The sequence below is a fragment of the Ips typographus genome, linkage group LG9 (assembly GCF_016097725.1).
Source record: "Ips typographus isolate SLU linkage group LG9, UJ_Ityp_2.0, whole genome shotgun sequence".
NCBI classification, from domain to species: Eukaryota; Metazoa; Arthropoda; class Insecta; order Coleoptera; family Curculionidae; genus Ips; species Ips typographus.
Window position 1 is genome coordinate 4,162,137 of NC_138430.1, and position 212,471 is coordinate 4,374,607.

Here is a 212,471-nt window from a genome sequence, read left to right on the forward strand (position 1 = left end):
CCTAACTATACCAAATTGTATAGTATTTTTTCAGGTTAGTGTATAGGAAATTTAATGAAGATTGCAAAAATGTGCTTAAAACAGTCATTTTCTCGCTCCAAGTGGGTTTTACAGGTGATTTTGTCCCTGACTGTCCTTTCAAACTGTTCGGGCAGGTCAAATTTTGACACGGATTTTCTCCCTGACTATGCCAAATTTAGTGTTATTTTTTTAAGCTAGTGGGTAGGAAATTTAATGAGGATTTCAGAAATTTACTTAAAACAGTCATTTTCTCACTCCAAGTGGGTTTTACAGGTGATTTTGTCCCTGACTGTCTTTTCAAACTGTCTTTCGGGCAGGTCAAATTTTGACACGGATTTTCTCCCTGACTATACCAAATTTTGTGTTGTTTTTTTAAGCTAGTTGATAGGAAATTTAATGAGGATTTCAGAAATGTACTTAAAACAGTCATTTTCTCACTCCAATTGGGCTCTACAGGTAATTTTGTCCTTGACTATCTTGTCAAACTGTGTTTCTTACATTTCAAAGTTTGACACCGCTTCTCCCCCTGACTGTACCAAATTTTGTAGTGTTTTTTCAGGTTATTTCATAGGAAATTTAATAATGATTCCAAAAATTTACTTAAAACAGTAATTTTATCACTCCATGTGGGTTTTACCAGCGATTTTGTGCTTGACTGTTTTTTAAAACTGTGTTTCTGGCAGTTCAAACTTTGATACCGCTTTCTCCCTGATTATACCAAATGTTGTAGTGATTTTATCAGATTATTAAACAGGAAATTTAATGAGGATTCAAAAAATATGCTTAAAACCATAATTTTTTCGCTCCAAGTAAATTAAAAAACTGTTGACAAAATAATGTGTGTTATACGATTAAAAAGAAAATGATGAACCTTCAAAGTTTAATAGCTCCATTATCGTAAATTTCTAAAAACTTTTTACCGTATTATTTAGTACATGGTTGCCGGCCAAGAAAACATCAAGATTAAAACAAAAACAGCCGCATAAGCGTAAAATACAAGTTTTCCTCCTTTTCCTCGAACGAAAACAAGAGAGCAATTCATATTCCCTCTCGAACCTAATGGCTTTCTCGGCAAATAACGAAAAATTTCTTTTTCCTTACTTTAGCTAAAACTCACTCGTAAATTTTAAGTTTCTTTTGCTTCACATAATTCGAACATAAATCAGGGCAAATTTTGTTTTTCCAATTTCATTACCAATTCAAATCGAGTAACTCTACGATAACTCATGTGGTTCACTTGGCATTCACAGGAAGCTTTTTCTTTCCTAAGGCGCCCTAAATGCCTTTTATTGATCTTTGATAGTTTACTTTTATATTCCTACGTTCACCCTGAAATGGGCATTGTAGAATACTAATATAAAATTGCCGATAGCGATACGCAAACATCCGTATCTTTGACTATCAGATATACTAGATTTTCTTAATTAACTGCTAAGCATCCCTCAGGAAGGACAATTTGATGCTCCCAAAAGATTATAAGTAATCCATTGGTTAATAAATAAAATCCATGATCCCATTATCGCCAAATACCAAAATAAATTTTCTTATCCGCTTATCCAATGCCCGAAAACCCTGCAAAGCCCTTTCGTAGTAAAGAAGGTGGGAGTTTCGTATACAAACGTCGATAGAGCCGCACATTTTCTATTATTAAAAGGTTCGATACAAAAGGGAAAGTAAAAATTTCTTGCAAAACTTCCATTATATCGGTCTAGGATTTTATTGTGTGCGTAAAGTGGATTGATGTGTGTTAAATCGAATAATTAAAACTTGTGACAATTAGAAGAGAGTTTGTATTGTAGGGTGAGAATGGTGTATCATATACAGGAAGAAGGGTAAAGATTCAGTCAGCTAACCAAAAAACTATTAACCAGAACTAATCAACACCTTCTAAGTAAAGTTGATGTTAGAATTCAAACAAAATTACATAATTTCTGTAAACCTAAAATTACAGCAATTTTTAGTTCTAATCTGGACTTTTGATCAAGTCAGTCAACGTGACAGAAATTACACCTCTTCTTTGTTTCCAGATCGAGGGAAACAATCTGTATGTCCGGTTTTGGTGAACTGATATTGAAACGTCTAATTTGAATACCAAAACAATCGCAATAAGGCTACAATTACTTTAATTGTTTCCCCTTTAAGTCTTTTTGATCTATAAAGTGGGCTGTTCCTTTTTAGTTTGAGCTGGATGTAGCAAATGCTTTTTATAGGTCTAACATTAAAGGTATAAATCCCATAACTGCACCACTAAACGTATAACGTCTTTGAAACATGCATCGCCATCTCAAAGGTAAAAAGACATTACTTTTCCTAATGGTAATAAAAAGGCACTGAACGCCATTTTGAAAAGATTTTTTATGGTCCCATAAAATAATAAAAATCTCATCTAGGTGTAATCAATATCCCTTTTATAGTAATGTGAAGTAAAAAGTAAATTCGGTTTTTATGCGTCAGACTGAGTGTTACGGAGGTTTTATTATTCAGTGTTAAATGTATGCTTTGCTGCTAATACTAAGGCTTGTTTAAGCTTTCTTTAAGGTGTTGTAACCTGATTATTTTAGTTATAGACAGCTTAACAATTTGATGGTAGGATTTGTTATGAGAGAAGTTTTAGAAAGCAATTTAAAAATACAGACATGTCACAAAAAGTGATAGGAAAGATGGTTGGATGGATGGAAGCAACAAATTTCTTCAGATTCAAAAACAACCATAAAGGAAAATAGAGATTACCTGTCTGTGAAGTGAAAACTGAAACAAATTACAACATTTTTTAGGAGGCTTCCTGGGCTTCTCCTCATCTTCACAGGTTCTTTTTGCTCAGAAAATGTATTTGAAAGTCATATTTTAGGCGTTTGGAGACTTCCTGGTCTTCACAAGTTCTTTTTGCTCAAAAAAACCTACTTGAAACTAATTTTTGGTTGGAGGCTTGGAGTGTTTGGTGGCTTCTTGGACATCTCCTGGTCTTCACAGGTTCTTTTCTCTTATTATGTCTGTGACACTCTTTCCTAGCAGATCGTAGAAATTCTTCATAGATTTTAAGGCTAGATAGAAGTGAAAACTGAAAACTCTAAGAAATTACAACATTTTTTAGGTGTTTGGAGGCTTCCTGGGCTTCTCCTCGTCTTCACAGGTTCTTTTTGCTCAAAAAATCTACTTGAAAGTCATTTTTTAGGTGTTTGGAGACTTCCTTCTCTTTACTGGTTCTTTTTGCTCAAAAAACCTACTTGAAACTAATTTTTTAGGTGTTTGGAGACTTCCTGGACTTCTCCTGGTCTTCACAGGTTCTTTTTGCTCAAAAAACCTACTTGAAAGTAATTTTTGGTTGGAGGCTTGGAGTATTTGGTGGCTTCTTGGACTTCTCCTGGTCTTCACAGGTTCTTTTCTCTTATTATGTCTGTGACACTCTTTCCTAGCAGATCCTACAAATTCTTCATAGATTTTGAGGCTAGATAGAAGTGAAAACTGAAAACTCAAAGAAATTACAACATTTTTTAGGTGTTTGGAGACTTCCTGGTCTTTACTGGTTCTTTTTGCTCAAAAAACCTACTTGAAACTCACTTTTTAGGTGTTTGGAGAATTCCTGGACTTCTCCTGGTCTTCACAGATTCTTTTTGCTCAAAAAACCTACTTGAAAGTAATTTTTGGTTGGAGGCTTGGGGTGTTTGGTGGCTTTTTGGACTTCTCCTGGTCTTCACAGGTTCTTTTCTCTTATTATGTCTGTGACACTCTTTCCTAGCAGATCCTACAAATTCTTCATAGATTTTGAGGCTAGATAGAAGTGAAAACTGAAAACTCAAAGAAATTACAACATTTTTTAGGTGTTTGGAGACTTCCTGGGCTTCTCCTCGTCTTCACAGGTTCTTTTTGCTCAGAAAATGTATTTGAAAGTCATTTTTTAGGTGTTTGGAGACTTCCTGGTCTTTACTAGTTCTTTTTGCTCAAAAAACCTACTTGAAACTCATTTTTTAGGTGTTTGGAGGCTTCTTGGGCTTCTCCTGGTCTTCACAGGTTCTTTTTGCTCAGAAAATCTACTTGAAAGTAATTTTTTAGGTGTTTAGAGACTTCCTGGTCTTTAATGGTTCTTTTTGTTCAAAAAACCTACTTAAAACTCATTTTTTAGGTGTTTGGAGGCTTCCTGGGCTTCTCCTGGTCTTCACAGGTTCTTTTTGCTCAGAAAATCTACTTGCAAGTCATTTTTTAGGTGTTTGGAGACTTCCTGGTCTTCACAGGTTCTTTTTGCTCAAAAAACCTACTTGAAAGTAATTTTTGGTTGGAGGCTTGGAGTGTTTGGTGGCTTCTTGGACTTTTCCTGGTCTTCACAGGTTCTTTTCTCTCATTATGTAACACTCTTTCCTAGCAGATCCTACAAATTCTTCATAGATTTTGAGGCTTTAGCATGTGAGTCATAAGTAATTGTTCTGTAGTCACCACACACTTTGATTCCCTGTTTTTTGGTAACATTATAAATTCAAAGAAAATACATTCTTTTGTATAGTATAATTGAGATTTTCCACAACAAATAATGTCTCAATAACACGTTTATTACTTTGTGAGTAAGGTTATTACGTAGTGAGTTTCCAGAGTTTAAAATGACATTCGTATCTAATTTCTGAGCTTACAGAACCAGTAGATTTGATTAAAAGTTGCTTTAAAGATGCATTTTTCTATCAAACTGTTTAAAAACAGCTCTTCATAAATGAATAGTTTGAGAAAATAGTCAATTTCAAATTTGAGGCATGCTGCTGCTTTACTCTCAAAAAATGTTTAATTTTATCGTACTTTTCCATATAAAGTGTTATAATTTGCTGGCATTATACTATTTTATAAATTTGTTTTTGATTGGTATTTGGTATTATTCAGGTTTGCAATACACCAAACTAGGTTACAAGGTAATTTCTTTTATATTTTTGGTCATTCATCAATGTCAAAAAGTTAATTTGTAGTTGGATTAAGCTGGTAATAATTGTGCGGCCCCTGTACGAGGCAAAAGTCTAGCAACTACATTGCAAGTGACTATCGGCGTACAGGGTCCCCAAAATCGATATGGTTTGTTTTCGGCAGGGCGAAGGACTGCAATAAGGGCGGAAGAGAACGATATTCACGCGTAGACGGAGTGGAAGAGAGGTCGGGGGTCAGGGGGAAGGATTGCGTATGGTACGCCATGTTACGATTTGAACCGCACAAAAAACATTTTACACATGAACATTGCAAGAAACTCACGACCGGTCTTACGGTTTTGTCAATACGACCGCCACTACCGTCATGTATACGAGTTTGATGTGATTGTTACTACTTACTCCTTGTTTTCTGTGTTGTTTAGCTGGTACGTATTCCAGTTGCTTGCTATATGTAGTGCATGTGCTTAAATTTTAGCCTTAAATGACAGTTATTATTTTTTACACTCAACCAAAATCGTGCTAAATTAATAAAAGATAACTAATAATAATCAAATAGTATTTATTTTGTTCTACTTCCTGAAAAATATAGCACTTTAGTGGTTCTGTTATTGAAAAACTCATTGCATATGTAAAAATACATAAAAATCTACTTAATTGGAACATCCTGTGCACATTTTTCAATTCTTGGAATCTGCTTATATAGGTTCATTCGTTTAATGTACACCAAAATAGTTTTAGGGAAATATTGACAATCGAAAACATGTTTCTTAGCACTTAACTGGGTATTTTATGCCTGAATCTCTTCAGTTTTTATTAATTTGAAAAAACTATTTCTCAAAATATTGTCTCTTCTAGTTAGAGCAAAACTGCTGTAATTTTGATTTGTCAATTAAAGTGAAATTTAACCTAACTTTAGAGAATCACACAAGATGTGAAAAGTAGTCTTAATGAAGCTTCTATCATAGGTTTTATGGAAAATTGTTGTTTTTTTGTGACCTAGTGTAGGTCAAGAAGTGGTGTGGTTATTGGGAGATTGGATCCAGGTTTTAGTAAAAGGCCTGTTCTAAATTTGACGACGTTTTGCCAGTTTTTTTTTGACATCCTCAGGGCACTAAATAAACACAGTAATAAAAATTTCTAATTGCAACAAAATACAAATAAAAAATTTGCCTATTTGTTTGGATATTGAAATGCAAGATTTACAAAATAAGTGTATTCAACATTTACCTTTTTTAGGTACGTTGATGATATATTTGTTGCAATTCCAATGGATCAAGATCAGAAAATTATAGAGGTATCATCAGGTGTCAATAATTCACCATCATGTTGACATGTTTTATGTCATTTTCCTGAAAATCCTATGGAAAATACAGTTCTTCCAATTTCAGTTTAAAAAAGTCGTCTTATTAAGATAGTCTCTCCTGCACAGATTGTATTTTTGGCTTAGTTACTATTTAGCAGATTAGCCAAGTATGCTTTCAGTGTCCTTAAGTATCTATAGTTGTCAAAAAAAATCTTCTGCTTCTCTAGAATACAGTGTTTTTCCTAATGAAACTTTACACATTTTAAAAACACCAAGTGCCAAGTCTAAGCATTATTTCGGATAGATTCTCTTATAATAAATAGGTCATTACTTTAATTAATGGTTTAACGAAAACGATAACCAACTAATAATTATTCTAATAAGGTGACTTAACTGATTATCTCCGCCCATCTGATATAACTGAACTGTTGAAGCTCCACCTACCAAACCTGCCTCCAAACGGAAATAGTTTCTTTCGCGAATCGGTCACCTTTATTTCAAATGTAGAAACATGCGACATATCTCTATACAGGATGGTCCAGTTTTAAATGTCAATTGACCATTCGATAGCCCATCACAAAATAAGTAAGTCGCTTTCTTGAAAAATACTTCTTAAGGAAAATACAGTCCTTCAAATTTTAGTTTAAAAAATCTTTTATAATATTCTCATTTTGAACCTCGTTTACGATATAATTGAGTTATTACGTTCAAAAATCCAAAATCAACCGAACCCAACTTAAAAATTGTCTCAAAAACGGTGAAAATTGAATTAAGACGCTTAAAAAATTGTTTGTAGCTAGTTTTTACAGTTTCCGGACAAATTGAAAGACTTTAGTCTTGAAAATTGTCTTTGTTACCAGTTTTTATAGTTTTTAGACAAATTAAAATACTTTAGTATTGAAAATTGACTTTAGAGGCTTTAATACTGTCTTTGTAGTCAGTCGGCATAGTTTTCAGACAATTTGAAAGACTTTAGTTCTGAAAATTGACTTGTAGACATGAAAAACTACTTTTTCTAAAATTTTTGACTACAATTTGCTTGGACACCAAAAAGTGACTCTGAACCAATGAAAAGTGACATTCGAAGCTTAATATTGTCATATGAAGTAAGTTTTCATAATTTCCAGACAAATTTTTATATTCTAATATGTTTAGTCTTGGACATAGTCTTAAATACAGGATATTAACATTGGGTTGAGGAAAATTGACTTAAAGACTGCTTTTTATTTCCTTAGAACTCTGGACTATTTTTAATGCTTTAAAACTGCTTTTAGCTTGGAAAATAGGGTTTAAAGACTATCTTTACCAGGTTTTTGTAGAAGACTTAAAAAAAATTACTGACTTGGACTGTTTCCAGTGTTTAATTAAATTCTAGACTTGTTTCAGTCCAGTCATTTTTTGTGTTATTTAAGATAATTTTATGAAAAATTAATTTATTAAAATTAAATTAAGCCATTTTTGTATCTTGTCATGCTTCTTTAAATATGGTAAAAGACAGTTTTAGGCTCATCTTCTACTTTTGTTGGCTCTTTTTCTTCTTCTCTTTCAATTCTTCTTCTTATAATCTGGTAGAATACAATTTTTTACGCAAAAATTATATCTTCTGTTTTTGGCAAAATGTCTTCTTCACTTTTAATGCTTCTTCTTTTAATCTGGTAAAATGCAACTTTTGGCGCAAAAGTCATATCAGCAGTCGTTGTCCATCAAGACCATCAGCTATAATTGAATATATTTTTATGTCAATTACTTGAAATTTAAGACAATATTATTGAAAAAGAAAATTTTATGAAAATTTATGAAAAAAAGTCCTAAAAACAGACTTTGGGGCTCTCTTTAGTCTTCTTATTTCTAGCTTAAAAGCCAACTTTTATACTATTTTTAGTAGTAAAATATGAATTTTATGCGCAACAATCTCTCTGTCTTGATTTGCGGACTGTTTTTAGTGCTTGAAATCCAGTTTCAGACACTCGACTCTAAAAAAAAACAAATTTTAAGACAACAAATTTCTAGTAAAAAAAGAGTTTTTTGAAGAAAAGCGGTGTCAAAGTTTGAACTGTCAGAAATTTACAGTATAATTTGTTATTTACCAGTAATTTACCGGTCAAGTGTCTTTCTATCAAATTTTGACCCAAAATCGTCAATTTTCTACTGAACTCGTGATACATAAGGAAGAATGGAAATAACACAAAAGCGTGCTCTAAAAGCACTAAGTATTCAACTATTTATACTCTAGCGGAACATTCAGAGTATAGTAAAAATGGGTTAGTGTAAAAAGTCATAAGATTTTAAGACTGTTCCTAGTAAAAAAAAAAGTTTTTTGGAGAAAAGCGGTGTCAAAGTTTAACCTGTCAGAAATTGACAGTATTATTTGTAATTTACTGGTCAAGTGACTTTCTATCAAATTTTGACTCAAAATCGTCAATTTTCGTCTGACCTCGTGTTACACAAGGAATAATGGAAAAAACACAAAAGCGTGCTCTAAAAGCTCTAAGTATTCAACTGTTTATACTCTAGCGGAACAAACAGAGTATAGTAAAAGTGGGTTAGTGTAAAAAGTCATAAAGCTCTCCCATGGCTGAGCGGCTCATAAACAAGCTGTCCCGCTGAAAGACATCTGAAGGTGCGAAACAGTCGACGATCGGGGGGAATGCAACATCGTGGCCTCCATGCACGCGGTGCGCCGCTGTTGTCCACTCTAGCTTTTCTCTCATTCTCTTTTGCCGAATCTTGCCCGATCGAGAGCAGCCATGATGGTTTGTAGGTTAGAGTAAGTGCCACCGAGAGCAAGTACGTTCAAATCCTAGTAGGCGGTAAACGCGGCAGGTTCACGCGCAAGTGTACGCGCTAAGCGAGTAGCGATAGCGATTGTTTCAAACAATTGCAATCGGCCTCTTGCACTCTCTAGTCTCTACATACACTTTCGGTCCTAGTGTGCGTTGTTTACGCGATTGTGCCTGTGATTGGATTGTTTTTCTTTCCGTTGAGCGTTCAATTGTTTTAACGAATTTTTTTCACCGCTTGCTGGGATTCAAATGTGAGTACTTCTTGTCTTTTAACTATTTCTACATTAATACACAATGCAAAAATAAAAAAACTGTATTACAGTGATCAACTAAAACTAATTTTAAAATAAAAAAAAAATTGAGAAAAAAAAATGTGTCCGTCATTGGCCATCAATTAAACTGCATTAACTGCGTATTGATTTTGCAATTATTGGTAACCAATCACAGTGGGAACTTTTGTTGCGCGGCTCAAACGTAGTTTTTAAATGGAGGTTTTTCTCTCGGCCGCTCTATTTTTGCGCATATCCCGAATTTTTGCCATTGCGCGCCATTGTCCACTTACTAATTTTTAGTGCTGTATTGATTTTATTTATTTTAACGCTGGCTCGAACGAAACGCAATGGAAAGGAAAACCCTCGAGATTTCCGCGTTTCTTCGGATCGGAAAAGCGACCGGTGCTATACCGGGTGCAACCAAAAACTACTCTCAGCCTAAAATTTTTTTACAAATTTTATTGATAATAGTTTATCATTTTAATCAAATTTTTTATTAAAAACTATGAATATAATCATCCAAACTTTAGAGTTTTAATTTTCCATAACATAACAAGAAATAATAAAGAAATCGTTTTGTGACGTTTTTATTATTTTATTGAAACACTCTCTGTATTTCTGTTTAGATTGAAACAAAAATGTAGTCAAACTGGACTTTTCTATAATTATTTTCATTTTTAATCAGTGTCATACAGGGTGTCCCAGGAGGTAAAAGTCAATATTTCACCACGTGCTCTTTAAGTAGATTCGAGTAAGAAATTTCCGCAAATGCTTCTGTACCAAGATATGATTTTTTTGTCTTTGTTTATTGTGTTATTGGGAGAATTATGAGCCACGTCATTAATGCCTGTTTCCCCGACACTTCCAAGTCGATTTTAAGTACAACTTAAGCTAAGTTGAAGTTTGAGTGTGACAAATCAGATGCAAAATACCTAACACAGTCTAAACTAAACTTAACTAAGCTGTCCTTAAACTGAACTTAGCCAATGTTGGGGAATTGGACATAAAAGGGTTGGACTGTCTATACAATGTGAAGATGGACACTTTGAACAATTTTTGTAAACAGTTATTTTTACAGTAATATTAATTTTTTTGTCTTAATTTTAATGGGATTTTAAAATCTTAAAGAACATGTAGTACAATTTTGCCCTTTACCTTGAGTGACACCCTGTATATTCAAAAATAACAACATTTTTTTAATAAGACGTTTGCCAACTGTACAGGCTGATTGAATTTTGACCACCCCCTTAACTTCCTTACTTTTAAATAGAAAACTTGTGGATATTTATGTCTACTTTACTCTTAGATGAAAAATAATGATACAGGGTGTCACTGTTGCTTTAAAACGGTATATCTACCGTTTTTGTGGTTCTTCTAACGTTTCCCTCTTTTTTTTATTTTGTTTATAATCTACCGTTTTTAATAACATTGCCATTATCTGGGTCGTAAAACATTTTATATACTGTGAATTGCCAAATCCGCATGTTTTGTAGTGTTTTTTAAGGTTATTGAATAGGAAATTTAACGAGGATTCCAAAAATGTGCTTAAAACAGTAATTTTCTTACTCCAAGTCAGTTTTACTGATGATTTTGTCCCTGACTGTCTTTTCAAACTGTGTTTCTGGCAGTTCAACTTTAACACCGCTTTTCTCCCTGACTGTACTAAATTTTTTACTCTTTTTTTTAGGTTATTGAATAGGAAATTTAATGAGGATTCCAAAAATGTACTTAAAACAGTAATTTCCTTACTCCAAGTTAGTTTTACTGGTGATTTTGTCCCTGACTGTCTTTCAAACTGTCTTTCTGGCAGTTCAAACTATAGCACTGCTTTTCTCCCTGACTGTACTAAATTTTGTACTCTTTTTTAGGGGTTGAATAGGAAATTTAATGAGGATTCCAAAAATGTACTTAAAACAGTAATTTTCTTACTCCAAGTGGGTCACGTGACTGTCTAGCTAATTTATTCTATAAAATCACGTGATATCTGCCACTAAATGTAAAAACTGTCAAAATTTGCCTATAATCAGCAAGAATTAAGTGCCAGAGTGGTGTATCCAGTGTCTTAAACCTTTCTAGAATTGTTTTAAATTGCCAGAGGCCTCTAGGACCATTTTTGAAGCTCCATAGACCTTTAAATGTTACTGAGATTCTTCTTAGAAATGCCAGAGGCCTCTGCAAGAGTTTTAAACCTTCTTAAAAGTTTTTTAATTTGCCAGAAGCCTCTGAAAGTGTCTAAAACATTTCCATAACTCTTTTAATTTGTCAGAGGCCTCTAGGGCCATTTTGAAAGTTCTAGAGACCTCTAAATGCTATTGAAAACCCTCTAAAAACTGCCAGAACCCTCTACAAGTGTCTTAAACTTTCCCATAACTGTTTTAATTTGCCAGACGCCCCTAAGACTATTTTTGAAGTTCCATAGACCTTTAAATGTTACTGAGATTCTTCTCAAAAGTGTCAGAGGCCTCTGCAAGTTCTTAGAAGTGTTTTAATTTGCCAGAAGCCTTTAAAAGTGTCTTAAACATTCCCATAACTCTTTTAATTTGCCAGAGGCCTCTGGGACCATTTTGAAAATTCCATAGACCTCTAAATACTACTGAGAACCATCTTAAAAGTGCCAGAGCCCTTTAAAAGTGTCTTAAACTATCCCATAACTGTTTTAATTTGCTAGAGGCCTCTGCAAGTGTTTTAAACCTTCTTAAAAGAGTTTTAATTTTCCAGAAGCCTCTGAAAGTGTCTTAAACATTTCCATAACTCTTTTAATTTGCCAGAGGCCTCTAGGACCATTTTGATACTTCCATAGACCTCTAAATGCTATTGGAAGCCTTTTAAAAACTGCCAGAGCCCTCTACAAGTGTCTTAAACTTTCCCATAACTGTTTTAATTTGCCAGAGGCCTCTAGGACCATTTTTGAAGTTCCATAGACCTTTAAATGTTACTGAGATTCTTATTAAAAGTGTCATAGGCCTCTGCAAGTGTTTTAAACCTTCTTAGAAGTGTTTTAATTTGCCAGAGGCCTCTAGGACCATTTCCACAGACTGTTATGTTATTGAGAACCTTCTGAAAATTTCAAGAGTCCTTTACAAGTGTTCTAAGCTTTGTAGGAATTGTTTAATTATTGGTATATAAACATTGATTTGGTTGGTCATATAATATAACTTATTGTAGTCCCTGTCTTAAGTTATAACAAAAAACTTGTTAAAAAAGTTATAACAAAAACTTGTTCAAAACATTTTGACAATCAATATCACATTGTATCACTGACATACGTTTTTGGCTGGTGATTGTGACGCAACAGTCAGAAGTCACTGAACAGACTATATTTAACGTGTTTCTAACGTTTGTCAATAGTGTCAACGGTTTTGCTTGATTAGGAAATATCCAAATATTTCATTAGTAACCTAAACCACCCAAGTAAGTTATTTAATACTTTTTTTTTCAATTTAATAAATATAGTAATTCAGCTTAATTTGACTACTGTATGTAGAGAAGAAATAGAAAATTGTCTAGTGTCAATCGCATTTTTGACGTCACTAAACGCAATAATCTTTGACAGAGTTTACTTACCATTTTAAATCTAGTTGAGGTTAGAACTAGCACTATTTCATTACAGAAAGTATTGTTTTTAAATAATTTCCACTCAATACAAAACAACTGAGATCAATCGTAACTTTTCTCATTTATATTGTTCTAATTAGGATTTTTATTAAGTATTTTCTCAAGAATTTTCATATTAATCACACACACACACATCGATGATCGGTCAACAATATTTGAAATGTCTTTGATGTCTCGAACTTGTATTCTTCCTGTCGAGTGAATCAAAAATTTGTTTTTAATCAATATCATGTCATAAAAAATCAACAGAATTTAGGCTGACACTTCTGGGTGGTCTCATCCCAACTCAAATGTACTTTTAAAACTGTCTACACAATTTGCTTTATACTTGTTTGAAGTATATTTTCTAGGCTACAAAAAGCATCATACTTTCTTGGTACCTGACTCATCCAAACAATTTTACTTGGAAGTCGAGGTTACTTTATACAGTATTTCCAATGAGAACCCTCTTAACCATTTGGGTGATGGTTAACTGCCCTTTCTAGTGTACTGGTACTTTCTGAAATTTTATTTTGTTTTGAACAAACTGTACTGGCGCCACTAAAGTATAACTAGACCAACCTAGAGTAAACCATTTTTGTCAATCAATACAGACAAATACACTTTTAGCTGTGTTTCAAAATGTTAGTCAGTCATTCATGAAATTTATTATTTTTGATCTTGTTCAAAATGTTTCGTTCGTTTTCTGGCGTTTACCCAAACCCATTCATCTTTTGCGAGTTTGTAAGTTAATTTTCAGCAATTATTTACTCATAAGAGTGTGAGTACATTTAATATTCACTATATCATGTGAGATGATTAATCATCAAATGCACTGAACATGAAACAGAACTTAAAATAGGTTAACTCACAGACATCAAAATTCGGTATTTATTAGCAACCAGTCAAAGTAAATTAAACATTCCACTTTAAAAAAATTAAAAATTTCGGCCAGACAACTTGCGTACAATTTATTTTCATGAAAACGACATACGCCTAAAAATAAAAATAGAAAAATTTATTCAAATAATTTATCGCTCTGTTTACATTTTTTTCTAAAACACTTGCACAATCGCGCAAGTATTTTCAGAACCCACAATCCAGTTTCTGATTTTATTTTCAGTTTTTCGTTAGTTTTTATTGGATATTAAATATGTCATTTTGGGGCGGTCTCTAGAATAATTATTGCGAAAGTTATTTTTATAGTTAATTTTATTGAGTCAAAAAATACATGGAGTGTGTCAAGATCACTAGCTGGTAAAAATGGTCATTCACGTTTTGTGGTGACTTAAAAAAATGTAAAGTTTCTAGGATTCTCTGACTAATTATGACATTAACAATATGTTACCTGTCAGCTTGCTTGTCAAAGTTAACGTTCAAATTCACAAAAACATATATTTAAACGTAAGCTATTTGTCAAATTTCAACGTTTTCAATTTTAAGTAAGTTTCAAGTTTTTGGTAGTCAAAAACCTTGCTAAACTTATAAAATTTTGTATACGTTGATTTTATGAAAATCTTAATTACTAACTTTTCAAAAAAAATACCATTAAATGATGCGGGAAAGTATCACTTTATGCACTTCTTATAAAAACACACTACTGGCATGTTATTTTATTAAAATTTCATCATTTTAAATGACGTTAGAATGTAAAGAAATATGATACATCATCAACACAATACTACCACGTTAGTTAGTAGCATTTAATTGTTTGTTTATATTTCACGTCAATCCTATCACACCAACTCACCAAAGAACCATTTTGTATAAGACATACTTTCATAGGTACAGTCCGTCCCAGAGCTAGTGGCAGTGACGTAATAATTGTCGTTCCTTTTCTATTACTTGTGAACTGAGCGAGATGGAGATTTGACGTCATTAACGTATGTTATTTACACAGTTTTAAAGCCGTTCGGTTAGAGCAAAATGACGTAATGAAACCGTACCAGTTAGAGCAAAATGGACGTCAGATTTGTATTTCCCAGGTGGAAATTAGTAAAAAATGGTCACTGATTGAGCAATATGGCCCCTGTTGGTATAGCAGAAATTTTGTGCATTTTTTCATAAAATCGTCTATAACTCGCTTATTTGAAACATTCTATAGGGACACACCATATAACAAAAAAATGGTAATGAATGGGACTGTCACGTGACATTGACTGCACCAGGCTAAGTTGTACCGTTTGGCCGGTAGAGGTCGTCAAAATTGACTCTAGTTTTTTAAGACAAGCGAATTTCAATATGACGAGTTAATGTCGTCACTACCATTTCTCTTGACACTGAGAGTATTTACTATTTAAAAGCATACGTGAGTCATACACTTTCCAATCTTTCTACATACTTTTAGTACACTAATAACCAAACACATTACATTGCCAACATTTCGATGTATCTCTACTTTCGAGTACCTAATTAAGGAATTCTTCCTACACAAAAATAGACATACCGATAAAAGTATTGCGTGATTTTCCGGTATCTACCATTATAAAGCTGTTTGAAACCGTTAAATTCTTACCTACACATCATGCTTAAGCAGGTATTCAAGAAATTGGTAATAAAATAAATAAACATTTTGGTGAATTAATATTCCGTGTACAGTGGGTGTCGTATAGCGCAATTATTATAAACTGTTTGTACTTACGAATACAGCTATTTTTAAGGCTTACTTCATGTGGTACATGTCTGGTTCGAACAAATTTGATTTTCAGTACCATCAGTATTCTTTTAGTGGTTACGCTGTATGTTCGTTCTATTGTTAAAAGACTGCTAATGATATTTAATGAACAAATACTATGATTTATTAGGTACCACGTAGCTCTACAGGATGCCCACTGTTTTCGTAATAGAGTTTTCTTTGTATGCAATTTGCATCTTTAGAATACCATAATTAGTTTTGCCAAACAGGGCAATTATATCGGTAATTAACTTTTTTGGCAGGCAACAGTGTTTAAAATTATTGTAGTATTTTAGTAGTACATATCAAAGGAAACTTCTAACAATTGTTTTTTGTTTGTATCTCCGTGAAATTTAAATTTTTTCCCATTATTACGGTTATTTTTTCCACCTGAAATATATTAATAAGAATGTTAAAATTTCTGGGTAATAAACTTCTTCATAATTAGCTAAAATATGGTTGGTATACTCGCATTTAGCAATTTAAATACCTCATAAACTAGTTGTTTTTAATTACTGGATTGATGTAATATTTATTATTTGGGAAAGATTGTTATTATTCTATGCTTGGGAATTTACAGGTGTTCTTTTGTTCTCAAGAGAGTAATTTATGACTTTTAAAGGTTTACTGTTGTACGGCCCTTACGTTTACCTTCAATTGCCTGACCAGTTCTACTTATTTCACTCTGTACAACGTGCTCGAGCAATACGAACTGCTGTTAAATAGTCTGCTATTGAAGTGCAAATTGTTTTATTAATAAGAAATATTTATTCAGTTTGCCGTCAGTAGTGTTAATCATAGAAAGTGTAAGTACAGATAGTTCCTACGTTTTACTGGTTTTGTGTGCATGTGGTCAGATTTTCATATATTATCAGTTTTTTACTGTCTGTAATAAGGTAATGTATAGTGTTGATTATTAATTTTATGCGGTTATTTCAGTATGAATTTAAATTTGCATTATAACAGAACAAGTCGTAGGTAGCAAAACAAAATCAGAAACATGCGTTCCAACACTCTGTACCTCCAAAATATATTATCCAAATTTAATGAACAAAAAAAGAGTTTAAAGGACTGTTTCTTATAGAATTAAGTCTGCAGGTTAATTTTTTGATTAAACTTAATCTTTCCACAGGGTTAGTAGTGTAAGAGATACAGAGGTACAACATTAAAAAAATTCCAATTACTTCCGAGATATTCGAAATTTCTGAAAAGCATTTTTATTTTATTGTGAGTGTTGAGTAGTAGTTCTTAGCATTTTTGCTCTCTTTCAAAATATTCGTAACTTTCACCGTTTTTGAACATCCTATAACTCAGTTATTTTTGGGACTTCAGGTTGGTTGAACCACTTAAATGAACTGTTTCGAGCTCCTCTTTCCAGTGGTGTTGAGCAAAAAATTCTATCTGAAAAATTGCGTACAGGGTGACCAAAAACAGTCAATCACCATACTTTACATGTACGCCCTGTATACTGGAAGCAAAAATGGTCCTGCAAATTTACTGTGTTGAGTTAAGGAGTTGATTAGGAATATTTTTCGTATCTTGCAATTTTTTTTGTAGCTTTCACCGTTTTCGAGTAATTCAGGACAAACTCGTGAAATTGTGATCTAAAATTTAGGATAGGTACTAAATCGCCTGTAAAACCTATTTGGAGTGACCAAATCGTGTTTTTAAGCACATTTTTGAAATCCTCATTAAATTTCCTATCTAATAATCTCAAAAATCACTACCAAATTTGGTACAGTCATAAAGAAAAACGGTGTTAAAGTTTGAACTGTCAGAAACACAGTTTGACACAAAATCGCCTGTAAAACTTACTTGGAGTGAGGAAATGTCTGTTTTAAGCACATTTTTGGAATCTTTATAAAATTTTCTTTTAATGACATAAAAAAACACTACAAAATTGAGTACAGTCGGAGATAAAAACGGTGTTAAAGTATGAACTGTCAGAAACACAGTTTGACACAAAATCGCCTGTAAAACTTAATTGGAGTGAGAAAATGACGTTTTAAGCACATTTTTGGAATCTTTATTAAATTTTCTTTTAATGACAGAAGAAAACACTACGAAATTGAGTACAGTCGGAGAGAAAAACGGAGTTAAATTTTGAACTGTCAGAAACACAATTTGAAAGGACAGTCAGATAGACTGTCAAAAGCTGGAATTATAAGAGACACGTCACGTGACTTTGATAATTTTTGACCTTGCATCACGGTAAAGACTAGTTGACACCTGTCAAAAACCCTCACGTGTCTTTTAAAATATAGTTAACATGTTGAAAATATGCTAAATCAAATTTAGACAGTTTTTAAAGATAAAGAATGACAGGCATTTTTCATTTTTTTAACTTTACTAAGGCGCCTTTATCAAGATTTGTTATTATATGAAATGGTAAAACATTATTAATAATTTTTTAAAATGACCAAAAAATTATGGATTAATAATAATTATTGTTCTGGTAAAAGTTTTTCAGACATTTTACTGCGAATAATGGTATAAAGTTATTTAATACTTAATAATTGAATTTTAATAAGAACTTTTTAAAATGTTTAGAACATTAGAATTTCAAGAAACTTTAACTTATAATACTAAAGTTTAGAATAGTTTAATATATTGTCAAAGTGAATGACTTGAAAAAAACAGACTTTTTGTACTTTTAAATTTAAAATATTTTTTTTGTTTCAGTAATGTTGAACTTAACGAACCCAAAACAGTGATCGGGAAGATACGGTACCATACACTAAATGGTTCCCGAGCAAATAGCTGTCTAAAAGCACAGTACGCCACTGTGCTTTCAGAAACGCAGTGTATCAACCGGCACAATCATTGGCGTAGAGATTGCCCCTTTTCTGTGCCCAATGGGGGCCGAAACCTCCCCCGAGCAGCAATACTCGTTGCGATGGAATGATTTTCACTCATCAATACTCTCCTCTTTTCGACATCTTCGAGATGAGGTAAGTTATCACTTTTCATATATCCAAAAATCTGTCAAATTGTTTGAAAAACTTTGGTTTTATAAAATGCTTTAAAAAGAAACTAAAAAAGAAAAGAAACACAATTTAATAATTATGAATTTATAAAAAATTTACTTATTTATCTGTGTCACTGCTTCTTTTTAGCTAATTTTGTTTCCATCACATTTTTTGTTATAAAATTATGTTTAATAAAATTATTCTAGTTCCTGTACTGTAAATTTGTTTTTCATTCAATTCAGAATATTTTTTTTTAATTCCATTTATTATTTCTGATCACATCAAAGCATTCACTGTATGCTATTTTATAATGTTAGGTTGGCTGGAAGCTCTTAACTGTTGTTATCTATTCGATAACACAGAACTCTTCACAGATGAATTGTTTAATTAGGATTTTAGTTTGTTCAATCCATAGAAATCCAATATAACCGGATTAACTGGATTTTGTAACTAAATTACCCTTTGCCGATGTTATTTTAATAGCCACGTGCAACTATCGAACCGTAATCTATTAGATGGTTGAACAGTTTGATTAACGTTGCTCTGCACCAATCGGTTTATTAATAAAAAAAACAACTAAACTAGGAATAGCTTTACATTATACTAACTGGAAAAACTGATTGCATGCTAATCATATTCAGATAATCAACGCCTAAAGCAATGATTGCTAATTCTGTCAGAATGAAATGCACGAACACACTACTTTACAATTATTCATTTCTCAATGTTATTTTTTTGTGTTTAATGTATCCCCGAGGTGCAACCACATTTCAAAAGCACTTGCGTGTTTACATGTTAATAGTCGTGCCAACTGTCGTTAAATTTACTTTTTTATCTGCCGCTTTGCTTCGATAACATTTTTTATTCGTATTATTTTAGGCCTCAAGTTGAGTGTCAAAATCTATCTTCAAAGACTAAAGTAATTTGCATGGTTCAAAGAGCGGCTTCTGAAAAACAAAAACGCTTCCAAGAAGTGCATTGTCACTTTGATTACGGTCTAACGTACTAACTCAAGTGCCCCAGAAACCATTAGGCATATTTTAAAAACATTTCATTGTCTGTAAGGTAGGTACTTCTGTTTGTACGAAAAAGCCGGTTCGAGTCAAACATGCCCCACGCCAATCACTTTTAGTTGCAGGCGACAATGACATGCAGAACTTAAAAACGAATCAACAATGATCTTGGATATTAACCTTCACGCTTATCATCCAGTACATTGTTAATGCCTGCAGTTTTTGTAGAGGATTTTAGTACTAAGTAGGCAAATTCCGGGCGTGTACATGGGCAATTTAACAGTAGTGTCAACAAGTTAATTTGGTGTAATGTGAAGGCGTTTTCCATTTGATGCAAATAAAAAACACTTGGTGATTATAGTCTGGAAGTTTAATAAGCTATAATTATTTCTAAGACCTGATTGTTGCACAATTCAACGTTGTTTTAACCATTGAATGGATTAGAGTTGGAGAAGACTATCAGAGAAAGAGTCTTTAATCAATATTGGTAGCTCTCCTCATTATAATAAGAACATCTGCTTCAGTTTTAGTGACAGTGAGTTGATTTGGTAGCTACCACAGCAATTGGTGACCTCTGCAGATTTCAGAACATTTTTGTCTTTATCTGGTAAGTTACAATGCTAAACCAGAGCAGATCAACGCCACTAGAAAAGGGTTTGCTTACTTGAAATTATTGAGAAAAATTTGAGGCAGTACTGGAATGATTCGTTGGTAATTTAGACGATCCACGATCCCTTAATCGTGTCAAAGGATCATTGATCATGATGTCCAGAATCATTTTCGTTCACTTAGTTTACTGTATTCGAACATTACTAGAGATTTAGGTTTGTCTGTAGTAACTTTCTTGCTTGTAGTGCTACAGTCCATCAGGCTTCCAACGATAAAAACCATATTTTCGACAATTTCTTCAGGTCAGTCAGAATTAACAGTTCCCACATTATTACCTTTTTCTTGCATGTTCCATGTTAGATGACGAGTATTTGTTAAATTCAGTAACATCAGTAAATAATATTTGCTACTGAGAACCTTCTAGAAAGTACCACAGTATTCTCCAAGTGTGTTAAACCTTTTGTAAGAATTACAATAATATGTATGCAATGTAATGTTTAGGATTCTGGAAATCACACAAATAGTGATGAAGAAAGGAATTCCTTGAATATAAAAAAGTTTCCTTTTTGTTCTGTCATATATAAAGAGAATACAGAAAACAGAAATAGAACTAAAATACGAACAATACTAGATATTTAGAATATAAGAAGAATCAGCTTTTTTCTTAATAAATATGTGTAAATACATATACAATTTTTATTAGCGAAATACATGTTAATGACATGATTCCTAATTTTAAAAGGGTTATGTAAAGGATTTTGAAGAAAGTTGTTTTCTTTGAATCTACCACAACAATGAATTATAGTAAATAGGAGCAAAAAGAGTTCCTGAGAACAGTGCTAGGTTTTGACCTAGAATGCTAAATCTGCTTGGTGAAACTAAACAAGACTTCTTTTCAGAAGTTCTGCCATTGCACTTTTTAATCTGGAAGAAATTCCTGTCCGCCAAATTGCAAACCAGAAAATTGAATCTTTCAGAATTTCTCTAGATCAATATGATATTTGGTTTCAAAACCATCTTGAACTAACTTGTGAAGAACTTCAAATACTCTTACCAACGTGTTTTCAGCTTCTTCAAGAAGATTTGACCGTCTAAAATTACCTATTAAAATATTTCAATTCTCCATTTACAATTAAAACCACTTCTTTTGAAATTATACTAACAGTGATTGGCATTATTTGAAACAATGTAAATGTTATTGGCTGTGAATTCCAGCTGCAAATAATAATTCCTTATTCAATCTGGTGTGGTGAAAAGGTAATTGATAAAAACCACTGTTGGTACAGGTTATTAAACCTAAAAATTGGTCAGTTTGTTTAAAGCTCGTTTCCAAGAAGGATTAGCAAAGCAGTTTCCGTTTGCACACGATGAATCGATGATTACGGATCGAAGATTTCAAGAAGCAAGCGAAGATCTGCTGAGTCATTATCAAATAACGCATTGATCGTGGCAAGTGACTCTCAGCAATGCAAAAAAAAATGATAATAAGATGTTATGGGATGAATTTTAATAGCTGCTGTTTACTGAATATGTTTTTTCTTTATGCAGATTAAGTGATTCTTTTTGGTTCTCAGTCTTATTGTTTGATTACAGGAAGATTTCGTCGATGTTACACTAGCTTGCGATGGGTGTTCCTTCACAGCCCACAAGGTGGTGCTATCAGCATGCAGTCCCTACTTCAGGAGGCTGTTGAAAGCAAATCCTTGTCAGCATCCGATTGTTATACTGAGAGACGTCCAACAGAAAGATATGGAGAGTTTGTTAAGGTACATGTATATGGGATTTCCTGGTTTTAATTTAACTCTAAAAGTATAGCATTTAAGTTAGTAATTTTTTGGTTAAAGGTGGAATTTTACACTGTTTTGATATTTTTTCACTGAGATTTTTTGAATGAATAGGTAAAAGGTACGAAGTCTCGTTTCTCTATTATTCATTTCTGACAATCATACCTTAGTAAATGCAATATTTACCCTTAAAAACGGGGTTGATTGAAATATTTTCCTTTACCAGGAAAATTTGAGCAATAAATTACTGGTAAAACACAAATACTGTGTTTCTGGCAGTTCAAATTTTGACACCGCTTTTCTCCCTGACTGTACCAAATTTTGTAGTGTTTTTTTTAGGTTATCGGATAGGAAATTTAATGAGGATTCCATGATGTGCTTAAAACTATCATTTTTCTTACTCCAAATGAGATTTACAGGCGATTTTGTGCTTAACTGTGTTTCTGGCAGTTTAAACTTTGACACCGCTTTTCTCCCTGACTGTACCAAATTTTTAGTGTTTTTTTTAGGTTATCGGATAGGAAATTTAATGAGGATTCCAAAAATGTGCTTAAAACCATCATTTTTCTTACTCCAAATGAGATTTACAGGCAATTTTGTGCTTAACTGTGTTTCTGGCAGTTTAAACTTTCACACCGCTTTTCTCCCTGACTGTACCAAATTTTTTGTGTTTTTTTTAGGTTATCGGATAGGAAATTTAATGAGGATTCCAAAAATGTGCTTAAAACCATCATTTTTCTTACTCCAAATGAGATTTACAGGCAATTTTGTGCTTAACTGTGTTTCTGGCAGTTTAAACTTTGACACCGCTTTTCTCCCTGACTGTACCAAATTTTTTGTGTTTTTTTTAGGTTATCGGATAGGAAATTTAATGAGGATTCCAAAAATGTGCTTAAAACCATCATTTTTCTTACTCCAAATGAGATTTACAGGCAATTTTGTGCTTAACTGTGTTTCTGGCAGTTTAAACTTTGACACCGCTTTTCTCCCTGACTGTACCAAATTTTTTGTGTTTTTTTTAGGTTATCGGATAGGAAATTTAATGAAAATTCCAAAAATGTGCTTAAAACCATCATTTTTCTTACTCCAAATGAGATTTACAGGCGATTTTGTGCTTAACTGTGTTTCTGGCAGTTTAAACTTTGACACCGCTTTTCTCCCTGACTGTACCAAATTTTTAGTGTTTTTTTTTAGTTTATCGGATAGGAAATTTAATGAGGATTCCAAAAATGTGCTTAAAACCATCATTTTTCTTACTCCAAATGAGATTTACAGGCGATTTTGTGCTTAACTGTGTTTCTGGCAGTTTAAACTTTGACACCGCTTTTCTCCCTGACTGTACCAAATTTTGTAGTGTTTTTTTAGGTTATCGGATAGAACATTTAATGAGGATTCCAAAAATGTGCTTAAAACCATCATTTTCTTACTGCAAGTAGGTTTTACAGCCAATTTTGTCACGGATTGTTCTTTTAAACTGTGTTTCTGGCAGTTCAAACTTTGATTTAAATATTTGTTGCACCAAACCAGTTTTTACTAAATAATTCGAAAACGGTGAAAGTTACAAAAAAATTGCAAGAGACCCAAAATGTTCCTAATCAACTTCTTAGCCCAACACCGTAAGTTTGCAGAACCGTTTTTGCTTCCAGCATACAGGGTGGGCCTGAAAAGTATAGTGATTGACTATTTTTGGTCACCTTGTATGCAATTTTTCAGATAGAATTTTTTGCTCAGCACCACTGGAAAAAGGAACTCAAGGCGGTTAATTTGAGTGGTTCAACCAATCTGAACTCTCAAAAATAACCGAGTTACAGGGGCTCAAATTTCAAACCACAATTTCAGAATTTCTTATTTGAAAATTTGTTGCATCAAACCAGTTTTTGCTAAGTAACTCAGAGACGGTGAAGTCTTTGAGAACTAAAGAACTACTATACTCAACATTGGAAGTTTCACAGTCCGGTGCATGAAAAGTGTAGTAATTCAGATTTATGACTTTTTAAATGAATGAGCCATGACAGAAAAATGAAATTTTCTAGCAATTTCAAATTAGATCCTTAAATTTACGGGTAAACATTGAATTTTACTAACCTGAAATAACCGGTAAATTTACGCCCATTATTAAAAAAAAACCGTTAGCTCTAATTGAATCCGCTAACCTAAAATGGAACGATTATCAATCATCAACCTTAACCATACAGCGTCTTATAAATTAATAAACTTTAAAACTTGCTTGGTTAGCAACGATGTAAGTGATATTTCATGTGCTTAAAACAAAGAATAATTAAAACTTGTTGCCAATCTTGACACCATATCGTTTTCGAATCACTTGTCATTTACTGCGGTTGCTGAATTTTGCTTGGGGATACAAAACAAAGTACTGAAAAAACACAGAAAAAGTACTTTCTATGACCTCTTACCAAATGTCATTACCATAAGTTTATCATTTAATTTACTAAAGCAGATTAAACCGCAATTTCTTTATTTAAATGTTAATTAATTCGAGATTGTATCATGCTGTGACAAGTGTATGTAAAGTGGAGCGTATGTTTGAAAGTTTTTGTGTAATAAGGCGAACACTTCGAGTTATTGTTAAATAAATGCCACCTAACTTGATGATTAGTTAAAATTACGTACTGTGGATAAGTGCTGTTGCAATACTCGAACAAATGACTAAAAACACACATAATAATTGAAAAGTGATTAAAATTATACAAAACCTGGTTGAGTTAGCAAAAGAAAAAAAATGTTACCGACCTTAAAAATTTTAAATTTATTTCCTCTAATTAAGGATGTAGATCGTTAATTTTTCGATTTCGACATGGTTTCTCCTTTTCTCTTCAATTATAGACTAGTGTGATTATATTGATGAGCAATATATCTTCCGTTTGAATTATTGATCAGTCCAATAAACATTCCTAAAAATTTAAATTTTTCAGTTGAAACAAATTTTTAGAAAACGTTCTGATTTTCTGTTATTAATTGGACACCATAAGCAATATTTTTTTTAACCCTTTATGTAATTTGTTTATTCCCTGTCTTAGGAATGTACTAATTTTTGTGCCCTGGTATTCTATAATACATTTTTTTGTAGATTTATGTACAATGGAGAGGTACACATAGGACAAGAACACCTAACCGATTTTTTGAAGACTGCGCAAATGTTACAAGTAAGGGGACTGGCGGACGTTCCCGCAGGAGCAGCAGGACAAAGACTGACTACCACCACCACTACCACTAATACCTCCGAACAAAAGATCTCACCTGTAAGTATTAACTTTTTACTATAGTAAAACTCAAACTTTATTAGGATGACGTCAGGAAATGTCACAAAAACACTAACAAAACTTCTAGGCAGTCACTTTTTTAGCAACATTGTAATTTTTCTAGCTGTGACGTCATCCAAGTCTATTTTGATTTTTCATGTACTGTGTATAAATTACTACCCAACTGTCAAAGATTTTAAGTGAAACGTAACAATTCAAAGCTTTTTTGAGTAAACTGTGAAATCATCCAACCACATGCCCAGACTGCGAGTTTATCAAATCAAAAGCACGGTAGACCTAGACCAGTTTTTAGCTTCAATAAATAAGTATGTGTAAATGATATTTTCCGATTGGTAAATTTGATTTAACTACGTATTTTAAATATTATATTACCTGGCCAAACCTGATCGGGCAACCTTGGCTTTTTGGCTGTGTTATGTTAATTTTAATAATAATTGCTGTCCACATAATTACTGGTTGTGATTACGACTAAACCCGAATTGCTTCAAACGATCACGGTGTTGAAAATTTAATAAATAATTAATTAGTTTTTATTATATTGTCGTGCGAAGCTTTACACTTGAATTGTTCTTTCAGTGCTTTAAGAAAGTAAAATTGAACGTGATCTGTCACTGCTGTAACTTTGATTATTTTGATATTAAAAATAGCTACAAATATTAAAATTTGTGAGGTTGTAATACTATACTGAATGTGGTTTACCATAAAGTACTAAAATTGTTATAATTGCATTTTTTTTATTTTGCAAGAGTTGTTTTAAGCAAAAAAAATTCTTATCAATGCAATATTTAATCATTAATCTTACAAAACAGTCAAATTTAGCATTTTCTAATTTTTACTATCAAAGACTGAAATTGAGGATTTTAACTTGCAAAGAATTTGAAATTTTGCAAACTAGAAAGGTTTAGAACTATATCAAGAAGCATGTAAATAGCGTAAAACTCTAATTTTAGCGAAATTATAGATTAGATTATCAATTTTTATTTCAGAAAAGTAGAAAACACACGTTAAAAGTCATGAAATATCTTTTATTCTTTTCTAAACTGTCAAATTTAATTCCATAGAGGTACAAAACAACGAAACATCCTTGAAAAGTAACGAAATTAGTTTGACTTCAATACATTTTTGGTCATCAATACATTTTTGGCATTCGTAACATTTGTTGTGCGTTTCTGACTTAATTTTTGTCTTTTTTTGAATATGACAACCGTCAAAATTCTCTCCATAAAGCTGTAAAACCACAAAACACTTTTAAAATTCAATTTAATTAGTATAAACCGTACCAGAGGTATTTTATAGCTTTATGAGTGGAATTTGTCAGTTATGACATTTGGCCTGTAACTACAGTTCTGCCCTAAACCTGGAGACTGTCAAATTAAATCCCATAGAGGTACAAAACATACTTGAAAAACCACAAAATCAGTTTGACTGGTTAAATGCATTTTATACCATCATCAGTACATTTTTGGCATTCGTAACATTTGGTTGTGTGTTTCTGACTTAATTTTAGTCTTTTTTTTCAATATGATAACCGTCAAAATCCTCTTCACAAAGCTATAACTCCCAAAAATAATTCAGTTACAGGATGCTCAACTCAAACTAACTGATTTGAAAATTTGTTGCATCAAATCAGTTTTTGATAAATAACTCACAAACGGTGAAAGCTACGAAAAATTTGAAAGAGAGCAAAAATGTTTGTAATAAGCTACTAAACTCATCTCTGGAAGTTTCACAGTCCGTCAGGGCTGCTACTATACAGGGTGTGCATGAAAAATGTAGTCATTCATATTTTGTTATGAAAGTAATTGACATTGTAATTATTTCCTGAAACTTTGTAAAAAAGAGCAAAATATTGTTATGACTTAATTAGAAGAACTACCAAGAATTTTCTATATGTGTCGGCACTTTCACTTTAATAATTAAAGTGAATAATTTTGTCCCATAAGTCTCAAGGTTCAATTAACTACTATAATAAATCAAATAAATAACAGCATAAGTGACTTTTAGTAATCAGGTAAGAAAAATATAAAACAAATTCGAGTTCTTGGTGGTCTGTAATTGAACGTGATTTCAAATTAATGCATTAATTTATTCAAGGCCGTAGAATCATTTTATTAATTCCGGTTATTAGAAACTGATTATCGAATAAGTATGTTTTCGGTAAAGGTTACTGGTTCTGCACATAAATCAACCCCCAAACCTTACCGCAACAACTAAAAGCAGGAGGCACCCAAAAAGAAATTGTCTCGCCAAAAATGCAGGTGTGTCTTAATCACTTCTAATTATAATAAATAAGTATCCACATGTAACAAATAGAATTTCACAATAGTGACCGAAACGGTGTTAGTTACTAGGTATATTATACACCTGCCCATAAAAATGGAAGACGATAATCTAGCCGCCATTACTATTTAAGTGGCAAAACGGAGTTATTTATAACATTATGACCATTAATTTTGTATAGAGCCGAATTTAAGTGGCCCGGTTAACAACTTTTATTAGATATTTATTAGAATGTTTTTTTCACGTATGATTGCGGTTTCACTCCTATAAATATATCCCACATTTACGTAGATAATATTTAGATTAGGTAATTAACATTTTGTCGTTGCCAAATTATGTTCATTGAAATAATAATCTCTTCCACATTAAAATTTCAATTCGGACATATTTATGTACACTTAATGTATTCAATAATAATTAGCCAATTAATAGGAGTACAGTTAGTGTTGGGTAACCAGTAATAATATTAATTAAGTACACTTTTTGAAAGGTGTCTTATTTTTTACCTTTAGAATTACTAATTGTGGTAATAACAAAATTTACCTAGATTTAACCTGTTCTTCTGTAATTATCTTGTTCAATTAAAAAGTGATTTTAAGTTAATTTCAACAAGGTTTAGAAACATCACGTAAGTAAGTCAAGTTTACACTAGTGGTTTTGCTTTGTTGAAAAAACAAAATTGATGCTAAATAAGCAATTTTCTTAATATTGGAAATAGTGAAGCATGTAGCTCGTTAATTTGAATTAAACTAAACTGTTCCTAATTTGTTACAGAACTCGTCCTCCTTGCCGTGGGCCACAGACCGTCCAGAAGCTCTTCGAGAGGGTGGCGATTCGCCGCCCCCGGCTAAAAGGGCGCGAAGTTCCGAACGGGATAGTTTTCCAGATAGGGGGCGCAGCCCTTCTAGAAATAATAACGGAGAAACTGCTGAGTCTCTCTTAGGACAAGCCTTGGAAGGAACGCCGACTATTTCTATAAAAGAGGTGAACAAAACTTTGAAAACTGATTATTATTTATTAGTGATGGGTAAATTACCAGTAAATTAATGGTAAATTACAAATACTGTGTTTCTGCCAGTTCATAATTTGACACTGCTTTTGTCCTGTTGCTCCCTGACTGTACTACATCTTGTACTGTTTTTTTCAGGTTATTGGATAGGAAATTTAATGAGAATTCCAAAAATGTGCTTAAAACAATTTCTTACTACAAGTGGGTTTTACAGATTTTGTCTCTGTCTCTGTTCTTTGAAACTGTGTTTCTGCCAGTTCATAATTTGACACTGCTTTTCTTCCTGACTGTACCAAATTTTGTAGTGTTTCTGAGGTTATTGGATAGGAAATTTAATGAGGATTCCAAAAATGTGTTCAAAACAGTAATTTTTCCACTCCAAGTGGGTTTTATAAGCGATTTTGTCTATGACTGTTCTTTAAAACTGTGTTTTTGCCAGTTCATAATTTGACACTGCTTTTCTCCCTTACTGTACCAAATTTTGTAGTGTTTCTCAGGTTATTGGATAGGAAATTTAATGAGGATTCCAAAAATGTGTTCAAAACAGTAATTTTACCACTCCAAGTGGGTTTTATAGTCAATTTTGTCTCTGACTGTTCTTTGAAACTGTGTTTCTGCCAGTACATAATTTGACAGTGCTTTTGTCCCTTACTGTACCAAATTTTGTAGTGTTTCTCAGGTTGTTGGATAGGAAATTTAATGAGGATTCCAAAAATGTGTTCAAAACTGTAATTTTTCCACTCCAAGTGAGTTTTATAAGCAATTTTGGTATGACTGTTCTTTAAAACTGTGTTTTTGCCAGTTCATAATTTGACACTGCTTTTCTCCCTGGCTGTACCACATATTGTAGTGTTTTCTCAGGTTGTTGGGTAGGAAATTTAATGAGGAATCCAAAAATGTGCTTAAAACAGCCATTTTCCCACTCCAAGTGGGTTTTATAGGCTATTTTGTCTATGACTGTTCTTTAAAACTGTGTTTCTGCCAGTTCATAATTTGACACTGCTTTTCTCCCTTACTGTACCAAATTTTGTAGTGTTTCTCAGGTTATTGGATAGGAAATTTAATGAGGATTCCAAAAATGTGCTTAAAACAGTCATTTTCTTACTTCAAGTGGGTTTTATAGGCAATTTTGTCTCTGACTGTTCTTTCAAACTGTGTATCTGTCAGTTCAAACTTTGAGACCGCTTTTCTCCCTGACTACCAAATCTTATAGTTTTTTCAGTTTATTGGATTTGAAGTTTAATGAGGCTTCCAAAAATGTTTATAAAACAGTGACCAACAATTTTGTCTCTGACTGTCAAACAGTGTACAAAAGTGGCAAAAATTAGGGTTTAGAAAAGTTTTCTTGCAGTATTCAATACAGTTGTCACGTGACTACCTAGCAAAATTATCCTCCAAAAACCATGTATGTCACTGTCACTAATGTCAAATGTGCCTAGAATTTGCGCCAATCACAGTTGGTTACTACTGCTACAGAAATTTATGACAGTTATTTTGACAGTTGTCAGTAATTTATTGGTAAACTACAAATTGTGGATAAATAATATTGGCCACATTCATAAGAACAAATCGATTAGCAATCGAAAAATCGGATTGTAAATTCGATGAGCAAATTGACGTAATGCTTTTTCGATCAGTAATCGATTTATGTCAGTGCATTCATAAGAAAATTAGAATGTGGCCAATATCTAGATTTGCGAGACTTTCTTCATCTCAAAAACATATTATTTATTATAATTTAAACACGAAGTAATAAAGAAAAATGACAAAAAAAACTGAAAAACTAGCACTATACAGTTTCACTAAACATCCCGTATTAGATTCTTATACATGTTTGTTTGGTTTTCAGAAATCTAGTAATAATTTGGGATCACCCAATCCACCTCAATCAAATTGTGAAGATAGCAATAGCAGCGATACTGCCCTAAGTGAACACGGTGATGGCGAAGCTGTAACCCCAAAGACTGAACCTTCGGATTATGCTAGTTTGATGGAAGAACACAATCCATTTCATACGAATGGCGGACTCCTGGACCAGTCCAGACCACCGTCCTTTCCAGGAGCATTACTTGGATTGCAAGGTAAAGTTCATTGACTAATAAATTACTAGATTAGTGACAAATATAGAGTCTTAATATATTAAAATAATGAGGATTTGTTACAGGTCTCAGTGGTCTCATGCCAGGTCCCTCTGGTATGCATGGCAACTCAAACGATTTTGGTGAGTACACTTTTAAGTTTAAAAATGGTTAATAGATGAAATTTTGATTTGAAACGTGTAAATAATGTTGACGACAAATGCAAACATGTATGGAGGAGAACAAAATATAACAAAAACCAGTACAATCTCAAAAAGTATGATACTCCATTTGAAATAATGGAGGAAAGCTATGTTTTGATTTGTTGTGGCTTTTGTACTAAGAAAATGACTGTTTTAAGCACGTTTTTGGAATCTTCATTAAATTTCCTGTTAAATAACCTGAAAAAACACTACAAACTTGGAACAGTCAGGGAGAAAAATTTGAACTGCCAAAAACCCAGTATTTGTAATTTACCGGTTAAATTTTGTAATTTCCTTATCACTCTATTAAAAAAAAAATTAGTTAATCTTATTATTGTATATGTACCTTGTTATATATTATTCACATTTTGTCAGAACTGTTCAAACCTCAAAAGCTTAATCTTGCTATATGTATTGATAGAATAATATGAAGATCTTGATCTATATTTTAATTGCTCACCCCTGTGAAAATCTCTGAGCAAACAGAACCGTCTTTCGAAAAACACATTTGATACCTGACGCTAGTCGAAATCAATGCAAGACCCTACGTACCATTGAACGCATTTCTAAACCTGTCGGTACTGAATTCCGTTTTCATTGTAAAGGCAACGATGAAATGAAAAATTATCCGTAATACGCTTTTATTATACTGCACACGTACTGAGAGTCTAAAAATACAGCGGCACAATGCGAAGGCAAGCTTTACAAATAATTTCCCATCGGTCTGAAAAAGAAGGCACAATAAAATGCTCAAGCAACTATGAAAAGGAAACAATCCCGAAAAAGTGACATCTGCCACGGTCCAAACAATAACTGAAAAAGTTTTATATTAGATATTTTTCGTTTGAGCCTCGTATGTGATGCAATAACGTGCCAAGTTGATGCCAATAAAATTGATCAAATCATTCACCAAAGAATGTCAAATAAAATGTTATATTTAGTATAATGTTACAACTAGTAAAGTGAAGATATACTCTAAATACAAAGAGAGATAGATGCAATAAAAACATTCAAAATTTTCATTTTCAGATGCATTAATGCTTAACATCATGCTTAATTATGTTAGTACATTTTGTGATTGGTGACACCATATACAAATTATGTAGCCCTTCAAGTCCTTAGAATCCTTAGAACTTTAAATAAATTTCTACAAGTTTTGCAGTGCACTTTTAGCATTTTCTTTAAGCTCCTAAAATTCTATAATAATTAATTCCTGAAAATTTTCCTAATGGTTTAGAGTTTAGATGATTGTCTATAGTAAAATGATGTGATCCCGCTGAATGCTAATATTTCTTCCACAAAAGTCATACAATTCCTTACCAAAACCGTATTTCTGTGATTTAATGAAAACCGACTATTAAAAGCAGTCTTAACCCTAACAACAATTGACAAAATTGCATTATAAATACCCATTGGTAATGCTTAATTATTGGTATGGTATAACAATACTGTAGAGGTATAAAGATGTATCATTCCTACAGAAAAACTGACTTGCTGAAGAAAGTGTCAGATGTTTTAAATGAAATTAAACTTAATTCCCATCTTGGGGAAAACATTTCGATGGTTTGACATATTTTTTCGTGGTTTAAACTTTTCCAGAAACTTCTAAATGTTAAATAGACTTCTAAATGTTATTGAAATTGTTCTAAAAAGTGCCAGAAGCCTCTACAAGTCTATTAAACATTCTCAGACTTTTTTAAATTGTCAAGAGCTTCTAGGACAGTTTTGAATGTACCAAAGACCTCTAAATGCTCCTGACAACTTTTTGAAGTGTTCCAGATCCCTCTACAACTGTCTTAAACTTTCCCAGTATTGTTTTAAATTGTCAAGGGCCTTAAGGACCATTTTGAGTTCCATAGACCTCTAAATGCTATTGAGAAACTTTAAAAAACGCCTCTACAATTATCTTAAACCTTCCAAGAATTGTTTGAAATTGTTAAATGCCTTTGGAAGTGCCAGACATACCGACATACGTTTTTCTGGGTGATTATACGTATACGGTGCTACGCAAATGAAGAAAACTCAAATCTGGCCAAATAAACCAAACGACAAATCAGTCAAATATCAGCAATTTTTGATTCACACTTTTGTTTAAGGGTTGTTGGTATATTTGACAATTTGTTCTTCTAATAATGATGCAGAGTGACTGCTTCAATACAAGTATATAACTTAGAGTTGATAAATTTAATATTGACATTTCTTCTCATAACCAAATTTGAACAAAATGTGTCAAAACTGTTAAGGAGATAACTTTCATAAAATATGATTTCTTCTTGCGTTTTTTAAGATTTCTAAACACCTTCTGTATAGTTTGAATTGAAATTTACAATATTTACATGTGCTATAGCCAAATTGAATTTAAGTGCTTAAGGGCTATATAAAAAAATCAGCTCTTCTCTAATATGAACTTAATCTACCGTTAGGGTGAGTTTGTAAAGCCTAAGTGCACGAGCCGTTCAAAATCGTTAGAAGGCCTCGCAGTGCGTAAATAATCCTAAATGTTCGCTTCTGCAATTGATCGAACTGTTAGAAATGCCCTCGGGGAAGGATAAGGGATGCCTTGATAGGATAGTAGATTCGATGTGGATGATTACCAGGGTCGAACTTGTTAATCACACACAGTTAAGCTTTAATCCATATTGAAAAGGGTCAGCCTAATTCGAAAGCATTGTAGTGCTCTCAGCTGAAAAATTGTTCCTATTACCTGAAAGTTGTTATGTAAATTTTCAGTTTCCATTAAAACTACTTTTTAACTTTACATTTTGCTCAACCATGAGCAGAAATTGTTTGTAACAAAAATTGCGATCCGGTCCTGGTTCACTTAGAGTCAAATACGGCGTTTGCTTTACCCGTCTAAATCCGTTCTCATCCACCATTGGTCTATTGATTTATACCGCTTGTCCGTTTGCTATCTGTTTTGTCCGTGAAGCAGGCAGGAAAGCTAAGCTGGATGCTGGCTTTTAGTTTAGCCGGAAAGTTTTAAAGCAAATCCTCACATAGATTAACTGGATAATGTTAAATTAAAAAAGAATCATTCAACATCATGAATTATGTAGCAAAAACATTTTGATGCAACAAATTTTTGAAATCCGTTGAAATTGTGGTCTGAAATTTGAGCACCTTGTAACTCGGTTATTTTTGGGAGTTCAGGGAGGTTGAAGCACTCAAATTAACCGTCTCGAGCTCCTTTTTCCAGTGGTGTTGAGCAAACAGCGTGCACGGTGACCAAAAACAGTCAATCACCATAATTTTCATGCACACCCTGAATACTGGAAGCAAAAACCGTTCTGCAAACTTACGGTGCTGAGTTAAGAAGTTGATTAGAAACATTTTTGGTCCCTTTCAAATTTTTCGTAACCTTCACCGTTTTCTATTTATTTAGAAAAAATGTTCTGGCTAATGGCCAATAACTGGACGTATTCCTCTGATTCAATAGTTGGAGAGTATTTCTGCGAACAGACCTATAGTATTTCATGTAAGTCTAGAAATATAAGAAAAGACTTTCATATCATCAACTGTTTAAGAGAAAAGCTCGTTTCTAATGTGAAAATTTACAGAATTCAAAACGATTAAAATTTTTACAGGATCGGTCAAATATTTGAAACCCAAACAAGGATATTGAAATAATCCAATAATCGAATATCCCCTAATATATCTAAATTACTCTTCAGCTTCAACTTCTTCATATGAAGAATATAAACAAAACTAGTTAAACAATTCAATCACTATCAGTAATTTGAAATACTTGTTTTCAGACTAAGGGAATTACATTAAAACTAACGCAGACTTCATTCTTCACGTTATGAAATCATGATTTGCTTGCTTTCACTAGCAAAATAGCAATCTATGCCATTAACTTAATGGTCCAAACTGGTAATTGATTTAAATTGAAGCAATTACGATGATTATTCGTAATCTCTTATAAGCATTACAGAACAATGCATTCACAATTATTTATACTTCTCCAATTATAAACGTTTGATAACTACTGCTATTACCAATTTTTTTTGGGTGTGGTGAGTACATTTTAATGTACCGTTTATTCACTAAATTTATTGAAAGACAAAACATTAAACTGATTGAAGGATTGGATAAAGCTAAAGAAATTTTCTAGCCGTTTGTTTCCTTTGAAAATGCCCTTTTGCCACCATTTCAGTCTTCGTTTTCCGCTGATTTAAGCTTGTTTATTGGCCATAAATTCTGATCGTATCATTTCCTAAAATGTTATGGTATCTCAGCTCGATTGAGAATTGCCTTAAAGGATTGTTTGCCTATTTATTTTAACTGCCGAAAGGATGGGATGTTACGATAAAACAATTTGGTAATTTTTCTTTTTCTGGGTAACTTCAATGTATCGACTTTTTCAATTCGGTAAAAAAAGAACAATTTTACGTGACATGACTGTTCTGCATTAAATTTTTGGTGAACATGCAACTTTCTCAGGCATTAACGATATAAAAGTGATGTTTTGTTTCTTTTCGTTTATATTTAGCCCAGCGAAAAGGAAAAGGACGTGAAAAAGAAATCCGTAGGGGAGAGTCGTATAAGCTTCGAGGTAATTTCTTAAAATATACCGAAGCAATGGGACTTTTATCGAACATAAAGTAATAAATGTGCGTTTATAGCGTCCAAACACGAACGAGAATAACAACGCCCTCTATTACTGACTGATACGGATTGAGTAACGCAATTTTCTAAGAAATGTGATGGCCTTTGCCCATTAACACAGTCACGAATACATAAAAAATATATTCCCATTATTAGCTTTATTAGGTTCACACACTAACTTTTTATATAAAAATTATGTACAGAACATAAGCAAACTAAAATCGAGTTTAAGACTATTTATAATAGTAAAAGTAAAAAATTTTGGCTCTAAATGCTACGATATTAGTCTTGAACACTAATTTTTAGAAATCAATTAGTCTGATTCCAGTGATTAATTGAATTCTAGACATGTTTTAATTTATAAAGTCCTGAAAATAGACTTAGTAATGTCATTTCTAACCTTAAAATTCAACTTTTAGTATTTTTAGTAGTAAAAAATGAGATTTATACGCAACAATGTTTGTCTTGATTTTCGGACTATTTTTAGTGCTCAAAATCCAGTTTTAGACACTCAACAATGGATTGCAGCTTGAAAAAACGAATTTTAAGACTATTCCTAGTAGTAGCAACAAGTTTTCAGACTATTCAGTACAAATTTGCACTCGCACATTGAATGTTCAGTTTTACACTACCTAAAGTCTAAAACTGTATTTTTACTATCTTCAGTGTCAAAAATTCACTTGTAAACCTTACAGATGACCAGATTTGAATCCTTTTGAACCATTTTAAAGTAAAATTTACAATAACCCAGGTAGACATGTTGGTCATTTTTGAATAATATCCAGTGAGGGTAGAACACTCTATTTTCTATATCTCATCATCAATGTCATTCACATCACATAACGAGTATTTATTTTATAAGTACCTGTTTCAAATTTGATCAAAATTGCTCCCGCGGTCTGAGAGTTATATCAAAAATAGCAATTTTTTAAACTGAAATTTGAAAGTCTGTATTTTCGTTAGGAAGCGTTCTTCAGGAAAATTACCTTTAACATAAAACAATTTTTCTAGTTTACTTAGGTAAGTATATAAGTTTGTATAATTTAAACGTTGATATAGTTCATCCATCAGCAACCTAAGCCTAATTAACCGACATGGCAGAACGGTAAATTAACCTAAAAGGGGCGCCCCTGTTCGGATCAATCCTATTCCTTTTTCTCGCCTTTAGTGCTTTATTCTTTTGTTCTATCCTCAAATTGCGCACAGAGCCTAAGCTATAATAAACAGTTCGCATTGTCTGTTTTCGTCTTGCTCGTATATATCGATATTCCGACACTGCCATTATCTCTCCCCCTTTTTCTATTTCCGATTTGATGTGAAGGGGTTCGACCCGAATTGTTCTAATGGCAAACGCAGCACCATATACGAAAACCGTTTTAGCTTGCCGATGCAAAAATGATTGGACGGACGATTTACTTATAATAAGTAACATGTTGTGTAATAAAAAGCATTTTGAATGTTGAAATAAAATTAACTAAAAGTGCAGCGAAACCTTTGGCATTTCAGATGCCAGGACGTCCAGCCTCAGCCATGCAGTACATCAAGATCAGGACGAAATGAAGTTTGAAGAAGGCTCGACGTCGCTCGACGTCCGGTATAACGTGAAGTACGAGTGCCCACTATGTGATAAAGTACTCGAAAATCTAATAACAGCACGAATACATCTGGATGAGCACTATCCAAGGGAAAGCCTCCGATGTCCGGTGCCAAACTGTGGAAGACTATTTTCTCATCCAAATTCAGTGAGAAATCATATGCGACAGAAACATTTCGAAGAATGGACTATTATGAAACAGATTAAATGGACAATGTAGTAATGCACATGTCAACATGTTCAACATAAAATCGTGTATTTCTGTCAAAGTTTCATGTAATACTTATATTAAGTGATTCACGCACGTTCGTTAGATAGGCAACCAGATATATGCTAGTGGCTGTGTAAATGTGTGGTACTCTTAAAGCATGATCTCCGGATAAGTTGCATTTGGCGTTGAGTGTCTATTTCAGTATTAACTCTTATGGTGCGATAAGTAAATGAGTTTTAAATTAAGTACCAAAAACAAAAAAAAACCTTCTTGCTTATAAGGTGTAAGAATTTTCTACTTCACTATTTTTACATTCTTTTTAGAAGATAGTTATGTTGAACATACTAAAAATTTCAACATTATAGTGACTGATTCTACCTGGGTCAACTCATGGTTATCCATAGTCACTCAAATGAAACTAAAAAATATGGTTTGGAGTTCCCTAGACGTTTCTATATGGTTTAGTGTAAAAACAGTTTATGGATCCATCAGAAATGAAAATTGCAAACTTGTAATATACAGTATTTATTAATATGTAGTTGGTGTTTTAAGTTTTAACTGTTTTTATGGATGCTCATTCTAACCAATTTGATTAATAGTTGAATCAACATCTATTGACTGTAATAAAATCCAAATTTTTGTAAAAATCCTTTTCTGAACTCAGGAAGTTTACATTATTTAGTAACTATTATGGTTTTAAAAACTGATCTAACATTATGGATGTTTAATCCAAACTAAAATAGAAACTGCAACTTGATATTTAGAAACCTTATGCAACTTTCATTACAAATTTGACTCACTGTTTTTACTCTTTTCATGCTATCGAATAGTAAATTTAATGAGAATCTCGGAAATGTGCTTAAAACAGTCATTTTCTCACTCCAACTGGGTTTTACCAGTGATTTTGTCCTAGACTGTTTTTTCAAACTGTTTTTCTGGTAGTTTAAACTTTTATCCCTGCCTGTACCAAATTTTGTAGTGTTTTTTAGACTATCGAGTAGGAAATTTAATGAGAATTTCAAAAATGTGCTGAAAACAGTCATTTTCTCACTCCAAGTGGGCTTTACCAGCGATTTTGTTCTTGACTGTTCTTTCAAACTGTGTTTCTAGATATTTTAACTTTGACACCGCTTTTCTTCCTGACTGTACCAAATTTTGTAGTGATTTTTTCACGTTATTTAATAGGAAGTTTAATGAGAATTCCAAAAATGTGCTTAAAACAGTCATTTTCTCACTCCAAGTGGGTTTTACCAGTGATTTTGTCCTTGAGTTAACAGACAGAGCATGTCTTCAAAGTCATATCTCGTTATACTTGTAACCTTGTAAGTTTTAAGTGTCGTGAATTTGGAGGTGACTATGGTCTCTATTATAACAGTGAGAATCGATGCTCTGTTGGAAATGTTGTAAACCTTCTTCTTGTGACGAAACTTTGAAAAACTCTTTAGATATAGCAAAGAATAAACAAAAACGAACGGTTTCGAACAACTTGTGCATATTGAATTTCAAGTAGAATCCTGTTACACACAAAAGCACAAATCTGATTTTTTTATACTTTATTTACAAAATATAAATAGTTTAACATTCTTACAATAAATGTTTCATTCCTTAAGTTTGTAAATATCTTCGATTACAATATAAATTCAACATTGACGTAGATTTTTATTATTCCTGTAGCCTTGTGGTATCAGTAAATTGCACACAAATATCTCAATACTACGAGGTGGTTAATTTGCGTTTTTTTTTGTTTTAGTATCAAGACGATCATTGGACATGATGCGAGTACGAGCAACAGATCCCCGTCCATGTCCGAAATGCGGAAAAATCTACAGATCAGCGCACACTTTACGGACCCATTTAGAAGACAAACACACGATATGTCCTGGATATAGATGCGTTTTATGTGGAACGGTTGCTAAATCCCGAAACTCTTTACATTCACACATGTCACGACAACATAGAGGTATTAGTACGAAAGACTTGCCAGTTCTGCCAATGCCAGCTCCGTTTGATCCGGAATTAGCTAGCAGGTAACGTTTACTTTGAAGAGTTGCATACAAAAAAGCAAACTTGATAAAATGTAACATTTTTGACCAACAAATTGTAAAGAAAACTCTGCATGTCTGAAAGAGAGTCTTTCCATTTAACCAGATTTTTGTCATTTATATAAAAAACTTTGTTTTGTTAGGTTGCTGGCAAAAGCTGGAGTCAAAATCAGTCCAGCAGAATTACGAGCAAGAGCTTCACCTACAGGTCCCAGACGATCAGATGTAAAGTTAGACGCTAAAAGTGCCTATTCAGGTGCTGCCTCTGAAGCAGGTAGCTCGATATGCGGAGATAACGATCCCGAAGACCTTACCGTGTCCCAATCAAGGTACGGTGGCTTAGATTTCGCTATGTCACCGCCCTTGAGTCACCAGAACAACTTTAAAACCAACAGGTTTAACGCTTCCGGTCCAGCTGTGGCTGCAAAGAGCATAGATTCCCTTCAACACTTATCCAAAGAACCTTATCCTGCTCCTTTAGCACCACCTGCTTCGGGTGCCAATACGACAGGTTCAGCGCTCCTAGACACATACCTGCAGTTTATAACTGAAAACAGCAGTATGATGGGCATGATGAACCACGAACAAGCTGCGGCAGCTATGCAAGCGGCTAAACTGGCGCAGCTGAACGCGATGAGCATGGACAAAGTAACGCAACAACATTTCCTAGAAAAGATGCATCAACAAATGCAAAGCGCTAACGATTTGATGATAAAACGTAGCGACGATATTCGACGTGGAGACAGCGAAATGATGATGAATGATCGGGGAGACCGCGAAAACGAAGAACCTGATTCATCAGGTGCTGAAGATGATGACTATAGTGACGAAGAAGTGGAGCCGGAAAGTGTTAAAGCCGGTGATTAAAAGCAAGATAAGGTTAAGTAGTAAGTCAGCCGCCACAGTTCTTGCCATAGTGTGTATAATTCCATCCCAACTACCTCAGTTTAATCTCGTTAGAATAAATTGTTGCTTCCTGTTTACTTTGTTGACGTTTTGGCAACGTCTTAAAACGATTTTGCCAAATCTATACCCGTTTTAGATTAGGATTTACACTTTACAGACAAAGTATAATTCCATCCGTCTACCTCATATGTTAGTATAGTGAGCACGTGCAAGATAATAAGGGTTAAATCTGTATACGGTAATTTAGAAAGAGACATGTTTATACCTCTGCAGTGCATTATATGTATACACTGAAGTATATACCTAAAAATTTGATGTTTTTAGATGCATCTAGTAGCTTAGAGTGATCTTTATGAGGCATAATAGTAGTGATTCTCTATTAGGCAATTGGTTTGGAAATGGCTTATTTATAATATGTCAAAAACAAATGTTTACATAAACATTTTTGACATCACGTTTAAAAAAAACAATACAGCTTAAAATCCTGACAATGCATAACGATGAAATTACATAATAATTTTTCTTTAGGTGTTTACTACATTTTTAATTCAGTTATACGACAAATATTACTTTTGGTAGTTGCGATTTTTTACAACTGAAATTTATCTTTTTTTAATTTCTATTTGTGGAATAAATTATATAATTTTTAGGATAAAATCAATAACTATAACGTTACAAGTCCGGGAAATGGCAAGTACAAGTCTAGATTGTCTTTGTCTTCCGGACAAATTAAAAGACTTTTGCCTTGAAAATTGACTTGAGAAGCTTAAAAATTGTCTTTGTAACCAGTTTTCAGACCATTGAAAGACTAGTACTGAAAATTGACTTGTAGACACGAAAAACACTTTTTTCTAGAATTTTTGACTACAAATTCACACATTTGAACCTTGAAAATTGACTATTATTCGACAGGAAATTTAATGAGAATTCCAAAAAAGTACTTAAAACTGTCATTTTCTTATTCCAAGTGGTTTTTACAGACGATTTTTTCCCTGACTTTCCTTTCAAACTTTGTTTCTGGCAGGTTAAAATTTGACACCAATTTTCTTCTTGACTGTACCACATTTGGTAGTATTTTTTCATATTAATGGATAGGAAATGAGGATGAGAATTCCAAAAAATTACTTAAAACTGTCATTTTCTCATTCCAAGTGGTTTTTACAGACGATTTTTTCCCTGACTTTCCTTTCAAACTTTGTTTCTGGCAGGTTAAAATTTGACACCAATTTTCTTCTTGACTGTACCACATTTGGTAGTATTTTTTCATATTAATGGATAGGAAATGAGGATGAGAATTCCAAAAAATTACTTAAAACTGTCATTTTCTCATTCCAAGTGGTTTTTACAGACGATTTTTTCCCTGACTTTCCTTTCAAACTTTGTTTCTGGCAGGTTAAAATTTGACACCAATTTTCTTCTTGACTGTACCACATTTGGTAGTATTTTTTCATATTAATGGATAGGATATGAGTATGAGAATTCCAAAAATTTACTTAAAACTGTCATTTTCTCATTCCAAGTGGTTTTTACAGACGATTTTTTCCCTGACTTTCCTTTCAAACTTTGTTTCTGGTAGGTTAAAATTTGACACCAATTTTCTTCTTGACTGTACCACATTTGGTAGTATTTTTTCATATTAATGGATAGGATATGAGGATGAGAATTCCAAAAATTTACTTAAAACTGTCATTTTCTCATTCCAAGTGGTTTTTACAGACGATTTTTTCCCTGACTTTCCTTTCAAACTTTGTTTCTGGCAGGTTAAAATTTGACACCAATTTTCTTCTTGACTGTACCACATTTGGTAGTATTTTTTCATATTAATGGATAGGATATGAGGATGAGAATTCCAAAAATTTACTTAAAACTGTCATTTTCTCATTCCAAGTGGTTTTTACAGACGATTTTTTCCCTGACTTTCCTTTCAAACTTTGTTTCTGGCAGGTTAAAATTTGACACCAATTTTCTTCTTGACTGTACCACATTTGGTAGTATTTTTTCATATTAATGGATAGGAAATGAGGATGAGAATTCCAAAAATGTACTTAAAACTGTCATTTTCTCTCATTCCAAGTGGTTTTTAAAGACGATTTTTTCCCTGACTTTCCTTTCAAACTTTGTTTCTGGCAGTTCAAAATTTGACACCGTTTTTCTCCCTGACTGTACCTAGTTTTGTATTATTTTTTCAGGATATTCGATAGAAAATTTAATGAGGATTTCAAAAACGTGATTAAAACTGTCATTTTCTCACTTTAAGTGGGTTCTACATGTTTTCTAAGAAACACTTAAGCACTTTTCACATATTTCCAACATCGATCCAAAAGTATTTGCACAATCAAACTCTAAATTGAAAATTCAAAATTTGTCTCGAAATTAGTTTAGTAAACTTTAATTGTACATTTTGAAAATTTTAGTTTTTATTTTTTCACAAAAAATGGTAGATTTTTTGAAAAAGTTACACCTTGTCGAGATACATTTCCAGTAAAAATTTGTTTGTTCAAATCGGGAATTACAGTATCATAAAAGTACCATAATATTGGTACTATATCACTGAAATTCACACCATACACTAATTTGATCTGAAAATTTCAAATTCGGTGTCGATTTGACATTTCCGAGTTAACCTCTAGAAAGTCTTCAGTCATTTTTGACTTTTTCAGCTCCCTCATTAAAGCTTAATTGTCACTTGGTGACAGCATACACCAACTTTGATCTAAAGCTATTTGCACAATCAAAATCAAAATTTTTCTAGAAAAAATTGGAAGGGCGAAAAATTTGAAAATTTCAGTTTTTAGATTTTTGTAAAATATTTAAACTAATAAATTAAACATATATAAAACAATTATAATAGTTAATAAATGAATCTTTCGTATTAGTCTAGGTGACATTTAAATTTATTGTGTCTGTGTTGGTTTTGATAAAATTCATTAATTTCCTTTTTTTTATTATATTATAATACCCTGTATAATAATGTAAACTAAATTTTGCTTTTCTTTTATAAATTGTTTATTTTTGACCGATACATATACATTACATACTCAGGTGGAAAGGGTTTGATTTCAATGTTTTGAAATTAAACTTTCTACCGTGGTTTGTATACTATTTTATTCGAACTTTTAATAAATCATTCAGTTGAAATATTGATTGCTAATAGTCTCTAACAATAAGGTAGTATAGGTGTATGAGTAGTTATGACTTCAACCATAATAAACCACTGGTGATTTGTTTACAATCTTGACAACGTCATTATTGTGCTATTCCGTCTTTAATATTTTGAGCTGAAACGTTTCTTAAAGTGCTAAGGAGATTTCTGAAGACGCAGATGTTACTCATCATATCCTGAGCTGCGAGCTGTTGCAGAGGTGGCCCAGATATGACAAAACGCATATTGACATTCACCCGGGTGGAAAGTGACATTTACCCGGGTGGAAAGTGACTACTTTCATCTTTCCACCTGGTTTACACATAAGAAATAACGTTATTACATACCTGGTTGAAAATAAATATTATTTTAACTTGGCAACATTGATGTAAACATGAAAAGCCATTTCAACCAACTGCCTAATATAAAAAAAAATTGTTTACGAGGCAATAAAATTTAAAACAATCCGTACTGAAGTAATATTGTTTTTTAGGATACGTGTGATACATTGACAGTTTACAGACAAACGGGTAAAGTTTTGAAATCTACAAAGAAAAGCAAAATTGCCATACTTACATAATAATTATTAAATAACAGGTAAAACGGTACAAATGATCCTTTTTGCCTTCTCGATAATAATATTTTTATATGTAACTTTAAATAGAGCCCGCAATTTTTAAAGAGACAGTATAGAGTACTTTATAGCTTCCATGTTTAAATAATGCTTCCGTTCAAAGCAATTCGTAGATGTTACAATCAAATAATATAATATTTAGTATACATAATATAAAATATTATTGTATACGGAGAATCGTATTTATACATTAATAGTAAAAGTAATTTTATTCGTCACTCAGGTACACAAAGATAATATCATCAAAAACCAAAGTACAAAATGTCCGTATCACTAAACCTTTAACCCGCATTATGTCAGTTTTATAATATTATATTTTTAATTAAAGGCAGTGATAATATTTCAGGTATATTTTTTACATTAAGCATAAACCACTACTTACAGAACCAGATTCATCAGTCACTAGGATTTAAGTAATGTAGGGCTGCTATTAGGATTTTCTTAAATAAGCTGAGGTTTTCCACTAGATGGGTAATAAAGGTGTTCATATCTAGGATTTTTCTTTTAATTTACTCAGACATGAAAAGCAATTTGATAAACGGACACCATGTATACGTCTAAGGTTGTATATACATAGAAAGTATGTCTGCTTTATGCAGAAATTCGTTTGTGATTTTAACTGATTCTATTTTTTCTTCAGTGCTAACAGAGGTCTTCCTATGTTTAAAGTGAATTTGTACTTAATTTTCATTTAGTAATTGTACTTATCACTTTTATTCTGCTTCTTATTTAGCTGTTAATTTGAAACCTTACACTAAACTAGTAGAACTACGCTGAATAATAGCTATACACATAGCTATAATAGGTTGTTTGTTAATTATTGTATAAGAACTATTAGATGTAGATTTATTGTTAATTGCCAACAAGTATGTACATGCGTTCTTAGAGATTCGCACTTAAAAAGTTATATTTAAAATAGTAAGCATCAGTAACACAGCCAGAGAATTTAGAACTAAAACTGTTTTCAGTAACCTAACACACGGGTCAGTTTATGGTTTTTATTACATAATAACACATTTTATTGTTTAAAGGAAATTATGTAGATATATGCGTTAGGTTTATATTTGTGAATTGTTACACTGCTTTTACCTTAGAATTACAATTTTTTTGATATTATTTCTTTTTTGCTCATTCAGTAATAATATAGTTTATTATAGTGTTGAGCAAACGTTTTGTAATATTTATTTATTCTCAGGGTTTGGTTATAATAGCGTCTGATAGTACCCTGAAAGTACTATTTCCTGCCTACCTCAACAAAATAATGTAGTTTAGTGTGATTTGAATATCCGATAATAGAAATTATGAAGTTAAGACAAACCTTAAAATCCTGGACAACAGTTTGTATTGTATCCCAAGTTTAGTTGATATTATTATAAAACATTAATACTCCATTATAAACATCCAAAACCGTGATTAATTACTCAGGATAATGTTGATTTTAGTTAGTGTGCCATATTTTTTATATTACATATTTTAATAGTTGATCTTGTCATTTGTGTTGTTTATTTTCGATTAAAGCCTCCGTTGATAAGAAATGCAAATAAATGGAACATGTCGTTCCTATAAATAAGATATAACGGTTCTCCAACAATAAACGTTCGTACTTAAATCGTTGTAAATATTCCGTTCCTCTCTGTGTAAATATGCCTTCCATTTTATGGAGTATTGTTGGGGAATCGGGTGCCTTTTGAGAAAAAAAAATTACAGCTAAGCTAATGCAGCTGACAAGAGTTCCTAAAAACCGATTGTCCCTAGCACGGTAACGTTCTATGAAAGTTAATATGTAAAACTGTAGAAAAGTAAATTTTTGCCTACTAGAGGATGCCTCTAAATAGTAGAAAGTAACCTGATTTTGTTCGATATATTAATTTGCTAAAAAAGCTATCAGGCATGTATTTTTATCATTGTTTCTCTAGCTAAAGAATTGTGTAAATTCCTACCTATGGTAAAAATCAAGGTAAAATAGAATGACCTCACAATCATTTTACTTTAATATTTGCCAAAATAATAGTGAAAATATAAATAACCTACAGTCTGTCACAATTTAGCATAGTCATACACCGTAATAGGTACCCACAACTTATTAGAGTGTAATTTGCATTTCTTGAACCACCGTGTAACTGTCAAAAACAAGAAAAACTCATCAAAATGCACACAATATCAAAATTTTGTTGTTTTTCTGATATTCTGTTCTTTAGAGGTAGGTGCAATAAAAATCTTGTTATATAAGTTTTAGAAGTTAATTTTACATATTTGCCATATTTTTATGTTATTAATACCTTGTGTATCATTTATATTTGATAAATATAAAAAAAGACTTAAATATATAAGTTGTATTGTTTCCTTTATCCTTTGTATCCTTGGTATGTGTCTAATACTAAAGTGACAAAAGTTCTGTTTATTAATCAGGGAAATGATTATTTAAACTTGACCACCATAAAAGCGATGATTGTTTATATTTATTTGTGGAAAATTTTGCTACAGAAGTGATATACTGACTACTACTTTAGCATTCTAAGAAAATCATTGAAGAAATTGATGAAACAATCTTGTTTAAAAAACATACATTTTTTAAAATATAACTTGTAATGCTTACAATTCTACAGAACAACATTTCCAACAGTTTCTACTATTGTACATTTGCATTAACAAATATTGCTTTTTATTCAGGTTTGACTTGAAAGTTATTAATGGAAACTTCACAGAGAGATCCAACCTAAATGGAAAAATGTTTATATTGAGTAAAATTCACTAAGATCTACGAAAATATGTATTATTTGAGATTAGAGGCAAAGATTACAACTTCTGACAGAAATATCAAATATCAGATAATATTTTTTCTGAGACCTCTTAGCGATGTAGAAATATTGAAATAATAGGAAAAAAACAACAAATGTCACATCTTAACTATGTTACATTGAAAGTGATAACATAAGCTCATTTTTCAGACGAAATTAAGTTAGTTATTGGAAACAGCTGAACAAATATTATCAGTCTTATCTAAATAGTAAATATTGTATAACAGCAGGAAACTCTGTGACAAAGTTGCAATTTTTCTTCAATTATAATGATTTAACTGAGGTATTACTATTTCAAATTTCTTGATTAATAAACGATTGTATAATGATATTAAAAACATGAATATAAAACAATAAATTGTAACAAGTTTAACTGATATGGCAACACTGTTCCCAGTACCATGTGGATACCGTTCTCTTAAAATCAGGCTTTACCGGGCTTAAATTGGTCGTACTGGCGCTGTTTGTTGGTTAGTTTAGTACTCTTTAAGACTGTTCAGTTGGCTACTCTGATCATCAGTTTGGTTTCCAAAAAAGGGGGAATCACCGGCAAAAAGCTGTTTGCGCTTCTGTTTCACGCTTTTGCTTATTCTTTGTCGAGATCTGGTTTGGGTAACAGCCAGGCATTCTTTTCAATCTTGTCTATATTAATTTGATTTCATTTTATTGAACAAAATGCTAAGATCACGTTTTTTAATATCGTCACTATGTTTACTTGGTGCAATTTACACTGGTGTTTTTGCTGAAGAAATCCAGCAAAAGGACAAGGAAGAAGGACTTACGTAAGTTGTTGAATTAATATTAATATACCTACTTATTTTTTAGGTATATTTGAGTTTTAAAAATATTGATATTTACTTAATTATTTAGTTTTTTTCGTATATGAGACCAAATTTGATGTTTCCTAGGTTTTTGAAGAATAAAATACTTATGCTATAGTTTTAACAAAAGTAAAGACGAATATTTGTATAGCAATAATTCAACAGTTGATCACCACTCGATTAATTGTGGTAGGATTTTGTAGAGACACCCTGTATTACCACATTATTCAATAGCTCTTCTAAAATTTAGCCATTACAGTGTTCTTACTATTTTCAACACTTTTCCAACTGAATCGTCTGTCAAACAATGTACTCTGTCTCAACGTTCAATACAAAATCTCCTGAAACCATCATTTACATATACAAATGTTTTTGGTTACTATATGAGGTATAATGGTGAAATCTATATGCTCTGTTAATTGGTTTTGCCACCCTGTAAATTACTAATTACTAACTTAAATTGGTTTGATGAGAATTATTTAATATTGATTGCAGTGTTGACATCATATTTCAATCTGTCATAAACGTGGAAACTGTCAAATACCACTCCATAAAGCTGTAAAACTACAAAACTTGTTTAAAAAGGATACAATAGTTTCATGAGTTGTTAGAAAGTCTGACGTGTTACTGTCTATTGTCAATATACGTTAATCTATCACAATCCTGGTAATTGTCAAATACAAAACCATAAACCTATCAAACTATAAAACATTGTTTAAACTTATAAAACTACAAAATCTAATTAAAATCACTGTCATAGTTAATACAGTTGTTAATCATACTAACTGCTTGTTTATACTTCTATGAGTAGAAATTGGGTAGTTGTGATGTGTATCTGTCTATTGTAAACATATTTCAAGCTATAAAATGACTAAAACTAGTACAATCAGTTAAAATTTACAACAGCTTTATGAGCAGGGTTTTTGACAGATGTGACTTTAAGCTGTTTTCTTTGGAGCTAGTACCATATGTCAAAATACTGTCTGTCAAATATTTCTATGAAGCTATAAAAGTAAAAAAACACGCTCTAAAGAATACAGTTGTAAATAATTTAATGTTATAGGTCTATAAGTTGAATTTAGCCGTTTATGACTTGTTCTAAAAAAATCTAAGAACAAAATTCTGTTTGTTTTGAAATCATCAAAATTATAAGTAAGACACTTAAAGGATTTGCACAGTATAAGAAAATAGAAATTTTAATAAAATTTGGCAACTTTTTGGGAAAAATTTAAGAATTGACAACATTTGAGTAAACATTACTTTGTATAACTAAAATTAAAAGTGATGTTTATAATCCACTTCAAAAACTGCTCTTTTATCAATAACTTCACTGAATCATGATGTATGTACAGTACTTGTGGATACCATATTCCTACAATTACTTTTCTCTAATCAGTGGTTTGGATTTGGTTCTAATATTAGCAATACCATTATCAAAAATTTCTGTCGGATGAATCATCCAATTAAAAGCTTAAGGTCAAACTTGTACAAATTATGTGTGATAAGTCAGCAAAATACTGAATTTTTAGCTTTTATATCGTTTAATATTACTATAATGCTTTCTTTATGGATACATTAGATGTTACGCAAGTGTATACAATGTGTAACAAAAGTGATAACATGAATTATTACTAAACAGAATAATGTTTGATTGAATTTAGTAAAGTATCAAAATACCCTTACAAGTACTTTTAGGAGTGCATTATTTGACCTTTATAAATTTGTACTTTGTGTTTTTCAGGATTCATTTGAACCGACAGAAAACTGCATTTGAACAACACTTGAATAATGCCCCATTGCTGAAAAAACACGGACTTAACATGGAATGGGTTTACAAAAAACATCATCCTGGCAACCGAACAAACGATTCCATTCCTTTATACAGATACATTGATGTAAGCGTGCATTGTTTTTTTAATAAATGACACTTAACTTAATTTTTACAGAACGAATTCTACGGTACTGTTGTTGTTGGTCATCCTGGTCAAATTTTGAATGTTGCTTTTGACACAGCTTGGTCAGTGTCTTGGGTTATCTCATCGAGATGTAGTTCTTTTAAACACGCTGGGTGCAGTAAGTATAACTTTATTTTTAATTCAAATTTAAAAAAACGAATCGTTGTCACTGTCAAATCCTACCTATTTCATTGAAAATTATTAATTTTGACGTGTGTTGACAGTTTCCTCCAATTTTCTCACCTGTAATTTACATTAAAATTGATTTACTTTTTATTTTTGTTTTTTGTGTCATTTTGACAGCAGAATCATATTTCCAAGGTCAAAATTTACCGTACGTCAAAGAAAATCTTGAGAACTAATCTAAGACATAAGTAAATTTCAATATGACGGCACAGTGAATGTCGTCACTGCCACTTCTCCTGAGATAGAGTATGTTCTTAATTAATATGTTTACATTGGACTAACAAATAAGTTGTGTACATCAGTATTTCTTTGTCGTAGTGTTCCATAAGAGCTATAACCATGATAAATCATCAGAATATAGAGCAGATGGAAGAAAATACCAAACACCTGAAGGTGCATATACTTTAAAAGGTTTCTTTTCTTATGACAACATTTCGGTAAGTGCTTTGACATTTGTTTTATTTTTAAATTTAATTCTTTTACGCCGGATTTATCCTTATTTTTATTATTCCTTTAGATATCACACTCAAACGTGACTAATTTTTCATTTGTGGAAATGACAGACGTACCCTACACTTACTTATTTAGTAAAGTAGATGGAGTATTTGGATTAGCTCTGCCAACGGATTCTTACACACCCTTTTTTTATACTCTCCTGCAACAGAAAAAAATCATAGAACCGATATTTTGTGTGTACTTAAATAGGTGAGTTTTTCTAGAAACAGTGTTATTCTTGAAATAAATATGTATTTCCAGGGATAAACAGTCCAACCATGGTGGTAATGTTATAATGGGATTCTTAGAAAAAAGACATATTCATCATGTACGCGATCAGAACAATAATATAGTGTATGACGAGGTGACTTATCTTCCTATAAAAAATTCCAGTTTTTGGCAGTTTGATCTTGATGCGTAAGTGGTTACACAAACTATTTTCCAAAGTTTAACAAAAAGTGTTTTTACAGTGTTTACATAAACAAAACAAAGGAAACACCTATAACGTTTTGCAAAGGTGCTGGTTGTACGGCTATAACTGACACTAGTTCCAATAATATACTTGGACCTAAAGACGACATTGATCAGATTCACGATGCAATTAATGCTAAACCCTTCTATTTGGACAGATATACAGTAATACTGTTTTTAGTGTAAGCTAACATTGACGTAACTAATAAAATTTTTAGGTAAATTGTGACACAATCAACAAACTGCCAACACTCGGTTTTACTATTGGGGGTAAAAACTTTACTCTTAAAGGACCTAACTATACAGTTAAGGTAACAATTAAACTGCAAAATCTATCTTGAAACTAAATTGTATTACATTTTTCAGTTATCGTACATGTCCGTTACTGTGTGTCTTTCGGCTTTCGTACCTCACGAATACAACAACTTTTGGGTGTTAGGAGGAGCATTTTTGTCTGAATATTATACCATTTATAACGTAAAGGATAAGACGTTTGGAGTGGTAAAATCTGCTTAATTAGTTTATTGTGTAATTTTTTCTATTTAGTAAGTGTGCCATGATTTGTAAGGTTTTTATACTTTAATATTGTAACAGTATAGATAATACTGAAATAAAAAATGTGTGTGTTGTTCAATTTTTTCGTTTAATTCCTGCTCATCTGTGATCTTATTACAGAACTGAGCCATAAAGATTGAACAAACAGGAAAGGTCATATAACCCTAAGTCTGGTAAAAACTAATCTTATGGTTTTTATTGTAGTTGCATATTCTATGATCCTGAGTTTAACTGAATTTAAAAATCAGCAAAATCTCCTTTGTTTCTAGAGAAAATGCTGTTTTATATCTACTTCCTTCAAAGGAAAAATACATATATTGCGATGGCAAATCAGTTGTAAAAGATCAAATAAAATGGTAATATTGGTAATGTATGAAAGTTAAGTTTCATACATTATTGAATTCCGAATAAAAAGGGCTTTCAGAATCTCACATAAAAACATCAGGATCGTATTTCAAAAAATGAAGTTGATGATGGTTTTGCAAAAACAAAACGTCGGAATGAAAAACTGATAATGCCACTTAAATACTAACGTTACAAACAAATAAAACGTAAAACCAAAAATATCACTTTTTTTCAAAATATCTCGAAAACCGAAAGAGAATTCGATGTTTTCTGAATGTCACTTTATTAAGACCATGATTATTCAACTTCTCTCCCATTTAACCAAATCTGTATCTCTAACCGTTTTCTACATCCCCATAGTGGCCCTTTTTATCCTGGACACACTCTGTATAATAATAGCAATTACCCATGGAAGTATAAAAGTCTTCGAAAACCGTTTCAAATAAACGAGTTATTCAAAGTTAAACAAAGAGTGTCAAAATTGTTGGCTGGATTACTCGCTTCACTTTAACGCTCTCTAGCGGCCAAATTTTAAAACCAACCAACCAACTTTTATACGTCGATGGAAAGCCGGTTTCATTGACTATCAATAGACATATAAAAGTCATAGAAAAGTGTACCAAATAAGCTAGTTATTCAAGATCAAAGCAACGAGTGTCAAAATTTTAAGGTAGAGACCACATTTTCAAGAAAAATATAGTTTCTGGCCTCCAAAATAGATTTTGTGAATATCTCCTAACGTAGTAGAGGTACGGAAAAGATGTGAAGGATGAAAATTACATAAAATAGGTAAAGAAAACTGAGTCTGGACTTCAAACCGTTAAATTCAGACCAAAAGTGCATACAGGGTGGCCAAAGTTTAACAACTTTCACTCTTTTTACTAATTCTGTACACCAAGGTGACTTTGGAGCAGACCACTTGAAAAAGGAGAAAAAACTCAATTTTTGGAGTGGTTTACCGTTGCTGTCCCTCAAAAAACAGCCGAGCTGTACCCAGGCAAAGTTTTGAGGCACTTTCTCAGAAAAATGGTGTTTCTGGTTCCCAAAATAGATTTTGTTGAATATCTCCTAAAAGTAGAATTACGGAAAAAGTGTGAAGGATAAAAATTGCGTAAATATGGTTAAGGAAACTGAATCTAGACATCAAACCGACAAAAGCTTAGACCAGTATAGGAAACAAGCAAATTATTCAAAAATAAAGCAAAGAGTGTCAGAATGGTTGAGATAGATAACTCGCTTCACTATAACGCCCTCTAGCGGCCAAACTTTAAGTCCAACCAACCAACTTTTTGCATCAATGAAAAGCCCGTTTCATTGACTATCCATAGACGTATAAAAGTTCGTAGACAAATGTAGGAAATAAGCAAGTTATTCCAAGTAAAAGCAAAGAGTATCAAAATAATTGAGCTGAATAACTCGATTTACTTTGACGCCTTCTAACGGCAAAATTTTAAGTCGATGGACAGTTCAGGGAAGATTTAAAACACTTGTAGAGGACTGGCACTTTTTAAAAGGATCTCAGCATAGAGGTTTATGGAATTTTAAAAATTGTTCTAGAGGCCTCTGGCAATTTAAAACAGTTCACGAAAGGTTTAAGACACTTATAGAGGACTATTTAAATTCCAGGAGTCACCCTGTACGAGTATATTATTCATTCTTGAAATACTTCTATAATAGTCTTAAGTTGCTGTAAAAGAAGAAGAAGTTCAAACTAATTCTACGACTTTATTGTCACTTTATTGCTGTTGTGATGGCAGACAGCCATGAATTTTATTTGTAATCCACAAGATGTGGAAATAATCATCATCTTTAATTGATGTGTATTATTAATTGATTGTACAAGTAGAAATTTCTGTCCTAAAATGTATCTTATACATTTTACTATAACATGTATCAAATAGTGAAAAAAAAATCATGTCGATTGTAAAAGCACAACCAATTTATGTTGTCTCTAATCAAAATTTATAACCAATGAACGATATCACACAGCAGTTACAGTACTTTTCAGCAAGCACGCGATTCATATTTTTTAGTTTGAATGGGAACATGCAGCATGCAGTAGCTGGAAGTCTACAGTTCGAAGCTTATTTATACAGCTTCAGTGGAGATGCAATCTGTGAGTTCCAAGAATCGTCGTGCTTTACTGTAACCTGGCAAAATGAATGTGCCTTATGCCGCATGTATTGAAATTTATTGGTTGTTGGTTTGTTTCGTAGCAAGTTGGACAAGATAAAAAATTGGAGAATGAGGAAGAGCCGTTCCGCGATAAACGTGTCCGAACCGGAGACATGGAATTCATGGGAATGGTTCTAGTTACAACTATATTCAGTTGTTTGAGTGTCGATGTTTCAATGTAATTGATTGAACAATGTTTGTTACAAACCGAGAACCGTTGGTACAATCTTTGCTTTGGTTAGAAAATGTGTATGTTTAGTAAATGCACTATAATACACATGTTATTCATATTGCCAATAATGTGCCCAGTCTATTTTTGTGTATACTCATTGGAGTGAAATCCATCACCCTGTATACAAGCTCTCTTAAAAGAATCCAAAAGAAAGAGATATATAATCTCTAAGTGGTATTACTAACATATTTAGTAGAATACTGGACGTTCCAAAAATATAGTCAACAAATACCAATTAAACAGGGGACAGTAGTAGAAAAAGAAACACTTAAAGTGATTTAAGAATTTTGAATCACCTAGGACAGTTTACTTTAAAATACTTGACACATGGTGAAGGATCACTTATTAGTCTGCAATATGGGTAAATTTCACTGGTAAATGACCAGTAAATTATAAATTCTGGTTTGTAGTGTTTTTCAGGTTATTTGATAGGAAATTAAATGAGGATTCCAAAAATGTGCTTAAAACAGTCATTTTCTCACTCTAACTGGGTTTTACAGGCGATTTTGTTTTTGACTGTTCTTTCAAACTGTGTCAGTTCACCAGCACATTATAGTTTAGTTTTTCTGTATACACTATAGCTCATTTGGTTCAATTTCGTGTGACTATACACAGTATCCAAAGTATCAATTTACTCTTTATAGGATCGCTTCTTGATTCGTTTCTCGTGTTTCGTTGCCCCTCCTCGGTCTTTTCTGATAAACGATCAAGACCACCACAGCGTACTCAAGATAAGTATCAAAAAGTCATGATTAGGACATTTATAGGTCCGTATTGTAGTCACAATCTGTGACTTACAATCAGATTTAGTTTCAATTGGAATTTTGCTCGGAAACTTGACACGCTCATACTATGGCGATCACCATCTGGTTATTTGATCAGTAAGGAGTCACAACATTTGTAAATTGAGAGACGATTATATGAGCTATTTCACTAAATTTGGTTCACAAACTGCTACCACCCAGGTGAATAAGAGATTTCTCTTTTTATTTCCCATTGTGTGTTAATATACGGTTTTTCTTTCTTTCAAGAATGCAAGTATTACCATAATCGAAACCAATACCGAAATTCAATACTTCTACAAACAATGCAAGTGGTACTATAATTTAATACAGATTACATCACCGGATTTATTTCTGTAATAAGTTTAGTAAGTCAAGGTTAGTGGAGTGAATAATAATTAAAACCCATTATGACAATCACTGATGTTTTAATATGAATCATAATTACATATGTTTGTTTTCAAGATTTTATTTATTAATACTAAAAATTGTCTTCTAGTTTAGCATACTATTTTATTTTGAATTATTGAATTACACATTTCGAACAAACCACATACTAACAAAAAATTTCACTTTCTTGGCTCTGAGAGGATAGAGGACAGTAATATGGTATTATTTCTTAAACGTTAAAAATAAGAGTAATGTCAACTATTCTTATAGGGTTGCCGATAATAGTATATTATTAAACGAGCATGTATAATGATAGCTATTATTCACGAAGATGAAGTTTGCGACACGAGTCGGCCAAATGTTAAAACTGTCAAAATTAAACTAATTTAAGTAATGTTTGGTAGAAGTAAAACTTATTTTTGGAATATTTGGTGTTCAACGAGGTTGTGCTTCGATTTATTTGTAAGACATTTGAAGTTTATATTATTAACTGTTCCACTTTTAATAAACCATATTTTCTGAAATAAATGTAAACTTTTAGCACATGTCTTGTTATTTTGGTCTTACGATTGACAGAACTTCCTCCCTGAAACTTTCTGATGTTTTAACAAATCAAATTGTTAAAAATGTAAATAAACTAGCAAATTAAAGTGAGTTTCACTTATTTCTTACTATTGCAAACATTGTCTAAGCTAAGCTGTCCTTAAACTCAACTTGGCCAATTTTGAGGAAACGAACATTTATATTATAAAATAATTTAAACGTTCCCAATTCTATAAGAGTTTTTCAAATACTAATTTAATGCTCACTATAATTCCTACAGTGTGTACACCATAATGCTCCAGCGGTTTACCTCTCGGCTTTTTTGAAAAGGTGTGAGAGAAACAAAAAAATGTAATAAATTTGAGAGAAATATTAAAAATCGAATTTTCAATAAGAATATGATGCATTGTGATTGTTAAAACTCAGCTTTAAGCATATAAGAAATCCAATATTAACTTACAGTGCTGTAATTTACAGGGTGTCCCTGAAAGGTGCGGAAAAAATTGTACTAGAAATTCTTGAGGCTTAAATATGACGTTATAACCCAACTTACTTCAGTCCAAAAGTTGATAATTTTGGAGATACAGAGTGTCAAAAGTTCAATTTGGGTTTAGTTTTTTTTAATTGATGTATTGTCACAAAATTTGGCTAAGACGGGTTTCGTGGTATGAAAAATCCAAATTTGCTCTCATTTTTCTTGTAAAATGTAGAGGCTGCCACGTACGACACCTTGTACACATTTAAAACCAAATAACTTTTTTGAGTAACCCTGTATTTCATTTTTCAATAAAGATTTTCATTATTATTTAAAAAATTTGCTTCATGATGACCAGGCCTAAATTATTATAGAAAAAAAGTGCCTAAAATGCCTCATATTATCTTGAAATACCTCAAAATGCCTTTAAATTATTTAAACTGCCTCAGAATGTTTTCTGAATGTTTACCTACACATTTGTGGCATTTTTAAATTTAGTTAAAGGCTCCTGGTATTGGGACAATGATAAACCTTCATGAAATATACCCTTGACATTTTTTTTTTGGTCACGTGGCAGTTTTTAGGTCAGATTAATTAAGTAGCATATCTGATTTTACAATTTGACATTTTGACCCTTGTCAATAAAAAAAATGACTTTCTCAGGTTACCTGATTGCTTTTCCAAATTTTGAAGATCCAAAAGCTTGAAATTCCTTTTTTTTAAAGTCACGTGAGTGTTCATTCAACGCAAGAGTGTTTGGTTTGTGGTTTTACAGCTTCATGGAGAGGATTTTGACAGTTGTCATACTTAAAAATACACTAAAATTAAGTCAGAAGTAGACAACCAAATGTTCAAAAATTGTACTGCTGAAGATATAAAATGCATTCAGCCAAAGTCACACTGATTTTGTGTGACAGAAATTTAAAATTTAGACCATTTTATCTTAAGTAACTTAAAGTAGCAAAAATACTTACTATTTTACTTCAAGTAGTATTCTGCACTTCAGCTATGCTTTCATGCTATTTCTTACTGCTACTTCTTCAATTGTTCGGACAATGATCCAAGTGCTTAGACAAGCAATTAAGAAATTGAACTGACTAAGGGATCGCAATACCTTACAATAAATAGCCGAGAAATTGGGAAAGAAAGGAGTTAGAAATTATCCGCGAAACTAAACGGTTCGGTCGCGAAAGTTAAGGGAACTCTACCTTGACACTTACCCTCGTCCAAAATGGTTTGTGAATTAATTATCATGTAAGTACAAACCTTATAATTTGAATTAAACCAACTTATGTCTGACAATGCTTTTTATAAATTCAGTTTTCATTTAATCTTTCTTTATTAGTTTCTCTATGAATAAACGTTGTTGTTTTTGTTATCCAATCTTTGAGTTTAACTTGACTACGACCCCAGCCTACACGTCCCCGCGTTACGACTAAAAATTAGATCGTGACAATATCAACATTGCAGAATTAATAAAGCATTAGCCTCAGAAAGTTAGCTTTAGTAAAGTTCAAGTCTAACAGTTGAGAATATATCCATATTATGCCAAATAGACACAATTCTAATTTTTTTAAAGGCGGTGTAGAAAAATTGCATAACAAATTAACTATAAATAAGCGCAAACAATCTAATGATTACAGTGCTGTTACTTCCGGTACTATAATATCTGGTTATTACTAATTACACTTCGTGATTTAAACAAAAAATGATTAACTTCCTGTATGTAATAATTTTATGGTGGCACTTCTGTGCAAGTTTAAGGAACCAACAAAACATACTTGTTTCCTGCCTTTTTGGCGCAAAATTTATGTTTTTTTCTTTAAATGGTTAAGTAAAATGCATCACGTTCCACTGTACCGATCATGTTCTCTTGACAATAATAAAACCTTTCCAAGGTCAATGCACAGAATGTAAACACAACAAAACGATTGTAGCTTTAACAATGGACAGCTGCATGGTCATTGATGGTAGCCTGCGCCCATCGAACCCGAAGTCATTAAAGGCTGCGAACCGACTTGCCCGCCCCCAACTTGTGTGTGTTCAAAGCGGCGGTTCAAACACAAAAATACCAAAATTCGTAGGCCAAAGATTACTTTTGATGTCATCTTCGGTCACTAATAAGGCTTTGGATTGGGTTACAGATGATGACTGGCCTAATAGTATGGTTACGTGGTGTTACAAGAAGGTGGACCACTTGTTTGGCATAAATATACGAATGTTGTGTTTTCAGAAAACTGGAATGTGCTAACTTCTAAGAGAGATTCAGATTTTGGTGCACGTTGTAATATATTGAAAAGTGGTGGTTATCCCTGTACCCCCCTGTAAAGAATACTAAAAATGACCCTAAATAAAAATTGTATTGTGTAAAGAGAAGTCCAAGAAGAAAATGCTGATGATACGTCCTTAATGTGTGACATTGAGGAAGGCGAGTGTGGATTCGTAGTAGTTAGTGTATAGATAATTATTTTTGTTTGTAATTTGAATTGTCAATCATATAGGATTTTTTGATCCTTTATTTCCAAAATGAAAAATATCCAATAATCAGTTTCAAATATTTCAGTAAAGGCATACTTATTTTCCTAGAAGGGATCATAAAATTGATAATAACCCTAGTAGCACACAATTATGGCAAAATAGTATATTGTACAACAAGGGTGAATAAGATGTCCCTATCGCACGAGGACAAAAAGTTGAGCACGACGCCGAAAGAATGGAATAGAATTACTTACCAAATTTCACACAAATAAACACTCAATGTTTGTAACGTTTCCGTGTTTACATTATCAATCAACTGACATCCATGCATGTGTTGAATGGATTTGATTCATTGTAAATTGTAAGTTTGTATCATTTGCTTTATCATATAATAAAGTAAATGTTTTTATTCTTTAATTGAACACTAACTGAAACTTCAACTGCTTTTTCATTGTCTCAAAACATAAGCCAAAATGCAATGTTTTGATGCCAACTGTCAGTGAGGATGACAATCAGAAGAATTATTTTGTTTACGTTCAAGATCAGCTGTGATTGGTCTATTTCATATCGCACGCTGAAAATTGCCTGTGATTGGTCTATTTCATATCGCACAGTAGCGGAAGCCTAGGATTATGTATTTGTTCAACCGTTGGCAATTGCCTACTTATACGTTCTCTAATCTAAGTAACTTGCTAAACAGTAGGGGAGAGCTTAAAAAACCAATAATTATAAAAATTGTTTCTAACTTTTGTCCATGATTTACCATATAATCGTCCCATCGTTGGCGGTGCGAAGGAGGCTGCGTCTCAAGTTCCGGACTGCCGGTGCCGGCCCCAATAATATGTCAAATAACATTCAGTTGCGTCCGGGAAACCGAAAGCTCAATACAGAGCGCACTAATGTCGACCGTACAGTAAACACGGATCGCACGTGTCGTATTCGACATGATTTAGCCAACACTACAACTAATAAAGGACAAATCAGCTTTACTAACAACACCCGCTTTTGCCATTTTGTTTTGTGTTTTTTCAGTGTTTAGTTACCCCCTGACATTACCCCTTAATCATCATTTTTTTAAATTTTTTGAACATACCTATTTAGTGTAAATTATTTAATTAAAAAAAAGTGCAAACTAAAGACTAATTTATTGGTCCATAACGAAATGCCGTGGATTAAATCATGTCTTTGTAATCAAGAAAAGAAAAGGACCCCCACAATCAGTCCACCGATTCATCTATTATTAAAGGTAAATTTTGTAATAATTAGTGTTTTTATGATAATTATGACCAAACGGATTTAAATAAATGTGATACGGTTTATATTGCATAGTTGAATTGTATTTAACATTTTTTATATTATATTATATTTTTTATTCTGATTTATATTTTTTGTTTTATATTTTTTACAGGGTTACGTTTATCTGTTTACCCTCCTCTTCAAAACTGTAAAAAGTACTGTAAATCACTTCGTTTGATTAACAATAAAATCAATCAATAACACTACGTAATAAAATTTGGATCATGTTTGGTCCCATCGACAAAACGTGTTTTTTTTGGGTTTCTTGGGTCCCAAATAGTGGGAAACGACCATTGAGAGCTCTAGGAAAATTTGTAAAAGCTCAGTAAAAGCGGAAAAAACGCACTTTTTGAATTTTTGCCAAAATTTGCTCTATATTTCAACAGTGAGCAGAAATTTCCGGTGTTTTTGTCAATGAAGCCGACCACGATTTCTAAAATTAGGCCATTTTAAGCCAATTTTTACCCATTTCAACATTTTTTTAATTTTTTGTATCTGGACTAGATAAAAGGACAAAGGAAGATTCATATTAAATAGAAAAAAATTGCTCGACACCAATGCGCTAAAATATCAAAAACTAACGTAAATTTAACTAAAAATATGGACTTTTACGATTTTTACCGATTAAAAGTTATCTTAAAAAAATCTCGAAAAAACGCTGGGTAAAAATTGGCCTAAAATGGACTAATTTAAGTAGGTTATGGGGCAACCCTACTAAAATCTTGGGTTAACTTTTTTTAAAGTTTCCTGACCCTCCTAGAACCTCTTCTCCAAGAATTTCTTCTCTTCGCTAAAATATAGGGCAAATTTTGGCAAAAACTCAAAAAGTGCGATTTTCCTGAGCTTATTCCAATTTTCCGAGAGCTTCCAATGACCGCTTCCCACTATTCGGGTCTCAAGAAACCCAAGTCGATGGGACCAAACACGTGCCAAATTTTGTTTATTTGATGTCAGAAATTACAAATATTTCTTATTGTATAAATAAATTTCAACAAATCTCACATTTTTAAAGCTGTAAATTCTACTTAGAATAAAGTAAAGATCATCAACCTACCACATATTATTGGTATGTGCCAATAATCCATAAAATCTTATTTAAATGTCTTTGACTCTGTGCAAGTGCGAAACGTCATGAAACTTTATGGCCCATAAACATTACACGCAACCAAATATGTAATTTCCAAACTGCATATTGACAATATTCAACAATGTATTAACTGGGCTGCTTGTAACATAATTGATGCCCTAAAACCAATCAAACGAAAAATCAAGCATTAATATGCAAATCAAAACACAATACTACACTATAAAACTCTGTTCTTCGCTAATCTTGTATAACGTGAGCCTAAAACGTAAAGCTGCTCCAGATGCTGCCATAAGAACACAATGCAATGCCCGGAGATCTTATAATAACACTAACAATACTAACTTTGTTTGCAGCTCAAAAATGCCGACACAAAGCCATTGCTTGATCGCAAATGCTGTTAAGCTTGTAGCCTTGACATTGCTTGGAATTGTATTCACCGGAAGCATGTTTAGATTATTTTCATGTTTCAAGTTTTCATCATTTAGTTTTGTTTTAAATCCTCGTTTGATTTAGGCTAGTCCCAGTTCGATTGAGGAAGCAATCGGTTACCTGCTGTTATTACATTATTTTGTTAAACTAAGTGTTGTTACAACAAGAAGCTACACATTAACATAAAAACACTTGTGCAAATTTTGTGGTTTCTACTTCTTAATAAATGAAAGTGCCATTTTTTGCTTTCAAGTTTGTTTACACTATTTACACCCAAACAGCAGCACTTTAATCGGTAAATTCATCTTATTTTCTGTTTTTAAACACAGAAAGAGAAGCCACAAAGCTAACCTTACAGCTTACAAGAGATTACACATACACAAGAAAGAATATTTATTGGTTTTTCTTACTTTATTTGCTGTAATTATTAAATAAAGTTAAGTTAGTACTTAAAACCTGCTAGTCTAAACCGACAACTTTCAGGTTTGCTCATGTCTTCTTAAGAACTTAAAGTCGTTCTTTGATTGTTTCTAACTTAAGGTCTGTCCAAGTCCATTTGGTATACAAATTTTAAAAGCAGTTCCTTGATTGCTTGATAGAGCCGCTTTGAGCTATTGTAGATCTGCTTAAGTGCAGTACTGTTTTATGATCTAGTTTAGCATCTCTCTGTATATAGCAAACATTCTTGTATATTTTGATATGCAATAGGTTAATTTTGCTAGTAAATTTGCGGATATTTCAAATTTGTTTAAATGTTTTTAACAAACCACTTAATTTAAATTTAACCAATTTTACATATCTGTACTTTTACAAAAGTTTTCTTTCAAATTCAATTGAAAACAATTGAAACGTTTTTAACTAGACAGGTTACCAAATATGAAAGAAACATTGATGTAATTTTTTGTGTTGCAAATAATTAGGTTATGGTTTTAAGAAATTGAAAAAACGCAATATACCCATTAGGTAATGAAAATTTTGGCAATATACGAAATTGTTTCGGAATCAATTATTAAAACCAACGCCAGCAAAATTTCCGCATTTATTAGTTAATATTTGCTAAAATTTGTTTTAATTTAGGTTAACAAGGCAAGAATGCAGTTTTCGAACTGATTATACTATATAAAAACCTCGTAATAGCTTGAATTAAAATTGTACTGTAAAATTGTCACTAGTGAGTTAGTGGAAATTCGTTTTTCGTTAATTGATCAATTAAGGTTTTCAGTTATACGGGCGTAAATCGTCTGGGTCGGGTAATTTATTATGCTGGTTGTCACATTCGATTCCTAGATATTATCGCTAAAGGGGTGATTGAAAGGGCTAACCCTCAGGTTAACATATTAGCCAAGCTAGATTAACTTCAAAAGTAGTTCAAAACTAAAGGTAATATAAATCTACATATTTTACGTATTGTTCTCTAAAAGCTTCTCTTTTTCTAATTGCTCTATAGCCAGTGAAAGTGAAGCATTCAGAATTTATTATGCTAGATCCTAATAAATCCTTCAGTATACGTAACCTTCCGATTATAGTTCAATTAATTGAGCTATATAATATTTTATTGGTTTAATAATTACTACAACAACAGTGTAACGATCCTGTTTGCAACTACACCCACGCATTAACCTTTAAATCCCTTTAAAAACGTTGTCTCAAATTATTACACGATCAGTATAAATGCCAGTGGTTGTTTGTAATGCAGATTCGATGCATTTTAATTTAAAAGAACATTATCGTTTTAATTGATATGCCGACTACTATTAAGTGTTGCGTAATTTATTACATGAATCCGCCTTAATTAATGCCAATTCGGAAATTGCAATGTTGCGATCATTCTTGTCATAACAATCAAGTTAATCGAGCTTGACTGTTCAAATACATAAAAGATTCGCCGATGAACATGAGTGATACAACAATTTAAAATGTTAAGTAACAAGGTAATTAGTTGGAAAGATAATTTACATCCGCAACTGTATTTATGCTATTGCTGCAGTCGATGAATATAAATCAGTTGTTGTCCTTTTAAGTAAATGAATAATAATTTTTATTAGGAGTAGAATAGAAGCTTCCAATATTATTTTTCTTTTATTCTTGCGGAATTCGAACATGATTGTGTTTTCTTATTTCCCGGTAGTAACCTCGATCCCAAGCTACGGAATACGTGGGAGTACATAACGTATATCCGTATATTATACAACACATGAGATATTTACGATGTACCTTATTTGATATTTGTGGTATTAGAGTTAGGACTCCCCAGGTCAGGGATACGAACCATTCATACATTATATGATCTCCGGATAGAAATGCTGGAAAATATATGTGTTATTATTTTCTTTTCAAAACAGTTTAATTTTGATTATTTTCAATACACTATTACGGTTGGGAATCGAACCGAATTAAATTTAAAAAAAAACGTTATTGAGTTCATGAACAATTAAAATTTAATGTTCATCTGTACAGCGTATTTGTAAATTTCATAAATTATTCCGTAAAATATCAAACCAAACGTTTTTGTATCATAATAATGCTTGAGGCAGTAATATTGATATTTTTGAACGGAAATTCAAGTACGCAAAATTTAAATTAACTAATTATGAATATTCTGTTATAAACCTGAAATTTGGTTTTATTATGGTGCAATGTTAAAACTGAATAAAAAATATGTGAGGATTAACTTAATTAGAGATTAACATATACAGGGTGGTCCAGTTTTAAATGTCAATAATTCACCATAGCCAATTAAAAAATAAGTTGACATTCATTATGTCATTTTCCTGAAAAGTGCTTCCTAAGGACAATACAGTCTTTCAAATTTCTGTTTAAAAAATCGTTTTTTTGTCATAACTGTCAGATCGTTGGATCAAATTTGGAACACGCACTTTATTACACGTTATTACGGTCAAAGACCCAAAACTAACCCAACCCAACTTAAAAATTGTCTTGGAAACGGAAAATTCACTTAAGAAGTTTAAAAAATATTATTGTAGCCAGTTTTCATAGTTTCCAGACAAACTGAAAGACTTTAGTTTTGAAAATTGACTTTTCATGCAAATCGAGAGACTTTAATATTGAAAATTGACTTGTAGACATAAAAACTACTTTTTCAAGAACTTGTTACTACAAATTCATACATTTAAACCTTAAAAATTGACTTGAACCCCAAAATGTGACTGAACTAATGAAAAGTGACATCAGAAGCTTAAAATTTGCATTTGAAGTAAGTTTTCATAATTTGAAGACAAATTTCAATATTTTAGTCTTGAAAATAGTCTTAGATGCAGGACATTGACATTAGATTCATGAAAATTGTCTTCTTTTTACTTTGCTTTTCATTTTCTTCGAATTCTGGACTAATTTTAGTGCTTTAAAACTGCTTTCAGCTTGGAAAATCGAGTTTCAAGACTATCTTCACCAAGTTATTGACAATACTTTATAGCAAAAACTATTTTTACATTCTTCATAGACTTAAAATGGCATTCCAAGCTTTGTCACTATTAAATCGACTTCTAGACACCTCAGTGCTAAAAATTCGGGTATTTCTTAATAAACTAGACTGTTTTTAGTGTTTTAAGGCTGTTTTCAGTGCCTCAAATCGAGTTTCAAGACTATCTTTACAAAGTTTTTGACTTATCAGGCCTAAAAGCCAGTATGTCCACTGACCATAGTCTTGAAAATGTTATTTCAAGCTTCTTCACTATTAAATTGACTTCTACACTCATAGGTGCAATAAATTGTAGCATCTCTAAGAAATTCAGACTGTTTTTAGTGCTTTTTAAGACTGAAAAATCGAGTTTAAGACTATTTCCAAAAGTCAAGTTTCTTCAGTAATAAAAGTAAAAAATTTTGGTACCAAATGCTACAATAATAGTCTTGAGAACTAATTTTTAGAAATAAAATAGTCCGAAAATTTAATTTACTTCTAGACTTGTTGTCCAGTCCAGAAAATTGAGTTGTACACCAATTAAAGTCTTGAAAATATACTTTTGGACTCTTTAGTCCTAGTAAAGTCAGTTCTAGCATTAAAAGTCAACTTTTATATTATTTTTAGTAGTAAAAAATGAGTTTCATGCACAATACAATCTTTGTCTTGATTTCCGGACTTTTTTTAGTTGGCAGTGTGAGAAAGCGAATCATAAGACCATTCCTAGTAGTAAAAAAGTTTTTAGACTATTCAGTACAAATTTGGACTTTTACAAGTCTTGGATGTTGAGTTTTAAACTATAAAACGATTTTTTAAATTGAAATTTGGAAGACTGTATCTTCCTTAGGAAACATTTTTCAGAAAAATGACATAATGCAAGTCAACTTATTTTTTGATTAACTATCAAATGGTGAATTATTGACACTTAAAACCGGACCACCCTGTATAGAGAGTGTGTGAAGTGTATTCAGTCAAAAGCTCTAATTTTGAAAACTTTTTGATAAAACTAGAATTTGAACAAAATTTGTAATTATTTTTCAAGAAACCTAATTAAGAAACTGTGAAACAACTTCCGATAATTAATTAGAAATCGTAGGTACTCAAACAAAAACATGACTTGTTATCAATATTTGTAAAAAGTACCTACATTAATTAGGGAACCCAAAGTATCTGAGGTCAATTTAAGAATTTTTCAGTAATTTGGTCAGTTGATTAAAATAGTAAAAGATGCCGAAGATCTTCCTGAATTAAATATAGGTTTCGAAGTAATCTAAGAAGATTTCTAATTTAAGTATTTAAGAGTCGTTATTATGGACAATTTAGATCTGTGACATTTTTTGATTTGATTACAATAACCAGTAAACTAGACAGTTGATTTTAAGCCCTTAATTAACTTTACATGACTCTAAAACTGTCAAAACTGATTGGGATGTCTTAAACAAAAAATAGTAGCAACAAAAAAAAATTTTTGCAAGAATCACTTTTATGCATTAAAGTCCCTCCTTCATCTTTAATTTTAAGTAATTGAGACGTACCTTAAATAATCTTATGTTTTACCTATACGTTATGAATACATACTACCTTGGAACCGGTGTAGGTTATAGTGTTCATAACAACCTGAGGGCATTATAGGCGGGCGTTATCATAACGCAGGAGAGCATAATGTCCATCAGGGTGCGTATTCTTGAAACGAGGGAAGAGAGTTATCAAGAGAAATACCTGTATAATGTGACAGGAACCCGTTATTGTCAGCTTCTTCTGTCACATTCTATCAAAACTTCTCCTGAGATTTCCGTTCCCTGCTTTCAAGAATTAGGCCCCAGGCCGAAACAGCCCGAGGGACAGGTTCAGGGCATTATGTTCTCTTTAACGCCCTTAGTACATAAATATCTATAATTCCTGCCATCAGAATCAAAATCACCTCAAGAATGTAAATCGTCAAACTTGTGAGGTTCATGAGGTTGCAAAGGACTTACTCTGTACTCCATAAGCCTCAAACTACATGAACTAGATTAAGCACCAAATTCATTTACGCACAAACAATCATCAAAGTATTTGACTTTTTTGATTTTGCACCAATATTTCGATCACGTTTTCCTTAGTAGGTAAACTGTAGAAACGTCAAAAACTAGTGCTTACTCATTTATGGCAATCTTCCAGCAACTAAGTCCACATTTACCTATTTTCAAATCCTTCTAATCCACTACAAAGTAGTAACTCCGTCGTACAGAATTCAATACATCCTAATTGGCAAGTTGCGGTATTCCTCATTCAATTTTTCCTCCAGAACTAGTTTTCGAGATTTATGCGTGTGGGAGAGTCAGTCAGACATCAAGCCATAAGAGGAGTTTAAAATGCGCCATATAACTTGACGATAAGTGCACCGTCAAGCGTCTAAAAGATTAATGTTCGTGTTTACTTTAATAATTAAAACGGCAAACAGACGGCGTTAAGCTTCCAGTAATCTATTTGAATTTTAATTAAAAAACATAGTTAAAGAATAATTAATTCAGCTTGGCATAGTTATTTAAAATTTTCTTAAAAAGAGTTGTAGTAGTTGAAACTTCTTTAAATATGATATTTATGATTTGCTTTTTATGTTTTTTTCTTGTGTCTCAAATTCAGACAAATGCGTAATCTCAACACAGACGGTAGTTTGTGATTTACATAAAACATGTCCAAATAGGTTATTATTTATTTTTACTGTATCACATTTCAACATCAATCTTTTAAAGTGCTACTTTTTTTAATTGGACGATGTGTAAACCTCCGGAAATTGCAACACTCCTCACACAGGAAGCAATGTCTTCCCAAATTGAATTTTAACGCATTAACTGATAATTCAAAATGATCGATTACACCTTTAATGGAATCTAAAATCGGCTGATTTTGTGTTATGGAAGCCGACTCGAAACTGATTGATTAGTTCAACCATACAAATTAAAAATAAAAAAGTCCCGTTTAATGGTTTTTGTAAATGATAGCTCTAATTTTTAGGCTATTTTAATTGGTTCCGCCACCTACTCGATCAAGATCCAGCTACCTACATTGCTTAAACTGACTGAATGACTAATAATAGGACGAAATTTAATAAAATAAACTGAAACAATGCAATTCCCGTGTTAAGCACTACTCAACATAAAAAAAAAACATATCACAAACTGTAAAAAAAACCTAAATCCATATAAAACTATATAGCTTAAGATAAGAGATAAGGTCATCATTTAAGACTTACTCTCACTACCCGAAAACTGTTTCAACATAAAAGTTTACGGCAAATTCGGAATAAAATTGTTTATTTGTTATCTAGATGGTCTACGAGGCACTTTCTTAGAAATTTACAATTAGTTTTCTTGCTTCACAATAAAAATTAAGCCGTAAAGCCGCCGCCATTATGATTCCAAATCCATGTCGAGAATTTTAAAACAATACATACAAAAAAGGTCATTGCTTTGTTATGATAATTTCGTTGTGTTGAACTGGGACAGTAAAGTTTTGTGATGATTTAACAATGCAAATGAGCCTTGGCGGACATTTCCTTTTAAGGGTTTAAATGTGATTTACTCACGGTCGTAAACCAAACAATACCGTGATCTGACCAAGTCCGTGCTTTTTTGAAATTTTTTAAGATTTTTATTAATATCACGGTTTCTGGTTTGTTTGAGTTTAAACTGAACCGCAACAGTAAATTAAACCTATATTTTACTGCAATTGTGGAGATAAACTGTAATTACTAACTACCGCAGAACTAATTAGCTTCATAACAGTGGATAGAATTAATTTAAAGTTTTTACGTTTTCAGCCACTAAAAACAAAAATTAAATGGTGCAAACAAAGAACGGTATTGTTGTGGTTAAATGTAATCAGATTCAGTTTGCAGAGTATGTCACCTATTAATTATTTGGCGCTTGAACAAAGTCCCGTTAAACACACTGTATGTCAATATCTGAGGTTGTTAGTTTGGCTATAAATATCATACGTGAGTCGATTTATTTTGGACAGTATAAGGGTTCAGTGACTACCATTAAGCTGACTCATTTTCGCCACTCCTTTTAATGTCATCCGCTAAAAAAGCAATTATATTGCTATTTAATTAGACACGATACCAATTAATAAATTGAAGAAATTGTGGTTGAAAGTTTGAGAACCCTGTAACTCGGTTAGTTTTGGGAGTTCAGGGAGGTTGAACTACTCAAATTAACCGTCTTAAACTCCTCTTTCCAAAAGTGTAAAGCAAAAAATTCTATCTTAAAAATTGCCTACTGGATGGACAAAAAATGTGAATCACTACACTTTTCATGCACCCACTGTATAGTAGCAGCACTAACAGACTGTGAAACTTCCAGTGACGAGTTTAGTAGTTCATTACGAACATTTTTGCTCTCTTACTAATTTTTCGTAACTTTCCGCGTTTCTGAATTATTTAGCAAAAACTGGTTTGCTGCAACACATTTTTAAATGAGTTGAAATTGTGGTTTAAAGTTTGAGCACCCTGTAACTCGGTTAGTTTAGGGAGTTCAGGGAGGTTTAACTACTCAAATTAACCGTCTTGAACTCCTCTTTCCAAAGGTGTAAAGCAAAAAATTCTATTTTAAAAATTGCATACTGGGTGGACAAAAAATGTGAATTACTACACTTTTCATGCACCCCCTGTATAGTAGCAGCACTAACGGACTGTGAAACTTCCAGAGATGAGTTTAGCAGTTCATTACGAACATTTTTGATCTCTTACTAATTTTTCGTAGCTTTCTCCGTTTCTGAGTTATTTAGCAAAAATTAGTTTGATGCAGCAAATTTTTAAATGAGTTGAAATTGTGGTTTAAAATTTGAGCATCCTGTAACTCGGTTATTTTTGGTAGTTCAGGGAGGTTGAACTACTCAAATTAACCGTCTTGAACTCCTCTTTCCAAAGGTGTAAAGCAAAAAATTCTATCTTAAAAATTGCCTACTGGATGTGGATGGACAAAAAAGCTGAATTACTACACTTTTCATGCACCCCCTGTATAGTAGCAGCACTAACGGACTGTGAAACTTCCAGAGATGAGTTTAGCAGTTCATTACGAACATTTTTGATCTCTTACTAATTTTTCGTAGCTTTTCCCGTTTCTGAGTTATTTAGCAAAAATTAGTTTGATGCAGCAAATTTTTAAATGAGTTGAAATTGTGGTTTAAAATTTGAGCACCCTGTAACTCGGTTATTTTTGGTAGTTCAGGGAGGTTGAACTACTCAAATTAACCGTCTTGAACTCCTCTTTCCAAAGGTGTAAAGGAAAAAATTCTATCTTAAAAATTGCGTATAGAGTGACAAAAATAGTGAACCACAATACTTTTCTTGCTCACCCTGTATACTGGAAACGGTCTTGCAAACTTACGGTGTTGGGTTAAGGAGTTTTTTGGTCCCTTGCAATTTGTTTGTAACTTTCATCGTTTTCGAGTTATTTAGGAAAAACTGGTTTGTTGAACAATTATTTAAATCAGTGGTTGAACACGTTTAGAGAACAGTCTGGGACAAAATCGCTTGTAAAAGCCACTTAGAGTAAGAAAATTACTGTTTTAAGCCCATTTTTGGAATCCTTATTAAATTTCGTATTCAATAACCTGAAAAAACACTACAAAATTTGGGACAGTCAGGACGAAAAGTGGTGTCAAATTTTGAACTGCCAGAAACACAGTATTTGTAAAGATAGTTGACACAGTTCTGGAAAGACGTTTACCTAAAATTTTCAAAAATACTTATAAATCTCAAATAATTACAATTATTATTATCAAACTACTTAGTCTAAACAGAGGAGATTTTTTGATAAAAAAAAAGATTTAACTTTTAAGAGTAACCAAAGTGAATAAGAGTTTATCCAGTTTTCGATGCCATATCAGGAAACATTTCCACAAATTCGCTGTAAAGTAATGGACTTTCACCACAGTGGAGCAGTAATTGGATTCTGGAAGTAATTCAGTCGCATTGAAACCATTCAAAAATATTGTAGTAGTTCACTGTTTCTACTAAAATAATTATTACTTTTATATTACCTATAGTTACAAATTAATTCAAAAAACCCATATTAGTACTTACCAACAAGGCTGAAAAAAACCCGCAAAAGTATTTTTGGCTGGTCTGCAAGATGACAAAGCACAACGTCTGACATTTGTTTGGATATTTGCTTTCAAGGTCCTCGGGGCATCCCGAACTTCAGTTTATAAATAACGTCACAAATATGTGGTTTTCTCTGAACTGGGAACGATTCTCCCATTTGAAACAGGACGTTCTTCGAATAAGTAAATATAAACCAGTGACAAAATTTACCAAATTCATATTAAATTCAAAATAATAACAATTATTATTATAGAATATAAATATTTGGTATTAATCATGCAGCTTTCAGTAATTTTTTCTTGAAATGTCCGTTTTTAACCAATTTAAGAATTGTAGCATATCCCCTTTTAGCCCCAAGCTCTTTTTTGTACGCTTGATTTCCACCTTTGTTATTATTAAATGTTTCATTATTTATGATATTTTTAGAATGTTTTTCAATAAATACCTATTACCCATATACTATATCACATTTATGGTTTCACTTGATTTGGTATACGATAATAACCTTAACCTACTCTAAGTCAAAACATATTTTGTCTTCTAAAATACGTGACGATATCTACAGCCACTATAGCGGAAAATTGAGCCAACATGAGTTTGTTTTCTTTTTGATGTTTGTTTTGGATCGTACTTACCAGACACATTTGGTCCAATAACAGACCGAAAATAATCTTTCCAACATTCTCAAGTCTAAATGGCATCTATATTGAAAGAGTTAAAAATACCATTCAGTGGCTCTGTCTCTGAGTCGATAATTACCATTACCCAGATGCCTTCAGTAAAGTGTTATAAATTAGATTAGTTCTTCCAAAAAGTTTATTTTGAACCTCAACTGCTTTTAACAATTTCAAGTTCTCTGGAGAACACAGTTTCTGGTTGATTACTAGCAAGAGTAGGTTGTAATAATGCAAAAATACTCTCTAATTTTGTGTACAGTAGGTAATTTCCCCGCAACACAAAATGCCAATTACTTATTACAAATTGATGCCTTCGATAAAATCGTGCAATATTTCCACGTTTATTTATTGAAGAAGACTCTATCGCTGCTTCTCTAATCGTGCATTACCATAAAAACTTAATTACAGTAATATAATCAGTAGAACAGCACGAACTGTCGGGCAGACTATTCTTAAATTATCCAAGATAATCAAGTATTTGGATATTATTATTGCTTTACGGTTATAATAATAATTATTACGTGACAATGCCGCCCTATTATTATTCAGATCGTTTCTTTATATGAACAGTATAGGTTTTCAACTTTTCTGGCCCACCTGTTATGATCAAAGTTAAATTTGCAACATATAAAAATATCAAACCAGGCACACTAAAACCGAATTTACAACTAAAAATGTACGATTTTATTTACTTTTTTCTGGGTAATATTTTGCAATTTGCACTCGGGTGTAACAAACCCAACAATATTTTGGAATGCAAGCTTTTATAATAGTACATAAAATGTATGTTTGCCCAAATAATGCAGCAGTTATAAAACCAGTTTTGACAGTTTTTAACACTTGCTATTTATACTTATTTAAATTTTGTGGAAGTAAACATTTCATTTTACTACCTCGAACCAGTCGTATTTTTTTAATATTCCATTAAATGTGTCAACATTACAAAGCTATAATCGAAACGAGACTATATTCACAAGTTTGTCTGCAGAAATATACCAGTTTCGATTCAAAGAAAAAACATCTACCAACAAATTTATCATCAAATCTACAGACTGCAAATATGGTGACCATTCCATAGCGTTGTTTCTGCTGGACCTACAAAAGGCTTTCGACTTCACTTGGCATCCTATTCAAATTTTCAGTTTCATAATCCTTATAAGTTTGTTCAATCCTACTTGTCAAGAAGACTCCCAAACATTTTACATTTCTGTTTTTTTGCTTTGCATTGCCTTTGAAAATTTGCTGAAAAGTATTTTGAAACTGAAGGCTGAGATTATTCACAAATTTACCATATCTCAAAAACTAGTTTGCTAAAATGATGTTCAGCTTTTGTCCAAATACACTAGTTTTGCTCAATAGTTTCCATCATTGTACCTTGATACATAAAATTTAAAATATTTTTTCCTGTCTAAAGTAAAATTCTCCGGTATCACATTACAATACTAAAAACTGTAAATCTCTCTGACTTATGCCCCGAAAGAAAACCGGTAACACAATATAGTTGTGAAACGGTAAGTGTGTGTAACTTCCTACGTCCAAATACATCGAAATACCTTTCTAGTCGTGCTTTTCATAACGCCCGACGTTTCGTATTCAGGCATTCACCTTTCTGTGACAACGACGGCTTGGATAATCCTTATTCAAATTAAGTGCTGATTAATATTTCATTTTGTAAACCAGGACAGATCTGCATGCAAAGTAGCCCCTTGGGGCGGACAGTAAACTGACAGTTAACAGCCCCTAGTTTCTGTAGTATATCCCAATTTTTACCAAAAAAAGTTCATTTTCATTTCCTGAGGGATATTTAACAAAAGAAGGAAAACCTAAGAATATAGAAAATATCAATTTCAGAGCTTTTAGTATTTACTCTCTGAACTGAAGGATATGTCTGGAACATTAAATCGAAAGATAAACATTTCCTTTTCATTGCCAAGTCAGTAAGCGTCATCTAAGCTTTAGCGAACTTTTATGAAGTTTGCCTACTTGGTAATCATTGGAACTCTTTTAAATCGATCCTAATAAAACACTTTCTATGATCAAGACCAATACAAGAAAAAAAAAACGTCAAAATAACAAGAATTCATACCAGTAAACGGTCCAGCAGAGTAATTCATTGTTCATTGGGTTTATTGAAATTTATGTTGAATCGCCGGACCGCTGCTTTTCAATGCGGTTTTCAGTTCATGTCCAGTCATTGTTTGCCGATTTTTCTTGTGATACGTAATTTATCTCAGTAATAATGGAGTATAAATTAAACTAGCGTCTCAGAATTTATGGGCTTCATATGGCATGCTGAATTGCATGTGACACAAATGTAGAAAGCCGATTGGAGATTAATTAATTTTTACGTTTTGAAAGCCGAGTCGAATTACCAAATGACACTAAGAAGATTTTTGCCTGCCTGTGATGGCAGGATATGCTGATGAGTCAAAAACCTTTAGGTCAACCCTTTACAAGCTTTCGAAAGCTTAAAGTAAGTAAGTAATTATAACATTGATATTTGCATTCTTTTATCTGCCTTATTGCTCCAACTGATGTTCGTTACTGATATTCATTAAAACTATTTTTTATTTTTTTAACTTATTTTAGATGATTTTCATTGACCTAAAATAGGTAAAATTTGTCCTATTTGGATGAAAATTAAATATTTAGGAAGGTTTTTCAACTTAAAAAATATCAAAACATGGAACTATACTAAAGGAAGTTTCAAAAAAATTTTAAGCATCACATTAAATCTTCTGAATATCACTGCGTCAATTAGAAATTACCAAGTAATATCAATCTCCTCTGCAAAAGACGTCAACCATATTTGTATTACTGAAAAATAAATGAGAACTTTTAACAATTATTTACCTTGGTCTGAATGCAGTTTTAGGAATATCTTATGTCCATCAATATTGTGTTATACAATGTTATAACATTCTGGAAAAGCTTTCTGAATAACTGAACAAAAAAATTAAGGACAGTTTGGAATCCTTCTACTAGAAAACACAAATTATCACTTCTAAAGCTCTCTAATAGTTCAGTTAAGAAGGAATTAGAAAAGTCAAAGTTAATTAATAATTCTGGAAATTTACCTGGATCTGAATGAAACACTTTAAAGCAGATATTAGACTAAGTAAAACCCTAAATCTTACAACCTTTCTTGCCTAGAATGTATCTATGATTTCTAAAAATTTCAGGTAAAACTTTCGAAGAACAACTTTGCCGCACAAAAATATCAAAATTTGTAGAATTTTTCTAGGAAAGTTTTCATAGTATTTGGAGGTTAGTTCCAAAAAGGTCTAAATCTAAATAAGACTTTTTAGAGATTTCCGGTTGTATTTAATTATTTGCAATTATCAATATGATTCTAGAAGCTTCTATTTGTATTTGAAAGGTTATCATGAGTATTTAGATGGAGTCTCTTTGCAAATTTTTAGTTATTTAGATGTCTCTCGTTGATTCTACAGAACCTTTTTTTAATGTTAAAAAAGCTTTTTATTTGAATTTAGAAGTTTCTGACATATACAAAATGATTCTAGATGACTCTGGTAATTTTCGTTAGAGTTTTAGTAATACTTGGAAGTTTCTGGTACCTTCAAGATGATCTATGATAGCTTTGGATATTTTAATATAACTCTATTAATTACTCTGTCATTTTAAAAATAATTCTTGTAAATAAAGCTTCTGGCAATTTTTGGAATGTCCTCGTTAGTTTTTAGAGGTTTCTGCCAGTTCACAACTGGTAGTTTCGAAAATTAATCTTTTGGGTTTTTTAACAATTTAAAACTATTTTTAGTTAGGTTTAGTTGTCTCTGGAATTTCTAAAGTTTTTTAGAAGTATTTAGAGGCCAGAATCATTTTAGAATCCTTTGATTACAATGGAAATAAAGTTATTGGAGGGTTTAACAATGCTTGTAGAGGCTTCTGGCAATTTTGCTAAATTTTTATTAGTATTCAATAATCATTTTTTTCTGGCAGACTGACTAAACTTAACTCAATATTAGTGCTTTCGAATAAGACACATTCATACAACTTGTTTGAAACTACCTGGAAAAAATCACTTTAATACGAAAAATCAATAGACAAACAGAAAACAGAAAGGTAACGAAATTTCAATAAAGTGAGCTTTTACGAGGAATTGACTTTTGACAAAATGTAAACTTTTCTAAACCGAGACATTGTACCGCAATTATATGGATCGTTGAGTATCAAGGGACAGAATTTCGAAAATGACTGCGAAAGAAACCACTTTAAATATTGCCAGATAGAATTTGTACTGATTAACTGACATAGTGGATTAACCATTAGAAAAACTACATTTTTAAGAAATGCCATTTATAGAAAAATCAAAGTGATTATATTATGATCTTGATCTTATAAGAAAATTTGACAATTAAAGTAAAACCTTAAGAGAGAACTTGGCACTTAAAATGGTCTTCTAGGAAAGATGTGCAGGAAAATCAACAAAAAATTACAAACGAAAGAATAAGACAAATTATTCAAGTAGAAAAAGCAATAAAAGAATGGTTTAAATTTGTACATTTAAAAAAATCCGGATTAGAAATTTTAGTACTAAAAATAGCAAAGATTAAGGTCGTATAATAAATAAACCTTGGTGTGGGCGATTATAATTCCCCAAAAAAAGTAAACTCAGCCTGCAAGGCAGATCTCTCTAAAATCATGATTAATCACCCAGTAATTTAATAATGCCATTTATAATTAATACTTCCACCATTTACTATTTAATTTCAACCAGCGCTGTTCCGCAAATGAAATTGGCTGTGACCAGTTCAGAATTCATCTTTCATTGCTTTTCGCAGCTAAGAAGACAGTTAAATTGTTGTGTCAACTCAAAGTGATGGATTTATCATTACTTTAGGGTTAGAGAAAAATCTAAATAAGTGGGTACATACGTAAATTAATGATGAGTGTTTGAGTGAACGGTGAATGTTGGTTGAAAGGGACTTTCATATCGGAAGGCCTGATTTTAACGCTTAAAACGTTATAAAACTCAATCAATTATAGTTGTTCTGTGCTTTAAAAGTAATTTTTTAAGTATGCACTTTGGTATCAATGCTGGCTGCCCAAATTATTTTATTAATAAAATGGTTTATCTTCTCACGCTGTATAATACGCTCATTTTACAAAGCCATTTTGACCAAATAAGGACACTTTATTTGCTTATAATCACAGGTTTCCATAAGAGACCACCAACAACGATTTGGAAGCTGGTCTATATAGTCATTTCGCAGATAATTAAAGAACAATTTAAGACATGCGAACAAACGATGTTGTAAAGTTAACATGAATCCTGCACTCAAGAGAAACATGCTAATTAACGTAAAATGTTAAAAAAATTACTTTAATTTTCTTAATGCATGTATTCATTTTGACTGGAATAAAGGGCGAGCATAAAATTGCAGCGCGAGAGAAATTATATGGATTTATTTCAACTCCAATTTAGTATGATGAATATCTTTTTTAAAATTAAATTTCTGGGTTTCAGCCTTTTCGTGGAATATTAATGTGTAACAATTTTTTTGCATTTTAATTTTTGCAAACAAGTTGTTTTAATAGTAATTGAACCAAACTAATTCAGTTTTAATTAAAAGCTTGCATTTATCGATGATTACATAGCAATCTGCTTGGTTGCACCAGTCTCTCTATTTGTCTGTTTATGCTATATAGTATGTTTATTATTATGAAAACCTTACTAATAGATGTGAAAAATCCTGGTAACTCGTATTTATTTTTTTTGCTGAACATTGTAAATTAACGAGAAGGGTGAGAAGGACTTGTCTAAACTGAATTTACTTAAGTTTTCAACCATTAAACTACATTTGAAAAGTTGTTTTGAAAACTAGCCTTTACAGGGTTGCAAGCTCAAAATTGCATTATCAAAGTCACGTGGTGTGTCTCTCTTAATTTTATTTAAGTGTTGTTTTAATGCTCGTAGATTTCTACTAAAATATACCATATAATAAAGACACTCGTGTAGAATTAATTTTCTTTATAGCACCGAAACAATTCCGGTTATAATATTATCTTGACATCAAAAACACGAACCCACACCGTTTCCTTATCAGATGGGCGGCGTTCTTCATTCACGTGATGCTTGTCACCTAATTCCAGCCAAACAAATAATATGGTTTCCTTATACGTTGAAATTCTAACAGAGTTGAAAAAAAAACTGGTTTTTTTTCCGTTCTTCTGCTGCAGTTATTCGTGACACGAATGCACGACCTAAAGAAATAATTTGACGTAAAATAGGAGGCATTACCTTATCTTCCGTCTTAAAAACTTGTCCAGGACTAAAACAGGGACTGAATTTTTAAATTCTATGAAAACTCTGTCATGAATCACCTTTTAAGGCGATATAGAACAAGAGAAAGATGCTGATCGCCCGCTGGGAATAAAATGCATAACATTAGGGGTTGTATCGTTCTGTAGCCAGGTAGTTTGTTTTGTAGAGGTGGGATTTTAATAATCACAATGAGAAATGGGGCATTAGACTGAATAAATTCAAGTGATTAAGTAAATAAATCTAGATCTAACACTCTCAGTAATATTAATATTATATTATAAATCACTCTAAAGTTTGAATTTATTATGCAAACCTGCACAAATCTTCAAATGGATCATAAAGCTTACCCGAAAGTTGTAAAGTTCTAGGTAATACGTGAAGTGTTGCAAGATGTATGCGCTACGACCGTAACTTTGTGATTGTTAAACATATGAGCCATAAATTTACTAAATCCACTTTGTAATAGTCTGTTCTAGTTACCAAGTTCCCATCCAAACTATGACAATTACAGTTATAATAAAAATTGGTGTGCACAGGTGATTAGGTGTATCTGCCTGACTAAAAAGGTCAATTTTCAAAACCAAAATTTTAACTAATAGACATTTTAATATTGTTCAACAATAACATTCCTAGTTGTTTTAGAGATTACACAATTTTAAGACACACTTGAATCTTTTGAAGAATCTCTAAAATCTAAAAACTAAATTGTCTCTGTTTTCCAACATATTATACAACAGTTTGATTTGTACTAAATTTTACTAAAAAAATTGAAAATTCTGGCAAAAATGCCATTTTTTCAATTTACGAAAGGTTCAAACTAACCTAACCTAATTTAAGGTCCTTTGGTATAAATATATCCTTTGCTGTGCATTGGAACCCTTATGGAGCAAAATAAAAATTTTTCAAAATTGCACTCTTGACCAAATATGGTTATAACTTTTTTATTTGTACTCTAATCAAATTCGCTAAATTCTCATTAAATATAAGAAAAGTGTTTAGCATGCATCTGGCATTTTAATAGAGATACTTCGAATCTAAATTGTGTGAGTGACAGACATAAATAGTTTTTCAAGTCTCGATTATTCTGCTCTGTTTAGTTCCATAATTAAATGTCAATCATCTTTCCGTAGGTACAGAAAAGGAAGACTGGTTCAGTCATAACTTTGACGAAATAATTTAAATAGAAGAGTTCTGAAACTGTTGTTACATTTATTCAGTAATATGATAAGGATGTTAGCAAACAAAAATGAGCTCTAAAAATCTTAAAGTTTCTGGACTTCCTGGAGTGAAATCTATGACCAAAACGTGATGTAGCATTTATTCATTTGCAGAATTAGTAGGATATCATTATAAACATTTTAGTGTCTGAACTGAGAATCATTAACACCTTAAACAGACAATTAAGGTCACCATTATCAAGGCCAATCCGGTGACTGAATACACTTCATCACATGTGGGCGATATTTGGTAAGCAAACAAAACCAGCTTGTCGGATTTAAATTTATTTTTGGAATGTTGAAATCACAATAATGAAGAGGAACTGGTTTGTTTATGTAATGGTGGCCGTTCCCATATAATGATGATAATATAGGTGAAGTGACATGTGTATTTCCAGGAGGTGTCAGGAAAATAAATGATTTTGTTAATCGAGGGGGCTGAACAAATAGGGAAATCGATCGAATATGAGGGAGCGTGAAACGCATTTCACTAGGAATTATTGTTACAATCTTCTGGTTTAGAAATAACATTAGGGCAAGTGGAAAGCGTCTGTAAAACTCATCAGAGTGAAACGGAAGGAAATGGCTGCAAATTCATTAAACCGTCGTTTTGTTCGGCTAAATGCGTTTGAAAACATTTTGTTCTCGTTTCACGCTAAAGAGAACGTTCTGAATAATCTAAATTAAATTGCATAATTGCAAGACCAACAGTAATTCAGTTAATTTGTTTTTATTAATTTTACGTTGTAACGTGGAAGAGTTAAGTCATTTTAAATGAAACACAATTTGTTCAAAGTCACAGTCACAAATATAACTGTGAAAGATTTATAAATAAATATTTTTTGTTTTTATCGCAGTTTTTGGAAAGTTTTACAATTCACATAGGCACACACTTGTTTTTATTTCGTTCGTTTATTTTATATAGTTCTACCGCTTGTATAAATCACACTGGACATAGTATTTATAGTTCTACGGAGCGAAATTTGACAGTTGTGACGTTAAGTGACGTAAGTGTTTCTTAACGTCAAAACTGACAAATTTGTGTGTTTTCTGTAGACACAACTTAAGCCTAGTTTATAAAAGAAATTTTAACTTTAGCTGTAACTTTAGCATTAGTAATAAATTTAGTATTAACCCTAAAAAAAGGGGTGTTTATAAAACCCTTAATTTAACCATACAGTTTTCTGAAAGGTAACCTAACTTTAATGTTATTTTTTTCAAGTTTTGCTGCCTAATGCCACATTACTGCACTAAATCAATAGCAAAAGGATATTCTTTGAATTTCTGTTTAGAAATTTCATAAATAAAGCAAAAATTCAATCTTAAGAAGAAGTTTAAACATTGGAGATTTAACTTTAGTATTAGCTGTAAGAAAATTTAGAATTTTATGTAAAACCAAGGTCAGAAGTTAAAGCTAAATTTACAGTTAAAGTTAAATTTTGTTTATGAACATCACAATTTAAAACCACTACCTCTATTCTTAATGCTAATACTAAAGTTAACGCTAAAGTTAAATTTTGTTTTATAAACCAGGCTTTACAATGCAATTCCTTACAGAAACGTATCTGTTTTGGCAGTCTAAATATTTTGTCAGTTATGACAGCTGTCACGTGACGCTGTTATTAAATGTTCCTTAACGTCTCAACTGTCAAATTGGCTTGATGGAGCTAGGTAATAGTGATTTCGATTTGTCAAGATATTATTTGATGTAAATAACAAATGTTAATATGAATGTGTACCTGTGTGTGTATATGACCCAGAGCTCTGTTTAGCATCATATTTTTTTCTAAAATTCTCCAATACGTCACTGAAATTCAGGTTTAAAATACAGTTTATAGTAGCTAATTCCAGGTTTGTAACTGCTCGATTCTGAAAAATATCAATGCACTTAATTGTAGGATTCATGTTCACTCTCTATATGACAAAATGTTGTGTTTTGTTGTTAAAAATAGGCTACTGTAAAATCAATTCAGTTCACACATTCAAACCACTGTCTTAATTGTTTAAAAGACCAGTAAGTACTCATATTGTGAAAATATGGCAGATTTGAGAGATTGTTGAAAATCGTTATTTTAGAACTTCAAGCATACTCTAATTAACTAGTGGTGTAATAATGACTTAGTCTTCACGTCTCCCACTAAATAATGCCCTGACCTAATCTGTTATCTTATTTTCTAATTACTAGCAGGGGATCTTAAGCAGAGGCAATGGGATGACACCGGCTAGTTAGCTAATTAAAGAACCCTTTTGGTCTTACTATAACTAATTCAATAATTAATCAAGCTTTAAAGATGTTCACTTTGGAGGTGGAAGTCAATATAACATACAGAAATTATTCAGTATTCTTAATAACACAATATTCTTGTTTAATAACAAATTTTCTACGAGAAATGCATGCAAATTTCCAATTACTAGTGCTTCCTATTTTGTGTTGTTTAAAGAGCTTATAGTTTCCTATTGAATGAAATTTCTGTGTGTCTTCTTGATGCTCCTATTTTGGCTTGTTTCCAGAATTTAGATCAAATAGGAGTTAACAGTTCTGATCTACACTCTAATTACAAACTTAAATGGGCAATTTTTTACCAACATAAAATAGGGGCCTACCATGAGGTTTTTCAATTAAGTTGTCATAAAGTTACGGTTAAATAACCGTGATAACTTGTGTTACGGAGATCTTGTTATCTAGAAATTCGATGCATCGACGCAAAGTGTTTTCAAATTCTGAAACAATTAATTTTAACACTTTTTTTAATCCAACATCTTAATCTTGGGTGTATTATCAAAGCGTCACGGTCGAATTTCATCATGATTGAGTTGTAAAATGAAATAGGTATAGAATAGTAAAACTAGTATTAGATGGAATTTAGTACATAGATTCGTGCCTTTACGACGTCGTTTATACTGACTGATATTTCTTGCCTTGCAATGCCTAGTTACGTATCGTTTTATAGGCATGTTATTTTTGTAGCTTTTAAGCCGATTGATAGTAGTAGTAGTAGTAGCTTGAATTGCCAGGTCTAAATTATTACTGATGTTGTAAACTAAACTGCTAGTCAAAAAGAATGGGACACCAAAATTTTTAATTTTTAAATAGTTTCTTTAAATTGATTCACTCGATTTTATTCATTTTTTTCACACACCTTGTATACTCGGATCCGTGGTAACTTTCAAAAAGTCATATCGATTCTAGAAGTCTGTGTAACTCATTCCAAGCAAAATACGAAGACAATACCATACTCACAACAACCTATACTCTATCATGTTCGACATTAACCTTCATTATTGCCAACATTATCTAAATGACGCCCACCCGGACCATTTGCTCACATGTTAAATAACGAAACGACCTATTGCGGATAAGGATGCAATTTGTTTAGTCAGATGGATCCTACAACGTTAGTATCCAACTTCTAGTAGGTGTATTCTATCACGACCAGACAATTTAATTATTATTTTAGATTGGACTAGCATCCGAGTAATTATGAAATTATTAATAAGCGCAAACCCACGCCGTGCAAAGAAAAATTGATGAAGAGTTGCAGGTTTTTATTTCTAATTAAAAATAATAAGAACTAGATAAAAAGCGATATTAGGCTAGCACACGTTTAGGAAAATGTACCTCGCTAGAAACGGAAATTTGCTACCGATCGACGGCGACATTTTGATCAATGATTGCAACTTTAGATAGGGGGAGTAGTCTCGTTAAGAATGAAAAATTGCTTTTTTGTCCCTCTACTTTATAAGTTGGACATCGATTTTTTTTTTGGGGAATGATTCAACGACTAATATTTATGAAATATAAGTATAAAGTGACTACTGACTAGATACTTAAACTGCTTTTCAAGAAATGCATTTTGAACAAATGCCAACATGATGAATGTTACTATTTGGGATCAAGAACAATAAAACTGCAGTTTATATTAAAAAATGCGTGATGCTACTACATTTTGGATTTTACGGTTAATCTGCCCTATAAATAAAAATCCAAAAATGTTACTGGCGGCCAGTCTGGAACGGAAATAATTTTTCCCTGTCTACTCATTTCAAAGGATCTAAGAATAATTTCACATTCACAAAGAAATAATTATTATAAAACCTTTTGCATCAAAATTTTAAATTTTTCAGTGTTTTCTTAAAAAGTACTGTTTGATAGTCCTGACAAGACCCACAAAATACTGTTAATTGGGAAAAAGTTTGAAGTAGTATTTATTACATTATGTGGTTTGACGAGTGTTAACTGAAATCTCAATTCTAATATTATTCAACATTGCAATAATTACTTTCAAAAGCGTTTTGAGTTACAAAGGTACTTGTGCAAGTACCTAGCCAGAGCAAGTAATGACGTCAAAATATGACTAGAAGAGGTTATTTAAGTCTATATCTATGACGTCGCCTATCACTATATGAACTTCAATACAAATTACATTAAGAAGTCTTATAACGTTATACAGGGTATATAGTCCTACAAATCGCCGCAACCCAATTTTAAAAATAGCGATGTTTTTAAAAAACTTGGCTTTTTTGCCAGAACACAGTTTTAAAAGACAGTCACGAACAAAATCGCATATAAAACATAGTTGGAGTGAGAAAATGACAGTTTTAAGCATATTTTTGGAATCCTCATTAAACTTTCTATCTAATGGCATAAAAAACACTACAAAATCAGATACAGTCAGGGAGAAAAGCGGTGCCAAAGTATGAATTTCCAAAAAGACAGTTTGAAAGGACATTGAAAGGCAAAATCGCATATAAAACATAGTTGGAGTGAGAAAATGACAGGTTTAAGCACATTTTTGGAATCCCCATTAAACTTTCTATCTAATGGCATAAAAAACACTACAAAATCAGATACAGTCAGGGAGAAAAGCGGTGCCAAAGTATGAATTTCCAAAAAGACAGTTTGAAAGGACATTCAAAGGCAAAATCGCATATAAAACATAGTTGGAGTGAGAAAATGACAGTTTTAAGCACATTTTTGAAATTCTCATTAAATTTCCTATTTAATGACATAAAAAAACACTACAAAATCAGATGCAGTCAGGGAGAAAAGCGGTGCCAAAGTATGAATTTCCAAAAAGACAGTTTGAAAGGACATTAAAAGGAAAAATCGCATATGAAACATAGTTGGAGTGAGAAAATGACAGTTTTAAGCACATTTTTGAAATTCTCATTAAATTTACTATTTAATGACATAAAAAGTTACGTTAGGTGTCATTTTGTCACATCAATTGGATGTCTTGTAACGTAATTTTGCTAACTGGGTATTGAAATATCTTGCAAAATATTTAAATGCTTTTAACATAGTTTGCACATTATAGATCTCTTAGCTTAATATTTCAGCCATTTTGTCGAATTGATTTTTACTTTTAATTTAGACATGCACGTTCTTATGTAAATTAAATTGAAAAAAAGTGCATTTAAAATCAATAACACACAGTAATTCTATTTAAGAAATCAGTAAAATTATCATGATCATAGTCAATTTCCTAATAAAAAAAATACACAGAAAAACACGTCTAACTTGATTGTCGAAGAAAATGGGACAAAACCCATTATAGGCAATGACAAAATGTCAATCTTATACTGAAAAATGTCAAATTAACGTTAAAAACTGTGTAGTTAACTCTTGAGTTAACTACTGCTGGGTTATAAGAATATTGTAACCTTCTGTATTCAATAGTAGCTCTTTCAATTTTACTGTGTTTCTCTAATGTTTCTTTACTCGTTTTCTTTAAATTCCAATTTGTCCAATATCTTTAGTATACCCACTTTTCTGTTATTGTCTGATGATTAAGTTAGTTAGGAGTTATCCAAACATTTCTTCTCAGCAACAAACCATCGTAGGACCGAAAGTAAATGTCCCTTAGCTGTTATGCTAGCATCCCATAAATTCCGCTCCTTGCTTAAGTGGGCGGAAAGAAAATAGCCTTCATTCATAACTTATCGTTCTCACAAAGTACTCTTGATTTCCCATTAAAGATTCGCAGTCGGCAGCCTAAAGGAGATATCGGCGTAATCATAAGCAAAATCTTTTCGAATCAGGGTCTTAATTACAACGTGCCATTTATTTAAAGGAAACGTTGTGAGAATGGACACTAACAAGCTGGACTTCCTGGAGAAACATTAAAACGTAGCCGGTCTTTAAGCACCACGCTAATTGTTTAAGTGCTCTAACCAAGCCTGCCTCGTGGCAACCGATAAACTTTCATTGTTTTCAACAAAAGACGTTTGTGTTTCAAATTTTAATTTGAATCAGTACTCTTTGGTTCTCACGCAATGTACTGAACAATCTTCATAAACTTAGTTCACTCCATCGTTTGCTTGTTTAGCCTTAAACGTTACTGACGCTTGTTAGCGAACCTCCCACCAGGGCAAATAATATGACCGTAAATTGTATTTAACTTTTCAATTACAATTATTATTGACAATAGATTTTTTAAGGAAAATGCGTGGTTTTAATAAACAGTGAGTTTTATGAAGATGTCATATAACTGCTATGCCATTATCCGCATGTTTCTTGCATATAATTAGATGCTAAATATTCATAATTTATTTGCTTTCTTGCTTAATCGACGTTTCTGTCTATTTTGTTACACCCACAAGCTGTTATTTTGGATAGTTGTACATGTAGGTACTGTTAATGATTATTATAAACTGCTCGCCACGTCAATTGGGACAGTAATTTTGTGTAAAAAGTAATTTGTATTTAGGGTATTACCTTGAGACGTTTTTGGGCCTTATTAACGTCATGTGTCCGAAGAAATATCGATTTTTCCGGAAAATTGATATAACACTGTTCAATCTAAAATTAAACCATATTAGCAGATTTGTATCTATCATTCAAATGCCGTTGTATGTTCAAAATTATCTGAGTACTTTTCAGCACAAGCCTTATAATTGGTAAGACCTTACAGGGTGTCCAGCGGCAGTGAGTAAAACTTGAAATTGTTTGCACAAGTTTTTCTTCCACTTTACTCTGTCTCTAAAAACCCTGTATGGTTCTATCGGTCAAGGAAAGTTGATTTAAAGTTATGTAATACATAATATTGGACCTACACGTGACTTAAAATGACAGTTCAAAGCTACCGTTTTAATTCGGGATTGAGCACTGCTATGTCGCATTTTTTTGATAAATAGATATTTTTTTAGTCCCAGGATGTTAATTGAGGAACTGTCCAAAACGTCCCGTGATACACAAATTATTGATCATTTGGGGACTACTTAAAAATGTCATTTTTTTATCACGCGCTTCTCTTCCACCCTGTATAGTACAGTGGCGGTGCATTTAAGTTAGAGTTTTTTCCATTCACCAAAAGCCAATAAATTAAGCTTAATGAGGGTCCAAACCGCATAAAAATCTATCGTTTCGTTTAGAAATGTCAAGCAAAGATAGGAATATGACATAATGCTTTTTATGCACAATTGAGTGAACATTTTACTTTCCAAGTGCTACTACACTTTGCACAAAAATTTAATCGAACTAACACAAAAAGGTAGCAAATTTGATCGCTCCCAGCAGATTTAAAAGCGTATCGGCGATATGAACCCCAGAGAACAATATCTTTTGTTCCAGAGTATTATTACACTATTATAAATCAAGTCTCGCACAAAACACTTAACCACTAGTAGGACCATTAAGTACAATGCGTGCTCTAATATTTCGGGGCGTTTCTCACCCATTATTTAGCTCGATTTATCTTAAGAAGCCGTTTGAGCTGTCAAATTATTGTCGCTTACAAAAACCAAAGATGGCCAACGGCCTAATTGAACTCCTACGCCAATACGGCAGTTGATTGTACAATTGATCGTAATTTTGTACCGACAAGAACGAAAGTTACACAATTAGGGCAAATCAAAGTAGATTTCAAAAATGTATCATCACGTCTATGAATAACGTTGCAAGAACATTCCTCAACGCAAAATAAGTCTATTTAGTACATCTAGGCAATGTAGACAGTTTTAATAGGAGAATAACATATGACCCTAATAAGATTCAGCACACGAGTCAATAAGGTAAAATTCAATTTTTTACCGTGCTTCACCTAGATGAGATATCTAAAACTTTGTCTAGCAAACTGGGAAAACGTCTGGTGCCAGTTTCCTAATACGGCGTGTTAATGTTTGTTATACAGGGTGCGGCTAAAAACAAAACGATGTGGCTGAAGGTCGATTAGATTTGCTGTTGTTTGTCACAGATCATTGGGAGATATGTATGACTGTATTTAGGTCAAACAAGAATTTCAGAAAAATACGGAGATTGTTGACTGTGGTCTATACAGGGTGGTCCAGTTTTAAGTGTCAATAATTCACCATTTGATAGCTAATCAAAAAATAAGTTGACTTGCATTATGTAATTTTTCTGAAAAAGGTTTCCTAAGGAAGATACAATCCTCCAAATTTCAATTTAAAAAATCGTTTTATAGTTTAAAACTGAACATTCAAGACTTGTGAAAGTCCAAATTTGTACTGAATACTCTAAACACTTGCTTTTTACTACTAGGAATGGTCGCTTTCTCAGACTGCCATCCTGGTTGAGTGTCTGAAACTGGCATTCAAGAACTAAAAAAAGTCCGGAAATCAAGACAAAGATTGTAGTGTGCTTGAAACGAATTTTTTACTACTAAAAATAGTATAAAAGTTGACTTTTAATGCTAGATCGGACCTTAGTAGGACTAAAGAGAGTCCAAAAGTATATTTTCAAGACTTTAATTTGTGTACAACTCAATTTTCTTCAACTTTCAACAAGTCAAGAAGTAAATTAAATTTTCGGATTATTTTATTTCTAAAAATTAGTTCTCAAGATTATTATTGTAGCATTTGGTACCAAAATTTTTTACTTTTATTACTGAAAAAACTTGACTTTTGGAAATAGTCTTAAACTCGATTTTTCAGTCTTAAAAAGCACTAAAAACAGTCTCAATTTCTTAGAGATGCTACAATTTATTGCACCTATGAGTGTAGAAGTCAATTTAATAGTGAAGAAGCTTGAAATAACATTTTCAAGACTATGGTCAGTGGACACACTGGCTTTTAGGCCTGATAAGTCAAAAACTTTGTAAAGATAGTCTTGAAACTCGATTTGAGGTACTGAAAACAGCCTTAAAACACTAAAAACAGTCTAGTTTATTAAGAAATACCCGAATTTTTAGCACTGAGGTGTCTAGAAGTCGATTTAATAGTGACAAAGCTTGGACTGCCATTTTAAGTCTATGAAGAATGTAAAAATTGTTTTTTAAGTTTGCTATCAATAACTTAAGTAAAGATAGTCTTGAAACTCGATTTTCCAAGCTGAAAGCAGTTTTGAAGCACTAAAAATAGTCCAGAATTCGAAGAAAATTAAAAGCAAAGTAAAAAGCACGAAAAGTTAGTTTTCAACACAACTTTCATGAATCTAATGTCAATGTCCTGCATCTAAGACTATTTTCAAGACTAAAATACTGAAATTTGTCTTCAAATTATGAAAACTTACTTCAAATGCAAATTTTAAGTTTCTGATGTCACTTTTCATTAGTTTAGTTTTGGGGTTCAAGTCAATTTTTAAGGTTTAAATGTATGAATTTGGAGGTAACAAATTCTTGAAAAAGTAGTTTTTATGTCTACAAGTCAATTCTTAGTATTAAAGTATCTCGATTTGCATGAAAACTGGTTACAAACACAACTTTTAAGCTTCTGAAATTTTTATCCTTTCTAATTCAATTTTCAAAACTAAAGTCTTTTAGTTTGTCTGGAAACTATGAGAACTGGCTACAATAATATTTTTTAAACTTCTTAAGTGAATTTTTCGTTTCCAAGACAATTTTTAAGTTGGGTTGGGTTAGTTTTGGGTCTTTGACCGTAATAACGTGTAATAAAGTGCTTGTTCCAAATTTGATCAATATTGCTCCAACGGTTTGACAGTTATGACAAAAAAAACGATTTTTTAAAAAGAAATTTGAAGGGCTGTATTTTCCTTAGGAAGCACTTTTCAGGAAAATGACATAATGAATGACAACTTATTTTTTAATTGGCTATGGATTGGTGAATTATTGACATTTAAAACTGGACCACCCTGTATAGTATATAGACCATAAAACGTTTTTCAATTATTAAAAACATTGGAATAACTCTTCAAAAATTGCATTCTGAAAGTTACCACATTTTTGTTTGGTATGGTTAAAAAGCCATTTAAACTGTAGGAAAATCAGATATTGAGAGTCTCTGCCTCTAATCAATAAACTTTTAAATTTAAACCATAATAACCTAGAAATCGAAGTTTTCCCCAGAATTTGGCATGTTTTCGTAAATATTATGCTGTTACAAATTTTTAATGCATACATCCCACAAATTTGCCAGAAGCTGTTATTTGCAGTTCGCATGCAGTTCTAAAGAAAAATGTACCTGTTAAAGTAATAGAATGAATTTATTATTAGAAATAAGGAAGAATTAAAAAAAAATATTGTAAACATAGACAGAAGGACCATGTGGTCGATAGCCTTTTTTCGTGCAGAAAATAAAGATTGTTTATACAGGGTGGACCAAATTGATTGTAGGATACTTGAAAGGTAGAAAGTACATAAAAAATAAACGCCAAAGTATCATAAAAACTATGGTTGAAAAGTGCCCCCTTTCGGAGTTAGCGGGCCCTAAGTATATAAACCAAGAAAAAAAAATTATCTTAATTAATAAACTAAAATAAAACTCTTATGAAATTTGTCATGCTTTGTCATCATTTTGAAGTAATCATTTGGCATTTTTTTATCCTACAATCAATTTGAACCACCCTGTATATATAATTTTCATTTTATCGTACTTACGTAGAGCACTCTGCTAAAACCTAAAACATGTAGATTAATATAGCTAGTTAGTTGTGTGTACATTCTTATAGGAGATAATGGAATGTAAACCAATTTGTAAACATCATACCTGTTAGATAGGGAGTTACCTACTACTGGCGCTGTTTAATATGTTTGATTACCCTGTAATGACAATCCTTCCTGCATATCAGAGATTAATGAGCACACTTAGCGTGGTATGGACTTTGAGATTTTGCTGTAACTAAATAGCGTTGTGGGACAGGATTCTACGTGGTTTTATAATCGATCGATCGTTTCATTCAAGCATCGTTTTTTGATAAATTACTACGGCAAGAAATATTATTCCGCCTTTGCGACATGTCATTCGAGACATAATGGAGATCCCGTTTTGTAAGATTTACAACAGACCTCCTTAGAGCTGACACTTATGAGCTTCAGTTATAAATTCTGGCTACACAGGAGCGGTTTTGGACGTTAAAACATGTCAGAGATTTGGTTATTTTGATTACAATAGGATAACGGGGAAGTTGGTTACATTGAAGAACATATCCTCTTTAGAATTGATTGTTTTTGTGATATTCTTAAATACAGGAAAAAGACTTTTTAATACCTACACATTTTTATGAAGTTTCTGCCTATTATGATGATCGTGACAACGAGTATCTTCTCCTACTAACAAACTGACAGTTCCTGCACACACAAATTTCCATGCAATATTCGAACGATACAAACAAGTGACCTGCTTTTCTGTTATCACTAAATATCAGAAAAAACTTATATTTGTTTCTTCTAAAAAGCACGTTTGCATATTAGGCGCTTTTCATTGTACTATTGTGTGCTATTCGATTTACGCTCTAAGCCACCGGTATACACAATGGTCAGCTTTGGACAGAAAAGTCCAAACGACTATTATTTCCCTACGTTGAATAATATCCTATGCCATTGTGCTTCTCTGTGGATGGATTATGTGGAAGTGAATGCAATTACACACCCGGAAAATGACCGTATATGAGTTTAATTGTGTGTTGCTCTAATTACTGACTTTTAAACAATTCATCCTTTATTACAAATGTGAATGATTTAGTTGTTATACCGTAAAAAAAATTTAAAATTAAATTTAAAATTGAGAGAATTACTATCGTTATAGGAATCTTACCACGATCATTCCTATGTGTAGGTAGAAAACATTAATGTGGAATAATTGCTATATATTTTATCTTGGGTTATTGTAACGACCTCACGTGGGACGCAAATAACTCCAGAAAGCAATAAATACTGAAATAATTGAATTTAACAATCCTGTAAAACAGTTACACTGGTTATCTACTAATGGTTCCTAAAACATAATAATTGCTTGTAAACCAGTACGTTTAGAAATTTTATTAGTTCAATGACATACATTATTCCTTAAAAAACTACATAGTTTCCTTGGAATATTAAAACAAATACATAACTGGTAATATAAGCTCCTGGTTTCTGGGTAATCCAAAGCTCAATCATATCCCACAATAGGGATAATTTAGTCATTTATCTTGACAACCCCTACGTGGGACACAATGAAAGGTTTAAATTGACATGACCGAGCGAAAATTTGGTATAATTTGTATGAAGGATTCTTACAAAAAGCCCTTGTCATTTGTTTCAATAAGGGTCTCGTTAGAAATGACATGGGACAAAAATAGCAATACCTACACTTAATTCGACAGGATAGAGTAGATTTTAGGAATGTTCTTTCTGCTGCTTTGATTATAAAATATTTTGCTTATTATACAGATTCAAGGGTTAGGACAAGGATCTCAAAAACTGTAAATTTTAGAGTGTCAGCTAAGTTGATAGAAACGTATCTTCAGTTTATCGAGGAAGGAAAAAATCTGCCAACTTGCTATATTATGTTTTATTAGAAAATTTCTGTTGCACTTTTAGATTTATCAATAATAAATGTATAGACATTTTTAAAATCTTCATAATATTTGATTATCAACTTAACAATTTTCCAGCATCATTATGAAGATTTTTTGCTTTTAATAGCTTTGGTTAGTTCCATTTCTTTTATGGTCTATTTGATAAACTTGTTATACATATCTCCTAACCTATTTTGGATACAAATCTTATTTACAGTTCTTTTAAAAAAATAAAATTACCTAGAGGGTTTTGTACTTAATTTAGTGGTAATTTGAAATATTCTTCAGTAGTCAATTTATCCATGATAAAGCACAATCTTGTACAATCTTGTTTGTTGTACAGTTGACATAAGCAAAATTTTCATTGAATCTCCCTGTACATAACATCCAAATACTTATCTTAAATTGTTTACTTAATGTAAGATAACGCAGGCATTATTAAAAAGAAGAATTATTTCCTGTTTACCCTTTCATATTTTGGAACACAATAAATTCATAAATCACAGTAGTCGATTTAGGGGAATTGATAGTGTACTGCGAAGTAATAAATTATTCCTGCGGCATATTCATAACGTCTCTAAGCCTTTAACGCTAAAACATACCTAAAGAGATAATCCCGACTAGTTTTTAAGTTTTGAAAGCTAATTTCCATAAATCCGTTGACCCAGTTTCAGGAAAGTTGGAAGTCCTGAAATCCTTGTTAAACAGTTTAAAGGAAACGCAACCGAGGTCATAAAATTTTGCGTCATCTGTTTGCCGATTTGCTTATAAAGCTTTACGGGCACGTAAAAGCTTGTTTTATATGTCCTGGTAGCATTTTCAAAGGAAAAAGGAACTAGGTTGGATTAGGTGAGGAGAATAATAGTTGTACAGACTTGTTTCAATAATAGAGTTATTATTCCATTTACTTGAAAAATTACTGTTTTTTGAACACGATGTATATGTTCAATCGGATTGCGGTTTGCAAGAGATAAAAGAATAGTTCAAGACGAACATTTTGAGCTTTTTACAATCAGTGATACCCCAAAAATGGCAAAGATACGGAATTTTCAAAATGTTGATGCAATTTACAAAAATAAAAAAGTCGTATATCTCAAAAACTATTAGGAAAATTTAAATTTGGTGAAGCTTTATTGTTTTCCTTTTCGCTTTTGTTGCACTATATGTATGTATGTACAGCACCACATAAACTACGTTAGGTTAGGTTAGGTTAGGATGTTTAGGCAAACAACAACAGCAAGCTGAAAGCTGCAAATTACTCCTGACGTAACAAAAAACAAATTTTAGGTGTCAAAAAAAAATGATACCAAATGCGCTTTTTAGTAACAGTTTTTTAAATTTCTGAGAACTTCAAAATGTTCAGGAGTTGTTCAATATCAATTAAAAATTCTTAGTAACTGACACAAAGGAATAACAAAACTTTCAGTTTACCAAATTTAATATATGGATTTATAACAATTTTGTACCAGTATGCAGCTTCAATTTATGTTTTTAAAACACTATTCTTTTATTATTTACGTCATAAACTTTTTTACTAGGGCAAAGTAAATGTTATTACATGAAAAACTACCGTGAAAACGATATTGCTGCAAGTAACTCTATATCCATTAACGCACCTTCAGTAGGTACTAAAGTTTATTGTGTAAAAAGAAAGCTATATCTTTCATGTGATGATTGATAGAGGCTTGAAGGCTTTTTACTGAATTAAGGTAGGTTGTGTAAACAATCGTTAGATCTGCTACGATATAGTGACGATGGATTAATAGAAGAGTGTTTATGTTTTCTTAATAAAGCGTGCATTTTTTCTTACAATAGTTCTTGAAGTATTATCAACATTATTGCAGTGTTTATGTAAAACTTTCTTGCTGTTGTTGGTAGATTGAATGCCAAAAAGTCGAGTTGTTGTCCCGCCCAATCGATTTTAAAGCAGCAAACGTCCGGTTACTTACTGGGCAATATATCTCGGTAACAAAAAGACAACTCTAGCAGGAAAATCACGGCCTAGATCGTAACATATAGCCTAGCCCAAACGAAAATTATCTGACGTGAACTAAACAAATGAATGAACCGTGGCATGCAATTAGAGCCGGAACGTGGAACGTAGAGGCAATTTTCTGCCGTTTGAAATTTAATGTTGTTGAAATTTACTACGACCGAGCCGAAGACAAGAAGCAAGGAAGCAAATTTGCAATTAAGAGCCTGAAACGGCCGATGTTCGCTATCTTTTCGCTACGTTCTTTGCTTCTAAACGTCTCCACAAGTAAAAAATATGTTTTCTTGTTTTAAGGTGCAGGCAGCGAAATTAGAGACGAATATTTTAGATTGGACGCAATTTATTGAGGGAGTGGAGACTCTCGAAGAAACTAAAATTGTAGGAAGATGCTATCAGGAAGATTTCCTAGCATTTGTAGCACTAAACAGAATAATGCAGAATTTTTGAATTGTTGAAAGTGTAAAATTGTGGTGCTATTGACATTTGACAGTTTAAGCAACTGTGTTTCTGACAGATCAAATTTGAACACCACTTTTCTCCGTGAAGTTACATGATTTTGTAGTGTTTTTTTATGTCATTAGTTAGGAAATTTTATGGGCATTTCAAAAATGTGTTTAAAACAGTGATTTTCTTACTGCAAGTGGGCTTTACAGGCGATTTTGTCCCTGACTGTCTTTTCAAACTGGGTTTCTGGCAGTTCAAACTTTCACACCACTTTTCGCCCTGACTTTACATGGTTTTGTAGTGTTCATTTTATGTCATTAGACAGGAAATTTAATGGGGATTCCAAAAATGTGCTTAAAACAGTCATTTTCTTTCTGGAAGTGGGCTTTACAGGCGATTTTGTCCCTGACTGTCTTTTCAAACTGAGTTTCTGGCAGTTCAAACTTTCACACCACTTTTCTCCCTTACTTTATATGATTTTGTAATTTTTTTTCTGTCTATAGATAGGAAATTTAATGAGCATTCTAAAAATGTGCTTAAAACAATCATTTTCTCACTCCAAGTGGGCTTTACAGGCAATTTTGTTCCTGACTGTCCTTTTAAACTGGGTTTCTGGCAGTTCAAACTTTGACACCACTTTCCTCTCTGACTTTACATGGTTTTGTAGTGTTTTTTTTATGTCATTAGATAGAAAAATTAGTGAGGATTCCAAAAATGTGCTTAAAACAGTCATTTTCTTACTGCAAAATGGCTTTACAGCCGATTTTGTTCTTGACTGTCGAACTGTTTCTGGCAGTTCAAACTTTCACACCACTTTTCGCCCTAACTATACTTGATTTTGTAGTGTTTTTTTATGTCATTAGATAGGAAATTTAATGAGAATTCCAAAAATGTGCTTAAAACCGTCATTTTCTTACTGCATAATGGCTTCAAAGCCGATTTTGTTCTTATCTGTCGATCTATGTTTCTGGCAGATCAAATTTTGACACCACTTTTCTCCCTGACTTTACATGGTTTTGTAGTGTTTTTTTATGTCATTAGATAGAAAATTTAATGGGGATTCCAAAAATTTGTTTAAAACAGTCATTTTCTCACTTCAAGGTGATTTTATTCTTGACTGTCGAACTGTGTTTCTGGCAATTCAAATTTTCTCACCACTTTTTTGAGAAATGTTTAGAAGTTTAAGCAAATATTATCATTAATTACTTCTTTCACCTGTCCTTCGCCCCTGTTACTAACTTTGTTATTCAGAAACTTCACATAATAAAAACAGAAGGAAAAAATTGAGATTTACAGAAATTTTTGAGAAATATGATGCTGGACCTTTACTGGTAATTTTACCAATCAAAAGCTTTGTTTGGGTTATTGATTCTGAACTGTTTCGAATATGGGTTGGAAAAACAGTAAAAATATTAAAGTTAGATTAGGGTAGATAAGAAATTCATGATAGTGCAAACTTTGGGTTACATTAGATGGCAAAATAATTAAAAACATGAATTTTAAGTTCAATTAAATGAAAAGAGGGTAGAAAAGATGAAAGTTGTACTGAAATAGATGGGAAAATGGCAAAAACGTAAAATTTCAGTTAGGGTAGGTGAAAAATTTTTGAAAAACATGAAATTAAAGTTAGGTTAGGTTAAATAAAAAATTGGTAGCAAATAAAATTTAGATTAGATGAAGAAAGGGTAAAAATATAAAAGTTATAGATTGGAAAAAATTCAGAGAGAAGAATTCAAAGAAAACATAAATAAGAGTAAAAATTAAATTAAATCTTACACTGATTATTATGCACAAATAAACATTTATTAGTAAAATTAATGAACGACTTAATGAAGTGATGTTCAAACAAAAAAACTTCAAATTAACTTCCAAAAGTGTTGTTGTAGTTGTGCTAGCGTGTGAAAGGGTGTTAAATGACTCATAAACAAAATAATAAAGGTTTTTTTTTTCCTTTCGACTATAAGGGCGGTGTATTTGACGACGATGTTTGATCATTTCCTGTGAAAATGGAACGTGCGCTTCACTGAAACACTATAATAGTCGTCGTCTACCGGAAGTCGTAAAGGGGTAGCTTCAAATGTTAAAAATATCTGGTGTTTTATTTTGGTTTTTTTCTATTTTATGTTGATATGCTGGGCTGAATTCCAAATATTCACATTGTTTGTTATGTGCGAGACCTTCAAAACTTGAATTAATTAAAACTGCATTTTAAATACGAGCAAATTCAAAATTAGTAATAACACATTATGGCTAATTAACTGTACTGACACTGAAATTATTTACACTACATTAATATTATCATATTTAATGTAATAACAGCTATTACATAATGTTTTTCCGCCCCTTCGGGTATTTGAATTGAATTAAGCCATTTTCCATTCTCCGTATAAAACGTGGAAAATTATTAATTGCCCTAATAAATACAGAAGGCAAACTAGTGGCAATCATGTTAATAAAGTAATTTCAACCATAACATTTTAAATTACTGTTGACAGTATCTTTATGGTAATAATCAACGTCGTTACAACATATTTTTGCTGCTACAAATTTACATATTAAAAAAAAAGATTTTACGTAAAAATTATGAGCATTTAAATGTGATTAATTAGAAATTGTCTGTTAACTAATCAAATGGTATTAAATATTGTAATATATGATTTAAATTTAATTTTGATTTATACAGAGTAATAGCTTTGTTATCAACGTATTGCGTACGTACTCTAATCTATGCTTCCTAAATAATTTTAAGATAATGTAAATAAATACTATAAAAAAATGTATGTGAAACTTAATACTGTTTTCGTTTTCAGGTACGTTCTAAAATGTTAGCAAATATGTAGGTAAGTAACTAAAACAACCAAACTTTATGGATTAAATATTTTTGCATATTCTCTAAATCATCATAATTTCAGTTTTCCTACCAAAATGTATTAAAAAACTTCTTGGCAATATTTTATATGGTTACAACACTCTTGAGGACGAATTTATTCTGAGCAGAATACGAAAAGCTCTACTAGAGTGGAATTTAGAGCGCTGCAATTGAAATCTATTTCATTTTAACTCTATGGCGAAGCTGCTTGGAAATACACTTTGAATAACGCCATTACACGGAAAATATCAAAGGAGTGGCATAAAATCAATTATCTCTCCACCAACTTGAACCTGAAGATTGCACTTTGACGGTGCTGGGGTTTTACGATTGACTACGGTGTTTTCACTTTAAGGACTTTTAATAGTCCGCTTGTTGATTAGTTTTCAAGTAACTTTCTCGGTAGTGTTTCATCAAGATTAGTTCAATCTTTATAAATTTTGTAATTGAAAGTGAATTCAGTTTACTGCTTGCTTTAATTCCAGACAACTGGGAGGCAAACGCATTGGTTTAGCTTATTCAGCACATTAAGCTATTTTGAAAACGATTATTGGGATAATACCGCTTCAATGCAAGCTGTGCAATTTCCAGTACTGTAAATTTATAATTAGAACAAAATTGTTATACCTTTTGATCCTTCATTCTTATCTCAACTTTGATCATCAGAAGTAAAATTGGTAAAGTAAATATTTTACTTTACTAGTAAATTACTAATAGTACTATTTTGTCACCCTGTAAGAAATCATCAAGCAAATTTTAATTAGACCCACAAATTTACTCGTCAAATTGGAATTTACTGGTAAAATTGGTAAATTTTCCTGACACACAGAATTTTACTTTTACTTTACCGGTAAAGAACCGGTCACGGTAAATTTATGTCTGTGATTACTTATGGTATTAATCTCATCTTTGTATTAGTGACTATGGCATATCAGAGAAAATAGTAACATAACACTGTAAAGCAACATTAAAATACTCCCTTATCATTAAGATGGCTTTCAGCTTTTTGAGTTTCCGACAACCAGTCTGATTGATTTTCTACGTTACCTCCATACTAGCTTATCTCTGTCTAAAAACACAGTTTTACCTTTTAATGTTTTTATTAAGCTTTGCACGATAATATAAATATTCAATTTACACGGAACTTAACATGACTCCATTAAAGCGCTAATCCAATGAACGAGTCGTAGAGTATGTCACTTTTTTCACCGGACTTCCATATAATCTAATGCACTTAACATGAGCCTGTTTAATATTTATTAGATTTACTCATTGATTATCTTATCAATCTCAAAACTTGCGGAATCAATTATTTTAGTAAAAATTACTTTAGTTGGAAGATTGGTCGTTGGTTCAATTTCGTAATTAATTAAGAGTAATTTATAGATCAAGTAGTTAACAAATTTATTGTGTTTGAAGAAAAACTGTTCTTATAAAATCAAGCTAAATCACAGTACATACATACAATTCTTCTCTAGTGTATTCTGATCAAATTTTGCCTGAAAGACCACACTAATCACATTACTTTTTATCGATAAGTCAATTTATCAAATGTGACCAAAACACTTTTTAGCTAATTGACGTTTAGCATTCACCCGGGCCATATTTGCTCCACCTAATGATCTCTTTTTATTCTTTATGACCCTAGGCACAATTATGGCCTTATGGTTGTGTTCACCCCTACATAATAAAATAAATCAGCTGGCTTCGAAAAAAAACACGCTTTTATTAAATGGAGTTTACCGATATCACCACAACAGATGTTATACACGCGAAATAAATGGCCAGGGAGTGTTGATGTGGTATTTTGAATAGGGCGCGATAATAAAGAAGTTTCTAGTGCAATTAATGTCCTGTGAAGGTTAAGTTTTGTCCAGATCTCACTACTGAACATTAAGTCATTTAAGTCTCACTAGTATATGAGAAAAAATTCAAGTGATTTGGGTCACCTAAGTGATCTTCACTGAAAATGAACACTCCAACTGGTATGGATGGAAAACAGCATTTTTTTCAATTTGACTTATGAAAGAGTTCCAGTGACTCTCAACCACGCCATTGCTACTCAACTTACAGTGTTGCCAACTCACCCTGGCAACACCGCTTGTTCAAAATATTTTAGAGACAACATTTGGATTAATCCAAATTTTAACAAAAAATATTGAGCCCTTCTCTAGATACTTCTAATATACCATCACACTGTATAATTTCATTTGGCTAAAAAAATTATTACAGTCACTTTCTTCTAAATGTCTCCCTCATGATTTAATTTAAGGGATAAAGTCGGATTGTCTACTTCTTTGAATGGAACTTACTTCCCACCCGGCTGATTAAATCAAAAAAAGGTCTTGAAAGGAAGTTAAAGTAGAGGAATCTGTAATAAAACCTTATTCGACAAATGGTATAATCCACCTTAAGCGATTGCGTTAGAGCTTTGCAGGAAAATTACTGCATATAAGTCAGTCAGAACTACCTCAGGCATTCAATTACATACAATTTAGCGATCCTTGAATTCTCCACAGAAAATGGGAGATATTTTCAGCCAAAGCTGAATTAAATTTGAATTTTTTGGTTGGGTTACATACGAAGTTTTTTACTTTGTCCAAACCCAACATAAAGATCGAAAGAAACCACCCATACACTGAATATATACATCATTTATAAATAATGGATGCCATAAATTAGTGCAAAAAATGCATTTTGTATAAACTGCTATTTTATACTGTTACAAGATCAGACCACCATAAGCGTGAGTTTCTTATACATACAGTATGTAGATTAAGGCAAATCACTATTTCTAACCTGCATTTATTTGATAGGAAATTTATTGAAGTCTATTAAGTTAGATTTTAACCGACAAGATAAATATCTTCAACAGATTTATGGTTTTTAAATTCCTTAATAATTGGCTTTTAAATGAGATAAATCATCAATGTAGCAAACACTAACCATACTTATAGGGGTAATTTAACTAATTGAATTACTTTCAGTAAATTAATTATGTAACCAAGATAAGAAACTTAAACTACCTTAGAACAAAAGTTTAAAATATTAACTGAAACTAGCGTAAGCAAAGAAATCCAATTTCAAAAGTTAGAACTGACTTTCTGACTTTCAGAACCGTAATATAATCTCCATAAGGTATATTTTAATTTCCGTTTTGTTGGTTCAAGAATTGGAATTTCTCGCAACTTTTTGATTGCACAAGTCTTGCGAAATAAATTTTCATTAAACTGTTATAGGGTGATCAATTAACATCAACAGCTGTCGAAGCAACTCAATCCCGTTTATCTTGTCGACACACCAAGGCTGAAACAGGATGTTCATTTCGTGACAATTCAATGCAATGAATGGACGTTGCAACTGTTGAAATGTTTTTCAGGGTAATGATTTTTGTATCACGAAAAGTATTTACAGCAAAGTTTAAACTATTGAGTTGTTAGTCACAGCTAAAATAGCTCTTTTACTCAAACCCATGTTAACAACATAAGTGCTTTTTAACAATTGAAATTGATTAACACAGCATATATTACATTGATGGTTTTCCTTATTACATCATCAGAAAGTTTACTTTTTGATGATGTAATAAGAAATATATACAATAAACATACAATAATTAATAAAGGTTATTCTGCTTGCTTTATGAGTTATTTTCAGATTATCATTTGTTTGATAATCACTATCTCAAATTTTTCCCAAAACTAAGCGCCAGAATAAAAAAATATCACCAAATATTAAAGTTTTATTACAGTTTCATGGCTTTCAAAGCGTTTGGTTGCTGATTCTAAGCAATTGAAAAATTACCATAAAAATTGAAAATTTGAAAGAAAATGATAATTGAAACAGTCAGATTTAAATCGACCTAATCCACTGAAAAACCAATAAAATTGACTTGAGGAATGTAGAGTATTTCCGTTGATTCTGTGAAGAAATCGGATCTAGATATGGAGACAATCAATTCAATGTAATAGATTATGGATCAACTAGACGGTTTCGAAGCAAAGGAACTGAGTAAAATTTTGTACACTAATTCCTAATAATGCCCACTAATCCCTTGTACTATCCAGTAATTCCTAACAATATAATTCTCTGAATTACCACAACTCGAGTGTCTAAAAAACTTTGTTTTAATAGAAAAAGAAAAAAACAAGGAAATTTACATGCAACAATTTCACCTGAAGTAGATATCAACTGCTGCTTATTTTAAATGGGACACCCTGTATATTATTGCATTTTTGGTTTCTAAGTCAAATTCTAGACATATTTTGTGTATTAATGTTATCTGTATTTGTTTCTGAGATATTTACCATTTTATGTGAAATTTGATATTTTCAGTCTCCAAAACAATTTTAATTTACGTACATATCAGACAGTTTTTTTTTTTGGTTTTTGTGTTTGTCCAGGTAAAACAAGGTTTGTTCTAAAAATGGGTGCAGAAAAGCGTCAAAATATATGATACAGAGTGGTCAAAAAATCAGTTCTAAAAAAGAACAAAAAGTCTAGTTTTTCAAATAAAACATTTTTTATTCTTATAACTTTGTCTGATTCTCTGTTCAAAATTAAGATAAGTTAGTTACTGTGTTAGTTGCCCTGTTATTTAACACAAACCTAGCGATGATTGTCAAATTTCAAGCCACAGCAAAACGACTGAAGAAATAAAATCATTAAAGTCGATTTTCGCTTGCTCTAAGTGACCAACATAACGCAAAACCCATTAGGATAGTGGCAGTGTTTCAGGCAAATTTGACCCTTACGAAAATTGTCATTTGCAAAAACGGTTTTTCGCGAAATTTCTAAGCTTTACATAGTAGGTCATGTACCCTGTTTTCCTAATTTTTCAGGGTGAAATTAGCCCTTAACCAGTCATAAAGTGCTTCTGCTGCACCCTGTTACTAAACCGTAGGTAACACGCGTATTTGCAACTCTTTGTATATACTTTTGTATGTCGATGGACAGCCAATGAAATAACTTTTCCATTGATGTATAAAAGTTGATTGGTTAGTGATACGGTTTGGCCGCTAGAGGGCGTCAAAGTTGACTAATTTTTTATGACTTTTTTGTTGCGTTCTTCTGTTCAATCTCTAATAACTCGTTTATTTACATCATTTTTAGTAGAGTTTTATATGTCAATGTATAGCCAATAAAATGAGCTTTCTATTGACATATAAATTTTGGTTGGTTAGTGATACAGTTTCGTCGCTAGAGAGCGTCAAACTTTTTAGATGTAAAATTGCAAAATTTATAATTTTTTGTTGTTTTCCAAGGGATTTTATTGAAATTACCAAAGTTTATTTTTATTTTATTCATATTTAAGTTTGAATGACAGACGTATAGAAAAAAAAATTGTATGATAAGTTTAATGCCCAGTAATGCCTACTAATTCAGAATTCTTAGTAATGCTGCCAATTGCCAAGTAATGCCCACTAATTCCTACAGTTTGTACACCCAGCGGTTTACCCTTTGTTTCGAAGTAACCATAAATTCACCAGAAAAATGTGTAAGCAAAAAGAAATTCCAATTTATTTTTCCAATAGTGGCTTTTTAGATCACCAACCAATTAATTCAAACTAATACGTAGAAAATGCATTAAAACTTAAGTTACAAATTCGACTGGTGTCAAGTAATTTATTATTCAATTCGATCGTAGCGTTAAGCTAAGCGCAGTGAAAATAATTATTACGCTCCGATTTAACCACGAGATCAATTACGACAACAGAAACAGTTTGTTCAAATTATAATACCCGGTTCCTCCAAAACTGGAACAAACTCAAGCTGAGAAATGTATTTGAAGTTGACCGACATCTGGCGCTTGGCAGCTGGCCAATCCCTACATTTAAAGCCCGAAATAACCGTAAAAGAGCAACAAAAAATTTGCACATTTCCGGAATGTATGCGTGGAACTGTTTTGGATTTGGCAAGATAAATTAAAGGAGGCCACAAAATTCTCTACGATAAATTACCTTTTTAAAAGAGATATAAATTCCAATAAAGGGAAGATCAGATATTTTCTAATCTTTCAAGGCTTTTCGGTCTAATTTATTTAAAGGGTCCTTACGGGCGTAAATTTGTATTTAACTACTTGACTCGCCTTTTGCTGGTTGTGATTTATTAGAACATAAATGGGTTCCCCGAACTAGGGTCAATCAGGAACGTGTTCAGGTGATGGCGGTTCCTTTGATCAATTTTTCCCTACAAAGCCTATAATTCTTGTTTTCTACTCATTGAACCTATTATAACGCAGAAATTCAAAGAATTTAGGGTTGCTCCTATATTACAATTGCTTGAATGGCACATTATTTCAAATTGCAAATTCAATATGAATGAATACCAACTCATGTAAATGTAATTGACCTGTCAGCAAGCGCCGGAGCGATTGTATTTTAAATAAACATACAGCTAACTGGCCTAATACCTTAAATTTAATTGCATTAACCTAGTTATGTATAAATGCTTCTGAGAATAGGCGGATTTATGAGACTCCTTCAGATTACAATGACAAGGACCACCACCATTTTCCTAGTAATTTTCTTGAATTTAATTACCTTCATATTTCAAGAGCGCAAAAATATTAACGTTTTGCTTTATACACTATCACGAAGCTATAAATTATGTACTGCTGAGAGAGAGTACAATGCAATACATTATAATATTGTGAGCTTAATGATATATAGAAAATAGCTTAGCCACGAGACATTAACGAATGTCCCTATCTAAATTTTCTCGAGGAAGTCATACTTGAGCCATAAATACAAGTCCTTAATGTAAACTATTCAATTTGGTAGGGTTCGATTTTATGTCATCGATATTGCACGAACAGTTTAATAGTCTAAGTGAAGGAATATTTCAAAAGCCTTTTGGAATAATATCAGATTAATGTCATCCTAGGTTAAAGCTTTCACAAAATTTGCCAACCACGACAGCTTCAATTTGTCCATTCCAACAGTCCGGATAAAGTTTCCCTATTATCAAATTAAACTCCCTAAAAGTTTCTCTTTCCAAAATTGTTTATTGCCTGAGTGTTTCGTGAGTATTATGTTTTCAACTTCGAATATAATTTAAACTTGGTTACAACAATTAAAGCTTTACTCTGAAATTATTTAAAACTAGATCTAACCTAATTGGACAAAGTTTCGGTCAAATCTGAATCAATTTGAACCTATTCAAAATATCACCATTGTGTATTCAAGCGATGGTTTGAAAGTTTTAACAGGATGAAACGTGGTAAAGAGAGAAATGCTGTGAGGTAAACTGATTTAACTAAGTTATAGACAATGTAACCAACTTTGTTAAGATAAGAAAGTTTTGGTAAATGAGACGTGTCACTAAATTAAGTTTAACTAGAAAAAAAGACGTCATAAGGAATGTAAAGATTATATATCCAGGGTTAACCACTCAAACCGTTCAATAAAGTTTATCAGGATCAAATAATTATAGATATATTTCAATGGAACACCCTGTATATGATTGTATTTTTGAAGAGCTATCGATTTGAAATAATTTTTAATGTATCATGACCTATAGCTATCTACAACGGTTTTCGAGATATTGTAGTGCAGTACCAAACGTATTTTATAGCTTTATGAGTAGATTTTTGACAGCTATGACATTTAGCCGACAGTTACAGGTTACAGCTGTTTTTTGTTCTATTCTAAAAAACTGTCAAATTCAATTCCATGGTGGTACAAAACAACGAAGCACAAAGTCAGTTTGACTTTGGTTGTTTTACCTCCATTAGTACATTTGTAACATTTGATTGTGTGTTTTTGACTAAGTTTTAGTTTATTTTTGAATATGACAACCGTCAAATTACTCTCTAAAAGGCTGTAAAACCATAAAACAGTCTTAAAATCCAGTAAAATCAGTATATAAACCACACTAAACGTATTTTATAACTTTATGATACCATTTGGCCGAAAGTTCATTGTTGTTTTTGCTCAATATCTTAGGAACGCCTCAAGTTAGGAAACGTTTTGTTTTAAATATTATTGACGCCATTTTTTTTCTAAGGTTAGGTTAGGTTGTGCTTTTGGTTCAAACTTGAAAGGGCCTCTTGACTCTAAAATTATAGAGACAGACTCAAATAATCTTGTTGGGTACGGTTCGTTTCAAACAGAAATCCAATTCAAGTAAAATGATTATTATTATTTTATTAATTTGTAAATTGACATACAATTTAAAACTTCTGGATAGGTTATTTTACACGTATACAATCAGAAAACTAGACACTTAATTTAATAACACTCTCCTGTTCCATAGCTTCTAGAATTTTTCCAGAAAGAACCCATTGTTCGTTTAATCCAAAACATACATCGAGTTTGTATTGCATCTACACAGTTATCGGAAAACCCTAAAAATAATACATTAAAAAGCAAACTGCATACTAAATCCACGACCCACTTCTGTATAAACGAAGTTATCTTCAAAGAGCGAAGTTTTCCAAAACCAAATAAATCATAGCCGATAAACCAGTAAAGTGCTGATTTTCCGGAGTTTGTTTTGTACCGGAAATTGGCACGATTTTCCGAGATTTTCATACATTTTGCTTTTACGGTAGAGAAAAGTTAAGCACAAGCATCAATGTGAGTTTTAATTGGATTTGTGTTTTTACTAGAATACTGCTAATATTTTTTGTTTTGTTTCTAGTCTTGCTGGACTGAGGTGAGTAAATTTGTATGTTGCAGGTAACCAAAAAAGCAGTAAATTTCCCGTATCTCCGTCTAGTCGTTAAACCTCCTAAAGAAGGTCATAAATTCAAGCTAAACTTTGCCTATACTTGGTTGGGTTAAGTGTTAAGTTCTGATTTCCCCAAGGGATATATTTTACCTCCGCTTACCGTTGAGAAACGAGGAAATTTTATTACTAGCATGTATCTTTTCGTCTGCCAGTGACCTAAGTCAAGTTTCCTATTTAGAGAAAATTCAGAAAAATGTCTTTAGCGAAACTAGAAAACTATGTAATTTCTCTTTATAAAAGTTTCTAGATTACGTTAACTTTGTACCTTGACGAACAAAGCTTGGATACATTTTAAGACAAATCAAAGCTAAGTTACTTTAATTCTTAATAGTGATACACACTCCAGAATTGTCGATAAAGAACATTTTAAGAACATAATTGTAAATGGCTTTCAAGTCTGTTTATGGCAATAAATTTTACTAGTAAAAACTTATCGTGTATGCAGGAGTGGTTTCTGTTTGATATTTTAAGCTCCCAGAAAGTGAATTTCCTTGAAAGGTTTAGATTAACCGGGAAGATGTAAAGACTTTACACCAGTTAAAAAAAACCTCAGTTTGTTTTCACTTAGAGGCATTTGTAGAAACAACAAATAGGAAGTAACCAGAAACGAATAATGAACATGTTAGATAAATAATAAGTTTTTCATTTTTCCCAAGATACTTCGATGAGCCAAAGGTTGGAAAATTTTATATTAAGTCCTAAAGTGAATTTTGATTTCAAAAGTTCAATTCGAATTAAAGTCTTTCAAACTTCCATACAGAAGTTTTCATCGTTTCCAGAGTTTCAACTTAACTCCGTACGGTCAGACAGAAAAGTTTTAAATTCAATTTTCTCTCAAGCGTTACTGCCATATTTTACTCCAAACTATTAATTTATTCAGCAATCAATTTAAAACTTACGACAGAATTTACAAACACGCTTCTAATGGATTCAATAGATGCTGGTTATGTATTCCAATTTGCCGGTGATTACTGATTTATCATCTTTAATTACAAGCTAAGAGTCATTAGGATTTTCTTAATGAAACGGTTTTTATGATTGTGCTATAAATATTATAAACAACAAAGTAACAAAATTGCTCATAATTGGCTACTAATATGGATGTTTTTGAGTGTTGTTTTTTGTCACGAAAATAACTGTCAAGCTGTCCATTGCTAAATTTGGCTCTTAGTAACAACATTTTAACGTTATTCTTTAACTGATTTTTCCAATTAACAGATTCAGTTTATTTTATCCGGCACCATGGAGCTTGTCGATTAATTTTTTAACTTCATATACAACGTGCAATTAATTTTAAAATAATTTTCCCATAACCATCCCGGCCCTTTCAAATTGAACAGGTTAAATCCCAACAAAAGGATACACCCGCAATATAATTATTTTGACTCGTAATCTGACACAGTTCACGCATCGAACATGACAAGTGACGTTTCAGATAAATGAAGAAAGCCAATCCTTTGGTTTTTTTTTCCACCTTGATAAATGCCTTCTTCTCTGACAAGCCGTAATCCTTCAACAAAATATTTTATACCTACTCATTAAGCTTTAACAATGGACATTTAAATGAAAACGTTTATCGAATGCTTTAAAAGTTGTAGTTTTATTTTTGGTTTTATGTGTTGTTTCGATTTGTTGAAGCCGGTCATGGACGATGCATTGTTGGTTTAAGAAAGGTTGTTATGACACTGTTCAATTTAAATTGACATGCTGAAGGGTTTGCAATGTGGCCAACAATAAACTTGCATAAAAAGGAATCACTCACTCATCACATTACAGTTTAGCCTCAATTCTTAAAATCATCGATTTGTTTGTTTGTTGGTTTACTCTTTATTTCAAATTACTTTAAACACAAAATGTAAAATGAAACAGCATCGTTTCTAGTCCCTGCAAATACTGCTACTAAATATTGAATGACCCATCAGAGTTTTGGCAGAAATTACAGAAGAATAGTTCACTTCCCCATACTCAATATTGATGTCAATTATCTCATTAAACCAGCCTGAGTGGGCCTTATTGGAAACGATCGTAGCATTGTTTAATGTATTTGTCTGCCGCTAGAACCTAACGACCAGTTTAATTCAATTAATGGTCATACACCCATCTACCAGAATAAAACGTTGGAAATTCAATTTAAACAACAGAGAGAGTAGCACTGCTTTGGTTTTTTCAGGGTAATTGCGGTGGGTCTTGCTTGACGTTTTGTCAGGTTATTGGATAGGAAATTTAATGAGGATTCCAAAAATGTACTTAAAACAGTCGTTTTCTTACTCCAAGTGAGTTTTACCAGCGATTTTGTCTTTGGCTGTCTTTTCAAACTGTATTTCTGACAATTCAAACTTTGACACCACTTTTCTTTCTGACTGTACCAAATTTTGTAGTGTTTTTTCAGGTTATGGGATAGGAAGTTTAATGAGGATTTTAAAAAAGGACTTTAAACATTCATTTTCTTACTCCAACTGTGTTTTACAGGTGATTATGTCCCTGACTCTCCTTTCAAACTGTATTTCTGGCGCAGTGCAAACTTTGACACCGCTTTTCTCCCTGACTGTACCACATTTTGTAGTCTTTTTTAGGTTATTGGATAGGAAATTTAATGGGAAGTTTAAAAATGTGCTTGAAACAGTCATTTTTTTACTCCATATAAGTTTTACCAGCGATTTTGCCTTGACTATCCTTTCAAACTGTATTTCTGGCAGTGCAAACTTTGACACCGTTTTTCTCCCTGACTGTACCACATTTTGTAGTCTTTTTTTAGGTTATTGAATAGGAAATTTAATGAGGATTTTAAAAATGTGCTTAAAACGTTTATTTTCTTACTCCAAGTGTGTTTTACAGGCGATTATGTCCCTGACTCTCCTTTCAAACTGTATTTATGACAGTGCAAACTTTGACACCGCTTTTCTCCCTTACTGTACCACATTTTGTACTCTGTTTTAGGTTATTGGATAGGAAATTTAATGGGAATTTTAAAAATGTGCTTAAAACAGTCATTTTTTTACTCCAGATAAGTTTTACCAGCGATTTTGTCCTTGACTATCCTTTCAAACGGTATTTCTGGCAGTTCAAACTTTAACACCTCTTTTCACCCTGACTGTACCACATTTTGAAGTCTGTTTTAGGTTATTGGATAGGAAATTTAATGGAAATTTTAAAAATGAGCTTAAAACAGTAATTTTTTTACTCCAGATATCTTTTACCAGCGATTTTGTCCTTGACTATCCTTTCAAACTGTATTTCTGGCAGTGCAAACTTATACACCGCTTTTCTCCCTGACTGTACCAAATTTTATAGTTTTTTCAGGGTATTGGATAGGAAATTTAATGAGGATTTTAAAAATGTACTTAAAACATTCATTTTCTTACTCTAAGTGTGTTTTACAGGCGATTATGTCCCTGAGTCTCCTTTCAAACTGTATTTCTGGCAGTGCAAACTTTGACACCGCTTTTCTCCCTGACTGTACCACATTTTGAAGTCTGTTTTAGGTTATTGGATAGGAAATTTAATGGGAATTTTAAAAATGTGCTTAAAACAGTCATTTTTTTACTCCAGACAAGTTTTACCAGCGATTTTGTTCTTGACTATCCTTTCAAACTGTATTTCTGGCAGTGCAAACTTATACACCGCTTTTCTCCCTGACTGTACCAAATTTTGTAGTTTTTTCAGGTTATTGGATAGGAAATTTAATAAGGATTCCAAAAATTTATTCTCGAAAACCTCTTGATATCTGTCACTAATGTCAAAACTGTCAAAATTTGCTTAGAATTTGCAAGATTTAGAGTTAACACAGTTTTCGAAACGAGACGTGTTTTGAAATTTATGACAGTTATTTTGACAATTGTGATGTAATTGTCCAGCTAAATAGTGTTCTAACGTTACGTGACAACTGTCTAACGTCAAAACTCTCAAACTGTGCTCAAAGTTGCGAGAAATAGAGTTTTGAAAAGTTTTCTTGCAGGATTTGATATACTGCAAGATAACTTGTGTGTTAGCTAAATTATCCTCTAAAACCACGTGATATCTGTCACTAACTTGTCAAAACTTAGAAAACCAATGATGAAAAAATGAAAATCTGTATTTTTGAAGAATGGTTTATATGTACAGAAAACTGACATTATTTTGCTATGTAAAATTGATGATTAAAATGTTTCGCAATCATTAAAAAACTCTGTAGAATAATGTAAAATAAAATTTGTATTTCTTTTATAAATTGTTCTACCGTTTTTTGACCGATTATTAGCACTGGCACACTGTATCTCAGGCAATTTTAAAGGTTTACCCATTTTTTGCTGAAAGAAATACAAAATTCCTCCACATTCATTATCATTCTAATTTTTGATTATAGAATATTTCGAATTATAAAACCACTTGAGACTGACGCAAGCAAGTAAATAAGAACTTAATCCATTCTGAACAGAAAAATGAGAACAATAGCAAAACGCAGGCACAATCGGTAATAATAAATTTACATACCATTCAAACATTAAGAGCATACCAGATGAAACAAAGGGCTTCATTATGGCTTTTCAATCTAAAATGTATTTCAATAGATATACACGCCTTGCTATGGATGAGGTAATAGATTTTCGTGTAAATGCAATGACTCTCAATATAAACCGTTCAAATCTTCTGTTCTTAATGCGTTAAAATTGATAGTAATTCAATTTTGTTTAGGTCAATTAGATATGTTTCATTAAGCGTGTTAATGTTGCATCACATTCATTAATGTAACTTTAGAAATTTTCAAATCAAAGTTTACTTTAAGAGTTTTGGTTAACATTTTACTCGTGAATATTTAATTGTGTGCGTGTGTGAAATTGATAATTGCTCATTGCAAATGTTGACAAAGTAAAACCAAAAGAAAATTATAGTCGTAATTTTCAATAGTCGTGAACGCAGGCATGAAATACAATCGGTCAATAAAAGAAAGGTAAAACCAATCATAGAATTGCGGTGGGTCTTGCTTGACGTTTATCGTGCTGAATAAATTACTGCATACGAATAAGTCATAAATACTTTGCGATGTTATGGTCGTGGCCTCAGTATTTTTATTTGTTGGTAGTTACAGTGATTTACAAACTACACGAATACAAAAAATCGACATACAAAATACCGTTAACGATCCACCGACTGAAACAAAAGATATTAATTAATTTCGCTCAATTTGATGTTCCAAACTGTGGGGTTGTGGCTCGTGTAACTGTCAACGTGATATATCATACGACAGTGAAAAGGGAAGATAAAAACGTGTACGGCATGATTCATGATAATATTTTATTACAGAATGGTAATTTTGGGGGTAATTTGTGCCAAGGCATGCACTAGTTAGTGTTGGATTGTTTTAATCAAAGTCAGAGTTTAAAACAACTATAAATGGCTGAAGACTGTGACTTGATTGGAAATCAAATGTTACTTAACTGCTTCTCCTTCTTCTTTCAACAGCTTTTCGTGGTCCATTCCTAAACATAGACCTCCTTTTTCGTTTTTCATGATTCCTTATTCTTCTCTACCAGCCTTCTCTCCAATATCATCTAGCCAACGTTTCTTCATCCGAGCTATGACATCTTCGACTCGTGTTCTTCTTCTGATCTCTACGTCCTCAACATGGTCTCCAAAACTTATTCCCAACACTATTCGTTCAAAAGCTCTCTGCGTTATTCTAAGTTTATTTGCGGAATTGATGGTAAGAAAGACTGTTTCTATTCCGTAAGTCGTAACAGGGTGTATTAAATACTTTTCTGTTCAAACTAATTGTGATGTTTTTGTTCTTTAGTAATGCTAAGCTTCTTCTTCTTTCAACAGCTTTTCGTGGTCCATTCCTGAACATAGACCTCCCCTTCCATGTTCCATGATTCCGTCTTCTCTACCAGTCTTCTCTCCAATATCATCCAGGCAACGTTTCTTCATCCGAGCTATTCTTGCTATGACATCTTCGACTCGTGTTCTTCTCCTGGTCTCTACGTTCTCAACATGGTCTCCAAGACTTATTCCTAACATCATTCGTTCAAAAGCTCTTTGCATTATTCTAAGGTTTATTTGCGGAATTGATGGTAAGAAAGGCTGTTTCCATTCCGTAAGTCGTAACGGGGAGTACACAGGAATTAAATAGTTTTCTTTTCAAATTAATTGTGATATTTTTGTTCTTTAGTAATGCTAAGCTTCTTCTTCTTCTTTCAACAGCTTTTCGTGGTCCATTTCTCAACATAGACCTCTTCTTCCGTCTTCCATGATCCCTTCTTTTCTACCAGCCTTCTCTCCAATATCATCCAGCCAACATTTCTTCATCCGAGCTATGACATCTTCGACTCGTGTTCTTCTCCTGATCTCTACGTTCTCAACATGGTCTCCAAGACTTATTCCTAACATCATTCGTTCAAAAGCTCAGCGTTATTCTAAGTTTATTTTGCTTGATGGTAAGAGAGACTGATGTTTCCATTCTGTAAGTCGTTTTGTTTACCTGTAGCTGCCCATGTTTGCTGAACTCGTCTATTGATTGCAGGGGTTTGATTTAAAACTCTTTTAACATTGTTCTTATCCAATAGCCCTTATAATATAGGGTGAGCCAAATTACACCTTTTTCATTAAAAAAATGCTTTATTTACTATCATATTCTGAAGTGTATAATAATTAATACAGTGCGTTTTTTTTAACGCGCAACGTAGGATTTCACGTGTTAAATTTTTAAGCCCATGTTAGACCATGTTATTTTGGAACTACAAGTATAAAACTTGACGGGACAAAAACTCGTACCCTGAAGCTTAAGTAATTTTACCAATTCGGCCTAAAAAGTGTTAAAAAGCTTGCAAAAAATCATATTTTTTCGAATAGGTTTTATCGTTTCATACTCCCTGTATGCATTGTTGTTCTTTGTTGTTTTTGATACTGGCACGGCAGGTAGCAGGTAAAATTTGGCGTAGAAAGTAAAACAGGGTGATCATTAACTTTATATCAAGAAAGTTAAGAACAAAAGAAGTATTTTTATAAGTGAATTGTTCAAAGTGACCTCCGTTTGAAGCCAAACAGTATTCCAAACAATCATAAAATGCCCTTTTGACGTTCAAAAGATGTCGGATCGTGATGCAGTCAAAATATGTCACTTTACCTGCTACCTGCCCTGCCAGTATCGAAAACAACAAGGAACAACAATGCATACAGGGAGTATGAAACGATAAAATCTTTTCGAAAAAAGTGATTTTTTTCCTGTTTTTAATCACTTTTTAGACCAAATTGGTAGACTTACTTAAGCTTCAGGGTACTAAAGACACACCCGTCAAGTTATAGACTTGCAGTTCCAAAATAAAATGGTCTAACATGGGCTTAAAAATTTAACACGTAAAATCCTATGTTGCGCGTTAAAAAAAACGCACTGTATAAAATTATTCACATACAAAATACAAATCATTCACTTTCTGGGCTTTCAGTTTGTAAAATACCTAATATTTGATTTCTTTTTATTGTAGAAATTATAACTTTAAGCGTTGACAAGCAGAATTGACTGGTTCCAAAATATACAGGATGTTCTATTGAAAATAATCAAGTTTTGTGCCTTTAAACGTAATGACAACACTTTTAGAGCACTCTTGTGTGGAAAATAAGAGCACTTTATTCTAAATATTTCAGAAACTGTATTTGGATCACAGTTTAAAATGTTTACCAGTTGTTCTCAAAATGTTACTTTAATTTTGTCTTAAAAGCAATGACACTCAAACTGTTTTATATGTTCTGTAACGAAACCTGTCAGTGGTGGATTCTTTTTTTTATGAAGGATTTAAAAACCAAATACTTAAAATATTCGGATGTTAATAGATGGCCTTATTTTATTGTACCCATAACTCAAAATGCCAAAATAGTACTTGAGCTTTTAAACGTGAAATGCCTGGTCAATAGCAAGTTTGCTCAAGTAGCAATTATAAGGATGGGAAATTAAAATCACTTGAGATATCACAGTAGAAAAAAATAACACTAAGGATTTATATGTAAGTATACCAGATGTACACAAACAACAACCTTAATTAATAATTATAGCATTTCAGCAATTGAATTGAATTGATAGGTTAAGTTAATTACATAAAAATATTAAGCTTTATTATTTTTTATTTTGTGTATTTTTGGTACTAGGTTAGAACAGTTTTACTTTATTTCTAAATTCCTTATTAACAGTCAAAACTCCAAGAATGGCATGACTAAATTTATTATAGTTGTGTAGTACAAAAGTAATTAAACGTATAATTATTTTCAGTTATCTAAGTAAGTAAGTATTTCTAAATTTAGAATAAAAACAGAGTGATGGACATGTTTTTAAACAGATATATGATTATTTAATACAAGCAATTAAGCTGACAAGGATAAAAGAAATGCTTTGTCGGGATAGCCTTTGATCAATTTAATTAACTTTGAAAACAGTTTATCTTACATTAAATGCATCTAAGTGAAACTATTATAATAGAGGAAAATTTATGATTTCAAGTTTAGAATCCGTCAAAGTACGTGTTCTTTTTTTAGTCATCGTAATTAATTAAGACAAAATTGTAGTGACGGTTATTGATGAGCTGAAAAGTTCTTGTTTTGCAAAAACTGTTTGCCAAAACAAAAACCGGAAATCAGACAAAAGGAAATTTCACTCCATGGCAACTCCTACATTGTATTTAATCTTCGTTAATTAAGTTTTAATTGAACAATCTCTTTTATTTAGGATGTTGTGAAAGCAAGTCTCGAGGATATTAAAAGTTGCAACAAAGCGTTGCAATATGACGTTAAAAGCGAGTAAAACACGGAAGATTTACTGCATTGCATCATGAATTGTAACTTCCTTCTTTACTCTTTAGGGCATTTATATTCTAAAGTTAAATTTATCATAAACTGTCGATGCAGTGACTGTAAATATTCCTTACAGAGAATGTATGTAAATGGGTACGTCACATAGGAATGATGGTTCTGGTTATCGATCATGGCACTAAAGTAATAATATATGGGATTTTTTCTTTTGGTAATGAAATAGTTTAGACGGGTGCAACATCAAAGCTTTCAGTTAAATGACTAATTTGACTAGAGTTTTCTCTTAAATATAGGGTTTTCTGCTCTTCATTACACAAAAATATTATGGAAACATGAAGTATTCAGTTTCCTTGATTCAAATAGTAGCTATAAAATTGTATCTAATATTTGGTTTTTAAAAGGTTGATATAACATTGCAACAGCAGAAGACATAAAAAATTCTCAGTCACAAGCTGTCCACCTTTTTGAAATTGCCAAATTGTCTCAGTGTCAAACTGTCAAAATCATTTTTTGAAAGATATAATACAAAAGTATAGTGTTGTTGAAACTGTGATAATAAAGGTGAAAAAAGTCACGGTCTGAGCCACAGTTAACTTGAAGAAGAAGAAGAACTTGATTATTATAAGCAAGTTTGTTCAAGAATATTCACTTGGAATGACTAAAGTTAAAATTATTGACAAATAATTGTGAAATTTATGAAACTGTAAATACTCAACAAGTATTTTTAATGTGAAAATGTACACACAACGAAACAAAATAATTAAAATTATCTCGTTTTCTGTTTCTTCATTTCTCCTAAGTGTGTAAACCGAACTTTCAAGTTTTAAAGTTTAAAAACGCCTTAAATTTTGTATTTCAAACTCTCCGAACAAATTGCCACTGGACACTCTGTTTCGAGTCACTTTGATGTATGAAATAGGAGTTCTTTTGATAAAGCAGAAATCAATAGAAATACAAATTATTCATTGATAGGACATTTGGAAACTTCAAGGTACATTCTTCTGTCCAACTTCATTACTCACAGACAATAAACAAAAATAATAAGAATGGATGCTTTTATCCATTCTTTCGGACATATTATGCCCCAACAATTTCTATAGCGCATTCATCAAAACTGCTGGTAATAGATCATTGGCCGATAATAATAATCTTTTCACGATTTGATTAGATCGCATTAGTTGTTTCTATCTGATGTTTTGGTTCTATTCGGTGGCGCTTACACGATATACAAATTAGATAGTTGCTTAGTAAAAGAACTCCCACTGTTACAGATGAACCTACCGATATTCTGAAATTTTCGATAGAATCTGGTTAATGATTGTTTGGTATTGGGTGGTCTAGTATCGGTTTAATATGCATAAAATTCATTCTGAATATATCTGATTGTGTTTGTGATTTTTTAATGTTATATAGTATTGACCTATTTCACTCAAATAACGGATATTAGTATATTATTCAATGAGCATGTAATGATAGCTATTACTCACACCGATAAAGTTTGCGACACGAGCCGAAGATGAGTGTCGTAAATCATCGTGTGAGTAATAAACATTACATGCGTGTAGAATACTATACTTTTTCTACGACTGTGGTAAGTATTCACAACGAAAGAAAATACCATTTGGTACCGGACAATTTGACCGCTATAGCAAAAATCAAAGTAAATTGAGTCACACTGATTTTGGTACTTTTCAAAAATGTTTTGTCGTTTTGCACCTTTATGGGATGGAATTTGACAGTTTCCGTTACATTCAAACCATTTATTAGTGAGCAATAAGTTTAAAATTAGACTGTGAGCTAACACATTATTACCTTCTTTGGGCTAACTACTTCTAATGTCATAATAATGGTGGTTTGTGATGCAAAATGATGATAAACTTCAGGATGTTCATCGTTAAGCAGCCGATCATCTCTAATAAAGAAATTGCTTCTATGCAATGACATAATTGCATTATTTAAGTAGTACTTATACACTCTTATTACCTTAGTATGTTAAAGTTAGATTTGAATACATCATAGTGTGTGGAAAACTATAAAAATGTGCGACATTTTTATGAAAACTAATTTTACGTCACAAATATTATTATAACAGTACATATGGTAATTACATTCTGTAGTAGGAATTAATATTTTAAAGCAATATCCGTAAAGTAATGGGTGATACATTGCAAATGTCTAGGAATCTAAGAACACTTAGATAAAAACAACAAAAGAACAAAGTAATATTTTACAATCTCACGGACACGTAAAGTCAATCTGCCCACGAATGTGTTTCTAAGAACTAGAAGGGACGGGATTTGCTAGATATTTACGATATAGAATTTACTCGAGGTACGTATATCCTTCGTATAATATTCAAATATATTTGCATGTCCCGCGCGTATACCTTTCTGCTAACAGCGCACTTTATTTAACTTGTAACATTTAGCTGGTTTCATCTATAATTACGTACTGATGGAACGAGCTAGATTTAAAGCTCCCAGATAACGACCTGACGTATTTAGATTTTATCAGATAGAGTCTGGTGAATTAACATCCACGTAATACGGTATGCAAAATTCCAACATGATTGCTTTGCATGTTTTCATATCCTTTATGACTGCCGCAGAAAATATGATGTAGTTTTCAGTATGGTGTTTCGTCTAACTTAGCCAGCTGCTTAAATTTTGTGAAACATCACATTGCCTGACGTGCATCGGAGAATCAATTGACCATATTAAAGGTATTGTTGTGCCACGTGGCTTTCGAGGAAATGTTAACTTTAGCCCACCCTCACATCAAAATGAAGTGCATCTGGTAAAGTTGAAATTGTGTTATCAATTAGGAGTAAAGCTTCCTCACAAAACAGCGGAAGGTTTTAAATTGTTAGAAGCTCTAATCGTCTTAACTCCCTAATCTTTTAATGGCATTTATTTTACGGATTATCCTATAATCTTTAAATTACTACATAAAAGCGACATTTAGTTCATATTCTGTTACTCCACAACGACATTTTTGTAATGCTACAGAATAATTAGCAAAATATTAATAATGTTACAGAGTCTCGTGTACAGTTCTCGTTTTTGTAATCAGAGCATCTCGTACAACTCTAAAAGTAGCAAGATTAATGGATGTGAAGTGTGGAAGCTCAGATTGAATAAATATCTAGTTACATTTTCATCGGCTATTTATCAACTTTATTGGCTCTGACATTATTCCTGTTTGCAGCATTAATAATACACTAATAAGATTATGAGATTATCATATTGTCTAAAATAATTTTACTTTGTGATTTCTTTTTACATATCTGTAAAAAGAATGTAAAAAGAAATCACAAAATTCTCAAAATCAAAAATTGACATATTTTTCTCTTATTTACATATCTGTCAAGTAAAAGTTACGTTAGATTCATTCAAGGAGAAAATCGTACAATCCGTAATATCCTTACAAGGGTTCAGAGGCAACTCAAAATGGCTTCCTAATGTATCTGGGAGCTTTAAAACAGTCTTAAAAGGGTTTAGAGGAGTCTGGCAAGTCAAAATGGCTCGCAGAGGCATGTGCCACCTTTAAAACAGTCTTGAAAGGGTTCAGGGGCCTAATTCTTAAAAGCAGGGAACGGAATTCTATACGGATGCAATGTGACACAAGAAGCTGACAATGGCGGTTTCCTGTCACATTCTACAGGTCCTTCTGTTGATTATTTCCTTTCCTTCGTTTCAAGAATACGCACCCTGAGGTCTCTGGCAACTCAAAAGGGCTTCCATAGGCAACTGGAACCTTTAAAACAGTCTCGAAAGGGTTCAGAGGCTTCTGATGGCAACTCAAAATTGCTTTCAGAGGCATCTGACAGCTTTAAAACAGTTTTAAAAGGGTTCAGAGGCCACTGGAAAGACAAAATGGCTTCCAGAAGCATCTGACACCTTTAAAACAGTCTCAAAGAGGCTTAGAGGCCTTTGGCAAAACAAAGTGGCTTCCAAATGTATCTGGGAGCTGCAGAACAGTCTTAAAAGGGTTTAGAGGCGTCTAGCAAGTCAAAATGGCTTCCAGAGGCATCTGACACCTTTAAAACAGTTTCGAAAATGTTCAGAGGCTTCTGATGGCAACTCAAAATGGCTTTCAAAGGCATCTGACAGCTTTAAAACAGTCTTAAAAGAGTTCAGAGGCGTCTGGAAAGACAAAATGGCTTCCAAATGTATCTGGGAGCTTTAAAACAGTCTTAAAAGGGTTCAGAGGCCTCTGGAAAGACAAAATGGCTTCCAGAGGCATCTGACATCTTTAAAACTGTCTCAAAAGGGCTTAGAGGCCTTTGGCAAAACAAAATTTCTTCCAGAGGCATCTGGCACCTTTAAAACAGTCTAAAAAGGGTTCAGAGGCCTCTGGCAAAACAAAGTGGCTTCCAGATGTATCTGGGAGCTGTAGAACAGTCTTAAAAGGGTTTAGAGGCGTCAAGAGGCATCTGGCTCATCTGACACCTTTAAAACAGTTTCAAAACGGTTCAGTGGTTTCTGATGGCAACTCAAAATGGCTTTCAGAGGCATCTGACAGCTTTAAAAGGGCTCAGAGGCCTCTGGAAAGACAAAATGGCTTCTAAAGGCATCTGATACCTTTAAAACAGTCTCACAAGGGCTTAGAGGCCTTTGGCAAAACAAAATTTCTTCCAGAGGCATCTGACAGATTTAAAAGGGCTCAGAGGCCTCTGAAAAGACAAAATGGCTTCTAGAGGCATCTGACACCTTTAAAACAGTCTCAAAAGGGCTTAGAGGCCTTTGGCAAAACAAAATTTCTTCCAGAGGCATCTGGCACCTTTAAAACAGTCTTAAAAAGTTCAGAAGCCTCTGGCAAAACAAAATGGCTTCAAAATGTATCTGGGAGCTTTAAACAGTCTTAAAATGTTTTATAGGCGTCTGGCAAGTTAAAATGGCTCTCAGAGGCATCTGACATCTTTAAACCAGTCTTGAAAGGGTTCAGAGATCTCTGGCAACTCAAACTGGGATAGGTTATCTGCCTGTTAAATAAACTGATCTAATTATTTTGATTACCTGAAGTGATGGCGAAAATATATTACAAACTTAATTTTCCGGTTTTGCGATTCATTTAAGATCAAGGTTTGCGACGCTGTAATAACTATGCGAGCTCCAGGGGGATTATAATATCATGTAGGGTGGAAGTATGTAATAAAAAAGCAGATTATCCCAAATTCAATTAGACAAAATTGAGTCCCGTATTTTAATCACACTTTTATTGCGTTTTAAACTTTGAGAGCATTAAATGGAATAGTTATTAAAGGTTTGTTTTTGGCTCTTATCTGTATTTTAACTTGTAGTAATAATTATGTATTAAATTGTTATCCAAATTATGATTTAATTTTTGAAATAGTAATACTAGTTGTTTGTTACTTGTTAATGTTATTGTAATCTTGTATAAAGTCATTATCTAGTTCAGATTCGAAAGCTAAGTATTATTAGAACATGGTTTCTCTCGACGTTGTGGTGGATATACCTTCTTACATCATTACTATAGTAATGTTAATTAACATGGTTTTTTAAACTACTAACACAAGGAAATTTGCTTTGTACACTACGTTAAAAAAGAACAAAAAAACAAATTAATAGAAAAAATAGATAGAGAAGATAAAAGGTTAATAAAGTAATGTTCAACTAATATTTTGTTATTCTTATATGTCTTGAAATAACATAATTATAAATAAATGCATCATTCCTAATCATCATTATAATTATAAATACTCCTGATTGGGTACCTGATTTTTGTAAGTAATTATTATGCTATATTGTCATTGTTCTTACATTTAAGTATTGTTTGTTCTACATGCCTACAACACAATAGATCATTGAAAAGTATAATAAAAAAAATAACGAAGGGGAGTGGTGCACCATTATATCTTATTGTACAGATCTACTTTTAGTACGACATGTCTTCAATTTGCATTACAAAGCTAACGACAAAACATTTCGCATAAAAGATAGCATCATACAATTTTGCTAAAATATGCAAAGTGGATATGTAAATTTCCTAGTCAGTTTGGAAACAATTTGGAAACAGCGATTCTGGTTTTCTAGGTTGCTAATTCAAACCTTGCAACTCATCAATTAACCAAAGCCAATACAATATGCATTCCCCTTTAAAAGGCAAGGGAGGCAACGTGTATTTACATATCAACATCTGTATCTAATTCGCGTACTCTTTTTTTTTCAGAACGAAGACACCGGCGGAATTTCTCAGGCACCCAGTCATGCATTTCGATGTAAAACTTTCAAGAAACCCCGACCATGTCATTTGTGTCATCAGCCTATAATCAACGAAGGATCTTGCTGCAGAGGTCAGTTATTTGTTACTTTATTACTTGCGTATTGTCAACTGTCATCTTTCATGTTTCTGTGTGTGTGTGTTTTAACTACCCATGGCCATAACAGATTTTGCTGACATTAGTTCCTTTGAAAGATTAGTAGTTTTGCAAATATAACACGTAGTTTTGATAAACGTTTCCTGGCAAACGGTCAATTTAGGTAAATCTCGTGTAATAAATCTTTGATATTAGTAGGTTAACGACTGCCTCAATCCATAAATAAGTGATGGCGCCAACCTTTTAACAATGTTATACAAGGAAATTATGCTTTCTGCTCAGCAGTTAACCAGTAATTTGAAACACGACTCCCTTAGTTTGTAGAAAATGTTGTTGAGAAGCCTAAACAAACTTGTTGTTTGGTTGCAAAAACAATATAAATTGCATCAAAGCTGATCGATCATTCTGGCTAAAGAATAATTACAACTAATATATCACATTTCATTCTCCCACGGTAACCGACCACACACATATGGCCTTTGTCTCTGTCAATTTCAAAGTCTATTTAGCAATATTAACGGTTAATTCACTTGAAAAGGTTTTAAACTGATTATAAATAAACACTTGAGATATTCCTAATACGTACAGGGTGGTCGATTTCGTACCTACTGAATTGACCAAAAACATCGGAGTAGTTATTTAACGGTGTGCTTACTTCCTGGGTAAAGAAACTAATATTGATTTTCGTATAATAATGTTTATGTACCAGATCTTTGTTGACAAAACTCTTTTTTAAATATGTTTTTTAATTTGTCGTTTATTTTTTTTGTCTTGTTATCTTATTAAAAGAGTAATTAGGTATTATTAATATTTAGGAATACTATGAGAATTTATATTTTTAGGGACTGCAAAATGAACATAAAAAGGATGTGTTTCTTATGTTAACGTTCATTGTGAAAGAGGCATAATCAAGTGAGCTAAATGTTTTTTTTATATAAAATGATATAAAATAGCATAACACACTACAGATAGCATATTTCTTATTGTTAGATTTACCTTAAAATACAGTCAAACGCATACATATTACTTTATAATACATATAGTCGTCATAGTTTTCCAGATAAACTGAAAGACTAGTATTGAAAATTGACTTTTAGACATGAAAAACTACTTTTTCTAGGATTTTTGACTACAAATTGACACATTTAAACCTTGAAAGTTGACTTGGACACCAAAAAGTGACTCTTGATCAAAGAAAAGTGACCTCAGAAGCTTAAAATTTGCATTTGAGGCACGCTTTCAGAATTTGAAGACAAATTTCAATACTTTCGTCTTGAAAATAGTCTTAAATACAGGATATTGACATTAGGTGGATGACAATTGAATTGAAGACTAACTTTTCAAGTTTTTTGAAGTTTTAAGCTTAATTTAAGTTTAGACTGTGCTTTGTCACACGCTGAATTGAAATATTCAAAATGACTGACTCTGCATAGGGCCGTTAGAGCTCTGGATTATTTTTAGTGCTTTATAACTGCTTTCAGTTAGGAAAATCGAGTTTCAAGACTATCTTGACGAAGTTTTTGAAATAGCAAACTTAAAAAACAATTTTTCATACGCCATAGGTTTAAAAATTTTATTTCAAGCTTATTCACTATTAACTTGACTTATCCTCAGTGATAAAAAATTGAGTACTTCTTAAAAATCTAGACTGTTTTTAGTCGATGTCTTTTAACCTAACGTTGCCTTCTATCTTCATTTTGGGTCTTCTTTCGAAAACTATAGCCGGTTCTCCACGTTCAGGTCAATCTTTCACTTGTTTCACCATTTCTCCAACGCTGTTGTCTCTTCTGGGTTAGGAATCGTGCGCTCCTGCTCCGGGCCATAATCGCAGTGTCGTCTGCGTAGAGAGCTAAGCTGGTTCTCTCAGTTCTAGGCGGATCTGAAACATATAGAATGACATTTTTTAGTTTGTCAAATAATGGAGCTGGTGAACTCTGTTACTTTTTGCCTTGTAACCCCTTAAATGGGAAAAACACCTTAATACAGTCCTGTAGAGCAAAGCAACTTTCGTTGTAGCAGTATTTTTTTCAAGTTTAAAAATGACATAATGATTTTAAACCTAAAAAGTGTACAATAGGAAAAGCCTTTTTTAGAAATCTGTTTTGTAAAATGTTTCTTTAAGGTCGGAAAAAAATAAGTAGAAAATTGGTCTAAATGAGCACCTGATTTTAAGAATTCAATATGTAAATATAAAATATACAAAGTGATAACAATGCAGTGACATTTTTGGTTTATTGGTTGCAGGACTGTGTGTTGTTTTCAAGTTGGTTATATTCTAATGTAATATCAAATTAAACTTGAAAAACAAATGGTCAAACAGAATCATTACAAGAGAAAACATGTAGTAATACATGAAAACTCTGTGTGTACTGGATTTTTATTACTAGATTTGTAATGATTATAATATTTAAATCTTATAGTGACTGGATCTCAATTTTAAGTACATTTTTGGAATCCTTATTAAATTTCCTATCCAACAACCTAAAAAAACACTAAAAAATGAAACAGAGTCCGGGCAAAAAGTGCTGTCAAAGTTTAAGCTTCAATAAACACGATTTAAAGGACAGTCTCCTACAATATCCCCTGTAAAACACACTTGTAGTTACTGGATCTCATTTTTAAGCACATTTTTGGAATCTTTATTACATGTCCTATCCGATAACCTAAAAAAAAACACTAAAAATTTCGGTACAATCTGGAAGGAAAGCACTGTCAAAATTTGAGAGTAAAATTGAAATTTGTCAATCATAAAATTTATATGTAGTAAATACTGATAAACTAAAATGATTCACACAGTACAATAAAAGCTTAATAAAAATAACAGGCAAATTCTAAAGGGGGCGGAACATGAGACTCTTCGCAGTAAACACGATAGGTATAAAGAATTGGTACAAGACATGCTATAATAACAAATCTGTAACGTGGTATCCAACAGCACATTGTCCTGGGGCCCTTTATAAATAACACGCTTTTGAAATTTCAGGCGGTATTCGCGTAATGAAAGATCTGTCTAAGAAACCACCGTTTGACTCAAAATTATTGCCAATTTGTGTCAATTACTCAAACTGATCCCCGGTTTGTAATCAATCTCCTGAAATAATACGAGTAATTTGCGAATGTGCGTACGTATATTTCTTCTACAAATCGGAGTTTGTACGTCCAATTTCCTTGTTTACGTGTATTTTAGTTCGACACGTTTAACACTAAAATGAGTGGTAAATTTGCTTTAAAGAGGCAATTTAGTTTCAACGTTCGCATGTCATAATATCAGGCTATGGACAAATCAACATTGAATTTATCGTTCATTGAAAGAGTACCCAGTAAATCAACTTGAGAGTTGAAATAAATCGCAAAAATGTACATACGTTTTCTGCAGAACAAAAAGTGGTTATTTTATTCGAAGTGGTTGAGAAATTCACTTTAAAGTTTCCGGAAAAACTTTCCAGTCGTGTATTCGAGAAATATGCAGCTTGTTCTGAAACATCGTGCATAATGACCATTACACCAAAACTCAACATTTCGTTGCATACAACTACAATCTAATTTACAAAAATATTGTCAATATCCTGCTTACTTAGCATTTTTGACAAGAAAATCGTGCTGCTATCTGAAAGAGGGTCGACACGATTTATGGGCAATGTACAACGCAAAGATAATTGCATATCCTGAAAAACCTTTTGTGCCCTTTAACTGCGGTTTCTCATGAAATATTGGAGGCACTCGAAAGCATCCGAGGAATCTATTGAACAGCGACGTCTTGTGCATTATACGGAAGATGAGCATGTGGCTACACCTCATGAAGATGTTTCATGGAATAAGTTAGTGTTTTATAAAGTTTTCTTAATTTAGCTAAAAAATGTCAATGTCACTGGAGCATTTAACAAATAAAAGCCCCCATTTTCAGATTTTTAGTTAAAAACCAGTTTGAAATTGCCACTGCGAACAAACCTAATGTATTTTTTCTTCTGTTTTCAGTTTTCTGCTTCCAGATTTTTTAAATTCACGTGATAATTACGTGTCTGTCTTAACTCTTAATAACACCTTTTTTAAAACACCAATCAGTGTTTGAACTGTTTAGAAACAAATAGATATTTGAGGCAGTAAAATGCAAAGATGGCAACTCAATTATTAGGGCAAAGTTGCCAAATTGTTAATAAGGAAATCGCCTGGGCCCTAAAAAGCAAAAAATACGACTCTGAAGAGAAGTTTTGATAGAATGTAACAGAAGATGCTAACAATAGCAGGTTTCTGTCACATTCTGTGAACTTTTTTCTTGGTAACTCTCTTCCATCATTTAATGAATTTGATATTTTTTGAGAAACGATCGTATACTGTAACTGTTTGAATTGAGGTTTAAACTGATTTTGAGATTATGATTAGATGCTTCATTTTTAAACTTTAGTCTCAGTCATACGACTTTTGTTACTATGAAAAAGGCTTCTTTTGTTTTAGATAAGAATTGCAATGCAGTCAAGAAAAAAGTGGATTCTGTAAGTACAGACTCAGAAAGGTCCTTAAAACTATCAAAAAAAGGTTTTTCTCTTATCTGATAAATCTGAACAAAAATATCTGCATTTTAACAATAATTTCTGTTTCAGTGTGCAAGTACGTCTGCCACAAAGTTTGCGAGAGCAAGGTAAGTAATTTTTGCATTAATTAAATGAAATATCTGCTAAAAAGATTGAAATTTTCTAAATTATTGATGGTTAGTATTCAACCAGCAACACACATCTGTTGTTCTTGGTGTTATTTATTTTTGGCTTGCCAGAGTTATGTCGGGTCAGTGAATGCTAAAGATAAACAAAAGCAAACAACTAAAATTGTTTAGAGTACTTAGTTGTTGTATTTAGTGATTGAACTGCAATTGGGAACTGGAGAGGAATATACAATATGGAACATCCTATTATTTGTGAACGAAAATTTCTAAAAGAAAAAAGATTCTAAGCTACAGAAATTTATTTTTTAAGATAACCTGCTATCCTGGAGAGACTATATTACTAAAAGAATCACAAAATTTTGGACTTTTGAAGCAGTGATTTCACAGTTATTTGCTTAATACAATTTTCAATGCATGTTATATTAAAGTAAATTAATAGTGACACATCTACCATCACTTATGAACTTAAAGGCATATCTTCAAAAATTAATAAACAAAAATTAGTTGGAGGAGATTACAAACAGTCAGTGTCACTTAGAGTGCTCTGATAAGTTTCAGGCATCGTTAATCAAATTGTACTAATAATAATCTCAGCTCTAAGCGACAAGCTGTCGAATTAAAACTGTATTTGTCACGACCGAGTGCTAGACACAAATGATAAGCATAAAGTTGGAGAGATAATGAAGCGTGGACTGTCACGGTTTGCCCGAAACCCAATCGGACATGATCCGCTTGACCTAGTCTCAACGACAAGAACTGAAAGTTTTCAACCAGATAACAAATTATACAGGGTGTTCATTTGACACCCAAAAAGTTGCTCTGTGGTAAGTAACCAACAGAGAATCTTCTATTGAAGATCAAGTCGATTTCTATAAAACTTCCATACAGGCGTTTCAACGTAAACTGTTACCGACATAGCAAAACATGGTGTTAAACCATAACAATTGTCTTCATTTCCTCAGGCACTTCATTTAGGACCAAAAACAATATTGACACATAAAATCACGATCCGCGTGAGCTACATCCTGAGTTCGCCAAAACCGTAAACATTCTTGTCTTTAGAAAGAGCTACAACAAACGTTATCTTTACCTATTCGGTATGCAATTTCCCACTAGCGTTAACAAGTTTTTTCAATGGATTCCTGTCGACAAGCAGTCTACCGCGTCCTGTAAATGTCGAGAAAGGACAACTCGTCCGTTTTATCCGGTTGTCACTAACAAGAATGGGTAATTATTGGGACACAAACGGTTTAAAGCCGGAATTGAGCTTAATGGGTAGGAATTATTTGGACCATTATGTTTAGGAATGTTATCATCAATTTTATGTGGTTTGGTTCGTTGGAAGAAATTTGGAAAATGGGGCAAAATAATGATAATATCAATTCCTTTTAAGTGTTTTGTTAGATTACATATATTTTTATTTTGCTACGTTGTTGGTTCTTTATTGTGATCCACTAGTAAAACCTTCTTGCTACTCTTTCAACAAAATACAGTATGCTCTCAATTTCTCCGGCTAACTATAGTATTTGCAGCCAGATACCTTATTCAAATGACAAAAAGTTAGCAAACCCTTGCCAGTATTAACCTTTAAAAAAAATTGATTTTTCACCAAAATTATCTTGTAAAGAGGAAAATCCAATTTTTATCCAGCATCATCCATTTCAAATTATTATGGTCAACACATTTATCAACGTTTCTTCAAATGCTTTAAATGCTTTTAGGGATGTTCTTTATTTATGGACTTTGGATTTACCAAGCGAATGAAAAATATTATTTATTAAATTCTTTATCCAAGAACCTAAAAAAAACACTTAAAAAATGTGGTACAGTCCTGAAGGAAAGTGTGAAAGTCGGAACTACAAAAATGACGGTTGAAAAGACAGTCTGCGACAAAATCGCCTGTAGGGACGGGATCTCATTTTTAAGCACATTTTTGGATTCCTTATTAAATTTCCTATCCAATAACCTGAAAAAACACTAAAAAATGTACTACCGTCCGGGCGAAAAGTGCTGTCAAAGTTTAAGCTTCAATAAACGCGGTTTAAAGGACAGTCTGCTACAATATCCCCTGTAAAACACACTTGTAGTTACTGGATCACATTTTTAAGAACATTTTTGGAATCCTTATTAAATTTCCTATCCGATAACCTAAAAAAACACTAAAAAATTCGGTACAATCCGGAATAAAAGCGTTGCCAAAAATTGAACTGTAAAAATGATAGTTTACAAGCAAGTCTGCGACAAAATCGCCTGTGAAACCCACTTGTAGTAACTGGATCTCATTTTTAAGCACATTTTTGGAATCCTTGTTAAATTTCCTACCCAATAACCTGAAAAAACACTAAAAAATGTACTACAGTCCGGGCGAAAAGTGCTGTCAAAGTTTAAGCTTCAATAAACACGGTTTAAAGGACAGTCTGCTACAATATCCCTTGTAAAACACACTTGTAGTTACTGGATCACATTTTTAAGCACATTTTTGAAGTCCTTATTAAATTTCCTATCCATTAACCTGAAAAAACACTAAATCAGCTAGAAACCCTAAAAAAAATAAATATCACCTGATTTCGCAGATAACTTGAACCATAATAACATGGAAGCTGTAAGTAATGTATAACAAAATTTTGAATAATTTGTTGTTTTTGTTGTATTAAAACAGAAAATTTGCAAAAAATTAATTTCATGTGTTGGCGCATTCACCAAGATAGCCAGAAAAACTGTAATGGTTTTTTAATTTTTAAGAATACACTGCAATTTTTAAAGCTTAAGTTTGCAGCTTTCTTAATACATATTTTTTTGCTTGAATGAGAAAATGTGTTATCAAAACTTAGAAAATTTAAATTGATAAAGCTTGACGTTTTGCAAGTTTCTTTCATGCTTCATCAGACAGTATAATATAAAGTAAACTTGCGCTGTTGCCATATTGTAACACTGCTTAATGGTTACTTTATCTTAACGAACACAGGAGACACAAACGCAATAACAAAATTGGGAATAATTATTGAGCAACTCATAAGTTTATTGCTAATTCCAATAAGGCTCATTTTCGCTTGTAGTAAAGTGCGTTTTTCAGAAACGTTAAAACTAGAATGTGGCAATCCATAAAGGGATTGCAACATTTAGATAAACTAGAATGTACTGAGAGGTTTCAACCAAAAATCGACTTTAACTGCATAAACTTAGTTAGGAATGGTTTTGCATTAAAAAATTGAACTATACTTGTTCTTTCCTTATAGTTATGAAGTCACATCATATTTTCTATATAAAAAAAATCACAGGATTGGTTTATGTGTATTTTTCTAGACTCAATATGTACTTTGCCTTCCAGACATAATGTGTCAATTAATTAGAAGAATTTGATGATTTCATCACCGCTCAAAGTGAGAAAATCGACAATAAAAAGTAATAAAAGTCCGATAAAACTGATAAACAGTCGTAAGCTGTTGTGTTTTTATTGGTGTTTCGATAGGTGAATGTTTCGTGTCATATCCGGAACTAATGCCTTTTTTTTGTGTTGTACCGCCGACGAAGACCTTTGCAAATGGAGTTATTCATCATAGGCACGTAACATATAATATTATACGCTTTGGGTGAATTTTTCTTTTCTGTCTTGGTATGTTCTATGGCCAAGATTACCCTTTCGACACCGTATCGAATTACTTCGACCCAGCCGCTTGGCTGATTTAAAATTCCTCCAAGGGCTACGTGGCTATCGATCCGCGAGCACAATTAATTATTGTAATAGAGCCGAGAACAATCGTTGAATGGATAACGAGGAACACGAAACAGAAGAAACCCATACCGACACGAAGATCGTATTAATTGATAATGTCAAATTTATCGAAAAAACAAGAAGAATAAATCGACGCTGGTGGTGTCAAAACAAGATCATAAATTTGCGGGTCGCCCTTGGAAGAGGAACCGCCTCCGCGTTGGCGGCTTTTTTCAAAATAAACCGTTCGTCTTTGTCAAATTTAAACGGCATGCTGTGATTTTGTTGGTTGGAACCGCCAAAAACCCGTTTTTATGCAATAATTATACGTCTACAGTACCATTCTAGGAAGAAAAGTTAAGGTCGTACCAGAAACCAGAAAAGGTCACTTTACATTTCTCACACAAGTGTCTATTTTACAAGTATATGTTAAATATTAAGTTGACATTTGCAAAGCCACATACAGCCCACAGACGTTTCTCAAAAAAACCTGAATTGTTGGGTAGGATTCTCCACAATTTGACACCTTGTGAAGAGTGTGATGGTCACTAACTTAGTGGGAAATAAAAATCTGGAATGGAACCGGAACTACAAACTGTCAAAGCAGGTAATGCTTTTTTGAACTTTGGCTTGATTTTACTTTGACCTTTCTTCGCCTGGCGCTGCCACCACAATTTTTTTCGGTAATAATATACAGGGCGGTTAAATAAACAATTGTTTTAGCTACATTTAAGTAAAAAAATCCACCCTGTAGCGGTCATGGAAGCAAAGTTAGGAGCGATCAAAGCATATAGTAACTTTTTGAGCTTTTATTTGGTGTCACTTTGATGTTTCTCCGCCTAGCGTTGCCATCACAAATTTTTCTGGAAACAGTATACAGAATGATGGAATTAAGCATTGTTTCAGCTACAATTTAGTAAAAAAAATCACCCTGTATCTGTCGTGAAACTAAAGATAGCGTCTGTCAAAGCAGGCAGTGCTTTTTGAAACATACCTTGATGTCACTTTGACGTTTTTCCGTCTGACGCTGTCGCTACAAATTTTTCCGGCGAAACTATACATAGTGGTGGAATAAACCATTATTTTAGCTACATTTTAGTAAAAAAAATCATCCTGTAGCTGTCATGGAACCAAAGTTAGGGGCGGTCAAAGCAGATAGTGACTTTTTAAGCTTTCAGTTGGTGTCACTTTGACGTTTCTCCGCCTGGCTTTGCCATGGCAAATTTTTCTGGTAAAACTGTACTGGGTGGTCGAATAAACCATAGTTTTAGCTACATTTTAGTAAAAAAATCCACCCTGCAGCTGTCATGGAACTAAAGTTAGAGGCTGTCAAAGCAGGCAGTGCTTTTTGAACTTTACCTTGATGTTACATTGACGTTTTTCCGTCTGACGCTGTCGCTACAATTTTTTCCGGTAACACTATACATGGTGGTGGAATAAACCATTGTTTTAGCTACATTTCAGTAAAAAAATCCACCCTGCAGCTGTCATGGAAGTAAAGTTAGAGGCTGTCAAAGCAGGCAGTGTTTTTTGAACTTTACCTTGATGTTACTTTGACGTTTTTCCGTCTGACGCTGTCGCTACAATTTTTTCCGGTTAAACTACATATGGTGGTAGAATAAACCATTGTTTTAGCTACATTTTAGTAAAAAAAATCATCCTGTAGCTGTTATGGAACCAAAGCTAGGGACGGTCAAAGCAGATAGTGACTTTTTAAGCTTTCAGTTGGTGTCACTTTGACGTTTCTCCGCCTGGCTTTGCCATGGCAAATTTTTCTGGTAAAACTGTACTGGGTGGTCGAATAAACCATAGTTTTAGCTACATTTTAGTAAAAAAATCCACCCTGCAGCTGTCATGGAACTAAAGTTAGAGGCTGTCAAAGCAGGCAGTGCTTTTTGAACTTTACCTTGATGTTACATTGACGTTTTTCCGTCTGACGCTGTCGCTACAATTTTCCGGTAACACTATACATGGTGGTGGAATAAACCATTGTTTTAGCTACATTTTAGTAAAAAAATCCACCCTGCAGCTGTCATGGAACTAAAGTTAGAGGCTGTCAAAGCAGGCAGTGCTTTTTTGAACTTTACCTTGATGTCACTTTGATGTTTTTCCATCTGACGCTGTCGCTACAAATTTTTCCGGTAAAAATATACAGGCCCGTTAAATAAACAATTGTTGTAGCTACATTTTCGTAAAAAAATGTACCCTGTAGCTGTCATGGAACCAAAGTTACGGCGGTCAAAGCAGATTTTTGAGCTTTCTTTTCAAATTAGAATATCTCAACACCCGGTAGAGTTATCGACGCCATTTTTTATGTGAATTGATGAGAATTTAATTTTCAGAATATAAATTAATTAATATCCAAAATTCACTGAACTCACGTAGTTCATTAACGTAATTAATTATCCTGGACACACTGTATACAAGACTGCCAGAAATTTAGTGAATTAAGGTTGAAACGAGTAGAGATGAAACCAAATAACAAAAGTCAACTTATTAATGAATTTTCTTCATTAAAAGACAACATTACACTAAAAAAGCCTTTAAATTTTATTATAAACTTAATAATTTAAAAGTTCAAATAATATAAAAACTAATCTGTTTAAGGCACTTTCTTGAAATGAAAATCCAAATCTCTATATTACAGTATTTTACGGCCTAATTCATTTTTATGAACATAATAAAAACGTATGGTTACAAAGAGGATGAACGTTTCTTCACTTAATTCAATAGAATCCGTGTTAAACGATGTCTTAAGCAATTTAGTTGTACGAGCTGTAATAACTGGCTTACGACTTCATTTGCATTTCAACATTTTCACGTTATGTTATGGTTGAAGAAGTTTAAACTTTTATATGCTCCAGTTGTAGAGAGGCGGCAAATTTCATAGAGTTTTCTATGCAAATTTACCAACGGATTAATATATTTTCAATATTTGTTTTATCCTCTCCACGAAAAAGAAAGCGTTTATTGGCATTATTGAAGATAAAACGGTTTTACAAAGAGGAAAGTTGTAAACAAATTAGGCCATTAAACTCCGAGTAAACATTTTTCTTGCAAACAAACGCATTTATAACCAAAGGCACAAAAATAGCACATCCTCGCCTTAGAGCCATAAAGAAGAATGCCTGATTTATCTATATCGTTATACATGAATAATTTGGTCCATATTGAGAAATGTATTATAAGAATTTTGCGATTGAACAGTGGCGGTAATAAGGCCATAATTTACACCGATCAAGAATTTCTTAGTCTACGGGAAATAAATCAAAATTCCTCTAAACTGTTTGTTCTTTCTTAAGGGCATATTTGACAAACTATTGATAAATGGCTAAGATATGCATGGCAATGGCCATGGTTAACAGTCAACTGTTAACTAATTGCGAAATTATATTTTTTCCAAAAAGTATAAAAAGCAATACAAGTTGGAATCTTTTAGCTTTGTTATTATTATTAATTTAAAATTTCTTAGATTAACTAAATTTCTAGTGTTTTGCTATTAACTATGCAATTTCTTGTATTTTTTTACTTAAATACAATTTATACACGATTTTTCACGTAGAATAACTGAAAATGTTTCAAAATGCATAGCAAAATATCCGCACTGTATTTATTTTAATGATAATCGTATATTAAAAAATTTTGAACCAACAACCCATCATGTGCCCTGATTTGTCTTCCTACGCCGATTGAATATATTAATAATAATGGGATTATAATATTCTAATTATGATCCTGCAGATTGAAATAAAATACACCGCCATAAACTGTAATGTGGTAGGAGGATCGTTTATTTTCTAGGCAGTGGCGTACCAACGCAATTATGGCTGTAAATGTACATACATTCGACTTCCAAAGTGTATAAAATCTGCAAGTTTGCATTATAAAAAGAAAAAATGTGTTAATCTTAATTTTTCTGTTTAATTATTTCAATCTTAAATTACCAAATTTACTTAAATTCTACTTAATTCAGGGTAAATTGCATTGTTCAGTGATCTAATAATTTACTGAAATCATTTACTGAGTTTGGCCAATTTATTGATTTGGATGACAGTGACCCCCAATTTTAAAACGATTGTAAGAATTTCTGGTATTTACAAAATGATTTTAGATGCTTCTGACCAAATTTTGTTTAATAGGCTTCTGACAATTTTAAATTGATTTTAGAAACTTCTGTCATTTGAAAAGTGTTTCTAGAAGCCTTTGGCAGTTATAATGTTCTTATGTTGTTTTGGCAGTGTTATAAGTTCTAGAGAGGTTCAAATTTATTTAAAAGGCTTCTGACAATTTTAAATAGATTTTAGAAACTTCTGTCACTTGCAAAGTGATTCTAAAAGCCTTTGGCATTTATAATAATTTCTTGAACGGTTTGTAAATCATTTAGATATTTATTATTATATTATTATTTATTATATAATTTCAAATTTATTTAAAAGGTTTCTGACAATTTTAAATGTATTTTAGAAACTTCTGTTGACAACTACTACACGAACTTACATATAATTTACTATATTTTGGCAACATTGCAAATTTTTTTGACGCCATCCTAAGTTTGTTGGATTTCTGCACGTTTATACTGAAAACTGAACATTTCTCGTTTTTATAATTTCTGCTAACAACGCATTTTTTGTCAACATTAGAAAGTGACAGATAATGGATATACGAATATTGTAGTTAGTTTGTTATGGAATTACGAGTTACCAAATGTCAGATAATGACGTAACCACCATTTGCCCTGGTTTGCACCTTATATGAGGCTTTTAGCATTTTCAAAATGATTCCAGCCTTGCTCTTTTAGATACGAAGGCGTAGAAAGGCCACAGACGTTATTTTTCTTAAATTTCGACTTCAAACTCGGAAATTAACTAAATTCCGACTTTGAACTCGGAAATTAGTTAAATTCCGAAAGAATTTAGGTAAATTCCGACTTCAAACTCAGAATTTAACTAAAAACCGAAAAAACTCGGAATTTAGTTCAATTCCGACTTTGAACTCGGAATTTAGTTAAATTCCGACTTCGAACTCAGAATTTACATTGTCACATTGCAAAAGCTCTTCAAACCAAATTAGACAAATTTTTTCAGTTTGGCAACATTGCAAACATTCTTCGAAGCAAATTAGTAAGATTTGTTAACTTTGGCAACATTGCTAACACACTTCAAAGAAATTAGTCGGACTTGTCAGTTTGGTTACATTACAAACACTCTTCAAACCAAAATTGTAGAATTTGTTAGTTTGATAACATTGCAAGGATACTTTTGAACCAAATTACCAAATTTTGTCAGTTAGGCAACATTTCAAACAGTCTTCGATCTAAATTAGGAGAGTTTGTTAATTTGGCAACATTGCAAGCAAACACACTTCAAAGAAATTAGTTGAACTTGTCAGTTTGGACCGATTGGAAACACTCTTCAAACCAAAATTGTAGAATTTGTCAGTTTGATAACATTTCATATACTCTTCAAACCAAATTAGTAAAATTAGTCAGTTTGGCAACATTGCAAACACTCTTTGATCTTAATTAGTAGATCTAAAATAGTAGAATTTGTCAGTTTGACAACATTGCAACTAAATTCCAAGTTTGAAGTCGGAATTTAACTAATTTCCGAGTTCGAAGTCGGAATTTAGTTAATTTCCGAGTTCGAAGTCGGAATTTAGTTAATTTCCGAGTTTGAAGTAGAAATTTAACTAGTTTCCGAGTTGGAATTTAGTTAATTTCTGAGTTTGAAGTAAAAATTTAAGAAAAATAACGTCTGTGGCCCTTCTACGCCTTCGTATTTAGAAGCTTCTGCTATTTCCAATGTTATTTTCGAGACTTCTGAAAGTTCTGTGACAGTGTACCTTATACAACGTCTCTAGAATCATTCTGAACATTTACCATGGTTCAAGTGGACTTTTAAATCAAGTTTTTATTTGCGGAAAATCAAACAAAAATAAGTTGACGTAATAATGTAATGACACTGTTTGCTTTTTCAATTTGTCACATTCAATAAGGTACATTCACATTGTTACATCCTATTTTTGATTTTCATTTACATAACATAATAATATAGACTAATAAGATACATGATGCAAAATTACAAGTGCGATAATACTCATATATGTTAGATGACTAGAATTAATTGTTATTAATTAACAGAAACCACATTTTTTATAATACATCTGTAATCTGTCAATTCAAAGTGAATGTACTTGATTGACTGATCACTTTGCGTATAACTGCGTTCAAACTACATTGAACTTAGAAAGGAATTTTGTGGTTATCTAAAAAAAACTTAAATTCCGTGATCCTTTTAGTCAATAAATCCAAGGAGTGTCGGCTGCACTACTTCCCTAAAAAAATCCGCGAAGGTTAACGCTTATTTATTTTGTATTAAATTGTGAAATTGACAACGACATTTTCCTGTTTGAAGCCAAAACACATCTGCGCGCAATCCCACAACAAAATGTAAATTAATAAAATCATGAACGTTCAATTTATTTCTGACTTGTACTCATGTTGCCGTACGCGCTAATGTAAACACTGGGAATAGTTTGAAAATGGAACTTAGGCGTATGGCGCTCAGTCTTCGTCTCATAATCCATCGGCTCGAAACGTGTTTAGGATTTACCATTGTTCCACATATTTTGGTTGGGTACTCGTGCTCGTGTTTTTTTTTTAAATTGTGATTAGGCAGTTTGTTTAACCTTCCGGTTTTATTTTCATTAAAAGCTGTGAGGTGCCGGGCGATAAAAGCGTTTACATGCAATTTGCCTAATGTGCGTAACGATTATGGTAATTACTTCTGATGTATTTGTCGGCTTGGTGACATGCTCAAAATTATTGTCTTTTTATTAAATTCAATGGTAACAAGCATTTATTTACAAATTGTAGGCAGAAACTTTTTTGAATTATGACTCACCTATTAGATTAGATATAAAAACTATTTTTATCCGATAATATTGCAGTGATTTCTGTTAAATGAGTGAGGCTAGTGTAACTGTGACATTGAAAAATAACCTACCGGTAATCTACGAATTCGTTCTTTCAAATGAGGTATATTAATAACATTGCACAGATCATCACAGAAAAAATATTTTTGGATTTTCAGTTTTGAAACACATTAACAAATATTAGATTGTAGTAATTATTCCTGTGTTTTACTGACCGTACTAAGTTTCACTGCTTTATGCCAAAAAGAACTGTTTCACAAAAATGCTTTGTTAAGCAATATACTGTTGGAGATTACTATTTTTTAATTGTTTTGCTAATAGTTAATATGTTTTTATATTTTAATGTCAATATGTTTTAAATATTAATTATCCCGTTTTTATTAATTCTAGTTTTGCTAAAATTTGGCCTGAAAATTTTAGAATTTTACCGATTTTACAAATAATGTCAACTTGCTGCTTAAATTTACTAAAATAACCCTTATTTTTCAAAAAATCAGCTTAAAATTTTGAAAGTGCGTATCTCGGTCATTTTTGGGAGTTCAGGAAGGTTGAACCACTTAAAAGAATCGTCATAACGGGCTCTTTTCAGTAATGTTAACCAAAAAATTCTATCTTAAAAATTACCTACAGGGTCACCAAAAACGTTGAATCACTACAGTTTTCGTGCACGTACTGTATAGCAGCAGCAATAATTGATATTAAAATTTACATTGGTTGATGGAACAGTTCAGTGAGAACATTTGTGATCCCTTGTAATTTTCTTGTAACTTTAACCGTTTTCGAAATATTAGCCAAAAACTGTTTTGATGCACTTTTTTAGGTTTAACCCAAAATCTAGTTTGAAATGTTGACTTCCTTATATCTCGGTTATTTTTGGGAGTTGAAGGTGGTTCAACCACTTAAAGAACCGTCTTGAAGGGCTCTTTTTAGAGGTGTTAACCAGAAATTTTTATCTTGAAAATTGTCTACAGGGTGACCAAAAAACTGGGATTACGGTGCAAAGTTGCATTTACTCCTTCATCATTGATTTAAGCATATTAGTGTTTGAGCGCAGATAAAACACATTTACCTGCTTAATTTCCAGTGTATTTTAGGGTTTTCACTCTGGTTTTCTGCAACACACTTCCTTTGCTGCTAATTGAAGTTTTAAAACTAAACAAGCTTTCGCAAACATTTGGAAAAATATCTACGAATCAGGTAAACTAACATTAGGATACATCGTTCACTACTAACAAAATATTATTATTAATGAAAACTGTTAGTTCTTAATTGTTGTTGTCCTCATTGTTTATGGTGCTAAAATTCTAAAAATCGAATTGTCCCATACACATTAATTAAAATGGACGTCACACAAACAGACGTCAAAAATTCAGACAGTTAAGTTTAATGGTAATTTAATTGATTTATGTAGTTTTTTCTCATATACCCTGCCTTATTAAGCGTGTTTACAATAATTATTAACCTTGACGGAAATAATAATGAACCGTGCAACGTGTCCAACTTTTGCTTTGAAATCGAGCAGTAAGTTTAGGTGGAGAAATCGTTAATTTTTTGGTAAAAAAAGTGGGTGGTTTAGTATTTTTAGTAAATTTAACAAAAAAAAGTGGCAATAGAGATTGCAGATCAAAAAGTAGAGTACAAACTTATTTATCATACAAAATTAATAAAAATCAGCATTAAATGTAAACTCCATTTGTTGTTCACCAAACACAATTTGCTGTGCTTTGGTCACTTCAAACCCACTTTTTTCTCCTTTCACACGTTTCACATTACACTAATTCACCGTGTTTTATGCGTTTTCTCATTAATTTAACTGATACATTGACACTTAAAACAACCAAAAACTAGTAACCATAACTCTCGAAAACAATTACAGTAATTTTAAGATCGCTAGTTCAAGGAATTAACGTTCGTGTCCACTATGCATACGAAACTTTCCAAGAAAGAGTTTACTATATTTACCCAGCACGATCGACGTACACCTGCTTGTTTAACCAGTTGCATAAATGAGTTTATTCTAGTGTAAAACACTAGAACTTTGTTTTGGGTGAGTAGTTTTGGAAGCTCACCATTAAATCATGTTTCGGGTTACACTAGAAATGTCCATGATTATATTGTTGTGCCACTCAGAATTTTTAAATCAAATTAGCTTCCCTATGTAGATAGTGTCAATCATTTAAATAGAAGCAAATATAATGCTCGTTTTATTTATATAAATAATCACTTGTAGTGGCAATAATCTAGCTAGCCAATTGCCAAACATTCAAGTATAATAATTTAAGAATTTTGTTGCAAAAGTGCCAATACTAGATTTTGCTTTCACCCATGGAAATGTAGCAAATTACTTGTGCAGATATTCTGATTTCTTCAAACTCGCCTAATAGCTGAAAAACTGACTTTGATGTTTTGAATGATTTACAAAATCCCATTTTGTTAACTTGAGCCATCATTTCTTGTTACCCAATTTGCGATGAAAAACTGTTAGCTCAAAGTTACACTATAACTTAAATTTATATGGAGATTTATCGCTCTGGGTTTTAAGATAAAATCTTTCTTATAGAGATTTTTGCAGTGTAATTTACTATTTTGATGTTGAAAAAGACAAAATACCTGTTCGATGACACCAAACATGAAATAGGCATACACGGAAATGAGTATAGAGACACACAGTTGTCGTGAATTGTCAAATTTCTTTTACAACTCAATTAAACGTGGAAAGTAGTGTCTTTGTTTATATTAAATTCGAACATTAGAACAAAATGTTTGTACTTTTTTCGGTTAATCCGACAACATTGATTCAGATGAAGAACCACCCTGCAGATAACTGAAATTGTCTTGACAGAGCAGTATTTATTAGTTGAGTCAAATACAGAGAGTTTCACTAAAAAGAACACGTAAGTCTGGAAAATTGAAATACTTTGTAATCTACAATAAATGTAACCTTTTTTATGATGGTTTATGAAATAAAACAAGCATAAAATAGCGGATTTCTGTATTAAAACGGGGACAAATATTTTTGGCAGTACAGGGTGTCCCAGATAAGAGTAACTACATGGGGAATTGATAATAGATACAATTTTAGCTCAAATCAAAAAAAAAGTCTCATTTTTCTTATTGAAAAGAATGTATCGTTGTTTTGTACCTTCATAGGAGAGAATTTGACAGTTTCCGTTTATTACAGAACTGTGTTTTGTGGTTTTTCAGCTTTAAGCCGACTGCCATATTTAAAAATAAACTAAAATTAAGTCAACCAAATGTTATAAATATCAAAAATGTACTGATTTCTAATTTTATTAATGAAAAATGAGTTTCCAGTATAAAATTAATGTAAATAAACAATAAAGAAAATGTAATCGTTTTTCGTCAAGTTGAAGAACCTCTATGATTATTTTCCAGATATATTGATGGAATTACGGTTTGTTTAAGAGTAAATAACTTATCGCCTAACTTTTTACATCAAAAATTGTTCTGTTGAACAAAATATTGAAATGAACATATAAAAGTAGAAGCATTTTCTTATTATTTATAAAGGCAGGCGCCTCTTCAGACTGAAATATAGCGGGTTGTCTAAATATAGTTGAGAGTATCACAAGTATCTTCGCCTACAAAGAATTAGGCGATATGATTAACGAGACGTGCTTTCGGCAGCTTATTTTTAATATTAATCCCAGGCGCATTAATTTAGTTTGACAAAGTTATATTAGATTTTTTTTTAATTGCTTTCTAGAGTGCTTTCTAGTAAAGTAACCATATGCCAGCAACCTTTTATCTAAGTATATTTTTAGTCGAGTTCAACTATGATAATTGTTTACATTGACTATAATTCATTATCGTTAAATGCTTTTTTGCAATCCACTGACAGTACCACATATTCTAGAACGCACCTTATTTAATCCGGCAGTACTTATTGCATAAAAAAGTATTTTTAGTGTTGGTTTAATTCGCCATCATCAACATACAAACAAATCCTGTATTAAACATCTTAGGTACACGGAAGGTTAAGCAAACATTTAAGATAAAACAATGTTGAAACATGCGGCAGACTGTGTGCTTTGTGATCCAAATAACATGCATAATCTTTATTTCAATACCTAACAGTGAGTTTAGTGATGTGCGCGGCAATTTTGGAACAAATTCCATTTTGGATTTTTTATTTAACCAGTAACGTGTTACTTGTTGCTTTGACAACATCCAAAAATTACGCGAGTGATTAAGTTTGGTGCAGTTCGGTCAAAATGGGACGGAAAAAGTTATCCAAAAAGGAGTTAACCAAAGAGGATTTATGGAATATCAAAGAGGTCAGTATGACCGTTATAATCAAATTTTTTTAACCTTACTATTGTAATGCTCAAATTAAAAACACACACAAATATTTATTCAGTTTTTAACACTAAGAATTAGAACTTTTCAATCCTTGAATTTAAATGGAGCAATAAACTTCTAAGAAGCTGTTGTAACGCAAAGGTCAATTTTATAATGTGATATTTGCCAAATAACACATTTAAAACAGCAACAATTAACTATATTAATGTTTATAGCCGTGATGTAATGTGTTTCTAGATAATGTTTGCCATTATGGAAATTTACAAAATAACCTTCACCAAGGTGGACTTTTTATTTCAAATTTGCGCCTGACAACTGCTACATACTTTAATTTTTGCGATATCTGAATTACAAAATGTAGAAAAAAACCGGTGAGATTTTTAGGTCAAAAATAATTATTTTAGTAATTCAATCAAATATTGTATCGGACAGCTCAAAAAAAGTTTAGGAAATATGTGTTAAATTTACATAAAGCCTTAGTTAAAAATATTTGAAATTAAAATTTAATTGATGTTGAGTAACTTTGCATTTTTTACTAAATTAATTGATTATTATTAATTATTAAAGCAATTAGATAAGTGGCGCAAGAATCGACAGAAGATGGCCATAAAATAACACTGTTATTTTAATAGTAAAACAGTATATTACGTAACTAGTGCTGTAAGAAGCATTTTACGCACGAAGCCGCGTAGCGGCGAGGGTGTAATTTCATGAGTGCGTAAAATGCCTTAGAGCACGTGTGACGTACTATACTTTACCTACGACCAAATGGAAAGTCCTGTTTTCGCAATTCATATAATTCAGAGTGACTTTTGATGAATATGAAAATATGAACTGTATGATCTCCATCTAATAAACTCAGATAAAGGAAGAAATGTAAACAAAATTAATTTTTCCCAGCATTAGAGCGAAAGTTTGTGGCCGATCCTAAAACTGTGCGCTTTATTTTACAGTTTTGCGTTTTTTTACGCGTAAAGAGGTTCATTACGTAACGGAAAACTATGCGTAATCTATACTAAAAGTTACTTTGTAAACTTACGAATTGTAAAATGTTACAATTCATGAGTACAAAATCTGATTTTTGTGGTTCTGTAGGCAGGCCATTGGCATGGTTATATCAAATTCTAAATCATTCTTAATGTTTATAATTTTTTGGTTACTGTGGTTTTTCAATTTAGTTACTTTATGAGTTGATTTTTATAAACTACTTGACACTGACTGTAATTCACGCCCAATCCCACGGTCTTTCTGCAACAGTGCATTGTGCATTCGGTGATTTTCCTGAAAAATCGAACTAACGATCTTGTTGGAGGAAAATAAAACGAAATTAGGTCAAACACATAAATACTCCTATTTTGAAAGTGTATACAAGATCACGTGCCAGCTGTGATTGGAAACCTTATCCTTACAATGCAGTCAACACACTAATAAATTTCAATTTTTCACAAATAAAGCTCTAAATAATTTCATTTGACTCCTACGTGATTCTGTTGTGGTTCGTGGCAATTGCACAATAGGGATTATTCCTCTAAATTATGTATTCGGTTACAGAGCTTACCCATTGAATTAAAAATATCTAAACCAGTTGCAAATGTTCTGTATCCTCATTCATACACAAACTATACATAAACATGGTATGGTTTTGATATTAGAGTCATCATCTTAATTGATTTAACCTCCTTTGAATCTCTATATTTCGAAGATCACTATAAAGATTAAACTATTGAACTTATCTTTGTGACCTTATACAATGAATCTGCAACGTGTAATATTAAATTAGATTTTATACTCAAATTGTGTATTGCTGCACAATATTTGGATAACAGTGGAAGAGAATCGATTGAAGAGTGACATAAGCAGGTAATTTTACAAAGCAATTAATTTGCATGTTAATAAAGTGGATGGATTAGCGTAAATGGCAATCAAGGACGACTAAACATGTGTCGTATCCAAGCTAATAACATTAATAAAGAGAACCGCTATGCATTGAATTCTGTTAACAATATCTGACGCTTAATATTTACTTTCCTAGTTTCAATATTGATAGTTTTGCGCAATATTTTAAGCTCTTTTACTAACTCTTTTAAGTGCAGTTTTGTTCCAGTACAAAAGCCAATAATTGGCATTACGCCCAGAAATCTCACACCCATGCAATATCTCAACAATGCTTGTATTAAATTCGCTTTTATCATGTTTACATTCCATAAAGAACAGTTTTGATTGAGACACCCACAAAAATCTCTGCCAACAAGAAACATATGTGTGACAGTCGTTATTTGTTGGTAACTAAACAATGTTTCTGTCTGAAGGTGACGTCTGGGGACATAAAATTCAACTTATTTTTTGAAGTAGTATTTGATTGTTGATTTATGATACAAGTATGAAAAAATGTTTGGAAATTTGAATACTAGTATACTCTTATCAATTATGTATGTTTAGAGCTCTATAGAGTGGATGACAGACTAGACTATCTGTTAAATAGTCAGTTTTGGCTTGAAAGCTGTCAAAACTTTACTCATGAAAGTGTCAATCATAAATAAATTAGTTTATAGCACAGTAAATAGCAGTTTTTCAAGTATATTTTATAGCTTTTATATGATGTGGCGTTTGACAGTTTTTACTGGCTCGCTAAACTGTCAACTTGTTAATTGTGACAAAAAAACAGTCAAAATTGTACTCATAAAGGTGTAAAGCACAAGTAAGTTTTTCCAGTATGTTAGATAGTTTCATAGCTCTATGAAGTAGATTCTGACAATTGATACTTCAGTTAGAGACTAGACTATCTGTCAAACCTGTCAAAACCATTCAGCTTACATTTAAGAATTCTTCACAATTTTATAATTCTAGAAAGCGGGTACTTATACGCATGTTTTTAGACTATTTTGAAAGTTTCTAGACTAGTTGAAGATCATTTAGGAGGTTCTGGACTGTTTTAGTAGGCTTTCATCTGCTAGTAAGCATTTTGGAGTTTCTATACTGTTTTAGAAGCTTTTAAAATGTTTTTGGAAAGTTTTAGGAGTGTATTGAAGGTTTTGGGCTGCTTCAGAGGCATTTGGGGACTTTTAGACGGTTATAGAAATCTTTCCAAATATTCCTGAAACAGTCTAAAAGCTTCCAAATGCTCTTCAACTAGTCTAGAAGCTTTCAATAAGTCTAAAAACATTCGTATGATTCTAGAGCAGTTTAAAAGCTTTCACCAATTTTTATAACCGTCTAATAATTTCAAAATGCTTCTAAAGCAGCCCAGAACCTTCAATATGCTCTTTAAACTGCCCAAAAAGGTTTCAAAAGCTTCTAAAACAGTATAGAAACTCCAAAATGCTTCTACAAAACTTGAACGCCTTCCAAAACAGTTTAGAAGCTTCCAAAAGCTTTTGGGACAGTCTAATGCTCTTCAACTAGTCTAGAAGCTCTCAAAAGGTTTCAAAACAGTCTAAAACCTTCCGTATGAATCTAGAGTAGTTTAAAAGTTTCCAAATGTCTCTAAAGCAGTCCAGAACTTTCAATATGCTTTTTAAACTGCACAAAAACCTTCCAAAGGCCCCTGAAGTTGTCTAAAAAGATTTGAAAACTTCCAAAACAGCATAGAACCTCCAACAGCTTCCAAGAGCTCCTGAAATAGCTTAGAAACTTTCAAAAGATTTTAGAATAACCTAATAGTTTCCAAATGCTTTTTAACTAGTCTAGAAGCTTTCAAAACAGTCTAAAAACATTCGTATGGTTCTAAAACAGTTTGAAAGCTTCCAACAATTTTTAGAACCATCTAAGAGATCCCAAATGTCTCTAAAGCAGTCCAGAACCTTAAATACGCTATTCAAAATGTCCAAACTTGTCTAAAAAGATTTCAGAAGCCTCCACAACCCTATAGAAACTGCAAAATGCTTCTAAAGCAAAACAGTCCACACCATTTCTAAGGTTAATAATTTATTAAAGTGCCTTAGAGTTTCAGCTTTGATAAAATTACATCTACAGATAATGTATTTTATGGAATTGGTTTTGAATGTTCTGAATTTTATTTGATGGTTTCTGAATTTAAATTGATTTTTTTCGAATTGCAATTCATGGTTTCTGAAGTACAGTTGCCTATTCTGAATTTCACTTTGCCCTTTCTGAACTAGATTTGGAAATGGTGTAGAAGCTTCTGAAATAGTTTAGAGGCTTGAAATAGCAAAAGTTTGGAAGGAATTAGACTGCTTTAGAAGCATTTTGGAGTTTCCATAGTGTTTTGCAAACTTCTGAAATCTTGGACGGTTTCAAAAGCATATCGAAGGATATAGACTGTTTTAGAGGCATTTGGGGATTTTACAAGGATTTTTGTAAACATTTATTGACATTCATTTGGTGCCTTCAAGGTAAGAGGCATTCCTGAATAAATAAAATCAGAATGTGAAAAAAATAATAATAACATTATTTTAGCAGTCAAGCACCTACAATATGCAAATACTAAACGAAACAGAAGAGATAGTCCATTCACATATCAGAGTTGAACATTCGGCTACTTAACATACAGTCCATTTCTTGTAGCTTCCATTCTTGCAATGCTCATGAATGTATATTAAGACGTTAACCTTCTGCACGTTGGTATTAAATATTAATGCCGCATCGGGATTATATTTTTTCTTGACTTAAGTCAGAAAAATGGACACAAACCGTCTCCAAATTTACTTTGTCGGCAAAGCGCGACTCCTTAAACATGTTTCACGTATTTAGCGTTGTGGAATTAAATGCAGATTTGTCGACACGTGAGTGGATTTACTGAAAAACAAATAATGGAAATTTTCTGCTTTTGGTGTAAAGCTTCTGCTTTGCATTAAAATGGCGAATTTAACTTTGTCCCATCAAGATAAGTTAACTAACTGTAACAACTGTAAATAAACAAACAGTAAGAAATCAATGAAATTTACTATTCTATAATCGAAGTGTATTTATGGCTTTTCATTCGCAAACAATCGTGCCAGCTGTTCAATAGAAATAAATTTCTGGTGATTGTTATGCATTGTCCTCACGAGTGGGTCAACTCATAAACAATCATAAAAGTTTATCTTTTGACAAGCCGTTTAATTTCATCGCAGCCGAAAAGTAAATTGGATGAGATATGATATTACGTATTATTATCTTCAGCCAAGTCACCAAACTTAATGAGTTTTGATTATATGAAATCCCGTTCCTCTTTATGATTAATATTATTTATTAAGTTATAAGGGAGGGTTGAAACTTCACCTGATTGTTATAACCTAATTAAATAGGTAGATTTCAAGATGTGTGAAATGTAATTATGAAATGTTTTCAGGAGGCCGCTCAAAGATATACAGACACCAGCTGGCGGATATTCAGACAAAGTCAAAAAAATTGTTTGATTGTGAACCCACCACCCGCAAACGAAGTTGAACCCCATAAAAGATCGCTTTACGATATATCACCGTCGAGTTCTGAAAATAGTACTTTAGAATCAAAGTCGATTGAATCCACTGAAAAAGAGAATGACGGTGACAGCGAACCACATCAAAACAAGACTGAAGAACAAGAAACGCCGAAAAACCGAAAAGTCGTTGAAATCGAGACGGTTGAGGTGGTTTACGAGCCTGTCGATAAAAAAGTCGAAGTCAAATCGGTAAGGATTGTGTGGAGTTTTGATTGTACTAACCCGATTTGATCACTTTTTGCGTAGCTAGATTACACAGTACTAACTTTGTCATATTTTTGGCGCTTTAAGATTCTTTTGGACATTGTCATATTACATTTTTCGTATTGAATGGACATTTGTCTCGTTTGTAATGATAGGTGTCGATAATCTTCTAGTATCACAAGGTTTCCTTGTTCAGAGCAGCCCCTCTAGATTCAGTTCCTTTAGGAATTGCAGGATCTTTGAGGTATTTCTTCTACAATCAGCTAGTATGGTCCCAGGGTGTTCAATCTGTGGTGTACAGCATAACACTCCAGCAGGATGTGGTGGGGTGTCTCTGGGTCTGGATTCTACGCAGAATCTGCAGGTGCTGTTTTCTTCTAGCCCTAGCTTTCTTAGGTACTCTCTGAGTCGACAATACCCCGTTTTGACATGAGTATAGTCTATTTAGGAGCATCCTGAAGTTTCTACTTTTTGAAGATTTTCCAAAGCTTCTAAAAAAGTTTCTGGGAGATTCTAAGCTATATTAGGAACGTCCTGAAGTTTCTAGACTCTTCTCATCATTAAAGCTTCTAGGCGGTTTAGGAGTATCCTGGAGCTTCTAGACTCTTCTGAAAGATTTTTGAAAATCTTCTGGAAGATTCTGGCCTATTTTGGCATCAAAGCTTCTAAACCTTTCTTAAAGTTTCTGGAAGATTCTAAGCTAGGTTTTAGAAACACCCTGAACCTTCTAGATTCTTCTGGAGGATACTCTATTTTGGTAAAAAAATTGCATTTCACGTGCATACAATCCTCTCTATGACATTCTGGCTTATCTAGCCTGCATTGTCAAACTTAATGGTGAAGAGACACAAACTATCTTAAAACTACTGACCAAACTATTATATAATCTCTTCTGAGATACCTTCAGCTCAGGTCTTCCTCTGGTTTAATTCACGAAAGTGGCTTTAAAATTGTATCCTGATTTTCTTTGATATTATCGTTCCCTTGAGAGTACTATCAATAATTTTTTAAAACTACACTTATGTTCACATTGAGATTAATTAGAAAATTTCTTTCAGTGTCTGGGATGATTATAATAAACCATAAAGACAGCAAATACTGATATTTTGCTAGTCAAGATTTTGCATTGAAATTTATTTCTAAAATTTCTTTGTAATTTTTCCATTCGAAATGAAGACATTATTTTCCAGTTCCACTGATTGTTGTTTACTTCTGTCTTGGGATCTATTTGAAGAGTATCAGCTTTCAAGGTTACCAACTGTTCAAAGAATTAACGTTTGAATGCCCAGTTGGCCATTCGTTTTTTTTTTATTCAACTTGTGGCGGCACTGTGGATTAAGGTTACGCTGTAAACAGATTTGATATTCCATCGCATGACGTTAAGTGAACATGTAATACGCTTACGTATCTATTTACCTATGACCTAAATGTGAGGAAATCTGATAGGCATGATTGCGATTTAATCCACATCACAGTAATCTGGTTCGTAGATTAGAGTTACGTTATTAGCAGACGAAAATAAAAGAAAAGTGAAGCTAAATGTACAAAAGGCAATTGCAGACATAACACAAAAAGCCTTACGAAATCAAATTAGGCAAGCATATTAAACAGTTATGCTGGGAAGTCTTCTACCAGACACATATAGGTCAGCACTTTAGCAAACAAGTGTGTGCTATGCAAGCAAATCTGGTTGTTAAAGGTCGCTTTTAACGAGATAACTGAACATTTAATACCTACGAAACTTGGAAGCTTTCCAGAGTTCGGTCATGCAATAATCAAGGGCTCCTCATTAGGGAGCTTTTAGGATCCGAGCAGATGAATATGCACTTACGTTCGAGGCTTTTGTCTATAGCCAGAAGGGTTATTTGTCGGTTAATTATGTAGAAGAAGAAGTTGCCCCAAAAACAATTCCAGTTCGCCTTTAATCATCGGTTTGTTGATTTGTGAAGCCAGTTAACGTTTCGCTTGTTCTCACCTAAAGTTGCAAAACACATGTTTCTACAGTGTTAATATTAGTTGCTCGACAGTTCGTTTAATTTTTGACCTTGCACAGTGCCTCGGTTCGCGTTTTGCTGACAAGGTTAGGGTTATTTAATACCAGTAATGTAGCTCGGGTCAAATGGCATTAGTATATTTTCCGCAATTTTTTTTAAAGTGTTTTGTTGCCGGTATAATCAATGGCGTAATATCAGAGTAGGAGGATTTTACAATAGGCGATTTCCTTGCAAGGAAATTATAGATATTGACATTGAGTGGCTTTAAGGTTACATTCATTATTAGCAACACTTGATGATTGAGTTATTGTGTGTTTTTAACCCTGTTAAGGAAGAAGGTTCACTTGCTATGTTAATTGGAAAAGTGTTACCCTATTTGATAACATGATAATCGGATGATGATGAGTTTTTGCAACAAAAATTATACTTGAATATTTTCTGATTTTAGGTGAATTTTTAATTAGGCAAACTTTGATTTATCAGGGGTTTTAGTAAGAGTATGAGATTTCTTTATTGGCGATTAATAGTTATTTATTATCACCATTAAGGTGAATTGCCTTTGTTTTTTTGAAGAAACCTTCTAGCCTGCAAGTGCAAAATCTTAAATCCAAGGAAATAGTAGAATGACTGGAAACTTTGGAGATTTCAAAAAATCATCTGTATTTTTGTTCTTCATTAACATAGTGACCTGTAAAAATTTTAAAGTCAAATCTTAAACAAAATTTTTGGCCAAATGGGCCAAAACTGATAGACAGCAGAAGTCTCTCTTATTAATGATCAATACTAGTGTATTAATGCTGAAAGCTCTTCAATCCCTGATAAACAGTGACTAGAACATCTTTGGAAACAATAAAAAAGTGTTTTTTTGATAATACATATAACTAGTCAATTTTTGTTCGATTGGAAGTTCCAGTAAATAAACAGTAAGTATAGTCTGTTCAAATTAAAATTTAGAACAAGTCTGGGAAAATTTAAAGCAGTTATAGAGGGCTCTGGAACTTTTCAGAAAGTTCCCAGTACCATTTAATGGTCCTAGAGGCTTCTAGCAATTTAAAACTGTTCTGGGAAAGTGTAAGACAGTTGTAGAACCTCTGCTACTTTTTAGAAGGTTCTCAACAGCATTTAGAGGTCTATGCAACCTTCATAATGGTCTTAGTGGCCTCTGGCATTTTAAAACAACTCTGGGAAGGTTTAAGACACTTGTAGAGGCCTCTAGCACTTTTTTTAAGGTGCTCAATAGCATTTAGAGGTCTATAAAACTTTCAAAATGATCCTAGAGGTCTCTGGCAATTTAAAACAGTTCTGGGAAAGTTTAAGACAGTTGTAGAACCTCTGGTACTTTTCGGAAAGTTTTCGGTAGTATTTAGAGGTCTTTGGCACTTCCAAACTGATTTTGGAGACCTCCGACAATTTAAAACAACTCTGGGAAGATTTAAGATACTTGTAGAGGCCTCTGGCACTTTTTAAAAGGTTCTCAATAACATTTATAGGTTTATAGGACTTTCAGAATGGTCCTAAAAGCTTCTGGAAATTTAAAAGAGTTCTAGGAAAGTTGATCGAAGCAAGATAGGGTTATTGATATGTTCTAAAAAGTAAGAGATACATAATCGATTAAATGGGTGCAAAGTTGCTCATTTCTTGTTTTGATATTTGAAATGCAGGTAAAATTTTTGAATAATTTCACTTTTGAAAATATTATTAAAATCCTTTTTATTTGTTCCTGATCTTACTTGAAGAGATGTTTTGAAAACTGCAAATTTTTTTCTCCTATACTACATGCCATTATATAATTTTAATTTCAACAATAAAAATTTTCTAATCTATCCACCTTTGTTTTATGACAGATCCAGTCTTGTTATTTCATTTCAAAACCAAAAAATGTCAATTTACGCATCTTGCCAATATATAAATTGTTCTTGCATGTATCTAGTTACATTTTGGTTTACTTAACAAAGTTGTAATGCAGCAGGTTTATTAAAAAACATTGAGTTTATTTAAGAAAAATCTCCTCAGAAAATCCAAAACGTTCTATTTAGTGTACAATTACTTTAGTTTGTAGAGTAGATAGAGTTCCAATATAAAAGTGAAATTTTATCAAAATGTATTTCCTAATAAACTCAGAAAATAATACAAACTAGGTATTATTGATAAACTTAGAATATACCAATAAGGTGAAGCAAATTTGATTTACACAATATATTTTGGTAAACATATTGTTAAATATTCAAAAATCAGCCAGTTTCTAACTTATTAAGTTGCAGAAAATTTTCCTCTAAAAACATCTCTAAAATAGAGAAAAGAAAATATTAAAATTTAACTTGCCTGTTCAATTGAACTCAATATGACAAAAGTTTGGTTTAAATTTCTTGGCTAATTAAAACTTGTCTCTTAAGAAAACAAGTGCATTATCAAAATCTGTATAAAGTCCTGAATATAAGGCAAATTATTGACAATATAGTACAGAAAAACATTTTTTTATTGGCATTTTCCTGACATTTTTTAAGATTATGTTATGGAAATGTGGAGCTTTATCCGCGGTGGTCTTAAAGCCTCACCGAAGGCGTAGAAGAAAAGGTCATCTGTTTAAATCGGCTAGTACCGGTAATACAACACCTGGCGGATTAAGATAAAAACATTATCGCATTCTGTTATCAAAATCACCAGCGGCTTAATTCACCTAGTAAACGCTCAGATCAAAATCCGCTCTATCGCGAATACCTGTGCCCTCTTCTGCCTCTCTCGTTCGCGATTCCTGCAAACTTTGCAGACTCAGCTGCACCAACTATTTGACCACGACCTCTTCTACGTGTAGTTTAGCAAAGGCAGTATCGTGAAGAACAAGTCACTGACTTCTCCGCGGAGATTCCCGGTATAGCACAACTGTCGCGTCTTGTGTGTATGCTTCTAAGTTGTTTTATCGCTTATCTAATGAACTACATAGTTTCGTTACAATAACAACAAAAACTACTTGATAAACTAGTCTGCTTCTAATCGAAGTATCGGCATCGGATCGCGTGTCACGACGACTTAATGAAAATAAACACGATTAATTTTTGGAGTGCGTTTAGTCTCTTTTCCTCTCGGTGATTTGTCGCATAAGGCGTCGCGACGCTTTTCGTCTCTAATTGGCGTCTGGTTCGGCAGTGTGTCGCGGGTTATCGTTTTGATAGCTGCGATTGTATTCCGGACTCGGTTTTTCGTAATTGTGTCGGAATGTGAGGGTTAGTGTGATTTGCATTTTTCTAGGATATTTAGCAGCATTTTTGTAAGTTATTCTTCCCCAACTATACTTAAATTCTTGTATAATAATAGTTCTTAATATTCGTTGATAACCGATAAACTTTTTACTTCCTATTGTCACATATTATCAATGTAAATCATTGTTGAATGAGTGCTTAGTATCACAAAACCATTGACCTATATTGTGTGAATGAAAAATGGATGTCTAGATACTGACTTACACTAAATAACACATTATTTAGTCAAGTCTAAGTAAATAATCATGAAAACAGATAAAAGTGTGCCATAGTGAATTAATAAGGAAAATGGAAATAAATTATTAGGTTTTGTTATTTTAAATCATTGTTTTGTAATTGAGCATGGTTTTTAGGTAATAGTGCAAACTAGATACTACTAAAATACGATTTTTCCTCAACAGTCGATACCAATATCATTTCCATATACTTTAACAGAATATTCCCATAACTGCCTTTATGCCAAACCGTCCTGTTTTTATTTGCACGTCATGTATTATAAAATTCGTACGTTTTCTAGTTGTTCTTTCGCGTAACTGGAATACAGATGAAACAAATGCCAGACTGAAATGTATGTGGGAATGCAAATCGTTCAAGTACTCGGCCAGCTGTGCGAATTAATTTACCATTCAAGTTGACTGCTCTAGATAAAAGCACAACATTGAAATATTTTCAGCATTAACATCGCAAAATTCATGAAACGTTAAAGTGATAACAATTTTTATTTCAAATTTAAAAATCTACTGTTTCATGCAAGTGGAAAAACACAAAATTAGTATAAAATTTATAGTATATGATGATAGTATAAATCTTCAGGGAACAAGCATACGTATAAGCCATATAAATAACACTTTTCATTAGGCCTCTTGAAGATGTAGGAATATTGAAATAGTACAGGAGAAAACAAGAAATGTCACATTTTAACTATGTTACCTACCTACATTAAAAATGATAGCGTATAACATAACCTAACCTAACCTAACCCTATTTTGTAGTCGAAATTTAAAAAAGCAGTTTGGGGCACCCTTTGATTTTTTGCCTTGTAACTCCTTAGGGATGTCCGTAAGGGCAAAAGCATCTCAATACAATCTTGTAGAGCATGAAATTTCTTGCAACTTTCCTTATTTACGGTTTTTTGTAATTCCTCAAATAACAAAGCTACGCTTAATCAAAATAGAGTTAGTTAACAAAAGCACTTTGTTGCATCCTGTCACTTTTTTTCTTATATAACTCTTTAAGGAAGCCCCTAATTTAATTTTCAAGATCACGTGACAGTTATTTTCCCTGATCTTGAAAATTAATGTAAATTAACTTTACTTGTCTTTTGAGTAATGCCCACTAATTTCTTGTAATGCCCAGTAATTCCTAATAATTCCCGATAACTAACCTAACCTAACCTGACAATACCTAGTAACTTCCTGAATTAGAAAATATGCTTGCAACGATTTAACCGGAAGTAGATATCAACTGCAGCTTATTTTAAATGGGACACCCTGTATATTTTTTCAGTCTACGTCAAATTCTAGACATATTTCGTGTATTAATGTCATATAGAGAGATATTTACCATTTTATGTGAAATTTGACATTTTCGGTCTCCAAAACATTTTTAATTTAGTTTGGATATGAGGAAACGTTTTTTTCTTGGTTTTTGTGTTTTGTCATGTTAGACATTTGTTCTAGGAGTGTGTGCAGAAAAACGTCAAAATATATAATACAGTGTGGTCAAAATATCAGTTCTAAAAAAGGACAGAAAGTCTAGTTTTTGAAGTAAACCACTTCTTATTGTTATAATTCTGTCTAATTCTCTATTCAAATTTAAAGAAAGTTACGCCATTTATTTACAAAAATCATTTTTTAAATTGATACATTGAACCACCCTGTAACTATCAAAATAACCGAATTAATGAAGGTTAAAGTAGTAGCTGTCAAATTCAGTCAAAACTGTCTTTATTGTTACAATAATTCAATTCAAAAATATGACTGGCTGTGTTGATAGGTTGCTTCGTTTGGCCGCCAGAGGGCTCCAAAGCTATCTAAATGTTTTCTTTAACTGTTACCGCTCTAAGGGATTTTTTTTAATACGGCCCTGATATTTGGCACAAACCTAAAATAATGATTGCCAAATCTAGGGTAGTAGCAAAACTGTAGAAATACAATCATTAAGGTCGATTTTTGCTTGTACTAACTGGCCAACATAACGCAAAATCCATTAGGATAGTGGGCGGTGTTTCAGTCAAATTTGACCCTTACAAAAATGGTCTTTTCAAAAACAGTTTTTCAAAAAATTTCCAAGCATTACGTCGTGGTAGACCTAGTAAGTCACGTGACCGTGTTTTCCTAATTTTCTAAGGTCAAATTAGCCTTTAACCAGTCAAAAAACATTTGTGGTGCACCCTGTCACTAAACCGTAAATAACACGTGTATTTGTAGCACTTTGTATATACTTTTATATGTTGATTGGCAGCCAATGAAATGAACTTCCCATTGACGTATAAAAACCGATTGGTTAGTGGTACCGTTTGCCCGCTAAAGGGCGTCAACTTTGATCAATTTTTGTGAGGTATCCTTTTGTTTAATCCTTAAAAACTCGCTTAATTGCACTATTTTTGATAGAGTTTTATACGTCAATGGACAGCCAGTGAAAGAAGCTTTCTAAAAATATCCCTATTTATGTTGTCATGTTAGACGGTTTGGCCGCTAGGGGGCGTCAAATTTGACCAATTTTTTTATCACTTTTTTGGTGCATCCTCTTGTTTAATCCTCAAAAAGTTTTATTATTACTATTTATCACGCATAGAAAACAGAATACCAAATTAGGATTTGTCTAATAACAGTTGGCTAGGCGAATTTCCTTTATAAAAAATGCGCATTGAGGTAATGCACTCATTAGATATTAATATCGGAGAAACCATAAGAAAGGTTATTACAAATTCAGCTACTAATGGGCCACAAGTACATAAAAGGCTTGTAATGTATGCAGTTTCCAATCGATGGTTAACGAACAGTAACATTTTGAATTCATAGAAAGCTGGTATGTGATCCTGATGTAAGAAACTGTTGCTCCTAAAACACGTACACATTAACTAGGGAATTTATTTTCGCTCAAAACTGTTAACTGTCCACTCAACCGTAATATATCATGGTTGAACTTGTTTATTGCCATATCAACATGCTGCGTACTCGCCGTGTAAATTAATTCCAAAATTGGATATCGGAAAGTACGGTTAACGCTTTCAACTTAGAGAATAATTAACATATTTCAAGCGTTTACTGAGTTTAACATCTTACCGCAAAACTGAAATCTTCTTATAATTCGAAACTGACAGGTAAAAACTGTCATTAACAAATATGTAAAAGTACTTTTGCAAAAATTATAAAAGTTTTTCTTCCATCCAGAGAATCCAGTTTTGGCTCATTTTGTAGTATCAAATGCTTATGAAACCAGTTTGGTATAGTATTGGTCTGGTAGAACAAACAGCAATGTAAAATTAAAAGTTGTTAATAAAGGTATTGGTATTGATGATGAACAGTATTGCCAACATTGATTCAAGATTGATTGAACTTTCATGCAAACAGACCATCAATTTCTCCTCAATAATAATTCCTCTAGCGTGCATTTCGTGTTGCCACATTGAAACAAATAATGTATGGAAGTTTTTAAATTTTCCACTGATTGCTAGTAAAGTGTGCACAGATCACGCTTAAACAATAAATTGTCATTTGCTTTCGTGCAAGCCGTACCTATCAATGGTATAAAATATCTTTTAGAACAGCCAGACGCCCTCTACAATAATTAATCATGTTCTACATGAAATCTCTTCATTTCACCTTGCTGGCGCCACCATTCCGCTTTTATGTAAAAATCCCTTTTATCTATGAGTGAAAACATTAAACCATCTTTCATTTTCATTGCGTGTTACCTTCACCCTCATGTGGGTTCAAGTGCTGGATGCTGTTTATTATTATGTCAACATACGCCACTATTTTTAGTTCAGGTAGATTCGAGTTTAAATCCGGCTAAAAACAGATTTTTAGTCTATATTCTCTGTCAATTTTCAGCAAAAATTGTATAGAAAAATCACTACGTCTTAATTTTACTCTTGCATATATTTTTTTGTTTAAAAAACTGTATTAGTTCTGTAAAAGGAAGACGAAAACCAAACATTATCCTATAAGTCTCGTTAATGCAGACTCGCACCCTTCTCTAAACAAAGTCAAGAGTTTCCTACCGTTCCGTCTACATTCCTGAATTGTTTGCTTTTAGAATGACGGTGTGCGTCAGGTTTTTGCCCTTTGATTGAAAAGGAAGGTAAATGTTAATCGTCATTCCGACTGTTGAAATTAAGCAGATTTCAGTTGACATTGCGGTAGGATACGGTTATCAGGCTGTAATTTTGAGGGTTTTCTAACCGAAACTGACAAGTTTATGGATTTATTTAGTCAAATATGCCAAATTGGCAACACTTGGCAAAGAGTGTTTAACGATCTTTTAGTTATGCTCTTTGAACTTAATTAATTATTAAGTTTATTTAGAGTTTATGCTATATTCATATTTAACATTTATCAAATCAGATATACTCTCCAAGTACTGCTTTATAGAATATGCACAATTGTAATAGCTCATTATTGTTTCGGTAACTTAGAAATTTTCAATTTCAATAACCTGAAAAACACTACAAAATTTGGTACAGTTTGGGAGAAAAGCCGTGTATGTGTATGTATGTAAAGTCATATATTTTCTAGAACATGTCATATCTGAGACTGTCAAAAGTGACTCCATAAGTCATAAAACTACTAAACTGGTTTGAAAGCAATATCTGGGTTGAATGATCATTGTAAATCATATCATTATGCATTTTCTAGTTTCTTGATTGAGTTGTTTTTTGGGAGTTGTAACTGTCTATTGTGAATAGATTTAGATCTGTCACAATGGTGGTAACTGTCAAATACAACTCCATGAAGCTACTAAACTATAAAACATTGCTTAAAGGCAGTACAAATCATATTTAATGCTTGTTGATGCTTGCTTGTGTCTATGAATACAATATTGATAGAATATACGAATGTATGTTTTGGACAAAATTAAATCTGTCACAATGGTGGTAACTGTCAATTACTTGGCTATTGTTGATATATTCCGATCTGTCACAATGTATCAAATAATTATTGACCTATCTGAACTAAATGTAATGCGTCCTTCTTAACGTACAGAGTTCGATTTTCATGAGTTTTGAACAAATTCAAATCCTAATAACAGAAATTACTTGCTCAATTTACAAATTTTTATGATACCAAGGTTCAAAATGGCTATTAGTAGGCACCACTTGTAGAATTAGAACAGAAAGTGAACTGTTTTCCAAATACAGGTGTGAATACAGGGTGAGTCGAATTAAACCAGCAGATCACATACAAACCACTTTGTCATCTTGAAAACGAATATTCTGTTAGACTTTTATTCGCGTATTTGGAGTGGTCGTACATTAATAAAACTAATGGATAACACTTACTAAACACTGCTTATGTAGTTTATAACACCCTGTAAATGCACTTTTAATGTCTTATTCAAAAAGACTCCTCCTGTGATTTTATTGCAAACCATTTAAGCCCACACTCACTATTTTCAGTCGATTTTGAGTGGGCATTTCATTTATCCAGTGTGGGTGATATCCGGCTAATTCTTTTATTTTTAAAACTAAGAGAACTGCTTAAACTTTATAAAGAAAAGATCTTATTTTTTGACACCTAAACGAAATCCAAAAGTCGAAAAAAATCATTTGTGTAAGCTATTTCATGTGAATTAGACGATAATCTTCCAGTACCGTTATGAATATTTAAATATGTTTTTTTTTAATAAGATCTAAATTTTTCAATGCTAAGCGTGACCTATCAAGCTGCCATTTAACTATCAGCCTTTTAACTTTACATTTAATTTTGTGTGTTAATGACGTCCAGTTAAAAGCTAACTCGATCGATTATAAATAGGAGCATAAATTATGTTTTGGTGCATGTGGTTCTATTAACAATTAGTAATAGATTTAGGAATTTTGAAATGTTGTTTTGAATGATTGAAGAATCCTAGGTTAATAGTATATTATTCAACAAGCATGTAATGATAGCTATTACTCACGAAAATAAAGTTTGCAACGCGAAGTTTTACAGAAACACATAACCAAATGTTGTAAATGCCACAAATGCACTAAAGAAGGTATAAAATACATTCACCAAAGACTAACTGATTTTGTTACTTTTCAAGTATGTTTTGTACCTCTACAGGATTGAATTTGTCAGTTTTCAGGTTTAGAATAGAACAAAAGACAGAGCTGTAACCTGCAACTGGCGACCAAATGTCATAACTGTCAAAATTCCACTCATAAAGCTGTAAAATGCTTTTGTTACTGTTTATACTAATTTTAAGCCTGTTTTGTGATTTTACTGCTTTATGGAAAGGATTTTGACGGTTGTGATATTTAAAAATAGACTAAAATTAAGTCAAAAACACACAACCAAATGTCACCAATGTCAAAAATGCCCTGATGGGAATATAACTTGCATTAAACCAAAATCATACTAATTTTGTTACTACAAAAGACATGTCTGTAACTGACAACCAAATGTCATGACTGTCAAAATATGACAATAATTTAATGAATGAAAACGTTAGTTCCATTTAAAACATTTGTTTCTATTAACTGTTACGTTACTTTAATTTATTTTGATTTTCACTATGTGGCACAAATTCGTGTCTAAATATGGGGATCTCAAAAACGGTAAGAGATACAGAGTTGGTTAAATAAAGACAAAGTTGCGGAATTTAGAGTTAAATCTTAGGCCGTTTTAACATTTAAAAAAATCCGATCACTTCCAGAAATAACCGAAAAAATACGAAATTTCGGAAAAAAAAAATTATTTTTATTTTATTGTAAGCTTATTTGATGTGACAATTTAAATTTATTGACACTTCCTCATTGAAACTTTTTTCCTTCTAAAACTCTCTCTAAACTGCTTTGTTTTCTGATTTAAATGACGTGCAACACTTGATTAATCTTTTGAATATTATCGTTTTCAAAATCCCCATATTTGGCACCCTGTATATTGGTGGTGTCCGCGGCTGGACTGAACCAGTGAGTATAGTAACTCATTACTCTCGGGTAGGTAATGGGTGCTATTACTAGTGAAAACTAGTGAATAATAAGCATATTAATAAACAGTTATGGAGAAATGAATTTTTGGTATACATTATGTAGGTAATTAAGAATTAGAAGTTAAAAGTCACATGACGTCTGAGTTCTGACAGTATTTGTACCTACAGTGTCTGATATGTTATTCCACTTTCACTTTTCCTCAGTAACTTCAGAAATAATGGTAACATTTCCTTAATAGAGCAGGAACATGCGAAACAAACATAGTCGCTTGTAATTTATGACTTTCATTACGTTTTACACTCGTTTGCCATTTATTGTGCCAAATGTTTAAGGTCAAGGTAAAGATGCGACGTATACACATGGCATATACTTAATCAAGCAAACAAGGCAAAGCTTTTTAGAATTTTAATACGATCATCAACGGTATAACGTCTATTCAGGCAAAATCCATACGACAGAGGTAGACGACCGTAATAAACAGCATTTTTTGCTGCCATGTTTCAACTTTTTTGGCTACAATTCTTGATTTTAATGCTAATAATATGCTAATAACGCGACGACAAATGATGATGCAAAAGTCCACGATACTGTTGCTAATCGCTTAAGCAGTTTTTCTTGTTTACGGTGTTGGTAAAACCACAAAAACAAACTTGACAGAAATTCATTTCACTTTCTCAAAGATTTTATCCATTAAATTTTTCTCGCTATTATAAATAGTTTATTTTTTCAGCTGATCAGTTTACTTAATCTGACATATGTTTGAATGGGATGATAAAATTGCAAAGATAAATATTATGACGATGACGGACCGGTCAGTTTGGTTAACGTTTATTTCTACTTCGAAAAGAATATGTTCTCTAAATAAACACTTGAGGATATTAGGATTACCCAAGACACACACTGGTTATGTTTAGATACCAATATGCATATACAAAACGAAAAAAAAAAACTCGAAGCAGATTTTAGGACCTGTTCTCAATGTGACCCTGATTATTAACTCTTCAGCCGAAACACCCATAAAACGAAAAAGGGTTATACGATTTCTAGTCCTAATGTTTGTTTTGTGGCGCCCAACCTGTTTTCAAAGACGTGATGGTTAGAATAGCAAATAAGTGATATTTCTTACATGTTACATCACTGCTATTTTTGGTCAAGGCGGCAACCATTCTGAATGCAAATTTACTTTTAGTAATAACCATATTTTTTTTTGCACAAGTCGAAGACCATTAGTTTGCAAGTTATGTAAAAAAGAGAGTGTTTGTCAACAGACGTAATAAATTACACCACTTTACATCAACACAACTATTTAGGTGTTTGATGAATGATTAATCACTTTAATTAGTAGTTATTTTGGTGGTGAATAAAACAAGCGTAATGACAGTAATTCTCTAAAAACACGCTAATAACTAGTGAAAATTAACACAACTATATCACACGTAATTTTTCTGAAATTCCACATCGCAAAAATTTGTGCATTCTGTAACTCTGTTATTTTTGGGAGTTCAGGGTGGTTCAACCACTTAAAAGAATCGTTTTGAGCTCCTCTTTCCAGTGGTGTAAAGTAAAAAATTCTATCTTAAAAATTGCGTACAGGGTGACAAAAATAGTGAACCACCTTACTTTTCTTGCACACTCTGTATACTGGAAGCAAAAACGGTCCTGCAAACTTACGGTGCTGAGTTAAAGAGTTGATTTGAAACATTTTTCGTCCCCTGCAATTTTTTTGTAACTTTCACCGTTTTTGAGATATTTAGGAAAAACTGATTTGATGCAAACAAATTTCAAACCAGTTGAAATTGTGATTTGAAATTTGAACACCCTGTACTCAGTTATTTTTGGGTGTTCAGGGTGGTTCAACCATTTGAAAGAACCGTTTTGAGATCGTCTTTCCAGTGGTGTAAAGTAAAAAATTGCGTACAGGGTGACAAAAATAGTGAACCACCTTACTTTTCTTGCACACTCTGTATACTGGAAGCAAAAACGGTCCTGCAAACTTACGTTGCTGAGTTAAGGAGTTGTTTAGGAACATTTTTGGTCTCCTGCAATTTTTTTGTAACTTTTACCGTTTCAAGTTATTTAGGAAAAACTGGTTTGATGCAAAAAATTCTCAAACCAGTTGAAATTGTGACTTGAAATTTGAGCACGCTGTAACTCAGTTATTTTTGGGAGTTTAGGGAAGTTGAACCACTCAAATTAACCGTCTTGAGCTCCTTTTTCAAGTGGTGTAGAGTAAAAAATTCCATCTTAAAAATTGCGTACAGGGTGAGAAAAATAGTGAACCACCTTACTTTTCTTGTACACCCTGTATACTGGAAGCAAAAACGGTCCTGCAAACTTACGGTGTTGAGTTAAGGAGTTGATTAGGAACATTTTTGGTCCCCGGCAATTTTTTTGTAACTTCCACCGTTTTTGAGATATTTAGGAAAAACTGATTTGATGCAAAAAATTTTCAAACCAGTTGAAATTGTGACTTGAAATTTGAGCACCCTGTAACTCAGTTATTTTTGGGAGTTTAGGGAAGTTGAACCACTCAAATTAACTGTCTTGAACTCCTCTTTGCAGTGGGATAGAGTAAAAAATACCATCTTAAAAATTGCGTACAGAGTGACAAAAATAGTGAACCACCTTACTTTTCTTGTACACCCTGTATACTGGAAGCAAAAACGGTCCTGCAAACTTACGGTGTTGGATTAAGGAGTTAATTAGGAATATTTTTGGTCTCTTTCCATATTTTTGTAACTTTCATCGTATCCGATTTATTTAGGAAAAACTGGTTTGACGCAACAAATTTTCAAGTCAGTTGAAATTGTGGTGTTTGAATTTGAGCACGCTGTAACTCAGTTATTTTTGGGAATTCAGGGTGGTTCAACCACTTAAAAGAATCATTTTGAGCTCCTCATTTTCTTTAACTTTCTAAAATATTGCAAAATTTGATACACAAAATCGCCTGTAAAACCCACTTGGAGTAAAAAAATTATTATTTTAAGCACATTTTTGGAATCCTCATTAAATTTCCTATTCAATAACCTGAAAAACACTGCAAATTTTGGTACAGTCAGGGGGAATAGTGAAAATTGTATACTCTAACTTTTTAACTTGGAAAAACCTGCTTTAGATAGACAATTGAAATTTTTAAGATAATAATAGAAGTCAAAGAAAAATTTAGATGTCGCCACTGATTTTTGTGGTGTTTTTTTTATGATTTTAGTATTCATCAGAATTTTTTATTTTTGTTATTGCTGTTGTACTTTTAAACGTTGAATTAAATCTAATCTGATAACTACGCCTCTTCTGGTTCAATTTTTCATGGTTAAAGTGTTTGAGAGTATTTAACTGAAACATTTGACCTCTTCATCAGTAAACCTAAGTACACAGAGTAGTTTTAGTTTTCCCCTACTAAACTTTCCTTATCTCTTTAGTATTCTATGGAGTCTCGGGTATCTAGTGCATTTAAGAACATTGTGATTTTGGCAAATCATCCAAATTTTTCAACTATAAATAAGTATTCGATCAAAAGCTAATTGACTGAACACTTGCTGATTGTTGTTTTTCAAACTTACACATGCACAGTTTTATGTGAGTGGATTTTATAGGCCTGAAATCATTTTTATTTAAAGCGATGCAGTTGGTGGCTAGTGGCCACCAAACCCTAATGGTTTTTGACCATTGAGTAAAAGTCCGAAAATCCGGCATCTACCACTTTGACGTCACGACTTTGGTCGATTCTGTTTACATCAGACTTTTCTAAGCGGTGTATCTGGTATCTCTAAAAATTCGCGGCCAATTACTGTCAGTATTAGAACCGTGCCGATGCTAAACAGAACGGGAAGCCGCAAAATGCCGCCGTCGTTTGAGTATAACAAGAAAATCCTGTTTTAAAATTATTGAAAATGTGATCGACGCTTGTACGAGTACTAGTTTCCGGCCGATTGAAAATGAATGAAGTTTGATTGGAAATAATCGTGCAGAAATATGGTGTCCAAGGTTAATTCGCCCCAACCATACGATCTGTTTTACAGATTTTGGAGTGGCAAATCCGAGGTAGGGTCTGTTTATTATTAAAGAAAAAAAGACGTGTTTGCTTTCATGCAAAACACATGTGGATAGTGTTTTTTTTCCATTCTTTGGCTCCACTTTCTTTGTTCATCCAACTTCTTTATGAGCGCATCAAAATAGCACCTGTTTTTAGTCTCTTATTGTAAGCTACACATGGCAAACACGATACTTACATAATGTATTGTTGATATATTTTAAAAACGCTGTTAATGCAAATAATAAAGTCCACCAATTATAATTCGGATGCCAACAGCGTGAAACCAGTAAACAAAAGTAACTTAGAAATAACCGATGATTCAACTGTTTCAGTTTCATGTTATTAGAACGATACTTTTTTAAAAGTGTCGAAAATTCTGGAAATCAATGTTCAATAAGACTTTCTGTCATATTTTTAGACAGTGACCAAAATAAGTTATGATTTAAACTCTCTCCTAATATTTGAATGTTCTCTGATAATGTTTAATTCTATAATAACTACTTTGATATTATGCACAATTTTCAACAGCTTACATAGATCCTTCGATTTTGCTTTCATCTTTCCCAGGAAACTGTCTTTAGAACCACAAATCTCCATTATTTTAAATAGGACACATTTTACGGTTTCTGAAACCTTTAAAAGACAATCTTTGTTATCAAATATTAATCAATTTCATCTCCAAAGTTTTCGGTCTTTTTCACAGCAACATCTTTTACCAGTTTTCCAGATTAGCATTCTCAACAATATTTTCTACATCTTGAGATTCTCTAGAAATGTTCTCTCCCAGTTTTTGTTATTGCAACACTTTATCCTTAACCTTTAGTCTAAGTCTTATTTTTATTTAAGAGTTATTGAGTATTTGTCTTTGTTATTCTGATGCTTTCTTGATATACATTTTTGCCAATTCAGTGGATATAAATTTTAAATCTTCTTAGTTGTCCACTAATTTGGTTCAAAATCCTTCAAATTTATTTTTTGTGTCTTTGATATATTCAGCCACTTTTCTTGTTTGTTTGGAAATTTTTCTCAAAGTCCTTCTGCCAAAATGTTGAATTTGGGATCATGAAGCTCTAAAACATATTTTGTGTTTAACGCTGCAAGAAAACTGATATTTAGAGCTTTTATGCCCAAATTAGGCAAAGTTTTTCAATTTTGACGTTTCTGGCAGTTGTCACGTGATACTGGAACATTATTTACCTATACAGTGACTTGCTAACTGTCAAACTATGGATAAAGAAGCTATAAAACACGTTTTGTTTTGAACAGTATAAAAAAAGTCCTGAACTTTGATTTTTGCAGCTTCATGTTTTGGTTGAGCAAACTTTGACGTCTGTGACAGCAATCACGTGATACTGGTACACTATTTACTTAGACAGTCACGTGACAACTGTCAAAGTAAGGTCCGTGGAGCTAAAAACCACGACTTGTCTCGAATACTTCAAGAAAACTGATCCATACTGTGATTTTTAGAGCTTTAAGCCCAAACTAAGTAAAGTTTTTCAGTTTTGACGTTTCTGGCAGTTGTCACGTGATACTAGAACATTATTTACCTAGACAATGACCTGTTAACTGTAAAACTACGGATCAAGAAGCTATAAAACACGTTTTGTTTCGAACAGTATAAAAAAAGTCCTAAACTTTGATTTTGGCAGCTTCATGTTTTGGTTGAGCACACTTTGACGTCTGTGACAGCAATCACGTGATACTAGTACACTATTTAATTAGACAGTCACGTGACAACTGTCAAAGTAAGGTCCGTGGAGCTAAAAACCACGACTTGTCTCGAATACTTCAAGAAAACTGATCCATACTGTGATTTTTAGAGCTTTATGCCCAAACTAGGCAAAGTTTTTCAGTTTTGACGTGATACTAGAACACTATTTACTTAGATAGTCACGTGACAGCTGACTAACCAATTGTCAGAAAATTATAAAAAACACATATTGTTTCGAATACTGCAAGTTAACTGTTATTCTGCACTGTGACTTTTACATTTTCATGCCCTGATTGGGTAAAGTTTGACAGTTTTGACGTTTGTGACAACTGTCACATAAAACTCAAACACACACATTTACATAGACAGTCACGTGACAACTGTTGAAAAATAATGTTCATGCAGTCAAAAACCATGGATCCTCTCGAAAACTGCAAGAAAACTAAACTGTGATTCTGGCATCTTTTTGCCCACACAAAGCCAATGTTTTTGATGTTTATGACAGGGAATACCATTTACTTAGACAGTCACGTGACACCTGTCAAAATCCGTGATTTATTCATATTTTCTTTTTTTTTATTGTTATAAATGACGTACAAAAAAAAAATATTTTTGGGTTTTTCCAAAAAAAAAAGATGAAATTAATTCACTTTTAAAAAATCTTATATAACTGTTCTATTTTTGTACGTCACTTGCAACAAAACTTAAACTTACTTATTTGATTTTGAGAATTTCATGGAGAATCTAAAAATGATAAAAAAATAGGGAATTCTAATAAAAAAAAACTCATATTTTGTCTGCCACACTTTTATGAACCAATTCCACCAAGCAAACAGAATTTTTTGATTTTAACATTTTTTTTTGAGACAAATGAGATAATAAACTTTAATCTATCGTTGACTCCCCCTGTACAATGAACCGCATAAAATAAGATTTTCAAAAACAACAATCTATCAGTATTAGATCAGATAAAAATAGCGCCATAATCAGTTGTTCACTTCAAATGAAAGTAAGAGAAACTCCAACCAAACCATAACCAATTAAGTTTATTCTTTAGGTTACTGTTACGGTGTAAAGTTGTTTTTTAAAGCAAGAAGTTTTGCTTATTCATCTATGGCATCTATTTTTTAGATATTTATTTCTGTTTAACTTAAAAAAATGTCAATTTATTATGGACATTAGATTTAAGATTGCCAAATTGGGTTATGGTGGTCGGTAATTGTGTAAAGCGCAACTTTTAACCATATGTCGCAGTAATTATTGTCAATCAGTCAAACGTTTTTGAAATAATAAATAGCTGGCGCTGGCATTTCTTCTAATTAGTATGATTACATGCAATCATTGAAACCATGAAAGGTTTAAGCTGAATATCAGTATAATTTCATATTATACAGTTATAGTATCTTCAACTACCATCGACGTGTGGTATGATTTGTTGTTATAATATTAATTTTTAACCAGAAACATCCAATCTTGACCTGATAATATCATGCAAAGTAAAAGAAATTATCCCATAAAATTAAAGCTTGAGACTTTTTTACAGCATCGCCAGTTCGAAATCAAAATATATTTTACCGTCAATATCTTCGGTCGGTATTCAGATTTGCATTTAATCTAAACAATTAATCTTTCTTTAATTTAAAAGTGAATCGAGAAATGTTGCGGCACTGAACTTATATCTAGTTAACTGATTATTTTTGCGCATATTTTGCGGGCAAATTGTTTTTTTTTTTCAACTTTGTGTAAACTGTTCACCTGATGAGTGGTTTCGGTTCGAAATCTCATTAGTTTTCGTTTTATTTTTAGGCAATGTTGGTTACACTATTTGATTTCTCAATTAGTAACAGATTATGTGCTTTGTTGTGTATTTACTTTATAAGTTGACAGTTAGAATAATCCGGTTATGCGTAAGTAACCCAAACATATTTTTGTTTAATTATATTAGAACAGGATGTGGTACGTGGTTATTATTTTTAAGTGCAAATTGATATTTGATGAAAGGTTATGTACGCAGTTTTTAGAAGAAATATGTGGGGAAAGTGTGCCAATTTATTTTCATGAGGCATTTTAAAAGGATTATTAAATAGGTATGACGTAGATTATAACTGTGCAGAAAATTTTAACAAGCACAAAATCACAGTTTTTGTAGTGAATTATTTTGTGTTTATAACGGCGATTATTGAAAGGCCACTCTATTTTCTACTCTCACTGGATATTATAAAAAAAATTAATTTTTTTTTAATTTCCTTGTTCAATTTGGAGAAAAAGGTATCTTTTGTAAAATTTTGATTTAAAATTATGTTTGCTAGATAATCGGGTTATTACGTTTTTAAAGTAAAAAAAAAAAGGTAAATCCTATATTTTGTCATTTTTGACACTGAAAATAGTTAGTAAAAAGTAAAAAGACACATTTTTGGACTCATTTTTACTGGCGTTTTTTAGGATATAAGTAGTGTCAAACTCGGTCAAACTGATCATTCAAAACTTGTGAATGTTCAAATTTGTACTGAATAGTCTAAAAACTTGTTATTTACTACTAAAAATGATCTTAAAATCCGTTTTTTTCAGACTGCAATCCATTATAGAGTGTTTGAAATTGATTTCAGTTATAAAAAGTTTTGGAAATCAAGAGAAAGATTGTTGCACATAAAACTCATTTTTTACTACATATTAAAAATAGTCTCTTGACTTTTAATGCTAGAAATGACTTTACTAAGACTAAAGACAGTTCAAAAGATTTTTTTCAGGACTGTAATTGGTATACAACTCAATTTTCTGGACTGAAACATGTCTAGAATTCAATTAAACACTGGAGACAGTCCAAATTAATTGTTTTGGTCTAATTAATTTGTCAAAATTAGTTTTTAAGGCGAATATTGTAGCATTTAGTTCCAAAATTTTTACCTTTATTACTGAAGAGTTTGAAACTTGACGTTTACCATTATAAATAGTCTTAAACTCGATTTTTCAGTCTTAAAGCAATAAAAAGTTCGAATTTCTTAGAAATGCTCCAATTTTTTGAATCGATGAGTGTAGATGTCAAATTAATAGTGAAAGAAGCTTGAAGTGACATTTTTAAAACTATGGACAGTGTACTAACTGGCTCTCAGGGCTGATAAGTCAAAAACTTTGTGAAGATAGTCTCGAAACTAGATTTTTCAGGCTGAACACAGTCTTAAAGCACTAAAAACAGATTTTTAAGAAATGCTCGAATTTTTAGCACTGACGTGTCTAAAGGTCAATTTAATAGTGACAAACCTTGAAATGACATTTTTAAGCCTATAGAAAATTTAAAAATGGTTTTTTTAAGTCTACTATGTCAAAAATTTGGTGAAGATAGTCATGAAACTCGATTTCCCAAGCTGAGAACAGTTTTAAAGCACTAAATAGCCAAGAGTTTTAAGAAAATGAAAAGCAAATTTATTTTCAAGACTAAAATATTGAAATTTGGTTTCATATCATGAAAACTTACTTCAAATGCAAATTTTAAGCTTCTGAAGTCACTTTTCATTGGTTCAGTGTAACTTCTTGTGGTGTAACTTCAAGTCAATTTTCAAGGTTTAAGTGAATGTAAGTGTGAATTTGTAGTCCAAAATTTTAGAAAAACAGTTTTTCATGTCTACAAGTCAATTTTCAATACTAAAGTCTTTCAATTTATATGAAAACTGTGACGACTGACTACAAAGACAGTTTTTAAGCTTCTCAAGTCAATTTTGAAGACTAAAGTCTTTCAATTTGTCTGAAAACTATGAAAATTGGTTACAATAACAATTTTTAAGTTTCTCAAGTTAATTTTCACCGTTTTAAAGTCCATTTACTGGTTTCTCTCAATTTTCAAGACTCAAGTCCTTCAATTTGTCCGGAAACTATGAAAACTGACTAGAAAGGCATTTTTTAAGTCAATTTTGAGCGTTTTCGAGACTATTTTTAACTTAAGTTGGGTTGGTTTTAAGTCTTTGAACGTAATAAGTCAATTATTTCATAAACAAAGTTGCAAATCAGGATTTTATAAGAGATACTAAAACAAAACACAGGAAATGCATATCATTAGCAACTGGCTAATTTAGCTGGAATTTAATTGTAGGTCTGAAAATTATTGCATTGCATCCCTTATCATAACAATCAGAAGACCTAAATTACTCGACAGCTTTCAGTTTTCATCCCCCAAGTCGTTCATAATTTAAAAAGCAATTTTCCTATCAATTTACCTTCTCATAACGCATTCATGGCATTTTAAATGTCTTGAAACCGGCGTCCTTGAGTTGTCATGACTACCAACCTGACAAACTGAAAACTCGTCTAGTTCGGCAGTTCTCGTACAGTGATATCCCAAGATCTGGATAGAAACGAAACTACCCGAGTAATATTCGAAAAGTGTACGGGGAGTCTGGATTCTGGATGGAGTGGATTCCGGCAATGTTAACGGGGCGTGTCGCAATACCGCATTACCGGATGTCCGGAAAAAAACTAGTGCCAGTGAAAATACATATCATACCTGAATATTATGCCATGAAAACAGGGTGAAAATCTGTGATGAAACAATGTGCGTTAAACAAAGATTTTTATATTAAAATACCGGGAAATGTCGGTAAAAAAATCGCAGTCGCTGTTTTCTTTGAAAAGTTGCGCTGCAAAGCGAAATGACCGGACGTTGAATGATATCACAGCGAAAATGTTGTACCAACTTGCCTTCACTGTTTGGCACGTGTCCTTTCATATTGAAAATAAATTGCAGGTATTAATAATGCATTTAAAATAAACTTGTACTTTAATTACTGCTCAACCTGTGTATAATCTTAAAAGTGAACGTTTGATGATGTTATGGAATGTGTTGTCTTGATTACATCATTGTTGATAGCTGAAGGAAAATATTTATGATTTGTTGTTTTTTTCGGATATTTTCATGATTATCTCGAAAACGGTTTACCACGTATACACCCCGATGGAAGGTAACTTTAACTAAATATGACATTTTTCTGTAGTGCACCGGTTTAATCTTGAAAAATAAAAAACTGATTTCTCACTTTCCACAGGGATTTATCCCTCGATTTATTGGGAAAATGTTTAAATTTTGAAAATTGTTTTTGACTACCTAGATAGCTAAGTCTGACGAAAGAAGCGAAATCAGACGTGGATTGTCATTTGTCAAAATGTCCTTTTTTAAGGGTGCCACTCCCTAAAAACTGTCAAAATTGCCATAATTCCGAAACCGTGCCAGGTAGAGCAAAATTGGCGTCAGATTCGTGTTCCCCAGTTTGAAATTAGTAAAAAAGGTCGCTTTGATTGATTGAACAAAATTCAATATAGCCGCTGGTTAGTATAGTAAGCCCAAAAATCACAAATTTGAGTTAAAATTTCGCTTATTTGAAATCTAATCAAATCAATCAATCAATTTTGACGCCCTCTAGCGGCCAATGGACCTAATTTGTACCATTTGGCCGCTAGAATACATCAAAATTGATTATTTTTTTCGAATATTTCTATGAATATCGCAAAAACAGTTTGAGTTAGAAGAATTTTGATTTAATTTAAGAACCATTTTGAAAATTGTCTTTAACTGCTTAGATAATTCAAAGTAACTGACTTTTTGACTTGTTTAACCAGATGGGTAAATTTAATTGTACTTGCAAGCTGGCAACGCTGGAAAAGTCACTTTTTCGCTTAAACAGCACTGCTTTTGTTCTGCTAAAACTGCCCTAAAGCTTTGTAAATACAGTGTTACCACATTGAACTAAAAATAATTCAAAATAACCGACACTTTGACTTGTTTAATCTAGTGAAATCATTTCATTGTGTTTTCAAGCTGGCAACGCTGTAAAATCCACTTTTTGATTGAAAAAAGTCGTTGTTTGGTACTGCTAAAACTGCCCTAGAGTCATATAAAGGCAGTGAAAAAAAATCAAACTAGCAAGACTGCAAAATCTGTATTTTGGGTTAAAAAACACTTGTTTTGTACTGGTAGAATTGTCTCTAAGCCTTGGAAAGGCAATGTTGCCATATTTAATAGAAAATAATTCAAAATATGTAAAAAGCTCCAAAAATTTAAATTTTGAATTTTTATGATACGGGTTGTATCTTAATATAACTTCCGTACAGTTTCTAACATTCTCTGGCCATCGCTAATTGTTTGATAGCTTTTTGTATTATATTCTATAGAATTCTTTGCCGTTACCATTAACCGTACTATGTTAAGTGATATGTAGCATATGTTAATTAATTCGCAGGTTTCTAGATGAACTTGTAAATTGGAAAATCTCCCCATAATATGGGATTTCCGCGTAATCTTCCAACTCTCGTATCGATTTGGCAAAGTCATTAAACTACGCCACTAATATGACCGGAGATTAGAAAAATACAAATTAACCCATAAATATCAACTAAGTGATTATTAATCTAGACATTGTGGACCCTATTTATTAATTAATACATAACCTGTTTGACCATGAGAACCACTCTAAACTAATAATTTCCGTCTTGTCGCTTCACTCTTACCAGATAGTTGATAATATCTTGCTTTCATCTGATTGCAAATAACTGAACAGTCATTATAATTTGCATTGAATATTCAATCATCTACCTAATGACCCTAGAATGTTAAGAATTAAACAGCGATACAGACAAATTGAGTGATTAACAATTGCATGTTATGCCATACATTCGTTCAGTAAATAGCCTATCATCTATCAAGACGTCTAATCAAATATTTTAGATTGTTTTATTTTCTGCTGCATTTGCTTCTGGTTTGTTTTTTCCCATCAGAACATCCCTGTTCTGGTGGTGTATAACCGGGCTAAATATAGAGTTAAACGAGTCTGGCATGTTTGAAGTTTCTAGTTAATGCTATTGCAAGGTGCAGACAGGAATTAGTGTTTATTTTGATTTTTCCTGTTAGCTAACATATTTTATACTGCACTTAATTAAAACCAAGAGAGTAGTACTGATGAGATACTTATTAAAAGGTCTAATTGGATTTCCTGTCAAGAACAAAAGCGTACACTACTTAATCATACAGGGTTATTCATGAGAATCACAGTAATTATATCTGATTCAATGATATTATCGTTGATGTTGGCAAGATTACACTTTTTCATACCGGTCCATTTATAATACCATTTATTGGTTTTATCACAATGTATGGTTGTTCCAAACATTGAATGGTCCCCTCGTTCACCCGACCTAAATCCTCTAGATGATTTTTTTTAAAATCATCTCAATGTATTAATCAAAATCCTATTAAGTCTCACAATTGTCAATTAATTTTCACGATCATTTAACTTTCAAAAGAACCGACTTATGAACAAATTATGCTAGCTAGTTATGGACAAAATTGCTTCTTCATTAAATACCTATACAATAACCTGAAAAAAAACATTACATAATTATTTGGTAAAGCCAGGGAGAAAAGCGGTATCAAAGTTTGAACTGCCAGAAACACAGTTTGAAAAAACAGTCAGGAACAAAATCGCCTGTAAAACCCACTTGAAATAAGAAAATGACTGTATTAAGCACATTTTTGGAATCGTCATTAAATTTTCTATCCACTAACATAAAAAAAAACCAAAAAATTTGTTACAGTCAGGGAGAAAAGCGGTCTCAAAGTTTGAACTGCCAGAAACACAGTTTGAAAAAACAGTCATGAACAAAATCGCCTGTAAAACCCACTTGGAATAAGAAAATGACTGTATTAAGCACATTTTTGGAATTCTCATTAAATTTCCTATCCAATAACCTGAAAAAACACTACAAAAATTGGTACCGTCAGGGAGAAAAGCGGTGTCAAAGTTTGAACTGCCAGTAATACATTTTGAAAGGACAGGCAGGGACAAAATTGCCTGTAAAACCTACTTGGAGTGAGAAAATGTATGTTTTAAGCACATTTTTGGAATCTTTATTGGATATCCTATCCAATAAGTTGAAAAACACCAAAAAATTTGGTACAGTCAGGGAGAAAAGCGGTCTCAAAATTTGAACTGCTAGAAACACAGTTTGAAGGGACAGTCAGGGACAAAATCGCCTGTAAAACCTAATTGGAGTGAGAAAATGACTATTTTAAGCACATTTTTGGAATCCTCATTAAATTTCCTGTCCAAAAACCTGAAAAACACTACAAAATTTGGTACAGTCAGGGAGAAAAGCGGTCTCAAAATTTGAACTGCCAGAAACACTGTTTTAAAGGACAGTCAGAGACAAAATTGCCTGTAAAACACACTTGGAGTGAGAAAATTACTGTTTTAGACACTTTTTTGGAATCCTTATTAAATTTTCTATTCAATAACCTGAAAAAACACTACAAAATTTGGTACAGTCAGGGAGAAAAGCGGTCTCAAAATTTGAACTGCTAGAAACGCAGTTTGAAGGGACAGTCAGGGACAAAATCGCCTGTAGAACCCACTTGGAGTGAGAAAATGACTGTTTTAAGCACATTTTTGGTATTCTCATTAAATTTCCTATCCAAAAACCTGAAAAACACTACAAAATTTGGTACAGTCAGGGAGAAAAGCGGTCTCAAAATTTGAACTGTCAGAAACACTGTTTTAAAGGACAGTCAGAGACAAAATCGCCTGTAAAACCCACTTGCAGTGAGAAAATTACTGTTTTAAGCACATTTTTGGTATTCTCATTAAATTTCCTATCCAAAAACCTGAAAAACACTACAAAATTTGGTACAGTCAGGGAGAAAAGCGGTCTCAAAATTTGAACTGCCAGAAACACTGTTTTAAAGGACAGTCAGAGACAAAATCGCCTGTAAAACCCACTTGCAGTGAGAAAATTACTGTTTTAAGCACATTTTTGGTATTCTCATTAAATTTTCTATCCAAAAACCTGAAAAACACTACAAAACTTGGAACAGTCAGGGAAAAAAGACGTATAAATCTTTGAACTGCCAGAAATACAGTTTGAAAGGACAGTCACGAACAAAATCGTCTGTAAAACCCATTTGGAGTAAGAAACTGACTGTTTTAAGCACATTTTTGGAATCCTCATTAAATTTCCTATCCAATTATCTGAAAAAACACCACAAAATTTGATACAGTCAGAACGAAAAGCGGTGTCAAAATTTGAACTGCCAGAAACACAGTATTTGAAATTTATTTTTTGGTAAATACCGGTAATTTACTTATCACTAATTTTTATTTTCTAATTTAAAATAGAAATTTAGTAACAAAGGTGTGAAAGATATTAAGCTGTATGCAGGCTTATTAATAACTCTGTATATTGTGTCACATTTTTACAAATTACTTTAGTTTGTGCTATACTTACGTATACTTTCTCAGGTCAAACTGAAAATAAAGCGGTCAAATTTACCATGGTCATTAAATGTTATTATCTGCAATCTGTTTTCTAAAAATTACCAGTATCTGTGGGAAACAATAACCATTCCAACATACACGCCCGTTAAAACTAATACATAATAATTACCTAAAGGCAACAGAAAGAAACAAACAAATCGCCAATGATCACACCTTTTTGGAGTACGTTGGCGCCAGTTTCTGTTGATCCCATAATGTACTGACTGGGCAAATAACCAAAAATAAATATGTGGGTCGCTGTAATTTTTTCTGAACTTGATTTGGTACTAAAAAATTGTTTTTTTGTTTCAGCATAACCATGATGAACCATACAAAAATGGATCGGAGATTAAGGTGAGTTAGTTTCCTAAATAGGTACTGTCGTAACACTTTTTTATGTCCTTAATCGAATTATAACTTTTTTGCGGCAATTATCTTTTAATTGGTTTAATTACTTTTTAATTTGCCATCCATTCAATCGCTTTCTCAGAGTGAAATGGTCTTACGATAGAAAAAATCATCTTCCTTGTTTGTACAAAATACCTTTAAAGATTAGATGGAGATATCCAATTACGACCTATGAAAGTAAATTCCTCAACGATCATAAAAGTTTTGATATACGTAGAAATTTATGATTATTCCGCATATTAAGCCTTTTAGATTTTATTTATGGTAGTGGTCCATTTAATTGACAAGTGAAATGGTACTTAATGTTGTTGCTTAAACAGACACTTTTTCACTCCAAGTGGGTTTTACAGGCGAAAATTAATTTCTAAACCTCCCGGATGACCAGAGTTCATTGCGTTTGAACCAAAGTAAAAGATACAATAACCCAGGTGGTGGTAAATGCCTCAGACTGATGGTAATAAACGCATTAAGTAGATATCCAGGGTGGATTTATTATCATGCAAACTGAAATTTGCTTATTTCAGGGTGCAAGTATAAAAATTCAGTTGAAAGTGAATTAAATTACTTGAATTTATATTCAGCTTTTTTTAGTAGTTAAATTGGAATAAAACCGTCAGGACAGTAAATAAATTGCCTTTCATATGCAAAAAGTGGATATTGGTTTCAGTTGACATTTAACACAAGAATAATTTATTGTCTCATTATCTTCAAATACACTATGTGGTCCCATAATATCAATGTTGTCTATAAAGGACAGTTAATTTCCTTCTAAGGCACCATTTAGATTTACTGACCATTAAAAAAGAGACTATTATATGTAATAGCTAAATTATCATAGATAACTTAGGGTGGCATTCATGGAGTAAATTTTCTTTCAGATGCTAAGATCGACCTCTTATAATGGATATGGCGAGGCTCTTACCAGTCAACCCAGACCCACCCGACCTGTATCGAATGTACAAGGAAGCATGGACCTAAGCTATGTCACAGAAAGGATCATATCCATGTGGTTTCCTGCCTCTGCCACTTCCCATTCATATAGGCAAGGGCAGAGGCAGGCAGCTCATATGCTTGGAAACAAACACGGTGATAACTATATGGTACGTTTGCCTTTATGTTATTCTTTTAACTTACTTTAAATAGTTTAAAAAGGCAACATGGAAAGAAAAATAAGTCAAAATAGTAATAGTTGCACACAATTCTTTATTGGAGGAACTTTCCATGAAAAAATATGTTGCAAATACGATCACAAACTAGAAAGAAGTTAACAATAGTTTCTTACTCAAAAGTGTAGAAAGAAGAAAAGAAAAAGGTCATTTAAAATCATTTCATTTTGCTATTTTGCTGTCAATTGTAACCTTAAGTAGCGTTTTGTTTCTTAAGGTTTTTCTTCTGGCCTTTTTGATATTTGCTCTGGTTGTAGCTGTTTTTAGGTCTCCTTCTCACTGATTCCACAGATAACAAAATGTTATGCTTAGTGTTGATCTCAGCATTGCTTAACCAGTCATTCTTTACCAATTTATCAGTTTCTAAAACACTAAACTAGGAAGTCTTTAATTAATAATTAGTTTGGCACCTAAGATTGCTTCCAGGAACATTTTCTAGCAAACATTTCTCATAACAAATTTGATAATTTTAGTTAAGCTTACAAAACCTCTGGATTTTTTTTGCTCTCAATGTGTTTGACATTAAAATTCTTTCTTCCTATACATCATTGATTTATTTCAATCACGTCTGTATTTTTGTTATAGTTTACTTAAGTCGGCGTCGTCGGTGGCTGGATTTAGGTCAATAACTCAGTTCGAATGTCTATAATGGCATCCCAACTGATCCGATTACTAAATAATGAACACAAGGACACAGCAACAAATACAGATTCATAAATTTGTACAAAAGGATTTTCAATTTTTTTACACCTATTTTTAGTAATGGGTAAATTACAAATTCTGTGTTTCTGATGGCAATTCAAATTTTGACACCCTATTTTATCGCTGACTGTATTAAATTTCGTAGTGTTTTTTCATGTTATTGGTTAGGAAATTTAATGAGGATTCCAAAAATGTACTTAAAACAGTCATTTTCTCACTCCAAGTGGGTTTTACAGGCGATTTTGTCTCAGACTGTCCTTTCAAACTGTGTTTCTGGCAGTTCAAATTTTGATACCGCTTTTCTGCCTGACTGTACCAAATTTTGCTGTGTTTTTTTCGGTTATTGGATAGCAAATTTAATGACGATTCCAAAAATGGGGTTAAAACAGTCATTTTCTCACTCCAAGTGGGTTTTACAGGCAATTTTGTCTCAGACTGTCCTTTCAATCTGTGTTTCTGGCAGTTCAAATTTTGACACCGCTTTTCTCCCTGACTGTACCAAATTTTGCTGTGTTTTTTTTAGGTTATTGGATAGCAAATTTAATGACGATTCCAAAAATGTGGTTAAAACAGTCATTTTCTCACTCCAAGTGGGTTTTACAGGCGATTTTGTCCCAGACTGTCCTTTCAAACTGTGTTTCTGGCAGTTCAAATTTTGACACCGCTTTTCTCCTTGACTGTACCAAATTTTGCTGTATTTTTTTTAGGTTATTGGATAGCAAATTTAATGAGGATTCCAGAAATGGGGTTAAAACAGTCAAGTTCTCACTCCAAGTGGGTTTTACAGGCAGTTTTGTCTCAGACTGTCCTTTCAAACTGTGTTTCTGGCAGTTCAAACTTTGACACCGCTTTTCTCCCTGACTGTACCAAATTTTGCTGTATTTTTTTTAGGTTACTGGTTAGGAAATTTAATGAAGATTTCAAAAATGTGGTTAAAACAGTCATTTTCTCACTCCAAGTGGGTTTTACAGGCGATTTTGTCACAAACTGTTCTTTCAAACTGTGGTTCTGGCAGTTTTGACACCGTTTTTTTCCCTGACTGTATTAAATTTTGTAGTGTTTTTTCATGTTATTGGACAGGAAATTTAATGAGGATTCCAAAAATGTGCTTAAAGCCGTCATTTTCTCATTTCAAGTCGGTTTGACAAGGAATTTTGTTCCTGACTGTTAAAAGATGGGTTTAAAAAGTTTTCTTGCAGTATTGGATACTAAACGTGTTTCTGAGATTTGTGACAGTTATTTTGACGTGTAGTCACGTGACTGTCTAGCTAAATTATCCTCCAAAAACCACGTGATGTCAAAACTGTCAAAATTTGTCTAGAATTTGCAAGAGTTACAGTAACATAGTTTTCTTACAGTTTTTGAAACAAGAATTTTACTTTACCTTACTGATTAAGGTAAATTTACGCCAATTATTTCTATGTTTACTAGTAAGTAGTGGTTTTTTACAGAATTATAATACCCAAAAGCATGGCGAGAATTGCATGTTTTACTTACACAACCAGTGCTAAAACAATATCCAATGCTGCGAATCCAATAAAAAATTCAAAAGGAAGAGGTGTAACCGGTACAAGTGCACGTTTTCATGGTAAATGGTTATAAATAATATTCGTTACCTGCGGCATTTGACATATGGGATGCAACCGAGATTTTTTTATAGTTTTACAGACTACGCCGCTGCTTACAGACCGGAACAGGAAACCGTAGTTCTAATAAAAGTCCCTCGGGCAGACGTCCAGAAGAACCTATTGCTCTATTTTCTCTTTTATTGACTTTTTGTCTGGAATCAGAGCTCGGTACATTTCTGTAATAGGTGGTCATATATTATCAACATGTTATGGCACGACTAATTGGCCACCAGGATAGTATATGTGTACAGTTTTGGCTCTCATTTTTGATTTGTAGTTTTTGTTTCATTGTAACGCACAAAAGAGCTTAGAACTTTTCATGGTGCAGTATTTACGTAAATCACAGCACTATTCCTATAGTTGGTCAGGAAATACGCAAATGATCCACATATGTATCAGAAATTTTAAAAGGCAAAAGCAGCATTTACCAGAGAATATAATTTTCTAAATTGGAAAAACTTAAGTAAGGGAATGTGAAGTCTATATACACTCACAGTGAAGGTGTATGTATAAGAAAGAGGTGAAAAAACACACAACTTTCTCCACAATTAATTTATTAGGCTTCTATAGACAAAGATGACACGCTCTATGTGTTTTGAGCACATAAGTGCCCATCATCAGGAGCTTGTATTCTTAATATTATAAATTAAAACATCATTACTTCAGACAAACCAAATGCACGAAAACTCACTCTAACAGTTTAGTTGAATCTTGTCAAGTTTTTGTTATTAAACAGTTAGTCAGTAAACTAAATTTTACCATATTTACTCTAATCAAATATTGACAAATCGTTTAAAACTTTTAATTTTTTAAAGGTATTCAATCTTTCCGAACCGAAACGAGCCCTTCGAACTGAACATAAATACGTCAAGGAAGTGGGTTGGACACCAAATCTGGCACCACCTCTGGAACGGTTGTGCAGTGTTTGTAAAGAAATTGATTCATGGTTGTCTAAAGATGTACATAGGATAGCGGTGCTACATTCAAGGTTTGTAGTTTTAACAGTATTTCAAACGTAAACTAAGTTTTTTTAAAATTTTTAGGGGTTCCAAAGAAAAATTAGGCGTAATAGTGGCCGCGTACATGCATTATTCCAGTATATGTGGCACTGCCGAACAGGCGCTAGATAGATTTTCGATGAGAAGGTTTCTGGACGACAACGTTGGGCCCTTGAAATTACCTTCAAATAAAAGGTTTGCCTTTAGTTATAGTTTTGCACTTATCATTTATTAAGTGATTTACTGTTTTTAGATATGTGGACTACTTTGCCGGTTTGTTATCTCATAACATTAAAATCAACACTGCGCCCCTTTATCTGACCCACATAACCGTTTTGGGCACTCCTTCCTTTCAAAATGGAGGAAGCAGAGCGTTTCTGAAGCTGTATGAAGGACAAACAGCAGTTTACACATCAGGTAGGTGGTGACATAATAATATAAGTTTGTTTTGAAAATATTATGAACTGGTTCCCAAAACTTTCAAGATAATCCATACTATCAATCATTCTTGAGATTAACGTTTGGACTATACCGGATAATCTGAATCCAAATTTTTTCATAATAGAAAATAATAGTCTAATCTTATGGGCATGTTTTGATAGATTTTGACATTGTCAGCTGTACTATATTGCTAAAATTATTGACAAGAAAAGGTCAAATGACTGTAATGTGTTTTTCTCTTTTTTAGGCATTTACACAGTTTCAAGGGGCATATCTCAGTTCACGGTGAACATAGCAGGCGAACGTAAACGTGGCCTTCAACTTCGTGGTGATATTTTAATTAAGTGCTACCATCGTGGCCTAGGTAACGACCGAGAAACCATTTTCGCGTGCCAGTTTCATACCTGTGCTGTGGCGGACCATATTCTCTGCTTTACCCGGCAGGAGTTGGATTATGCGTCTAATGGTAAGTCTGTTACGATTATTGTTACAGCTTTATTAAATTAACTACCTGGAAAGTCGAGTAGTTAACTAGAAAAGGGGACGCAAAGAAATATAGGATTGTTTCTAGTAGAGTATGTAACTAATGTCAATAAGACACACTGAGAGACTACTTCTTTTTAATGTCAATAAGATCTGAAATCAGCTTCACCCCATCCGGTAGATGTTGATTTCTGTTAATCCAATTCCCTCAGTTGCGCACATTTTGAAGAATCAGATCATACAGAGTGTCACAAAACAGATGTACGACCTTCAGTTTTGTTTAATACCACACTTTTTATGATTTTATGAATACTTGGAATTAACATAACATTCTATTGGTCAATTATTTCTTCAACTTCAAAGCAAGTAAGAATATCATATTCCACAAAAGTTCTAACTTATTTGGAGAAGTATCATTTAAAAGATAGTTTGTGCCTATCTATGAAATATTTGAAAAACAAATTTTGCATATACGTACTACTTCTCTGTGACTTTTCTGTGTATATTTCATTTCTTCCCCAAAAAACACATAAATTTTATTATGACCATCATATGCGCATCATCATATGATGGTCATAATAAAATTTAAACAGTTAATCTTGTATAAGTGATTTCTATAGTTAAACTGCAATAATTTGATTATCATGTATATCAATTTAGGTTGATTTACATTCTAACCTATTCGAATAGACAGTTCCTAGTTACGAATTAACTTAAAAGATCGCACCAAAATGTACTATTTTTGGTGATTACACTTTATACTCACGTATGCCACTTGCTGTAGATTAGAGATTTACTGCTGTCGATATAGAACGATAACTACTTGATCGATAAGGTTTCATTGAAACCCTACAGTAGCAATGTTAGCCGCTTACATACTAAAAAATCTTTTTCCCATATAAATATATTACAAATTAATAAAATGTTTATACTTTTACTTAAAAAAATTTATTCAAGTAATTAAAATAAGTAACAAAAATGATTTGTTAAGATAGGCATAAATAAACTTCCTTAATATTCTCAGCGGTTTTCTCTGAAAACCACCGTTTTTATACTGGTCGGTCAGGAAGTATAACTGGATTGCCGTACTGGATATCCCTATTTGATTACTTTTGTTGTTTATGTGAAAATACCTACATGATAAGAGACAACTGTTATCAGCTAAAACGGATTACATCGAAAATGCGCAAAATATCTGCTTCCAAATCATGATCCAACGGTTGTAATTCCAAAAACTCACTACTAGAAATCGAGCTTTATGTGATGTAGCCTTGAATTCAGTGCAAAAGTGTGGTATTTCTTGTTTTAGTCTGAGTTACTACCAAAATAATTGAGGAAGCAAAAGGCAATGTTAGGTAAGAGTTTTTTTGCAATTGCCTGTATCGATAATAAAAAAAATATATTTGATCTAAGATATTGATATTCCATTATCCTATATTTGCTGATTATTGATTAAATTGATAAAAAAACGTCACCCATGAAAATTATGAAACGTTATAAAACGATACAAAGTGGCATTGCTTATTTTGGAAATTTACATTCTTTGTACTAGCTTTTAAATTTGTATTTTCTTTAATACCTTTAATACTCAATAATGTTTTACATTATTTCGGTCGCTTAATTAATAAGAATTTGTCCCTGACTGTCCTTTCAAACTGTGTTTCTGACACTTTAAACTTTGATCTTTTTTCTCCTGACTGTACTGAACTTTTCTCCCTGACTGTACTTAATTTTATAATGTTTTTTTATGTCATTGGATAGGAAATTTAATGAGGATTCCAAAAATGTGCTTAAAACTGTAATTTTCTGTCTCCAAGTGGGTTTTACTAGCAATTTTCTTCCTGACTGTCCTTAGAAACTGTCTTTCTGGCAGTTCAAACTTGGACACCACTTTTCTCCCTGACTATACTCAATTTTGTGGTGTTTTTTATGTCACTAGATAGGAAATTTAGTGAGGATTCCAAAAATGTGCTTGAAACTGTTATTTAACAAATAAGGGAGTAATTTAGGGTAAAACCAACGAGTGTCAATGAGTTTATGATGAAGCAACTTTGACGCCCTCTAGCGGCCAAACGGTATGACCAATCAACTCATGTTATGACATTTTTGAAAAGCTTGAAATCTGCTCTATTTCTTGTTTTCTATGACATTTTGACGTAACTTGTCAAATAAGGGAGTAATTCAGGGTCAAAGCAACGAGTGTCAAAAACTGTAATTTTTTGGTGAAGTAACTTTAACGCCCTCTAGCGGCCAAACGGTATGACCAACCAACTCATGTTATGACATATAATACATTAAAAAAATATGTTAGATATTGTAGAATACCCATATGATAATAAAATTTAGTTAATCGATGTTATCATACCTAATGTGTATGAGGTAAGACCACTAGAGTAATAATTATACAAATTTGTGTTCCAGATCCAAGATTTCCGATAGACGGTGTTGTTGAACTACATTTTTCACCCGGTCCTGAAGCTAGACATCCAGCTCCAGCTCCAACTCCAGCTGTACCATTTGTGGCCGCCATAGACGATCCAATTGTTAGAGCAGACAGTCCTTTTAACTACGACGAGTACGAGGAAGATAATTCAGATTCTGGTAAGTCATCATCGGTCACAAGAATTCATAAGCTTTCTCTTGTAATTTCACAAGAAAAATGAGGATAATAACATCGTATGTCAGTCGTGGCAGCAAGTCCAAAATAGTCAACAATTTTTGCGTCACACACGAAATATCCTAGAGCGAAAAACCAAATGGTTGCGTGTTGCAAATCTCTCTTTTGTTGAAACCATATCTTGAGGCAGCTTAATAGATTGGCACGAACTACCACGCAATTTGCATTGGACGTTTAAGCCTAACAGCTTTTAGGAATAAACAAAATTGTGTCGGTCGTGCTAGTTGATGTTCAAATATGTTACATTGTTTTGTACCTCTATGGGATTGAATTTGACAGTGTCTGCAGGTTTAGAACAGAACAAAAGACAGAGCTGCATAACCTGTAACTGACGACCAAATGTCATAACTGTCAAAATTCCTCTTATAAAGCTATAAAATACGTCTGATATTGATTTTACTAGATTTTAAGAGTGTTTTGTGGTTTTACAGCTCTATGGAAATAATTTTGACCGGTGTCATCTAAAATTAAATCAGAAACACACGACCAAATGTTATAAATGCCAAAAATGCACTGATGAAGGTACAAAATGCATTCAACCAAAGTTAAACTGATTTTCTTATATTTCTTATTTATTTAAATTCTGTTAACGTAACTCCATTTTAGTTTGATTTTTGCTATACAGGGTTAGCCACCCAAACCGTTCATTAAAAGTTTATTAGGATCTAATATCAATAGAAATTTGAAATTCTGGAATTGTCTGGAATGTTTTTAAAATATTTTCATCTTTCTGTCACTTCCCGTTTAACCGAAAGTTGATGTCTATCTACAACGGTTTTTGCGATATTGATGAAAAATGACACTTTCACGTTTTCAAGTGTCATAACTCTTAACCAGAATGAGATAGAGCAAAACGGCTTGCATGTTCTTATCTTAACTTTTTGAGATCTATCATTTCTAATTTTGACAGGTGTCAAAAATTTTATGAATCAGTAAAAAATTTACACCTGTCAAATTTTCTAATATAACCACGCAATAGATCTAAAAAAGTTAAGATGTGAACATGCAAACCGTTTTGCTCTATTTTATTCAAATTAGGAGGTATGACACTTTAAAAATTAAAAATGTCATTTTTCAAACGTCAATATTTCGAAAACCGTTGCAGATAGCTATAGGTTAGGTTAGGTATGATACATCAAAAATATTTCAAATCGATTAATTGTGTACACTTTGTATTTATTTTGCACTATCTAAATGTGGTTAACGCGTTAATCTATTTTTTTATCACTCTTCCTAATGCTGGATTTTCCATTTTAGGTTATTAGGTTAGGTTTGCAAATTTAGGCTGGAAATGCTCAATTGAAACCCTTATTATCCAATTTACATTACTTCTGATCGTTCTGATACAATTACTTTTGATTACCCCACGTTAGTTTAAAAGTAAATGCAACACTTATACATGTTTAACATCGGAAGCAGTATAAACCAATTACAGCAATCAGTTGCAATTGCTTCTCTCCCAATATACAGGTAAATGAATGCGCCTTCAGGGTGTTAACGGCCAGATGAAATACCGGCAAACTAATTATACGACTGCCAAGGAAATGATATTGAAGTGGAACTACTAATCTGATAGCAATGGCTTTGGTAAAAGGTTTAGTTAAACTGCACATTAACCGAAATGAATATACTTGTGCGAATTCGTTTGCGCCAACGATTAATTAACTTGCATACAAATGACCGGTTCTTTTGAGCCGTTAAGTCATCACAACGATCAGTTAGTGCTCGTCCTAGAGTGAATCACCTGTATATAAACGTGAAATACACAGAACACCTACTACAGATTTACAATGCTGTCTAAATATACATTCGCTCATTTGCCTGTGAAGTAAGCCTGTTTCAGTCGATTTACTACTGGTTTAACGTTATTTTGAGACCTGACTGGAGTTATTTTTGAGTCAGATCCTCAAGACTAAGGCTGCGGACAAGTTTTTTTTCTCTATCTTGTGTCTGCGGTTTATCTTAGGTGGTTACATAAATCGGAAGTGCGGGAATAGTGATCTGGTTTTAAATCGGATTTAGTGGACGTTATTTCTATAAGGTGAGAATTCCACTTTAACAGTTGTTTACTAATTAAAGTTCCAGACAATCCTTTTTTAACTCTAAGTTTACCAGTACAAGTACAAGTTTGAAATATTAAAAGGAAAGGAGATTAATAGTACCTAAATGCTGTCTGCGTTAGTGAAAACGAGTTCATTACTTCAATTTGTCAATATTTTGACAGTTTTCTGCTCTGTTTCAACTATTAAATTAAATTGAAGTCTATATCAATAAAGTTATGAGATGTCTAAATTGTTATAGTTCTACAGAGTGGACCACTAATTCTGCTGATGAGACATCTACACGGCGATCTGCTTTCAAAAAACAATCTTTTCTATGAGCAGTTTATGACATGAGCAATACCATTTTTGCGATTTTAATATTGTTGCGATACTATTCTTCACATGAAGTACGAATGTTCTTAACTGGTTATACTTTGTTTATTCTAAGTGGGCACGTGTACTATTAAATGATAACGGTACACTCAGGTTATTTCTAAAAATTGTTTTTGTTTTGTGAAAAAAAAATTTGACCGGTAATTTACCAGTAAATTACTGGTAAATCACAAATACTGTGTTTCAGGCTTTTTTTAGGTTATTGAGTCGGAAAATTAGTGAGGATTCCAAAAATGTGCTTAAAACAGTCGTTTTCTCACTCCAAGTGGGTTTTACAGGCGATATTGTCCCTGAATGTCCTTTCAAATTGGATTTCTGGCAGTTCAAGTTTTGACACCGCTTTTCTCTCTGACGGTACCAAATTTTGTGGTATTTTTCAGGTTATTGGATAGGAAATTTAATGTAGATTTCAAAAATGTGCCTAAAACAGTCATTTTCTCATTTCAAGAGCGTTTTTCAGACCATTTTGTCTCTGACTCTCCTTTTATACTGTGTTTCTGACAGTTCAAATTTTCACACCGCTTTTGTCGCTGACTACCAAATTTTTTAGTAATTTTCCAGGTTATTGGATAGGAAATTTAATGAAGATTCCAAAAATGTGCTTAAAACAGTAATTTTCTCACTACAAGTGGGTTTTATAGGCGATTTTGTCGCTGACTGTCCTTTCGAACTGTGTTTCTGACAGTTCAAATTTGACACCGCTTTTCTCCCTAACTGTATTAAATTTTGTAATAATTTTTTAAGTTACTGGATAGGAAATTTAATGATGATTTCAAAAATGTGCTTAAAACAGTCATTTTCTCACTTCAAGTGGATTTTACAGGCGATATTGTCCCTGACTGTGTTTTTAAATTGGGTTTCTGGCAGTTCTAGTTTTGACACCGCTTTTCTCTCTGACGGTACCAAATTTTGTAGTATTTTTCAGGTTATTGGATCGGAAATTTAATGTAGATTTCAAAAATGTGGTTAAAACAGTCATTTTCTCACTCCAAGTGGATTTTACAAGCGATATTGTCCCTGACTGTCCTTTTAAACTGTGTTTCTGGCAGTTCACATTTTGACACCGCTTTTGTCCCTGACTGTACCAAATTTTGTAGTAATTTTCTAGGTTATTGGATAGGAAATTTAATGAAGATTCCAAAAATGTGCTTAAAACAGTCGTTTTCTCACTCCAAGTGGATTTTACAGACGATATTGTCCCTGACTGTCCTTTTAAATTGGGTTTCTGGGAGTTCTAGTTTTGACACCGCTTTTCTCTCTGACGGTACCAAATTTTGTAGTATTTTTCAGGTTATTGGATCGGAAATTTAATGTAGATTTCAAAAATGTGGTTAAAACAGTCAATTTTTCGCTCCAAGTGGGTTTTACAGGGGATTTTGTCGCTGACTGTCCTTTCAAACTGTGTTTCTGGCAGTTCAAATTTTGACACCGCTTTTGTACCTGACTGTACCAAATTTTGTAGTAATTTTCCAGGTTATTGGATAGGAAATTTAATAAAGATTCCAAAAATGTGCTTAGAACAGTCGTTTTCTCACTCCAAGTGGATTTTACAGGCGATATTGTCCCTGACTGTCCTTTTAAATTGGGTTTCTGGCAGTTCTAGTTTTGACACCGCTTTTCTCTCTGACGGTACCAAATTTTGTAGTATTTTTTAGGTTATTGGATAGGAAATTTAATGTAGATTTCAAAAATGTGCTTAAAACAGTAATTTTCTCACTCCAAGTGGGTTTTACAGACGATTTTGTCTCTGACTACCCTTTCAAACCGTGTTTCTGGCAGTTCAAATTTTAACACCGTTTTTGTCCCTGACTGTACCAAATTTTGTAGTAATTTTTCAGGTTATTGGATAGGATATCTAATAAAGATTCCAAAAATGTACTTAAAACAGTCATTTTCTCACTCCAAGTGGGTTTTACAGACGATTTTGTCTCTGACTACCCTTTCAAACTGTGTTTCTGGCAGTTCAAATTTTGACACCGCTTTTGTCCCCGACTGTGCCAAATTTTGTAGTAATTTTTCAGGTTATTGGATAGGATATCTAATAAAGATTCCAAAAATGTACTTAAAACAGTCATTTTCTCACTCCAAGTGGGTTTTACAGACGATTTTGTCTCTGACTACCCTTTCAAATTGTGTTTCTGGCAGTTCAAATTTGACACCGCTTTTGTCCCTAACTGTACCAAATTTTTGTAGTATTTTTTAGGTTATTGGATTGGAAATTTAATGAGGATTCCAAAAATGTACTTAAAACTGTCATTTCCTCACTCCAACTAGGTTTGACAAAGAAATTTTGTTCCTGTCAAACTGTGTGTTATGGTCGAGCAATTCAAAAAAAAAAAATTGCACGTAAATCCAAAATTTCTGGAGCAACCCTGTATAATACTACACTAAAAAAATTCAGGGTGATTATGAAATTATTAAGGTTGTGCCATTTTTTTGTCATTTTCATTTTTTTACTTTAGATAAGTTAGGCTATACATTTTACAATATTTCAATATAATTGAGCATTAAGTTGGAATGTGTGCAATTGACTATACGCTTATAACCCCTGGAAAACGTAAATATTTGTTATTGCGTTTACATGATAATTTCTAATAGGAACATGGTATGCAGAAAAGGTGTGATTTAACATAGAAAAATAATGCAAATTTATTGAATGTTAGTAACCAAATTTGCTATTTGATAAGAGTAATACTGGCATGAATTTATTACACTTCAAGGAAATATACGGAATGACTACTACTACTAACGTATTATCAAATATTAGAACATTTTAGATCAGTGTACTTTTAACCTTCAATTTGTGACTGATTTTGATCTACTAACTAATCCAGGATGTTTACATTCAAACGCAAAATTTAAAAACTATCGAGACGATAATCAATCGAACTAGTCACTAACAATTTCCAATTGTAAATTCTATTTATTTAACGGATGTTTCAACATCAAGTCTTAATAATGTTTCCCAAATGTGTTCATCTATTTTTAATCTGATTAAACAATATATCGGGTGCCAATATCGGTCAGGAAAACTGCAAATCAAGGTTAAACTTTAACTTATTTTTAGAAAAACTTTATGCCAGATGTTGTAGTTGCTGGTGTTGCGCTTGAAACCGCAAAAACACGTTTGCTACACCGTGTAAACGGATTTGAAAGCAATTAGATATTAAAAAACGTATAAGGAGGTTTCTAGTTTCTTTAAGGTTATGAAATTGTGTAGGAAATACTGATTTGGCGTAACAATTTCCATTGCTCACTTTTTTGCTTCTAACCCAAAGTGTCGATCACCAACTAACTGCCATAAAAGAACTAAAGAAACAAGTTTTAGTGGCTTTCCATTTGACTGAAATTACATAACCGCACAACACTGAAGAAGGATTGATTTTCAAACGAGATTTTACCGATTGAACGATTCTTTATGGAGTTGATATCAAAAGATCGTGATCTTTTTTAGTGGGGACAACCGCATGGTCGAAGCCAGTCTCCCACTCGATTTGCGGTAATCGGATAATCTGATCAAACCAAAACAGTAGTACTAATGTGTAGTGCTAATGTGTAGGTGTACCGGTTTATCGGAATTCATCTAGTTTATGTGAGTAGCTAATTCTATGTCAACATTTTTTACCAAATGGTTGCGTTTAGCAATTGACATTACAAAAATATACCAAAGCTTATTAGTTGAATTAAATTTGCAACTTAAGATGGCCTTAAGAGATTACATTAATTTTATATAAAAACAAAAATTAATGGAAACGTGGATATGTAGATTTATTTGCACGGAATACCATTTAGAGAATAAATTACTCATGAAAGGAACATAATTACCATTTGTCTGCAATGAAAAAAATATTGTATGCACCTGCTGTTTGCACAATTATTACGTTCAGTAGCTTAATAATATCGGAACGATTGAAGTCTGTATTGACAATAATTAACCTTGACGGACTGTTTTGCATTCGTAACCGTGATCTCTGTAAAAGTTCAGGTGTATTTGCATAAGAAACAGTTTTTATTAAGCACTCATAAAGATTATTAGTTGATAAAGTTCAAGGATTAAATGTAAATATCTGTGGATTATAAACATAAACATGAAGCAAAAGAAGATGAAATACTTTTAAGGTGTGGATGAGAATGAAGGAAGACCAAAACAAGAAAACTTAGGAAAACCATCAGAATTGATTATACAGAACATTCCGGATTTTGAAACAGGCAACATTTGTTTTACTGGTGAATCCAGTACCGGATGGACAGATCAATTTTTGAAGCATTTGAGCAAAAAAATCAATTGAAAAACAGTAAATGCATCAAGTTACATTTCATTTTATATTACTAATAATGGAGCTTAATTGATTTACAGACAAATTTATGAATGAACTGAAGATCTTTTTTAGATCAATAAAGTATTGCCACACTTAAATAAATCAAGCTAGTACGAACATATTTTGTGCACAAATCATTGTGAATTGTCTAACAGTTTCTTAAGATGTTTAGATAAGCGAGTCGCAATGCGATATTGCCTTTTTCAGAACAAGGAAACGCACCGACATACCATGAAATTACATCATATACTTCGTTCCAGTTTAACAGTCAGTGACATAAAAAAATTCTATGCGCATTTTGTCACAAAAAGTTGACTGCACATCTGGTTTGTTACCTGAAACAGTAGTAGTAGCAATATTTATTACTTCATTGTTTTAAGTCTCATTGTTGCAGTATATTGTTTAGCAAACAATTGTTTTCTTCTATATTTGTCTGTACTAATATCGGTACTGATAAGCTGTAATACAGCAAATCCCTTTAGGGATTGAGTGACAAACTTTGGACATTGTTCCTTGAAAAATAATGAAACATCAAAATTTAAGTAAGATTAAGATTGTTAAAGTGTCATATCATTATTTACCTTGTTAATTACAATATAGTTATTACGTCGCCTAAATTATTTATAGCGTTAGTTTACAACTACGAATAAATTTGTGGTCCAGTGTCAATAATTCACTATTCAATAGCCCTGCTAAGCAGTCACGTGACATTTGTCAAAATTACTGTCAGAAACACGTCTTGTTACGAAAACTGTAACTCTTGCAAATTCTAGTCAAATTTTTGGACCGTTTTGACATTAGTGACAAATATCACGTGGTTTTTAGAAAAATACTCAAAAAACCCTGATTTTTTCAACTGTTTGACAATTTAGACGTTAGTGGCAGTTGTCACGTGATTGTTGAACATTATTTAACTGGACGGTCACGTGATAATTGTCAAAAAAAACTGTTATAAATCTCAGAAAATCGTCTTGGTTCGAAAACTGTGTTAAACTGTAATTCTTGCAAATTCTAGTCAATTTTTTTGGACCGTTTTGACATTAGTGACAAATATCACGTGGTCTTTAGAAAAATACTCAAAAAACCCTGACTTTTGCAACTGTTTGACAATTTTGACGTTAGTGGCAGTTGTCACGTGATTGTTGAACATTATTTAACTGGACGGTCACGTAATAATTGTCAAAATAACTGTCATAAATTTGAGAAAATCGTCTTGGTTCGAAAACTGTAATTCTTGCAAATATTTTACTACTAAAAGTAGTCTAAAAGTTGACTTTTAAGACTGGAAATTACTTTACTAAGACTAAAAAGAGTCTAAAAGTCTATTTTCAGGACTTTAATTGGTGTACAACTCAATTTTCTGGACTAAAACAAGTCCAGAATTCAATTAAACACTGTAAACTAACTAAAAGTTGGTTTTCATGACTAATATAGTAGCATTTGGTGTCAACATTTTTTACTTTCATTACTGAAGAGTTTGAAACTTGATTTTTACTGTTATAGATAGTCTTAAACTCGATTTTTGCAGTCTTAAAACGCTAAAGACAGTCAGAATTTCTTAGAAATGCAAAAACTGACTTTCAGGACTGATAAGTCAAAAACGTTGTAAATATATTCTTAAAATTCGATTTTCAGTCTTAAAGCACTAAAAACAGTGTAGATTATTAAGAAATGCTGGAATTGTTAATACTGAGGTGTCAAGAAGTCAATTTAATAGCTTGAAATGACATTTTTAAGCCTATGGAGAATGTAAAAATTGTTTTTTATGTCAAAAACAGTCTTGAAACTCGATTTTCTAAGCTGAAAGCAGTTTTAAAGTACTAAAAATAGTCCACAGAAGGTAATTAAAAGCAAAACTTACTTTAAATTCAAATTTTAAGCTTCTGATGTCACTTTTCTTTGGTTCAGAGTCTTTTTTGGTGTCCAAGTACGTTTTCAAGGTGTAAGGTGAATTTGTAATAAAAAATAGTAAATTCTTCAAACTAAAGTCTTTCAATTTGTCTGGAAACTATGAAAACTGGTTACCAAGACAATTTTTAAGCTTCTCAAGTCAATTTTTACCGTTTCAAAGTCAATTTACTGGTTTCTAAGTCAATTATCCAAACTAAAGTCTTTCAGTTTGTCTGGAAACTATTAAAACTGGTTACAAAGACATTTTTTAAGTCTTAAGCTTTTGACAAACGTCATTAACATCACATAATGTGTAGTATATAATAAGTGCTTGTTGTTGTTTCATAACAGTGATTTTTCAGTAAAATGACATAATGCATGACCGAATAGTGAATTATTGACATTTAAAATTGAACCTCCCTGTAGAAATGACAAAATTGCCCAACAGTAGCGTCTTATTTCATTTGGTAGAAAGTATCTTTGGAATAAAACTATTCTGAAGTGAAAGTACTGATCCTAACATTACTAAGCTTACTAACAATTGATTTAGGAATGCTTCTGTTGTATCAAATTAACTGCAAAGCAGCTTGTTGGTCAAGCATTATCGCTCTCAATGTTTCAGCGTAGCATTTCCATAATAAATGAATAACGATAAATCAGATCGGCGTTGTTCATGCAAATTCATCTTAAAAAATCTCGAATGCCCTCGTTTCCTTAATGGTCATTGCCATAACTCATTCATTAAGCTAAGGACAAACGGCTTTGCAAGAGATCGATTGTAATTTATAGGCAAACCTCCCTTGAGTAATTGTTCTACTATGTACTGTAATATAGAGTTAGCGGGGCATAGGGAGTAATTTGTTTGTCCTGCTGTTTTATTCTAGTTTTTCGTTAAATTTAATTATACTTAAAAGTGTGCAAGTTTTGGCATGCAGAAATTTCTAGAAAAATCGTCAGTTTGGCAATACTGTAGAAATGAGAAACTTGTACTACAGTTTTTAAGAATTGTCAAATTTGCTGCAACACTGCAGAAATGTGACTGTTGAATTGGTCGTTTTGAAAATATTGCAAGAATTGCGAACAAAATTAGAAAAAGTGTCAATCTGTTAGTCTGGCAATGATTTGGCGACGTTGTAAAAGTTTTGCACTGCATTAGAATAATAGTCAGTTTTGCAACACTGTACTAGTGTGATTTTGTTCGATTTTACCAAAATGTCGTACTACAGTACAAGAGTGGTCAGAATGGCAAAGTGGAAAGATTAACCGTTAGACTAAAAGGTTTTGAAAAAAAAAAAAATGTTATAATCCTGCTTTAAAAACAATGAAACTCAAATGTTTGTGTGAATCAAGCTGTCAATGGTATTTTTTTCTTGATACCAATTCAAAAATTGCAGTGACAGTAAATTCACTTCAGTATTCATATTGTCAAAATATTCACAGAAATCCGAAACATCTCAATACTATCTAAGTAGCCAAATTGATCGGTTGTACACAGTTATCCTAATTGATGTTGATGAAAATCGCCCTGGTGAAAAATTAATAGTTTTTCTAAATTTAAACCTTTTGGAAAAACCTTGTTCACACTAAACTATAAAATTCCAGCAAACTTCGATTAGAAACGCTCAAGTTACGGTCGTATATCGCTAACAGAGTGACATTAACTTCATACCAGCAGGCACACGTGCACACCTAAATGAAGGCAAATTACTTGCTCACCCACGTTCGTTGCATTTAATACGCAAACCATCAAATCCTGATGAATGCCGGTGGCGCGAATGGATTCCGATAACCCTGCCATTAATAAAAAGCATACGTCGATCAAGTTAATTGCGTCTAATGGAAGCGATACGAACAGACAAGATGTCTACTTGTGATACAACTTCAATGAGATAACCAACACCTGCTACAAAACGCTTTCATTGCAGTAATTTTCGGAGATCATTCACTGAAAAACTTGAAAGCTGATGAGAAGCGTAAAAACTGAACGGCCTTTCTGGGGATAACCAGTGGGAATTCTTCGTGACTCATAAAAAGTATTTAATTTATTTCTTTGACATACTAAAACCATGTCCTTCAAGGTTTAAGAACCATATACGTTTCTCATGGCTTTAAATTCTTCTTTACCAATCAGATTCATTTCACTTTTGTTCCTTATGATGTTCAGTGAACAGAAAGTTGATTCAATGTTTCTAGAGGTTGATTGGAGGGGTTTAGCAAATATTTATCTAAATCAGTATGTATGTAATATGTCATTATAAGGTTGGGTTTAATAAACCAGCTTATATGTGCTTTGTTGCAACATGATTATGGACAAAATTGTCGAAGATCTACCTAAAATAGCAAGATCTAAAATGGGAAAAATCAGCAAAACAATTAAATATGGTCATTAACACAGACAAAACCAAATGTCTCGTATCATCAAAAGAGCCAACAAGATGCAAACTGGAGATTGACCAGAAAATTGTAGAACAAGTAAAATCAGTTTCAATTCATTATCAGTTATAATTATTGGATAGTTAAGTCTTTCTTTTTCAGTGTAAAAAAATCATGTTTTTGAGTAGCTTCGTTATATGATGAGCTACTCAAAAATGTATAGAAGCTTGTATAGTGTACATATTCTACATGTATAATACATGAGCGTATTATACTTCCCATCCCTATTTTCATTGCATGTCTAGTCCAGTTTTAATTTTCAAATACGTTTTTAGTATTAAATTCGTATGGTTTATTACTCACGTAGTTTCTGGAACTTGTACACAACATGTCCACGTCAAGGATAGAACAAATGTTCGATCGAAACAAAAGGAGATTTTATATTGGTAGAATCATAAGTAGTATTGTTTAAGGACGACAAGGTTGATCATGGCTGTATATCCTGACCCTGACTCAGCAGGAATCCCTTCAACAAAAAAAAATCGTTAATTTACTAAACGTCGATTAAAACAACACGAAAAAGTCCATTAGCGGTATGTTTTTTTGGTACGTAAAATTTGATTTGCCACAACATTCAATCGGGTCACAGCACATTAGTACAATCGTTATTTTTCCAGGGCATCAAAAGATTAATCTTTGAAGCCGTCTGTCTTTTAAAGGTGTTAAGGATCTTCCTTATAAGGTGGTCAATTAGTTTAAACATGGAATGTGCTGGGAGCAAACCTGATCAAAATGGCGTGATTATTGAAAATTGTAACGGGTGTTGAACCCGTCAGAGTTTCATATTATTTATTAATCCAAATGTTTTATGGAACTAAGGTGTTATACAGGATGGTTCAAATTGATTGTAGGATAATTCAAGAATGGAAAGTACATAAAAAATAATCTGAAAAGCTATAAGCTACTACTAGCTATAAGCTGTCATTTTAGGGCATTCTGATGTGGCACATGTGATATACTTTTTCCTAAGAAAAGTTTGTCTTGACATTTCTTTTTGCCTAGTTTTTCAGATACAGTCATTTTTATACACTTGTGCGTAAATCAAAAATATTTGAGGCCGTCATAGATGACTGTAGTTTTTCTTGAATATCTCAGAAACGCCTCAGGTATTAGAGATTTGAAATTTTTACCACAAAAACTATCTCTGTCACTTTTTTAATGGTTCCTTGTCATTACCATGCATTAATTTCTTATAAATAATTTTTGAATTTTTCACTCCTGTACCTCATTATAATACTGCATATTGCTATACTTGACATCTGTTTAATAGAGGACTTCCCAGTAAACCGCCTAAGCAGGTTGTGAAGAAATGTATTCAAACTACTTAACTAGCTAATTGTCACTAAAACAACAGGTGTTTAATGTAATTTGCATACATTTTTGCACGCTTAAAAGATTGTATTATTTGCTCATGATTATTAGCGTTTAATACACATTTTTTACTGTTAAACTTGAAAGGGATGTAGAGATGATACCAAATGAAGTCAACGCTAAAATTATTCGAAATGTCCCTTGTGAGCATACTCACACCTACATAAGTTGAAAATACCTTCTACAATTAAGGACTTAGTGAGTCGAATGATTAATGTTTTGCCTTGTAACTGCATTAAATTACAATATTTTACGCCAATGAATCAATTTTTAATTGATCCACCAGAACTTGAACATTCCATCCTTATCTCATTGATTATTTGTTTCAGATGATGTTAATCATACGTTTGGGCCTTTGGATGGCAGTATTTACGCAACAATAGCCAAAAAACCGGAGTTATCTCCAGGTGCCGTCTCGAGTCCTTTGACCGTGTCTATGGACAGTGGAATCTCATCTGCAGGTAATTATTACTTATCTTGGCACTAAATGAGATGAGATAAACATCAACTTTGCAGATTCCTGTAGAATATTTAAGTTATTTACAATTAGCACTACATTTACATTCTTCGGCTTGTTCCGAAGTAATCCTGATTTACTAATGCAAACTCGTTAGGTATACGGCAACGAAGTACGAGATTTTTTGCAAAAACGTATACGTTCAATTGAATATGCTTGAGATTTATGTTTAGAGCAAAGGTTTTTGGTGGAAAATTTTAACTGGCAAACAGGGTTTAGAAAAATTTTCTTACAGTATTCGATACAAAACGTGTTTCTGAGATTTATTAGAGTTATTTTGACAGTGGTCACGTGACTGCCGAGCTAAATTATTCTCCAAAAACCACGTGATATCTGTGACTAATATCAAAACAATCAAAATTTGCTTAGAATTACACTTTAACATAGTTTTCTTACAGTTTTTAATACAAGACGAGTTTCTGAGATGAATGACAGTTATTTTGACAACTATCAGGCAATTTCTGGTAAATTACAAATTGTTTAAATAATAACTACAGATTTGCGTCATTTTTCTCATCCAAAACATATTATTTGTCATAATTTAAATATGGCATAATAAATGAAAGTGAGCAAAAGCTGAAAAATGCTGTTTTTTAAGAAAATGGTTCTTGTTCACCAAAAATTAAAAGATTGGAACTTATTTGGTACAAGAATCACTTTGTCAGAAAAGTTTTATTTAATTTATTATCGATAAACTAAAATTTCTAAAAAAATAAATAACAAAATAATTAAAACAGCCTTTTATTCAGTCTTTATTTTTTAGGATTTTACTTTGATTATTTCCTTCCTATCAATTTTGACCAATCGCTATCAAGAATTAGTATAACAAATGTAAATTTTAAGTGGAAAAATCACTTAACAACTGTCAATTTAGCTGTCAACAGTTTTTCTGGAAAAAAATTCGAAAAAATTTCACACTCCTCACAGCAACATAAAGAATAGTGTTACCCTTTCTAGCTTGAAAGTTGTTCTTATTAATTATTGTTCTTATTGTTTTAATTAAAATAAAATGTTTATTTAACTCAGGAAATAATCTTACCAAATATCCCTTGTGCATCTAATTTTTCCTGTGGAAAAATTGGAATACTCGTTTCTAAGTAATTTGTTAAAACAAATTACTTAGAAACTCCTTTTTCTGATTTTTTCCGGAAAAATTAAATGCACTAGGGATACTACCCCCGACAATATTGACCGAAAATTAGTGAAATTAATGACAGCCATGACAGGAAAATTATATCTTTCAAGCAAATTTCAATTATACCCATAAAATGTACTAGTCAAATTGAAATTTAATGGTAAAGTTGCTAAATTTTCCTGTCACACTGAATTTTACTTTTCCAATTTTACTTTACTTACCATTACTACTTTGAAGCAAAACAGAACTATAGAAATAATTGGGAATTTTTGACTTTTGATGTAAGGTTTAACCTCTATCGCCAGCCTAAACAGTTTTGCTGTTTTAAACAATGATGATGCTTTATAATTCAGGAAAAGAAGGAAAAGTCATAAAGATAACAGTAAGGCAGTTCAACAATATTCAGTTTATTATATCGCTTAGACCAGTGGAAAATGGAGTTCAAGAGGTTTCTTTTAGTGTTAACCTCCCTTTACTCCAAAAAATAACTGAGATACGTTATATATGATCAAGTTTTGGACTAGTTTCTGTCAAAAATTGTATCAACTCAGTTTTTGGCAAGTATTTCGAAAACAATTCCAAGAAACCATCAGCATCATCTGGAAATTTGTTTAGAAAGAAACTGCATTATGACTTGAAACCACAGAATACATACACACGTGCAGGATGCCATCGCCAAAATCAAACTGCCATATAAACAGTGAAACACGTTTTTGTGGTTGATAATGATTGGCTTAATAAGTTGACTCACGAGATGTTCTCGCAAAGCTGGGACTGAATTCCGCGATTTGTTTTGCAGGACACCAGCAGAACGCCAACACCAACGCCTCCGGGAGTCCCCCGCCGACGGCGCAGCCTTCCCCCCTCACACCGGAAGATCAACATCGCGAACTCGACGAATTGCTCTCCGATATGATGCTGACAGTTCAAAGTATTCCCGACTATAAACCGACCAATAACAACGGTGCTCGTGCAGGCGCGTCTCAGGAATTTTCACTCGACAATGTGCGATACATAGATGAGGAGGAAAAACATAACCCTTACAAGAGGGAATTTCAGAAGGTTAGTTCAAAATTTATTTCTAAATATGTGTTTTCAACTTTAACCAAATTGCTGGCAAAAACTATTCTAATACCAAAACAACATCATGGCAAACCTTAAAGGTAATGTCATTCATTATGAACTAAATTAATACATTCAATGATATATTGGAGATACTCCCAATAGAACTATAATTAGAATTTGTCAGTCAAACTCATCATTCTAAAGGTGTGAACTTACGTGAAGTCTTTCAGCACAAAGAATAGTTTGTCACTGGTCAAAAAAAGCAGCTTTCAGTTTCATTCCTGTTATCATGTGCTGCTCAAACACTATACACAATTCCCAGGCCGGTTTATGATGCAGCATTTAAAACACCGGCAATAAGGAAGTATTCCTAATAAACTTTTAAACTGGCGAATATAAACACAGTTGAACTCAATACTATTTTGGATGAGAAAAGTAAATATCAAAGTATGTAAATTTGTAGAGTAATGTTTGCTCAGTAAATAACGGCTATACGGTTATGTTTTAAAAACAGTTTGCGGTTTGAAAACACTGAGGTAGGGCATTCTTTAGATGCAGTGCTTTGATGCTGTTTTAAAATGATAAATTTGGACTCATTTCTAGCTGAAAAATTGAGAGTAAATATATAGGGTCTCACAAAATTTAGGTATAATTTCGAATTATACAGAATGGCAAAATGAGCTTTGCCTTTGAGGTTATTCAAGGAATGTGAAAAGCTTAAATTTAGAGAAGATGTCTTTGACGCCAATTTCTTTAATTTTTTTAAACCTATCGACTTGACGATATTGTGTTTTTCCAAATGTAATTTGTTTGTCAGTAGCTTAGGCCTTGTTGAGTGTCTGAAACTGGATTTCAACCACTAAAAACAGTCCGGAAATCAAGACAAACATTGTTGCGCATAAAACTTAATTTTTACTACTAAAAATAGTCTAAAAGTTGACTTTTCAGGCTAGAAATTACTTTACCAAGACTAAAGAGAGTCCAAAAGTCTATTTTCAGAACTTTAATTGATGTTCAACTCAATTTTCTGGATTAAAACCAGTGGTAACAGTCCAAATTCAATTTTCGTATCATATATATCGTAGCATTTAGTGCCAACATTTTTCACTTTCATTACTGAAGAGTCTGAAACTTAACTTTTACTTATAAATAGTCTTAAACTGGATTTTTCAGTCTTAAAGCACTAAAAACAGTCCGAATTTCTTAGAAATGCTCCAATTTTTTGCACCGATGAGAGTAGAAATCAATTTACTAGTGAAGAAGCTTGAAATGGCATTTTCAAGACTATGGACAGTATACAAACGGGCTTTCAGGCCTGATAAGTCAAAAAATAAGATAGTCTTGAAATTCTGAGCATTAGATTTTTAAGAAATGCTCGAATTTAAAGTACTGAGGTGTCTAGAAGTCAATCTTATAGTGATATAACTATGAAAAATGTAAAAATTATTTTTTAAGTCTTCTATGTCAAAGACTTCGTGAAAATAGCCTTGAAACTCGACTTTTCCAAGCTGAAAAGCAGTTTTAAAGCACTGAAAATAGTGTTCTAAGAGAATGAAAAGCAAAGTAAAAAAAAATTGAAAAGTTAGTCTGCAAGGCAATTTTCATGAATCTAATCCTGTATTCAAGACAAATAATTATCTTAACTAGTTATCTACAATATTGAAATGTGTCTTCAAATTATGAAAACTTACATCAAATGCAAATTTTAAGCTTTTGTTGTCACTTTTCATTGGTTCAGCGTCACTTTTTGGTGTCCAAGTCAATTTTCAAGGTTTAAATGTGTGAATTTCTAGTCAAAAATTCTAGAGAAAGTAGTTTTTCATGTCTGCAAGTCAATTTTCAGTAGTATTTTCAACTTATTTCAAAACTATAACGACTGACTATAAAGGCAGTTTTTAAGCCTCTCAAATCAATTTTCACCGTTTCAAAGCAAATTTATTGATTTCTAAGGATTACTTATGTAGTCTCTGTGTTGCAGGAAGAAGATAAAGAAATTCCCTACCACGCAAGGGAAAACAGCAAACCTTTCAGTTACGGTATTAACCAAGACATGATTGGGGACTCTAAGGGATTATCGAGTCCAAGTTTGGTGCGGAAAGCCAGTGTAAACAAAAGTCACGGTGACACATTAGCAAAGGTGAGTTCCTTTGATAACGTTTTGGGATTAATTTCATCATATAAACTTAAGGAGTACGTAATATACCGACAATGGGTGGTACTACACATTCTCTAACTTGTGCTACATGTTTATTAGAAATTATGTTCGCGCTGAAAGTAATGAAACCTTTTATCTACCGATTTACGATTTCAAATAAACGTCGCATTTTCCCATTGTAAAGGTATACAATATACGTGTGTGGGTGTTCAATTAATGCCATTCCATATCAGGATTGCGTACTTACCGAATGAGAAACAAATCAAGCTAAGGCTAGATAAACCCATTTAGGCGTGGAATATGCGCATAATTAACGAAACACTATGCTGGTTCTGTTTAATGTTTTAGTTTTATTACATTTTTCCAATCATATTATAATAAGACCACTTATTTCTAGAAATAAACACATTTTATCGGACTAAAACCGTTAATTTAAATACCAATGGCGCCACGAATACTTATTTCCTTCTCCGTAAAAATAACTGAGAGAATTTCGGTTTCCATTTACGGATCTGAACTTCTTTAACGACTCATTAATCGCCAGTAAAAAAATTATTTACGCCTAGTTTAATAACAAAATTTAATTGTTAAACTATTTCTCCCACTAAGAGTTAAGTTTCTGGTTTAATATAGCGTGATTGATCGCAATTTAGGTAAATTGCTAATAACCACCTTTGCTGCTAACGGCTCTAAATAGCCTTGAAATTTGATTATTTACTGGCAGATAATGGATTATCTGGCTTGTTGATTGATTTTATATCTAATGAATGGCAACTTGCGATCAATGTAAACGTCTGTAGTATTGCAAATAGTTTTTTAATGAATGAACTTAATTTGATACTGGAAATATTGCAAAATGTATTTTGTAACTTAGCTCAGTTACATAAGTTTTGTTTTAGCTGTAATTTTGTTTGGGAACATCAAGCTGACTTAAAAATATGTTGGTCAATAAACGCTACAAATTTCTGGTCTGTTACGAACCATTCTGTTTCTAGCAATCTTCAATTCCACGCTTTGAACGGTCTTCAGTTATCTTCGGATATAATTTGTCCATTTACGATACGCTTTCTTCATCCCACACTTGGTGACTCCAAATCTGTGTTATGATCATTTGGATTTGTTAAGAGCATCTTAAACATGGTCATATGCTAAATATTAAAACTAGTGATGGGTAGATTAATGGTAAAGTAAATATTTTACTTACCAGTAAATTACTGGTAAATTACAAATACCAAATTTTGGCACCAAGTTTTTCTCCCTGACTATAATTTTGTAGCGTTTTTTAGGTTATTGGATAGGAAATTTAATAAGGATTCCAAAAATGTGCTTAAAACAATCATTTTCTTACTCCAAGTGGGTTTTACAGCCGATTTTGTCCCTGGCTGTCCTTTAAATCGTGTTCAAATTTCAGACCTCTGAAAATAAAAAAAAACTTCAACTGATTTAAATATTTGTTGTACGAAATCAGTTTTTCCTAAATAACTCAAAAACTGTGAAAGTTGCATGAAATCAAACATTTTCCTAATCAACTTCTTCAAGACCGTTTTTTGCTTCCAGTGTATGTATAGTGTGCAAGAAAAGTATGGTGGTTCACAATTTTGGTCACCCTGTTCGCAATTTTTAAGATAGAATTTTTTACTCTACCCCACTGGAAAGAGGACCTCAAAATGGTTTTTTTAAGTGGTTGAACTACCCTGAACACCCAAAAGTAACTGAGTTACAGGATGTTCAAATTTCAAACCACAATTTCACCTGATTTGAAAATTTGTTGCACCAAAACAGTTTTTCCTAAATAACACAAAAACTGTGAAAGTTACAAAAAAATGCAGGATATAAAATTTTTTCTTAATCAACTCCTTAACGCAATACGTAAGTTTGCAAGACCGTTTTTGCTTCCAGTATACAGGGTGTCCATTAAAATTATGTTGATTGATTGTTTTGGATCATCCTGTACGCAATTTTTCAGATACAATTTTTTGCTTAACATTGCAAGAAAAAGGAGCTCAAAACGGTTAATTTGTGTGGTTGAACCACCCTGAACTCCGAAAAATAACTGAGTTACAGGGTGTTCAAATTTCATTGATTGTTATTTAATCCTTGGACGTTGTGTTCCCTTATAAGCGAAAAGGTAGAATTAACGTTATCTCAATTGAACCTATATTTTCAGTTCTACTGCGTTTCTTTGACTAATGCGAAATCAGTAATAATAAAAATTAACAAACAGTTAGCTTATCGTATCATAAATAAAAAATTATTATGCTGAATGTATTGCCTTTTTGCAAATAAACGCCTACATATTAATACGCCTTTAATTAAAATTGTTGTTTGGTACTCTAATGTAAAATCCAAATAAATCAACATAAAACAGTCTGGTTAAAAACTTTGCATTAAGTTACTCAAGTAGATTTGAGATTATACTTTGAGGTATTAAGGGTAGAATTTACAATTTTTCCTCCTTTTATTTTGAGATTGTTTTTCTTTATTTCAGGTTCAAACAGGAGTATATCCGTCTTCAAAGCCAGTGCCAAACTTTCAAAATGATTCAACCTACAACTCTCACTATTCAACCTTGGGAAAATATTCGTATTCTCCAGTACCGCAAAGAAAAGCTTCCTCTAACGAAACTGACCCTATCGATGCCATTTTCACACAAAGTGCCTTGACCGCCCAACCAATTAAGAGAGAATTTCGGGAAGAGTACTACAAAGATGAAAGAAAGAGGTGTGTGTTCAACTTATGGTCGATATATAAGCTTAGCCAGCTGAAACGTGTCATTGCTTTAGATATGACCCAATGAAACGGAGTTACACTGAAGGTACAATTCGGAGGAGCCCTGAGAAAGTTGGATTTAAGACCAGTTCGACTGTGACAAGTCCATTCTCGGACACTGAAAGTTTATCACCACCAGGACAATTTAGGACTGCTAATTCACGATCACCAGAATTTCATGAAACGTAAGTCTTAATCTTCTATATTAGAATACACTCACTTCTGCCTTGATATGCATCAAAAAGAACTGACAATAAATCATTCGGCAGCTGCATGATAACTGACAGTATTTTGAATGCATAACGTGACTGACTGCATCTTGTCAATAATACTCAACTTTACACCTGGAAATAGTTGTTTAAACAGGCTTTAGATAGAAGCTTCAAATCAAAACGATTGTAAAAAAATAGTAATTGTATTTTGTAAATGAACTCCACTATTTTGAATTAAGGCTAAACAAACGACTAAAACGGTAAAATCGTGTAAAATCTCCGCTTATCTCTGGTAGATAAAATAGCGTCTTATCTAACCTGGCGCGTGTAAGAAGTTAAATCAGTTATCAATCTTAACAAGAAGTTTTAGTGATTCAAAAATTGTCGGGTGAGTAGTAGAAAGATAATTTATGACTACACTAATATAATTCCGGTTACAAATGTAATCAACGATCCTAAACGAGGATTTCTTCAATTATTATCGCATCGCCGAACACTGCACCTACTCAGAAATAAATTACTGACCATACCCATATTATTAGGACGCCTACTACATCGAATTTTTTCAATCAGACACCCATTAAGAAAATTAGTTTGGGTTCTATTCGCTACAACTCTTCAATATTGTGTTTACTGGGCTTTTTAACCTGAAACAGACTTATTATCTGGATAATATTATGGCTAGGCAATATCCCCCTACAGAAGAGCCCACTTATGTGATTGATACGTCATCGATGTTTACATTACGACTTATTATTACCTTGATATGTCCCTGATCCTGACCATAAAAGTCTCATCTGTACCGAGAACGTGGGGGTTTCTATTTGCATAATGGCAATGAATAGTTTGATTTATTAGTTAGCATGCTATCTGCTTGACTGTTGTTTGAGTAGTATTTTCGTAAACGTTACTCAAAATGCCACATGTAGTGGATTTGATTATTAATATCTCAAATTGTTTCCTCTTTCATAGAGTAAAGTTAGACTTCTCTCCTTTGAGCTACCACTTTTAGCAACATCTGTTTTAGCGTCAAATCTTTCCTAACAGGTATTCTTTGTATCAAATCGACTTTATCAAGGAAAGTTTGCACCATAGACAATTAAATCTTAGTTTCATTAGCGTTTTCATTAGGTCTGTTCGCAAAGAGAATTTCCAACTAGTACTCAGAGAAATAGATACATCCATTGGCCACAAGTCTAGTCACGTGGGCATTCAACCAATGAAACTTGATATTTACTGTTTCTGAGTTGGAGTTGGTCTTTAAACATAAGTCTATCATTTGGAGTGCATTAACATTTAGTTTTTAAACAACTGTTTGTTTCCTAGACTTATGAAGCTCGAATAGAAGCCACACGTACCAACATTTTCTCTTTCTCATTTTGGTAATCGACAAGACTCTGTCCCAGTTAACAAAATAAAAAAAAGCGGTCCGGGACATATTTACTTGGGTAGCTTTTACCGTGAAATTTAGTAATATAAAGCGGTATCTTTTTTCTTCATAGAACGACTTCGTTACCTGTCTGACCAAATTAAGAAAAGTCTTCCACAAGAATGGCATGAAACATTCTGAAGGTTCGTTGACCGATCGATTCTTCTGCACATATTTACTCAGTATGTTTGAATGCGTACCTCTAATTAGTACTCAGTGTGAGAAACTCTGCGATAATGTGATTAAGGTGAAGTAAACGTTTTGTACACATATAGAGCATATTCTAATGTAGGCAACGCTAAATGTTTGGAAGTAAGTACTAATTTACAAATTAAGTGTAGTGGAAGAAAAAATAATTTTGTGAAGAATGACAAAATGTGGTGTGTAGGAAATACAGTAATATTTGTAACTTCTAATGAAAAAGTGGGAAAATCAAGCTAATGAATTGTGAACACTTGCCTTTAAAAATTTTCACGAATTATAACATTTGTATTATCAAATAGTAGTTTTCCTAATCAGTGCGCAAATAAGTTATGTTAATGTAGGAAAACTACTTTGCAAACGTGTTAGGAACAATATTTTTTCTACAAGTGATATAACTATACATTCTGTTTTTAATATTCCATTTGCCATCAAAAACAACAACTTATAACTATTTTTATAACAACTTTAATATTAAATGTGCAGTTGGTTGCAAAAACTAGGCAGCTTCTATAGGACATTTCTGGAAGTTCTTCTTCAGTGATGAAAATCACCGAATTACAGTATTTTGGGACTTACTCTAGCCTATAGCTAGACCACCAAAATGTGTATCTGGATAGATCTGTTTATAGTTTAGGAATAATTTCAGTGCCCAGTACAATAGGATGAATGTTTATAAGGAAAATAATAAATTCGTTTTCTTCTAGTTATTCAAATGGAAACTTGACTTGGTTGCAACGTCAACAACAAAAGCTGAAAGAACGACGAGAGTCAAGGCTGCGCGAAGAACGACAACCTCACGAAACCAGGCTGCTTTGTGAACTAAAACAAGTCCAAACCAGGCATATGAGACCAACGGCTAGTCACAGATTAGGTACTAATTTGCCGTTTTAAAATTAGCTAGTTGTGTCAATGAAAACCAATTTTAGATGGATATACCAGTGACACGACAGCGTTCGCTGACGATGACGAGGATTACACTATTCCACTGCACATTAACACCATGCAGAGAAATGGGGTTACTCCCAATGGTTCGCAGTTCAGTACATTGAAATCCAGCTATTCTACCACGACCAAAAATGAACGACCTTTCATGACCATCAAAAGAGCTCACGAAAAATTGTCTCAGGTATAAATTTGGTCTCATTCTAGTTTGAGTATAATTCACACATGCACCTCACTTGAATTAACATTAATATTTGTAAATATACCACGCAAAACATCACCTTTCAGAATCAAGATCCAGTTGCAGTTCTTGCAGCAAACCCTCACGGTCAGGTGGTAAGACCGCCTTCTAGAGGCGCAGGTCAAGACCAAGTGGACAGTGGCCTGCTGTCATTAGTCGAGCAAAAGGTCCAGTACTCTAATAGCACGGAACCATCTCGATACAATCAAGGGACGGTGGGTATTGAAAACGGCTCTAATGGAGACTCGTCTCTAAAAGACCAGAATTCTCGTCTCGATGCTCTTGACGATCTCATCGCTAACCTATCGAGTGGTTCTGAACATTCTAGTAACAGTCCTAATCACACAGCATGGCCACAGGTACTAACATCATGTTTGCGACTTTTTCGAAATAACAACTTTATTACTTCCTATCTGTTCTTGTTATGCTACTCCAAGGAATGGTTATTAAGGTGAAGTATGTTTCAGTTTGAACAGCAGTCGTCATACTCTTCATGGAGGTCGCAGCAAAATGAATCGGACATTTCACCGTCGCATAGTTCATCTCCAAGACCGCAAACTCCTGCTTTTCCAGTATTGGCAAGAACACCATACCTCAATGCTTCTACACCTACTGTGCAATTTGATTTGCCCAACGAACGCCTTCCACCTAAAAGTCCTACAACCCAGCGGTAAGTACTGTACAGTCGAATTTTAAATATTCAAACATTGTTTTTAGAATTACACATTTCTTACGGTACTTATCCATCATATTCGATTTATTTAGCTAGTTTAGTTTGGTTTTGAATGTGACAGAACTAGGGAAAGAACTACACTTAACTTGATATTGGCTTACAGTGAAACGATGCAATAACCCCTTATTAGTCATCCATCTTAAAAAAAAGTTCTAATAACTCTATTTTGTACGTCTTCAATATTTCGTGGAATAGTTTTAAATATTCAAATAATCCTAGAGGAAGAAGTAAAAAAATGATGGTAAATTCGATGATCTCACTGGCCATTTTATTGTTAAGTCATATTTTTGTATTTTATTGTAAACGCAGTTTATATAATAGTTTTCCTCTTAATTTATTGAGTTTTTTGTGACCGTACAGTTAACATTGAGTTCAGTATACAAAAACAAGATTTTTTTAAAATTGCGTAATACATACAATAAAACTGATAACGGAAATGGATTTCTTGACCCAAAATTAGTCGAAAACGAGTACAAACACATCAGAAACTGCAAATGGCGCCTGTGGCGGCCATTTTGATTCGAGTTTGGGTTCGTTTTCTACTAATTCCAAGACAAAGATTCAGTGATGACGTATTTCTTTGATATACATCCTGCACAAATCCGAAATTTCAAGAAAAAATTGCCGAATTTGGGTTTTTCTTGAACAAGGATTCCAATGGTGGTGTTTGATTTCACGTCACTCTTACTAAAACGTTAATTTTCACAAAAATTTGTCAACTGTCAAATAACCGAGTTATTCAAAGTCAAAGCGATCAGTGTCAGAATAATTACTGGTTTATGGTTCTAGTGGGTTTGACCACTAGAACCTTTAACCACTGAACCAATCAACCTAAATAATCGTATTTTTGGAAACCTCTGAGTCTAGACTATCTTTTTGTTTCAATGACGTTTTTCTGTCAAATATCAAATAAGCGAGTTATTCCAAGTCAAAGCGACAATGATTTTCTTGACCCCAATTTAGTCATAAACGAGTACAAACAAAACACATTTTTTGGAGTTTATATAGTAGTTTTTAGGAATTTATTAATAATAATAATCTGCCATCTAAACTTTTTCTTGAATCTAGCTTTATTGATCTTATTGTGAATGCAAAACAATTTGTACTTAATAAGTTAAGGATTCGATATTTCAATAAGCAATTTGGCTTTCTTATTTGTGTTAGAAAGAACAGATGCTAAATTATATAATAAAAAGATTCTGGATGTTATTAGCGGTTTTGTCTTTTAATAATAACTACGTAAACCATTTTAGTCTTAAGGCATTATACTAAAATTTGCTAAATTAAAGCACAAAATAATGATTTTCTCTGCTTTACTATATTGTTAACATCAAATCTCGTTTATAGCCGCTTAAGTTTCCCATCATCAATATTGACCAAAAACGCCAAGTGGTCTCTATCGCCAGAAAGGTAACTGTAACACGTAATTTGCCAGAAGCATGACAAATTGATGTTGTAAGGTGGATTATTATTACATGCATTTTCGATAGTAAATTATCATTACCGCACAGCTTTTCAAAAATCAATAATTCAAACTGATTAAAGCACATAGAATTTAAAGCGCACTCATAATTTTATTTTTTGGGTAAATTTCTCATTATTGGACTAGCCAGCCACATATTTTGCTGTAGATCACTTCATCTGAAGACATACTGTCTTATGTACAGGATGTCCGAAATTTCAATTCGAGCATGAGAATATCTGAAAAATCAGCCAAAAAAAGGCAAATGTGTGATTTTTTAAACAAATATTTGTTGAGGTGTTCTGAAAGTTTTTGTTAAAGTAACTTAGATAACCCCACTGGAAATCTAGTTTTGGGACACCCTGTACAGGCAAAATTATAAACCGATTAGCATGTTTCAGTGTTTTGCATGATATGTTTTGTTATTTATTGTTCACCTATTATCGATAAGAAGAAGAAAAATTCAACGTTATCAATTTTTACAATTTAAATTTTTCATTATATACACACTTCGTAGGTAATTAAAACAAATTTAAAGAAATTATCAATTGATATACTAATCGCGTTGTATCATATTAAAACTTGCATGACCGTGTTGTAAGTGTTCTAGAAATGACTTGTACGTAATATTTTAACGAAATCCGTTTACAGAAAGGACCGTCCCACTTCACCATCCGATTTAAATGGCGTCTCAGATGGGGAATACAAACATGTAATTGCACAGAGAAGCGCCTCCGCCACTGGTTATCGCGAGCAGAATGGTTCTTCTTCTCCAACTATATACTACGGCCATTCGAGGAGGGGTTCCACAGCTTCAAGTGCAAACGAACAGTCGCTTCATGAAGTATCAGCTGCCAATGTAAAAATTGTGAGAGATACTAGCAAATTCTGGTATAAACCTGTTATTTCTAGAGATGAAGGTTAGTTTTGGTAGTTTTTTAGTGGTTTACTGAGACTACTTCTTTTGTTTTGTTTTAGCTATCCAAATGTTGCGACACCAGCCACCAGGAACTTTTGTTGTACGAGACTCAAACTCGTTTCCTGGTGCTTTCGGTTTGGCCCTTCGTGTGGCTACAGTACCATCAAACTTGACAAACAAATCAAACGGATCTGACGAACTGATCCGACATTTCTTAATCGAACCTACATCGAAGGGTGTACGCCTTAAAGGTTGTCCAAACGAACCAGTGTTCAGTTCTTTGTCAGCCTTAATCTACCAGCACTCTATCACCCAAATTGCTCTGCCTTGCAGACTTATTTTACCCGAACATGACTTAACGTACGTAGAACCATTTACAAGTACACAAACCTGTTCATTTAACAATACACAATTAGCAGGTCAGATTCAAAAAGCAACTCCCAAGTGATTCAACAACAAATTAGCCTACAGGGTGCCGCTTGTAACGTGCTATATCTATGCACCATTGAAATGGAGTCTCTAACGGGTCCTCAAGCAGTAAAGAAGTCCGTAATGCAGCTATTCCAAAGATCCACCCTTCCGGAAGCCATTATTGTACATTTTAAAGCTAACGGACAAGGCATTACTCTAACTGATAACAAAAGGAAGTTGTTCTTCAGGAAGCATTATCCGGTCAATACTATTTCGCATTGCGGTTTAGATCCTGATGACCAGAAATGGTCGGTGAGCACTGAGGAGAATGGATCAGGAAAGAGTTCCAAGTGAGTATCTTATCTAAATTTTCTAGTCTGAACTTTTCAATATTTGCAAAGTTTAAAAAACGGTGATTTTTGAGTGTGCAGGATTACTTTGGGGCGTTATAGCCCTGTACAGGTTAGGAAAAAATCAAGCTTGGTAGTAGAAAGGTCATATCCTTCATAAGATTTTAAAGTTTCTTGACTTATTTGATTTATGACAGTTACATGACCACTGTCAAACAAGTTTTGTATCAAATACCGCAAGAAAACTTTTCTAAACCCTGATTTTTACAACTTTTAAGCAGTCAGGAACAAATTTGCTTGTCAAACCCACTTGGAGAAAGAAAATGTCTGTTTTAAGCACATTTTTGGAATCCTCATTAAATGTCCTATCCAATAACTCAGGTTACACTACTAAGTAAAATATTTCTTTTTGTATTTCAGCCGTATATTTGGATTTGTCGCCAGAAAACCAAACGTCAGTAACCCAGACAACCAGTGCCATCTATTTGCCGAACTAGATCCAGACCAACCGGCAGTAGCTATCGTAAATTTCGTAAATAAAATATTAACATCGAGCGGAATTAAGCCAAACATTGTTTAAAAACGACTGAAATTGTCCCTAAAAAGTCATTCAACGATTTCCAACATCACTTGAGTGGAAAATTATCCAGTATTTTATGACTACTTAATTTTGAAAAAAAAGCTTTTAGGTAAAGTTTATTCTAAATTAATTTTTGGAAATTAATTATTGTGTCCTTTTCCTCACCTAGTCTGTTTATTTATATACTACAAATGTTAATATTTAATTGTTTTCTTCAATATTTTACGTAAAATTGTGTATATACTTAGTATTTTAAGTTTTATGTGTACATCAAAATTGATTTTAACCTCTACTGTTGTGATGTGGTGATATATTTTATATATCAGCATTTTCACTGGTTATTTTCCGGACTTTGTTAGTGTTTTTGTTATGAAAAATTAACAAAAAACAGCTCGTACTAGGCCAATGAATAATATTCTTACAATGCGTTGCATTAGTGGTCGTTTCTAAATTTTATAAACTAATTTTTGATGTTTTGCTTTTAGTTGGCTCATTTTTCATATCGCACTAACATGGTCGCAATCATTCTATGTTGCTAGATAGAAAGCAGGGTAATTCTGTGTATTTGTATATTTTTTTAGATGTTATACCAGTCTATCACGAATCTCCATACAAGCTTTTAATATTGCCATATTTATTGTCAAGTTAATAAGTAAATAGTAATAATCTTCCACAAATTGTTTGTGACTAAACATAATGTGTTTATCCAAATTACATATTGTATTTCTTATTGGTTTTGAAAATAATCAAAAGTTAGATATCAGAGAATTCGGTTTAAAACATACATATTAATATAATTATTGTTAGTTAGATTAAACCTACTAATTCAACAAAAGTGTTTTATTTGTTTTTCCTACTTTCCTAATACAAAAAACCCAAAGATATAGAAAAAGACTAACCAATTTGAAAGTTTCATAGACCTTTAAATGCTATTGAGAATCTTCTTAAAAATGCCAGAGCCCTTTATAAGTGTCTTAAACCTTTATATAACAGTTTTTTAAATTGCCAGAGGCCTCTAAAACAATTTTGAAAGTGTCAGAGGCCTCCAAATGCTACTGAGAACATTCTTAAAAATTCCAGAGCCCTTTAAGTGTTTTAAACCTTTATATAACAGTTTTAAACTGCCAGAGGCCTCTAAAACAATTTTGAAAGTGTCAGAAACCTTTAAATGCTACTGAGAACCTTCCTCAAAGTGCCAGAGAGTTCTACAAGTGTCTTGAACTTTCCCAAAACTGTTTTAAATTACCAGAGGTCTCTAAAATAATTTAGAAAGTGTCAGAAACCTCTAATTGCTATTTAGAACCTTCTTAAAAGGGCAAGAGGGTTCCACAAATCGTCCCATATCTGTTTAAAAGTTCCAGAGCCCTCCAGAACCATTTTGAGAGTTCCATATAGCTCTACAAAGCGAGGAATTGTTTAATTGTTGTATGTACTATATAATTTATGGTAGCTCCTACTTCGTTATATCTTAAAACTCTCTATCACTCAATATCTTTTTCTGACAGCCGACAGACCCATGGAGAAAGAAAAAAAAAAAAAAAAAAAAAATCACTCAATATCACATTTAATCACCGACATACGTTTTTTGCTGGTGATTGTGACGTAACAGTCAAAAGTCACTGAACAGACTATACTTGCGTTTCTGCCCTCTTAATACAAAACTAAATTTCTCGTTAAAAGTGGATTTCATATAGGAAAACTAAAAGACGGTGGTAAGTTTCCGATATTCAAACTAAAAGGATGAGGAGAAGAAAAATGTGAATAAAAAATCAATATCTAATTTGAGGAATGTTGCGTTGGTGCTGGTTACTTTTTGCTTCTACCAATTACGCATTTCTGCGACTTTTATTCAATCGACACGTATTCTTCATTGGAGGCTTTGGTGCTGGATGAATTTTCCTTTACCAGCAAAGTGGTAAAAAGCATTGTTTCAAAAGACGTCTTGAAGAGCAGTTCTAGACCTCTTTGCAGACCTAAAAAGAACGTTAACTCTATACTTCAATAGTTTCAGATTTAAAACTAGTTAGTTTTAATTATTCTTCTAAAGTTATAGCAATATTAATACAGGACCGTATTTTACTTAGATTTTTCTGCTTTTATTTGCAGTGCCAAATTAAGACCATTTCTAGAAAATTACAAAAATGGGTACTTGTCAGCTAAAATAAAACAATAAAAAGGCAGCAAAAACTTTAATATAAAGTTTTTTCTTTACAAACTAATTCCAGACCAGAAATGTAGTTTTGGTTTAAGTTTTAGCTAACATGTCGTTACATTCGATAATATTCCTTTTATTCTAATATATCTGCTGCAACGCTCTATCATAGAAGAAAAAAAGTCTAAACCAATCCTAATTACAAATTTTAGTAACTAGGAAAACTAAATTACGTACAATACTCTGTGAAATGAATCCAGATTGAAGTATTCTAGCCAAGCAGAAGAATTAAACGCTTAACTAGATAGGGTTATCCAATTTTCCAGTGTATTGTTTCCAGGGAAAAGTTTTCGTGAGCGATGGATTTTCTCGCAATAAATATCTCAGTTTGCGCTTTTAAGGAAAGTTTTATTTAACGGATTTAAGTGACACGAGCCAACTAAAATACGTAATAACTTTAAACAGTATCTGTTTAATTCATTTTAGAGTTGGATGGTTTTTGTAATTTTAAAAGTTTTAGAAAATAAAACCCATAATTTTATTTAAAAAAAACTTTTCTTTAATTACTCCTCCTTAGTTTATTAAATTTGTTAGTAAAGTGTTACCGCA

At 32.6% G+C, this 212,471-nt stretch overlaps 3 protein-coding genes and 1 long non-coding RNA gene across 23 annotated transcripts; 3 read left to right on the plus strand and 1 right to left on the minus strand.

Annotated features, from left to right (window-relative positions):
• The first annotated feature begins 4,956 nt into the window (after positions 1-4,956).
• On the plus strand, positions 4,957-46,238 carry ab (BTB/POZ-zinc finger protein abrupt). 5 transcript variants are annotated; one of them, XM_081987428.1, is made up of 10 exons: positions 8,850-9,256; positions 18,228-18,496; positions 21,730-21,902; positions 25,009-25,180; positions 28,256-28,465; positions 30,340-30,571; positions 30,655-30,711; positions 38,935-39,211; positions 39,370-39,555; positions 39,622-46,238. In XM_081987428.1, the coding sequence occupies exons 2-10, from the start codon at positions 18,401-18,403 to the stop codon at positions 40,091-40,093; spliced, it is 1,875 nt and encodes a 624-aa protein (XP_081843554.1). In that variant the 5' UTR covers positions 8,850-9,256; positions 18,228-18,400; the 3' UTR covers positions 40,094-46,238. The 5 variants fall into 5 exon arrangements, with proteins under 5 accessions (XP_081843553.1, XP_081843554.1, XP_081843551.1 ...); XM_081987427.1 differs by lacking the exon at positions 8,850-9,256 and adding an exon at positions 4,957-5,344 and having other exon boundaries at positions 39,370-46,238; XM_081987425.1 differs by having other exon boundaries at positions 8,851-9,256; positions 39,370-46,238.
• A 929-nt stretch (positions 46,239-47,167) lies between these two features.
• Positions 47,168-51,268, plus strand: LOC145733672 (lysosomal aspartic protease-like). The gene is made up of 9 exons (XM_081986603.1): positions 47,168-47,488; positions 49,269-49,422; positions 49,474-49,600; positions 49,987-50,105; positions 50,186-50,373; positions 50,425-50,580; positions 50,634-50,799; positions 50,853-50,945; positions 51,001-51,268. The coding sequence occupies exons 1-9, from the start codon at positions 47,382-47,384 to the stop codon at positions 51,148-51,150; spliced, it is 1,260 nt and encodes a 419-aa protein (XP_081842729.1). The 5' UTR covers positions 47,168-47,381; the 3' UTR covers positions 51,151-51,268.
• Positions 51,269-59,466: 8,198 nt separating this feature from the next.
• On the plus strand, positions 59,467-210,545 carry by (focal adhesion protein tensin). 16 transcript variants are annotated; one of them, XM_081987375.1, is made up of 26 exons: positions 59,467-59,855; positions 105,754-105,768; positions 120,808-120,931; positions 125,554-125,591; positions 145,871-146,191; positions 173,948-173,989; positions 174,922-175,143; positions 178,355-178,527; positions 178,583-178,732; positions 178,791-178,954; positions 179,226-179,444; positions 181,883-182,062; positions 194,916-195,047; positions 197,038-197,300; positions 199,282-199,440; positions 201,947-202,179; positions 202,242-202,412; positions 204,777-204,943; positions 204,999-205,198; positions 205,303-205,614; positions 205,723-205,925; positions 207,336-207,398; positions 208,102-208,370; positions 208,429-208,729; positions 208,786-209,130; positions 209,551-210,545. In XM_081987375.1, the coding sequence occupies exons 1-26, from the start codon at positions 59,772-59,774 to the stop codon at positions 209,708-209,710; spliced, it is 4,710 nt and encodes a 1,569-aa protein (XP_081843501.1). In that variant the 5' UTR covers positions 59,467-59,771; the 3' UTR covers positions 209,711-210,545. The 16 variants fall into 16 exon arrangements, with proteins under 16 accessions (XP_081843501.1, XP_081843502.1, XP_081843507.1 ...); XM_081987376.1 differs by having other exon boundaries at positions 208,789-209,130; XM_081987381.1 differs by having other exon boundaries at positions 205,303-205,470.
• Positions 150,659-151,015, minus strand: LOC145734185 (uncharacterized). The gene is made up of 2 exons (XR_014179373.1): positions 150,878-151,015; positions 150,659-150,813 (listed from the first exon to the last, which is right to left on the minus strand). It is a non-coding gene; the product is annotated as an uncharacterized LOC145734185 (long non-coding RNA).
• Positions 210,546-212,471: the final 1,926 nt, after the last annotated feature.

Bases quoted from the DNA above. Each gene is read 5' to 3' on its own strand.
- ab (XM_081987427.1), top strand. From the start codon at position 18,401: ATGGGGGCCGAAACCTCCCCCGAGCAGCAATACTCGTTGCGATGGAAT. The intron at 28,466-30,339 runs GTGAACAAAACT...TTTGGTTTTCAG, and splicing joins CGACTATTTCTATAAAAGAG to AAATCTAGTAATAATTTGGG. The intron at 30,712-38,934 runs GTGAGTACACTT...TTTTTGTTTTAG, and splicing joins TGGCAACTCAAACGATTTTG to TATCAAGACGATCATTGGAC.
- LOC145733672 (XM_081986603.1), top strand. From the start codon at position 47,382: ATGCTAAGATCACGTTTTTTAATATCGTCACTATGTTTACTTGGTGCA. The intron at 49,423-49,473 runs GTAAGCGTGCAT...TAATTTTTACAG, and splicing joins CTTTATACAGATACATTGAT to AACGAATTCTACGGTACTGT. The intron at 50,374-50,424 runs GTGAGTTTTTCT...ATGTATTTCCAG, and splicing joins TTTTGTGTGTACTTAAATAG to GGATAAACAGTCCAACCATG.
- by (XM_081987375.1), top strand. From the start codon at position 59,772: ATGCCGTGGATTAAATCATGTCTTTGTAATCAAGAAAAGAAAAGGACC. The intron at 182,063-194,915 runs GTAAGTCATCAT...TATTTGTTTCAG, and splicing joins GGAAGATAATTCAGATTCTG to ATGATGTTAATCATACGTTT. The intron at 205,926-207,335 runs GTAAGTACTGTA...TCTCGTTTATAG, and splicing joins AAAAGTCCTACAACCCAGCG to CCGCTTAAGTTTCCCATCAT.